A 276808-nucleotide genomic window follows, 5' to 3' on the forward strand; every position below is an offset into this window, starting at 1 on the left:
TTTGGTGTCAGTGTGGTTCCTGTGTCTGTGCTGAAATCCACCCCTGAAGCAGGCATCCAGCTGATTGTATTTGCATGAGAAAATGTGTTGAGTGTGTGACTTGGCCGGAGTGTGAGGCTGAGGGCTCAGAGACGCTGGCGGCGGCACATACGCGGTGCTGAAAGGTTGTAGTATCAAATTTATGACCGTGGATCTATTTTTGAAAACATCTGGGGAAGCTGTCCGCATGGTCCTGGCTGTGTGTGCGTGTGTTCATCAGTGTATGTGATCTATTCACATAATCTTACGTGTATAATCTTACGAGGACATTACTGAGATTTTAAGGTCAGGATACTTTACATCCATTTAAAAATCCATTTATTTGCAGGTAACCAACAGACTTTCTGATGCTCGGTAATAAGATTACACAGTTTAATACATTACATTTTGATGTAATGTGTAAAGAACATTTATCCATACAAAATAATAGAATAACTACAGGGTAGTTTTGTACAAAGTGCTACAGCCACAGCAACATTAGCTAAAAGTCACGACCTGCTAACAGTGCTACACAAGTGCTACTGAAAAATTTGTGACTTTACTTTCAGGAAAGCTGGCCTTTACTCGTCTTTTTTTTTTTTACCTTTGAAACCAGGTGAAGGAAGTCCCTGTGCTCGTATTTTAACTGGACGTTTATGGTGTAAAACTGGGCACCGCTGCAGTCTATAAGCAGGTCACGGCACACTGTGACGTATTATACTTTAAAAAGTCTGGACCTAAATATAGATGCAGTGTGTTAAAGTAGGTGTCGTTTTCAAGGACACGGAAGCTTCACAGCACAACTAAACACAAACAATCTCCAGAAACGCAGCTGATATATAAATTACACTTACTGCTACAGTACATTTTTTTCAATCAAGTAAAAAATGTGGCTAAATCAATTCATTTGCAGCCAAAACGAATCAGGCTGTGATTGAAACAGCTGTTTGCCTCCCACAGTCCAACAGGTTTTCCTCAAATTGAAACCAGATTTCTCATAAACCATGTGGTTTTCATTCAAAGGGGATTTTCCCAAAGTTGCCGTCGTCATGCTTAGAGAGGTTCATTATTAAACCTCTTTCTTCCACCGACCTGATGTTTCCACCCATAATCCGTATTTTTTGTGTTTGTTAATCAGACTAATATAAGTATTGATGTGCTTCTAATATGTTGATGCTGAAGTCGGTCAACTTATGATTTTTGAAAAGCAAAAATATAACGTGCTTTTCCTCTTCATTTCTATAAACTATATTTGCTTATCGCTCTCCTCTTCCCTCCATCTCTTTCATGTTTCTGATTGCTCCTTTCCCTCTGCTCTTCTTCCTCTCCTCCTCCAGCCTCACCCTCTCCTTCTCCATCATCCAGTCCCCTCCGAGGTAACTCAGTGCATCCTCAGGCTGCCCACGAAGCTGAGGTCTCGGGTCCAGGAGCGACTGGAAGAAGGAGCAGGCCAGCGGGGTAAAACACACAAACTGGGGTGCTGTGGGAGGGCGGTCTTTCTTTCCAAGTTCTGGTCCATTTAAATCAATGGCGTCATGTGTGCTCTCTGTCTGTGGCTCTGCCCACACGTCCAGTTCATCCTCAGGCCCTTCTGCTCTGTCAAACCACTCCCGATATTTCAGGTATGAGTGGCAGTCGCTGGCTGTTTCAGCCCAGGGATGACTGCCTGTGAGCATGGCATAGGTCAGGATCCCCAGCGCCCAGCTGTCTGTGCTGGGCTCCACAGACACCCAGACTCTTGTCTTCTTCTCCTTCTTCTTCTCTTCTTCCTCCCTAACACCATCATCCGTGCTTTTCCAGCTGTCCTCATTTCCGCGAGCAATCTCAGCCTCAGGGGTGCAGTAAGGGGAGCTGTACCAGACCTCCGGGACCTTGGTGCCCCTGGCCTTCACCTGGGTAGGGGCACATGATTTATCCAGACTTGTCAAATATTGCTAGGCTGCTCAGAAATGCTATCATTTGACAGTTGAATGAATAAAATCTTGATGCTGACCATGCCGAAATCTCCCAGTTTGACCCAGCGGCAGGCGGAGTCGCACAGGAAGACGTTCTCTGGTTTGAGGTCTCTGTGGACAAAGCCAAGGGAGTGCAGGTGGGACAATGCGCCGCAGAGCTGGGACACCACCCGCTGACAGGAGTCCTCCTCCATACCGACCTGGAGAGGAAGTGAGGGAGGGAGACAAAGTAGATTTGAAGGAGAGGGAATCTGAAGAGTGAATCTCTGACAACACATCACCACTTTTTCTTCATTAAAATAATTGACATTTCTCCAAACCTTGGAAAACCTGAACACAAAAATCATTAAACACACACAATGTGTTATACTGTCTCTAACACAATTGCTCTGCTGACATGATTTTATACCTCAGGCAGGATGACGTCGTAGAGGTCGCCGAAGAGGCTGGCTTGCTGAGCGAAGACGTAGTGCGAAGGTGTGGAGTAGGCGATTCCCAGAGCTCTGGTGAGGGACGGGTGGGTACAGAACGACAGAGAGAGGTTGTACTCCCTCAGGAAAGAGAAAAGAGAGGTGGACTCACGAGGGAAGAACTTCAGAGCCATCGGAGTACCTGGAGGACGCGAGGAAATGAAAGTGATGTTGGTCTTATTTTGACGTCCATAATGAACACATGTTGGTTTCCCCTCTCACCTCTCTTCCTGTGCACGGCCAGCATGACTTTTCCATATGAGCCTTCACCGAGGAGCTTCAGGACCCTGAAGTGCTCCGATGTGTCCATCGCTGTCAGAGACTGAGCCGTCAGATGGCACATCTCATCCAGGAGCTTTGTGGCAGCCTGGACACACAGACGGAACAAAAAGGTGATGTAAGTGCGTTGTGTAGTTTTAACACTGTCCCACTCTTCATAATCATATTGATTGAAGAAGTTTAAAAAGTTTAATAAAGTTCATTATCAAGAGTTTTGTCATTTGCAAAATACACAAATTTGATGTTTGCTTCAGAATGTGTTTGTAACATCAGGACGTTCACACAACAGGACACACAACAGGACCGTGGAGCATTTTAATGGAAGGCAGCTGTATGTATGTATGTATGTAACACAACTGCTGTGCTGATGACTGTTGTCATGGCGATGCTGGTAACACTGATCTATGGGTATAAACATGTCTGTTAATAGCCACATGAAATCCCCCCCCCCCCGCCACACACACAGACACACACACACACACTGATCTTTGTTTTGTCTGGAGGAACGCCGGTGTTTCCATCACAGCTGGCACTCTTGGGCCCAGGCTGGGATTTGGTGTCGCGATATGTCAGACACGGAGCAGCTCATTACAGCTCATTAGAGAACAACTCAGAGCCGTGAACGTGCCGGACACAGATACTCTGAATCCCCAGCGGGGTGTTCATTCACACCAACAGTCAAAAAGACGAGGCCAGATTTTGTGGTGGGATGTTCAGATTCTTCCAGCTAAAAATGTAAAATCTGTGAAATTCCTGTGGGAGGTTTATTTGATGATCGGAAAGACGGTTAACATTGAATCAACAAAGACTTCTAGAAGCATATGTAGCTGTGTTATGCCATATTTTCCCTCTACAGTATGTGTGAATATATTTTTAGGGTGGGTGGTCTCAGTGGAAACTGAACTCTGGCCCTCTCAGTGTTTGTGCTGTGCTCTAATTACTGAGCTATTCGGCTCTGTCTGAGACAAATGAAATTAGTGAAATCAGTTGCATTTGAATTATGTCCGTGTGTGGTTTGGCAGCTGAAACCAAATGTGTCTTCCATGCTCATTATTTGCATAATTTTATTAGATTTCTAATATTTCTGTTTTCATCCGTGTCTGTTTGTTTGTTGGTTTGTTTGTTTATTTGTTGGCAGGATTACACAAAAAGTGGGATGTTGCACGGGCCTGAAGAACGTTGTGAGATGGAGCATTTTTCGCCCTGGCAGAGCTTCTGCACTCTACTGTGTGCTGTTCCAGTTGGGAATAAAACAGTAGGAGTTATAAACATGCAGCTATTTTCATTTGATTTTTTAAATGTTTTATTTAGCTGATTTAAAGTTTTCCAATGGTGTGAATGAAACCGAGGAGCTGCACAGCGTGGAGGCGCAGGGGCTGAGGGGGTATTCAGTGAGCAGCATAGCTGACGCGCTCAGAGTTAGTTGGGTTTAAACGAGTGTGAGAGGAGGTGACACCGATCTCAGCCAGAAAAGAACAACTGCCACAGATCCTCTGTGGGGCGATGGGCTGACTGCCCCGGTTACATAAGACGGACACATGGTGTTGGACCTGGAGTGTGTGTGTCTGTGTGTGTGTGTGTGAAAGAGAGAAAGTGTGAGAGACAAATGTCCTGGTGATGTCCTCTACATGGAAATGGATCTTTGTGGACCACAAACATCAGTGTGATGAATGACAAGTTGTTCTGTCCGTCTGTCCGTGTGTGTGTGTGTGTGTGTTTACAGAAAAGCAGGGACACGCACACACTTCTGTCAGCACTGGCACACATTCAGAAAGCAACTCGACTTTTAAAGTGTCCACCTAAAATGGATGTAAGATGATATAAACACTTTTACAGTTGTGTGTAAACAGTGTATAATTAACACATTATTTTACATAATACACATATTAATCACTTTTTAAGCTTCACACAAACTTTTCTTTTTCCACACACTCCCCATGTATTTAAAAAAAATAATTTTGTAATCCATGTTCAACAGGCCATCTTTGCGAGGAAGAACGCGATGAAGTAGATTAATGATTAATAAATATTAATTTATTTACTAGTTTGCAGGTTCAAGATTTTGCAAGCTGTTCATAATTAAAGATGTAAAAATTACATTACGACCTGAAATTATGAGATTTTAAGGAAACATAAGCTCATAAGCTCAATGCAATTAAATAAGGTGAAAAATTCTTTATATTGTAGGAAAATGATAATTGTGCTTCTAAAATGGGTTTAAACTGCATCTGTGTCTGTTAATATACATACAGTTTTACTTATAATTGCTGTGTGCATTGTATCCACTCATGCAGTGATCAAATAACACTCATTCTGCATCTGACAAACTCTGATTTTAAAGGGTCAGTTCACCCAAAAAAAAAAAAAAAAAAAACATTTTCTTTTCTCACATGCCACTGGTTGTATCTCTCCATGCAGGTTGCATGGTTTTGGTTTGATTTTTATCCAGGTCACTTGCATGAGATCAGTGAGGAAAATATGTTTTTTCATAAATTGGGTGAACCGGCCCTTTAATCTATGAGCGTTTTCCTCATGTTAGTTTCAGAGCAGTGAGTGAATCCCAGTCCGAGCTCTGACTTACCGTCATTTTGCAGCTGCAGTTCAGTTCAGTGCTGTTGATCCTCAGTTAGAAACCTGTCCAACATAAAAGTAGGTCCTGCTCTGCGTTTAGCAGGTGCACCTGTTTGTAAATCCTCCACAGATTCTCATTTGCTGCACTGAGTGTTTTTTTTTCACCTGTTGTGCAGACGAATCTCAGTCTGCTGCGGTTGTGTTTGGCTGTAGATTGCTCTCAGTGGAGAAATTCTCCGAACTGTCCAAACAGCCCTTTGGAGGATTTCATGTCTGCTGCTGCTGCAACTTTTATCCCAGAGTGATCTGTCCTCACCTCCACTCCTCCCCCCGTCCTCCCTCTGCTGCTGCACAGTGGGGTGGATCCTGAGTCAGTGTCATGGCTCCTAATTTGGGTTTAATTACACTGAACAGCGGCCTGTGGCAGATATGAAGTGTACCACATGTAATCACAGCTTGGAAGTTCACGTGAATCTAAGGTTCACGAAGCAAGTGACATAAACATTCACTAAAGGATCTGCTCCACCGGAGAAATGAAAAAATTTAGGTCAAAAATCTGACGAGGAGACGGAAATGTTCCTAAAATGATCAAACTAACGTGAATTCCATATTTTCCACAGTGTGGACAGAAAAACGTGTTAACCACATTTTCTTTTGCCAGATTTCTGGAAATTTGTTTGAAATTTCGTCTAAATTTGGATGGAAACTTGGCTATTGATAGTCCCAGGTCGTGTACCGACATTAAAATTCCACAATATCCTGCCAAAGTTATGCAACACAATCTTGATAAGTAAGTGAATATTATACCAAAAACACAGATTTACTCACAAACTGAGGAGAGAAACAGAAAATCTCTGATCATGACTCATCTGCAGCACAATCAGCTGCTCCTCATGTTCCTCGTCCATCTTTGCTTTCACTTGCTTTCTGTTGCAGATATAAATCAAATCTTTCATCATTTGGTGAAAATCCGTACGACGATTAGTACTTATTCATTCTGATAATGAACTGTAGGATTATTCTTACATATCAATTATTGTCACTTTGCAGAGGAAAAGCGTATAAAACAATGTAATTTTACGTCATGTTTAGGTGTTGATCAACAAATTATCACCTGTCGCTCTCACACTTGCTGTCTCACTCCTTCTCTCACTTTATATCCAGTCAAAGGATTTTGCTCTAACACCCAGATCCCCCAGTGGGCAGCAGATTCCACTCTCAGCTGCTACCACTGACCACAGTCCACACATACAACTGCAGGATCGCTCAGACTGTCCCTGGAGGCCGGCGTTACAGGGAAAGTCTGTCTGTGTGTGAGATCATCTGCCTGTGGCCACATGTCAACACGCTGACATTATGCAAGTCGCTCTGTGTCGTGTGTTACCTCAGCTCTCACACACACACACACACACACACACACACGTGGTTCACAGCTGAACAGAGGCAGTGGTCTGTACACTCCCTCGTGTGTCGCTCTGTGTGGACGCTTTAAACCAGAGAGGAAACTAAGGTGTGTGAGTGCAGGAGGGTTAGTGACATTTAAATCAGCAGTCACATCTCTGTTTCAATGTAAAACTTTATTAATGACTTCAAACATGTAAAAAAAAAAAAAACATACAAAATGTATAAATAGTCCTGTAAAACTAATATTATTAAATATTACATAATACATAACAGAAAACACTGAGATGCCTGCATCCCACACTAAACACTCACATAGTATAAAAAGCTCATAAATAGCATTCTAAATAGGATAAAAAACTGTTCCACATCTTCTTGTAATTTAGCTCATGAGTAGATCCACCCTCAGGCACTGTGAATGTAAACAGTCTTAAAGGGAGTAAACAGGTGATCGCAAGCACAGTACCTCAGCTCAGTGCATTAATAAAAGGCTACATGTGAAATGTGGCGCACACGGGTTCTCACAAACATGCACTACACTTACATTCTGTTTTCCTGCTGAATACGTTAATATCACAAACCTACACAGAGCTGAAAACTTATGTAAACAGATTATCGAGAACTCAGCATCTGTTTCAGCTCTGCCACGTCACGTGACTCAGGAAATGAATCTGACTTTCTGAACGCTGAACCCGCCACATCCAACAACATCGCCACGAGTAAACAGGACTGAGAGTCTGCAGCCGCGTTAGCAACGAGCTAACTGCTAACATCGGCTGGCTGGCACGCTCACAATGACAACACTACTGTGCTGATGCAAAACGGCCATAATGGCCGCCATGTTCACCACCGCAGGTTAGCACGTTAGCGTGATGGCATTTTCTAAGCAGCAGAAAATACAGAGGCGACGCTGCTGGGAGTCTCATTAAGTTTGCAGGTATTCAGTCATAAACCTAAACTAACGGTGGCGCTGGAGGAAAAGTCAGGGCGCATGTGTGTACCAAATTTTGTGTGAATCCATCCACAACATATTTAAATATAACAGATGAGTGAAAACCTGTGTACCGTTAGCATTGCACTACAGGAAAAGGAAAAGCCGCCAGTGTGAGGTGTCACCATGCATCCTCTGAGCACAGAGTTTATATCTGTACACAAACTGGCAATCCTTCCAACAGTTGTTGAGATATTTCAGTCTGGATCAAAGTGGCGGACTGACAGACTGACTAGCATGGTGCTTGCTGAGTAAAAATCATATAAGTTAACAGTGGTTTTGTAGGAAGACATTAACAGTTGCTGCCCCGGTGAAATCAGCCTCTTAACGTCGAGGGCAGTGGGACAGTCTTTGGAGATGCCGTAAGACTCTTTTTGACCAGTTACAGAAAACTTTTAACCGTTCAGAGATCTCAACGGAGAACCGGAGCACGTCGAAGGCTGTGGAGACGACAGGAAGGGAGGGAGACGGAAACTGAGGAGGCTCCTCGCTCATCTGAAGACAGAGAGAGGAGCTTGTTTACTGGACAGAATTTGGGAAAACACTTAAATCATTGCAGCTATGACTTTGTGGTTAAATGGTTTTTAAAGTTTTGGAGTTTAAAGTTTTGTAATTTAATAGTATTCTGTAACTTTAATTGACACAGCTGAGAATGACTGCAAAATATATTTGTGACTACTCTCCATCAAATCACATCATTGCAGTAAATTTTTCCTCTGCTGTTTTATTTTATGCTCTTTTTAAATTTTTAAATGTAATGAGTGTTTTTCAAGTTTGGTCATTTTTGAACTTTAGGTTTCACTTTTCATTCATTCATACATTCTCAACTTTTCTTTATTTTCAAACTTTACACATTTTGTTTTCATGTTTTACAGATTTCTCTTTCTTTCTCTCATTATTCATTTTCTGTGTTGTGTTTTCCTTTATCAGCAGAGTGAAACACAAAATAATCTTCCTTTGAGTTTTACGATACCTATTTTCATTTTGAGTCTCAGTGGAATCATCCTCCCTGTAACCGCACACCAAACCACACGGGTCTGCTCACCTGCTGAAGAGTTGTGTTGATGAGGTTGGAGAGCTGCAGGAGGTGAGTGCTGGCGCCCCCAGCTGACTGGGAGGGCAAACTGAAGTTGTCTTTTGCTGTTACCAACCAGTCAACATGCAGCTTAAAGGACTGAGTGTACACAGAGAGCTGGGACAGGGACACATTAATCTGTGAGGGACATCAGACAGACAGGTGAGACACAGAGCATTTCAACAATATTCAAACTTAGAGGAACAGGTAAAAATCTGAAACAGATTCTTTGATTTAGAAACTTTACCTTCGGTGAATTGAAATGAGCAGCAGTGTGTTGCATGTGAGGAAGACCATGAAGTCTGTTTTCCAAAGCAGCGAAGTTTAGGAGTTCATCATCTGACTGTTGGAAACACAATCAGAAACAAATGTTCAAGATGCAGCTGCTACACAACTTTAGATCAACAAGAAGAAGAAGGTGAGAGGAAGCTTTCATTGTTTTTCATCTTTACTGATCAGTGTGTCTAAACCATGCGTGACTGTTCGGAAATAAAAACTAGGCCACGCAGTAAGATGAGCTTTTCTTTCTCGAGCTTGAGGAATAATAAAGAAAAAGATCATCACGTAATAAAATACAATATGATAATACTGTATGTGTAGATAGTAAAAACGTGTATAAACATCTTTATTTATTAAATTTGCTTTTAAATTAATCATATTAACTAAGTACAGTTAAGTATTGGTCTTAGTTTCCTTCTGATGAACTCATCCAGGCAGTGTGCGGGGGCAGTGCTCACCAGGTCATGGAGTTTTTTGGAGAGGTTCATCAGCTTATCCACCTGAGGGATCATGGCTCCGAACATGCCACAGAGGGGGGAACTGTGGGTGGGACGAGATGATGAATGGACAAACAGCTCAGCCAACAGCAGCAGGTGGAGAAGACAGGGGGCGGGGTCATGAATCACTGTAGAGACACAAAGGAAAAGAGACAAAAATTGACTTGTTGCTTTTGCCTTCAGTTTCTGCTCCTGCAGCGTTTTTTGTTTGTGGTCACATGAACCCGATGAACCTATTTCCTTCGCTCGCTTGTGTTTTGTCCTTGTACAGAACATTTAAGTTCGTGGTTGCAGTCGTTCTGAGGTCTTCGGCCTCGACAGTACTCCACCTGCCACACTGAAGCACCTTTGTTGAAGCAGAGTAGGAAATTCTGGCACAACTTCTCCTACGTTCAAGGGAAAAGTCTGAGGAGGTAAAAGCTCCAGCAACATGCTGAAGTTTAAAGTTTCCTCAGTTTTCCAGTTTTCCTCTCTGCCTCCAGTTCTTTCCCGTCCCTCAGCTTGCAGGAGCAGGTCCACATTATTTCAAAGAGAACGAAACAACTGACGAATATTCAGCTGCAGTTGCTCACAGTGTTTACAGCTGCACTCACAAACAGATACACACAACAGGTGGCTACTGGGCTGCATTTATTTCCTTCCCCCGCTCACTGACCCAGACCTGCTGTGTGTGAATCACTGAGAAAACCACAGCGCTGCATGGAAACACTTTATTTTCCAATCTGGGCCACATGATATGTCGCACAAGATTAATCCTGTGGCAGCTGCATCCAGCCTCAGCTTTACACCATCACTCACCACCAGCGAAGGAAGGACCCCGAAATTCACAACTTCAGCATCACTTTTACCTAATTCTGGTATCAGATAGCAGCTGCGTCCTGTGATCCAGACATGAATACTCACACAAAAAAAAAAAGCCCAACAGATTAAAGCAGCAGTTGAGATTTGAGATAACGGGTCCGTGGTGTGAGTTGCTGTTAGCATTTTTAGCAGCTGAGTGTGTGTGGGTGTTAGAGGAAGAGACAGACAGACAGATTTCTGCAAACTGATAACATGAATTTCAGAGAAACAAACACCAGGTTAATGAGTCAGTTCACATCCATGCCATATCACGTATGATCCTGACCTTCATTAATATATTTTGTAAGATTGTTTGGATTTAACTGACTCATGTTTACATTTCCCTTTGATTGTCTGCGACTTTAAATCGCTCAGAATCTCTTCCTGCACAGATCCAAGGCACAGGGACGAGTATAGTAATAGTAAGTGTCTTTTATACTGTAGTTTCGGATACTGGTCCTATACTTCCTGTTTTAACCACTGTAATAGTATAAGAGGTGCAGCTTGAATCATATTCTTTTAGCTGAGTCGTGTAGAGCATTCACATCTTGTTTTGAAGCATTATTTTGGTTTCAGTCAGAGAAGGAAATGAAATGCTCCTGCAGTACAGGCCCGAATGTGAGACAACATGGGAGTGTTTTTCACGGATGAATGAATGGACCTCCGTGTTCGAACACCTCCTCCTGTGTTTCATAAATCCACGGAGAGGAGAAGCATCAAGCCGTCACCTGTTTGCCTTTTTATCCGCCTCCCTTTTTAATCAACCTGAGAATGAATAACACCAGCAAATCCTCTGCAGTTTGTTTTGTCTCAGTCTCTTCTCAAGCACTTAATCAACAATGATCTCTGTTCAAGGAAATAACACAAGAATCAAGATTAGTTCACGTCTGTAAATCTATCCGCTGGTTTATGCAACTTCAAAAATCCCATTACCCAAGGCAACAAAGAAATGAACTGTCCGTTAGTGTTAGATCAGGGATAAGGAATGAGAGGTATGCTGTGGTTTTGTTTTTTGTTTTTTTCCCAGCCTGCTCTGGGCCTCCTTTGGAAAAGGAGAGCGGAGCTGGTGGAGCGGTCTGACTCAGATTAATCTCCCTGCGGTGACATCAGCGGGCAGACGCCTCGGGCTGCACTCTTCACAGCGAATTTTAAGCCATTTTAATGTTAAACACTACACATTCCATTCAGAAACACTGAACCAGTGGTTTGGTTTTTTCTAATCACAGTTTTGTTGTTTTCTCCTCCCTGTGCTTATGTTGGTTGTTTTGTTTTTTTATCATTTGTAAACGCTTTTTAATTTTCCGTGAAACGTGCTACAGAAATAAAGTTTCATGCAGGTTTGTTATTTTTATAAACATCTTTTAGAAAATATAATCACTGCGTTCCTGTGTGCTGAGGAATGTGGACACTGACGTAAAATGATTTAGTCAAACTTTGACCTTTCGTGTCTGTGACCTTTCAACAAACAAACGAGATGACGGCCACCTCTGATGTAACCGAGAAGCAACCTGTGATGGACGACAAGCTCATCCTGTGTGTGTCAGAGTTCCCAGGTCTGAAGAGTTTAAGACCATTGTATGGCAAATGTCAGCAGTCAGACTGTCCACTAGGTCTGAAAACAGGCCGGCCGTAAACAGAGGTGCTTTTGTCCCACTTTTTTTTTTTGATGAACAAAAGACAAATACATTGTGTTTCCTGTGATTCGCCGGCTGAGAGCTTTAACGCTGACTTCATGCGGCTCTGAAAGGTTAATGTGAGCGGTGACCTGTGAGGCCCGTCAGGTTTCCTTCCAAATTTAGCACACATTTTACTACTTTATCGAAAGATAGTTACAGTTTTTCTTTACTTGTTTACTCCCAGGTCAAGGTTGCATGACAGCTGCAGTCTATCCCAGCATTAACTGGACAGGAAAACAGGAAACACAGCTGCAAAATAATCTGTTTTTTTTTTTTTTAATTCAAAGTCATGTCATGATCTTAGTACAACACCTAGGATTTGGAACTGTCTTGATATTTGTCTGGAAAAAAAATCCTCTTGTGCAGAGAAAATGACATTAGTGTATGTTATACAGTAACGTCTCACTGTGAGTCACACGCTGACTTCCAGACAAAAACACAGACACAGTCTCATCAGGAAACATCTGAAGGTCTCACTTCGCCCATATTCTGATCATGTCTGCCTTCAAAACAGAGCAATGTTTAACCCTGACCCCTGACCTCTGACCCCTGACCTACACAGTCCCATTAGAGCCCAAAATGACCACAAACAGATCACAGCTCTCACGTTCACTTATGGCTTCTCTGCTCGACTAAATATCAGTTCTCTAAATATTCAGTTATCTGTCAGCTCAGGACACAAACAAGACCTCTGGAATAACTACTGGAAAATTACTGAACAAGACGTCAGCAAAAAGCCTCCGTCAGATTTTTAAAAACATCCTCCAGCTCTGTGTGCGTACAGTCATGTATTTGGCAGAGTAAACAGCTGTGACAGCATTACAGTGTTACAGCTCACAGCAAAACTGCTTAAGAAGCGGTAGTGAATGGGCCGTCTTTGATGTTCTTAGCAGGTCATTTCAGCAGCACACTCACTCACACACGCACACACACGCAGCGTCTCACACACTTCCACTGTTTCCGTTCCAGTTCGTGTCCTTTTTGTGCTGAGTCAGGTGCTGCACAGAAACACTGGAGTTTCCTGTGTTTGCTCTGAGACGCAGTGAACAGCTGGACGTTTATAACTTTAACTTCCAGTGAACTTCTGAAGCGCCCGGCACCAGCACCACCAGCTTCCTCCAAAACCAACAAACAGACCAAGAAAACACTACAGCGACTGTAAACACTTTGAGTTACTCCAGCTTAGAGTCACAGTATCGCCCAGTGGAAATGCAGCAGAGATCATGAAATGTCATGAAGTGAAACTCTTCTAATGCGATGAATGACTGGACAGATTTTTACAAGAACAACAGTGAATGAACTGGTGAAATGAACTGCAACCACTGGTTCCCTGGAAGGAGATCAACCTAAAAACAGGTTACAATGTTTTAGGAAATTATTAATAACATTAAATCTAAATCTTTAATAAGCAAAAACATTTCAATTTATCTGTAGTAGGAAGAAGGAAGTGGTCGTCTTTAACCACTAACCAGGCAGGTTGTTTTTGCATCTAGCCCATAATGTTTTACAAGACCTGGACACTAAACTCCTTGATGGAGCCATTTAAGGTTTAAGCTTCACCAACATTAAAACCTCCTGGATTAAAAATAAATGAACAACATGACAGTATGAGTAATGAGTGACCTTGTTTTCAGAGCCCAGGGCGGGTCGATCCCCAAAGTGCTGAGTCGGTTTATCGATACAGGCGTCAGCGGGATCAATGCCAGGACAGTCTCATGTTACATCACATCCTTTCACACACACAGTACTTTCCAGCTCTGCTGCTGTTGTGTACAAACTCACACAATGAACATTTGTTATTTACCACTGAAAACAGTAAGATATATACGTATATTCAGAGGTAGTCTATTTATCTCTTAAGGTGGTCGTCTGTGGAGAGAAAGATTTTCGATGCAGTACCACAGCTGGCCACTGGTGCTGAGTCATGCTGACTCACTCCCTCTCCTTTAATCAATCAGGGATCTTGTTTTGTGCAGTGAGTGTGCAAATTACATTACAGTAAGTGCCCCGGTGACATCACTGTCTGCCCACCTGACTCATGCGATTCACCTGTCTCACCTCTCTCTGGCAAACAAGCGCGCTCTTCCTGTTTCATGGCTCCAGCTTTTGTTACCAGTCACCAGGTTTTGCAAAACAGCTGCTGACTTAGCAACTAGTTGTGTTATGTAATGCCAACAAGTCAGACAACACAATTTTGACATCTTGACTTGTGGCAGTGGGTGAACTGATAACGGTCCCGGTGAGACACTCAGGGAGCCAGACCACACAGCATCAGGACCTCCCCTCAGTGGAAACCAGTCATTACATTATCAAATACACCTGTGATCTTCCTGCAGTGGAATGAAACAGGTCAACTGTTCATGTCATGTCATGTAGTGTGTCAGGGAGGACACACACACTCACGCGCTGCATCCAAAACCTGGGACGTCTCCACGAAAAAGAGTTTGACAGCTTCTATGTTCTTCCTCACACGCTGATTAACAAATTTCGCCACGGGGATTAATAAAGTATTTCTATCTATCTATCTATATTTTGCCTTAATCACCTCACGGCCGCTCAGATTTATCTTGTGACCCTTTGGAGGGACCCGACCCGTAAGCTGGGAACCCCGGGATTAAACTAACAAACTGTACAACAGTAAAGTTCAGCTCACATACTGATGCATCAGTATGAACAATGTAAGTTACTGCATTAGTCAAAAGAGCCAATTTACTACATGATGAGAACTTTTACTTTTAATACTAGAAATTAATGCAGCTGATAAAACTATTGTACTGTTACGCTGTCGTGTTGGTTCTTATTCTTAAAGTAAATGATCTGAGTTCTTCTTCCACCACTGGACTAGTTAAAACTACTCAGAGGCACCCTGAACACACACACACACGCACGCACACACAGACACACACACACACACAGTAACAACCAATCACAGCCTAATCTGACACCAAACAGCGTGTTGTTTGTGAAATTCAAATGGAGCCAAATTTTAACACTTTAAACCGCAGCTATCAGTGTTTCAGCCTCACTCACTCACTCACTCATTCACAAACTCTCTTTCAAACTCTCTCAGGCTGAAAGTAAAAGTAAAGACCACGTGTAGTAAACCCCCCGCACCCCCCCCCCCCCCCCCCCCCACACACACACACACAGTCACACAGAGTCACACTTCCACACACTCACATGAACGTCTTCCCTCTCTCAGAGTAAAAGGATCATGAACAAACTTACATTTCATCTTTCTGCTGCTGTAGTAAACAAACCGGCTGAGTCCAGTGTGTGAGTTCGTGTGTGTGTTTGTGTGGACAAAATGTAAAAGTTCCCTTTTATAGCCCAGAGTATGACACATCACCTGAGTCATCAGCCATCGACGCTGAACCCCCCCCCACCACCACCACCACCACCACCACCACCACACACACACACACACACACACACACACCCCTCCTCCCTGCCCCCCCTCTCTAAACCCCCTCCTCTGAAAATGTCTTTGTTTGTTGAGGTGAGTCTGAATGAAGTTTATCAGAAACATATTGATATAAAATAATCAGAAAATACCAAATTGAGCAACTGTAATATTCTGATTTCCTCTTCCTCCTCCTCCCCCTCCCTCCGCAGCCTTATGTCATCAGCTCATTTTCTGCTTCTGTTTAACCAAATCCAGTTTAGAAAGGGAAACTCCTTCTGACTCTTGTTCACACATAAAAATGCAGTTAGTAATAGAAAGTAAATAAAATAAAGTCACAAGAAGGAGAAAAGATGATTTAGTTTTGGGCACTGACAGTTCCTTACAGACTCTCTTCTTCTCTCTATAGATGATTTATCTCCACATTTGCACCGAAAGATAAGAAAAAAAAATGGTTGTAACTGGCAGGGAAAAAAAAAAGGTCAAGCGTGTAAATGAGGTGACGACACAGCTCAGTCCATTAAAAATAAATGAATGGAAGATGTTAAAGTAGAGTAAACAAAGACCCGTCACCCACACTAAGTACACTCTTGACCTCCAGCTGCTCCGTAAGTCTGTGGTGATGCTGGGCAGCTCCTGCTGTGGCTGCCTGCCAGGACATAAGTCAAAGAAACCAACTCAGATAACAGAAACTCAGGCTCAACAAAAAGGAAAGCTGGTGGTCATTCACTTCTTCACTTCTGCTTTTGACACCTTTAGTGTGTGTTTGCTCTTGTGGAATTTCTCGAGTGTGGAAGAACTGAACTTTTCTTAACAAAAAAAAAAATTCTACATTGTACAGCTTCCTGGCTGGGTGCTATCCTTTGCCAACAACAGAGACACAAAAATAGCACTGACCCATTAGATCATTATTCCCCGGAAACTGAGGTTAAGGTGAAGTACTGCAGACTTCAGATTTTACTTTTCAGAGGATGTTTGTGGGAGACATCACCAGCACCACGTCAGTTCACCTCAGTTAAAGTCATCTCTGTAGAGCGATGAGTTAAACTCTGCCTCAGTCACGTAGCTGCTTCAGTTTGATCATGGGTGTAGCCTGATGGAAAAGGTCATAATCAATATTTCTTTAACAGAAATGCATCAAATGACTATGAAAAACTGAAAGGTGCCAGTCACAGTGACGCAGCTGGAGAAGAGCTGGAGTTGGAGCTGGTAGAGACCAAAAGCAGAGCTAAAAGAGAGGGAATGTCGGATTTCACGGGATTTCTCAGTGCCCGTAAACAGGGCTCCAAATGAATAATATGAATAATTAAAAGGTGAAGAGTCAATGCTGCGTTCACAACTGCCCCCCCAACAAAAAAAAAATTGCTATTGCAGCTTTAAATGATTAAACTGGTTTTTGTGGTGCAGTGTTCCACTTTCAGATCTTCTGACGCTGACGTGATCAGTCTTTAATGTCTGAAGTCTTTCAGAAGTGGTTTTTATGATGAAATGTTTTTCCTTCAACGTTGTCCACGTCCATTTTTACCACAGTTTTTTGCATTCAGCATCGACATCTGCATCCAAATTGTATACACATTAAATGTGAGTTTAAAAAAAAAAGTGCTGAACATAAAAAAGAAAATGATCATACGGCAGCTTTAAACACGCGAAACTTACACGTCTTTTAGGTGCATGGCATTCGGGTGTGATGAGACATTTGTTTAAGTTTTTGTTTAACTGTTCTGCAGCTGCTGGAAATACAGTCTCAACTTCATTTACAGACAAATGCACCTGCAGCAGTCTCCCAGTAAATTGCTCCTGTAAAGCACACATGTAAAATCAATCATATCAAATCACAGTCATCTACAAACATGGCATACTGTATACTACAAGTTTGCTTTGCCAAACCCGCTGAGGGAGGAACATTATTCCTGTCTGGAAAATATTTCTCCTGGCAATGTTTTTTTTCCAAACTGGGAAGAGTGATATTTGTAAACTGCTCAGAAGTTGTAGGTCAAAATTCCTTCCAAACTTTAACCAAAGAAAATCAGCGAAACCAAATGTGATGTGATGTTAATACGTGTTTCCATCCACGACTGTGCTGTGATCATTGCTTTAGGAATTCAACCGTGTCAGATCAAGAGCAGATGATGGCTCGAGTCAGGTTCCATCAAACCATTTGCAGAAGAGGACGCAACAAGATGACGTAAATGGCCGCACCTATATAACTCAGCAGGTTGGGGTTCAGCGTCGTGCCCAAGGACACTTCGACCTGTGGACAGAAGGATCAGGGATCAGCCCACCGGACCTCCTGTGAGTGAATGACCTGGTCCACCTCCGGAGCCTCAGCACCCTAATGATATGGAAACGGGGGAAAACAGGTGGACACATCAGTTTTGACTTTTCAATAATTAACCGAGATCACAGTCGTTCCCTGACCTTATCCACTTTCACTTCCCAAAACAAATCCACAAAAATGTTGAAGAAAAGATGAAAACCCTGACCTCTGAAACCCTTTCACTGAGGTAACCTGGTTGCTTAAATGGAAAGTTTTGGTGACAGAGCAGAGTAAGAGAAAGTTCAACTTCTGTTCAGTGAATCACTACTTTCTCTGTTAATGTCATTAAGAATGAAAGACTCAGCCAAAAAAAAAAAAAAACACTGTGATGTGCAAGTAACTGGAGTAATTGTGTCAAAGCTGTGTCGTCAGAATGGGCTGAAAATGCATCTGACGTTTCAGCATTTCCAAGAATCTACGAGTTTCCTGCTTCTTATGAAATGTTTTTGATAGTTATATCTCCACCCACCACGAGAACTGAAGCCCCCTTTTTTTAATGTATATGTCACGGTCATCATCATAACTCATCACAGATGTGTTTAGCATAAAAAGCTGAGCTGCTGAGCTTATTGCAAGTGAAAATGATGCATAAGAAAAGAGGAAAACACGTCATAACGGTTGCAGGGATGGCTCGCTCGCCCTCCTTTTGTCATCAAAGATAATGCCATATGGGGTAATGGAGATAGTGTGTGTGTGTGTATTAGGGGGAGCTTTTGCTTTTCACAGTCAGGCCCACTTGTTTCATCATTTCCCCAACCGCCCACGTTCCGGATATCTCCTAAACCCACACACACACACACACACTCTCTCTCTGTGTGTGTGTGTGTCCTGACCTCTGTTTCATGGAGGAATGCGAGGAATGAAGCAGTGAATAGAAGAGTGGGAGAGGCAGCACAGCATGCAAATGACGGAGGTTTTTCCCTCTTTTTTTTTGGCCCAGTAAACATGCAGATCTGCTGAAAGATGTGGTCACATGTCAATATTTTATTTATTACGGGCAACAACAGAACATGCTCAAAACAAAAACAAAAAAAAAAAAACAACAACAAACCAAAACTAGACCAAGCAGTCCAAAAAACACATGACACACAGCAAGTAGAAAGTTGGAAAAGACCCATCTTTGCATTTTGCCAATGGATGTTTGGACACATGACTATTTTTAGGCATCAAAGGCGTAGCAGCCTGGTTCGTTTCTAACCCACAGACTAAACTTCCACCAATTTAACCCATCACATTAGGCAGGAATGCAGCGCGGCAGCCAGACAACAGCCAGATCTCCCTATAGACACTAACTGAGGCGTGACATCAAAGGCTGAAGTAACGGCGTGCTGTTTCCTGTGGACTTTCTCAGGGATGTGGGAGTTTGGCGTTCTGTCTGAGAGCCCGCCATGAGTCTGACATCATCAACAACCCGCTCTGTCTCAGGAGGTTTGCATCATCCCATATGGAGAATTATGTTATGCTGTTTTCACTTTTTCCAGCTAACGCAGAAGTATGTTGTTTTCACCCTAATGTCCGAGTCTCTTCATGGCTCAAAAATGTACTAACTAGGCTCATGTGTCATCACTTCTCTGAAGGAATTTTATGGACGCAAAAACTGAACAAAAAGTTGCTGATCCAGATGCTACGAGCAACACGTGGTGGGTGACGGTTGCTGGTCCAAAGCCCAAAACTTAAGACTCAGAGTAAAGAAGCTAGCGGGTTCCAAAAAAAGTTAAAGATGACCTGTTGCAGATTTAAAAATATGTTTTTGCATTATTGCAAGTTTGAGATGGAGAATTCATGTCTACATTTGCACAATTAATTAGGTTGTTGCACATCATGTAGGTCAGATTTAGTTTAAATGTGTTGATCCGGCAAACATCTCAGTGGTCCATCAAAACCTCTGCTGACTGGCTGACACCATTATTACAGGCGCTCAGAAGAATGTTCCATTAACCATCAGCACCGGTAAATTCCCCATCATGGTGCGTCACAGATCAAAGGACTAGCAGGTCTCAGCAGTTTTTTTTTAATTTCAGTGGAAATGAACGAGGCTGAAGTGACACTGTCATTTTGTGTGTCACACGGATGAATCTGACGCTGTGTGACCGGCTGAAACCTCGTACTGAAGCCAGGGGAACATGGAAGTGGTTGCAACGTTAACCTGAGCATCTCGTGTGTTTAAACTCGCACCTGCACCCAGAGTGTCCTGGTGATGCTCTGAAGACGATCTGTTGTTGTAAGGATTTAGCCCGTAGCTGTGAAGCCTCTGCACGCACGGCCCCTTTAACCTGCCGAGCTTCAAAACATCATCAATGAGCTGGAGAGGTGTTTTGGTATGAGCAGTTTCAGATCTGAACTTTTATTATGAATTCCAGGTTCCACATCATTTAGTTTTCAAAGGTGAGACATCTACAGTAGACTGACACGCACACACACACACACACACACACACACACACACACACACACACACACACACACACACACACACACACACACACACACACACACACAGTTTTAGATAAAAATAAGCATGACGTGGCTTCAAAGAATGACTGAAACAAGTAGGTTAATAACATGGAAATTTAAAGCTTGACAGATGTATGTGTATATCTGGACCACTGTAATGAAAACGTCCACCCGGGCCCTCAGGTCTGATTTGGCTGTGGCTGATTTTTGAAACCGCTCTGCAGGGCGATGCTGTTCTCATAGTCCGGAGCTTCAGGAGGTTTCGTTTTAGGCCGTGGAAACTTGTTGAGATAAAAAAATAAAAAGAAAGACACACACACACACAATAGAGTCAAGCACAGGAACTCACATACATCTACACAGAGACAGACACTGAGCCAAAATGACCTGTGACCTGTCCAATATGCTACTGGTCCTCAGCCAAACCAGCTCTGACCCACTGAGACACAGACTCTGAGGGTGTCCTGTGGTATCTGGCACCAAGATGATGTGTCTCTAATATATTTCAGACATTAACATGTTGTTATGAGATAATTTATGTGATTCACTCCATTACTGAGAGGTCATAGTGTAGCAAGAAAAGCTATAACATTAATAAACTAAAACTACTTCACACCCGTCAAACCTAATCCATCCCTCAGCTGTGTCCCCCTTTTCTGTCTTTTATGTTGGTGCTTACTGACGGGACGCCGCCAACCAATCAGAGCAGCCGTTCCCGGGAGATGCCAGAGTCTTAAATTACCAAGTGGAACAGCAAACAAATCTCGCAGATGTCTCTTGTTAGAACAAGTTCCAACATGTCTGAACATGAACACCACAGATGAGAATCTGTTAAATCGCCCTTTTCTTCCTGCTTCCTTTCACTTCATCTTCAGCGTCGCTCTGACTTCACACATGTAACTAACTGCTAACGCCGGTGAAAAAAAATAAAAGCACAGTTTAAGTATTTATAAAAATATTCCCATCAGGTGTGCGGATACCTGGAGTTGGTCGTAGTCAGAGGTGACTCTGTTGGGCCTCAGATCAGTGTAGGTGTGTTCCCCCTTCAGCTCAATCTTCTACAAACATTAAAGAAAATTACATTTTTATTCATTCAAAACTTACTGAGGTCACTAACATCACGTTTCATCACATTCACTAAGCTAAACACAGTTAAACCTATCTGGACATGTTAGGTTTATGATGTTAAATCTGATCAAAGGTATTTGTTGGTTAAAACTTCATGAACGTTGAGGAACAGATGCTAAAACCAACTCTAATCACATCATCTTTATAAGAAGCACCTCGGTCTGATCCTCCGTTATTAGGAAAACTGTTTAGTTTTGTTTAGTATTTACGTTTGCCTTTTAGCACACTGCACTCTTATACATCTATATTTCTGAAAATTAGTCAGACCAAGGTTATTCATTTTGTGAAATACAGCAGGGGGAGGGACTCGTCTTTGAAAGGGAAAACGATGAATATGGCATGTTTAAAGATTAGTCATCCCGACTTCCTGCTTCAGTCACACAGAGAAGATGAAGGTGTCACTAGACAGTGACGTGCTAAGGATGTGAAAGCTCCTTATCAGACATTATGTAGGAGCACCGACTGGGAGACTGTATTTCACACCGTCTCCTGCTTGTGTGTGTGATTCACTTTCTCTGTTTGAAATGAAAAAAAAAAAAAAAATTCCTCTTACCTTCAGCCTCCTGGAAAGACTTGGCAGGAGAAGCAAAACAAACACAGAGGGAAAATTATTTTAACCTTCTAGGAAGTACAGAGATGTATAAATAAACTACTGTATAAATAAACTGCTGCAGGACGTGGATTTTAAAGAACTGAAAGTGTCTAATAATTAATCGACAGTATCTTGATATAATATTGAGAAAATTCAAGCTTTCCAGGAATTCCAAAGACTTCAGGAATGAAAGAAGATGTGGAGGATGAGAGAATTATGTTAAACAAAAGAAAAACCCAACTGTATTTTTCACCTTTGATACTTGTACAAATCAGCAACAACAGTCAGGACGTAGAGGACTGACACCACTCCACATAAAATGTAGGGAATCAAAACCAAAGCCTCGCTGCCTCCTGAAAAACAGAATTAAAACATGTCAGAACAATGGACAGCAGGTTATCAGAAAAACCAGCAGAAATAACAGTGACAGTGACATTTCTTATTGTTTTTTTTCACCTTGTGATATCAGATAAAAGATATCTTCAATCTGTGATATGTTCTCCAAGATATTTTGCAATCAAGTACTTTTTTTTTTAAATGTCTTCACTTTCCCAAGACTTGCCTTGTTTGCATAAGTTGGCCATTTGCTTCATTCCCCAGAATTCCCTTGCTTACACTGTGACCAACGGGTGTGTCAGCTGTGTTTATTAAGTCTAAACCAGTATGGTGTGCTCTGGTCCTTCTGTGGCTTCAAGTAAAATCAGTCCCTTCTCTCTGAGTCTCTCTCTGTGTGGCTGGTGAACACTGGTGTAAAATAGCTTGTTTTTCTTCTGCTCTTCTTTGCTATTGTTGTGTTTTCCTGTGTTTTAGTAAATATATCCGTCTGTAGATGTCACCTGTTGCTGTGTGCATACACTGACCGCAGTAATAATGAAATGTGTTATATAAATAAAATGACCTTGACGTGTGTGCGACACTGACTGACTCCACACCCTTTAAATCTTTACTCCACCTCGCTTCAGTTTACTTCGTAGCTGTTTACATTTTGTTTTTCTCAGATTCCTACTGCCTCTGAATCACAAGTCAAAACCTGCAGCACGATTCCAAGACAGTACATGTGCAGAGCACCAGGAAAAGAGCACGAGCGTGACTGTGCCTCGCAGTGTTGGCTTTACCTTCGGAGGCGATGACCTCCAGAGCCACAGGTCTGGATCTCTGAGAGCCCCTCGTGGTCTGAGCTTCACACAGATACACCCCCTCGTCCTTCTGGTAGACCTGTCGGAGCAGCGTCTGTCCTTGTCCTATCTTCGTCAGCTGTGATGAGGAGAGGTCACGAATGTTTCGGTTAAACTTACAGTAAAAATGATCTTTGACTTTGGGTCAAACTTGGGTATGGCCAAGTTCCCGTGGTCGAAGTGAAGGAAACCCACATGGCACGGTCATGTTAAAGCAGGAATGAGGACTCCCCAAACACTGATTAACAGCCACAGACTAAAAATACACAAAGGTGAAATAAATTTTGTTCCCGAAAGATCATTCACGCATAAGAGGTGAGCACCTGAATAAATAAAAACCAAACAAAGTAAAACACAGTAGATTCTCTCTTACCTTCCCGTTGTCGTCTCTGTACCAGGTGTAGCGGCTCACAGGTGGGTTGGCATCACTGGAACATGTGAACATCACAGTGTGTCCCTCAGAGACAGGACCAGATGTGCTGAGTGTTGCCACAGTGAATCTCGGAGCATCTGTGGGAATAAAGCGTATTTAGAGTGTTTCACCGACGTGGTAAAGGTTGTAAAAGAGTGGAACAGAGCAAAAGAGTGTGTTTCCTCTTCTTCACACATTCACACACTGTGGGACACGTGCTTTACTTTGGTAAAAGATCTGAGGACGTCTTCCACCACGATCAATAAGCACAGCACCTCTGCCTGCAATACAAAGGCACCTTGTGTTGTGCTGGCAGCCATATGCCTCCGTTTATTTCCGTCAACACCAAGTTAAGACAAGTTGAGCTCTTCAAACACTGACCGGTTAAAGAAAAGCTTCCGTCTGTACGAAGGAATCCCCCTCAGGTCACGCTGAAACACGCCGACTCCTAAACTGTTATATTATGTCTAACACATTCATCAGCTTATGGGCAATACCTCAGTGTCAGGTCGTGCTTCATAATGAAGGAGGCAGGGAGGAAGAAGGGAGAGGAAGTGAGAGCGTGTCAGCGAGTTAATGAATGAACAAAAGGGTCAGTGATCGAACGGAGCAATCATTCAGTTTTTCAGCTGTTGGATAAGAGTGAAAATAACCAAACTCCATAGAAGTCTCTTGCTAAATGAGTAGAGAGTTTCAGAGTCACTCACACTTTTGGAAATGTGTTTTGAAAGTGACACCACCACCTCAATAAAGCTCTCACTGATGCGCTGCCATGCTAATGATTCTGTACAAATGTATTTGTGGAAATATCTACACGGCTCCTTTGGTCCAGAAAAGTACAGTAACTTCTCCACGAGCATCAAACGGATAACTGGACGTGAAATAACCCTCTGAAGTGATTTGTCATCAATGGAGAGAAAACTTTTCATCCTCCTTTACTTTTACTCTTGAGGACAAAAACTTTCCTTCAGAGGATTCATTTATCAAGGCTTTAACTTTCACAAGTGGATCATCCTGTACTTCAGTGGAGGTCACTGTGGCTCATTTTAATGCAGACAAACAGTTGAGTCTCTCACACAGGACGTTGAGTCTCTGAGCTGCTGCAGACGGTTCAGTGCTGCCCCCTTTTGACAGAGGGTAGGAGGCAGAGCAGCCGATGCTCTGGTTGTGATGGTCGGCTGAGGCGATGAAAGTCAGCGTGGACGTCATGATGTTCTGCCCATCTGCGTTCTGCTTTTACAAAAGAAAGAGGAAAACACAGAGAGTAATCAAACAGTGTGTTTCCTGTCTGAATGTTACAATCTGTTAAATTATACGGTCACAAAAACAATAACGACAACTTGAATCTATAAAAAAAAAAGATTAAAATTAGAAATAAATGAATTAGTGAAGAGAGCAGGACACACTGTGTGTACATCCAAAGCCTGATTTATATATATTTTACATGAATAAACGTAAACTTTATCTTGAGCAGCCTAAACGTACTTAGTGTGATGTCCTTCCAACACTGTAAATGAATGAATGAGTGAGTGACCCGTCACCTGCAGGATTTGCGTCTCCTCCTGCCTGGAGCTGTCCCGGGGGAGCCAGATGAGGGAGGGCGGCTGGATGGAGCAGGGCACCGGGACTGAACACTGCAGCTTCACCGGGGCTCCCTCTGAGATCTGACTCACAAAGGTCAGCTGGGGAGGAAACGGGTCTGTTGTGGACATCAAAGTACAAAGATACAGGTTTTTTTTACATATTCAGTTTTTAGACGAGAGACCCAGCAGACCTATCAGGACCTAAGAGTGAGGCCGTGAGAACATCAGCCGAACAAAGATGAGGAAGAACCACAAGCTGCCATGTTCAACCGCCTCTGATCACTTCATCCATTCATACCTGCTTGGGCGACTATGCTGACTCCTTTAAGGAAAGTGTATTTGAGGGGGTTCGAACAGTCCAGCCTGAAGAAGTACATGTTGCTTTGGTCCTTTGGGAAGCTGTAAAACACCGTGGTGCAGTTCTTCTTTGTTAAGTCTCCAACTATTGTCCCCTACAAGAGATTTGAAAGTTAAAAATTAAATTCTTGTGAACATCAGACATTTCCAGAGAAACTAAACATGTTTTATTTAAAAAAAAAAAAAAAAAAAAAAAAGGTACAGTACAGTACAGCACACAAATGGCTGCACACATCGGGAATGATGGTGATGGTGTGAGTACCACACACTCTGCTCATTTTCTAAAGGAACAGTTCAACATTTTGGGAATTAAATGATGCTCATGAGCTCTGTGTCACAAAAGACACAACTTACCTGTATGATGTTGCTGAAAGGATTGCGAGAACTTAAGACGATGGCACCAGTGACGCTCTCTTTCCGCCAAAGACCACTGTTGGAGCAGTTTAGGACGTTTGCCTCCTGATCGCCGGGCACCTCGAAGTGACATGGGACTGTGATACAGGAGTTACTGATGCTTACAATGCGCTGGGGCAGCATCACATCCCAGGATTTACAAAAGACACCTGGAGAGCCAAAATACAAGTCGTCAGATTTATCTAGAACAGAATATGTTTCTGTAATGGTTAATAGACCAGTACGTAGAAGCTCTTTAACCGAAATGATATTTTTAAGGCTAAAATATAATTATTATTTTTATCCATGAATTTTTAATTTACTGCTTTACTGAAAATATAGTAACAACAACTAAATATAATAAATAACAACAATAAATAACATTTTTACTTTTAAACAAATTTTTGAAAGATTTCTAAAATATTTGTTTTTTTATGACAGGTGGTCTAATAAATTTGTGAAGCACTGTAAATATGTAAAAGACTTTAATATGTAACAGAGAAAAACAAAAAGCCTTTACTTCCACCTCAAGAAATGAATCTGATGTAGAAAAACCAGGAACAACCAACCTTGCATCACAGCGATGAGCAAACCGACAACCGTAAGACCAACACCCATCTCAGCTGGATGAAATCACACATTTAAATCCCAGACGAACAATGAGGCATTTAAACGAAACAAAACAATAACAAAAAAGAGAGAAAACAAGAGAGGAAGACCAGGAAAAAAACAAAATTATATCATTTTCTTATACTGAAAAATAAATAAATATTCTGTTCTGACCCCACAAATCACAGTTCATTTACTCAGACAATGGTTCAAAGCAAGTCAAGGGACATTTTGTTAATGCTGTTTTCTAAAGCAACAATAAAACAAGAAAATAAACTCCTGTCAAACTGAGAAACAGCAACCAACTTCCCATGAGAAACATCATTTATGCTGTTTTCCAAACAACATCGTGACTTAATCAGCAAACACTAAAATTCAGTAGAGAGGAAACACTGACCTGAGGTAATCAAATAAATTGTATCTTTACCTGTAAAATAATTATGAGCAGCTCATCCTAAGAAGACTGTGAAAGAGGAATGAATACTTTAAAAAGGAAGTGTTGGCATGAGGAACTTTACCATTTGTGTAAAAGCAGTAAAAGTTGTGAAATTTGTGAAGGCAGTGTCTCTGACTGAAACTCACTCACGTCACAAAGATTAGGTTTAGTCAAACAGAGCGTGAATAGAAACATGAAGACGTCTTCAGAGTTTTTTATTGGTATTATTTCATTTTATTGGTACCTGATTCATGGGCTTTGCAGCTGTTGGACACGGTGTAATTTTGTGGCGCTAGAGAAAAACCATGAATATCTGTCCAAAACTGTCTGCCAATAAATCTGGAGGGTGAAGAGATATTTCACAGGATAGATTAAGAAACTGACCTCACGGTGGAGCTAGTAGTTAAAATCAGAATTTCGACAGACTGATGTCGTCATCGTCACGTCATCAGTGGAGGGAAGGAAAAAAAAAAACAGTGGACACCACTGGTGGTTTGATCCAGAAAGGAAGACCACAGTATTTTCCACTGAATATCTGAATCTTGAGATTTCGGCCTCAACCTCCGTGAACCGCAGCTGATTCAATTTATCAACTGAGCTGCAAGATTTATAGTGGGACAAATTTCTACTGAAGAAATCGTCTCTATTCACTACATGTTCTGATTATCTCTACAGAGACAGTTTCTGGAAAAAGATGTCACTACTCAACTTTTTAAATTCAAAATTTCTTTGCTGCATGTGAACACAAAAAACTAAATGAAATGCACCTTGATTGCTGTGGGGTGGACTAAATCACTTTGTGCCACTAGAGGGCAGCATAAGCAGACGTATCAGATGCAGATGCAGCACACAAGACACACATGCACACATTTGCGGTTTAAACAATGGTGTGACTGATTTACAGATTTTTAGGGGCTAACGAGCTTCATGATGCCAGAACATTTAGCCTCGTCACATCAGACCAATGAAATTACCGGTCACAGGTCACAGTGGACCAATTAAACTGTTCGAATGAAATCAAATGCACTGACCCTAAATTCTTCAGAAAGAGAGACTGAGACAGTGTGTGACGAAGTAATTCTCAGGCTTTTCAAGTCCGACACTGAAGAAGACGACTTCAGTGGCTTTAGTGCGCAGGAGTGCGAGGAAGATAGCGTCCGTTACTTTTCTTGTAGGCTACTGTATTTTTTATTTTTTTAACCAGCCGTGTTACTGCCATGTTACAGGCACTGTTAGGAAAAAAGCATTTATTTAATTAAAAGTTTAAAAAATCTTTCGTTGTACCATCTTTCTGTGTAAATATCTCATGTTACAACGTACACACCTGTGGCTTATAGACAAGTGTGGCCCATATATGTACTAATTTTTTTTTCTTTTTAAATTTAGTGGGTGCAGCTTATATTCAGGTGCGCTCAATAGTCCGGAAATTACGGTAAATACTTCTGAGAGCTGTCACTGACACAATAAACCCCAACTCTCACCATAACTCTTCTGTCGTGACCTTTTGCAACATGAGGTCATGAGGCCTGTTTCGCATGACCTAATCGGCCGAGGGGGCAGCGAGAGAAGGAACTGATTCCACATTCAAACATTTCTCAGAGGCAGAAGAAAGCAAAGAAGAAGAAACGAAGAAAACGAAGAGAGGGCGAAATTAAGAAAAAATCTGGTGTGAAGATACCATTTAAAAAGAAAAAGTTTTTACTTTTACCATTTCTTATTTATATATTTCTTATTACTGTTAAAGGACTGACGTGCATCAGCATCAGGAGCTCAGCCGCTGTTTTGTGATCTATTTCTTTTTTTTTTTTGCCCTTCTATTGCCAGAAGCCTGTCGTGTGACAAAAGTGACCACACTAACCACAAACAGCAGCAAAGAGTTTGATGTGTGGCAACACACAACAGGGCTGTAAATAAGCTCAAGTCATATTTACTTTCAAAATATGTGTGAATGTGGTGGAAATGAGTAAAACTCCAAAAAGGATGAGACTGTCTAACTCAAAGTCCACCACCGTGCACCATGATGCATCACTTGGACAAGTTTTCCATGTGGACTAACAAAGGTCATCCAGAGTTTTCTGCTGAAATAACACAAGGTCATTGGCCCTGTTTAGAGAAACCTGATTGGCTGTGGAGAACGAGGAGGAAAGTAATAAATTTAAACTCCAAAAAACACAAGTCGGTCATCCACTTTGTGTGTTTATGCATCTATTTGTGTGTGTGTGTGAGAGATGAGGATGGAGGGACAAAGTGAGTGTGACTGTGCGACAAAAAGAGGAAGACGAAGCGCCAGACACACATGACATAAAATGAGAGCTAGAAAGAGGAAGACTTTGTGTGTTCTAAGTAACACTGACACAGGAGAACACACACAGACACACACAGAGCTCATGAGGATGCATCTTCACTTCTGTCTCTGATCACAGAGACTGAAGCAGCTGACCTCAGTGCTGTGATATCAGTCGAACAACTACAGGTAAGAAATCAGGACATTTTCTCATTTTGATTTTCTTTTTTCACACAATCATGCATAAAAAAATTAACTGTGCAGGACAGTGTAGGAAAACAAATGAAATTTTCAGTGAAAGTTTTACAAATACTTTCAGGATCAAGATTTTGCAGCTTTGCAGATGCACATGTTCACTGATATTTCCTAATTTCATTGATAAAAATCCTTTGGGAAGCAGTATAATCATTTTTACACTTCTAATTTACAAAATATTCCTTATTGCAAATCATTGGTGTATAAAAACAGGTTAAATGTGGCACGGTTGAAGTTTTTCTTTGACATAAACTACAGAGCTGTGGTACAACAATTGCTAAAAGTGGGTCAGTCTACTGCATGTATGCCTTATGTTGGGTCAGTGTTGGGTACTGGCGCCTAACGTCTGCAGGCTAAGCTTGTTTGTTTGTCTGTGCAATCTAACAATTTGTCTGATCAGTTAAAAATGCACAATGTGAAAAACTAATTAATAAATTAGTTTTTAAAAATAACTGCCAGTTCACAGGGTTTTGCTAAAAAGGCCAACTTTAATAACTTCTTGTTTTCTTTATGAAAAAAAGATTATATCAGCTATTTGATAATTCAATGACAAAAATCATCCTTCATAATTTTACTTTTACACAGTTGTCTTCCTGGCTAACAGTGAGAGTTTGACTCCTTTTAAAAACTGTAATTTTAAGTTTTAAATGTATTTTTAGTTCCCACCACAGCGCAGTTACACGAGGGGTTTGACTGATGTACGTAACACAGCTGCTGGACTCAGAGCTGAAACTGCCTTTGTGGTGAATGAGCAGTGCTGGGCTCATGAATAGTTTTCTTCTGTGGTATTTATTTCCTCTCAACATGCCCTGTGCAGTGATGCTCACAGAGAGGTGAGAAGCAAGTGAGAAAAAAAAAAATCTGATTATCCATTTTTAAGTGATCGAAACTGTTTTCTCTCCAGTGTTTATGACATAAGAACAGGTGAAACAAAAAAAATTAAAAGTTCTGCCAGGATCATTTGTTGAAGTTATTTTTTTTTTCCCCACCAGTGGGAACAAAAATTGACAGGTGACCACAAGAGACTGAAGTGCATCACTAACCTGGTCTACACAGGACTAACAGCATTCATGTTTTCTTCCACGTATGGAGCATCAAAATTAAATTAAAACACATTTCTAACAAAGACATGGCGTGCCATTCAATGCTTGTCACTTGAACTTATGAACAGTCTCTCTCAGGAGACATTTGCATGCTCCACTGTACAGTTAACAAGCAAATCTCTCTTCACATTCAGCGTTTCTCACTAAAACACACTTTGAGCATTCTTGAAGTCTAACAAACATGCGCTTCCTTCCTTTTAGCTATATTTTGAAACCTGCCTTGTTTATTTTCATGTTTTCTTGCTGGCAGCCTTCTACTTCCCTGCATTTGCTTGTGCATTGCCGCCTAGGAACGGTGGTAGAAGTGGAAACCAAACCAAATGGGGACCCACTCACAAAAAGGTTGCTCCACAGCGCTGATAGTGGGCAAAAACTTCCATTGCTGCCTGAAACAAATCTCTGTAGACCCACAACATGCATTATGAGTTCTGACAAACCCTTTTTTAATAAGATTTTTAACTGTTGCCCGCAGATGTTCATGTCATGCTCTCAGTCTTTGTCAGTCACATGATCTCTTAAGTTTCATCTGAATATTGATGCCATCTCTGCCCTTAACAATACCACCTGCTGCAACACAGCACAGAAGGTTATTTTCTCCACTGAGGCTGAAGGAAGCTGTATAGTTGCTCTGTTGACTTATTCATTTCCCCTTTGAGGGCAGCAGCCTGTTATCTACAAACTGCAGAAACGTCAGACTCCTTGTTTGAAGGTGAACTGGATTTAGGACCACTGGTCAGGTTTGCAAAATGTCACCTCCTTATTCTTCTCTGCCTCCTCGACAAATTTTCAACATCTTTGGCCAAGAATTTGCTGTTGCAGTTAAGTTGTACATGAACATAATTTCTGGGAGGCAGGGCTGGTGTGAAGGGTCAAGACAAAATTATAAATTCAGAGCTTTATGAGAAGTGGAGCTCGAAGACGGCTGACACGGCAAACTAGACACTAAAACACTAGAAAGTCAGCTGTGGTTTGTCCAAAATTAGGAAAGTAAGCAAAGATGATACTTATAACGTGTTTTTATAAAAGGTATTCAGTCCACAATATGAGCAGAATCTGAACTCCGCGTTCAGTTGAGTTTCTCTTGTTCCAATACTGGAAGCAGTTTATAGGTCTGCACAGTTTCTTTCAGTCAGGTTGTCTAGTTTTGTCAGTTGGATCAAAGAGTCGTTAGTGTTTGTCATCCTAGTGAAAGAGTTTGTTCGGGTTTCTGTTCGGTTTTGTTTCTCTGAGTGCGCCCAATTACTTGTAATAATTTCAGAATGGTGTTTTTGACAAATCCTACCACACTAAAGAACTTGTTCGAAGACGGAGGAACGGGTGAGAAAATAAGCGACACAGCTACAGTTCACATTCATTCTCTTAACAGTGAAATATGCGCGCAGTTAATGAGCTTTTACCATGTCACAAAAGTAACTATCGCATTTAGCACTTAGCACATTAGCTAGCAAGCAGAGACGCGCGCGCCTAGTACACCGCGTTACGAAGCGACATAGGCTACCGCCTTTAGCTACATTAGCTTAGCAGAAAATGACTCACCATGACGGTCCAGTTACAGTAAACCCACATCAACAGGCTTCGAGTCGTCTCAATCTCTTCTGGTATCCTTTCCGGATACTTTTAAATGGTTGAAACTAACTTATGTGCAATAACCGGCAAGAGTTTCTCTTTTCTCACTGGTTAGCATCTTTTTCTCCCGCTGCTTCCGCAATTCCTACCTAAAAGAGGGCGGGACTTACTTCTTCCCTCCTATAGCATTTCATTACTGTGTGATCGGACCAGTAACAATTAGATTACACTTGACAGACAAATAAATCAACCAAAATACTTCGAATAACTAACGTTTTGTCAACAAGGAAGTAGAAAGAAATTGTGATTGAATATTAAAACAAAATAAGGAAACTAATGCTGACCAAAGATTAGTACTAACAGTCTCACCACAGGCTCTACTGAATGGCTGTTATGGAACTTAAGATCATGTCATATAAACTTATTCAGCAGATAAAGGATGCCCCATTGTCCCTGAATCACAGATGTTAAAAATGCCATTTATTACCTTTAAAGATAACTTTCATTGCTGAAGTTCATTTTTGCCCTTTGAAAAATATCTTGATCTCACTTCAAATGTCCCAAATATTTTATGTTATAATAATTAAAAAAAACAATAAAAGTGTAATGAAACTCTACGCTGCCTTAGTTAAACACTAAAAATCACAGATTAAAACACTGTCCATAAAACTACTTTCATCATAAACACAGATGTAACTGAGACTGATATTTCTATCTAACCCTAAGTGAGTAAAATTAAGACTTGTGATGTTGCGACACACACACACGATTGTGTGGAGGTTTGTCATTGATTAGATGTTGGCAAAAAAACATACAAAACGTTCCTCATTTGTCTCAGTTGCAACAGAAGTAACAGGAAACATTCTAATGTAGGAGAAGACAACAGTATGACCCACGTCTCTCTCTTATAAACCAACACATTCTCCGACACTGAAGCACAGTGACTCAACTGGGTACATCTGACTTGTCACCATCTCACACACACAGTTTATTCACAAACCTGAGTTGATTCAGTCTACCGGTCTATTTTCAGAGTATCATGTGCAGACTAAGGCTTGTGATCAGAAAATTTTACTCGTTTAAGAGACACTGTCCTTTTTTTTTAAAGCTTGCAGGTCTAATCTTGTTTTCCTTCATCATAAACGTTGGGCAGTGGAATGTTTTTAGCATGAAAGTAAAAGAGGAAGTTACCAAAACCCAAATTGCATTCATGAACTTGTACATCAGCTTCTAAAATAGATATGTTCTTTGGCTGAGCATGAACCTGCACTCAGTCTCATCACTGCTGTGCTGCACAATGAAAGAAAACAGGAAGGAAACACAGCAAACTTTCTTCCTAGTTACAACATATACTCTGTTAATATAGTGATCTGGATAATGGTCGACGAGAGTAAGACAGATTGGTTGATGACTGATGATTGACTTGTTATAGCCTTTAACTAATCTACTCTGCTCACCATATTGCCCTGTCAGCTCATTTCAGTTCTTGCTCGCTGTCTGTGAGAAACCGACGTTAATATGATGTTTCACTTTTTTTCGGTGCTGTCTCCAGCAACACCATGTCAGTCAATGCCTCTGAACCAGTCCACACCGTCAAGTCTTCGAAAGATGACCAGATGACTGCGGAAGACATCACGCATGTCGTCGTCGTCGTTCTTTACACACTCACTGTCGTGCTCGGCATCACAGGGAACTCCGTGGTGATCTGGGTGGCAGGATTCAAGCTCAAGGTGAGTACTTTTACTGTTGATAGTACATTTTCCTGAAACTTATGTATTTCTACTTAAATTACCTCTTCAGGTAATTCCCCTTCCCCTTCTTTTCACCCTCCTCAGCCAAAGGTCACTAATGTGTGGCTGGTGAATCTGGCGATAGCAGACCTGATCTTCTGCTTCACACGAGTCTTCTCTCTCATTAAGAAGCTCTTCTATGACCACTGGCCCTTTGGCATCTTCGTTTGCAAATTCAACGGCTTCTTCAAATATGCCAACATGTTCTGCTCCGTCTTTCTCCTGGCTGTGATCAGTGTGGACCGAGCACTCTGCGTCTGGCGGCCCGTCTTCACCAAACGACGGCGCACCCTATGTGCAGCCAGGGTGGTGGCTGTCTGCGTCTGGATAGCAGCCATCATCTTCAGCACTCCATACTTCGTCCACCGGCAAGTCTACCTGGCGAAGAACAACCTGAGTAAGTGCTCTGTGGATTCAAAGGAGGAAAAAGACAAGGACAGCAGCACCAAACTGGCTCTCTACATCATCCGCTTCATGTGTGGCTTCATGTTGCCTTTCATAGTCATCCTCATCTGTTACATCCTGGCCGGCATTGGCATCCGACGCACTCGTCTGACAGGGAAATCGCGCCCTCTGCGTATATTAGTGTCACTGGTCATTGCGTTCTTCCTGTGCTGGGCTCCGTACCACTGCCTCCTGCTGGTGAAGATGGTGGACAGTAAGAACAAGGTGGTGAAGATCTGGTCTCCTGTGGCTACAGGCATCGCCTACTTTAACAGCTGTGTGAACCCGCTGTTGTACTTCTGCATGGGGCTGGATGTCAGGGGGAGGCTCAGGCAGAGTCTGGCAGGGGTGTACCGGAGAGCTCTGGCAGACGATGTGGACGAACAGACGACTCAGTCCAACGACCGCTCCTTGGACGACAGTAGCGGGTCGAAACACACCACTGTTGTGGTGGCAGGGAGGAGTCGGTCATCAGTGGATTCAGCCAAAATCTGAGTCTCCCAGTGATCCCTAAACTTAAATGGGATGAGTGCTTCACATACTGAGGTCAGATTTTGCTGTTAAACATTTTTGAGTTGTGTTTTGATGCAATTAAAGCCACAGATGAAAAGTGGAACTGTGGTGAGTCTGGAGGGAGAGGAAGGAAGATGAAGGGAAGTGAGACTATTACATGGAAATACAAGAATAAGTTCAGTTGTGACAGATACAGCACTGAGGGTTAGATAAACTGAAACTTAACTTAACTTTGGGTGAATTGCATTTCAAACAATTAGTCACAGGGTTTTGATGAATGTTTTCGTGCTCTACCATTGAAAATACTCTGGAGGGTTTCATCAGCAGTGAGTGTGAGTGTAACCAGAGCAGAGAACTGGGCATGTGGACCATAAAATCAAGCCCAGAAGCTGATCAGCCAGCACAGTGCACATCAATTCTTAGCAACACAGCTGTACCTGCTCTACAGATTACTTACACATCGCTGACATACATGTCTGTATGATCAGACTGTTTATCTTGAACTCACTTTTCTTTAGGTTTTCTGCTCTGATGTGTTTTGTGGCAGTATTAACTTGTTGAATAGGATGGATATACGCCCACAGTGTTACACTGATTTAAAATTCACTGCAATGACGGATAATAAGCCTAGTTCAACTTTTCTGTGAATTTCTTTAACTTTGTAAATCGTGCTATAAGATGAAAGACAAACTGTAAAATGAACAGAAAAGCTTTTAAAGTTGTAGGAACTTGTAGTTGTGTTTTGGTTGTGTAATTGTTGAATAAAACTGTTTAGTTTTGTTTAGTATTTATGTTTTCCTTTTAGCACACTGCACTCTTATACATCTATATTTTTGAAAATTAGTCAGACCAAGGTTATTCATTTTGTGAAATACAGCAGGGGGAGGGACTCGTCTTTGAAAGGGAAAACGATGAATATGGCATGTTTAAAGATTAGTCATCCCGACTTCCTGCTTCAGTCACACAGAGAAGGTGTCACTAGACAGTGACGTGCTAAGGATGTGAAAGCTCTTTATCAGACATGTAGGAGCACCGAATGGGAGACTGTATTTCACACCGTCTCCTGCTTGTGTGTGTGATTCACTTTCTCTGTTTGAAATGAAAAAAAAAAAAAATTCCTCTTACCTTCAGCCTCCTGGAAAGACTTGGCAGGAGAAGCAAAACAAACAGAGGGAAAATTATTTAAACCTTCTAGGAAGTACAGAGATGTAGATAAACTGCTGCAGGACGTGGATTTTAAAGAACTGAAAGTGTCTAATAATTAATCGACAGTATCTTGATATAATATTGAGAAAATTCAAGCTTTCCAGGAATTCCAAAGACTTCAGGCATGAAAGGAGATGTGGAGGATGAGAGGGTCAAAAATGCAAAATTATGTTAAAACAAAAACCCAACTGTATTTTTCACCTTTGACACTTGTACAAATCAGCAACAACAGTCAGGACGTAGAGGACTGACACCACTCCACATGAAATGTAGGGAATCAAAACCAAAGCCTCGCTGCCTCCTGAAAAACAGAATTAAAACATGTCAGAACAATGGACAGCAGGTTATCAGGACTCAGTGACATAAAAAGAAAAATCAGCAGAAATAACTGAGTTATTTCTCGTTTTTTTTCCACCTTGTGATAACAGATAAAAGATATCTTTAATCTGTGATATGTTCTCCAAGTTATTTTGCAATCAAGTACTTTTTTTTAATGTCTTCACTTTCCCAAGACTTGCCTTGTTTGCATAAGTTGGCCATTTCCTTCATTCTCCAGAATTCAGAATTCCCTTGCTGTGACACAGTGAAATTTTGACCTCATGGTGGCGCTAGAGGAAAACCATGAATATCTGCCCAAAACTGTCTGCCAATAAATCTGGTGGGTGAAGAGATATTTCACAGGATAGATTAAGAAACTGACCTGCTGGTGGAGCTAGTAGTTAAAATCAGAATTTTGACAGACTGATGTCGTCATCATCACGTCATCAGTGGAGGGAAGGAAAAAAAAACAGTGGACACCACTGGTGGTTTGATCCAGAAAGGAAGACCACAGTATTTTCCACTGAATATCTGAATCTTGAGATTTCGGCCTCAACCTCCGTGAACCGCAGCTGATTCAATTTATCAACTGAGCTGCAAGATTTATAGTGGGACAAATTTCTACTGAAGAAATCGTCTCTATTCACTACATGTTCTGATTATCTCTACAGAGACAGTTTCTGGAAAAAGATGTCACTTTTTAAATTCAAAATGTCTTTGCTGCATGTGCACACAAAAAAACTACATGAAATGCACCTTGATTGCTGTGGGGTGGACTAAATACAGCTGAAGATGAGTGAAAACATTTAATCAGGCCGAATGTTCAAAATACTATGCAACAACTTCACTTTGTGCCACTAGAGGGCAGCATAAGCAGGCGTATCAGATGTAGATGCAGCACACAAGACACACACACACTTGCACACACCTGATTAACCCTTACATCTGAATTTAAATACTACTGAGAGCTGTCACTGACACAATGCGTTCTTTAGTCCCAAACACTAAACCTTAACCTCCACATAAACACCAACTCTCACCATAACTCTTCTGTCGTGAGGTCATATGGCCCGTTTCGCATGACCTAATTGGCCGAGGGGGCAGCGAGAGAAGGAACTGATTCCACATTCAAACATTTCCCAGAGGCAGAAGAAAGCAAAGAAGAAGAAATGAAGAAAACGAAGAGAAGCGAAATTAAGAAAAAAAAACAATATTCCGGTGTGAAGATACCATTTATAAAGAAAAAGTTTTTACTTTCACTATTTCTTATTTATTTATTTCTTATTACTATTAAAAGACTGACGTGCATCAGCATCAGGAGCTCAGCTGCTGTTTTGTGATCTATTTCTTTCTTTTTTTTTTGCCCTTCTATTGCCAGAAGCCTGTCGTGTGACAAAAGTGACCACACTAACCACAAACAGCAGAAAAAAAAGAGTTTGATGTGTGGCAACACACAACAGGGCTGCAAATAAGCTCAAGTCATATTTACTTTCAAAATATGTGTGTATGTGGTGGAAATCAGTCCACCACCGTGCACCATGATGCATCAAGGACAAGTTGGACAACGAAGGTCATCCAGAGTTTTCTGCTAAAACACAAGGTCATTGGCCCTGTTTAGAGTGTGTGTGTGTGTGTGAGAGAGATGAGGATGGAGGGACAAAGTGAGTGTGACTGTGCGACAAAAAGAGGAAGACGAAGTGCGACATACGACACAAAATGAGAGCTAGAAAGAGGAAGGCCATGTGTGTTCTGCTCTTAGCTATACAAATACACTGGCACAGGGGAATACACACACACACACATACACACACAGAGCTCATGAGGATGCATCGTCACTTCTGTCTCTGATCACAGAGACTGAAGCAGCTGACCTCAGTGCTGTGATATCAGACGAACAACTACAGGTAAGAAATCAGGACATTTTCTCATTTTGATTTTCTGATTTCACACAATCATGCATAAAAAAAGAAACTGTGAAGGACAGCGTAGGAAAACAAATGAAATTTTCACATGTTCACTGATATTTCCTAATTTCATTGATAAAAATCCTTTGGGAAGCAGTATAATCATTTTTTACACTTCTAATTTACAAAATACTCCTTATTGCAAATCATTGGTGTATAAAAACAGGTTAAATGTGGCACGGTTGAAGTTTTTCTTTGACATAAACTACAGAGCTGTGGTACAACACTTGCTAAAAGTGGGTCAGTCTACTGCATGTATGCCTTATGTTGGGTCAGTGTTGGGTACTGACACCTAACACGTCTGCAGGCTAAGCTTGTTTGTCTGTGCAATCTTGTCTGATCAGTTAAAAATGCACAATGTGAAAAACTAATTAATAAATTAGTTATTAAAAATAACTGCCAGTTCGCAGGGTTTTGCTAAAAAGGCCAACTTTAATAACTTCTTGTTTTCTTTATGAAAAAAAGATTATATCATATTTGATAATTCAATGACAAAAATCATCCTTCATAATTTTACTTTTACACAGTTGTCTTCCTGGCTAACAGTGAGAGTTTGACTCCTTTTAAAAACTGTAATTTTAAGTTTTAAATGTATTTTTAGTTCCCACCACAGCGCAGTTAAACGAGGGGTTTGACTAATGTACGTAACACAGCTGCTGGACTCAGAGCTGAAACTGCCTTTGTGGTGAATGAGCAGTGCTGGGCTCATGAATATTTTTCTTCTGTGGTATTTATTTCCTCTCAACATGCCCTGTGCAGTGATGCTTACAGAGAGGTGAGAGGCAAGTGAGAAAAAAAAATCTGATTATCCATTTTTAAGTGATCGAAACTGTTTTCTCTCCAGTGTTTATGACATAAGAACAGGTGAAACAAAAAAAATGAAAAGTTCTGCCAGGATCATTTGTTGAAGTTATTTTTTTTTCCCCACCAGTGGGAACAAAAATTGACAGGTGACCACAAGAGACTGAAGTGCATCACTAACCTGGTCTACACAGGACTAACAGCATTCAAGTTTTCTTCCAGGTATTGAGCATCAAAATTAAATTAAAACACATTTCTAGCCAATACAAAGACATGGCGTGACATTCAAAACTTCTCACTTCAACAGGCAGCAGAATGTGTGACCCTAGATTCTTTAGCCTTTCTCTAAATGATAACGATTAGATCTTGCAGAGCAGCATCATGGTTTCGTTTGATCTGCCCCCTGGAGTTGAGCACGCACAGTCATTTTCTGCAGTGGATTATTGTAAATGTCATCCCGGGTGCGTTCCCTCTCAGTTTCACCTCCAAATACGTGTTTTCCATAAAGACAAAATGAAATTATCATGAACTTATAAACAGTCTCTCTCAGGAGACATTTGCATGCTCCACTGTACAGTTAACAAGCAAATTTCTCTTCACATTCAGCGTTTCTCACTAAAACACACTTTGAGCAGTCTTGAAGTCTAACAAACATGCACCTCCTTCCTTTTAGCTATATTTTGAAACCTGCCTTATTTTTATGTTTTCTTGCTGGCATAACATGTTTTTATGAGAGCTATTCAGTCCAGAATATCAGCAGAATTTCAACTCAGAGTTCAGATCTGTTTCTCTTGTTCCAATACTTGAAGCAGTTTATAGGTCTGCACAGTTTCTTTCAGTCAGGTTGTCTAGTTTTGTCAGTTAGTGTTTGTCATCTTAATCAAAGAGTTTGTCCAGGTTTCTGTAAGAGTTTTTTTCTTCAGAGAACACCATATTACTTAATAATACATAATAATTTAACTTCAAAATGGGGTTTTGACAAATCCTACCACACCAGTGAACTTGTGCAAAGACGAAGGAACGGGTGAGATCCCTCTCTGATGAAGACACAAACACATCTCCCAGTGGCTTGCTATCTCTCTCGTCTGGAAGAAAATCCAGTTCCCAGAATCCAGAGAGTTTCCAGAGATATCGAAAAACCTAACCTGCAAAACAATATAAAACCCTTATTGTTTACAGTCATAATATTTGATCACTTATGGTCATATCTTAGATTAAATTTATATTCTTAGAAAGCACAGTAAATTCTATATTTATGACAAAGTTCTGTGATAGCAGCAGCTTCAACCCTCATTATTTTATGGAATGGTTTTAATCGATGTTAAATGAATTATGAGTTGTTTTTAGCTTTTAAACATGAAATTATGATTATTAGCTCTTCTGAGCCATCAACTATGGTTACAAATCTTAACCATGAACTTTAATATGTTTCTTCTTACATTACAAAACGAAATAAAACTCAATATGAAATCTCTTTTACACCTTAAAATCATGATTAGTCATAATTTTTAACCTTAGACATTTTAATCCTTCTCTTATACTCTTGCTAAACACTATTTTTAATTCAATCTATTTAAAAATACATAATTAACTATAAAAATAAGCGACACAGCTACAGTTCACATTCATTCTCTTCATATTAGCAGTGAAATGTGCGCGTAGTTAATGAGCTTTTACCATGTCACAAAAGTAACTATCGCATTTAGCATGTAGCACACTAGCTAGCAAGCAGACGCGCGCACCTAGTACACAGCGTTACTAAGCGACACAGGCTATACCGCATTAGCTACATTATCTTAGCTGAAAATGACTCACCATGACCGTCCAGTTACAGTAAACCCACACCAACAGGCTTCAAATCGTCTCAGTCTCTTCTGGTATCCTTTCCGAATACTTTTAAATGGTTGTAACTAACTTATGTGCAATAACCGGCAAAAATTTATTTCTCATTTCTCACTCGTTAGCATCTGTTTCTCCCGCTGCTTCGCTGCGCGTACTACCGCATTTCCTACCTAAGCGAGGGCGGGACTTACTTCTTCCCTCCTATTGCATTTCATTACTGTGTGATTGGACCAGTAACAATTAAGTTACATTTGACAGACACAAAAATCAACCAAATAACTTCAAATAACCAACGTTTTGTCAACAAGGAAGTAGAAAGAACTCAAATTATGATTGAATGTTAAAACAAAATAAAGAAACTAATGCCGACCAAAGATTAGTGCCGAAGAACTTCAGCAGATAAAGGTTGCCCAGCTGTCCCTGAATCATAGACGTAAAAATCGCCATTTATTGCCTTTAAAGATAACTTTCATTGCTGAAGTTCATTTTTGACCCTTGAAAAAAATCTTGATCTCACTTCAAATGTCCCAAATATTTTATAATATAATAATTTAAAAAAAAGAAACAATAAAACTTTAATGAAACTCTACACTGCATTAGTTAAATACTAAAAATCACAGATGAAAATATTGTCCATAAAGCTAAATTGTGTGGAGGTTTGTGATTGATTAGATGTTGGCCAAAAAACATACAAAACGTTCCTCATTTGTCTCAATTGCAACAGAAGTAACATGAAACATTACAATGTAGGAGAAGACGAAAGTATGACCCACGTCTCTCTCTTATAAACCAACACATTCTCCGACACTGAAGCACAGTGACTCAACTGGGTACATCTGACTTGTCACCATCTCACACACACAGTTTATTCACAAACCTGAGTTGATTCATACAGTCTACCTATTTTCAGAGTATCATGTGCAGACTAAGGCTTGTGATCAGAAAATTTTACTTGTTTAAGAGACACTGTCGTTTTTTTTTTTTTAAAGCTTGCAGGTCTAATCTTGTTTTCTTTCATCATAAATGTTGTGCAGTGGAATGTTTTTAGCATGAAAGTAAAAGAGGAAGTTACCAAAACCTAAATTGCATTCATGAACTTGTGCATCAGCTTCTGAAATAGATATGTTCTTTGGCTGAGCATGAACCTGCACTCAGTCTCATCACTGCTGTGCTGCAAAATAAAAGACAACAGGAAGGAAACACAGCAGACTTTCTTCCTACTTACTACATATACTCTTTTAATATAATGATCTGGATAATGGTCGACGAGAGAAAGACAGATTTTAACTAATCTACTCTGCTCACCATATTGTCAGTCAATGCCTCTGAGCCAGTCCACACCGTCAAGTCTTCGAAAGATGACCAGATGACTGCGGACGACATCATGCATAACGTCAACGTCGTTCTCTACACACTCATTGTCGTGCTCGGCATCACAGGGAACTCCGTGGTGGTCTGGGTGGCAGGATTCAAGCTCAAGGTGAATATGACATGTATCATTTGTTAAGCCTGGACCTAGACTGTATATAAGTAGATACACTTTATACACTCACAAGGGCCATTTCTCTGCATTGAGTACTTTTACTGTTGATACTTTAAATACATTTTCCTGAAACTTATGTACTTCTACTTAAATTACTTCTTCAGTGTCGGACTTTTACTTGTAAATGAGTATTTTTACAGTGTGGTTTTAGTACTTTAACTTCCTCCACCACAGGGAGGTCTGCATGATAATGCAATACATGATACAATGCAAACAGACTGAGGCTAAAGCTAACATGTCCCACACAAAATGCCATCGTCTTCACTGATTGATGATCCTTTTAGAGGATGGTGAAACATTCAAAACAAAGCATAGCATAGCATTCAAAACTTTTACTGATACCTGACACTTCTCTTATTTTCTTCTCCTTTCCTTCTTCTTTATTACCACTCTGTTTTCTCTTTTTCCCCTTCTTTTCACCCTCCTCAGCCGAAGGTCACAAATGTGTGGCTGGTGAATCTGGCGATAGCAGACCTGATCTTCTGCTTCACACGAGTCTTCTCTCTCATTAAGCTCTTCTATGACCACTGGCCCTTTGGCACCTTCATCTGCAAATTCAACGGCTTCTTCAAATATGCCAACATGTTCTGCTCCGTCTTTCTCCTGGCTGTGATCAGTGTGGACCGAGCACTCTGCGTCTGGCGGCCCGTCTTCACCAAACGACGGCGCACCCTATGTGCAGCCAGGGTGGTGGCTGTCTGCGTCTGGATAGCAGCCATCATCTTCAGCACTCCATACTTTGTCCACCGGCAAGTCTACCTGGAAAAGAACCTGAGTCAGTGCTCTGTGGATTCGACGGAGGCGACAGACACGGACAGCAGCACCAAACTGGCTCTCTACATCATCCGCTTCATGTGTGGCTTCATGTTGCCTTTCATAGTCATCCTCATCTGTTACATCCTGGCCGGCATTGGCATCCGACGCACTCGTCTGTCAGGGAAATCGCGCCCTCTGCGTATATTAGTGTCACTGGTCATTGCGTTCTTCCTGTGCTGGGCTCCGTACCACTGCCTCCTGCTGGTGAAGCTGGTGGACAGTAAGAACAAGGTGGTGAAGAGCTGGTCTACTGTGGCTATGGGCATCGCCTACTTTAATAGCTGTGTGAACCCGCTGTTGTACTTCTGCACGGGGCTGGATGTCAGGGGGAGGCTCAGGCAGAGTCTGGCAGGGGTGTACCGGCGAGCTCTGGCAGACGATGTGGACGAACAGACGACTCAGTCCAACGACCGCTCCTTGGACGACAGTAGCGGGTCGAAACACACCACTGTTGTGGTGGCAGGGAAGAGTCGGTCATCAGTGGATTCAGCCAATGTCTGAGTCTCCCAGTGATCCCTAAACTTAAAGAAACACACGGGTGCTTTTTCATGTTTTAAATAAATTTAATTCATACTGTATACATCATATTCATATTATAAAAGCTTTCATAGTACTAGAGCTGGCAGAGCGTGAATGTGCCATGGTTGATATAGTAGGTAGTAAAAGGTTCAGCATCTTTCCATCCTAACTGAAAGTGTTGCTTCCTTCTCAGTAAACAGTAAATTCTTGTAGATGCATTTAAAAATTGTATTTACAGTGACTTTTGGAAATGTTTACTCAGTGGGGTTTTGTTGAGCAGCAGAGTCCGTTTTGAAATTTCTAAATTAATATTGCATTTTCTTTGGACTTTCTTCTTTAGACATTTTTCTACTTTGGACTGCTGACCTTCCAGTGAACAGACTGAGTGCTTCACATACTGAGGTCAGATTTTGCTGTTAAACATTTTTGAGTTATGTTTTGATGCAATTAAAGCCACAGATGAAAAGTGGAACTGTGGTGAGTCTGGAGGGAGAGGAAGGAAGATGGAGGGAAGTGAGACTATTACTTGGAAATACAAAAATAAGTTCAGTTGTGACAGATACAGCACTGAGGGTTACACAAACTGAAACTTAACTGTGGGTGAATTGCATTTCAAATAATTAGTCACAGGGTTTCTATGAATGTTTTCATATTCTACCATCGGAAATACTCTGGAGGGTTTCATCAGCAGTGAGTGTGAGTGTAACCAGAGCAGAGAACTGGGCATGTGAACCATAAAATCAAGCCCAGAAGCTGATCAGCCAGCACAGTGCACATCAATCCTTAGCAACACAGCTGTACCTGCTCTACAGATTACTTACACATCGCTGACATACATGTCTGTATGATCAGACTGTTTATCTTGAACTCACTTTTCTTTAGGATTTCTGTTCTGATGTGTTTTGTGGCAGTATTAACTTGTTGAATAGGATGGATTTACGCCCACAGTGTTACACTGATTTAAAATTCACTGCAATGATGGATAATAAGCCTAGTTCAACTTTCTTTAACTTTGTAAATCGTGCTATAAGATGAAAGACAAACTGTAAAATGAACAGAAAAGCTTTTAAAGTTGTAGGAACTTGTAGTTGTGTTATGGTTGTGTAATTGTGCAAAGGTGCCAATACAAACACCAAAAGCTGCAACAAATTATAATAATAAAATCAGTGTTATCTGTTGTCGTGGCTCTGATGGTTCAAAACTAAAAAATAAAAGCAAAGCAGCGTTGTGTTAGCAAATTTAATCGCAGGTCAGCTTATGTTCAGAGGCCAGTGATCTTTCCGTGACCTTAACCAAGTGCTGTGCAAGTTTAAACTTAAACCATAAAAAGGTTTGATTACATTGCAGTCACCGCAGGTGACGAATGTCAGCCTTCAAAAAAATTTGTTTAGTTATCAGTGAAAAGACTGAAACCATCATATTTTCACAAACCTTTCCAAATTCACTTTCAAGCAATAAACACAAAGGATGCACAAGGGAAGCAGTGTATATTCACAGAGAACCAACCTTGCTACATAGCGCCAACCCAAACACAAGCACAGCGACTACACACAGAGAGACTATCTTCAGTAGTTTTATCAGTTTCCAGGGCGTCTCTTCATCGTCGATGATGGGGACCTCTCGACAGGTATCCCATGGCCTCCTAAAGAAAGATGTCAAAAATGTCAAAGTCTGAGGGAGGAAGGAAAGACGTAGCAGGGCTGCTTAGTAGTAGAATCTATAACAGATGCATCTTTTGATAAGTACAATCAGTTTTTAGTATTATTTTTATAGAACCGTATATGAAAGTTTAAAATGAATGAACGCCAGTATGAATTTAACAGTAAAAAAAAAAAAAAAAAAAAAAACTTCCAGGCACACTCGCTCAGCCATGAACAGGATGAAATTCTCAGGTGATTCTCTAAATTCTCCGTCTGAAGCCTCAACAACAGTCTCCTTTAAACAAATTAATTTGCTTCAAAAACAAAAACTAGATATTAAATAAATAAATAATAAAAAAAAATCAGTTCTGTCAGTGAAGAACATAACCAGCTTCTTCCACAGCAGTAGGTTTATTGCTTTACTAAACAATTACAGCCTGAATTTTTCATGTTCAGCTCTCATCAGTTTTAAAATTTTAAATATTGAATTTTCACTAAATTCATGAAAAGAACAGGTAACCATATTAATAGTACTTTGACTTAATTTGTAACTAAAAAATTGATGCATAATTCACCATTAAAAAAAGGATTAAATAATAGAAATATATACTGTTTTACAAGTTTTAAATAGAAAAAGTTTTTACTCACTTGGGCAAACTCCTGTCTTCATCCATGTTCATAACTTATGTGTCCACCTTACTTGGCCGCTCCTTTGTAGGTCACAATGTGCTGAACATCATGCGTTTCATCGCTTTCCAGATGCCATCAACATGACACTTTACACCTATTATTAAATGCCAACAGCCTAAAATGTGAAGGTGCTGCAGGTGTAAAAGCCAAACATGGTAATAGGAAATCAGACTCAATGAAGACCTGAGATCTTAACGAGAAAATTAAAACTCTTGGTGATATTTCAACGAAAAAAAAAAAACACAGATACATTTCTATTGCTTTCATGCAAAATAGAAATATTACAAGTTTATTAAAAGGCAGAAAACCATTTTTCAGACTTGTGACAAACAACTTCACATTATAAAACTGGTACAGTATGATGATAAGTCACTTTCATCAGTGATTAAAACTTCTCACTGTATCACTCAGAGCTATTTCTAATTTGAAAATGAGAGGCCACATGATTGTTAATGTTTTAATAACAACACTGCAGGAAATAAAAGTTCCATAAATTCAGAATTTGAGAGTATTTGTTGTTTGATTATGTTTTTTTCTTCATATTCAGTTAAATTTATGAAAGTTTTTTTCAGGCAACATTTTTGTTCTTTCCATGTCCTTTGTTGGCCTCCATGAAAAAGCTAGTGTGTCAGTTTTTATTCCCATAGACATATTCACCCTTAATGATTACTGTAAAAAATATAGAAGATTCAGAAATGAGGGATTTTACACGTTCATATTTCCCATGTAACAGCATCATCACAGCAACATCACATGTAATAAATTAACATGTACATTCAATGACTTGTGACTTGTAACTTTTGTTTCCATCATAAATCTGAATCTAAAAAGCTGTTTTATTACCAAGGTGGTTTCATGCAAATTACTAAACATTATTACTTACAAGGAAATACCACATTGTGGCTTGACACCTCTAAAGATTGCAGAAGATCTGGTTCCTTTGACAGACATGACACATGAAGGTGTGTACTCTGGCTGGACCTGTGCCTTCATGTATCTGGGCACTACCACCTCATGGACTGATGAGTTTTCACTTTGCTGAATGCCAGAAAAAGACAAATTTACTAATCAACTTTAAAGCTCATCAGACACTGAACAGAGACAGACTGATTTCTTTACCCATTTACACCATTTTTTTTCATCCATTATCAAGTCCAAACAGAAAATAAAACATTCTCTGTATCATTAACAAATGCTATTTACACACAGTTTTTAATATACTCATAAACACAAATCAGATGCAGATGAATTCACTGACATTAAGTCAGTGAATTCATTTATAGATCCAAACACACAGAAAATCCACAGACTACTTAATTTATTTACTGTAAGCAGAAGTTTTCTATGTCAGTCTACGATCTGACGAGTTTAGACGCTGAAACCAGGAATTTAGGGCAGAGCAGGACGATGATGATGAGCAGCTGGTGGCCTAAGCTCACGTGCATCTGTCTCCAGTTCCACAATCAACACAGACAGGAGCACAAAAGCAAAGAGAGGAGGGAGTGGTGACAGAAGTGACGGGCCTGGCAGTTACACAAATATTCCTCAGCACAATCATTAAAATTAAGTTTTAATGAGAGGGTGTCAAACCTGAGATGATCTGATGAAACTGATAGAAGCCTAAAACACGGATTCACTCCAAAAACACGTTTTACAACTTCGCAGCCTGCATCTCTAATAAAAGTAAATACATGAATTAGTGCACTTTCATGAAACCAATAACATGAGCATCAACTCATTGCATGATACAAACGAATTTCAACTCAGAGTTCAGTTCAGCTTCTCTCGGTTCTTATACCTGAAGCAGTTTATAGTTGTGCACGGTTTCTGTCAGTCAGGTTTCTTTGTCAGGTTTTGTCAGTTGCAGCCTTTAGGATCTGCACTGATGAACTTGTGCAAGGAAGGAGAAATCCCTCTCTGACGAAGAAGCAATCAGATTTCCCAGTGGCTCTCCATTTCCCTCGTTAGGGAGAAAATCCACTTTCCGGTTTCCAGAATCCAAGGACTTTCCAGTGATATCTAAAAACCTAACCTGCATAACAATATAAAACCCTTATTGTCATAAAATGTTATCACTTATGTTCACATCTTAGGTTAAATCTATATTCTTGGAAAACACAGCAAATACTATCCTGAATACAGCTACAGTTCACATTCATTCTCTTCATATTAGCAGTGAAATATGCGCCCAGTTAATGAGCTTTTACCGTGTCACAGCAGTAACTATGGCGTTTAGCATGTAGCACATTAGCTCGAAACCACACACACACCTAGTACGCTGCGTTACGAAGCGACACAGGCTACCGCCATTAGCTACATTATCTTAGCTGAAAATGACTCACCATGACGGTCCAGTTACAGTAAACCCACATCAACAGGCTTCGGGTAGTCTCAGACAGATTCTGGTATCCCTTCCGGACACTTTAAAATGTTTGAGGTTAACTTATGTGCAATAACCGACAAGAGTTTATTTCTCTTTTCTCACTCGTTAGCATCTGCTTCTCCCGCCGCTTCGGTGCGCGTACCACCGCAAAGCTACCTGACAGAGGGCGGGACTTACCTCCTCCGTCCTATAGCATCTCAGTACTCTGTGACCGGACCAGTAACAATGAAATAAACTTGACAGACACATAAATCAACCAAACAACTTCAAATAACCAAAGTTTTGTGAACCGGGAAGTGGCAAGAAAATAAAATGATTGAATATACAATATTTACAAGTACATTGTAAACAGTCTTATAATAAAGTTATAAAGTAAAGTAAAATAAAGTAAATTTTCCAAATATTTCCTGATCGTCAGATTTTTAAAAAAAAATCTACAGTTACCGTTGTACATTTCCTATTTCAAAGTGATTAGTATTATGTTGTTTGTGCAACATGTAGAATAAAAACAGTCAAGTTATCTAAAATATACTTATAAGATAATTTATTTTAAAAACTTGAACTGAAAAAACACGACATATAACAACAAAGCTAAACACCAAAAGTCAGCTCTCACTGTTTTATAAAAAAGTAAAATTACAAATCATAGAAACAAAATCTCTGGATAGTTATACCTTTTCCTCATTCATTCAAAAATAAATACAATATCTGCTAATGCTCTTTACAGTTTTCTTTTTCTTTTTAACACATTTCTGTGCCAATAAGGCAGCGAACACTTTATATATTTGGTTTTAAGCTTACATGTTTATCCAAGACATTTTACAACAACAGTGGAACTAGAGAAAACTATCTACTGATAATTAATTTTTTTTCTCATAAATACAAGCACCTGCCAACAAGTTCAGTGCACAACATATCCTGACTTTTTTTTAAACAATAAAAGAACTTCATCAATCTTCATTCATTCCTCTCCACATTAGACAGAATATTACATCTAGAAGCAGCAAACTCAGAATTTACCATGTAACACAACATAATACAACAGATCCTTCATAAATACCATTAACAGATACTGACACACACACACACACACAACATGGTTGACAGGTTGTGTTGTTCTTGCTCTGTCCCTTTCCCTTCCTTTAAAGCAGTTTGTAACAAACTGGTTCAATACAAGCTTTTATAAATAAATTGCACTTGAATAAATGTAAACTCGACATGAATAATGCACATAATGAAGACATTTTTGGTAAAATCTCACATACAGTGGAAAAGTGCTAAAAAGTTTTGGTTGTGCAGAGAAGCTGTGTTTACACCAGCGTTCCTCCATCATAGCCTCTGTTGTACAACCCTGGGGCGTACTCATCGTCACTGTCAGACCAGTCGTCCTGGGACATGGAGTCGGAGTCTGCACTGGAGACAGAATCGTCCTGAAAGGAGATTGAATTACTTAAATTAAAATTCAACTGAATTGAATCAGTACTCAGAAGAGCCACCACACCTGGAACATATCTGGCAGGTGACTAAACCACAGGAGTAGGAGTGTGTGCTTGGAACTAGGTCAGTAGAATGAGTTTCTTCTGGTTATAATAATTAAAGAAAAGTACATGCATGCCAATGTAATGTTCTTCTCTGTCATTAGCTCAGTACAAGCGTGAGTAATAAGAGTGAATTCCACTCATGTTGTCCCTACATTTAAATTGTTTCTAGGAGAACAGTGAATGCTGCTCTAGGTTACGTTGTCATCATGAATGTCAGCAACTCACACAACTCACACAGGTTCACTGCATTTAAGTATATTAAAATGTTTCGGTAAAAAAAACAGTAATAACTTGCGAAGAAGACAGGAGCAATTTAGAACGACTTTAGGTAGGTTAGACCTTATTCCATTGCACAATGTGCCTTCTTCAGAGCTTTGTAGAAGAACCTTTGTAGAAGAACCTGCCTTCTTTGCAAGAGCAGAGCTCCTTTGAAGTTTTTAGCTGCAAAGCTAAAAAAAGGGCTACAAAGAGAACTAAAAGTGCCGTCTGTAATTATTTATTACGGTGAACATCGTCAGTGTTTTATAAATTTATTTAGTTAAATCTCTACGAAGCTTACAGAAGTTTTCTTTTCAACAATATGAAGACAAAACCTCACTGAAAATTCTGTATTTTATAAGATTTAAGTTTAGATTTGTATTAATAGTAACAATAATAATAGTTGTAAATACCTTTTTGCCTTGCACATATAAGTCTTGCGTTTCAGGTTTTTGCTCCTTTGGCTCGGTGTCCAGAAAGGCTACATAATGGATCAGGGTGTAGATTCTGGATAAACACGAAACAAGAACAATCATTAAATAAAAAGCATTTGTTTGTGAAAGTCACAACACATGACAAAACACTGTGAAAAAACAAGGCATTTGAAGTAAGTGGTCACCTGTGGTACAGCATGGCTAAGAACTGGATCACGACCGACACTGCAAATCCCAGAATGAACATGAAGGAAATAGGATCGACTTCTATGTCTGTTCCGGTCTCTTTGAGGTCTAAGTCGACCTTTGGGATTTTGATGGTAAAGACGTTGTGGAAGATCTGGAGAGTGAATGTCGCCACCAGCCACATGGCATTCAAGATGAAGAAGGCGAAGTTGATCTGTGTGTTATGAGAAAGATATTCGATTAATTTAGGATTAACTGCACAGTAGTTTCCTTTTAGACATGCACCGCACCTCAGCTCCCAGCACCCACCTTGTTTCTCAGCCCCTGCAGATTACTGGCAATCTTTTTCTGTTTCTCTTTGTCATCGGGCAGAGGTTTCAGGTACCTCTCCTGAAGCTCGTTCCAGAACTCCTGCTCCCCCTGCAGAGAAACACAGAAACCCTTTCAATTAATTATTCACAACATTTGACTTAAAACTTACATAGAACTGGCAGGAAGCTAGTTCTGGGTATACTCCAAGTGAACCCACTCGGTTATTGAGACATGACGCACCTGGTCGAGTGAGTCCTCCTGCAGTCTCATGTCAGTGGACGACTCCTGTAGTTGTGTGACCCAGCCTGGGGAACAGAGTAAGATGGGATGGTTTTAGATAACATCCCATTTGCAAAGTGTGTTGGAAGGTTCTACAAAAAACATCTTGATAATTTTTGCCAAAGTGTCAGGACTTACATTGAGTAGGACAGTCGAAAACAGGTGGAACTTGCCTGAAAAATGAACAGAAAAATGATGAGTATCATCTCACACTTTGTATGACCGACGCATTGCATGTCAATCAGTGTTCCACCTCTGGAACTTACCTCTGCTCTACCTCTGGGATCTTTATGTCTTCTACAATTGTGTTTTGGGGCAGAGGTTCAGCCTGCTCAGGTTCTGGGATTATGCTCTCCTGGTTGACACTGAGCTGTCGCTCTTGAGACTTCCGGCTGGATTTTTTACAACATTTAACCCACGAGAGGAGCCGCTGGAAGGTGCTTTTGGCTGCAAGAGAAAAAAAATCAGCTTCAGTTTATTTAGCACAAACAATTGGTCTAATGTTGAAGTGTAAGTGGCCTGGCAATGACGTCTGCCACCTACCTTTCTGTGCTCTTGTTTGAGGGGTGGCTGCTGCAGGTGGGGCAGCCCCAGCAGCAGATTTCGTCTCCCTGGTGCCCCAGGACACGTTGTTCATGTTGACCATGGAGTAGATGGTGAGCAGAAGGTAGGCGCTGGGGATGCAGATGATGTAGAGAAAGCCATAGAACACTATAGAGAACTCCTGAGGATGCATTATGGCAGTGATGATGTAAATGATGGCCATCGCGATGACAAAAATGCTGCTGGGTGTCAGGATGGTTTTTTCCTTCACCATTGAACCTGGTGGAAGATAAACGGGTGAAGAGTTTTTAAGCAGCTCTACTAAAAAGATTTGACAAAGTCCAAATGAAGCAGCTACACATGTGACTGCATAAAGTTACACCTGTCTGAACATGACTTACCGATAATGGACATCGTCACCACCAGCATGAGGAATGCATAAATGAGACTCAAGATCGCTGCAACAGTGATCTGAGTGTCTGGCTTGAGCTTAAAGCAGAGACCCAGGTAGATGGCAGGAGGTATCACAGCTATGACCAGAGCAGCAGGGGCAGGGATGTTTGTAATAAAGGTCAAACTACCTGGAGGACACCAGAGGACACACACAGGGCTGAATTTTACATGTTGCTCTTCATTTGATATTCGCACAGAATAACTACGTGTTCAGTGGACATCAGCTGACCTCACGAATGAACAAAACGCACACAGATTATGTCCTCAAACACAAAAACAACTCTAACCTGCAACCAAAAGGCAGATGGTGGCAGGAGCCAGAATGGCTGAGATGATGGCAAAGAGCTGGTAGAACATGAAGGCTTTGGATATGGATGGGTTCCTCTTGGAAATAAGGTTGGTGGAGCCCAGCAGATCCACCACATTGGCCAGTGTGGACGGTCCCCATCGCCGGCGCTAAAAATGGCAGATAAACATTAGCATGACTGACGTCAGTTTTGGCTAAATGACAGCTTATACCCAGTGTCATCCACATTCGTAAATGTAGGTTAATATATCAATTTGTCAAATCTGTGAGGGTATTTTTATTAGTGAAGAGGGTCTGATCAGCTGCAGCTCTCACCTGGTTGTAGAGTTCTTTGAAGTCTTCAGGTGCGTTGGTGTAGGCATCGGATGCTGCGTTGTACTCCACTCTCCATCCCTGCTTCAGCAGCAGAGTGCAGAGCCAGCGGTCCTCGCCTGCAGAGAACGGAAGACGTATTTATGCGTGAGAACAGGAAGGACAACCTGACTGTGGAGGCTGTCACCAAGACTGAGTGAGACACAGGAAGTTCTTTAAAACATCTGTTACCTTGATCGTACTGGACGTAGTGGCTCGCCTCTGTGGACTTGGTGGAGTATCTCCTCATCACGTTGTCGTCCATCAGCGCCTCTGCTCTGAACAGACTGAAGCAGCCCGGGCTGCACAGCACACAGCCAATCACGTGCTCCGCTGTCTTCTGCAGCCAGTGACTGACAGCGTACTCAAACTTCTGGAACCACACTGCAGGACCTGCAGATAACATACAGAGGGTATTGTAAACCTCGACTCCACAGTTTCTTCTTTTTCTTTTTCTTCTGTCTTATATATAATGTGCCAACCTGATCCCGTGGGGTGAATCCTGCCACATGCTGCCCCAACACGTGGGTACATTTTCAGACGATCGATGAGCAGCATCACAGCTGCCGGCTGGAAGTCTGTGTCCCCATCTAAAGCCAGGAGGTAGGTGTTGTGCTTCTCTTTCTGCAGCAACAGAAAGAATTTGCTCTGTTTTACGTTTATGCTACGGAAGCACGCGTGTTAAAGATCATCAAAAAATGTTTCTCCCATCTCACCTGGACCTCTGCTTTCAGCTCTTTCTCTTCCTCTCCTTTCTGCCAACGTGTGTAATATTTGGTCATGAGTTTCCAGCCGAGAAGATAGTAAAGGTACATGACCTGGAAAATAAGAAATGACAATTAACAAAACAAATCTTTCTCACAATGCAACGGAGAAGCAAAAAAATGTTCCAGTGTGAAACATAATTCTAACTTCTGGGGTCTACAGTTTGTCAATTTCCTACCTGAGACCATCTCTTCTTGTGGCGGATGAGGTCTTTGTCCTTGAAGTGAACAATGATGTCGTTCCCGTGAGGCATGGTGATGACCAGGCGACCTCCGTACGGTGTCCTTATGACCTTCTGATCAGGAATCTGATGCTGCTTCCTGAAGAACTGATCGTTGATGCTCGTAAAGATGCTGATGACAGAGAATGAGAGAACAGTTTTATAGTAATTTGTATTTTTTCCTTAAAACCTGTTTCTCTGGTGGTTATGGCAAATATTACTGTCAGGAGAGACTGAGATTTTATGGTCACATCTGCAACAGCACTAAAATGCGCTGTAACCGTAGACCTCCTGTAAGCATGGTTCTTACCCGTAAACTTCCGTGATGATTTCCACGAGGTTCTTTGCGTATTCGTTGAGGTGACGCTCCTGACTCCCCTCAATGCTTTCGAATGCGTCGTCAAAGTAGATGTGGGCTTCAAAGGTGAAATCTTTGTACTTTGGCTCTTTCTTTGGTCTGTACCTGTCCAGCCTGCAGCGATCAGATAAAAAAAACAAACGGGAACTGTGAGGAACTGGTCTTGCGCTCAAATTAAGCAACACGTTTTTGACTCAGAGGAATTCATAGATCTTATATGTTACAGAATGTTCCTGCTTAACTCACCTGAATATCGAGATAATGATGTTCATCATCTCATCGTAGGTCTCGTGCCACATGGTCGCACACAGATACACCATCGCAGTTTCACTTTCCATAAACCTTCCCATGAAAAGATTTGCAGAGTTGAGAAACAGTTTCGTTTGGGGTTTGAGTTCAACACACACACACACACACACACACACACACACACACACACACACACACACACACACACACACACACACACACACTTACTTCTTCATCCTGTTTTTGGTCTGGATGTCGAAGCGGGTGTTGAGTAGGAGGGACTGCTCGATGAAGGCTCCTTCGTACAGCCTCCTGGCGAACAGGTCTTGGGTTCTCTGGATACGATACACACTGAGGTACCACAGATGGAGGGTGGCCAACACCAGCCCGAGCCACCAGGACACTGATGAACCTGAGGGAAGATGAACAAAAACATCAGATGAAAATTCCAACTTTGGAACCTTTATTTCTAACATGTGATGACATTTTTGAATTTACAGAAAGATGCAGCCCTAAATGACAAAATCTGTGGACTATAACAATAAAGTTTCCTCTTCAAAGCAGTGGCTCCGGCACACAACACAGCACTGTGGCTGACAGGTATGTCAGGACAGGGTGTGGTGCCCCTGAGGACTTCTGCATGTTGTCCTACATTCAAAGAAACTATATGTGTTGGTTTGATGACTCCACCTTAAAACACATAACCCTATGGTAACATGTTTTGAGTATGTGTTATGTACGTATGCATAATTAGTGCCAAATTACATTGTAACATATATCAGTTTATTACCTGTCAGTAAGCCAATGTCAGCCATCTTGGACATGTCCAGGAAGCACAGAGTGTGTGTAACATCCAGGACCAGGTGTGGGAACACACTGTCGTTCAGGCTTTGGTTTCTTCCATCCACAACCACAGTGCAGTAGCTTGTGAAGTTGATGCTTGTAGTCCCATTCAGACTTGTTCTGTAGTCCTGATAGTAAACAATGACAGGGATGACGAGCACGGCCATAACAGCCAGAGAGGCCAGGTACAAAGGCACGACGAAGCAGCGTCGCAGGGCGTGCATCTTGCAGGCTGCAACAGCGAACCAGTGGCAGAGTGCTGAGGAAACAAGCTGGACCCCGATGGTGATGGCTATGATCCTGGTCTCACGGCTTGGGATGGACGTCACGATGTTCCAGTCCATTTTGGTCAGAGGGACGTAGGCTCCGAGCACACAGGCGGTCACCGCGATCCTGAGCAGGCTGGAGAGGATGTGCAGGATGTTCTGGCACTTCCTCATGTCTTTACTCAGGTTCTTGAGAAAGACCGAGCTGCTGTTCTCGCTGATCAGCCTCAGGTATTTCTCCCACCAGTTGAAAGACACCAAGAAGGACCCACCAACAGCCAGACCCACCCAGATGGCCATCTTGATATCAGTAGGATCCTTCATGATGTATAAGACGAGGAACAGGACATAACCCAACAAAATGAGGATGAAGGCAGTGATGGATGGCAGCAGGAAGCGGTTCCTTTCCTTGGCAACGCACTGAGCGATCACCTGAAGGAGCGAAGAGAGGACGGCTACGCCGTTCAGTATTGTCACGTTGGTCACGATGTCCAAGTGAGGCATCGCCACGATGGTGAGAATCGCTGCACCCCCAGACACCAGAAACTCGAAGAACAGAACCTGAAGGAGAATCAATAGAAAAAGACGATGAAATTCAAAAACATGATGGAACTAAAAGGGCCACGATACCTGGATCTGTTTTAGGCATCGGCCAAAGATGAGACAAAGTTAAGAGACTCTTGTCTTACCAGGGCCGTAGTTGTTTTTGCTGGCAGCTTTGAAGTTTTGTAGCAGGCCTTCCAGATGCTTTTGAGAAATAAAAAAACAGTGGAGGCGATGAGCGAGCAGCCGACGCAAAGCAGAGCGACAGGTTTCTGCTCTGCTGGGATGGTTTTTGTGCCTTCATTTGAAAAGGTGATGAGGAGGAGGAAAGCAGTCTGGAACAGAGAAAAATTAATAAATTTATCTGTTGACTGAGCAATGATATCCCACATTTAAGGGTCATTATTACAGTTGTACTCATAACTATGGTTTTAATGTCATGGAAAAATGTACAAAAATAACAAACCTTGCTACATATAGCAAATCCAAACACAATCACAGCGACTACAAAGAGAGAAATGATCTTTAGTAGTTTGATCAGTTTCCAGGGAGTTTGTTCATCTTCAATGACGGGGACCTCTCGACAGGTATCCCACGGCCTCCTGCACAAAGACATCAAAAATAATTTAAATAAATATTCATTTATGAATTTATATAAATAATTTATTGAATGTTTATACACTGATGACCTAAACAATCTTTTCACATTTTCTGCCCAAACAAGTTCATAACTAACTTGGCTTATTTCATTACAGGAAAATATTAAACTACAAAGTTTTAAAACACAACTTAAATAAATTAAACAGCTTATTAACAATTCAGTATTTTCATACTAATTTAGTTCTGATTAAATAAGTAGCTTTCAGTCATGGCTGGATGTTAACTTCTGTAAAAGTACATATATATTCAAATGATATATTAATGTGTGGACTTACTTGGGGATGTCTGCATGTTCCATTGTGATGATAATGGCAAATGATTTCTCTCTCATTGAATGTCACTATATAAAGGTAAGCACCTGCATGACTCATCGTAACCATGCCCATCAGCAACACCCACAGTGCGCTGCTGCAGGTGTGCAATCAGCTCAGGTGAAGGGAAATCAGAGCACACAGGCTTTTTGGAATTCAACAAACAATAATTAATACAATATTAAAACATACTTCCTTATAGCTCCCATATATGGGCGTTAAGTTGTTTCTGCATTTGTATTCAATTGTGTTCACACGGGATGCAAACTGTGGGCTAGTGCTCGGGTTTGGTGAGGTGCAATATGAAAGAGCGAAGTACAGTTATGATTATACTGTTTCTGGGATTTCAACAGTTGTGGGGTTAAAGTTTGACCTGAGGGAGTTCAAAGTTCACAGAGTGCCCAAAATAAAATAGAAACAGGAAGTCAAGAGTTGGTCCAATTCTTCAGTCTAATCAAAGGTTGGATCAAGGTGTAACAGTGTCTGATAATATCAGACTCCACTTAGTGAAGCATAACTTCTTTGTGAGATTCATAAATAGAACTGAATCATCTGTGTGGAATGGGATGGTAGCTGCTATCGAAATCAAATCTGCAAATTGTTTAATGTTTCTGTTCGACGCTGACAGCACAAGCTCACGTACCAGTGGCTGAATGGTCATGATGCCAAGAGCTCAGTGGAAAGATGAGAAACCTGTGAAGCGTGACGCATCGCCCTTGATAGGTTCATGTGTTTTTCTTGAGAAAATGTTTTGAGCTGATTAGACAAGCTTACATGTTCCACGAGGATTATTTACAGATTTACAGCGTCACTTTCCTTTGGCTAGTTGCCTTTAGCCATAGCAGTCGGGGCAGTGGAGACCTAAAAGTTAGAGGAGCAGGCCTGTGACTAACAATGCTGAAAAGTAACAAGGTGCATTTAAGTAAGTTCTGTACTCGAACACAGTTTTTAGGTGCTTTACTTGACTTCTTCTCCTACTTTATACTTGTGGTCTGCTTCATTTCAGGGTGTTTATCTTATCATTATTATTATTGATTCTAGATACTCAACATTTTGCAGAGTCAAACTAAGTAAATCTTTAAATGTAGTACTTTGACTTGCACTGGAGCATCTTCACACTGTGGTATTTCCTTAGGATTACTTACGGAAAGGATCTGAGGACTTCTTCCACCACTGGTGACTGACATACTTTTAGACCAGCGGGATAAACCTGGCTGGGGAAAGTCAAAGAGCAGCAGTTCCTGTAAACCTCCACGTACCGTAAACAGAGTGTTCCTGTAAAAGAGAGTATCGCTCCCCGTGAAACTCCCCTGAACAAATGAATGACTTGGGAGCTGCTGATGTTCAGCTATGTTTTAGACATGAAGGATTTTTGAGAGAGAGACAACATGTTTAAAAAAAAAAGAATAAAAAAAAGATCTCTTTGAAGAAAACATTTTTAAATTCCTAAAGAAAATTCCAGTTTGATTTGATGCAAATAGAGTCATTTGCGAGTTAAGTATGAACACAAACTATGCTACGCACCCACATACTGAATGTACTCAAGGCCTAATTATCCCAGGAGTCTGCTGGATTCCAGAGGCACAGGTACTTAAAGCTATAATTAATACACACAGTTCGCCTGCAGCTGGTCTCTGTGTTATCTGAAAAATATCTTAAAGGGTTTTTTGGTTTGGGAAATAAATATGAAGAAATGTTATGACAATAACTTGCACTTCGCGGATGGAGATAAATTGGCATAGAACCTGCAGAAAACTAGAAAAATACAGTTTGTTTTCAAGATCTTAAAACATCTGTTGTATTTGACCTGCGCGGCAGCAGAGGACAGCGATCGGCACTCGACGTGTCTCACATGTGTCCGGCTGTGATGACAAGCAGGTGGGGACACGTACTTTCATTTTCTAAGATGAATGATGAGGAGAACACCCAAAACTACTTTATCCACATCACATCCACATGCAAATCACACGGCTGGGAAGACGTTTTCTGCAACAAATAGGAGTCAGGAGTTAGTAATCAAAGAGCTGAACTGCACGCTGGTGCAATGAAAGCTGGATAACTCATCTCCTTCCACCTTCAAACCCGTCAGTCACCCCTCATGTAGGTTTGTTTCTATGCAGAAATGTTTTTATACTAGAAATATTTGCAGTGTCTTTTTGATGCTCCATAAAACTGGACATATTGTGACTTTCATGTTTTTTATATCATATGTTTTCATGCAGTTAGGGTTAGTATTGCGTTTGCCTGTGAGTTTCAGATGGTTTCGGTTGAATACTTGTCAGCAGCACTCCACAGTTCTGGTTACAGCTGGCTCAGAGTTACCGGTAGAATAAATATTGGTGAACAGGTGAACATCTTAAGAATTTTACATAGTTGAGTTCCTTATTTAATTCTCACAACAAAGCCGGAGGCTGAAAACTAAAATGATAAACATCTGTGTTGGAAAGCTGGTGAGACCAAAGTCAGCTGATCCGCCTGATAAAGTTCAGGGACTTTTTGTAGATGAATAAAAGAAAGAAACTGGAGGAAACAGTTCATGGTTTTAGATCTGAAAAAAAAAAAGTAAACCCCAAATCATCTAAGGACGTCCAGGAAAGTGAGGACGTGTTTCCTCCGTGGTGAAAACCAACTTAACATCTGATAGAACCCACTCAGTAATATAGGAATATATAATAGTAGAATTCATTAAAATGTAAAGTGCTGGAAAAGACAGAATCAAAATAAAAGAACAAAACCTTCAAATCACAGACAATAAATAAAGAAAACAAGTCACAGCTGTTCTGCTGCAGCAGATGTTGGGATCACATGCAGTGCTCAAAGGCACAATGACAAAATGCTGTTACATGTTAATGCATCAACGTGCAGATACAAGGTTTTTTTTTTTTTATCTAAAAGTGTAAATTGCATGTGAGTGTGAAAACAATCAGTAAAATGTCCTGATTTCTTTCAGTCTCTAAAAATGTATTAAGCATAAATGTCTTGCTGCTGAACCACAGGTTATGTGTGTATGGACTGTTCTGCTGCCGTGCTGCAAAGCAACTAATTCATTTACTCAAGTACTGTTTAGTTTTGAGGTACTTTACTTGAGTATTTCAACTTCATGTGACTTTATACTTCACTTTTTTTTAAATAAAAGAAAAAGCTACTGCAGTGCAAAGGAAAATATTCTACTTTTCAACATTTATTTTTAAGCTTTAGTAACTAATTACTTTGCAGAGTCAGATTATTGATACAAAATATAACCAACAAATAAATTCTTATTTATTATTATAAGTAACATCAGGCAGTTTAAATAAGTGTCTCAGTGTGATGCACATCGACCTTTAAAAATACTGACTCTCAGTGAATTACTGTAAAAACAGAGCATCATGTTACACTGATGTCTCCGATGGTCTGACGCTTTCTTCAGTTGTATGGCTGTGTCTTCACTTTTATCTTATTATTTTATTATTTATTATGACATTATCATTTTACAGACAAGTCACAAAAAGTTAAATAATCACATAAACATTAGAATAAGACTGGAAAGCTTTGCATCACTTTTAAATTCTTAATTATTATTATATTTAATTCTGTTATATTAATCATCATTCAAATTTGCATACTGACTGTAAAAGGTAACTTCACTGAGGATGGTTAACTTCCTCTAAAATACAGAGTGCAGTCCTCTTGGCGGGTTTTACCAACGGTGAATGGTTCAAGGTAAAGACAAGGTAAATGCTACGGGAAACAACAAGACTTATGGGAAATGTGCTCTCACTTACAAAATATATAAATAAATAAACAAATACCAGCGCTATCAGCAGGAGGCCGAGCTGAAACACCTCGGGGGTTTTTCAGTTTACCATATTTCAAATTGCACTAGTACCACAGTGTCTGTCAGATTTATAATAGGATGTTTAACCACAGCTGGCTGTGGTCGCCGTAACTTACAGTTTAGAATAAATACGTAAATAAGTTTGAGGAAGAGTTGTAGAACAGAGTGAACAAAGGTTTTAACTTGGACCAACTTCCATTACAAAAAGAAACTTGCTGACTGTTTTCAGATTAAGGAAACAGAAGAAGGAGCTGATAAGATCGAACAACAACTGCAGAATGCGGGTGAAACACATAATCATGCCACTGTTGAGAGTCACTCCACCTGTGTTTTATGGCACTGAAGAGCAGTCACACATGAATGGATGGGATTCTAGAGAAGTGCAGGGCAGTAACCAGGGCGTTCTCATGATGACTTTAAGTTTTCAGTGAAAAACACCTATTCAGTAACTCACAGCTCTGCAGAAGCTCTTTATGCAATGGATGATTCAAGGTTAACTTGTAAGTTACACCCTGCTAATCCACCTTTTCAAAACCAGTGTGTCGCACCTGTCAGAAGAAATCGAGACCTCGGAATTACCTCATGTTCTAGGTGTGTTCGTTAACTGGTTATTCATTATGTTCAGCTACCATTTCTGAATTACTTTAAGCTCCAATATATGGATTTTTTTTGTCTAATCAAAAGGGAGCAGTTCACTTCTTTGTTTTTTCTTTTAAAATTAGCTGCTGTTATTCTAGGTATCCCCTCAGGTACATGCAGCCCTGGCTGGCTAATACTGATCTAAGGGCTCTGAAGATGATTATCTTATTACACAAATCAAAATACAGTTATCTAATTTGCCTTTATAACTTTTCTCGAATCTTTTTTTTTCTTTTGTAGCATTGGATCGTGGACGTCCTCAGGCCTCTACAGACCTCTCAGATTTCTGGATAGACACCAGGTGACAGACGGTCGCACAAATAAAGACATAAAAACCTGATTTGCTGCTAGAAAATAAGGATTAATGAGTCAAATGTGTTGCACATTTTTCACACTTTTGTTCAAACTTAGCTCATGCCCTGACTGCAGTAGAAGGCCGTAACTAGTGTGCAGTGGGGGCTTTAGAGTAGAAAGGAAAACCAGGGCATCAGGACTCAAATCGTCGGCACATGGGTGCGACGCTTGTCTACGTGACAAATCAGGAGAAGTATTTTCACGCTTTTGCACTTTGTGCAACGCATCAATCCCAAGCCCTTCACACAAACTGTCACGGCTCTTAAAAAATGCCAGACACCGCCTCTGCTTCTTCTTCCTTGTGGCGAGGTTTGTTAATAGGAGGTAAAATCGTGTTTGATTTTTAAATACAAAATATGCTGAAAAGTAATCGTCACTTTGAAGATTATGAACCTTTATTGGGAATGTTCATCACAGCTGTCAGTGGCTTCACCATATTTTATCATCCATCGGTCGGCGAAAAAAAAAAAAAACGATTGTGTGTGAATGTCAAAAGTTAAAACAAGTTTTCTTTTCACAAACGAGATTTGAAAGCAAACATTTGAGCGCATCTGTATAAGCCACAACATTTCCTTTTATTTTGAGGAATGTAAAAAATATAGACATTCAGTATCTTCAAACAAAACAGACATTAAACATGTTTAACTGAGCAGTGAGAACAGCTGAGCCAGACCACGGCTTTCTCTGCCGTTTCACCGGACCAGCTCTGAAATGTAGATTAAAGGACCAGTCACTGGTCAAATGACAGAACGTTTTGTGTTGAGTGGGCAGTTTATTTACTTTAAGCCACTTTTGGAGGGAAGTAACTGTCAGTTTAAGCTGCAGTCAAACTGCAGACGATCCATGTAGTGAAAGTGGCGAGTGAATTTTGGGACCGGTGGACAGAAAGCGTTCCTCCCCCGTCCCGATGGAGGCCCTCGGTGAACAACACAGCAGTCCTCAAAAACGATTCCATCAGTTTGTTTCTTTCCAGATCTCCGTCTCCACTGCTGATCAGTTTTCAAGACACTCTCTTTCTCTCAAAAAGAAATGGTGACACAAATCAGGGATGTGACCGTGAACTGCTAAAAACCACAAGACAACAAAAATCATCCGTCTGCCATCAACGGTTGGTGTTTGTCCCAAAATAGAGCACAATAAAAAACAAGAAAACACACCCCTGACAAAAATAATCCATTTGAACTCTACATAAAACCGCCTTTTTTTTTTAACCTTTTTGACCTTCTCCCTCTCTGTCTCTCTGTTCCCTCCCTTCCCTTCTCACTCTGTGCGGAGTTTCTGTTCTCGCTGCTGCGTCTCACTCGTACTCGGCGATCAGCACCATCATGCCAACTCCGAACAGCAGGGCCAGAATCTCCATCAGGGACTGGCCGAAACTGGAGCGGCCCACCAGCAGCTCTGGGAGCACGGTCACCGTGGCGATGTAAACAAACCCACCGGCTGTGAACGGCAGGATCCAGGCGGTCGCTGCGGCGCCCACGCCTTCAGCCAATAGGGAGCAAGCTGTGCCAGCCAGAGCTCCCAAGGCTGTAAGCAGCTGTAGACACATGGCCTGATGGGAAAGAAGGAGAGGGTTATGATGCCCACACATTCTCCATACTTTATTTTCCACCACACAGTTTTACAGTTTAATACAAATGTGAACAAAGTGCCTGAGCCAGTAAACCCGAGGAGCCACGCACCTTTTTTTTGGTGCAGCCAGACTGAACAAGGATGGCAAAGTCTCCGATCTCGTGGGGGACCTCGTGCAGCAGGATGGTGAGGGTGGTGACGGCGCCCACTGCTGGACCGACCAGGAACGAAGCGCCGATTGCCAGGCCGTCGGTAAAATTGTGTGTGAAGTCTGCTGCCAGGTTCAGGTAACCTGACACCTTGATGTCTGTATTAGTGGAGAGAACAGAGAATAAGTGGCTCTGAGACCTTAAAGAGTGTATAAACACACTGTTTTCGGCCAGATGTCTTCATCTGGGACATTTTTAAGTGGGTCACAGAGCGAGCTGACGGTGGAGAATTACCGCGGTAAAGGATCAGTCATTTCACAAAGATGACAAAGCATTCCACAATTCCAGGAGCACATACGACTGACTGAAGCGAAGCCAAACCAAGTTCCTGCCCCTGCAGGCAAACGAAGGACCTGATCCACAAGATGTTGACATTAAATAAATGATTGCCGGCGTCGTTATAACATGTTTACAGTTCCATGAAACGTGACTTGGGCTGGGCTCAAAATCACGGCCTCTGTTCCACACACAGTAAGCACATTTCATATTTTACCACTAAGCGTGCTGTAAATACAGATTCCTCACACTTTAGAATCACCGTCGTTATTTCACACCATTACTGACACATGTAGTTTCACATTTACACCTCTATCAAAGGCAAACCACTACACTGATTTTTTTTAAGTTGCATACATTCATTGGACACTACAGTTTTCATCCAACTGCAGACATTTTTTAAATGGCAATTTACAAATAAGGCTCAGGCAGAGAAATGAAATGGTAAAAAGAAAATATAGTGAAGTAGGTGGTGATTTCTGACACAGTTCAATGTGGCAGGTATCGATTTGCTCTATATTATATTTTAGTAGTAAACATCTTTCTATGAGGAGTCACCATGCTGCAGTTCAGTAAGTGACCAGCAGGGGGTAGAGTTACTCTACTCTGTTTCCAATCAGGGTTAAGTTGATAAAAATCAATGTATTGTTCACCTGTGTTCTTTTTCTCCTCTTTCTTAGGCACCTTCTCATCTTTGCTTCCTTTCTCCTCTTTCTTCTTCTTCTGCTGCTGCTGCTGCTTTTCATTTTCCTCCTCTCCATCGCTGTCCTTTTCCTTGGGAGCAGCTGACAATGTTACACAAAATAAAGTTCCGATTAGCACCAATAAATAAAGTGACAAATAAATAAAGTTTTGTTCATGTATTTATAAAATAAAGCATTTTCTGCAGATGAGTTTTAACTAACGTACCATGTGAGTGGCCGTGGGAATGTCCATGGCCGTGCCCCCCTTTCAGCAGACGCACAAATTTTTCTACAACCAGGAAGGCGATGATCCCACCGAGAACCCACAAACCCACTGACATCATGTGACCGTGGGCAGCTCCTGTGCAGGTAGAGGATAAGAAACACTGGTTGGAGCTGTGATACACGAGCAGTTTGACCCATGCACTGTTTACAGCATACAGCTTAAAGTCGTATGTCACCACAAAGAAGGAAATAAAAGGTATTTGAACTTCGAGGAGGATGTCGGTCCACAACCACATATAAACTCAGAGAAAAGGCTGTCACTGCGCACCGTGTGAGTGACCATGGTCATGTGACTCTTCACTTGCATGCGAGTGTCCATGATCTCCTTCTTCATGATGAGAGTGGGGCTCTGTGAGGAAAACAATGACAAGAGGAAACAGACATTAAATTCAGAAAGACAACATGAACATCCTGCTACCGTGTCTGTGTTTTACCATAACTGAATTCTTTGTTCTTTTTGTTATTACTTGTTTGTGAGAGTGTTGTCTCTCTTCATGTTGAGGAATCACTGAGCCATAAAGTCAAATCTGAGGTGTTTATATGTACAAAACTCACAGCCACTATTAAAATAAATAAATAAATAAAAATCCAGCCACAGAGAGTAAGACAGACCTACCCAGAGCGTGTGGTATGAGGTGGAGGAAGGCGTCCCCCAGCAGTCCACCTGAGGCAAAGCTGAGCAGCACTTTGAGCAGGTTCTGGTGCTGGTCACTGTTGGACTGGACTGGGATCAGAAACAGGATAAGGAAAGGAGCCGCACTGATCAGCAGGGTCGCTCCGACAGCCTGCAGGCAAGGATAGAGGGAAGTTTGCTTTTCATCAGTGTCCCACAGGAGAGAATACCATCAAACAGCAGTGTAAAAAGGAGGATAATCGATTTTAGGAGAAGCACAACTGAAAAAATGAGGCCAAAATGCTTCTGGCACAGACAGCGTGTCTGCATGTGGTCAAACAGAACATAGCAAACTAACATCTGGATACCGGTCACGGCTCCAGCTGTGTTTGTTCAGTGGCATTTGTTTGTTCAGGGTTTGTGACATGACATTCAAGTCCCTCAGAATAAAAAAAAAAAGTGTTCTGAGTTTTACAAGAACATGTGAAACTTTTGGTAAGTGAACAGAAAATTAAATTCAAAGCCTGCAACAAGTCACAGCTGCTGCAGGAGGATAAAACACTGCATCTCCTTTATGTGCCTCATGCAAATATTTTTTCAAACTGATAACCTATCACTCCCATTCCAACCCATGACCACACCTGCGTCCACAGCTCCACCATGTCCCTCTTTTCTCCGTCTGCCTCCCTCTTCACTCTCTCCCCTCCGTGCGAGTGCCCATGCCCACTCTCCTCCTTGTGCACTCGAACAACATCCTCATGATGAGCGTGGTCATGTCCGTGATCATGTCCGTGATCATGAGCGTGGGCGTGTCCGTGATCATGTGAATGTGCATGTCCGTGATCATGAGCGTGGGCGTGTCCGTGATCATGAGCGTGGGCGTGTCCGTGGTGCTCCTCTTCGGGCGTAGGCAGGTTGGCCTCGGCGCTCCACTTGCTCGCTCCATGGTACATCTTCACCTGAGGGCCGTGAGAGTGTCCGTGGTGGTCATCTTCTCCGTGGGAGTGGCCGTGGTGATGGTGACCATGGTGATGGTGTCCGTGGTGATGGTGGCCATGTCCGTGGTCGCCATGTGAGTGGCTGTGAGCGACGGTTGAATGGGAGGCTAATAGCAGTACTGCAGATATGGCCAGTGTCAGTGCCAGCAGACGTACACAGCCCATATTATCCCTTTAGACAGAGAGAAAAGTGAAGACAGAATAAATAAAAACTCACAGGCCGGGACATGATTAAACTCTGTGGCCCTGTTTACACCTATTGTGTAGTCACTACATGTGTATTATTATTCATGTTCTACCTATAGCTTCAAGTTTCCTGGTGGATTTTAAAAGCAACTATCATTTTGTCCCAAGCTAAACATTCTTTCCCCTCATACCCATATCTGCACAATCCTATCAACAGAAGAAGAATGCACCATCTATTTCATGGCACATGTTAACAACATGTTTTGAGTTATTCTTCATTTACAGGAGCTGCATATCAATCAGTGCAGCAGTGACATGATAACGGGCAGAAACAGGTTTAAAGTAAATAAAATATTTGGCAGGTTGAGGCCGAGGAGGCGGTTACTCCAAATGGTCAAAGAAGCTTTTCCATTCACACTCGCTGTGTAGTCACATCTGTTCCAGATTACAGCTCTGGTTTAAGTGACAGCAGTGCATCTTCAGGGAGAATGTGGTGTGCTACCTACTCTTCATCAGATCAGCCAGTTTGTATTATAATGCCAACACGGCAGGTATTCAGAATAGATCTGGGATGAGACTTGGCTGCAGTACTGACTCAGCGTGATGTTTCTCCAGTGAAACTGACCAACTCAGCAGCGCAGTTAGCATCTTGGTGCACTGTACTTAGGTTTTGCTAGGATAAGCATTTGGCCTGATTGAATACTGTTGTAATACTATGCGCAGTATCATAGACAATGAATACTGATGCTTGCTGATGTGTGCACACAGTATTAAGGTTATAACTGTAACGATCCTTGCCGGCTAACTTAACAATTAGCCCTATGACTTAGATTTAGCTTTGTCTTGTGATTGCATTGATTTGCTGGCGGCTTCACGCGTCGGGTGTGAATGTAAAAGCGCATAATCTCTCGTTTTTTTTGAAAAGTGTCAGCGCTAATCTCACAGTAAACAGTAAAAGCCGGTAACCAAACAGCGACCACCGATCACTGTTTCCACAGGTTGCGAAGGAAGCCTGCTAGCTGGCTAACCGTCTATGAACCAGCTAGCTAACATGTTGCTGCAGCAGGAGCAACATCACAAAGTGCGATATACAGTGAAAAGAAAACGATGGATTCTTACCGGTTTGAGTCAGATATCAGTACCTGTTGGGCCGCTGGATAACTCTCTGTCCTTCCAGCAAAGTGTTTGGTAAAGTACTAATATCTCTGTCTACGCTGATGCTTCTGGTAGCTGTGTATAAGACGTGGCATTTACTCAACTCAACTCATTGAAATCTCGCGGGAACGCGTTTCATTTCAAACCTGCCTCCTTCTGTGCTCCCTCGTCCTCTCTATTTGGACCAAAAAGAAAGCACGAGACTGTTACAACGCTATGTAAACATATTTTACTTACGTATTTTAAACCGTCTCCATTCATAAATGATGCAAAACTTGATTTGTGACGATGCAAAGGAGACGAGGATAATGAGCGCTCAAAAGATATATAAAGAAATATCGCGAGATGAATCTTGTGTTTTGAATGACCAGTTCAGTGGATCATGCGGGAGAACAGGATGCGGATGCTCAAACTTTTTATTATTAGATTATGGAATCCGCAGTTGGATTATAATGGAGTGAAAAGGGCGATATGAATAAGAGTTTGACTGCACCTTTAGTCTGCCATCATGTACTCCTTGGTGAAGAATGGTGCTTGGCAATGAACATTTTAGAGACTCTGTTATTTATACACACACACACACACACACACACACACACACACACACACACACACACACACACACATATATATATATATATATATATATATATATAGTACATTTATGTGACCTATCTAGTTTGTGATTTCCTGTAAACTGTGGTGAACACTGTCAGCTACAACCACCTGCTGCTGTGCGGGTAGTTCCAGGGTCTGAGGAGGTGCTATTTAAACATATTTCTGAGTGTCAGACCTTTTGAGTTTGGTCTCTCAGCTGCTTGGAGAATGTGAGACTGAGCTTTTGACTTGTAAATCATTCAAAGCTGAACACACACCTGAAGTTAAACTTTATTCTGGCTCCACTAAGACATGATGGAAATTGTATTTTTGCTGCTCCTCTTCTGTCACATCGCATCTTCAGGTAAGGTCCCATTTTATTTCAAGTTTTTGTTGTAACAGCTTGATTTGGCATATACTGTGGTTTAACATAACAGCTTTCTACCTTTCGGGGAAACTCTAGACTGGAGTTTATATTGAGTTATACACAGATTTCCACTATGATTTACTGTAAAACACTGATCAGAGTACAGCGCTCTCTACAACCGAAGGAGGAGGAAAATTCATGCCAGAACTTTTTTAACAGGCCCATTAACGATGGTAAGAATATGTTTGCTCTGACAGCGAGTGAGTCCGGTAAGAATGTGCAAATTGATCATTACCATGAAGTGTCATTCCCAGGTTAGGGTTATCCACAAAACTGATTTATCTCATCGTAACAAAATACAACACAGGCAGCTGCAAGCATATTTATTGTTATCTAGTGTTTAATTATTTAACTTCTTGGTGCACGATCAGCATCATATTTGATTTTTTTTTTCCCATTTTCAATTCTTTATTTCCTCATTCACATGGAGCGCATTACGTTGTTGCAGGAGGGTTTTATTTCTTGTAAACAGTGGTGAACAAGGTTTGGATGGAAATCAGTTATCGTTTGAAAAATCTGCATATTTTGTATTCAAACTGGAAACACACACTACATCTTTAACTCTCATGTGTCTCAGAATAATCTCAGACTGTTTCTGTCTGATTCGCGCTGTCCCCAGCCCTTCCCTCAGTGTCTCTCCTCCAGAAGACTCCCTCCTCTCCAGTCAGCTGCCACGCTACAGGTTTCTACCCTGACAGAGCCGTGATGTTCTGGAGAAAAGATGGAGAGGAGCTTCATGAGGACGTGGAGCACGGAGAGATCCTCCCCAGCCATAATGGAACCTTCCAGATGAGTGTTGACCTGAACATTTCATCAGTCACACCTAAAGACTGGGGGAGGTATGAATGTGTGTTTCAGCTCTCTGATACGAAGGAGAACATCACCATCAAACTGGACAAAGCAGTGATCAAGAGCAACTGGAATAAAGCTGGAATCAGACATGACAGAGGTCTGATACACACATTTAGCTGCTGCTGCACATTTTAAGACCACTTGTCTTTTTAATGGCTTTAACATGAACATTAACATGAACTCTAACTCTGTCCACCTTCTGATGTGTGATACTTTCACTGCTGATCTGCCACAAGAGTTTGTGATTTCCTGTAAAGTGTGGTGAACACTGTCGGCCTGTGGAACGTAACCCTGATGCCTTGATAGTTAGCGTTCTCTGGTCTGTCTGTGCTTTGGGTAATATGTAGGCCACAGTTTCAACACGGCGGTGCAGTGTGGAGCACTGCTGCCTCAGAGCATGAAGGTTTGAACCTGCCGACCTGTGTGGTTTGCATGTTCTAAATGTGCCTGCACGGGTTTCCTCCACGTACTCCAGCTTCCTCCCACAGTCCACACACTTTCCAGTTAATTGGCGTCTATAAGTTGGCCATAGGTGTTGACGTGAGTGGTTGTTTGTCTCTGTAGGTCAGGGCTGTGATGGACTGACATCGATATTTATTGAAATTACAGCATAATGTAGCAGAATTAGAAATATTTCATAGAAAACATTTCATTACCATAGTGTATCACCCAGCTTATTTACACAACATAAATGAGTAAGGTGGGCATTGTGATGGAGACAGTGCCCAAAGATATTCATTGGGTTTGCTCCTGATTTTTATTTATGCATTTTTAAAAAATGTATTTATTGTGTTCTTTTTTTTTTTGTTCTTGTTTTGTTTTTCAAAAAATTGGGACAAAAAACCCAACTGATGATTAAGCTCCTTTGAGACATGCACCTTCTTCCACATGCCATGGCCATTTAACATGTTGGTCTCATGTCTGAACAGGTGCATGAATCAGACTTCACAACATTTCTGTAACAAAAAGAACAGATTCAGAAAAAAGCCTTTAAGGTCAGACAGAGAACGATGTGAACCCAGAGTGTAAATGTTCTATTGTTTCAGCTCCAGATCCTCCTTACTACACTAGTCCCTTCAAAGATGTTGGAGCACTGATCATGCTGGTAATCTGCATCCTTGCAATCTTCATCTGCAAGCAAGATAATGGTGAGCAAACAGTGTTTCTACTCATATTAATACGAGTTTTTCTCCACTCTTTGAATACAAGGCTGCATTTCTGCCTGGTAATAAAAACCGTACACTGGAATTTCAACGTAATATCAGCTGACTGCTGTGATATCCAGGGAGGACATTTTTAGTTCTACAACATTGTTGTACAACATGTTCATTCATTGACATGACAGAATATTTTTTATAGTCTAAATCATGATACTCTATCATGGATATTTCAGGACTCCGCTGACAATAGTCTCAGTTCTTGCACTATACTATAAAAGCAAACGTCTTGGATAATTAGAAAAATAACGAGGTCAGTTATTCCCTTTAATAGTTTCTACCTTTGTCTTGACAGACGATGAGTGAACTTTAGAAGCAGATGCTGAACTTCACTTTACTGAAGAGCCTCAACAGACGATGATAAGAAGAGTACTGACGCTTCGAAGATGCTTGTGCTTATTTTCATGCAGCATATGCCCATTCAAATGGCTCACAGCTCACTATCGGATGATGGCTGTGAAATCTGGTTCACACATCAGAATTAATGAAAATAAATGATTGAGGCATTTGTTCACAGCCATTGTTTTACCATATGTACTGTACAGTCAGAACACCAAGAAAAGTGGAAATAGTCTTGTCCTACACTGAATGTGTGTTTTTATCACGTGTTTGTTTGTTGTGTAAATTATGAGGACTTCACAGTGTAAATTAAAAAGAGGTGTACTTCCGTAACTTTCCACTAGAGGACAGCAACACAGTGTCAGAACATTTTCTAATCGTCAGGTGTTTCATTTTTTCGTTGGCACCATGAGCAGTTTTGTAATGGAAACTTTAAACGACCAAAATATAGGAAATAACACAAACAGACAAACTGAACACGGAGCAAATGTTTTATAAGTGGAACATATGATGTTGATCTTGATGCCAGGCCATGGCTTATGGACTCAGTGCTGTTCCAGTAGTTGACTGTCAGTTATTGCAGGCAACATACATGTCCTCAGATTTCATTTACGTGGTAACTAGATTGTAATTATAGAGGAAGAGAGCCACAAACTTTCTGAACTGCTGATTAAATCTAACTGAATGAGTGGGAGCCATTTTCTCACACATGTCGCGAGGAGGTGTTTAAAAGAGGAGCCGAGCTTCATCCTGGCTGCATCACTCTCTGCTGGAGAAATGCTGCGATGAACATCAGGGCCCAGCACGTGATGAGGACAGGACCAGAGACGTCACCAAACGGGACACTCCTGTCCGTGACTATCACTGACAAGAGAAGTGATTATGTGCCATCTTCAGTGTTTGATCTTCATACTCAACATTCTTGAGTCTGTTGTGAATATGAACTGAAAATGGGCTTATAAAGAGAATATTAAAACATAATCACTGTCAGGCAAACTACTGCTGCTGTGCTGCAGACATTATTTCCTTTTGTAAAGTACTGTGTATTCACTGATTTTGATAAATCTGGAATCTCATCATGTCCAACCTCTCAGATTCTCTCAGTGTCTTGGACTTTAGCAACAGACAAGTAGAGGCAAAAAGCTTCAGTGGACTCAGACGGGAACAGAAAACAGAGGCTCAAAATAAACACTTTACACAGACAGATGGATCAAGACCCTGCTGGAAACACTGGAGCTTGTTAAAATGGAAGGTAATTGACCTGCTAACCTGCAGGGCGTTGCTCACAGGTGAACACACCTTCCGTGCTCACAGACACAACCAGGAAACATATCTAATTAATAGAACAAAAATGTAAACCAGCATCTTCAGTTCTTCTCCGTCTGTATAAACAAGATGAAGGTGCTAATGATACTGTTCCTCACCTGCCATGTTGTATCTGCAGGTAAGATCCACATATGTATTTACATGTATATTTGTATCTTAATTTGTTTTATTGGCAAAACCACAATTTGAAAAAATATTTTGAATGCAGTTGTTTATTTTTTAGAACACTTGTTAATGCTGCTGATGTTTCTGTTTCCTATGTTTTCTTTTCTGTTGTCATTATTAATCAGTATTGTTCATGTTTGGCATACTCGTATTCATTTTTACTAATTAACAGTCTGACAGCACAGTCAATGTTACCTTTTATAAACTAACAATATACTACTCATTACCGGAGGTGCAGATTTATATTAATCAGATTCACAACAACAGGACTATGATATATATTTTTGTTTTTAGCATAAATTCTTTTTCATGTTCAGGGAAGTGACAACTAGTCGAACAATAAAATGCTGTTAAAAATTAAATAAAACAAACAAACAAATCTAAATGATCCTGTTTGTCCTACAGCCAAACACTCCACAAACTTTTACCTCATGATATCTTCTGGAGATCCAAGCCTCCCTGATTATGTGGGCGTGGCAGACTTTGATGAAGTTAGGATGATGTACTACAACAGCAACGTGAAAATACTGGAACCCAGACACGACTGGGTGAGAAAATTAATTCAGGATGATCCACAGCACTGGGAAAGGATTGCTGTGGACGGCATACATTACGAGCAGCTCTTCAGAGTTGAAACAGACAGTTTCAAGCAGCACTCAAACCAAACTGGAGGTACATTCCAGACAAAATGTTTTTCTTGCATGTTGTTTTTTTGTTTTGTTTTTTTGTTCGTGCAAACAACAATCATATCATTAGTTCAAAGGAAACACACACAGAATGACAAGACATGGGAAAACACTCTTTACTCTGGAGTTCAAACATTATTTTCTAATTCTAGTGCTGATAAACAGCTTAAACTTGTTGTGTTTCATTTTAGCAGTTTGTTACCAAGTGAACCCAGATGAGTCAGTATTACTGCCGTATTTCATTTTTATGTAACTGCCAGATTTGCAGACATTCTGCCAAAAATTTGCTGAAAGTTCTTTTCACTGTGTTTGTGTCATAGTGTTGGTGCCAGAAGTAAAGATGTATATGCTGAATGTCCCTCTGGTTTAATGCAGTCTCTGTCTCTGTCTCTGTCTCTCTGTCTCTCTCTCAGGTGTTCACATTATCCAGCAGATTCTGGGCTGTGAATGGGATGATGAGACTGAAAAGGTTGTTGGTTATAAACAATATGGTTATAACGGAGAAGACTTCCTGACATTTGACCTGGAGACAGCGACATGGATCGCTGCAAATCCACAGGCTGAAATCACCAAACGGGAGTGGGATGGAAATACAGCTGGCAACGAGTTTTGGAAGAGCTTCCTCGTCGACATTTGTCCTGTGTGGCTGAAGAAGTATTTGGTCTATGCGGAGGCTGCTCTGGGGAGAACAGGTAGTCATGTGACCTGATGCCACAAATGTTTCTCCTGTTTTTAATAAACAGCAACGCTACAATACACATGACCAAGTTTGCACCTCTCATTTCTCCTCAGCTTTTACTCTCACTGACTTTATTTTTCTCATAAAGTTTTTTTTTGTGTGAAATTATTCATATTTGTGTGCTACTAACCCCTCCAACCCAAATATGATGACAGTGTTTTGTTTTGTTTAACTATCCAGAGCGTCCCTCAGTGTCTCTCCTCCAGAAGACTCCCTCCTCTCCACTCAGCTGCCACGCTACAGGTTTCTACCCTGACAGAGCTGAGATGTTGTGGAGGAAAGATGGAGAGGAGCTTCATGAGGACGTGGAGCACGGAGAGATCCTCCCCAACCATGATGGAACCTTCCAGATGAGTGTTGACCTGAACATTTCATCTGTCACACCTGAAGACTGGGGGAGGTATGAATGTGTGTTTCATCTCTCTGGTGTGAAGGAGGACATCATCACCAAACTGGACAAAGCAGTGATCAGGACCAACTGGGGTAAAACTGGCATTAGAAATGATGGAGGTGAGACACAGTTTTACCTTTTCAGTGCTGAGTGATTTGTCTGTTCGGTTTTCTCTCTGTTTAATTTTGTCATCTTTTCTAAACTCGTGAATTTTCACTGTTGATAATGATTTTAAGACTAAGATTGGTATGAAACTGAAGTGTCTTCCTTTACTGGGATCACTGGTCAGATCCCTGACAGTGTTATAAGAAGAATGTTTTTATTTCTAATTTTATTAATATACAGTAAAGTCACAGAGAGTTTAAACTCATCTTAAAGGGGCTTTGCATCGAGTTATTATTGCACTTTTATAATGTTGGCTGATTTGTGAGAGAAGCTGTGGCCATGATATCTTGACTTTTGGTCCCATGAAGTGCCTGAAACACTGGATCCTACATTTCCCAGAATGCAACAGAGTAATGTCTTTCATTAGAACATCCCTGGCCCATAAATGTGTACAGTTAATAAGCAGATAAATGTATTGTGTCTGTCTGTGCTAACCTGCTTCATCTGCACATTTTGTGATGGTGATTTGTTTGTGTGTGTGTGTTTGTCGCTGAACAGAGGAGCCCTGTTGCATGACTGTCCCCATCATTGTTTCAGTGACTCTTCTTGTTGTCATCCTCATCATCTCTGCTGTTGGATTTGCTGTTTACAAAAAGAAAAAAGGTGAGAGACTCAAAGGAGCCAAACAAATGTACGATCTAAATGAACGGTTGAGAAAACATTTCTATAAAATAAAGGAGGAGATTCCTCATTGGTTTTAATGAGGATGAGATTCAGAATGAAAAACAAGACAAAATCTGTCCTGACATCTGAGATTATTTATCTTTTTCTTTCAGCCGAGCGCGCTTCATCTCGTAAGTAAAACCTGTTTTAATTCTGCCGTCTCTGACCTGAAATGTACTTTATTGTTGATTATAAAGGATTTTAACAATATTATAGGTGTAGGTGTTTTTTTAGCTCAGAACACAATGAGTGGACTAACAATGTGTTTCTGACTTGCACAGCTCCGGTCCACAACTCTGAACTCGCTGAGAGACTGAATCCAGAAACCTGATCGACAAACACGTGATCCTCCACACAGTGAAAAATTCACTCCTCTAGTTCAACAGACTTTGAACTGAGATTATTCAGCCATTCACTGTAATATGTTTGTGTTACATTACAGCTGTGAACAAAATCCCTGATTGAAAGCTGGTTTCCTACAACCAGCCATGGCAGCTTTACATGGAGATAAACGAGGCTATGAAGAGAAAGAATGAGCTGAACCAGGCACATTTATTCTGTTTTTATCTGATAATTCTTTCCACCTCTTTTCAGTTGATGTGTCTCTTGGCAAAAATCACAAAAATATACGTTATCCGACTTACCTGCACTTACATGTCATTTTATGAGAAAGTCAGATGTCTTTTGTCTGTTTTGTCCAAAGTTGTTGGAACATTTTTCAAGCTTTTGTAATATAAATAATTAGAATAAGTACAGAAGCTGCACCAAGACATTTCCTCTGAGTCGAGTGTCAGATTCATGCAGTTTCATTGTGATTGTACTGTTACTGTGTTTTTCAATAAACTCTGTGATATTAATGATGTCTGGTCATTTTTGTATGACTTTCATTACAGTAATGTTATTAGATGAGTGTTCACCTGGACCTTTCATCAGTCACACCTGAGGACTGAGGGAGGTTCGACCCAGATTCTGGTTTTGGTCTGTTTGTCTGTCTGTTAGTGAGCAGGACATATGTCAGGTACGGTCCTGGTTGAGTTCTGACAGACAGGTTGAAGTGCTGTGAAAGCAGTAGCTGTAGTGGTTTAAAAAGACAGTCAGAGAAAACATGAATAAGAAAACTCAAACTGACCAAGATGGATTCAGTGGGATTTTGAGATGATAAGAACAACAAGCAACCTCAGTGATAAAAAGTAGAAAACCTAAAGAAAACAGCATAAAAGGTCACTTCCAAATCTAAAATATTCAATGATCAAAGTTACTCACTACTGTTAATGGCTGAAAAAAAAATCTCTTTGGTGACAAAACATAGATGAGATTCCTCAGCATCAAAAGATCTTCAAGTTTAAGAGGAAGTCAGATGACAATAACCGGCCGCACTTTAAAATCTTTCAATAGTTTTCATTTTGAATCTAATGTATGAGGAAGAGAGTTGATTAAAAATAGAAGCAGGTTCAGGTAAAACAGGTTAGAGAGACTGAAACTGAGCCAAAAGGAAGATAAGCATCGTATTTTCATGTGGGGTTAAAAAAAAAAATCCATGAAATACGTCAACATGACAAAAACAATGTGCTGTAGAGTGTGTATGTTTAATGGTTTGCTCACGGAGTCAGATTTTCTGTTACATGACACTGTGTGTGGTTCATACCTTAAAGCTTCTCATGAATTATGTCCCATGACTTGTTTTACCAAAGAAAAGAACATGGATTCAATAATTCATCACAAGAGCTGGTTTTTATCACTGTGAGTAAAAATAAAATGATACGACACACAAAGACAGACAACCACACACGCACACACTCACGCAATGTAGAGCAGCCAACTAACCTAATGTGCGTGTTTTTTGGGATTGTGGGAGGAAGCTGGAGAACCCAGAGAGAACCCACATGGCACAGGGAGAACATGCAAACTCAACTTAGAAGAGCCCAGACCGGGGTTCGAACCTGGAACCCTCTTGCTGTGAGGTGTCAGAGCCACCCAAAATGTAAAATCAGTAAAATAAAATAATCATGAACATGTCGAACAAACATTTTATGTAATTTATACACTGACAATTTAAGAGTGTTATAATTAAAATTTGCTGGGAGTCTGGGAGCTAACTCTGCTCAGAGTCAATGCTGATACTCATCCTCTCATCCAGCTCCTCTGTGAGAATACTGAATGCTCGAGTAACGTTCATATTACTGCAACAATCACCACAGAGTCAAACTTGGATTTGACTTGGAACTTGGATTTTTATTATAAAACATAAACATAAACACACAAAAAAACAATACATTTGGTTTTGACATTCATTTATAATTATTAATACACAGTAAATACACAGCCATAAGTTGGCTGAGCATTCCCATGGAAGCACAGAATCCATGTTCCTGTCATTAGGCCCTGCATTGGGTTTCACTCTGTAGTATCACAAATGTACTTTACGTGAGATAACGTGACTTTAAGCAGATTTTAAATCCTACTCAAATCCTAAATCCTAATCAAAGCAAAGAACATGGTTTCACTAATTCATCACAAGAAGAGATTATGAGTTTGGGTGCCTCTGTACCTTTAAGGTTTCTGAGGCTGACACACATCAAAGTGTTTCCAGCTTGGATGTTATTAAGAAAAAGCAGATAAAAGAAACAGTGGAAGTTAAGATAAGACCTGGAAGATAAAGGAAAACTGTCAGACAGAAGTGTTTTCCATCCCATATGAGGAAACTCTCTGAGTGTGTCTGACAATCAGGTTTCTGGATTCAGTTTTGTAGACAGCTCAGTGTCGTTGTCAGAAGCTGTGAGATCAGAAACACACTGTTGATTCACTCATGCTACAGTGAACTTTGAGAAACAGTTCATGCAGGAAACATCATTTTACTTACAAGGTGGAGGGCGTGTGGCTGAAACAAAAAAAAAAGACAAATCATTGTGAATATGATCCTCTCTTCTACACATCTGAACTAAAAAATAAATCCATTCTATCATTCAGTTTTGTGATCTGCATAAATGCATCAACTCAGAGATGAAAATCAAAGAAGTGAAAAAGTTTTCTCTCTCACCTTTCTTCTTTTTGTGAGCCATGAATCCAATGACAGTGATGAAGATGAAGATGAAAACAACCACTGGAACAATGATGAGGACGGTCCTGTCAGTCGGCTTCTCTGTTGAACAATAAAACAAAACCAAAAAACTAAGAGTGATACAGATAAAGGAGGGAGGACTGGAGGACAAAAGCTAAAATACTCAACAAAGCACAGACATGCAGTCACATTCAGCAACCACTGATCTCACTCTTACCTCCATCATTTCTAATGCCAGTTTTACCCCAGTTGGTCCTGATCTCTGCTTTGTCCAGTTTGGTGACGATGTCCTCCTTCACACCAGAGAGATGAAACACACATTCATACCTCCCCCAGTCTTCAGGTGTGACTGATGAAATGTTCAGGTCAACACTCATCTGGAAGGTTCCATCATGGTTGGGGAGGATCTCTCCGTGCTCCACGTCCTCATGAAGCTCCTCTCCATCTTTCCTCCAGAACATCTCGGCTCTGTCAGGGTAGAAACCTGTAGCGTGGCAGCTGAGTGGAGAGGAGGGAGTCTTCTGGAGGAGAGACACTGAGGGACGCTCTGGACAAAGACAGGAGGTGGGACAGAGACGATGGAGGCAGAGGGAGCAACAGAGGGTGAAGTGGGTAGAGAAAGAGAAAGAAGCAGTTAGAGACACTCTGTATGTTTGCTGAAGAAAATCACAGTTTCATGCCCAGTACGTCTCTGAGCTGGTTTATATCAGCTGCTGTGGCTGAGTAAAAGTCTGCAGTCATGCTGTCAGCTCACAGAATTAATCACAAATTCAAATTCATCACATAATCACACAGCATCAACATTCAGTCCAACATCTTTCTCCTCTAACAATGAAAATGTGAAACTGACTTAACTCACACTAACTGTCCACTGACTATCAGCAGCTGACTGACAGTTATGTCAGAGGACCCAAACATGTCAGTCTCTGCTGATTGGTTCTGGCTAAATCAAATCTCATTGCCTCAGAAAACCAAGAAGAAGGTAACATCAGACTGAGTGGAGCGATGATACAGTGGTAATTCAGTCTGAGCAGGTTATATGATTATTATTGTGTTCATCAAACTACATCAGGTCATGTGATTCTACCTGTTTTCAGCAGAAAGATCTTCCCATAGTCCACATAGTCCATCAGCAACTCAGGAAAAACCTGAGTTAATAAGGACTCAGTGTATGTTATTCTGCTTTTGTCAGCATCCCATCTCAGTTTGAATAAGGCAGCCTCTGGTTTCAGAGCGATCCATGTTTTTGTCTTCAAGTCGAATGATATGAAGTCTTCTCCATCATAACCAAACTGCATAAAACCAATAACCTCTCCAGTTGTTTCATCCCATTCAAAGCCAGTTATCTTCTGTAAAATGTGGACACCTGAGGCAGAGACAGAGAGAGAGAGACAGAGACTGAATTTAACAAGGATGTACAGATAATTTCTCTAACATCTTGGTGCCCAACACCACAGCACACCTTCAGGGGTCTAATAGAGTCCATGTCAAAGGGGGACCAACACAACATTAGGCAGGTGGTCACAATTGTATGTCTGATCAGTGTATAAAAACAATGATCAACATAACTAATAAAGTTAAAAAATAAAGTTAACATACAACTGCTTAAAAAAACTGTTTATACAACAGTTATCTAGCTAGTTCCACATCCTCTTCTTCCTTTTACTTTATTTCATCAGTTTCATTATTTCATTCAGTTTAGAGCCTCCATATTGTAGAGGGTCATTTAATAACTGCAGAACAGTTTACCTCCACTCTGACGGAAGAGGTGCTTCAAACCACGAATCCTGTCTTTGAAGAAAGAAGGCACATCCTCAAAACACTCTCTTCTGTAAATCTCCAGGTGCTCAGGATTCTTTTCTAAAAAAAGTTTCACCCACTCCTGTTTCGGTTCTACTCTCTGTGTGTTGGTGTCACAATAAGCCACCAGAATGTCATCAACCTGTAACGCACCCACAAACTCAGGGAAGTTTGGGAGTCCAGAAGACGCAGTGAGGAAATACTTCACTGAGTGTTTGACTGTGGGACAGACAAGGTTTACAGAATAAATATACGCACATCATCATAACACTCAGAATAAATATGTAAATATATATGTATTCAGTAGGATTCAGTTAAAATTTATTATGTCATCAGTAAAAGTGAAAGTAAATAAGGAGTGAGGCAGGAGCAAAATGCAGAGCCGAGTAGAAAGTGAAGTAAAGAGTGAAATCAATATTTAAAATGTGATCCTACCTGATGATGAACCGTGACAGAAAAGGAGAAACAAAAATAATTTCTTCATTTTTTTTTGATGAGGACGAACCGGTAATAGACCAAGCTGATTCACATACTTTGTCCGTCCGATGTTGTTTCCTAATGGACAGAAAAACTTGGGTTTTCGTTTGAGATTAACTGCGACTCACCTGAGAAACAGACGAGGAAAAGGCGGAGGCAGCGACATAAAGCTGCAGTCAAGACGTGCAGCTGTTATCTGAACAAACTATTCAGCCCATACCAGCTAGGATGGCAAACATTTCCTCCAACACGGAAAAAAGTCCCACAGCTCACTCAATGTTGGAATGGAATTTAAAAAAATCCTGGATCCGCCTCTTTAACCTGATCCACGCCCAAATTCATTGGGTTTTTCCCTGACTCAAACCAAACGCCTCCACTAAGTTTGCTCAACAGCTTTCAGTGATCAGTCAGATATTCATTCTGTCAGTGTTTCACATCTTCACTTGTTACTTAAACAATCCTCACATCCCACTTACTAAAACTTTGAGTCGCTTCATACTTAAATCAGGAATTAAATCAGCCATGTTCCTAATGTAAGTTTATAATATAAACTGAATGTATTCAGTCTATAAGTCTCCATCAACCACGCAGCGTTTATTCTGTTAACTGATTAAATCTTAATCGCACCAAGTTCAACTAACAACATCAAATTAAAGCAATGAAACCAACCAAGTTTTTCAGTGTGTGGAGAGAAGCTGCAGCACCTGGTTCCACAAACAGCAGAGGAGACTGGGATGAAGTGGGACGGAAATCAGGCTTTGTGCTGTGAACACTTGAAATCATCCATTCATCTTCTATACCGCTTCATGAGTCAGGGTCGCGGGGAGCTGGAGCCTATCCCAGCTGACTATGGGTGAGAGGCGGGGTACACCCTGGACTGGTCGCCAGTCAATCGCAGGGCTGACACACAAAGACAGACAACCACTCACGCACACACTCACACCTAGGGGCAATGTAGAGCAGCCAATTAACCTAATGTGCATGTTTTTTGTGATTGTGGGAGGAAGCTGGAGAACCTGGAGAACCTCAGTTTAAATCAGCGTTACTTAATTTATGCTGAGAGAGAAATTTCATTGACTAATTAGAAAAACACCCACATATACATTCAGCCTTCCCATGCAGGCCTAATCATTATTCATTCATTTTACAGGGACAGGGACCTCTAGTGGCCATGTGAGTTATGACACTTGTCTGTCAGGAGAAAAGCGTGATATTATAAATCATGTAGCCTGATATTATATAACTGCAAAGCAAATGATTTAGACATGGGAGACTTGCATCCAGCTTCCAACAGTCAGTGGTGTTTCCTTCCAGCCATGACCATGACCATGACCAAGCTGGGCCTCTAACACACTCTGTTGACTTACCTGTATTCACAACAACATGAAACATAACAGACAGTATTATTCAGAAACAGTAACAAATAAGCAGAAAACTATTTCTGTTTTGTTCAAGTTTTATTCATCCACAGACAGAAAGACGACTTAAACCTCAGTTAAAAAACAAACAAACCATCAGGTCAAAACAAAGAACAAAAACCCTAAAACTCTCTGAAACAAAGTGCATCAGTATTAATGTACATCAACAGGTAACAGCACAGGTATTTCATATTCATGGTTAAATAGTACACTAAAGATGTGTTCCCTTCATTTACCGAATATCTTCACAGAATAATGGAGATGCAGAAATCACTGTGATCAGTCAGAAGCTGCATCTTGGTCTGATGAAGGTGAAGAGTCTGAAGCTGCAGAAACAAAAGTGAAATTATTTCATTTTAAATATAGAGGCATCATATGAGAGACAGGGCTGGACATGAATGACTGAGTGTTAATGTGCAGACACACATTTTATTTTTCACAGGGGAAAACTTACTGTTTGTAGGTCTGAACCCTGAAATAAAGATGAGAGATCATTGTGTTAAATGTTCAAAAATCAATAAATGAAAATAAAAATCTGAATTTATGAAAGGACACAAAGAAAACACTTTTCCATGTTTTGAAGAAATCCTCCATGAATTGAACAGATTTCTTTACAAATACAGCACATCTGTGATCCTTTGGCAGTAAAGTTACTGAACATCATCCAGCTCACACTTTCTGATCAAAACCTTTCAACCTTTCAGAATAATTCTGTTTTTATGTTTTATCCTTGAGTTGATTCTACATCTTAAATCCAACAGTGGAGGAAAAATGGCTTCATGTCGAGTGAAAACATCTTTGTCTCTCACCATTTTTGTTCTTTCTCCAGATGAAGAGTCCAGAGATGCAGATTGCCAGGATCAGCAGTACAACAACAACAACTCCAATGACAGAACCAGCAGGAGACTCTGATGGAGGAACTGGAACCAAAACAGAACATTCACACTTTGTCTCCACCATTGGATGAATATTTTTATTACACTCTAGACATTATGAATGACTTTGATGAGAGCATTACATAAAAACTGATAGAAACATGATGGACAAATATTGGACAATAAGTTATTAATCAAGACATGCTGTTAGCCCAAAGGATCAAAATTTAAAGATAATACCCGACTCTTACCCCAGTTGGTCCTGATCACTGCTTTGTCCAGTTTGGTGACGATGTCCTCCTTCACACCAGAGAGATGAAACACACATTCATACCTCCCCCAGTCTTCAGGTGTGACTGATAAAATGTTCAGGTCAACACTCATCTGGAAGGTTCCATCATGGTTGGGGAGGATCTCTCCGTGCTCCACGTCCTCATGAAGCTCCTCTCCATCTTTCCTCCAGAACATCACGGCTCTGTCAGGGTAGAAACCTGTAGCGTGGCAGCTGAGTGGAGAGGAGGGAGTCTTCTGGAGGAGAGACACTGAGGGAAGGTCTGGACAAAGACAGGAGGTGGGACAGAGAGGGACACAGACAATGGTAGAGGGAGTGAGAGAGAGTGAAGGGGGTGGAAGAAGATGAGAGAGCAAACAGGAAAGGAAAGAAGGGAAAAGAAAGATGAAGAAATTCAACAGTGAGAAAAATAGGAACCATTCGTATAATCTTATGTTCATCAAACTAAATCAGGTCATGTGATTCTACCTGTTTTCAGCAGAGAGCTCTTCCCATAGTCCACATAGGTCTTCAGCCACTCAGGGAGAATCTGAATGAAGAAGTTCTCATTGCGCTTTATTCTCCCTTTGTCAGCATCCCATCTCAGTTTGGTGAGGACAGCCTGTGGTTTCGGAGCGATCCATGTCCCTGTCTTCAGGTCCAATGATATGAAGTCTTCTCCATCATAACCAAACTGATTAAAACCAATAACTTCTCCAGTCTTTTCATCCCATTCACAGCCACTTAGCCTCTGGAGAATGTGGACATCTAAGATAGAGACAGAGACAGACAACAGACACTAGAATGAATGATGTACAGATGATTTCTCCACTGGAAAGATGATCTGAAAAACACTGTTCACTGTGTGATGCACAGTTTTAGACTATTCTCAGAGTTCTGTGGTGAGATCATGATCAAAGAGCAGATCATCTGAGCAGTTTTTCTGTATGTGACTGATGAAACCATGTTTCTATCTCACAGTCTAAAAGCAAAAGGTAAAATCTACTCAAATGTGTTTGTAAATTTCTGAATCACTGGTGAAACTGGCTTTTGTAATAACTCACAAGGATCACTGCAAACCTTTGACCCCAGACGGTCCAATCATGAAGACTGGAGGTTCTCACTGTCAGAAACAGGCTTATTGTAAACTGGGCTTAGTGGGGTATGTCAGAGACATTCAGAACAGAGACTAGCTGTGAGCTTCACTGCATCTTTCTGCCCCTCTCCCCATTTTCTGTTGCCTCTTACCTGATGTTAATAAAGGTATAAATATATAATTTTAAAAAAGCCACACCACTAAAACCAATAGTTATCCACAATCATAGTTACTGTATCAATTAACTTCTACTGGATTACAAACTGGTCAAAGTGGGAAGTTGCAGAACTCCAGGGACCCTGAAGGCTCGAGTCTGTTTCATGTAGTTTGTACTAATTTGACTGAAACTGTGAAACAGTTTGGTGATATGAACCACTAAGGTACAAAACCATATGATAAAGAAGAAGAAGATCACGTTAATTTTATTTCATTTTTCTTATTTTCTCTTTACGACTTTACAGCAGAGCAGCAGGAAAAATCCCATATCACATACTGTACCTCCACTTTGGTTGAAGCGCTGCTTAAAACTATAAATATTGGCTTTCAAGAAGTTAGGCTCTGCCTCTAAACACTCTCCATTGTACCACTCCCGGTGCTGAGGGTTTTTTTCGAAATAATCTTTCATCCACTCCTGTTTTGGTTCCACTCTCTGTGTGTTGGTGTCGCAGTAACCGACCAGAATGTCATCGACCAGTGCAGCGCCGAAAACCTCAGGGAAGTTTGGGAGTCCGGAAGACGCAGTGACGAAAAACTTCAGGGAGTGTTTGACTGTGGGACAGACAAGGTTTCAGAATAAATATATCATCATAACACTCACCATAAATATATATGTATTCAGTAGGATTCAGTAACGTTTTGCCTCATTAAGTTGAAGCAAAAGTGAAAGTTAAATTCCGCAGGAGCAAAATGCAGAGCCGAGTAGAAAGCGAAGTAAAGAGTGAACTAAAAATTTAAAATCTGATCCTACCTGATGATGAACCGTGATAGAAAAGGAGAAACAAAAATAACTTAATCATCTTGACCAAGTTACTTTTGTTGTTCGGGTAACGCACCGAGCTTATTGAGCCGCTTTGGACGAACGAACAGATGTCATACGTACAGCGACGTCACTACGTCAAGTCCACGAGCGGATCAAATGCCCAGTGAGATGAGACTGAGTGATAAGACTCACAGCGGATATAAAAAGTCTACACACCCCTGTTAAAATGGCAGGTTTTTGTGATATAAAAAAATGAGACCAAGATAAATAATTTCAAAACCTTTTCCACCTTTCATGTGACCTATGACCTGTACAACTCAATCGAAAAACAAACTGAAATCTTGTTCTGGTGGGGGAGTAAAAAAATAAATAAATAAAAATAAAAAAATAAATAAATAATGTGGCTGCATAAGTGTGCACACCCTTTTATAACTGGGGATGTGCCTGTATTCAGAATTAACCAATCATATTCAAACTCATGTTAAATAGGAATCAGTACACACCTGCTATCATTTAAAGTGCCACTGATTAACCCCAAATAAAGTTCAGCTGTTCATGTAGGCTTTTCCTGACATTTTCTTAGTGGCATCTTACTTTTCACCCTTTAAATAGGCAAACTGACTGATTACGAGTTTGAAGACACCTGTGATGCTAATTACAGGACACACCTTGGTTTAACACGTCCCTGTGGTCAAATTATTTTCTAGGGGTACAATCATTTCTGTCCAGGTGAGTTTTGTTAGTTTGCTTTTTTAAATGATTTTGTTGAAGAAGAAAAAAGACAAACTTTTGAAAATTGGAGACTTTATTAAACACTGAAACATTATTACAAAAAAAAAAAAAAAAGACAGAGCAATACCTTTGATATTAGATATTCCTCTAGAAGACCAGTGCTCCATTTAAATAATTAGATCTGCCGCTCTGCTCTGCAGTGGGCATCAGGCTGTGCTGTGACACATCTAGTGCTTCATTCCTTAAAGCTTCTCATGATTTATGTCCCATGACTTGTTTTACCAAAGAAAAGAACATGGATCCAATAATTCATCACAAGAGGTGATTTTTATCACTGTGAGTAAAAATAAAATGGTACATGGACTGTGATACACTTCTACAGTACGTCTCTATTCACATTAACCACTCAGAGAGGTTTACACTACATGACACATTCAAAACTTAGCAACAACATGTTTTTGCATCAATGTAAAATGATAGGTAAAATAAAATAATCAAGTAAAACAAATTTGATATATTTACAATCTGAAATTATTAGAGAATTATAATTAACATTTACATCATATCTATCTATATGAAGCAAGTTTCTTTTTTAATTTCACTTCTCTTCATATGAAGGAACTTAATTTTTTTTAGGGGTTTTTTTTGTTTTCTTTTTTTTTGCCACAAAACACAAATAACACACATGAAAGCATTGACTTGTTCTGTCCCACAGCAGTGAACCGACTGACTGTGTTTGTCGATCAGGCTTCAGGATTCAGTTTCTCAGAGAGCTCAGAGACGTCGTCAGGAGCTGTAAGATCAGAAACACACTGTGTGAAACTGTGTAAAGTCCACTCATCCAGCACTGAACTTTAATAAACACTAAATACAGGAAACTGGCTTCAAAAATCCTTTGCAGCCATTTTTGCATTTAGAACTGAAACTGTGTGTTAGATCAGAATAAAATGAGTTGTACTTACGAGATGGAGGGCACTGGGCTGAAATCAAAGGGAAGACAAGTCATTTCAGTTACAGCTGTAAAACTCAACTCAAAGACTAAAATGAAAGTACTGAAGAGTCAATTAAACAGATAATCTTTCCATTTTTCTCTCTCACCTTCCTTCTTTTTGTAAATCATGAACCCAGTGACACAGATGAGGATGAAAACAACAACAACCACTGCAGCAGTGACGGTTGGGATCATGTTACTGGGCTTCACTGGTGAACAAATGAAATAAAGAAATTAAGACCAGTACAGATGAAGCAGGTTAGAACAGAACATCTGAGAATCTGTTCATTCTATTTGTCTGTCATGTCTTTCTTAAAGGCATGAAAATGTATTAAAGTCCTTATGTGTTTGACACTGTGGCAAACAGCAGTGCATATTAATAAATAAAAAAAATAAATACTTTAGAAATGTACACACACCTTTCTACAACTTAAAGAAAATCAAAAAGGATCTGCTGCTGATCTTGTGATCTGACCAGTGATCCTGAGAACAGGAACGTGCACTGGTTTAAGTAAATTATTCAGCTGGTTTATTATGATGAGTTTGGTTGAAGATGAGTTTCCTGCTGAACTGGAGGACAAAAGCTAAAATACTCAACAAAGCACAGACATGCAGTCACATTCAGCAACCACTGATCTCACTCTTACCCCAGTTGGTCCTGATCACTGCTTTCTCCAGTTTGGTGACGATGTCCTCCTTCACACCAGAGAGATGAAACACACATTCATACCTCCCCCAGTCTTCAGGTGTGACTGATGAAATGTTCAGGTCAACACTCATCTGGAAGGTTCCATCATGGTTGGGGAGGATCTCTCCGTGCTCCACGTCCTCATGAAGCTCCTCTCCATCTTTCCTCCAGAACATCACGGCTCTGTCAGGGTAGAAACCTGTAGCGTGGCAGCTGAGTGGAGAGGAGGGAGTCTTCTGGAGGAGAGACACTGAGGGAAGCTCTGGACAAAGACAGGAGGTGGGACAGAGAGGGACACAGACAATGGTAGAGGGAGTGAGAGAGAGTGAAGGGGGTGGAGGAAGATGAGAGAGCAAACAGCAAAGGGAAGAAGGGAAAAGAAAGATGAAGAAATTCAACAGGGAGACATCAAGATAAACAGAGGAAAGGGGGGTGAGAGCTATTTGCATAATCTTCTGTTCATCAGACTACATCAGGTCATGTGATTCTACCTGTTTTCAGCAGAGAGCTCTTCCCATAGTCCACATAGCTCTTCAACCACTCAGGACAAATGTGAATGAAGAAGTTCTCGTTGCGTTTTATTTTTGCTTTGTCAGCATCCCATCTCAGTTTGGTGAGGACAGCCTGTGGTTTCGGAGCGATCCATGTCCGTGTCTTCAGGTCCAATGATATGAAGTCTTCTCCATTGTAGCCAAACTGCAAAAAGCCCATAACTTCTCCAGTTTTGTCGTCCCATTCACAGCCACTTAGCCTCTGGATAATGTGGACATCTGAGACTGACAGAGACAGAGACTAGAATGAATGATGTACAGATGATTTCTCCACTGGAAAGATGTTCTGAAAAACACTGTTCCCTGTGTGATGCACAGTTTTAAACTATTCTCAGAGTTCTGTGGTGAAATCATGATCAAAGAGCAGATCATCTGAGCAGTTTTTCTGTATGTGACTGATGAAACCATGTTTCTATCTCACAGTCTAAAAGTAAAAGGTAAAATCTACTCAAATGTGTTTATAAATTTCTGAATCACTGTTCAAACTGGCTTTTGTAATAACTCCCAAGGGTCACTGCAAACCTTTGACCCCAGATGGTCCAATCATGAAGACTGGAGTCTCTCACTGTCAGAAACAGGCTTATTGTAAACTGGGCTTAGTGGAATATGTTAGTCAGAGACATTCACATGGTAATGATGAGCTTAACCTGAACCTAACTCCAGTTTCCTCTGCCTACTCCCACTCTGATGTTTACCGATTATAATCTTTACAACTTTACAGCAGAGCAGCAGGAAAAGGTGAAAAATCCCATATCACATACTGTACCTCCAGTTTGGTTGAAGCGCTGCTTAAAACTATAAATATTGGCTTTTAATAGGTTTGGTTGATTCTCAAAACACTCTCCATTGTAGACCTCCAGGTGCTGAGGGTCCTTCCCTAAATAATTTCTCATCCACTCCTGTTTTGGTTCTACTCTCTGTGTGTTGGTGTCGCAGTAACCCGCCTCAATGTCATCGACCAGTGCAGCACCGACAAACTCAGGGAAGTTTGGGAGTCCAGAAGATGCAGTGAAGAAGAACTTCAGGGAGTGTTTGACTGTGGGACAGACAAGGTTTACAAAATAAATATACGCACATCATCATAACACTCAGCATAAATATGTAAATATAAATGTATTCAGTTAAAACGTTTTGTATCATCAAGATGAAGCAAAAGTGAAAGTAAACGACACGAGCAAAATGCAGAGCCGCGTACAAAGTGAAGAGTGAAATAAAGATTTAAAATGTGATCCTACCTGGTGATGAAACGTGACAGGAAAGGAAAAACAAAAATAACTTTTTCATCTTGTTTTGATGAAGAAGTTATTTTTGTTGTTCCTTAAGGTTCCGCACTGTTCCAGCCGCTTTGTTTTCCGCTCAGCACCGTCAGGACGAGCGGACAAGCGTCATACGTACAGCGACGTCACCACGTCAGCAACGTGAATAAATATTCAGCAACGTGAATATTTTAATATATAAAATGTTCAATGATCTCACATTAAAAAAAAAACACATTTATCTCCGATGATGATTCCAATGCATCTGACCACAGTCATTTATAGAAACACAGAGAGATAATGATCAGCTTTAGGAAGAAACAGCTATGAGCTAATCCTGAGCACAAAAAACGGTTGTTGCACACTGTAAACTATTGTTGGAAAAAAATCATGTGCTTTAACACAAGAGCCCAACAAGAATCTATGTGATTGTGTGTACAATGCAAAATAGTTATTACTGGCTTTGAAGTTTTTAAAAGGCTCGTATAACAGAGCTGCTGGTTTTTCTGTTTCCACTTCCAGTGGATTAAAAAAATGAAATAAAACGAACAAAGATGAAAATATCAGACAGGATTTTGGGGGATTTTTTTAAATAAAACATCAGCACAAAAAGAAAAAACAATACATTTGATTTTGACATTCATTTATAATTATCAATACACAGTAAAATGTGCCATAAGTTGGCTGAGCATTCCCATGGAAGCACAGAATCCATGTTACTGTCAGTGATGTTTCCTGTCATTAGGCCCTGCATTGGGTTTCACTCTGTAGTATCACAAATGTTCTTTACCATCTGACAGACGATGCTGATGAAAAGAAGTAAACACAACCCCTGCAGCAAACAGACCTGACAGCCTTCCTTCAAATCTTACTGCACTGTAACTATTTAAAAAAACTGTGTTTTTTAAAAAATTAAAAAAAAAATAAATAGAATAAAACATGTAACAGCCATTGTGGCATGAGCAAACCTTTGGGAACCCTTATGAAGCCTAGTGATGGTTCATTCAGGAAGACTGTCTCCCTGCTCATGTCTTCTACGTCACAAGCACAGTTTCCTAATTCTAAGCTCCACCAGCTCATTCTCATCTTCATCCAACCACAAGCTGACACGCTCACCTTTAGCCAATCACTCGTAATTTGTCGGACTAGGGGTGGGCGATATGGCAAAAATATCATATCACGATTTTTTAATTTAGAACCAAAACTATTCTCTATGTAAAAACTTAGCCCTAAAGACAAAAAAAAAAACTATTATGGCCAAAGAATCTTCCTCAACAGATTTCAATTAACCGTTTGTGCAATGTTGCAAACATGTGCCAAGTACCATGGACATTTGGAAAGAATGTAAACATACTTAAGACTCTCAGTCTGCTCTCAAAAAAAAAAATTATATTTAAAACAATACAAAAACAAAGAACTCTGATAAAGTGCACTCTTCAATTCACTTGGTATCAAAGGCTTGTGTCTTATAGTTGGTTGTTTCTGTGGCTGATGTGTGGTTGGCCTTGCTGCTTGGCTCTCAGCATTGTTTCAGATGCTGCCTCTTCAGGTGGTTAAAGAGGTTTGCTGTGTTGCCATCTCGAAGCTCGAACCTTCTCTGTGCAAACTTTGCAAATGACAGTTGTTTGTGCTTTGTCGTTTGGAGAAAACCCAAACCAGTTCCATACGACTGAAGTGGGAGTTCTTTTTGGGGACCAACTCCAAGCTTTCACTTTCGCTGTCGGCCATGGCTACCCGCAACACCTTGACTAAAACAGCGAGGCTCGTAAAAAAAAAAATCAACACTGCTCATGCTTCGCCATGATTGGTTGGGCATGTTCACGTGAAGCGGGCTGTTAGTTGCCCAAGGATAAAAAAAAACATCTCATGCGTCTGTGCGCAAGCATAGAGCTGCGATTAATAGAATGTGGTCCTATAGACGACAATACGATCTCTCTCCTCTGGCAGATCGTCAACACTTTCTAATCCTTCACGATCTAATATTGTCATATCGCACACCCCTATGTCAAAGTGTTCTCTCTCTCTCTGCTTTCATTCAGCACTGTGACGATTTGCAACCCTGCCTCGCTCTTTCACCAGCTCAGTTGTAGATGGGCGGCCATCTCCAATCAAACACTTCAATCTGGAGGTTCCTTCTAAGAACACGCCACAACCATGAGCTCCAGTCCTCATCATCACCATCAATGTCTAGACTCCAAAGTCAGAAGCATCTAATCCATAGAATCCCTTCCTATGTAGATCTGCTACCTGAGCACCAAAGTCTGTTCTACCTGTTCACAATAAAGTTTCTCCAGCTTTCTCATTTTCTTTCATTCTTGTTGTAAGTCTCTCCTGATTGAGCTACTTTTAAAAGACTCAGAACTTTCTGAACAGTTAATTGAGTTGTAAGGACCTGTAAGGCAGGTCAGGAATGTCATTAGGAACAGTCAGCTGAGGACATTTCCAGAGACTGTTTGAGTCTCGTGGTAACTCTCAACAACCATGGGCTCCTCTAAGCAGCTGACTGAGGATCTGAAAATGAAGCTAACTGATTCCTACAAAAGAGAGAAGGTTATAAAAACACATCAAGTGTTTCCAGCTTGGATGTTATTAAGAAAAAGCAGTTAAAACGAATAGTGGAAGTTAAGATAAGACCTGGAAGATAAAGGAAAACTGTCAGACAGAAGTGTTTTCCATCCCATATGAGGAAACTCTCTGAGTGTGTCTGACAATCAGGTTTCTGGATTCAGTTCTGTAGACAGCTCAGTGTCGTTGTCAGAAGCTGTGAGATCAGAAACACACTGTTGATTCACTCATGCTACAGTGAACTTTGAGAAACAGAAAAATCATCTGCACAATGATTTGAAATCCTTTTAAATTTACAGGATAAAGTGTTTGTCATCTCATCTTAAATAGAATAAATGTACATTTTACTTACGAGATGGAGGGAGTTTGGCTGAAATCAAAAGAAAAGACAAGTCATTTCACTCACAGCTGTAAATGACAGAATATCCCCAGTGAATATGATCCTCTCTTCTACACATCTGAACTAAAAAATAAATCCATTCTATCATTCAGTTTTGTGATCTGCATAAATGCATCAACTCAGAGATGAAAATCAAAGAAGTGAAAAACTTTTCTCTCTCACCTTTCTTCTTTTTGTGAGCCATGAATCCAATGACAGTGATGAGGATGAAGATGAAGGTGAAAACAACCACTGGAACAATGATGAGGACGGTCCTGTCAGTCGGCTTCGCTGTTGAACAAAAAACAAAACCAAAAACTAAGAGTGATACAGATAAAGGAGGGAGGACTGGAGGACAAAAGCTAAAACACTCAACAAAGCACAGACATGCAGTCACATTCAGCAACCACTGATCTCACTCTGACCTCCATCATTTCTAATGCCAGTTTTACCCCAGTTGGTCCTGATCACTGCTTTGTCCAGTTTGATGACGATGTCCTCCTTCACACCAGAGAGATGAAACACACATTCATACCTCCCCCAGTCTTCAGGTGTGACTGATGAAATGTTCAGGTCAACACTCATCTGGAAGGTTCCATCATGGTTGGGGAGGATCTCTCCGTGCTCCACGTCCTCATGAAGCTCCTCTCCATCTTTCCTCCAGAACATCACGGCTCTGTCAGGGTAGAAACCTGTAGCATGGCAGCTGAGTGGAGAGGAGGGAGTCTTCTGGAGGAGAGACACTGAGGGACGCTCTGGACAAAGACAGGAGGTGGGACAGAGAGGGACACAGACAAATAGTAGAGGAGAGAAAGAAGCAGTTAGAGACACAATCTATATACTTGCTGAAAAAAATCCCAGTTTCATGCACAGTAAGTCTCTGTGCTGGTTCATATCAGCAGCTGTGGTAGAAAATTGTGGCTGATCAACCTTAAAGGAAGCTCAAGTAACAAGGGAGGGTGTGGAAATATAACAAGAGTAAGAGTCTGCAGCCATGACGACAGATTATTATATTATTTCAGGTGATGTGATTCTACCTGTTTTCAGCAGAAAGCTCTTCCCACGGTTCTTCAGCCACTCAGGACAAATCTGACTTAATAAGTTCTCATTGCGTTTTATTCTCCCTTTGTCAGCATCCCAACTCAGTTTGGTGAGGACAGCCTGTGGTTTCGGAGCGATCCATGTCTGTGTCTGCAGGTCCAATGCTATGAAGTCTTCTCCATCATAACCTTACTGATTAAAACCAATGACCTCTCCACTCTTTTCGTCCCATTCACAGCCATTCATTCTCTGTAAAATATGGACACCTGAGACAGAGAAAGAGACAGACACTAGAATTAACAATGAAGTAAAAATGATTTCTCCACTGGAAAGATCATCTTGAAAACACAGTTCATTGCATGATGCACAATTTTAGACTATTCTCACAGTTGTGGTGAGATCATGATTAAAGAGCAGAACTGAGTAGCCTTTTCTTTCTATCAATGAAATGTATGTATCGTCAAATTTATTTGTATTTGGTGAAATTATTTTTCTTCTTTTTTTAGTTTTAACTATCAGACATTTATTTATTTAGCTGTCTCACTTTTTGCCCCCCATGTTTGCCCCCCATGTAGAGAGTGATTTACCTCAGGATGCAGAACAGTTTAGCAGTAAAAAGTAAAATATAACATATCACACACTGTACCTTCACTCTGATTGAAGAGCTGCTTCAAACTACGACATGTGGTTGTAAGGAGGTTCGGCAGACCCACAAAACACTCTGCTTTGTACCACTGCAGGTAATGAGGTTGCTTGTTTATATAATCTTTCACCCAGTCCTGTTTTAGTTCTATAGTCTGTGTGATGGAGTCGCAGTAAGCCGCAAGCATGTCATCAACCAGTACAGATCCAACAACCTCAGGGGTGTTTGGGTGTCCACACCATATGGTGTAGATAAACTTCAGTGAGTGTCTGACTGTGGGACAGACAAGGTTTTCAGAATAAATATACGCACATCATCATAACACTCACCATAAATATGTAAATATGTATTCAGTTACAACTTTTTTTTCTCACCAAACTGAAGCAAAAGTGAAAGTAAATTCCGCAGGAGAAAAATGCAGAGCCGAGTGGAAAGTGAAGAGTTAAATAAATGTGATCCTACCTGATGATGAACCGTGACAGAAAAGGAAAAAAAATAATAACTTCTTCATCTTGTTTTGATGAAGATGAAACGGTAAAGGACCGAGCTGATTCAGGTGCTTTGTTTTCCGCTCAACATACTGTATATCCCACTGCGCAAACACACAACGGCGGCGTCTTTGCACGTCCAATTTTGCTCCCCTGAAGGTGCAGACTGTGACGCCACACGACGTCTTTTTTCCGACGTCTACCGAACGACTGGTATAACGTCCACAGGACCTCTGAATAAGGGCCAATTCATGTTGTTTTGATGAAGAAGTTATTTTTGTTGTTCCTTAAGGTTCCGCACTGTTCCAGCCGCTTTGTTTTCCGCTCAGCACCGTCAGGACGAGCGGACAAGCGTCATACGTACAGCGACGTCACCACGTCAGCAACGTGAATAAACATGTTTCACTATGTTTATTGTTTATTATTTAATATATAAAATGTTCAATGATCTCACATTAAAAAAAACACATTAATCTCCGATGATGATTCCAATGCATCTGACCACAGTCATTTATAGAAACACAGAGAGATAATGATCAGCTTTAGGAAGAAACAGCTATGAGCTAATCCTGAGCACAAAAAACGGTTGTTGCACACTGTAAACTATTGTTGGAAAAAAATCATGTGCTTTAACATAAGAGCCCAACAAGAATCTATGTGATTGTGGGTACAATGCAAAATATTTATTACTGGCTTTGAAGTTTTTAAAAGGCTCGTATAACAGAGCTGCTGGTTTTTCTGTTTCCACTTCCAGTGGATTTAAAAAAAAATGAAATAAAACGAACAAAGATGAAAATATCAGACAGGATTTGGGGGATTTTAAAAAAAAAAAAAAAGCATCAGCACAAAAAGAAAAAAAAAATACATTTGATTTTGACATTCATTTATAATTATCAATACACAGTAAAATGTGCCATAAGTTGGCTGAGCATTCCCATGGAAGCACAGAATCCATGTTATTGTCAGTGAGGTTTCCTGTCACTTCTACGTCACAAGCACAGTTTCCTGCTAATTCTAAGCTCCACTAGCTCCACATGACGATTTGCAACCCTGCCTCGCTCTTTCACCAGCTCAGTTGTAGATGGGCAGCCATCTCCAATCAAACCCTTCAATCTGGAGGTTCCTTCTAAGAACACGCCACAACCATGAACTCCAGTCCTCATCATCACCATCAAGGTCTAGGCCTCAGGGGGAGTTTCCTTCACGTCAGAAGCATCTAATCCATAGAATCCCTTCCTATGTGGATCTACTTCCTGAGCACCAAAGTCTGTTCTACCTGTTCACAATAAAGTTCCTTCAACTTTCTAATTTTCTGTTGTTCTTCTTGTAAGTTTCTCCTGATTGAACTACTTCTAAAAGACTTCTTGAACTTGTTCATTTTTAATTGACTTGTAATGACCTGTAAAGCAGGTCAAGAATTGCCTGAAGGAACTGTCACCTCATGACATTTCCATAGACTCTTTCAGTCTTGTGGTAACTCTCAACAACCATGGGCTCCTCTAAGCAGCTGACTGAGGATCTGAAAATGAAGCTAGGAACAGTGGAAGTTAAGATAAGACCTGGCAGATAAAGGAAAACTGTCAGACAGAAGTGTTTTCCATCCCATATGAGGAAACTCTCTGAGTGTGTCTGACAATCAGGTTTCTGGATTCAGTTGTGTAGACAGCTCAGTGTCGTTGTCAGAAGCTGTGAGATCAGAAACACACTGTTGATTCACTCATGCTACAGTGAACTTTGAGAAACAGAAAAATCATCTGCACAATGATTTGAAATCCTTTTAAATTTACAGGATAAAGTGTTTGTCATCTCATCTTAAACAGAATAAATGTACATTTTACTTACGAGGTGGACGGCGTGTGGCTGAAATCAAAAGAAAAGACAAATCATTTCACTCACAGCTGTAAATGACAGAATATCCCCAGTGAATATGATCCTCTCTTCTACACATCTGAACTAAAAAATAAATCCATTCTATCATTCAGTTTTGTGATCTGCATAAATGCATCAACTCAGAGATGAAAATCAAAGAAGTGAAAAAGTTTTCTTTCTCACCTTTCTTCTTTTTGTGAGCCATGAATCCAATGACAGCGATGAAGATGAGGATGAAGATGAAAACAACGAGTGGAACAATGATGAGGACGGTCCTGTCAGTCGGCTTCTCTGTTGAACAATAAACAAAAACTAAGACTCATACAGATAAAGCAGGTTAGAACAGAAGAACAGTTTAATCGACCATAAATGTAGGCTTCTTACTGTGAACCAAGACTGAAGAGTTAATACAGTTATTATCTTTAAAGTATATTTGTGTGCAGAAATATATTAAAGCCCTAATGTGTTGGATTGGAAAAAAAAGAAAGAAAGAAAGAAAAAGAAAATGGAAGTTAAAAACTTAAAGTTAAAGAAATAAAACAAGCAAAACTCATATATTTATAAATGATCAAAGATAAGGTTCAGCTTAGTTCAGTAGTAGAAACAACAGAATAAAATCAGGTCCTGTAGGTTTGTTCTGTGTTAGTCTGAGTGAAGTGAAGAGTGGACAGGAAGCACAAAACTGTTATTTGTGTGGTGAAAACAATACACTTTGCAAAATTACTAAAAACAAAAAAGACCAATTGATAACCTTGTTGGGCTCATATGATCTGATCACCATTGCCCAGGTGTGGATTCTTTGAATCTTCAATTGAATTATTTAATTGATTTGTTTTTATGATTTTTGTTAAAAACGAATTTCCAGTTAAACAAGAGAACCAAAGCTAACATTGTTAACGAATCACAGACATTCAGTCACATTCAGCAACCACTGATCTCACTCTGACCTCCATTGGTCCTGATCTCTGCTTTGTCCAGTTTGGTGACGATGTCCTCCTTCACACCAGAGAGATGTAACACACATTCATACCTCCCCCAGTCTTCAGGTGTGACTGATGAAATGTTCAGGTCAACACTCATCTGGAAGGTTCCATCATGGTTGGGGAGGATCTCTCCGTGCTCCACGTCCTCATCAAGCTCCTCTCCATCTTTCCTCCAGAACATCTCGGCTCTGTCAGGGTAGAAACCTGTAGCGTGGCAGCTGAGTAGAGAGGAGGGAGTCTTCTGGAGGAGAGACACTGAGGGACGCTCTGGACAAAGACAGGAGGTGGGACAGAGAGGGACACAGACAGTGGTAGAGGGAGTGAGAGAGAGTGAACAGGGTGGAGGAAGACGAAAAAGCAAACAGGAAAGGAAAGAAGAGAAAAGAAAGATGAAGAAAATCAACAGGGAGACATCAAGATAAACAGAGAAAAAGGGAGAAAAATTAGAGCTATTTGTATAATCTTGTGTTCGTGTTTTGATGAACACAAGATTATACAAATAGCTCTAATTTTTCTCCCTTTTTCATCATGTGATTCTACCTGTTTTCAGCAGAGAGCTCTTTCCATAGTCCACTAAGTTCTTCAGCCACTCAGGAAAAACCTGAGTTAACAAGTTCTCAATGTGTTTTATTCTCCCTTTGTCAGCATCCCATCTGAGTTTGACGGAGACAGCCTGTGATTTTGGGGTGATCCATGTTTTTGTCTTCAGGTCTAAAGCCATGAAGTCTTCTCCATCATAACCAAACTGCAAAAAACCAATAACCTCTCCAGTCGTTTCATCCCATTCACAGCCACTTATCTCCAGGAAAATGTGGACATCTGAGACAGACAGAAACAGAGACAGACAACAGAGACTGAAATTAACAAGATCAAAGCCGTTTCTATCATAAATGCAGACATTTCACACAGCTTGTGAAATGGGGTACAGGAAATCTATTTAAACACTGTTTGGCTTTATTTAAATTTAATCACTTCATTTTTTAGTTTAAGATCATTTATTTATTTTCTTGTATTAGTTTTAGGCCTCTAAAGGGACATTTATTAACTGAGGATGCAGAACAGTATAGCATTAAAGAAAAAAATAGAAACATCAAACAGAACACTACAACATATCACACACTGTACCTCCGGTTTGATTGAAGCGCTGTTTCAAACCACGAATCCTGGCCTTTAAAAGATTAGGCTGATTCTGAAAACACGCTGCTCTGTACCACTGCAGCTGCTCAGGGTTCTTTTCTAAGTAAGTTTTCACCCACTCCTGTTTTAGTTCAAATCTCTGTGTGTCGGTGTCGCAGTAACCGACCACAATGTCATCGACCAGTGCAGCACCGACAACCTCAGGGAAGTTTGGGAGTCCAGAAGACGCAGTAAAGAAAAACTTCAGAGAGTGTTTGACTGTGGGACAGACAAGGTTTACAGAATAAATATACGCACCCATCATCATAACACTCAGCATAAATATGTAAATATATACGTATTCAGTAGGATTCAGTTCAAACTTTGTCTCATCAAACTGAAGAAAAGTGAAAGTAAATTCATATGAGGCAGGAGCAAAATGCAGAGCCGAGTAGAAAGTGTTAAATAAATATTTAAAATCTGATCCTACCTGATGATGAACCGTGACAGAAAAGGAGAAACAAAAATAACTTCATCTTGTTTTGATGATGAAGAACCGGTAAAGGACCGAGCTGATTCAGATTCTTTGACTTCCGCTCTGCACCGTTAGATCAGCGATGTCACTACATCAAATTCGCGAGGGGATGAAATGCCCAATGAGATGAGACTGATAAGACTCGTGTTTCCATGGAGATGAATTTAAATTCCTGACTCTGTCACTCATTTTAAAGTGTGTTTCTGAATGGGTCACGTCAGCTGTAAACACGGTATTATCACCATCCTTCATCCGCGCAGAGAAAAACTTGGATTTTCCTGAACGAAACCTGGAAACCAGACGAGAACAGGCGGCGGGTGGGACCAGGAAATAGCTGAAGTTAAAGACGGGATGTTGTTGTTAGAGCAATTTGTTCAGTGTGTAGTCAGTCTTCGACAACTGAGAGGCACTAAAAATAAAACATCCTGCGTCCTCCTCTTTAACCGGATCCCTCCACCAAGTTTGGTGCAAATCGGTTCAGTACTTTTCGCGTAAAACTGCAGACAAAGAAACACTCCTACTGTTCCCACTTTTGCCAAACACTGACGTCCTACCTTTCTCCATGTTTTTGTAGACATTGAAGGCTGAAACATGTCTCTCTGAGCTGCATGGAAGAGAAATCCAGTGCTGTGGTGGAAGAAATGTTCAGATTGGTTATTTAAGTAAAAGCAAAAACACCACGATGCAAATGTACTGATTTAAAAATTTAATTAAAAGTCCTGAATTCAAAGTTTTAGTAAAGTAAGTTCAGAAGTATTGGCAACAAAATTTACTGATCTATCCTGCATCCATTGTGCAGAATGGACCCTGTCAGTGTGAGACCATTATATTATTTGATCATTAGTAGTGGGTTTGTTTTACAGTGACCCCTAATGACAAAGAACATGCAAGAAAGCATAAGCATTTAGGGAAACATGCTCCAAATCCAGAAATGCAGCAAATACCAAAACACCTACAAACAGAGGGAACACACACAACATGAACTGCTGCACCAGAACTGCTCCATGACACTCGGGAGAGTGGTGGGCTGGATCTGTGTCGTGTTGCCTTTCACCTGTTCTGTTTATTTTCCCTGTTGGTCTCTCTCTCTCTCTCTCTCTCTCTCTCTCTCTCTCTCTCTCTCTCTCTCTCTCTCCCTTTCTCTCTCTCTTCATCAAAAGTTTACATTTCAGAGAAAACAGCAGCTCAACAGCGCCACCTCTGGACAGATTATGTATCTTTCTCTGAGCTGAACTCACCTGAGGATGACATCATCTGACTTCCCTTTGGTCTTCAAGGTGTCAAACTGTCATTGTGATCTGTGATTCCGGTCTGTTTACTGGTAAATGAGAGTTAAGATCCATTGTCATCACAAAGCTGAAAGGCTCAACAGTCTGTGATCGATAATTATAGATAACTATGATCTCCCAAAACATGAGGAGACAAACAACAGTTCAGAAGCATTTCATGATTTCAGAGCAACTAATTTTGTAAAAGTCATTCAATTTTTTAAAAAGAAACTACAGTTAAAGACAAAAACATAAGTGAAATGTATTTGTATAAAATGTTGTGGAAAACATCACAGTGAATTTCATACACACAAAATGATCTATACACTCAAATCATAGAATGTATGGTGCATTTATTGTGTGGAAGTGATGTTTATAAAATGTGCATAAAAAGAAATGTTTGCATCCACACACCTCAGATCAAGATCAATACATACATATATATATACATGTGGTGACTTGTGTCACCAACAAAATAAATAAAACACAGAGATTACTCACAAAAACATATTTGAACTTAAACATCTCAAATTTTGTAAAGAGAAAACCTCGTTCATTTACTGTAATGACTGTATTGATTCTTGTCAGTTATAATGTGACACAATAGCTTAAGATGTCGATTAAGAAACAGCTTCGTATTTAATTAGAGGTATCAAAGGTTTCACATCACAGCATTTATTATTGTGTCCCACATGAGACGAATCCCTTTTTGCAGGATGGTGTGTTTGCTTCACGTCAGGTTTCAGGATTCAGTTTCTCAGAGAGAGAATCAGCAGAGATGTCGTCAGGAGCTGGAAGGTCAGAAACACACTGTTAGTACACTGGTCCTGCACCACCACTGTCTTTTATGTAGAGACAGGTCTCTGTCCCATTCAGGGATACTGGTCATATTGGTGACATTAACTTCTCTGAACAGTTGTGAGATGTCAGCAGTAAGAACAAAGGGTGATTTGTTATATTTATCATTGTGTCTGGCTCGTCTGCAGAGTATAAGAACACTGCTGGTGATGCCTTGAGGATAAAATTAATGTTTGTTTGTTTTTTTTTTATACATCTGGTTTTGTTTACTCTGTTTTCCAGTAACAGACAGATGAACATATCAGATAAAGTAGAAAATAAGTTCTACTCACGACATGGAGGGCATTTGGCTGAAAGAGAAAGTAAAGACAAATATTCAATATCAATATCATTTGTTATCATTTTGCAAGTGAATCTGATCCTGTCTCAATAGATCAATAAATTAATCAATCAACTAATCAGTCAGTGCCTTTTAGCCCTTTCTCATGACTGTGGTTCTGATTTGACTTGCTTCAGACTGTGGTGCAGAAGGAACTGAGTCTAAAACCAAAGCATCTGAAAACTGAAAAAAAAATCTCACTTTGCTTCTTTTTGTAAACTGTGACTCCAAAAGCAAAGACGACGACAGCGAGCACAACCACTGCAGCAGTGACGAGCGAGGTCATGTCAGTCGGTCGCTCTGCAGAACAACAAACAAAATCACAACCTGCACTGATGAAGCAAGTTAGAACAGAAGTACGTCCCACCGTCTGTTCCTGCAGGTCACTGAGACTGATGTCTTACCTTCGTTGGTCCTGATCGCTGCTTCGTCCAGCTTGGTGACGATTATGTCCTCAGCACCAGAGAGATGAAACACACATTCATACCTCCCCCAGTCTTCAGGTGTGACTGATGAAATGTTCAGGTCAACACTCATCTGGAAGGTTCCATCATGGTTGGGGAGGATCTCTCCGTGCTCCACGTCCTCATGAAGCTCCTCTCCATCTTTCCTCCAGAGCAACACGGCTCTGTCAGGGTAGAAACCTGTAGCGTGGCAGCTGAGTGGAGAGGAGGGAGTCTTCTGGAGGAGAGACACTGAGGGACGCTCTGGACAAAGAGAGTCAAACAGTCCGGGGGTCGTTTTATATTACAGCTGACATGATGCAACATTTCAAAAGGTTTACCTTTGCACCACCAAAGGATGCCAAATTGTAAGTTGGATAAGAAGAAATGCATAGAGGATGCATATAAACATTTTTGGGATAAGTAGAATCAGGTCAGGTGACTCTACCTGTTCTCTGCAAAGAGCTCTTCCCAGTTTTCAAATACTTCTTGAGCTTCTCGGGGCAAAGAGACAGGACAAAGTTTTTCCAGAACTCGTTTCTAGATTTATCTCCGTCCCACTTGTGTTTGGTGAAGACAGCCTGTGGCTTTGGAGCGATCCACGTCAGAGTTTTCAGGTCCATCGAAATGAAATCCTCTCCGTTAAAACCATACTGTTGATAACCACTAACCTCTCCAGTCTCATCATCCCATTCACAACCTGCCATCTCCTGAACAACATGGACTCCTGAGAGAGAGAGAGAGAGAGAGAGAGAGAGAGAGAGAGAGATCCCAGCACAGTTAGGAAACAATAAGGAGATATAGCAGCATCCAGCAGTCTGTCTCAGTGGTGTGTCTGACTGTGTGTTTCCATCAGCCTGTATATCTCTGTCTATCCATAGAGCAGCTTGAACTGACTGTAAATCAAACATTTTAGCAGGGTCGTACCTCCGGTTTGGTTGAAGCGCTGTTTGAAAGTGTTGGTTTCAGCTTTAAACATTTGCTGGTAATTGGCACAGTTCTGCCTCGTCTTTTCCCAGTGATGTGACTCAGCACCGATTATGGTTTTCATCCAGTCCTGTTTGGGTTCTGTTCTCTTGATGTTGCTGTCGTAGTAAGCAATCTCAGCTTCATTAACCGTCGCGACGGCCACAAACTCGGGAAAGCCTGAGACTCCAGATGATGCTGTGAGGTAAAACTTCAGGGAGTGTTTCACTGTGAGACAAATAAAAGCCTGGATTTAACTTCCCTCAGCACAACAGGTTTTTTTTTTTTATGTCATTATGAGCCAATATAACACTTTATAGCCTTATTACCATCATAAGCATCACTCGCTTGGACCAGTGAGTGACTCAGCAGGCATAGGAACTGAATGGAAACATACTTACCCACACATATTCAGCTATCCTGGTTAGGACATTGCATTGACTTCCATTCAATAACCTAACCTAAACTGAAGGACCAGTCAGAATGTCCTCACCTTCCCTAAATGTCCTCACTCTGTAGGGTCTGTGACTCAGACCAGTACACGCACACACAAAATCCACAGAAGAGCTGTGACAATTTGTCCGTGATGCTTGGAACAACGTTGAAAAACGGAAACATGAAGCATCCTTACTAAAACTTGCACAGTACTACACAGTGTTGTGTATATATGTACCTGTAGATGGACAGATCTTACCTGGAGATGCAACACGAGTGAAAAGGAGCAACAAAAAGATCTTCATCTTGTTTAGAGACAGAGGTAGCGCTGAAGAAGGAGAGTGTCAGGTCTTTAATGGCTTCCTGGTTTAATGAACTGACACCGAATAAACTGCTTGTCGTCCTCTGAGTCTCTCTGTCAGCGTTCCAAGTTAAGTTAATACCTTTACGTATATTTTTTCCCTCTAACTCATTCTGTAAATAAGCCTGTTTTCTACAGAGGCACCAAACACTGTGTGGTTACCTGGCAGGTGAAACACTGCCCATCCTGCACCGTGGGCTCCACCTCCTGGAACATGCTGGAACGAAGCCCAGGCTTGTCAACCAATCACTGCATTTCATTTGCCATTGTGCCATTTATATGCTGCTGCTACTGTCCTTCAGGACAAGTCCACTTTGACCCAATATAACTTGTAAAAATACTGTCTTTCTTTATTTGGACAGGCAGTTCAAAGTCCTGTTGTTCATACTGTTTTTACTCTGAGCCATCAACATTGTCACATTCCTTTGTAGCTTGCTTCTGTTTCCTTCTAACCTGTGAAACATGTTTTCACTTTTATTTTGTTCCTGCTCCTACAACGAATAACTCGACTACCAAACTTCAACAGGCTCTGTGCTGCTTTGAGGCAGAAGTTGCATCAGGAGAAAAAAACATCGCACAGAAATGAGTGATCTTACAACTTAGACTGATTTTATTTTACAATCAATGAATCAAAAATATCAGATTATCGAACACATACAATCTTACACGCTGAATGTTGAGATTCCAGCAAAACCATTCAAACCCTTTAAAAGAAATATACAAACAGATGACACAATAAGTTGTGGCAGTCTGGAGATATTCCAAATTCCTTTTTATCTGACAAAATTAGAGACCTGTTCAAAAACTTTACAGCAAAAAGTAAACACTGGGTCAACCAGAAAGAGAAAACTAAGCAAAAAGGGAAAAAAAGAATAAATAAAAAAAAATAAATAAAAATTTACTCACTTCTCAAGATAAAATCAAAATAATACACAACAAAAGAATTTCACTCCAAACCGCCCTTACGGCTAGTGATGTTACGTCTGACACCGAAGCCCCGAGGCCTGTATCGAGTAAAGGGGGCGTGTTCAAATGAAGCCTGTGCCGAAGCCTGTGTCAGTTGTCAGAATATCACATGACCACCGGCAAACGAGGCCCCGTTTCTTTGCAATCACGTGACTGCCTCGCTTTGTGATTCGACCGATTCGAATTTCAGAAAAAGGCTCGCGAAACACAGAGAGTGTTTTGTGTGACTGGGTTAAAAATGGAGCCACCAAAAAAGCGGAAGACATCAGCAATGTGGGATCATTTAGACATGATATCTCCCAATAAGGTAAAGTATAATGTAATCACATGGAGGATGGATAGAATTATATAATATATAATATAAAAATATGTGTGTATGTATATATCCATAAATATATATCCATAAATATACATATACATATAATTGTAAATATACAATTAGTATACATATTAATTAAAGAGAGCACAGATTTATGTAGACCACAATCAGGATAGATTTATTTCATTTATCTACACCCCGGGAATTCTGACAACCCTTAGAACACATACATTATCACAGTCGAATTGCTTTACATCAAATGACCAGCAGATGTCAGTGCTCCCAAATGAGGTGTTAAATGGGGCTTCGTTTGATCAGCCTTTAGGCGAAGCAATTGCACTGAATGATTCGATACGTTCACGGGGCTTCGTCGCAACATCACTACTTACGGCAATGTCCCCAAAGAGGGAGCTACAATCTGGAGTTGTGTCCTCTAGCTCTACTTCTCTTCTCCATAGGCCCCGGCCACCGCAGCCTCCTCACTTTCATACTGGTGGACTGCTCCTTCTCACGAAATCAAAATCAATTATCTCTTCCAGCACACTTACAATAACAACAGTATCAAATAACATCTTATCAAATAGAAATTCACATAAACTTACTTTAAAAACACATATTTCTTTTTAAAAAGAGATACTTATACTGGTCATTTCACCACAAAAGCCAAAAACACCCCTCCCACTCTACTACACTTGGTTTCTTCCCCTGTGAACCCCCCTATTTAACCAAATGGACTGCTCCTGTCCAGGTTTGGCTGTTCCTGGAACCGGAACAAAGGAAACAGGTGAACACAATTTAAATTTGATAAATCACATACACAGTCACAATATGTCTTCACCCGCCACCCACCCCTGTCCGTCCGTCCGTCCGTCCGTCCGTCCGTCCGTCCAAAGCTATTTCCTGGTTTCATGAGCTGCGTGTTTGGCTGAATCTACATGCCCGGACTTCCCTGCTTCTCACTAGTGATGTTGCGACGAAGCCCCGTGAACGTATCGAATCATTCAGTGCAATTGCTTCGCCTAAAGGCTGATCAAACGAAGCCCCATTTAACACCTCATTTGGGAGCACTGACATCTGCTGGTCATTTGATGTAAAGCAATTCGACTGTGATAATGTATGTGTTCTAAGGGTTGTCAGAATTCCCGGGGTGTAGATAAATGAAATAAATCTATCCTGATTGTGGTCTACATAAATCTGTGCTCTCTTTAATTAATATGTATACTAATTGTATATTTACAATTATATGTATATGTATATTTATGGATATATATTTATGGATATATACATACACACATATTTTTATATTATATATTATATAATTCTATCCATCCTCCATGTGATTACATTATACTTTACCTTATTGGGAGATATCATGTCTAAATGATCCCACATTGCTGATGTCTTCCGCTTTTTTGGTGGCTCCATTTTTAACCCAGTCACACAAAACACTCTCTGTGTTTCGCGAGCCTTTTTCTGAAATTCGAATCGGTCGAATCACAAAGCGAGGCAGTCACGTGAGTGCAAAGAAACGGGGCCTCGTTTGCCGGTGGTCATGTGATATTCTGACAACTGACACAGGCTTCGGCACAGGCTTCATTTGAACACGCCCCCTTTACTCGATACAGGCCTCGGGGCTTCGGTGTCAGACGTAACATCACTACTTCTCACATCCAGGTTTACAGGGAATCATGACCGCGTACCATGTAAGTGAAAGTCCGGGAGTAACATGATAACACGATACAGAAGGCTGCGACCCGCCGAACCCACCTACTGTTTGTTGTGAGGTGACAATGCTATATGGCGTATAGTATATGCTATTACAGACTATACCATACAGTATTATTATTTTGTGCATACAGTTCAGATAATATTATTACGAATAATAGGATATTTTCCCGCTGATGACAGTGAAACCGCTGAAGCTTTTTGCCTCTACATGTCTGTGGCTAAAGTCCAAAACACACCAGGTCATGTTACACAGAGAATCTCACACACTGGGCCGGATGTAATTCCTCCCCTGAAGATCTTATAATACTACTGCTAATAATAATTATTATTATTATTATTATTGTTACAATGAACTTCAAAACAATTCAAAATCAGTGAATACAGAGTGATTACTTTTTAATACTCACTTTATAATCCTGTTGAATTGAATTGAAGATGAAGATCCACATATGGAGGAACAGTGTTGCTTCCATCCCTCACAAGGCACAGTGGTGTAACATTTTATACACACGTATCATGATTCTACACATTTTGTGGATCCAGATGGTTGTTAATACTGTGTCCTGAGTTGCTGCAGGAGTTACAGGTGCAGAGGTCATTGCTGTGAGTCCTGTTTTTTCTTGTAGATTCAGACAATGTTTGTATATCAGAGAGAGAGAGAGAGTGGAAAAAACAAAAACACAGAAGCCGTAGAGTGACTGTTCACACTGTGGTTGTAATTTATTTAACAACTTTATTCATGGGGATGCTGCATTTGAACCATTTTATTATGTTTGTTGTAAGGATATTGTTTTGAGACGGTGCAGTTTGTTTCAAAGGAAGGTCCAAAGAAAATAATGCTGGATGGTCCTTTAACAGACATGAAACAGGAGACGTTAGAGTCAGTGTGGGATGGAAACTTCACCAGACTTAGCTCAGAAAATTCTTCACAGCAGTGTGCCTGTAAAACAAAGAAATACCATGAACCATTTTATTTTTGATTTGTGTGAGTTTATTGATGTGGTAGTTCAGGTTTCACAAGTCGTGAACAGACTGAACATGTTGGATTTATTATTCTGCAAAACCCATTACAGGCTGATTTTTATCCATCTGCTGCGACGATCTTCACTTCAGGATTTAATGTTGATTTGGTTTGTGTTTGGCAGCTCATGTAAACCACTCAGAAACTTAAAGTAAGTCAGGAATTGAAATTCAACTCCCTGGAAACAAGAATTACGAGTCTCAGATCGTCGCACATTTCATCCCATCAATCACATCACATGTTAAGGGCGTAAAGTTCTCTGTACGTGTGTCACGTGATAAACAGCAGGTTACCTACGCCTCCCTCCACCAGGAAACAACGTTGGACGGACAAAGCATCCGAATCAGCTCGGTCCTTTATCGGTTTGTCTTCATCAAAACAAGATGAAGAAGTTATTGTTGTTTCTCCTTTTCTGTCACGGTTCATCATCAGGTAGGATCACATTTTAAATATTGATTTAACTCTTCGCTTTCTACTCTGCTCTGCATTTTGCTCCTGCGGAATTTACTTTCACTTTTACTTCAACTTGAGACAAAAAGTTTTAACTGAATCCTACTGCATACATATATATTTACATATTTATGGTGAGTGTTATGATGATGTGCGTATATTTATTCTGTAAACCTTGTCTGTCCCACAGTCAAACACTCCCTGAAGTATTTCGTCACTGCATCTTCTGGACTCCCAAACTTCCCTGAGGTTGCAGGTGTTGCACTGGTCGATGACACGCTTGTCGGTTACTGCGACACCAACACACAGAGAGCAGAACCAAAACAGGAGTGGATGAAATTTTATTTTGAAAAGAATCCTCAGCATCTGGAGTGGTACAATGGAGAGTGTTTCCAGGGAAACCCTAACTTCTTCAAAGCCAGTATTTATAGTTTTAAGCAGCGCTTCAACCAAACTGGAGGTACAGTATGTGATATGGGATTTTTCACCTTTTCCTGCTGCTGTAAAGTTGTAAAGATTATAATCAGTAAACATCAGAGTGGGAGTAGGCAGAGGAAACTGGTTAGTTAGGTTCAGGTTAAGCTCTGACTAACATATCCCACTAAGCCCAGTTTACAATAAGCCTGTTTCTGACAGTGAGAGACTCCTCCAGTCTTCATGATTGGACCGTCTGGGGTCAAAGGTTTGCAGTGACCCTTGTGAGTTATTACAAAAGCCAGTTTGACCAGTGATTCAGAAATTTACAAACACATTTGAGTAGATTCTACCTTTTACTTTTATACTGTGAGATAGAAACATGGTTTCATCAGTCACACACAGAAAAACTGCGCAGATGATCTGCTCTTTGATCATGATCTCACCACAGAACTCTGAGAATAGCTTAAAACTGTGCATCACACAGTGAACAGTGTTTTTCATCTGTACATCATTCATTCTAGCGTCTGTTGTCTGTCTCTGTCTCTATCTTAGATGTCCACATTCTCCAGAGGCTAAGTGGCTGTGAATGGGATGAAAAGACTGGAGACGTTATTGGTTTTAATCAGTATGGTTATGATGGAGAAGACTTCATATCATTGGACCTGAAGACAGGGACATGGATCGCTCCAAAACCACAGGCTGTCCTCACCAAACTGAGTTGGGATGCTGACAAAGGGAGAATAAAACGCAATGAGAACTTCTTCTTTCAGATTTGTCCTGAGTGGCTGAAGACCTATGTGAACTATGGGAAGAGCTCTCTGCTGAAAACAGGTAGAATCACATGACCTGATGTAGTTTGATGAACATAAGATTATACGAATGGTTCCTATTTTTCTCCCTGTTGAATTTCTTCATCTTTCCTTTCCTGTTTGCTCTCTCATCTTCTTCCACCCCCTTCACTCTCTCTCACTCCATCTACCATTGTCTGTATCCCTCTCTGTCCCACCCCCTGTCTTTGTCCAGAGCGTCCCTCAGTGTCTCTCCTCCAGAAGACTCCCTCCTCTCCACTCAGCTGCCACGCTACAGGTTTCTACCCTGACAGAGCCGAGATGCTCTGGAGGAAAGATGGAGAGGAGCTTCATGAGGACGTGGAGCACGGAGAGATCCTCCCCAACCATGATGGAACCTTCCAGATGAGTGTTGACCTGAACATTTCATCAGTCACACCTGAAGACTGGGGGAGGTATGAATGTGTGTTTCATCTCTCTGGTGTGAAGGAGGACATCTACACCAAACTGGACAAAGCAGTGATCAGGACCAATGAAGGTAAGAGTGAGATATTATCTTTAAATCATAATTCTTAACACTGGGCTAACAGGATGTCTCTGGTTTATAACTTAGGTCTTATTTTCATATTTGTGTTCATCATTTCTATCAGTTTTGTTGATATCGTTCTCCTCAAAGTCATTTATTCTAACTAAAGTGGATTAAACATGTTCATCTTCATCCAAGTGTGAATGTTCTGTTTGGTTCCAGTTCCTCCATCAGAGTCTCCTCCTGGTTCTGTCATTGGAGTTGTTGTTGTTGTTGTACTACTGATCCTGGCAATCTGCATCTCTGGACTCTTCATCTGGAGAAAGAACAAAAATGGTGAGAGACAAAGATGTTTTCACTCGACATGAAGTCATTTTTACTCCGCTGTTGGATTTAAGATGCAGAATCAACTCAAGGATAAAACATAAAAACAGATTTATTGTGAAAGGATAAAAGTTTTTGATCAGAAAGTGTGAGCTGGCTGATGTTCAGTAACTTTACTGCCAAAGGATCACAGATGTGCTGCATTTGTAAAGAAATCTGTTCAATTCATGGAGGATTTCTTCAAAACATGGAAAAGTGTTTTCTTTGTGTCCTTTCATAAATTCAGATTTTTATTTTCATTTATTGATTTTTGAACATTTAACACTGTGATCTCTCATCTTTATTTCAGGGTTCAGACCTACAAACAGTAAGTTTTCCCCTGTGAAAAATATAATATGTCTGCACATTAACACACAGTTATTCATGTCCAGCCCTGTCTCTCATATGATGCCTCTTTATTTAAAATGAAATGATTTTACTTTTGTTTCTGCAGCTTCAGACTCTTCACCTTCATCGCTCCAAGATGCAGCTTCTGACTGATCACAGTGATTTCTGCATCATGTCCATTATTCTGTGAAGATATTCGGTAAATGAAAGGAACATATTTATAGTATACTGGTCTTTGTCAAACCACTAAGATTTAAATTAAAAAAATACTTTGTATGATAAGTAATTATGTATATGTAATTAATTCACAGAATGTAAATATGTTTAATAATAAATTACACCTTTCAGATGTCACAGGTAACCATGAATATTAAATCCCTGTTGATATACTTCAATACTGTTTCACTTTGTTCCACACACACAACACTTTTCAATTTCAAATGTGCAGTTAAATTAGTATGAATGTGAACCAATAAAGAAAAAAACTGTTTTTCTTAAATAACTAATCTGAACATTTCTTCCACCACAGAACTGGATTAAATTTAGGGAGAGATCATGATCACGGTTAGAAGAAAACAAGTGTCATAACTCACATGACCACTAGAGGTCCCTGTCAGGTGAACGTTGGTCTTTTCAGGGATTTGAACAAAAAAACGATACTGTCGTTTTTCTAATGAAGACAGTCTCACTAATTCATTCATGCATCATCTAATAACATCCTTTTTGGTGGTTAGTCATAACAATCTATCACACTTTATGACTCGGGTCTTTATGTTAAAGGATCATTTGTAAAATGAATGACTCATGATGAGGCCTGCATGTGAAAGCTGAATGTATATGTGGGTGTTAATGATTAGTGGTAAATTTCTTTCTCAGCGTAAATGAAGTAACGCTGATTTCAGGTGTTCACAGGCAGTGGTGGAGGAAGTACTTAAGCTTAGTACTTAAGTAAAAGTACAAATATCCCGCAAAAAATATACTCAAGTGAAAGTGGAAGTACTGCATCAAGAATCTTACTTAAGTAAAAGTACTAAGTACTTACTTTTAAATTTACTTTAAAGTATTTTTTAAAGTAAAAGTACTCATGCAATGGGTTGTCTCAGTGCCGGGGACATTTTGTATTCTTTTTTTAAAATTACTTTATTGATCCCTCCTGGGGAAATTATTCTCTGAATTTTACCCACACCAAGTGAACGAAACACACACACACACAAGCATTATGCACATGAGCAACATGCACTAGAGACGCTGGGGCAGGGGGCTGCCTAGTGAGGCGCCCGGGGAGCTGGGGAGAATCGGTGCCTTGCTCAGGGGCACCACAGCCATGGTCGCAGAGGCAGGGGAGGCGCGTCTCCTTCACCACCACCGTATCCGTTTTTTTGCGCTTGGTCGAGGGATCGACCCTCGGATCTCAAGCCGGTCCAAAGTCCAAAGCCGCACTCTTAACGTACTGCGCCCGCAAATTTTGATAAAGAATGTAGATAAACTGATTTATGCCTCTGCCTATGTCACCTGCTAAATACGACCAACGATGGCGGTCTGATTCTGAGCTGGAGGGCTCAGGCTCACGCTCAGCCGACGTTGGCTCTGGGTTCTGTCGATGTCACGTGACGTTTCTTCTCGCCGGAATCAGGCCAGCCCACCAGCTCGTGCTCCTACCAAATGCGCGCTCTGCCATCATTGGAGGTAATAGAGCCACGTGATAGGCTGGCAATGGCAAACAACGCCTCAACGCAGTTTTTTTTTCATGCAAGATTTTGAGGAAATTATGTTCATAACATGTAACGAGTAACGGCATAAATTGTAGAAATGTAGTGGAGTAGAAAGTACAGATAATTGCTGCGAAATGTAATGGAGTAAAATACAAAGTATGCATTATTATTTTTACTTAAGTAAAGTACAAATACGTAAAAAAAATACTTAAGTACAGTAACGAAGTACAAATACTTTGTTACATTCCACCACTGTTCACAGGTCGGTCATGCACAAAGCCTGATTTCTGTCCCACTTCATCCCAGTCTCCTCTGATGTTTGTGGAACCAGGTGCTGCAGCTTCTCTCCACACACTGAAAAACTACTGTTTGGTCTCATTGCTTTAATTTGATGTTGTTAGTTGAACTTGGTGCGATTAAGATTTAATCAGTTAACAGAATAAATGCTGTGTGGTTGATGGAGACTGATATCATGGACTGAATACATTCAGTTTATATTATAAACTCTATCACAGACAGTTCTCATAAAGTGCGTAGTTACTATAGTTCCAGTCTACATTAGGAACATGGAGGATTTAATTCCTTAAGTATGAAGCGACTCAAAGTTTTGGTAAGTGGGATGTGAGGATTGTTAAAGAAACAAGTGAAGATGTGAAACACTGACAGTCTGAATATCTGACTGATCACTGAAAGCTGCTGAGCAAACTTAGTGGAGGCGTTTGGTTTGAGTCAGGGAAGTTCCCAATGAATTTGGGCGTGGATCGATTTAAAGAGACGGATCCAGGAATTTTTTCAATTCCTTTCCACAACACTAAGTGAGGTGCAGGATTCTTTTCCGCCAACTGCACGTCTTGACTTCAGCTTTATGTCGCTGTCTCCGCCTTTTCCTCGTCTGCTTCTCAGGTGAGTCGCAGTTCAGTTCCAACGAAAACACAAAAAAAGTTTTTCTGTCCATTAGGAAACAACATCGGACGGACAAAGCATCTGAATCAGCTCGGTCCTTTACCGGTTCAACTTCATGAAAACAAGATGAAGATGTTATTGTTGTTTCTCCTTTTCTTTCACGGTTCTTCATCAGGTAGGATCACATTTTAAATATTTATTTAACTCTACTTCACTTTCTACTCGGCTCTGCATTTTGGTCCTCCGGAATTTACTTAAGCTTGATGAGACGATAAGTTGTAACTGAATCCTACTGAACACATTTATATTTACATATTTATGCTGAGTGTTATGATGATGTGCGTATATTTATTCTGTAAACCTTGTCTGTCCCACAGTCAAACACTCACTGAAGTTTTTCTTCACTGGGTCTTCTGGACTCCCAAACTTCCCTGAGTTTGTCGGTGCTTTACTGGTTGATGACACTCTGGTCGGTTACTGCGACACAAAGAGAAAGATTTTAGAAGCAAAACAGGAGTGGATGAAACTTTTTTCAGAAAAGAATCCTGAGCACCTGGAGATTTACCGACTACAGTGTTTTGAGAATCAACCTAAGTTCTTCAAAGTCAGAATCAGTGATTTGAAGCAGCTCTTCAGTCAGAGTGGAGGTACAGTGTGTGATATATTTTACTTTTTACTGCTAAACTGTTCTGCATCCTGAGTTATTAAATGACCCTCTACAATATGGAGGATCAAAACTAACACATGAAAATAAATAGATGATTTTGATTAATATAGAATTTAATTGAAATATTACCAAATAAAGAAATGTGAAAATGTATTTATCTCTATATTTTCCAGTCTTATTTCCATATTAACTCATGTGTGTCTTTCTTCTTTCTTTATGATGATCAGTGAGGCTTTCATGCACCAATGTTATGGTCACTTTTTGTTCTCATTGGCTGATCAGTGTCACAGTGTATTAGTGAAGCCTGTTAGTGTATCACTTACTCTTCCCTTACTACCATCATTTTGCTCCATAGCAGCTGGTTACACTGATCAATAATAACAGCTGACTACAAACAGAAGTGGTTGAAGGCTCCATGTACAAATTCTAATGAATCTGAGATGGTTCATCTTGTACTGGATAATGTGTCCTGTGTTCTTCTGGGTGCTTTTCCATGTTCCACTGTCACATTTACATCACTGAAATGTCTTTATACTCAGTGGTACATTGAACCTTATGGGATGAGGCTTCACTCATTTTCTTTTACACATTTTAAAGATGAAATAAAGTAAAAGGAAGAAGAGGAGGTGGAACCAGTTCAGTAGATAACTGTTGTATGAATTGTTGTTTAAAGCAGCAGTATGTTAACTTTACTTTTTATGTTGATAATTGTTTTTATACACTGATCAGACATAACATTATGACCACCTGCCTAATGTTGTGTTGGTCCCCCTTTGGCATGGACTCTACTAGACCCCTGAAGGTGTGCTGTGGTATCTGGCCACAAGATGTTAGAGAAATTATCTGTACATCATTGTTAATTGTTGTTAATCTCTGTTGTCTGTCTCTGTCTCAGGTGTCCACATTTTACAGGAGATATTTGGCTGTGAATGGGATGAAACAACTGGAGAGGTTACTGGTTTTATGCAGTTTGGATATGATGGAGAAGACTTCATATCATTCGACTTGAAGACAAAAACATGGATCGCTCTGAAACCAGAGGCTGCCTTAGCCAAACTGAGATGGGATACTAACAAAGCTGAAATAGAAGATATTGAGAGGTTCCTCACTCAGATTTTTCCTGAGTGGCTGAAGGCCTTCCTGGACTATGGGAAGAACTTTCTGCTGAAAACAGGTAGAATCACATGACCTGATGTAGTTTGATAAACACAATAATATTCATATAACCTGCTCAGACTGAATTACCACTGTATCATCGCTCCACTCAGTCTGATGTTACCTTCTTCTTGGCCGTTTTCTGAGGCAGTGAGATTTGATTTATCCAGAACCAATCAGCAGAGACTGACATGTTTGGGTCCTCTGACATAACTGTCAGTCAGCTGCTGATAGTCAGTGGACAGTTAGTGTGAGTTAAGGACAGGACAAAGATGTTGGACTGAGTGTTGACTCTGTGTTCGACGGCTTTGCCATGAACCATAAAATCAGGTGGATCCTTCTCCTCTGACTGTAGTGAGTTTCTTTAGTGGTGATGTCGTTCACTTCTCTGATTATATACAGATGATGTGGTGGTTGTGTAACAGTCATGTTTAATATCTCATGAGACGAATCTATGTGTCTGTACATGTAGTGTATTTATCTAACAGAAAAGTTGGTTCCATGTTGTGAACCTAACTTGTCTGCTGAGTCTTGATCTCACTGAAACATTTAAACATACAGAATATACACAGACCATATTATTAGTAGCATTATTAGCTGTACTAGCAGCTTGGCTCCAGTGAAATGTCTCCACAACAATCATAGTTTTCCATGAAGTTTTCTACAGAGATTGGAGACATGGATTCTACTGACTTTGATGATCCTCTGACTTTTCCTCCAGGTTCACCAGCAAGTCAAATTCACTGATTCACTCAAACATCTCTTTAATGGATTGGCTTCAGATTTTATCAGACATTCATGGTTTGCAGACGATGTATTCTAATGATTTTGGTGATCACCATCAGCAGGTTGATGTTTTTGACCAGTAATTGGATGGATTGTCATGAACTTTGGTGAAAAAATTCATGGTCCCCACAGAATGAATTGTAAAACTTTTATCTCCTGACTTTTCATCCAGTGTCATCTTCAGGTCAAATTTTCTTTTTATCCAAAACTTTGGTTTATGACCAAATACCTGAAAAAAAGAAAAGAACATTCTCACTGGCTTCATCTGTTCATTGTGTTTAAAGTTAATCAACTAATAGAAATAATTCTAATAGAAATAATTCTGTCATCATGGTTGTAGACTCTTACTCTTGTTATATTTCCACACCCTCCCTTGTTACTTGAGCTTCCTTTAAGGTTGATCAGCCACAATTTTCTTCCACAGCTGCTGATATGAACCAGCACAGAGACTTACTGTGCATGAAACTGGGATTTTCTTCAGCAAACATATAGAGTGTGTCTCTAACTGCTTCTTTCTCTTTCTCCACCCACTTCACCCTCTGTTGCTCCCTCTGCCTCCATCATCTCTGTCCCACCTCCTGTCTTTGTCTAGAGCTTCCCTCAGTGTCTCTCCTCCAGAAGACTCCCTCCTCTCCACTCAGCTGCCACGCTACAGGTTTCTACCCTGACAGAGCCGAGGTGTTCTGGAGGAAAGATGGAGAGGAGCTTCATGAGGACGTGGAGCACGGAGAGATCCTCCCCAACCATGATGGAACCTTCCAGATGAGTGTTGACCTGAACATTTCATCAGTCACACCTGAAGACTGGGGGAGGTATGAATGTGTGTTTCATCTCTCTGGTGTGAAGGAGGACATCGTCACCAAACTGGACAAAGCAGTGATCAGGACCAATGGAGGTCAGAGTGAGATCAGTGGTTGCTGAATGTGACTGCATGTCTGTGCTTTGTTGAGTATTTTAGCTTTTGTCCTCCAGTCCTCCCTCCTTTATCTGTATCACTCTTAGTCTTTGGTTTTTGGTTTTTGTTCAACAGAGAAGCCGACTGACAGGACCGTCCTCATCATTGTTCCAGTGGTTATTTTCATCTTCATCCTCATCTTCATCACTGTCATTGGATTCATGGCTCACAAAAAGAAGAAAGGTGAGAGAGAAAAGTTTTTCACTTCTTTGATTTTCATCTCTGAGTTGATGCATTTATGCAGATCACAAAACTGAATGATAGAATGGATTTATTTTTTAGTTCAGATGTGTAGAAGAGAGGATCATATTCACTGGGGATATTCTGTCATTTACAGCTGTGAGTGAAATGACTTGTCTTTTCTTTTGATTTCAGCCAAACTCCCTCCATTTCGTAAGTAAAATGTACATTTATTCAAATCATTGTGCAGATGATTTTCCTGTTTCTCAAAGTTCACTGTAGCATGAGTGAATCAACAGTGTGTTTCTGATCTCACAGCTTCTGACAACGACACTGAGCTGTCTACAGAACTGAATCCAGAAACCTGATTGTCAGACACACTCAGAGAGTTTCCTCATATGGGATGGAAAACACTTCTGTCTGACAGTTTTCCTTTATCTCCCAGGTCTTATCTTAACTTCCACTGTTCCTTTTAACTGCTTTTTCTTAATAACATCCAAGCTGGAAACACTTTGATGTGTTTTTATAACCTTCTCTCTTTTGTAGGAACCAGTTAGCTTCATTTTCAGATCCTCAGTCAGCTGCTTAGAGGAGCCCATGGTTGTTGAGAGTTACCACAAGACTGAAAGAGTCTATGGAAATGTCATGAGGTGACAGTTCCTACAGGCAATTCTTGACCTGCTATACAGGTCATTACAAGTCAATTAAAAATGAACGAGTTCAAGAAGTCTTTTAAAAGTAGTACAATCAGGAGAGACTTACAAGAAGAACAACAGAAAATTAGAAAGTTGAAGGAACTTTATTGTGAACAGGTAGAACAGACTTTGGTGCTCAGGAAGCAGATCCACATAGGAAGGGATTCTCTGGATTAGATGCTTCTGACTTTGGAGCCTAGACCTTGATGGTGATTATGAGGACTGGAGCTCATGGTTGTGGCGTCTTCTTAGAAGGAGCCTTCAGATTGAAGGGTTTGATTGGAGATGGTTGCCCATCTACAACTGAGCTGGTGAAAGAGCGAGGGAGGGTTGCAAATCGTCACAGTGCTGAATGAAAGCAGAGAGAGGGAACACTTTAAAAGTCTGACAACTTACGAGGGATTGGCTAAAGGAGAGCGTGTCAACTTGTGGTTGGATTAAGACAAGAATGAGCTGGTGGAGCTTAGAATTAGGAAACTGTGCTTGTGACGTAGAAGACATGAGCAGGGAGACAGTCTTCCTGAATGAACCATCACTAGGCTTCATAAGGGTTCCCAAAGGTTTGCTCATGCCACAATTAATGTGACAGTGAAACCATGTTCTTTTCTTTGATTAGACAGGTCAAGCGTCATAATTCATGAAGGGTTTATTATACCAGAGGGATTGTAAACTAGTGGCTACTGGTAAGACTAGTGGATCCACATAAACAGAGCAGGTGGTTGGATTACCTGACTGAGCAGACCATGACATTCACATGATGCTGCCTATCAAACCTGATCTAGATATCAGGCTGAGACAAGCTGCCAAGTATCTGTTCTCCTCTTGGGTGAGAGTAGGATTTAAAATCTGCTTAAAGTCACGTTATCTCCACCCAACTTATGGCACATTTTACTGTGTATTGATAATTATAGATGAATGTCAAAATCAAATGTATTGTTTTTTCTTTTTGTGCTGTTTTATAATAAAATCCTAATTTTCATGAGTTTGACTCTTTTTGTGAGTCCATGTGTTCATCTGTGCTGATTGTTGCAGTAATATGAACGTTACTCGAGCATTCAGTATTCTCACAGAGGAGTTGGATGAGAGGATGAATATCAGCATTGACTCTGAGCAGAGCTAGCTCCCAGACAGGTTTAGCTTAGCTTAGCTTAGCATTAACACTGGAATTGGAGAGGAAACAGAAAACCAGTAGCTCCATGATAGGAGCCTTCTAACGACTTCAAAGCCAGCTGACGTGGAAATAAAGACAGAAAATGAATCAGTTTTACTTAAAGAGGAACTTCACATGATTTTGTGCACAGTAAACATAATCACAGAAGTTATTTTATTCATATGTTATTAAATTTTTTCCAACAAAACTCTGCTGGAAAACTGCTTTCTCTGCTTTTCCTGCTGAAAATGTCTTTACGCAGATCTTTTCTCTTAAAGCTGAAAGGCCAGTGGATGAATTCTCACTGAATTCTGTGGCTCCTCCTCAACTCTGAAGAAATAGCCTGTGATTCCTGATGTGATGTCATTTGTTGCAAAAGTCATGAAGATGTTTTTCTTTACTTTCTTAAGCTTTTCTTTGGCTGCTTGTTCCACACAGGTTCCCAACAACCTGCAACTGCACAGCACGTGAAAGGTTGCACATGGCTTCTCAGTACTTAAACACTGGGTCTTCTGAGTAGCTGAGAGAGAGCGTGTGTGTGTGTATGTCTGTCTTTGTTTGTGTGAGCCTCGGTGTGTATTTGTCTGTATGTGGGTCAAATTGACCCGAACATTTTCTGAGGGACATAAATGTGTGGGGGTATTGTAGCATGTGCAATGTCTAATCTTTTTTCTTTTACAAATTCTTCACTGAAAATAAGCTAAGGCCATGGAGTTTCAGGTCAACAGCTTTTTTTTCTTGTGTCACTTTTCTTTTAGTAATTATCTAAACTGAAAAAACACCACCTCAGGGTTAAGCTCTGAACACGCCTCATATTCCACAAAGCAAAGGAAATATCTTTGGACTGAAGTAAAAGTTCACATTGCTATGATCAGTCCCTTGGTGACTGTGCTGAATTCTTGTTGTACTGTTTTGAAACTTTGCTGAACTCCCTTTGGCCTGTTCTGGACTTTGGTTGGACTGTGTTTGTGGACTCTTGTTTTGGTTTCTTTGGTTTTGTGCAGCATTTCCTGCTTTATTTTGAAGTCCGGCCCTTGTGTGTCTATTCCCATTCTACTTTCTGTGTGTCTTTTTCCTGCTGTCTCAGTTTGAACCAGTTGTCCTACCTGAGCTGATACCTGTGGTCCTTCAGTGTATGTTCCTTTGTCCTGTGCTTGCTCCACGTTTATTATTGTTGTTGCTGTTTTCTTGACATTGTGAGTTAGACCGGCGCTCTACTCAGTGCCATTCAGTTATCGTAGACTGAGAACAGACGGAGCAGATTGTTCTGACAACTTCCCGTCTTTAACTTCAGCTTTTTCCTGTTCCCAACCGCCGCCTGTTCTCGTCTGGTTTCCAGGTTTCGTTCATCTCGAAGGAAAACCCACGTTTTTCTCTGCACTAAGATGGAGGGTGGTGATGATGCTGCGTTCACAGCTGATGTGACCCATTCAGAAACACACTTTGAAATGAGTGACAGTCAGGAATTTGGATTAATGTCCATGGAAACATATGAGTCTTATAAGTCTGTGAATTTCACTGTGAGTTTCATCCCCTCGCGGACGTATGACACGTTAGAACCAGCCCGTTAGAACCCGTTAAAACCAGCGGACGCGTGCGACACGTGTCCGCTGGTTTTAATGATGCAAACACTGGAACCTCCCTCCGCGAGGAAACATCTGAATCAGCTCGGTCCTTTACCGGTTCGTCTTCATGAAAACAAGATGAAGATGTTATTGTTGTTTCTCCTTTTCTGTCACGGTTCATCATCAGGTAGGATCACATTTTAAATATTTAGTTCACTCTTCACTTTATACTCGGCTCTGCATTTTGCTCCTGCGGAATTTACTTCACCTTGATACAGTAAGTTGTAACTGAATCCTACTGAATACATAGGCTATATATTTACATATTGATGCTGAGTGTTATGATGATGTGCGTGTATTTATTCTGAAACCTTGTCTGTCCCACAGTCAAACACTCACTGAAGTTTTTCTGCACTGCGTCTTCTGGACTCCCAAACTTCCCTGAGGTTTTATGTGCTGCACTGGTTGATGACATTCTTGCTTTTTATTGCGAAACTAACAGAAAGATTTTAGAACCAAAACTGGACTGGATGAAAAATTATTTTGAAGACAATCCTCAGCACCTGCAGTGGTACAGAACAGCGTGTTTTGAGAATCAGCCCAACCTCTTAAAAGCCAGGATTCGTGATTTGAAGCAGCTCTTCAATCAGAGTGGAGGTACAGTGTGTGATATGTTATATTTTTACTCTATGTCTATATTTTCCAGTTTTCCATATTAACTCAGTTGTGTCTTTCTTCTTTCTCTGTTTCCATCACAAACAGCAGACATGTTTTATCAACAGAGTAAATTTTCATGACACAACATCAAACCAGTCAAATCTAAATCTTTACAATTAATTAGAAAATGAGTTTTCACTCATTTTACTGGTCAAACTTCTGAGACAGTGGGTGTGAATATCAGGGGACAGTCAGGTGTTTCCCATCATGGTTTCATCAGTGATAGAAAGAAAAAGCTGCTCAGATGATCAGCTCTTTAATCATGATCTCACCACAAAACTGCATCACACAATGAACAATGTTTTCAAAGTCATGTTTCCACTGGAGAAATCATCTGTATGTTATCGTTAATTTCAGTCTCGGTTATCTGTCTCTGTCTCTCTCAGGTGTCCACATTTTTCAGGAGATAAGTGGATGTGAATGGGACAAAGAGACTGGAGGGCCTGTCAGTTTTTTGCTCTTTGGATATAATGGGGAAGACTTCGTATCATTCGACCTGAAGACAAAGACATGGATCGCTCTGAAACCTGAGGCTGTCAACGCCACACTGATATGGAATCATGACAAAGGGAGAATAAAACACATTGAGAACTTCTTAACACAGATTTTTCCTGAGTGGCTGAAGAACTTTGTGAACTATGGGAAGATCTTTCTGCTGAAAACAGGTAGAATCACATGACCTGATGTATTTTGATGAACACAATAATATTCATATAACCTGCTCAGACTGAATTACCACTGTATCATCGCTCCACTCAGTCTGATGTTAGCTTCTTCTTCTTTTCTGAGGCAGTGAGATTTGATTTATCCAGAACCAATCAGCAGAGACTGACATGTTTGGGTCCTCTGACATAACTGTCAGTCAGCTGCTGATAGTCAGTGGACAGTTAGTGTGAGTTAAGTCAGTTTCACATTTTCATTGTTAGAGGAGGAAGATGTTGGACTGAATGTTGATGCTGTGTTCTGCAGTTTCACTTCTTGTGATGAATTCTGTGAGCTGTCCTCACGGCTGTAGACTCTTACGCTTGTTATATTTCTACACCCTCCCTTGTTACTTGAGCTTCCTTTAAGGTTGATCAGCCACAATTTTCTTCCACAGCTGCTGATATGAACCAGCACAGAGACTTACTGTGCATGAAACTGTTTTTCTTCAGCAAACATACAGAGTGTGTCTCTAACTGCTTCTCTCTCTCTCCTTTACCATTTATTGTCTGTGTCCCTCTCTGTCCCACCTCCTGTCTTTGTCCAGACCTTCCCACAGTGTCTCTCCTCCAGAAGACTCCCTCCTCTCCACTCAGCTGCCACGCTACAGGTTTCTACCCTGACAGAGCCGAGATGTTCTGGAGGAAAGATGGAGAGGAGCTTCATGAGGACGTGGAGCACGGAGAGATCCTCCCCAACCATGATGGAACCTTCCAGATGAGTGTTGACCTGAACATTTCATCAGTCACACCTGAAGACTGGGGGAGGTATGATTGTGTGTTTCATCTCTCTGGTGTGAAGGAGGACATCGTCACCAAACTGGACAAAGCAGTGATCAGGACCAACTGGGGTAAGAGTGAGATCAGTGGTTGCTGAATGTGACTGCATGTCTGTGCTTTGTTGAGTATTTTAGCTTTTGTCCTCCAGTCCTCCCTCCTTTATCTGTATCACTCTTAGTCTTTGGTTTTTGTTCAACAGAGAAGCCGACTGACAGGACCGTCCTCATCATTGTTCCAGTGGTTGTTTTCATCTTCATCTTCATCTTCATCACTGTCATTGGATTCATGGTTCACAAAAAGAAGAAAGGTGAGAGAGAAAACTTTTTCACTTCTTTGATTTTCATCTCTGAGTTGATGCATTTATGCACATCACAAAACTGAATGATAGAATGGATTTATTTTTTAGTTCAGATGTGTAGAAGAGAGGATCATATTCACTGGGGATATTCTGTCATTTACAGCTGTGAGTGAAATATTTGTCTTTTCTTTTGATTTCAGCCAAACTCCCTCCATCTCGTAAGTAAAATGTACATTTATTCTGTTTAAGATGAGATGACAAACACATTATTCTGTAAATTTAAAAGGATTTCAAATCATTGTGCAGATGATTTTCCTGTTTCTCAAAGTTCACTGTAGCATGAGTGAATCAACAGTGTGTTTCTGATCTCACAGCTTCTGACAACGACACTGAGCTGTCTACAGAACTGAATCCAGAAACCTGATTGTCAGACACACTCAGAGAGTTTCCTCATATGGGATGGAAAACACTTCTGTCTGACAGTTTTCCTTTATCTTCCAGGTCTTATCTTAACTTCCACTGTTCCTTTTAACTGCTTTTTCTTAATCACATCCAAGCTGGAAACACTTTGATGTGTTTTTATAACCTTCTCTCTGTTGTAGGAATCAGTTAGCTTCATTTTCAGATCCTCAGTCAGCTGCTAAGAGGAGCCCATGGTTGTTGAGAGTCACCACAAGACTGAAAGAGTCTGTGGAAATGTCATGAGGTGACAGTTCCTTCAGGCAATTCTTGGCCTGCTTTACAGGTCATTACAAGTCAATTAAAAATTAACAAGTTCAAGAAGTCTTTTAAAAGCAGTTCAATCAGAAGAGACTTACAAGAACAACAAAAGAACACTTTAAAAGTGTTAAGAGTGATTGGCTAAAGGTGAGTGTGTCAACTTGTGGTTGGATGAAGACAAGAATGAGCTGGTGGAGCTTAGAATTAGCAGGAAACTGTGCTTGTGATGTAGAAGCCATGAGCAGGGAGACAGTCTTCCTGAATGAACCATCACTAGGCTTCATAAGGGTTCCCAAAGGTTTGCTCATGCCACAATTAATGTGACAGTGAAACATATTCTTTTCTTTGATTAGACAGGTCAAGTGTCATAATTCATGAAGGGTTTATTATACCAGAGGGATTGTAAACTAGTGGCTACTGGTAAGACTAGTGGATCCACATAAACAGAACAGGTGGTTGGATTACCTGACTGAGCAGACCATGACATTCACATGATGCTGCCTATCAAACCTGATCTAGATATCAGGCTGAGACAAGCTGCCAAGTATCTGTTCTCCTCTTGGGTGAGAGTAGGATTTAAAATCTGCTTAAAGTCACATTATCTCAGGGTTAGAGACTGGTGTCGTCTGTCAGATGGTAAAGTACATTTGTGATACTACAGAGTGAAACCCAATGCAGGGCCTAATGACAGGAAACATCACTGACAGTAACATGGATTCTGGGCTTCCATGGGAATGCTCAGCCAACTTATGGCACATTTTACTGTGTATTGATAATTATAAATTATTGTTTTCAAATCAAATGTATTGTTTTTTCTTTTTGTGCTAATGTTTTACAATAAAATCCCAGTTTTCATGAGTTTGACTCTTTTTGAGTCCACGTGTTCATCTGTGGTGATTGTTGCAGTAACATGAACGTTACTGTAGCATTCAGTATTCTCACAGAGGAGCTGGATGAGAGGATGAATATCAGCATCGACTCTGAACAGCGTTAGCTCCAAGACAGGTTTAGCTTAGCATCAACACTGGAAGTAGAGAGGAAACAGCAAACCAGTAGCTCTGTGATAGGAGCCTTCTAACAATTTCAAAGCCAGCTGACGTGGAAATAAAGACAGAGAAACTCCGTATTATTTTTAGTACAGCACACTTACCTAATCACAGAAGTTATTTGATTCTTATGTTAGCCTATTACAGATTTTCCAACTAAACACTGCTGGAAAACTGCTTTCTGTGTCTTTACACAGATGTTTCCTCTTAAAGCTGAAAGGTCAGTGAAACTGAATTCTTTGGCTCCTCCTCAACTCTGAAGCAATAGTCTGTGATTTCCAGTAATTTTCTTAAGCAAGCATATAAAGTGTCTGTAAGTACTTCTTTCTCTTTTTCTCTGCTGTTCATTGTCTGTGCTCCTCTCTGTCCCACCTCCTGTCTTTGTCCAGAGCTTCCCTCAGTGTCTCTCCTCCAGAAGACTCCTCTCCACTCAGCTGCTACGGTACAGGTTTCTACCCTGACAGAGCCGAGATGTTCTGGAGGAAAGATGGAGAGGAGGACAGCACTGTTGGAAGCTGGAGGCAAACTGCAGTCTCCCATGTCCAAATCATTTGCTTTGTAGTGCGATAATATCAGGCTACATGATTTATAATATCACGGTCTTCTCCTGACTGAAGTGTCATAACTCACATGGCCACTACCCACACCAAGTAAACGAACGCTGGAACAGGGGGCTGCCAAGTAAGGCACCCGGGGAGCTGGGGTGGATCGGTGCCTTGCTCAGGGCATCACAGCCATGGTCGCAGAGGCAGGGGGTTTCTTTCACCACCACCCATATGTGTTGTGCTTGGATAAGGAATCGAACCGGCGACCCTCCGATCTCCGGGCAGTCTAAAGTAGCACACTTAACGGGGGCGGCCGTGCGCAGCACTGGGGAGGACATTGTGGGTCATAGCAGGACATTTTTCGCCTAGGTATTGGTGTCCGCTGAGTGCCATTCTTGTCTGTACAGGCTGAATAGTTTGTTCTGAAAACAACTGTCCGTCTTTCCTTCACATTTTTGTCTCTGTGTCCGCTTTTTTCTCATCTGTTTTTCACCTCGAGCATAAATCCCAGTTGTTCTGTCCTTTAGGAAAAAGCAATGGACGGACAAAGCATCTGAATCAGCTCGGTCCTTTACCGGTTCGTCTTCATCAAAACAAGATGAAGAAGTTATTGTTGTTTCTCCTTTTCTGTCACGGTTCATCATCAGGTAGGATCACATTTTAAATATTGATTTAACTCTTCGCTTTCTACTCTGCATTTTTCTCCTGTGGAATTTACTTTCAGTTTGATGAGACAAAAAGTTGTAACTGAATCCTGCTGAATACATATATATTTACATATTTATGTTGCGTGTTAAGATGATGTGCGTATATTTATTCTGAAACCTTGTCTGTCCCACAGTCAAACACTCACTGAAGTATTTATTCACTGCGTCTTCTGGACTCCCAAACTTCCCTGAGGTTGTATGTGCTGCACTGATTGATGACACTGTTGCTTGTTACTGTGACACCAATAGAAAAATTTTAGAACCAAAACAGGAGTGGGTAAAAAACTACTTTGAAAAGAATCCTCATCGCCTGGAGATTTACAGAGCAGACTGTTTTGTGAAACTGCCTTCTCTCTTCAAAACCAGGATCGGTGATTTGAAGCAGCTCTTCAATCAGAGTGGAGGTACAATGTGTGATGTGTTATATTTTACTTTTTACTGCTAAACTGTTCTGCATCCTGAGTTATTAAATGACCCTCTATAATATTAAGGCCTAAAATTGACACAAGAAAATAGATAAAGTAACTAAAATATCACATACAAAAAATAAATAATTGTTAAAAAAATGTATTTCTATATTTTTTATTCCCATGTTTATTTATTTCCATATGACTATCTCAAGAAATTAAACAAATACATTATCTTGATTCATTAAAGAAACTAATGTTACCAAATAGAAATAAATAATTGTGATTTTTTTTTTTTTAATGTTTATTTATTCACATCCTTATTTATTTCTATAGTTTCTTACTCATGTGTGTCTTTCTTCTTTCTTTATGATGATCAGTGAGGCTTTCATGCACCAATGTTATGGTCACTTTTTGTTCTCATTGGCTGATCAGTGTCACAGTGTATTAGTGAAGCCTGTTAGTGTATCACTTACTCTTCCCTTACTACCATCATTTTGCTCCATAGCAGCTGGTTACACTGATCAATAATAACAGCTGACTACAAACAGAAGTGGTTGAAGGCTCCATGTACAAATTCTAATGAATCTCAGATGGTTCATCTTGTACTGGATAATGTGTCCTGTGTTCTCTTAGATTAACTCTACTAGACCCCTGAAGGTGTGCTGTTAGAAGGAATTATCTGTACATCCTTGTTAATTTCAGTCTCTGTTGTCTGTCTCTGTCTCTGTCTCAGGTGTCCACATTTTACAGGAGTTAAGTGGCTGTGAATGGGATGAAACCAATGGAGAGGTTATTGATGTTAGGCAGTTTGGTTACAGTGGAGAAGACTTCATATCATTCGACTTGAAGACAAAAACATGGATCGCTCTGAAACCAGAGGCTGTCTCCATCAAACTGAGATGGGATGCTGACACAGCTGAAATAGAAGATACTGAGAGGTTCCTCACTCAGTTTTGTCCTGACTGGCTGAAGAACTTTGTGGACTATGGGAAGAACTTTCTGCTGAAAACAGGTAGAATCACATGACCTGATGTAGTTTGATGAACACAATAATATTCATATAACCTGCTCAGACTGAATTACCACTGTATCATCGCTCCACTCAGTCTGATGTTACCTTCTTCTTGGTTTTCTGAGGCAGTGAGATTTGATTTATCCAGAACCAATCAGCAGAGACTGACATGTTTGGGTCCTCTGACATAACTGTCAGTCAGCTGCTGATAGTCAGTGGACAGTTAGTGTGAGTTAAGTCAGTTTCACATTTTCATTGTTAGAAGAGAAAGATGTTGGACTGAATGTTGACTCTGTGTTCGACGGATTTGCCATGAACCATAAAAACAGCTGGATCCTTCTCCTCTGACTGTAGTGAGTTTCTTTAGTGGTGATGTCGTTCACTTCTCTGATTATATACAGATGATGTGGTGGTGTAACAGTCATGTTTAATATCTCATGAGATGAATGTGTCTGTACATGTAGTGTATTTCTCTAACAGAAAAGTTGGTTCCATGTTGTGAACCTAACTTTTCTGCTGAGTCTTGATCTCACTGAAACATTTAAACATACAGAATATACACAGACCATATTATTAGTAGCATTATTAGCTGTATTAGCAGCTTGGCTCCAGTGAAATGTCTCAACAACAATCATGTAGTTTTCTATGAAGTTTCCTACTGTGATGATCCTCTGACTTTTCCTCCAGGTTCACCAGCAGGTCAAATTCACTGATTCACTGAAACATCTCTTTAATGAATTGGCTTCAGATTTTATCAGACATTCATGGTTTGCAGACGATGTATTCTAATGATTTTGGTGATCTCCTTTCTTTTATCACCATCAGCAGGTTGATGTTTTTCAACAGTAATTGGATGGATTGTCATGAAATTTGGTGTAAACATTCATGGTCCCCAGAGAATGAATTGTAAAACTTTTATCTCCTGACTTTTCATCCAGTGTCATTTTCAGGTCAAATTTTCTTTTTATCCAAAACTTTGATTTATGACCAAATACCTGAAAAAAGAAATGAACATTCTCACTGGCTTCATCTGTTCATTATGTTTTCTTGTGATTAATTCTATGAACTGTCATCACGGCTGCAGACTCTTACTCTTGTTATATTTCCACACCCTCCCTTGTTACTTGAGCTTCCTTTAAGGTTGATCAGCCACAATTTTCTTCTGAACCAGCACAGAGACTTACTGTGCATGAAACTGGGATTTTCTTCAGCAAGCATACAGTGTGTCTCTAATTGCTTATTTCTCTCTGTAACCACTTCACCCTTTGTTTCTCCCTCTGCCTCCATCGTCTCTGTCCCACTTCCTGTGTTTGTCCAGACCTTCCCTCAGTGTCTCTCCTCCAGAAGACTCCCTCCTCTCCACTCAGCTGCCACGCTACAGGTTTCTTCCCTGACAGAGCCGAGGTGTTCTGGAGGAAAGATGGAGAGGAGCTTCATGAGGACGTGGAGCACGGAGAGATCCTCCCCAACCATGATGGAACCTTCCAGATGAGTGTTGACCTGAACATTTCATCAGTCACACCTGAAGACTGGGGGAGGTATGAATGTGTGTTTCATCTCTCTGGTGTGAAGGAGGACATCGTCACCAAACTGGACAAAGCAGTGATCAGGACCAATGGAGGTCAGAGTGAGATCAGTGGTTGCTGAATGTGACTGCATGTCTGTGCTTTGTTGAGTATTTTAGCTTTTGTCCTCCAGTCCTCCCTCCTTTATCTGTATCACTCTTAGTCTTTGGTTTTTGTGTTCAACAGAGAAGCCGACTGACATGACTGTCCTCATCATTGTTCCAGTGGTTGTTTTCATCTTCATCCTCATCACTGTCATTGGATTCATGGTTCACAAAAAGAAGAAAGGTGAGAGAGAAAACTTTTTCACTTCTTTGATTTTCATCTCTGAGTTGATGCATTTATGCAGATCACAAAACTGAATGATAGAATGGATTTATTTTTTAGTTCAGATGTGTAGAAGAGAGGATCATATTCACTGGGGATATTCTGTCATTTACAGCTGTGAGTGAAATGATTTGTCTTTTCTTTTGATTTCAGCCACACGCCGTCCACCTCGTAAGTAAAATGTACATTTATTATTATTTATTATTATTTAAGATGAGATGACAAACACTTTATCCTGTAAATTTAAAAGGATTTCAAATCATTGTGCAGATGATTTTTCTGTTTCTCAAAGTTCACTGTAGCATGAGTGAATCAACAGTGTGTTTCTGATCTCACAGCTTCTGACAACGACACTGAGCTGTCTACAAAACTGAATCCAGAAACCTGATTGTCAGACACACTCAGAGAGTTTCCTCATATGGGATGGAAAACACTTCTGTCTGACAGTTTTCCTTTATCTTCCAGGTCTTATCTTAACTTCCACTCTTCCTTTTAACTGCTTTTCTTAATAACATCCAAGCTGGAAACACTTTGTGTTTTTATAACCTTCTCTCTGTTGTAGGATTTAGCTTTATTTTCAGATCCTCAGTCAGCTGCTTAGAGGAGCCCATGGTTGTTGAGTCACGCAATTTACTGCGTCAGCCTCAGAAACTTTAAAGGTACAGAGGCACCCAAACTTATACACCTGCTGCAGTCAACAAAATATTTAATTTACTCAGGGTTGCCCAGGCCTTGTTTTTTTTAATTTTATTTTAGCATTCATTTTTCATTCATTCAATAATGTTGTTGTTTCTAAGCATATTTTTGATCATTGTTGAAAAATGTTTTGCAACAGCCTCGTGAATGAAGGTTTCTGTGAAGATGTACACACTGAATACAGAGCTCATCATCTCTTCTTGTGATGAATTAGTGAAACCATGTTCTTTGCTTTGATTAGACAGGTCAAGTGTCATAATTCATGAAGGGTTTATTATACCAGAGGGATTGTAAACTAGTGGCTACTGGTAAGACTAGTGGATCCACATAAACAGAACAGGTGGTTGGATTACCTGACTGAGCAGACCATGACATTCACATGATGCTGCCTATCAAACCTGATCTAGATATCAGGCTGAGACAAGCTGCCAAGTATCTGTTCTCCTCTTGGGTGAGAGTAGGATTTAAAATCTGCTTAAAGTCACGTTATCTCAGGGTTAGAGACTGGTGTCGTCTGTCAGATGGTAAAGTACATTTGTGATACTACAGAGTGAAACCCATTGCAGGGCCTAATGACAGGAAACATCACTGACAGGAACATGGATTCTGTGCTCACACAACTTACAGGTTGACAGGTTTAGGTTAGCTGAGCATGAACAAGCCTTCTAACAACTTCAAAGCCAGCTGATGTGGAAATAAAGACAGAGGAACTACATATTATTTTTAGCACAGCACTCTTACTTAATCACAGAGGTTATTTTTTTATTCTTACATCATTACAGATTTTCCAGCCACACACTGCTTTCTCTCCTTTTTCTTCTGAAAATGTCTTTACACAGATGTTTCCTCTTAGAGCTGAAAGGTCAGTGAAGCTGAATTCTGTGGTTCCTCCTCAACTCTGAAGAAATAGCCTGTGATTCCGGATGCGATGCCATGTGTTTTCAAAGTCATGAAGATTTTTTTTTTTTTTTTTTCATAATTTTCTCAAGCTTTTCTTTAGCTGCTGTGTGTTCAGCTCTGATTTACCATATTAATGGATACAAGTCTGTTACAATCAGAATACTCAATGATTCCTTGGTTACAGGAGACATTGAGAGAGTCTGACATGAAAAAAGATATTTAAGATAATATATTATTACAGATAATGATAAAGAACGATGAAGACATAAAAATCATTCCATCAGTGTTCTGTGTCAGCTCCTATATTTGCGGTCTCACAGCTGATGTGTGAAATTCCTTGTATTAAATGTCGCATTGTGTTTTGGACTTTAGCAGGCAGACAATTGAAGGCAGGAAGAGATGCAGCAACAACAGGCGACAAACTTTTACATGAAACGCACAGAACCTTTCAACAGTGTTCCAGTTCCATGGTTCATACATGTTGGTTCACACAGCTGACAACAACAAACAATGATATGTTGAATTCTTATTAGTAAGAGTAAAGTTCCTGTTTACCAATAAGGCTTTGAACACGCCTCATATTCCACAGAACAGGAAACATCATTGGACTGAAGTAAAAGTTCACACGGCCATGATCAGTCTCTTGAAGACTGTTTTGAATTCTTTGGTCTGTTCTGGATTTTTGTTGGATTCTGTTTATGGACTTTTGTTTTGGATTCTATGCTTTTGTTCAGCATTTCCTGTTTTATTTTGAAGTGTTGTATTCCTCGTGTATATGTTCCCATTCTATTTCTTGTCTTTGTCTTTTTCCAGCTTTTGTTGATGGCCTTCCTCGCCCTAATGTGTATCACCTGTTGCCAGTGTACTGTGTGTAAGTCTCCTTGTTCTGCTGGGTCTTTGTCAGTTTGCCTGTTGTTCCTGAGTTTGCTCCTGTAGTCTTGTCTCAGTTTGAACCTTTTGTCCTATCTGAGTTCGTCCCTGTGGTCCTGAACAGGGACAGAAATGTACACAACAGTTTTCAGTTTCTAATGTGCAGTTAAATTAGTATGAATGTGAACCAATAAAGAGAAACCTGACTTTTTCTTAAATAACTAACCTGAACATTTCTTCCACCACAGAACTGGATTAAATTTAGGGAGAGATCATGATCATGGCTGGAAGAAAACACGTGTCATAACACACATGGCCACTAGAGGTCCCTGTCAGGTGAATGTTGGTATTTTCAGGGATTTGAACAAATAAACGATACTGTTGTTTTTCTAATGAGGACAGTCTCATTAATTCATTCATGAATCATCTAACAACATCCTGTTTGCTGGTTACTTTATAACAATCCATGACATTTTATGAGCCGGAGCTTTAGGATAAAGGATTATTTGTAAAATGAATGAATCATGTTGAGGCCTGCATGTGAAAGCTGAATGTATATGTGGGTGTTTTTCTAATTAGCCAATGAATTTTTTAACTCAGCGTAAATGAAGTAACGCTGATTTCAGGTGTTCACAGGTCGGTCATGCACAAAGCCTGATTTCCGTCCCACTTCATCCCAGTCTCCTCTGATGTTTGTGGAACCAGGTGCTGCAGCTTCTCTCCACACACTGAAAAACTACAGTTTGGTTTCATTGCTTTAATTTGATGTTGTTAGTTGAACTTGGGGCGATTAAGATTTAATCAGTTAACAGACAGTCTGAATATCTGACAGATCAGATCACTGAAAGATGTTGAGCAAACGTAGTGGAGGGATTTGGCATGGGTCAGGGAAAACCCCAATGAATTTGGCCCGGACCCTTTTAAAGAGGCGGATCCAGTTAAAGAGACGGACAGTTTGTTCTAAAAACAATTGTCCATCTTTCCTTCAGATTTTTGTCTCTGTCTCCACCTATTCCCGTCTGTTTTTCATCTCGCGCAAAAATCCCAGTTCTGTCCTATTAGGAAAAGGCATCGGACGGACAAAGCATCTGAATCAGCTCGATCCTTTACCGGTTCAACTTCATGAAAACAAGATGAAGTTATTTTTGTTTCTCCTTTTCTGTCACGGTTCATCATCAGGTAGGATCACATTTTAAATATTTATTTCACTCTTTACTTTCTACTCGGCTCTGCATTTTGCTCCTGCGGAATTTCACTTTCGCTTCACCTTGATGAGACAAAAAGTTGTAACTGAATCCTACTGAATACATATATATTTACATATTTATGCTGAGTGTTATGATGATGTGCATATATTTATTCTGTAAACCTTGTCTGTCCCACAGTGAAACACTCACTGAAGATTTTCCTCACTGCGTCTTCTGGACTCCCAAACTTCCCTGAGGTTGTTGGTGCCTTACTGATCGATGACACTCTGGTCGGTTACTGCGACACCAGCAGAAAGATCTTAGAACCAAAACAGGAGTGGGTGAAACTTTTTTTAGAAAAGAATCCTGAGCACCGGGAGAATTACAGAGCAGAGTGTTTTGAGAATGCGCCTTCTGACTTAAGAGACATGGTTCGTGGTTTGAAGCAGCTCTTCAATCAGACTGGAGGTACAGTGTGTGATATATTTTATGTTATATTTTTAGTTATTAAATTACCCTCTAAAATATGTTGGATCAAAACTAACACAAGAAAATAAATTAAGAAATGATATTGATTTTTTTTTTAAGTAACTAAAATTTCAACAAATATCTTCCATATTAGCTCATGTGTGTCTTTCTTCTTTCTTTATGATGATCAGTGAGGCTTTCATGCACCAATGTTATGGTCACTTTTTGTTCTCATTGGCTGATCAGTGTCACAGTGTATTAGTGAAGCCTGTTAGTGTATCACTTACTCTTCCCTTACTACCATCATTTTGCTCCATAGCAGCTGGTTACACTGATCAATAATAACAGCTGACTACAAACAGAAGTGGTTGAAGGCTCCATGTACAAATTCTAATGAATCTCAGATGGTTCATCTTGTACTGGATAATGTGTCCTGTGTTCTTCTGGGTGCTTTTCCATGTTCCACTGTCACATTTACATCACTGAAATGTCTTTATACTCAGTGGTACATTGAACCTTATGGGATTAGGCTTCAGTCATTTTCTTTTGCACATTTTAAAGATGAAATAAAGTAAAAGGAAGAAGAAGAGGTGGAACCAGTTCAGTAGATAACTCTTGTATCAACTGCTGTTTGATGCAGTTGTATGTTAACTTTACTTTTTATGTTGATAATTGTTTTTATACACTGATCAGACATTATGACCACCTGCCTAATATTGTGTTGGTCCCCCTTTGGCATGGACTCTACTAGACCCCTGAAGGTGTGCTGTGGTATCTGGCAACAAGATGTTAGAGAAATTATCTGTACATCCTTGTTAAGTTCAGTCTCTGTCTCTGTCTCTGCCTCAGGTGTCCACATTTTACAGATAATAACTGGCTGTGAAAGGGATGAAACGACTGGAGAGGATATGGGTTTTATGCAGTTTGGTTATGATGGAGAAGACTTCATGACATTTGACTTGAAGACAAAAACATGGATCGCTCTGAAACCAGAGGCTGCCTTAGCCAAACTGAGCTGGGATGCTGACAAAGACAGAATTAACAACAACAAGAACTCATTAACTCACATTTGTCCTGAGATGCTAAAGACGTTTGCAGACTATGGGAGGAGCTTTCTGTTGAAAACAGGTAAAATCACATGACCTGATGTAGTTTGATGAACACAATAATATTCATATAACCTGCTCAGACTGAATTACCATTGCATCATCACTGAGTTAAGTCAGTTTCACATTTTCATTGTTAGAGGAGAAAGACGTTGGACTGAATGTTGACTCTGTGTTCAGCAGTTTCACTTCTTGTGATTAATTCTGTGAACTGTCATCACGGCTGCAGACTCTTACTCTTGTTATATTTCCACACCCTCCCTTGTTACTTGAGCTTCCTTTAAGGTTGATCAGCCACAATTTTCTTCCACAACTGCTGATATGAACCAGCACAGAGACTTACTGTGCATGAAACTGGGATTTTCTTCAGCAAACATATAGAGTGTGTCTCTAACTGCTTCTTTCTCTTTCTCCACTCACTTCATCCTCTGTTTCTCCCTCTGCCTCCATCGTCTCTGTCCCACCTCCTGTCTTTGTCCAGACCTTCCCTCAGTGTCTCTCCTCCAGAAGACTCCCTCCTCTCCACTCAGCTGCCACGCTACAGGTTTCTTTCCTGACAGAGCCGAGATGTTCTGGAGGAAAGATGGAGAGGAGCTTCATGAGGACGTGGAGCACGGAGAGATCCTCCCCAACCATGATGGAACCTTCCAGATGAGTGTTGACCTGAACATTTCATCAGTCACACCTGAAGACTGGGGGAGGTATGAATGTGTGTTTCATCTCTCTGGTGTGAAGGAGGACATCGTCACCAAACTGGACAAAGCAGTGATCAGGACCAATGGAGGTCAGAGTGAGATCAGTGGTTGCTGAATGTGACTGCATGTCTGTGCTTTGTTGAGTATTTTAGCTTTTGTCCTCCAGTCCTCCCTCCTTTATCTGTATCACTCTTAGTCTTTGGTTTTTGTGTTCAACAGAGAAGCCGACTGACATGACCGTCCTCATCATTGTTCCACTGGTTGTTTTCATCTTCATCTTCATCACTGTCATTGGATTCATGGTTCACAAAAAGAAGAAAGGTGAGAGAGAAAACCTTTTCACTTCTTTGATTTTCATCTCTGAGTTGATGCATTTATGCAGATCACAAAACTGAATGATAGAATGGATTTATGTTTTAGTTCAGATGTGTAGAAGAGAGGATCATATTCACTGGGGATATTCTGTCATTTACAGCTGTGAGTGAAATGATTTGTCTTTTCTTTTGATTTCAGCCAAACTCCCTCCATCTCGTAAGTAAAATGTACATTTATTCTGTTTAAGATGAGATGACAAACACTTTATCCTGTAAATTTAAAAGGATTTCAAATCATTGTGCAGATGATTTTCCTGTTTCTCAAAGTTCACTGTAGCATGAGTGAATCAACAGTGTGTTTCTGATCTCACAGCTTCTGACAACGACACTGAGCTGTCTACAAAACTGAATCCAGAAACCTGATTGTCAGACACACTCAGAGAGTTTCCTCATATGGGATGGAAAACACTTCTGTCTGACAGTTTTCTTTTATCTTTCAGGTCTTATCTTAACTTCCACCGTTCCTTTTAACTGCTTTTTCCTAATAATACTCAAGCTGGAAATACCTTTATGTGTTTTTATAACCTTCTCTCTTTTGTAGGAATCATTTAGCTTCATTTTCAGACTCCCAAACTTATACACCAGCTACAGTCAACAAAATATATAAATTGCTCAGGCCTTCCCTAGGCCTTATTTTTTTATATATTTTTTATTGTATCATTAATTTTACATCCATTCAATAATATGCTATTGTTTCTAAGCATATTAAATGTTTTTGATCATTGTTGAAAAATGTTTTGGAACAGCCTCGTGAATTAAGGTTTCTGTGAAGATGTACACACTGAATACAGAGCTCATCATCTCTTCTTGTGATGAATTAGTGAAACCATGTTCTTTTCTTTGATTAGACAGGTCAAGTGTCATAATTCATGAAGGGTTTATTATACCAGAGGGATTGTAAACTAGTGGCTACTGGTAAGACTAGTGGATCCACATAAACAGAACAGGTGGTTGGATTACCTGACTGAGCAGACCATGACATTCACATGATGCTGCCTATCAAACCTGATCTAGATATCAGGCTGAGACAAGCTGCCAAGTATCTGTTCTCCTCTTGGGTGAGAGTAGGATTTAAAATCTGCTTAAAGTCACGTTATCTCAGGGTTAGAGACTGGTGTCGTCTGTCAGATGGTAAAGTACATTTGTGATACTACAGAGTGAAACCCAATGCAGGGCCTAATGACAGGAAACATCACTGACAGGAACATGGAGTCCATGGGAGTGCTCAGCCAACTTATGGCACATTTTACTGTGTATTGATAATTATAAATGAATGTCAAAATCAAATGTACTGGTTTTTTCTTTTTGTGCTGATGTTTTACAATAAAATCCCACATTTTCATGAGTTTGACTCTTTTTGTGAGTCCACGTGTTCATCTGTTCATACTCGAGCATTCAGTATTCTCACAGAAGAGCTGGATGAGAGGATGAATATCAGCATCAACTCTGAGCGGAGTTAGCTCCAAGACAGGTTTAGCTTAGCTTAGCATCAACACTGGAGGTGCAGAGGAAGCAGCAGCCCAGTATCTCTGTGATAGGAGCCTTCTAACAACTTCAAAGCCAGCTGACGTGGAAATAAAGACAGAGAAACTCCATATTATTTTTAGTACTGAGGTAAAAGTTCCCATTGCTTTGATCAGGCCCTTGGTGACTGTTTTGAATTCTTGTCAGACTGTTTAGAGACTTTGTTGAACTCCTTTTAGTCTGTTCTAGAGTTTTGGAGGACTCTGTTTGTGGATTCCTGTTTTGGTTTTGTTGGTTTTGTGCAGCATTTCCTGTTCTAACTAATCTAATGTGTTCAAACTCTAGGTTTCGTCATCTCGAAGGAAAATCCAAGTTTTTCTCTGCACTAAGATGGAGGATGGTGATGATACTGTATTTACAGCTGATGTGACCCATTCAGAAACACACTTTAAAATGAATGACAGAGTCAGGAATTTAAATTAATCTCCATGGAAACACAGGAGTCTTATGAGTGCCACCTCATTGGGCATTTCATCCCTTCGCGGACGTGACGATGAAGACGTCGCTGAACGTGTGAGACGCGGTTCTACACTGGAACCTCCCACCGCGAGGAAACGACATCGGACGGTCAAAGCATCTGAATCAGCTCGGTCCTTTACCAGTTCCTCTTCATCAAAACAAGATGAAGAAGTTATTTTTGTTTCTGCTTTTCTGTCACGGTTCATCATCAGGTAGGATCACATTTTAAATATTTATTTCACTCTTCACTTTCTACCCGGCTCTGCATTTTGCATTTTGCTCCTGCTTCACCTTGATCCAATAAGTTGTAACTGAATCCTACTGAATACATATATATTTACATATTGATGCTGAGTGTTATGATGATGTGCGTATATTTATTCTGTAAACCTTGTCTGTCCCACAGTCAAACACTCTCTGAAGTTTTTCTTCACTGCATCTTCTGGACTCCCAAACTTCCCTGAGGTTGCGGGTGCGTTACTGATCGATGACACTCTGGCGGGTTACTGCGACACCAACACACAGACAGTGGAACCGAAACAGGAGTGGGTGAAAAGTTTCTTGGAGAAGAATCCTCAGCACCTGGAGATTTACAGAGCAGAGTGTTTTGTGAATCTTCCTTCTTTCTTAAAAGCCAAGATCGGTGATTTGAAGCAGCTCTTCAATCAGAGTGGAGGTACAGTGTGTGATATATTTTATTTTTTTAATGCTAAACTGTTCTGCATCCTGAGTTATTAAATTACCCTTTTACAATGTGGAAGATCAAAACTAACACAAGAAAATACATAAATCAATGACCTAGAATATTAAAATCTTACTGGATAATGTGTCCTGTGTTCTTCTGGGTGCTTTTCCATGTTCCACTGTCACATTTACATCACTGACATGTCTTTATACTCAGTGGTACATTGAACCTTATGGGATCAGACTTCACTCATTTTTCTTTTACACATTTTAGAGATGAAATAAAGTAAAAGGAAGAAGAGAAGGTGGAACCAGCTGGATATCTAACTGTTGTATAAAGCAGCTGTATGTTAACTTTACCTGTTGTGTTGATCAGTTTATATAATTGTCAGCTGTTGTGTGTCTCAGTAATGTAAAGCTGTGTGAAATGTCTGTGTTGATGGTAGAAGCTGCTTTGATTTTGTGAGGTTGTCGTTGCATGGACACATTCAAGTTGTTTCTTGTTTTGCTGCAGTATCCAGCTCCAGCAGATTCACAGGTCAAAGTTCAGCTTGTTTCAGCTTTGGAGGGTGTGAGGGAGGATGTGATTGTTCAGCCAACAAAAACACTGCTGCACTGTGTTTGGGAACAGAGACGCTAACATTCAATCTTGTTTCATTATCATTTTTAGTACAATATCAGCCTAACAGGCTGCAAACTTTAGCACCAGTCTCTTACTGTTGTTTATAGGTTGGGGCTCTGATCAATATTTCTTTATTTTCTACAACAGAAATGTGACATCATCTTTTTGTCAGGACAATTTCACTGAACAGAAGATGTGTCCTCACCTTCATTACTATTTTAAACAGGAATTAACAGAGACACTCACATTCTGTCAGATCAGATCCTGATTGTATAAAATGTCATCAAATCACTGATAATTCTTGTCTCTGTCTCTGTCTCTGTCTCAGGTGTCCACATTTTACAGATGATGAGTGGCTGTGAATGGGACAAAGCGGCCAGAGAGGTTATTGGTTTCAATCAGTTTGGTTACAATGGAGAAGATTTCATAAAGTTCAACCTGAACACACAGACGTGGATCGCTCTGGAACCACAGGCTGTCAACGCCAAACCGATATGGGATGCTGACGAAACCAACACAAAAACCACTGAGCAGTTACTCACTCATGTTTTCCCTGAGTGGCTGAAGACCTTTGTGGACTATGGGAAGAGCTCTCTGCTGAAAACAGGTAGAATCACATGACCTGATGTAGTTTGATGAACACAATAATATTCATATAACCTGCTCAGACTGAATTACCATTGCATCATCTCTGAGTTAAGTCAGTTTCAGCTTTTCATTGTTAGAGGAGAAAGATGTTGGACTGAATGTTGTTGCTGTGTTCAGCAGTTTCACTTCCTGTGATTAATTCTGTGAGCTGTCATCACGGCTGCAGACTCTTACTCTATATTTCCACACCCTCCCTTGTTACTTGAGCTTCCTTTAAGCTTGATCAGCCACAATTTTCTTCCACAGCTGCTGATATGAACCAGCACAGAGACTTACTGTGCATGGAACTGTGATTTTCTTCAGCAAACATATAGAGTGTGTCTCTAACTGCTTCTTTCTCTTTCTCCACTCACTTCACCCTCTGTTGCTCCCTCTGCCTCCATCATCTCTGTCCCACCTCCTGTCTTTGTCCAGAGCGTCCCTCAGTGTCTCTCCTCCAGAAGACTCCCTCCTCTCCACTCAGCTGCCACGCTACAGGTTTCTACCCTGACAGAGCCGAGGTGTTCTGGAGGAAAGATGGAGAGGAGCTTCATGAGGACGTGGAGCACGGAGAGATCCTCCCCAACCATGATGGAACCTTCCAGATGAGTGTTGACCTGAACATTTCATCAGTCACACCTGAAGACTGGAGGAGGTATGAATGTGTGTTTCATCTCTCTGGTGTGAAGGAGGACATCGTCACCAAACTGGACAAAGCAGTGATCAGGACCAATGGAGGTCAGAGTGAGATCAGTGGTTGCTGAATGTGACTGCATGTCTGTGCTTTGTTGAGTATTTCAGCTTTTGTCCTCCAGTCCTCCCTCCTTTATCTGTATCACTCTTAGTTTTTGGTTTTATTTTTTGTTCAACAGAGAAGCCGACTGACAGGACCGTCCTCATCATTGTTCCACTGGTTGTTTTCATCTTCATCCTCATCTTCATCACTGTCATTGGATTCATGGTTCACAAAAAGAAGAAAGGTGAGAGAGAAAACTTTTTCACTTCTTTGATTTTCATCTCTGAGTTGATGCATTTATGCAGATCACAAAACTGAATGATAGAATGGATTTATGTTTTAGTTCAGATGTGTAGAAGAGAGGATCATATTCACTGGGGATATTCTGTCATTTACAGCTGTGAGTGAAATGACTTGTCTTTTCTTTTGGTTTCAGCCAAACTCCCTCCATCTCGTAAGTAAAATGTACATTTATTCTATTTAAGATGAGATGACAAACACTTTATCCTGTAAATTTAAAAGGATTTCAAATCATTGTGCAGATGATTTTTCTGTTTCTCAAAGTTCACTGTAGCATGAGTGAATCGACAGTGTGTTTCTGATCTCACAGCTTCTGACAACGACACTGAGCTGTCTACAGAACTGAATCCAGAAACCTGATTGTCAGACACACTCAGAGAGTTTCCTCATATGGGATGGAAAACACTTCTGTCTGACAGTTTTCCTTTATCTTCCAGGTCTTATCTTAACTTCCACTGTTCGTTTTAACTGCTTTTTCTTAATAACATCCAAGCTGGAAACACTTTGATGTGTTTTTATAACCTTCTCTCTGTTGTAGGAATCAGTTAGCTTCATTTTCAGATCCTCAGTCAGCTGCTTAGAGGAGCCCATGGTTGTTGAGAGTTACCACAAGGTTCAAAGAGTCTCTGGAAATGTCCTCCGCTGACTGTTCCTAATGACATTCCTGATCTGCCTTACAGGTCCTTACAACTCAATTAACCGTTTAGGAAGTTCTCAGTCTTTTAAAGGTAGTTCAATCAGGAGAGACTTACAACAAGAATGAAAGAAAATGAGAAATTTGAAGGAACTTTAATGTGAACAGGTAGAACAGACAGACTTTGGTGCTTAAACCCCAACAGGAAGTAGATCCCCATCGAAGCGATTCTATGGATTAGATGCTTCCAGCGTGAAGGAAACTCCCCCTGGAGCCCTGGCCCTGGTGCTGATGATGAGGGACTGGAGCTCATGGTTGTGGCGTCTTCTTTTTTGTCCTCCTTTTCCTGATGCTGCTGTGGTACAAATGTTCAAGTTCAAGTCAGTTTAACAATGAATTACACTTGTCAGATGTCACTGGTAGACATTTAACCAAGAATATTAAATATCTGTGCTGTAACCTGTTGATGTACTGTAACACTGGGGCACTTTGTTTCAGAGAGTTTTAGGATTTTTGTTCTTTGTTTTGACCTGATTGTTTTTTTTTTTTTCTTTCAGTCCATGGATGAATAAAATTCAAACAAAATGGAAATAGTTATCTGCTTATTTGTTACTCTTTCGGAATAATACTGTCTGTTACTATCTATTATTCTTCATCTTTATCTCAAGTCAACAGTGTGTTAGGCTACAGGCTACAGGGACGGCTTTTTCAGTTCCCAGCGGAGAAATCAGCTTGGATCAGGGAAAGCTCAGCTCATGGCACACAGAACCACATCTTTTCAGTGTGACATCTTTTGTTGGCTTTTGTTTCTGTTCCTGTTTTAGAGGAAGTGAGTCACTGAAACTTCTGACCAAACCCAAACACATCATGTGTTTTAAAAAAGATAAGAATTTTTTGCTAGTGATTCATAGAACATGGGGATTTTTTTACTCCTACATCTCAGATGTGTGGAAAAAAAAGGGGGTTCAAGTTTTTGATGCTGCCCAGTTTGTTCAGATATCAGGAATATTTACCTACCGTTGGTGACTGGAGTTTGAGGATTTCATTTATGCCATCTAGTGGTGGGTTCTGGTATTTCATGCATCCTCAGCAAGGTGTAAAGCAGAGAAGAGCATTTGTGGTAATCTTAGTTTGCAGAGCTTTGAGAGGCATTGTTAGTCATTTTAATGTTAATTATCATTGTCTTCATATATTTGATTAATCATTGTTGGTAATTTGTACATATTTGTTGATATTGTGTTTCCGTGTGGCTGCACATCATTGAGTTAAACTGGGATTGTATGCCCACTGCCAGTGTACTAGACACATTGCATTTGCCCTTGTTTCTTTTTGCAGTTTATTACAATTTATATTATATTTAGTTTATACAGGTGTGAAGATGAACACATATGACACAATTTTTTTCAAAAATGTTCGATTGTGAACTCGAGTACACTTATTCTTGTGGTTCACAGTGTGTCTTTACTTGTGTAACCACTAGAGAGCAACATAACCCTTAAATCTGTGGTCTGTGCGAGAGGTCGCTGCAGAAAAACTAAAGAGAATTTTCACCTCTCCAGGGTTTCTTTACTCTAATTCCTACTAAATAAAGATGAGTCTTTCAGCCCATTTTCCTGCAGAACAGACTAACAGGTCAAAGTTAAAGTAAACTGTTGCATTAAAGTTGCTGTTGTAGTTTTATTTTTTTTAATCTTCACCAATTTGTATTTTAAGGCAGTTGTTTCATCTATAAAAAGAATCTCAGTCACCCAGAATCACGTTTCACAATTGATGTTAAATAGTGATGTGAAATCATTGATGACACTGAATGTACAAATGAAAAAGAGCATGAAGTAAATCTGAATGCTGAATGCATATCACCACAGATTTTAAAATTGTTTCATATGAAATGGGAAACTGCCTCAACCAGAAACCTACTTTACAGGAGCAGCAGAGCTGTCAAGACAAAAACTTATCATATTATCACCAAAGCTTAGAAAACTGTGACCCACAAAATTACATTTAAAAATGTGATAAATGTAAATTCTTAATAATGTCATAAAAGTGATTCAGCCTTTTTTTTATAAGCCATTTCTTTCAAGACTTCAGAAAAATAAGAATTTCTTATTAAACTCAATTCTTTTTTTTCGTGGAGAAGCTGCATCTATTTAGAAAAGTGACAGAGATTCCCGGCATCTGGAGTCGGCTGCTCTCTGGAGCTTCTGTTCCTGATGCGACTGCTCAAGGAACTTTATTCAAGTACAAGAAAAGTTGGGAACTCATGCTGGATATGCACTGGTGCAGAACTGGAAAAGTACTGCACTGCAGCTGATTGTTCCAGTTAATCTTCCACCCATAATGGTTTGTGTTTCTGTTTGAAGGATAAACTGAAAACAGAAACACATGAGGCCTCTTTATCTGTAGAAAACGTGTGAACATTGTCACTTTTAAAGCTGATTTCTTTATCTTGGCTTGAAAAGACTGTTTTCCACACAGTGTTGGTATGAATGTCTGCAGCATGTGACTGTTCATTCGGATTTTCTGAGCAAAACACTGAACTTGTTGCTTCACGTATAGTGGCTCTAAAGTAAAGTGCAGCCCGAACACCAGAAACCAAGATATGTTTTGTTTTCTAAGAAATTCTTTACACTTTGAGAAACGTGTTCCCAGGAAAGACAGATGTCAGACGTGCTCCCAGACAGACAGACAGAAATTTGAATCAATCAATATCCTTGTCATTGAGTAAAGTCTACTTCAAGTTCACACGTTCTCTGGGGCGTCTGCAGCCGGCTGCTCATTTTGTCCAGGGGAACTTCGCTGACCCCTGAGCCACTGCCAGGGATTGTCCTGATGCAAATCAGGAGGGGGAACCAATTCATCGTCGCACAATTCGATTAGACATCTGCATATTGAGCATCTGCAGCCCAAGAAAATCTGCCAATACCTACCCTCCCTCCCCCTGCTGCCCCAACATTCTCTGGCCCCCCATGGGGGTAGCGCCCCACGACCCCAGGGGCAGCCTCTGTCCCTGCTCCCCACCCACCTCTCCCTGTCTCCCCCACTTGTCCCCTCCTGACCCTGTCAGGCCCCAGCTACAATACCTGACCCCGCCCCAGAGACGAGACGATTGGAGTTCAAGGTAAATGTCCCTTTCTCTGCGTCCGTCTGCAGGCTGCCCTGCCTGGCCCCTGTCCGGCCCTTGTCCGATAATCACATGCACCGCTCTTTTTTTTTATACTTTCTCACACACACACAGACACACACATTTTTTTAGATGACTTTGCCTTGAAAATGAAGGTTTTCCTTTCTCTGAAGCTTTTCCATTCAAATCAATTCTGACCACTGGCTCTTATTCAGACGTCTCTGCCACTCAGACGATTTCCCTCCTTTTTTTTATCGCTCTTATTGATTCATCAGGCTCTCTTTCAGCGGTGGGAAGAGAGAGTGAGCATGTCAAGAAGTTTAAAGCAACATGCACTGAGCCTTACCACACACCATGCAAAGCTGAGATGTGGTGCCAGCGCCATAAAATGTATTAAACCTTCACTGCTTATACAGCTCAAGCTTGTTTTTTGATAATACAGCTGGTTTCTAAGTGTGAAATTAACCATTCAAGAAAACATCTGTCATGGAAGTAAAATATTTATAAATATTTAGTTCTCCTAGTGTTTGTCTAAAAGAGCATTTGAAGACACAGGGATACATATTTTAAATATGTTTTAATCTGCTTTTTCTATTATTTTAACCCCTAAAAATCTTCTAAATGGCCAGAGCCAACAAAAAAAATCCATTGGTCAGTGTCTCAGAATGATGCGACACTGCATGTCAGTGTCTGATCCACATTTAATGGTTAAATAATAGTTAATTCTATTGAAAGGAAAATGCAGAAGAATCAACACAGAAAAATTATTAGTATTTGTGTTTCACAAATACTAACAAATGATGATGCTGTGAGACACGCCACAGAAACAAACATGGTGTTTTCTACTCAGTCTGAACAGCAAACAGCTGCTGTCACTGCTGATCTGGACCTGAGACACAGGACTGAAGCTCAGTGTGTGCAGCCAACATATGCATTCGAATACTTAAGGTGGAAACTGACAATGTGACATGAGAGTCAATAAATCTTATGTAATCTACTCAAGACAATCAAGGTTTTGCAGGTGTATCGTGAATCTCCCGGCAACCACAGCTGCGTCTGTTGGTTTCAGAGGGAACTTGGCTGAATATAACAACCAGGCTCAACTGAGACAGCTCATCACACAGTATACACACACACACACACACCTGTCTGTTGTGGCTGTGTTGGAATTGTGGATTGTCTTTCTGGACTGTCTGGATCTTGTGACTTCTTTTGAACTTGGACTCGTTTGAATCAGCTCTTGGTGTTTCGAGTGTTGTGTTCTTTTTCCTTTGTGGATTGTCTTAATGGATCTGAGGGCTCTTGTTTTGGTTTCATGAGTATCTTCTGTATTTCCTCGTTTTGTTTGAAATCTGGTTTATTATGTATCGGTTCCTGTTTGTTCAGTAATTTATGTTCTTTTGCTGCCAGTCTAACAGTTTCCTACTATTTCAAAGTCTTTGGGATTTCACACATCCAGAGATCGTGTCTGTATTCAACACACAGATGTTTAACTATCCTCTCTGTGTCTGTGTCTTTGGGTTTGACAGCAAACAAATGAAAACTCATTTGCTTCACTCTAGGTCTTTTTGTGTTAAGGTGAGGTTAAGGTAACCGACTCTTCTTCTTCTGTGTTTCCCAGAATGCCTTTGGACAGCCCTCAGAGGACAGGCATGGATGTCTGTGTGTGTGTCTGTGTGTGTGTGTGTTTAAGTGTTTTCTTCATTGCACGTGTGTCAGTATGTGTGCGACTGATCACTTTGAACCTTGTCTCTCTGATTCTTGGCAGGAAGTGAGTGTCAGCAGCTCTTGGTCATAAAACTGCTTTTGGTCACTCTCCCAGAGTGCACTGGGAGGGGAGAGGACAGAGAATCTCTGTGTCATCTCACCATGGCACGGGATGTGAGGAGATCGCCGGGAATGTCAATAATCGCTCGAACCGAGGACGAGCTGCCGCCTGCTCTGCTGCAACAGAACAACCTGAATATCAGTTCAGGAGAAATGAAAAATACCAGTCACAGCTTTTTGTTTTCAAAATAAAATAATGCCACCGTTTATCGCTAACATAGTCCAAAATGGTTTTAATTTAAATTTTAAAGTACAAAAATTAAAAATGGTCATGACAGATTTTTACAGTGAAAACATACCATACACCACAGCTTTAGATTTATCATTAAGTGTTGAATTTCATTTGTTTATAGCACCACTGCACCACAGACGGATGAACAATGAGCTATGCACATACTTATAGAATTGCGGTCGCATGCTGGTAACTTCTGTTCTTCTTTGTCTTGTTCCTGACACTAAACACTACACGATACAAGCAGCTCGAGCTGACCAGTCACGGTTCTTGTCGTCCACCTGTGGTATCTCCGTAGCCACTGTGTCCCTAAACGCTGCTACATTTCTGAGGAGGTGAGCGTCAGCTTGAATTTGACTTTCAAAACCAAAAGCACGTATTTTGAATTCACTCAATTTTTATTTTCCCATGTCAGTTTCATGTTCAGGAAATGGCAACAGTCCTTTTCCTGAGAAAAAAGGCTTCATAAAGCAACTGACCTGCAGAGATGCAACCTTTCACATGCAGTTTGAAGAAAACAGTGATCATGTTTTGTTTTGTTTTGTTTTGTTTTGTTTACACAAAAAATCCAGAACTTACAACCAGTTTATCAATGAATTGCCATTGTCATCTGATATGTGGTCTTTTTGTAGTCCTACATCAATATTATTAATATAATCGTATCAGAGAAATCTGTAAAGCATTAAAGTGAATTATGAAAAGATGCAATGGGCCTGATGTGGACAGGATGACAGACGCTCACTTTAGTGAATGTACTCAAAACATTTTTTGAGACTGACAAGATTTAAAAGTAAACTCACTATCAGAATTAAGTCTTCACTGGCAAAGGCATAAGACAGCATTTTATTGATTTACAAGGAGAAAAGAGGTTTTCTTTAACACTTGATCCATCTTAAAAATTGATTGAGTTGTCAAAATCGCTGTCTGTTCATTTTATCTGCTGTGGAACTTGGGGCTCAGCGTTCTCCCATTGGGGTATATTTGTAGCTACAACACAATGTTCAAAAGCCTTTGTCCCTCATCCTATTGCTGTGATCTGCGTCTCAGGGCTTGTGGACAAAAGGTGTCAAACGGAGCGTTGGACTTGGCCTGCCATGTCCTCCCGAGGCTTCTCCTAATCCTATTACTGTGGCCTGTGGAGGAGTATGGATCCTGCACTCCCTTCATCCCAGCAACTATTAAAGTCTATGGGGGCCCTGTGTGTTTACTCTGTGTATGTGTGCATGTCTGTGTGTGTGTTCTTGTGTGTGTAATTGCATTGTAAGCGACTTCTTATCCACGTTGTCATAATGTGTTATCCAGTGATGCGGCTCAGGGTTTGCCGTCTTTCTCGGTTTGCTACGGGGCAGGTGGACATTTCAATCTCACTCTTCACTGCCGCCACAGTTCAGCACAACATCGGCCACTTGGTTCATCTGTAGTGAAGCTTCACCGCAGATCTTTGCAGTTGGAGAACATTTGACAGTTTAATGGGCGGATAAAAGGTTTTTATGTGCAGATGGAATGTCTCCGGACAGAAAAATAGGTCTGATATCTTCAAACAAATGTAAAAAACTCACTTTTTTACTTTGTGTGTTTTGTTTTTTAAAGACTTTTGACAACGCTGCTGCTATCTGAGAAGTTTAGGCCAACTTAAATTTGATCATAGCTTAGTGTATTGCATTGTTTCATATCGTAAAAGGCCTATTTTCAAACTCTGTCGTCACCACATCTGTGTGAAAACTGGTTTTGCAGAAGAGTAAAATTTTCTCTCAGGTCTTATATGTTATAGAGGTGAATGGTAAGCCAAACTGTTAATTTAAATGTAAGGCTGGTTCTCATCCATGCATTCTTTGTTATTTCAAAAATTACTTTAGTAGATTAAATAAATTTTGTGAATCTTTACACCTCAGCCCCTTGTTACAGATTCTCTATCAAGAAAAATAATCAGCTCTGTCAATAGAGACAAACTGATGTTGTGGGGAAAAGTCAGCTGTGACTCAGTGTTTGTGAGATGAGGAATGAACTGAAAGTCAGAGACAGCGAAACTAAAACCTGTGTAGTCAGTCTGTGATTAAAACAAGATCTAATAAGCAAACATACTGAGGCAGAAGTTGCAAGAATGGACTATACTGTCAAAAACTGTCCTTAAAAGTCTGCAGCTCTGAACTGAGTCTATGATTTCTATATAAATCGTACACATACTCAACAAGGATTCATTCTCTCCTCATATTTAGCTCCATAGAACAAACTCCAAAGAAATATGATATTTTACAGTGAGTTACAGTTGTTTAATCAGTAGCAGGTCACTGGAAACAAGCACCTTTAGTGATGCCGATCAACTTTAATCAGTATTTCAAACTACTTCAGGATAAATCAGTGGGTAACGCAAGGTTCAAAGCCACAGCGAGAAAACATCAGATGGGACAAGATCCATACTATAGAAGTTCTGTAATAAAGATATAAGGTGCAAGAACATTTGGAGAGATGTTTTTTTTACATGCTGAGTGAAAAACTGATTCACTTCCCTCCTTCAGTCTGTCTCATTGTCTATCAGCAGTTTTGAGCTGAAAACGACCGGAATGAAATGTTGTCGAATGGCCTTTTGTTTTCTCTGGGTATCACTTATCTGGCTAAAGTGCAGGCCACGGCCACACAGACAGACGCACACGCAGCCGTCCACGTCCCCTCAATGGTCGCATTTGCGTGTACATTGACCAGAGTCAATTGCCTGTCAAATGCTATGCGCGATTAGACACCAGTAGGTATAAGGCCTAATGCAGGGGAGCCTCCCAAAGCCTGGACATTGTGGGGGCCCCACTCTGTGAACCCCGTGGTCCTTCTCACTCCCCTTCACCCTCTACAATCCCCCCTCCCCTCCCTTTTTCATCTCACCGCCCCAGTTCAATGTTAACGTCCAGTGGTGTCCACTCTGCGGACGTCTCCCTCCCGAGCGAAAAACCCAGAGAAGAAAGGACGAAAAAGAAAAAGAAAACCAAACCTTCCCTCCTTCTTTTCTCACCCTGGCCTCCTCTTGTGTGCTGTCCAGCTGGCTGTGACCCTTGACCCCCTGACCCTCACTCCTGACCCTTGGACCCGTTCCCACGCCACGCCTTTTTGTGTCCACCTCGCCATGGCAACACCTTGGTCACTGCTGCTGCCACGGTAACAGATGGACAGGGGCCTGGAAATAACTTCATTCAGCCCCGCCCGGAGGGTTGAGCACCATGGACAATCTGCCCGAACCAACCCCCCCCCCCCCCCCCACCCACCCATCTCACACACATACACATACTTGGACATACACACACAGTGCCCCGAACACAACTCTGACACCTCCTGTGCCACATTCTAACACCCCAATCCTCTTGGATCCATTCCCTCAGCAGGGGCCTCTGGATATCAGGGCCTGATAGAGTCATTAACACAGAAATCCCAGATTCACCCTGGCATGTACACAGGACATACATGGGAGTAAGAATAAGTTGCTGTTGTTGGCAGAGAAAAGCACAAAGAAGACACCTTAAAGTCACCCACATATCCCATTTCACACTGCTGGTATTTATGGTTCTGGGTGTAGGAGCGCTAACTTCATCACTGTGCTGTAATTATCTCTCTTCTTCTTTTATTAGCCCTATTGTTTTCTCACATCCTCCGATGAGAAAAGGGGCTGGGGGGAGAGTTGTAAAGACACAGAGCCGAGCAGCAGGGGATCTGTTTGCTAACTCGGAGACAAATGACGAACTGAATAGCATCGCTGAGGAGCTCAATAAGGTGCAGCAGGAAAATGAACTGCAACAGTTTTGGTGCTAATCAGTAACTAACCTCTAAACAAGGTTGTGTGTGTTTTGTCCCCTTCTTTGGGGAACACCTCTCGGACAGAGACAGTGAATAGATTAAAGAGGAACAGTGTAATTACTCGTGCTGAATAGGGTCGGCACGGTGCAGAGGAAGAGAGGGTTTACTCTGTCGAAACACACTTGTCTTTGTATAGAGAGCTCTGATCCTCTGGGTCTCATCTTGCACTCCCTGAAGAGAGCAAACAAACAAGTAAACAAACAAAATGGCCGCCACTGACACCGAGCTCTTCTATCTGATAATAATCAGGTCTTAGGTAATTCTGAAAAAAAAAATCCATTCATGAAAAAACACTTCACCTTCTTGGGGTAATATTTAGGTTTCGTGTACATTTTTATTTGAAATGCCTCAGAGGAGTGTGTTTGTGTTCTTTAGTTAGACCAACTGGGATGACTGGGGAGCAGGTGGGGGGGACACAACAGGCAACCGCCAAAAGACTGACCATTGAGGCAAAATCACACAAGCGAAGCCGCTTATTCAATTTTTGGGATTTCGAATCCCCCTTCCATCCCTGCATGCATCTGCATCCCACTATCTTTCTCTCTAGTTTCACTCACCCTCTCACCCCTCCCTCCCATCCTCTGTCCAACACCCCCTCATCCTACCCTGTCCCCCCCTTTTTCTATCCCCCCCTCCACTCTGCCTCTCGCCCAGTTCATTGTACCAAAGGAGATTTTCTCCATTGAGGCCCAGTCTCTTAGGTAACCCCAGCGCTGCATGAAATGAGGAGAGGGAGCGAGCGAGAGACAGGGAGTGAGAGAAAGAGAGAGAGAGAGAGAGAGAGAGAGAGAGGGCGGGGAAATTGAGAGAGAGAGAGAGGGCGAAGGAAATGTAAAGGCGGAGGGAGGGCCGGACAGAAAGGGTTGAAGAAGGAGAGGGAGAAGGACGCAGGATCAGAGGAGGCAGAGGCGGAGAGAGTGAAAGATGGAGAAGTAGGACAAGTGCGGTCAGACGTCGACAGCGATGCAGCTAAAACTCGACCCAGAACTGAGGGAGGAAGAATGAGAGGCGAGGATGTCTATCGCACATGTAAGGATGAATCCTCTGAGGCTGAGAGGGACTTTATCACATGCTTTTTTTCACTAATTCTTGATCCAGATTTTAGGCCCCACAGGGTCCAAATACTGGGAACCACTGCGCTTTTGTCTTCTTCTCTTTTTCTTGTTTTCTGGCTTTAAGCTGATATTAACTGATGTAAATTTAGGTATTACACCCTTTTTTAAAACTTTCCAACAGGACAAGTCTTTGAAATGGGGTCCATTAGTGTGTGTGGCAGCAGGACCTAAAGAGAGGTGTAAACCAGATGAGTTTGGGCCTTCAGGGATCAGAGATCCGGTTTGGAGTTTTCATCAGGAATATGCAGCATACCATTTATGTTTGAAATAGATAATAGAATCTTTTTTTAATACTAATATGTATCAGAGCGAGTAAACTTTATTGCAAAGTTTTATCTATTACTCAAAAAAAGTTTCACCCACATTATGTCTTTATGAAGATGTCTGAAAGTATTTACTTTCATGTTCACAAGAGAAAAGAAGAAGAAGAAGAAAATCAAATGTTTTCCAATTTACTGACTATTTGGACACAAGCACATACTTTTATTTCAGCATTCAGAAAACATTTAAAGGGAACATTTAAAGGCTTCTTTCTATTCACTTTTTTGAACTATGTGGTGGATTTTCTGGCTCTGTGATTTAACTGTAAACTTTGTTCTGAACAGAGACTTTAACTGTAAGGAAAGGACTCTCTGAAATGCTGCCATCCTTTGTGGCCATGCTGCTCTGCACCTCAATGGTGGGCACACAGCACATGGGGTTCCCATGAATAGACCAGGCCTCACCAAAGACCACATCATTTGGATACAGACGGGCTCCCACAGAAAGAGAAAACGCCTCACGGAGCGAATCAGATAAAGAGAAAATGTTGCGTACGGCAAATCAGATTAAGGCGAGTCAGAGCTTTACTTATTCATTTTCAGGTTTCCTTCCCCCCTCCGTCCTCCTGCCTCCAGCTCAGTTAAATTTACTACCGCTGTTGCTCATGAGTCTGATAATAATGCGCTCTACTGCTGCGCTGAGTTATCATCTCAGGCTTTTGTCTTCTTTGATCCGTGTGACCGTTGGGGGACCCACTTCTTCTTTTGTAGGGGGTCACATCGCTGGCTTCTTTTGGACTGGCCTGCCCCCGGGTGGTGACCCCTTCGTTCATCATGGTGTCACCCACACAGAGGACAAGCATGAGTTAGAGCTTTCTCTTGCTCTCTTTCACTTCTCCTCTCTCTTTCTCTTTGCCTTCCCGCTCATTGCTCTGTTCTGACCATCCTTTCCTTCCTGTCCATCTTTCCACGCTAACATGAGGCAAGCTGGGCATCAAGTGGAGAAAATTATTTTTGTATGGAAACTCATCATTCACTCTCTGATCTGATTTTTGTGAGTTGGCGCTGAATTTACTTCAGGCCTCCAGACAGCAAACCATGGCATCCAGCTGATAAAGTGTGTGAACATACCCATGACCAAGAGAAGGATGGAGGTCCGGAGCTGATTGTCCAAACGCAATTCTTGCGTCTGCCTTTGTGAAACCAGGAGTTGTGGATGGACATCACGCCCCTGACCTCTGAAAATCAGCGAGGGATAGACCACCATGGATGGGATAAACCTCTGAGGCTTTGTGGGTGGATGAGCAAGAAACACTGAAAGACAAACAGAGAGGGAGATATTGAATAGGTTAGAGTGTGTGTTTATGTAAATGTAAGCCCTGTAAGAACCTCTCTTGACATTTTTGGAGGTCAGCTCAACTTTTTTTCCAAACAAGAGCAGAGCAGTTTCCAGTGGTGCCGATAAGAGATTTCTGTTCAAAGCTAACAGAACAACCTCATGTAAAAAGAAAAAAAAGAAAGAAAAGTAATTTTGTCTCTTTACAGGCCAGTCATGGTTTACAAGACAGGCTGGTGAATAATTAATATCATCATTGGTTTTTAAAAGTAATGGCACCAAACATAGTCAGCAGGTGGACAGCATCCAAATGGGAAGTGAGGAGGAAGTCAATTAATTTAGTTGGCAATTCACACAACACAAATTAGTCTATGTCAGAACACAACACACTGATTTCATGGCAAATCGAACATTTTCCAAAAAGCAAAAGCTGTTGCAAACCTGATCTGAACACTGGTGTGAAAACGTGAGTTTCAACATGTTTTAACAGACTGACAGTTGAAACTGACGCAGTGCATCCATCCATGTTAACTTTCAGAACGAGAGAGGAACTAATAATCCAAATGACAATGCCACTTCTTTACTTTTTTTTTTTTTAATACTTTTTTGTAAAGTTTATCTGCTCAGGTGCAAAGCCTCATGCTCGTACAGGCCTGATTCTGCAGATCAGGAGTGTCCCATTTTGGAAAGGGGGTTAGAGTCTGTCTGTGGAGCAGAAAGGGCTGAATAGCTCTCACCATGTTAAGTACAGTTGAATGTGTCCGGTTCGCACTTCAGCGCCGGTGTCTAGAGAGGGTCTTGCTAAATTTGCACTGGAAGGGGTGAGAGTGACAGAAAAGAAGAATGAATGAGGGGAGGGAGGTGTGTGTGTGCATGTGAGTGTGTATGTGTGTGTGTGTCCACCCTCTCCGTGTTTGCCCCTGTGAATTTGCCTCTGTGTGTTTTCCTGTGTTTGACAAAGTTCAGGGGGCCAGACTTGGAGAAAGAAAAGGGAAAATGAGAGAAGGTGATGGATTTGAATGCAGCGGAGAGAGAGGGAGAAAGACGGTGAGCAGGATGAAAAAAAGAAGGCAAAGATCTGACACAGGGAGAGGACGGAGAGGTGGCGTAAATTGGTGAGATTTATAGATTGAAGCTGCAGGAAGCGACAACTAAGTCTGGGAAATATGTACAGAGAAAGAGAAAGAGTGAGGGAGAGAGAGAGCGGGAGAGAGAGGGTGGGAGGGAGATCAAGAGCGAGGCTGCATTAATATGCTAATGGCCTGAGTGAATGCACAACAGGCCCACTGACCAGGCTAATCACTGGTGGACACACACTGAGGCTAATCCCTCACGCAGCACTCACACACACATGCAGCAACACATGCACAAGCAGTGCAGGTTGCAATATTTGGACAGTGGCATATTTTGTGCTGATTTGTCTCTGTATTTCAGCACATTGAATTTGAAATGAATCGCTGAGTACGAGCTTAAAGTGCTTACTCTCAGGTTTAATATTAGTATGTTTATATCCACAAGGATGACAAGAATAATGATCCCAAACACGCCAAGCAAATTAAAAAAATTGGTGGCGAATGGTAGAATGTTCTTGGCTGCCTTAGTCAGTCAAGGAACTACAGAGCATGTGTTTCACCTTGATCTGGTTTTCACCAGAAGACCAGATCCGGGAAAAAAAACACCAAAACCAGGCAGAAAGTGGAGGTGACTGTAGTATTGCCAGGGAAGCTGCAAAGTGTCTGCTGATGTCTGGGTGCTGGAAACTTCAGACAGAACCTGACTGCAAAGGATTAGCTGCATATTAAATATGATGACTTTGTTTAAGTGCCTGTTACATTTTCAGGGGAAAGGGAATAATGGGGCAAACGATTCAGAAATATGTAGTTAAATATGGATGCAAAATTTCTCACTTTAAATCCAGTGTACAGGAACACACTGAAACACGAGAGGTATAAGACAAAAAAAAATATTCTGAACCACTGAATTCATGCTAGTGCAGTTACTTTTATGTGTCTCTTACATTTACCATGTAATGTAATGTGTGTAATCACTGATATTGTTATTATATTGCAGGTAACATTTTTGCAGAACAATGCAAAACAATAAAAACAAACAGAACGGGTGCTGGTGTTCTGCTGTGCTTCTTCCTCTGGAACTATTGGTGCATCTGAACTGTAAAAAGTTATAAAGCTGAAATATCTGAACCCTGCAGGTCCTTTATTGAAATGGTGAAGATAATGCAGACTGATGTTCACCATTTACTGAAAAGTTCTTAGGAATAAAACACATGATGAACCAGAACGGCACTCAGCCAAGCACATACCACCACCAAGGCCAAACAATCCAACAGGTCTGTCTGACTCTTATAATAGAAAAATAAAAGGAAGGGGAGGTAATCTGATAACATACATGATTTATTTGCCATGAAAAATAGTAAGTACTGTGTGTGAGCTCTGCTTGTGATCCATCCCTCCACCAAGTTTGGTGCAAATCAGGGCAGGACTTTTTGATAATCCCGCTGAATACAAGAAAAATGTCTACAAATGCTTAATTTGGAAAGTAGTTGGCAGTACATAAAGTTATATATCTTCAATAAAAAAGAATAAAAAAAATATAAGAATTAGAAAAATTAGGGTCCATACATTTTGTGTAATGCCATCTTAGCCCCCTTGAGGGTGATAAAGCATCAAAAACAATCTGCTGCAAACTCCCAGCATTCAGCCTCAGTAGGTGGAAGGAACACCCTGCCAAATCATTAATAATGGAACAAGGCAGGTGTATAAACTGCGAACACTGAAACAGATTTTGATTCCTCATCGTAACTGTCTACAGAGAGGCAGCACCGACATTCACTGACAAAAGGAAATGGGGAACACCGTCACTGTATACTCAACAATAGTTGTTTCCTAATGCCCAAGTCATCAATAAACAATTAATAATAAAAAAAAAAATCATTAAGCCTCCTGCGTCTGCTCTTTAAAAACACTTAATGAGAATTTTTTAATTAATTCCAGACAGGTTTAAGAGGTTTAATATATCGACTGGTGATGCAAAACAGACTTGATAATATTCTTATGTTTTTTTATCATTATTATAATCCTCATTAGTCATGCAACAAATTATATAATACCTACACACCCTCTGTATAAACCTTCATCAGCTGATAAAGGAACCAACAAAACCACAATTCACATAAAGAATTTGCCCTTTGCAAGCCCAGTGCAAAAATTTGTCTCCTACCATTGCAGTTACAAAGGCTCCATTACCGTGTATCTTCCAGACATCGGTCTGCGCGTCTGCTGTTCCTACAATCTCTTAAAAATATCCGAATAACTGATTCGAAAATAAAAGAAAGCCATCGTATCTACGGGACTGTAACGCTGGTTTGTTTTCCAGCGCAGCAGGTCCACCAGAGTCCCCGTGTCCGCCAATAACCTTTCCAGCAACTGACACACTGAGCTGAACTTGTCTTGACCCCTTGACCTCTTGCACTGGATGTGTCTTCCTCAGTGACATGTGAGGCGCAACATGACCACACAACCCGTCTCCTACCTTCAGGAACCTGGCTGCGGTGTTTCGCACCGACTCGGAGCCCATGTTTAACTGTAAGAGAGCACTAAGCCAAATCCTCCACCATCATCATGTTTTCATCCTTGCAGGGGGAGGGAGGGTTGACTACGAGGCAAAGTGGGGGGAGAGACAGACACATACACGGGGCCTAGTCGCCACATCTTTTCATGCGAAGAAGCTGCGCCGCTAAACCGTCAGTAATCCGTATTTATTTGCACTAAATATATATATATACAACATTTAGCTAGTTTATGGCTGAGGGATTGAGATTGTAGTGGATCGAACTGTATTAAACTGCTTTGTGTTTGGTTCTCTTGCTCTCCTCCGATGCATTCGGGCTAACTAGCTTGCTAGCTAGGTTAGGTGGTTAAACGTAGCTGTAGCGTTTAGCTTGTTTCGCCAGCTTACACCAGACGTCGCTTAATTTCCACTAAACAAAACGTTTGATGCTCGTTTGCTTTAAACGCGCGGAGATGCGTGATAATAATTTGATTTATATTCAAGCAGGGTCGTTAAAACTAGCCACTTAGCTTCACGGCTGGCACAGACGTTTTGAATGTTAGCTAGTAGCTAACGCTAGCTTCCAAAAACGGTGGTTTGTTGCCATCTGTCTGGGCTCCATCTATACACTGGATTGACATATTCTTTTACTGCGTTTAACCAAATTAACGGAGCCAGTGTGTGCTATCAGTGTACTGTTTCTCGTTTATAAAATAACACTGTGTCTTAGCGCCGTGCTGCATCAGAGCAGGGCAGTCCTGGCATCAGCTGAGCAGCTGGCTGTTTTGCAAAGTCCTACTGTAACGTTACCTTAAATGCCAAAGAATGCAAAAATAACACCGACATTTCTGTTGACATTGACACACTACTCATAGCATTGTTGTAGACTGAGTTATGTTCGTTTTGTTTTCCGCTGTTTTGACTGAATTGCCATTGTCTGTGCCACACCATTATCTCATACAGAGCTATATCTTGTGTTGGAATTTCAGACCCGTTTTTGGTTTCCCAAAACGGCTCCGGCCCGGGCCTCAGTCCGCGGTCTAGAGTTTGATAGTGGGCTGTTTGAGACGGAAGCACGTCGGTGTGTAGCTGCCAGCCAGCCCCTGTGCCCTAACCACCATCATGGGAGACAGCAGAGGTGAGGAAATAACTGTACTGATTTTATTTATAAGCAGTTCAGCAACCTGAATGTATAGTAAGTGCACCTGGAAATTATTGTCGGATACTAACCACAACTTTATAAACTGTTCTTACACATTTGTTAATGAGGGTTGTTGTACAATCAGGCCTCTGAAAGATATGGAATACAGAAACACATATCTGTAGCATGCACTGTAATTAATTTAGATGTAACACCACAAAAAAATCTCAGACTCTTTGAAGTTTCAAAACTCATGCAAAGCTGAGCAGTGCATCCATTCTAAATTTTATTCAAAACACAGTGTTATCTGAATTTTATTGTCTGTTACTGTGATTGTCTTTCTGCTTGTTACCAAAATCTTGTGCTCTGAGGAAAGTATAGAGTTCACAATTGGGCCCAGTGTTTAACAGTAACATGAGAGCATTGTATCAGTGTTGCACCACTTTGCTTTGAACCTGTAGTTCTACACCAGGAAATTAAATGGCAAACCATGCCAGTGTTGGTGTCATGCTCAACTTGTTTACCTACACAGGACTTTCCACTTTTTCACTATGCACCTTGAAGTCAGTATTCCTTACAAGGGCTTATACACAGTGCTCTGTCAGATATTGATTGAAAAATACCTTAAAGAATAGGAGACAATAATGATTTTTTAATAAGTAAGCAAAAGCATGATACCTTGCATTTGTTGAGTTGATAAGTATTCACTTGATAGTGCCACCAGAGGCCACAGTAGATGATTTGTGTGTCTGATTTCTTTCCAGTGGGTTTGAGGCAAGAAAAATGGATTAGATCAGATGACAACCAAGCACTCAGCCTTAAGCAGTGAAAATGCAGCACACAGCTGGCTGCAGAGGAAAGCATCAACTAAATACAAACCACAACATAAACAAAAATCTATTATAATCTAGTCTATTATTTCATCATGTTTCAATAAACCTGACCCAACAAGGGCCATTGATTCCTCCAGATTCTGATCATAAATTAAAAATAATTTCTTCATTTTGGTTGTGCAGCAGTCAGACAGAGTAAATGCACATCTCAGGTAAAGCTCATCGCAGGTGCTGTGTGAAAACTGATAATACATCCTGAGAAATGTAGGGAATAACTATCAAATGCCAAATGTTGCTCTGAGGTGTAGCTGCAGTTGCAGCTTTGTATTTTTAACATTATGCAATGAAGATATTTAACCAATGTGTTTAGCAAATGATCGGCATTCACCTCATTAGAGGTTACAATCAAGACAGCACTACAGTTGAGTCAGTAATTGCTACCATGCTATTTGTTGTTGTTTTCATCTAAAATGCATTGAACTGTTAATAAGCTTAGGCTTTTTTTTCATGAATGATTATTAGCTGTTTGTATATTGTCTGTTCTGCTTTCTCTTATCAGATTCTCGCAGCCCGGACAGTTCGTCTGTGTCCTCCCCTCCATCAGGCCAACGCTCGCCCCCTCTGGTCCCCTCAGCCGCAGCTTCCATGACCTCCCTTCCTCCCATCACCACCACCGGGGTCAACAGCCCCATCAGTAGCATCGGCTCCCCCTTTTCTGTCATCAGCTCCTCCCTGGGCTCGCCCTGCCTCCCCGGAACACCATCGGTGGGCTACGGCCCCATTAGCAGCCCGCAGGTAAGGGGGGACACTTACAAGAGGCAAATGTTTCAAAAATTCCTTGCAAGATACCTGGCTATAATCACATATTACTGTTGGATTTTTGACAGGTTCTAAGACCCCCTTGATCACTGCTTACCCCAACAGGACTGACAGTTAATTCCTACCACAAAACAGTGATATCAAATGAGTCATATTTCTTATGCTTAAGGTTGCATCATGATTAAATAAGAATGACTGTATTTAATTCAGTATGTTTGTCCTTAACCACACAGTTGTTGATAGAATATTGGTCGTTCTGTGTCTTTCCTTTCATGGGGTCATGACTTTTGTTCTGAAGGCTGTATGTTCTCTGTTTTTACCAGTTTGTCAGAGAGAGATATAAAAGGCGAGGCAGGGCTTAGAGAGACGGAGGAACAGGACATTCAGTAAAAACAAGGGGTACACACTTCTCTCACTGCAGTCTAATGTTTATTGTGCTGTCATGGTGATGGTGTTAACAAGGTACTATGTCACATTTTTATGAAGGTAGAAGGAGAATCATGAAGTGCGTCCTAAAAATCCTCCGTGTTGTCGTCTTGTTGACCTTTGTTTCTGTCGTCCTTTCAGATCAACTCAACAGTGTCCATGTCAGGGCTCCATGCTGTGAGCAGCTCCGACGATGTGAAACCTCCACTGGGCTTGAAGCAGCTCTCGTCCCACAGCCCAGGCCCGATGCTTTCCCAGAAACGCCTTTGTTCCATCTGTGGAGACAGATCCTCTGGTGACTATATGCCTTAATTACAACTCCTGTTTTCTGTGCCTTGTCTTTGACTTACAGCTATAAAATACAGACACTTAAAAAGTTGGTCCGAAGCCCTGAGATCCTTTAAATTTCAGCTTTGATTGAATTTGTCCTTCCTCTTGTCTGACTTATTTGGCTCTTTTCGCCCACCTTCCCGCACTTTACAGGTAAGCACTACGGTGTCTACAGCTGTGAGGGCTGCAAAGGTTTCTTCAAGCGGACAGTGCGCAAAGACCTGACCTACACCTGTCGGGACAACAAAGACTGTATGGTGGATAAGAGACAGAGGAACCGCTGCCAGTACTGCCGCTACCAGAAGTGCCTGGCTATGGGCATGAAGAGAGAAGGTGAGCAAGCAGGGAACTTCAGAACACCTTGTGTACCTCTTGTTCTCAACCCCTTTTGCATGATTAGTGGTCTAAACATTGCTACTCTTGTTATTTGGCACCAGAAATACCAGTTGGTTGAACTACTTATTAATATAAACGTACAAGGCCAGTTAACGGGTGCATCTAAGGTTTTATGCAGCCGCTTGCCTGTAGCCTGTGCTAATGCCTGGATGCTGTAAAACCAGCTGGGTGGAGAGTGGGACAGATGGCTTCTCGTAAAGCCAGCATGATTTGGCAGTATTTTGATTGAGATCATGAAAATAAGGTTGTCTGAAGTCTGTGTCAGACTAAACTCTTATTTTTAGACAGCGACTGTATATTAGACTAACTGAGTTGTCCAAATGTAAATTTCTATTTAATCAACAGGGAGATTGGTTGTTAGGGACATCCCGACTTTTCACACACACAGTTTGAGGTGTAAATGCACAAAGTGGTGGATCGATTCTCTTTGTCTGTTTTTGTAGTTGGAAGAATTGGAATGTAGTTGGAATTGCTTGAGTTAAACACCAGAGTATTTCGTAGTATATCATTGTTATGTTAGTAACAGTGAAAGTACTAATGAACCGATTGATTGCACTTATGAAATCAATAAAATGTTCCATACATTAAAAATGAGCTGATCTGCGTGCGGCGTCGTACAAGTGTCCTAACACTGAAAATGACATTAGATCCATTTAAAGCCTGTTAGTCTGAGGCTATCTGCTGCTAAGGCTCTTAAGAGTTGAGCAGTGTAGCTACAAGCTAACTGTGCGGTGCTTTCTCATATTAGATTATTAGATTAGGAATGAATTCCCCAGCATGGTGTGATGCTACATTTACTGTGGTCTGATCATAATTGTTTCTGTTTGATAGGATTCTGAGATGTGTGGTCACTGTTGTCAGGAGCATTATGTTAACACAGATTAAAGGAACTTTTTACGCAGCTGCTTTTCGTTGCAGGCCCCTTTTGTGTTATCTGCAAAGCCTCAACCTGTAAATCCGGGAGCCAACTTTTTAACTTCACCTGTAACCTTAAACGAGATCTTTTCATCTCATTTAATGTTACTTTCGAGAAGTTAAGCTTCAGTAATATTTGCACACTGGTGTATAGGAAGAACGAGTGCAGGGTGGTAGAGGGGGATATGGGGGTGGGTAAGCCTTGTAAACACTAACCCCCTTTCCCCCTCTCTTCCTTTTTGTTTCCTCTCGTTCTCTCTCTCCCCCCCTCCCTCCTTCTGTAGTGGCCAAGATGAACGACAGATGTAAGGAGAAGAGGGAGGGAGGGGTGTATGTCTGTGCCTGTATGAGTGAGCAAGAAGCAGACAGATATTACACTGCATATCAGTTAGAAGGAGCTAGTTTAAAATGTTTTCCATCGTTTCTTGCCAGTGTTCAGAGGTCGACCAGTGCCAGCCTTGAATCATTTCCCCATGTTTGTTTTTTTTTAACCTTTATATATCCAGGGAAAGTTTGGCTGAGCATGCACACTCTCTTTAATCATCATCCTATTTTACTTTAAAGTTACTTATTGTTTATTCTCACCTGGTTAATGCCCAGTAAGATCACAGTTACTACAGACAGCCTCAGAGGAGTTCTGCTTCTGTTGAAGTGCATTCATTTCCATGTCTACTCATACTTCGATGCTTATAGTGGAGGAAAGATTTTCCCACGGGGACTTTTCAAGCTTTCATGGCTTTCAATGTGGCAATCCCACTTTTCAAAACTTCTAGCCACTGTCGAGCCTTTTTCTTTTCTGTGTCAAATACAGGAGCAGTGTAGATTTTTAATTGTGATTTCAAGAGGATTAAAAGGAATACAGTATATTGGTTTCTCCTTGACAGAGGCTTCAACAACTGCCATTGGAATCATAAACTAAGTAATGACATGAAGTACAGTTGGACAGTGATATTTTCTGTTGTATGGCACAGCTGTCAGCTTGGATGTTTGGTGAGCAGTGTAGTGCCCCCCACCCCCTCCACCTTTGGGGCAAAGGAGCAAATCATCATGATCCTGAACATACATCCAAAGCAACCAAGTTGATAGAACTTAACAGTGGGTTGTTCTTTACTGACCAAGCAAGTCACATGACCTCAGTCTGCATCTGCTGCTGATGCCTGTGGGTGGTAGACTTTTGACAGTGAAGGCTGTCAGACTGTAAAGGTTTTCCAAAGAAAAAATTAGAAATGTGACCTGAGTAACCTGATCTCACAAACTTCCTGTGAAAGAGAAGCTCAGTTTCCTTTGGGTGAGGGATTAAGAGAAACCTTGTTACTGCAGGTATCTGTAAAAAACTTGACTTCATGACAATGACTGATCAAATCTGGACAAAGCACCTACTTACAGAAAACCAGTCAGATTTCATTGTCATTCCAGTCACAATTAGTTATAATAATAATAATAATAATAATAATGGTGCTGTCCATTTGTGCCTTGGTAGTGGGCCTGAAAGAAGTATGAAAGACAGTGTGAGAGATCTATCTTGAATTGTGCATCTGTCTCTTTCAGTGCTTTCACGCTGTTTTGCTCATTTTTTCACATTAATTTGCTCTTACTCTTTTATCTTTCCCCATATTTCCCTCTTTTGTTTGTATAAACCTCCCACGACACCAATCTTTTACCCTCATTTCTCTTCTTCATTGTTCACACATTTTCTCCAATTCGACTTATCTCACTTGCTCCATTCTGCTGTCTGTTGGCATGTGCTTCGTACTCATCCTTCTTCCACCACCTTTCACTCATACACTCGTGTCTTACGTTCTTTGCCATTGCCTTCCTTCCCAAACCCTTTGCTTCCTATCCTTGCCCATTCCTTTTCCTGCTTCTCAATTATTTCATATTGACATTTTTTAAACCAATCTTCCCATCCACATTTCTCCTGTCTACTCTTCCTACACCTCCTCCCTTTCTCTTCTTTCTCGTCCTTTTATTGTTTTCTTGTGTGTTCCTCTCTGCCCAATCTCCCATCCTGCAGCTGTCCAAGAGGAACGGCAGAGGAACAAGGACCGAGAGGGCGAGGTGGAGTCGACAAGTGCAGTGAACGAGGAGATGCCTGTAGAGAAGATTTTGGAAGCAGAGATGGCTGTAGAGCAGAAGACAGAGCTTCATGCAGATGGAAGTTCAGGTGGCAGCTCTGTGAGTAGTCTGGACGATGCAAACTGTCTTGCATTGACGTGCTTTGTTTAAGATTTGAAAATATTTTCAAATGAAGTTTGACATGCAAATACTGAACATGTGAGATGATTGCCTGTTGGGATGAACAGCAGGGTTCTTCTTTGTCAAGTTCTTTGATGAAATAATTACGAATTACCCTCTAAATCTGCTTTATTCAGCCCAACGATCCTGTCACCAACATCTGTCAGGCAGCAGACAAGCAGCTCTTCACCCTGGTGGAGTGGGCCAAGAGGATCCCTCACTTCTCCGAGCTGCCCCTGGACGACCAGGTCATCCTGCTACGTGCCGGTAAGCAGTCAGTCAGACTCCAGAAGGTTTCATGAGTAGTGATTCATGAGTGCTGATAGGTTGTTACCTCTTCCTCAGCCGTAGCCCCTAGACTAGAAATGTTGACACGCCTTCTCTTCGACAGGCTGGAATGAACTCCTGATTGCATCGTTCTCCCATCGTTCCATCTCAGTGAAGGACGGGATTTTACTGGCCACTGGCCTGCACGTCCACAGGAACAGTGCTCACAGTGCAGGTGTTGGAGCCATCTTTGACAGGTAATACACAGATGCACATATGCACAGTGTAACTCTGACAGTTTTATTACACTAGTGATTTCCCCAGCATTCAGGAGTTTGGGTGGATGACCCAGTTGGACAGGACATGCCACCATAAAAATGTTCTGCGCACTGCAGAGTTTCAGCAGTTTGTAAAAGTGCTTTTTTCCAGAGGCATTTCTACTCCTCTTTGAAATCCTAACTGCGTAGGATCCTCACCTAGAATAGATCCGCTTCTGCACACTGTTAGGACCACCTACTCTTAGCCTAAAATAGACCGACCCCGAAAGGCCAGGTAGAATCCACATCCCCCTCTTTAAATCACCTGGTAATCCCACATCAGTGCTGAAATCTGAAGATGAATAAAGAAAGAACATGCTCCGTTATTTTTCCACATGAATTTCTTTTTCTCTGTGGTTTCACACTTACTGTTTTTATAAGCTAAACACACGTCTTACTCAGGTTTAGTCGGATTAGTGAGTAGTGTAAGAACTTTAGGGTATTGTGTCATTGGTTGGCTGCAGCTGCTGTGTTCTGCGTTGGCTGTGATTGGCTGAGAGACTTTGCTGCTTTAGTAGTGCCTGTAGGGTGACAGCGCATGCCGGGGAGGCTGGTGACTAATGCTTACCCATAGACATGCATGCGCCCACGCGCGCGTACACACTCAGTGGCATAGCGCCTATTGCCGCATTTGATAATATGATCATGGCTGGCTAACGTACAATACTAACTTGTGAATATATGATAGGAATACCCCTTCAAATTACTTTAAAATATGTTGGTTTAATAATTAACATCCCATTATTGTACAGGACACTGCAGAGGCCATGAGTATGTATTTTGATGATATGTTTTCCTGATCCTGAAATAGGTAATCCATGATCACATGAAAACAAAACAAACATAATTACAGCCATGGCCTCTGCAGCCTTCTGCATTATCGCATCAACCATCTTTTCTTTTTTGTTTTTTTTTGTTACATGTTTTTACAATATTTTTGTAATTGTTGGGAGTTGTTTCAAAATGTTTTTAATTAAGATGTGGCATTTAATGTCATAATAAGTGCTGGTTCCTGTCATGATGGGATGTTATAGCATCAGCAGGTTTTAATGCACGTTCATTGATTTTAATGTTGTTCATTACATCATTCACCTGCTTTAATGAAAAAAAAAGTCCAAATTGTGACTTTTGTGTAAAACTCCAATTACATCACAACGTGTCAATTCACTGTTAATTACACAGTAATTACATTGTTATTAAATGCAGTCAGGTTTAAAGCAAGCTAACTGGGCTCATGGCAGATCGCTCAAAGATTTTCCTCTGATACCTGTTTTTTCTCATAGCACTGCTTCTAGCAGCAGGCTTCTGTTTCAGCTTGGCATCAGAATCCGTTTGAAGCTTCAGAATCATATTTTATCAAGGAGGATGGAAATAATAAAATATTCAAATATCATATTGGAGTTGAATTAGACTTCTTACAGGGGGGCCTGAAGTGCAAAACAGAGAAGACTTTAACAAAACAACTGAACGAAGCAGAAAACAAGAACTACACAACAGAAAAAAACACTATTTCACAACACAAAGTGACAAATAAAAACAAAGAAGTCTGAATATTTACAGAAACCCAGCGTTTGGCATGGTACCTCCTGTTTTTGTCATTCTAAGCAGATCCATCAGGGATGTTTGTGTGACAGTGTAACAGGTGCACACGGAAAAAGTCAAACACACTTTGCCTTTTTGTCTACACACTGCTTGACGAGAATGACAAAGACAGCGGGCACCTTTCATTTCCGTTTTGTTGTGTTTTCTGAAATGTTTTCTGTTTTGTTGATTTTAGAATTGTTGTGTTTTGTTAATTTGTTTTCCTAAATGTTGTTTTTGCACTTTGTGCCCCTATTTTTCACACAGTGGCCACAAACTTACTCAAGTTACTTCTCATGATGTAGTGACGTTTAGCTGTGAACGCCTATTAAAAGTTTAGGGTCAGTAGTTTTTCACCTGTTAGTTTCATGTGTACTAATGGTTTCTGCTGTTATGCATTTGGCTCATAAGATTTATCATAACCTCCTTTCTGCTTATTTTAATACAGTGGTGCCTTATGTAAGAGTACAGTTGAAGATGTCCTAAAACAGATCAAATGTTTATCAGAGGTCCACATTCAGCAGTGTCAGTGTTTGGGGCAGATATAGTGAAGTTTGAGGGCAGACATGAAAAATGTGAACCATGCATACTGTTTTAAAACAGTTTAAAATACATCAGAAATTAATTTGTTACACCGCAGATTTTCACCATATGAAATTATTTGTAAGCTCTTATCTCTCTGGGCTCAGAAAACAAACAGAATACTGTAATAATAATGTAACTGTGTAATGACATTGTAATAACACATTGTGATTGAATACGCAGGGCGCACAATGCCGAGGTTGGGGCCATATTTGACAGGTAATTACGCCACTACACAAACACTTTTCTTAAACCCCTCCTCTTGAGTCAGCACTGAACACAGAGCCAAAGCTAAAGGGTTGATGCTCTGAGGCATTTCCGCAGCTTTGCCGGTTTTCACTTGGAGATATTATTCCGAACATGCGCTGAGAATTGTTTGAGCAGGTCGCCCAGCGAACTGTAGGGCTGTGGGTTAGATTTTGAATTTGAGTTCAGCACCATATTTTTGTTCCTGACTTTGACTGCGAGAAGCCTCGTCCAGTCGCCTGCAGAAAACTTTTGCCCGTTAGCGATGCCTCTTCTTATCAAACCAAGTGCTTGTTGAGCCTTGCCAGACCATAATGAGCAAATCAAAATGTGTGGGCTGGCTTTGTGACGCCTATCTAGCTTTCTCCGGGCATTAATGATGGGATGTGGTTGTATGACAAAATACTACTCCACCTTACGTGTCACAGTGAGGTAGTCTTTAGAGGATGTAGTTTACTGTTGAGCCTTTTGGAGGTGTTGTTGGCCCTCTTCAGTCTAAGAAGGCTGAAGACGGGCTGCTTTCCACCACTTTCTGAATAAAACATTCCTCCATTGCGCTGGGTGTGTGTCACAACTTCATTAGGCAATCCACTGTATCGTGGGCCTGGGCAGTGTGTGTTAAAATCAGTCCGTGTCATTAAAAGCAGATGTCCATTTCTGATGTTGGATCACGGAGTAGGAAATGAACTGTCTCTAACGGCCATCCTTTCCTCCCCTCCCTCTCTGAACATATTCCAGGAGAGCAGAAGTATTTGTAAAAGTGTTTAGGATGCACTTATGGCCCACGCTGGCAATCTTTATATTTTTTTATTTATTGCACTCACACATCTAATGAAGCATGATTACCTCTTTGATTAAAAATGTGTTGATCTGTTGGTAAGTTGGTAAAATATGTCTTTGGTATTTATCCTGTTTTTTTCCAGCGTAAGTTTTTGTTTGTACTGGTTGCATGCTCTGTTCTTCACTAACAGGACACCTGTCTTTGTTCCTAAGGTAAAGATTTGTGAAGTATTTTTAAGAATCCATGTAATTGAACGTCCACATATTTGCCAGCACAGTTAATTATAAATACAACAAGAACAAGCAGCTACTGAATTATTAAGCAGGAAAACTAAAACCAAGAATCGGCCACAGCACACAGAACAGCTGGCCAGTCTCAACCAGTGTTTGTTTTTTGGGGTTGATTGTGCTGCTGAATCAGCGGTTCAGCCATGCCCCGAGTGGTTTGGACATGAAGACATTACTTTGACAGTAACAGTAAATAACAATGTGATTATGGAGTCGGGTCCCTCCCTGTTGTTCTTACTCTTTTCTTCCCACCCGTTTCTATCTTCTTGTTTTTATCACTTTCCTCCTCTCTTTTTTTTTCTCTCCCCTCTATTCTGGTGTTGTCCTCCTCACTCCTATGTGGATTTCCCCCTGCTTCTCTCCTGGCTTCTCCTCTCCGCTCCGCAGGGTTTTGACAGAGCTTGTAAGCAAGATGAGAGACATGCAAATGGACAAAACAGAGCTGGGCTGCCTTCGAGCCATCATCCTCTTCAACCCAGGTAAAGAAGACAGGTTGAATGTTAAAAATCATGAAAGGAAAATATCTTTGGGGACACCAAACTAAAGTGGACAAGTTACAGTTAAAATTTAAGGAAGTTTAAAATGGGGAAACATGTAAAACTAATTTGATTTTCATATTGAGATAATGTAAATCTTCTGTCATTCATGTTCATGTTTTCACACGAAGATGCCAAGGGTTTGTCCAACCCCAGTGAGGTGGAGCTCCTGAGGGAGAGGGTGTATGCATCTCTGGAGGCGTACTGCAAACAGAAATACCCTGATCAGCAGGGCAGGTAGGCTATAACACACACACACACAGACCGACACTCTGACAAGTAAGAGATGAGGCTGTAGCAGCTGTAACACACAGCACAGAGCAGCTGGTTGGAAGATTGATATAATGCAGTGGTTTCTGTCAGGATCATTGCAAAGAAACAGACACTTGGAAGGTCTGTTCAGGCCCAAATCTCCCTTTACAAACTTTTGCTTAATGGTTGTACTTTGATGTGCTGATGATGTGCTTTCTTAACTAAAGCTGGCAGAAGAAACAACACTTTACCTCATCCTTCCCTCCTTTGTCCAGGTTTGCTAAGCTCCTCCTCCGGCTCCCAGCACTGCGCTCCATTGGTCTAAAGTGCCTGGAGCACCTGTTCTTCTTTAAACTGATTGGTGATACGCCCATTGACACCTTCCTGATGGAGATGCTCGAGGCGCCTCACCAGCTCACCTAGAGGAGCCAGGTTCGGTCCTGTCAGGATCTGATGCACACCAGGATTACCGACACGTCACCCCGTGTTGGGTCGTTGGCTCTTCTCTTTGGGCCTCACTTAACTGCAGCACCTGCTGGTTTAAATGTACCAGTTCTGACACTTGTATACACACACACACAGACACACACACACACATGTATTCCCTGTCACCGGCTAATTATCTTCACACATGCAGGTCTTTACTTGCATGCATTAATTGACATACAACATTAGCTAATACACAGATAATATGGCTCTGAATGAACAGTATGCTAAAACACAAGCATACTCAAGAACACACACACACACACACACACACACATACACACACGTTTTTACCATCTCTTCCCATACTCAGTTTTCCACCGTTGGGGCTATGATTCGAGGAATATATGCCCTTTTTGTCACACATATACAGTAAATGTCTTAATTTAATAAGTTAGCCTTCGATTTTCACATCTTCATCTCACAGTGGGTTTTTGCTTCTGCGTAACTGGTACACTTCCCCTGTTTTTACCTGGGTTACTTAGTTACACTGCTAGCTGCACCTCTGTATGTTATATCCATCACTAGACGGTTAGTTATTCATGTATGGTTTTAGCTTAAAATCAGGTGCATAGCATTTCAATCAACTGTCCACCATCAAACAAATTCACTTCTTATTGGTCAGGAGGTGTCCAGTAATGGACAGACAGGGACACCCTCCCAGTGAGTTCACCCGATCTCATAAACATTTAAGTATTTTATGCTTTTTCTGAATATTCATGCTGAAACTTGTTTGTTTCTATTTTGAAGTACTGTACTCATGAAATGAGAGCTTTTTCCAAGGCATTGAAATCCAGGAAAAGGGGGCTGGGAGCACTTTGTTGAGCAGACAAACTTAGCTTCTCCCACCCTGATGCGCACAGCGGGCTTTGTAAGAAAAGAAGAATGACTTGAATTTTTTTTTTTTTTTTTTTTTTTTTTTTAGTTTTGATTTTATCCTTTTCTCTACTTTGGCAGTTGGTTGGTATTTTAAACGGCTTGAGGCTCACAGGAAGTACAGCTTCATGCAAAACAAAAGAGTATTTGTTTCTCTTTTATCTCCTGTTCCCCCTAATCCTCCCTTTGCTGGTGGTCATTTATGCACTTTTGTGACTTGTAACTGTGTAAATGTTCCTGTTTCCTAGAAATGACCATCTTTCCTCAGATACCTAAGACGACCTTGAAGGTACTACGTGTAGGGTTTTCTAATTATTGCAGCACTCTGAAATCAGATGTGATGATTTGTTATAGAAGTTCCCAAATAATTAGCCACTGCCTGTACAAAAGAACCAGGTTATGATAATTAACAGTTATGTTAGTCTGTCCTAATGCCCAGTGAAAGTCTATTGCTCCTGATAGATGGCTCCGTATTCCAAAAGAAAAAAAACTTCTTTGGCCATGAAAGAGAAAAAAGATTTTCTCTGCTCTCTGAACAGTTTTGCCTACGAGTGGCCAGCCTTTATCTAAGTTGTGTGGCCTATCGAGTGAATAAATAAGCCTGGCATTTGACCCGTCTACCCAGCAGCTATTGAAGTGTCCTTGTGCAGCAGTTTGAGAGTCACTGCTTTGCATTAAAGATGCCACACTTCTCTCCGTCTGCTCTGTAAAATTAGCTGTGAAATAATCAGAGCAGCAGAGATGGGAAGTGTAAAGAGCAGTGGAAATTATCTGACTGTGGCAATAATGCAGCATTTCATTTCACCTGGCAGTCGATCAGTATCTAATCTGGCTCATGAACCGATCACTGACTGAGGATCGATGTTTGAATTACAAAGGACCTTTTGTATGTCGTGTAACTGTAATGCAATAATGAAATTAATTAGTGCTATATAATGAAAATCCTACACCTACTACCTGCAGCTTTGGAAACTTTATTCAGTGTGTATTGGCTCAATGCTTGCGACCTTTGTACAGTAGATGTAAATAATGAAAAGAAAAAAAAAAAACAACCACACAGGAGTCAGGCAGAAACAAAGGCCTGTTCACACTCGTGAAGGTGAAACATGTGGCTCCAGCAAACAAATTTAAAAGCTCTATTTTCTGCTGTTGAATCCACCTCCCGTGTGATGACATCTCCATGAAATTGTTATGAGCCCAGGGCCAAACCACACCTCACTGCTGCTTTTGCACCGACTTCTGCCAATGTTTCCTGTTGCTCTTGGCAACTGATTGGCTGGATTTCATTGACAACGGCACTTGACATTTACTGTGATTGAAATTTGTGGGCAACTGAATCTGAGCATTGCAGTGAGAGGTCAAATGCAGCTACCACATGATCAGGAGATATAAAGCAGACTATGAATTAAACTGTCTACACGTGCTCGAAGGCGAGCAGTACTGGGGTACACGTAAAGATTTATAACCATTTTTGTTAGTAAAGTATTTAAAAGAGTGTTGACGTTCTGAGGTATATTTAGCCTTCTTATTAGTCACCGCATTTAATAGAAATTAGAAACATGCATTTTGCAGTATCATTCTACAGGGAAGAGGTACAGCTCTCCTCTACCAGGTGCTAAATAACTAATACGGTCTTTTTGTTGATGACTTGCACATTTACATCAATGCAAACACAGTATGCAAGTACACAGACAAATCAGACAGCCATTGTCCACTCTTCGAACAGGTCTGCGTATGATGTAGATTTCCCTCTTAGATTTTTCTTTTCTCTTTGTTATTTTATGACCCCTAACCTTACTGCAGACTCCAGCTTTGGAAAATGAACACCAGCTAAGTGCTTGTACATTTTGGCTGTGGCTGATAAGTCTTTGTGCCCTACCAGACACAGCCAGAGCCTTTTTGTATTTTATAGAGCAGTAAGGCTGGTGGAAGCAGTGAAAGTAGCTGTTGAATTTTGGGCTCCACCAGCTGCTTTGGTCAGAATGAGCAATGAGCTTCCGGCCCTGCAGATAGTCCAAATAGTTCTTCTCAGAGAGGATCCTCGGCCTCCCCCCGTGTGATGTGGACACGGGGGCGGGCAGTTAGAAAACCTGTAAGACAGGTGGTTTTGTATAACATGTCAATAAGTTGGTCTAACCTTAGAGTTTGGTGTTGTTTCAGTTCTTCTCCATCCATGCAAACGTACAGCCAGCTCAACAAAGTAGTCTCCTCATGTCCATTCATTTCCTACATGCAGAGAGAAGTCAGCCCCTCGTGCTTCGCTGCCGCCTCATTTTGGTGTTTGGTGGCAAAGAAAAGCAAGGTGGTGGCAAGCTAACACTTTAGGTGACAAGCGCCGACACCTGCCAGCCTCCTTGTGCTGTATATGCTGCGATATGGAACTAATGCTAGCGCTCTGAGCTTTGAGACTTCAGTGGAAAAGCGGAAAAGGTTTTGTGGCCGCCGGGCTTTGAGCTCAGCTGGCCAGAGACAGTTTGGGTTATCGGACTGAAGTTTGTGAGTGCAACCCAAAATGAGCCTTTCCCCCCCGTCTCTCAGAGAGTAGGCTGACGTTAGGTAAATACTCTCGTGTTTTGTTAGGGTGACATCTCAGCAACTTTCTCTGCAGGATTTTGTTTTTGGAGCTTCCTCTGTTGAATGTTTAAGCCTGCTGCTACTCCATCACGTTAATCGCTGGGGATGGGAATGATTACGCAACCAGTCAAGTGCTGGGGGATCCGCTAGTTGACATTAAATTAAAATACTGGTCTTATACCCAGCTGACTGAGCAAGTGCCATCTTTGCTGATAATTCATTCAATCAAGTCAAAATATGCAACTTGTATATTCACATTGTGAAAACATGGTTAAACAGTTGTCATGCAATATGTGCATTGTGTCTCTGGCATTTGTAAATTCAGCTTAGTCTGTTACATAGGTTTATATAAATTGGCAGTGAAAGTATTTTAGATTTCTCATCCCTCCATATAACAGTAATGTATTTAAGTTTTGCTACGCCATTTCTATATTTCTTTATATTTTTGCTATGAGCTTAGGTCATTTAAAGACTGATAAACAGATACAGTAAAAAAGAAAAAAAGAAACTATACAGTCGTTGCAGGTTCTCTATGCTAAGCCACTTTAAGCTTTGCTAACCAGGCAGGCTGTTGTAGTAAGAGCTGGTGTTTGGGTGTTTCGGTTTTCTTTGCATTTGTTGTAGGGCATGTGTGGCCACGTGTGTATGCTTTAATGCACATGTGTATGGAATCTGTCTGCAGCTACACCTTTCGACTGGCAGAGACTGTAGCTTTGGCTGGGATGTGCAGAGCGCTGTTAAATTAATGAAAGGATGCACAGAGGAAAAGGGGCCAGGCTGGAGAGGAGATGAACCGGCCTGTCGACCTGATGCTTTACGAACACAACCCAGCCTCCTCCTTTGCCCATTTTCCCGCTACTTTGCTTTAAACTTAACGAATGCTTATTATTCACTCACCCACATGGGCTGAAAGTTACTGGCTTTGCATTGGAATGGACTTGTAGAATAAAACTATGATTCTCGGACTGTTTGACAAGGATGTGAAGCTTTTAGTGGAGTAAACGTTGGGGAGCTGTAAGGAAGGGATTCAGTGCCGTGTGTCCCTCTTTGCTTACTTTACTTGACGGCAGAGCAGCGACGGTCTGCGGTCTCCGCGGGAGACCGCCGGATCACACCGCACCGCCCACAAACGTTTGTCGTTGCAACCGTGTGCACTCGAGGCAGACGCATGCTGTGACCTTTTGACTGTGTAGCAGTATTGTTGTCGCCATCTTTGTTACATTTTGAAATGACTCGCTTTTTGAAAAATAAAGACGTGGATTAAATACGCTTTTTTTGAAATGGATCGCAGGCTGTGACTGAAGAGTTGATCACCGCGTATAGATTAGAAATCAGGGCGGCACTTTTGCCTATTGACACAGGCCCCTAGGAGCCAAGGCCCCCAGGAGCCGAGGCCCATCCCGTTATGGTCGATGAGGCGCAGTGTGTGCTGTGCAGCCTTGAAACCACCACTCTCACTGGTTTGTTTATCACTGCCAAGCTGTTTGCGGATGTGGCCGTTTTAAAATGCAGCGCCGCTCAGTCCCCACTGCTTGTTTGTCATGTATGTTGTGATTATTGTGCAGTGCACTAAGCAGTGTGCACTAACCTTGGCCTGTGTAGTGCATACTAAAGAGGGGCCCTAACAGGAATGGAATGACAGCTCGTGTGGAGAGGGGAGGACTGGTCCCAGGAGTGAGAAGCAGACCAGTGTGTGGTCCCCTCTGGGTGCTCAAGCTGTGCATTGGTGCTTTTTATAGGGTCCCCCAGCCTGAAAATGTCTGCTTTTGGTTTCCAAGACACAGGGAAATGCATATACGAGTGAAATGCAAATGAGGAATGATTTGACAGGGCTAGCGTAGACTGGCCCTGGACCTGCTCTTCTTCGGTTGGAGTTGATTAGGTGTTTCTGCATCCGGGTCGGCAGCAATATGGCGTGTGTTTACTGCGTTAGAGTCGTATGTGGCTTTAGCTGGATTCTACCAGCAGTAAAGACAAAACCCTCAGTCTGTTTCAGATCACGAGGGAGAAAATGTGGAGGCAGCACCTCTGAGCAGGATCTGGTTACACTGAATGAAGTTGATGGGAGGGATCAGCTGAATATGATTGCCCTCCTTAAGGCGGAGGTGGTTGTTGGTATTTTAAGGTTGGAGGAATCGTGAAGGGTAGGTCAGAGAGAGAAGGAGGGAAGAAAAGAAGGGCAGGGACTTAACGAACTCGGATCAGGTGTTCATTTGTCGATTGAGAAGTAAAACAGAAAAAAACAAATTTCCAGTAGATCTAGAATCTTCCTTAATTGTTTACTCTTCACTTTTAAAATTCACACACTGTTTCTTTGTCTCGTTTCCCGTCTCCCTCTTCTCCAACTACGCTATTCATTTTTTGTTTATTACAAAGTATTAAACAAATACAAGAACTGTAAAATCAGAATGGAATCTGTCACTCTTATTTTTAATTTTTCTCTTTCTCTCGTGTCTGTTCTTCGTCCTGTTTGTATCCTACTCCATCGTACATGTGGAGCTGATTGACTATTGTGTGCTTTGGGGATTGAAAGAGGAAAAAAAATATGAATAATTTTTTCAGTCATTAATTCTGAATCTTGTTTCTGTTTGTTGTATCATGTCTGAGTAAAGGTTTTAATACTGTATGTTTAGTGTTTTTCATTTATTATCTTAAAAACTCACATTTGAACGTCTACAAAAAATTGTTATGAAGTTGTTACAAATAATTTCAATTATTTTAGGATATAAATGAAAATGATGTTTAATTACAGTAGTTACACACTTTAAACACACTGCAGGTTGGAAATTACCGGAGTGTACTCATTTCCTTTTAGCGCCACATAAAAACGCCCACCCTCTGTCCATGAAATGGAATGTCCCAACTCAGCTCCCACTGTGTCCTGGAGAGACGATGGTACGCTCCTCAGTCCAGCAGGACCCCAGGGCCCCGGGTGACCGCTGGCACTGCACTCCCGCCTCTCAACCTCTAGAGGGAGCACTGGCCTCTTGTCCTCATCCAGCTTTGTACAGTCATGGGTCTGCTGATGCTCCACCCACCCCCTCCTTCTCCCTCGATTCGCCCTGTGTTGCTCTGCTGCCTGCTTTTCGCACCTTGGCCAATAAGGAAGCAGCTGAACTGGGATCACAGCATTTTATAGGTAAAATTCACCCTGCACCAGTGGCTCTGTTCCCCCTGCCACATATTTAAATGCTGAGAAAGATAAAAATATGGATATAAACCTGTATCTGTGTGCGCTTGTGGTCAGGGACTGCTCTCTCTCTCTCTCTCTCTCTCTCTCTCTCTCTCTCTCTCTCTCTCTCTAGCTCATCCCACCTCCATCGGCCTGTCTCCTCCCTTGACCATGACAGTCTGTCCAGAACGTGATCCAGAGTAACTCTTCTTCCTCCTGACTTACAGAGGCTAAAGCGCTTGCAGGCCTGAAATGATCCACCAAAAAAAAAAAAAAACTGTCAGGCCAGGTTTTGCGTTTTCCTCTAGCCTAGAAATTTTAAAGGATTCAGCAGCTGTGTATAGGATTAGGCAGGTCTCATGTGTTTTTATATTGACAGTAATGATAAATGCACACCCCTGGGGTCTGAGTGTTTCTGATTCTACAGTAGCATTTATTAAGCTATGGTTATAAAACTGATTGTCAGCCTGTTTTCATTAAGCTCATATTCAGATTCACTGGTGGATATTTCTGCACACATTCACATCTCAGCATTTCTTCCTGGTTTTCCTAGACCAAGATTTGGTACAAACTATGACAGAGATTCATGTAGACATAGCATTAGTTGCAGTATTATTATGGTTGATGTGGTTAGCCTCGTTAAATATCCCCCTGAGTGGCCTCTTTTTTTTTTTTGATCTGGCCAACTCTGTGGTAAATACTCTGACTGGAATAAGTAGACTAAGACAAATGAGATGGAGACTAAGCATCACTTTCCATGTTGCAGATGTCTGAGCCAAGTGTGCCACAGCTGGAAGCTGCTCCTGTAGAACCAGCAGCTGCCAGCAGAGGGAGCAGGCACAATGAGTTCTCTGTTAAGGGGCTGTGAAGCACATTACGAGCCTCTGACTTCTCAGGCTGAAGTGGTGGACAGTAAGTTGGCTGATTTGAATCGGGAGAATAGCTGCCAACTTGATGATTTATTATGTTTAAGTAGGATGAATGCAGAAAGTGTTGGATTTCATAATAAGACAACAGATGTTACTTTGAACTACATTCTGTCTGTCTTCTTAACCTTTCTCAGTCTTCCTCATCTTACCAGTTTGCCGTCCTCACTCCTTTTTCCACCTTCCTTTTCCTCCCTCACTTCTCATCACAGGCTTGTCTCACTTTCTTGTGCTTTAACTGTCTTCTAGCTCTCCTTCTGACTCCCTTCATCCTGTCTGTCAACCATTCGATTGCTGTCTCAGTGTGTCTCCTTCCCTCCTCTCTCCTCAGTCTCCTTCTGGCTCTAATCCTCCGTCTCCCCTCCCTCTCTCCCTCACCCCCGATTTCTTACCCCTTTCCCTCCCGTCCAGCGTGCAAGGGTGAGCACTGCAGAAAGACATCTTTATACCAGGGGTCAAATTCCTCTTAATTTCTGCCTCACAAATGTCAATTTTCACCAGGTGAATGTTGCTCTGCACTGAATAAACGAGCCGTGTTTGAAGTCACTTGCCAGCAGCGATTTGGTGGATCCTGTGTGGTAGAAATACCCCACACATCGCGGTCACACACACACACACACACACACACACACACACACACACACACACACACACACTCATCTGAGGAAGACAGAGCTTTATTGAGCTTGTTCACTCTCTAGACAGGGCGAGATGTCAGGTGTGTTTGCAGCTCACTGTTGTTTTTCTGTTCTCTCAGGTAAACCTACACAGTAAAATACATTCTAATCCCTTTCTGAACTTCTTTAAACTGTTTAAAACTTGTTGAAAACATTTTTCTTATATATTACATAGCAGATCTTTTGTGCTTTGTGTATTTGGACAATTTAAGTTAAGAAAAAAAAAATCTTTAGCTGCCTTAAGTGTATTGCGATAAATTAAAGACATTTCCATGTTTACTTGCATTCCAGATCAAAGGACCGTGTCTGCAGAGTGACAGTAAATGGTGAAAACAGCTGTTAGTGTGGAATTTTAGCCAAGTTCTTGTCAGCTTTATGTACAGTCGCATCTTTTTTTATGGCATAAAAGCAGCAAACCGCCTGCTTCATTTTACAGTTTGTCGCCTCTGTAAGGTTCAGACTGTTGGGATGGGAAAAAACTTCAGAACGGCAAGTGACAACATTTAGCAAAGCCAAATTACTGGTCAGCCACTGTCCCCGTGTTCTTTCAGCTGTAATGATATGCTGGGTTTTGAGTATATACAGACCAAATCTGAGCCAGGGTACACTTAGATGACTGAGAGCGCCTCCTGAGCTGAGCTAAATCTGGGTGAAACTGAGAATGGGTCCTACATAAAGTATGTAATTCTGCATCTCAGGGCGGTTGGTCTTGCTTTCTAATCAAGGGAACAGGGCAGATAAAAATATGTCTGACTGAGACATTTGCTGAAAGAAGAGTTTAAGGTTAAAGAAAGATATCATCACTGGGAACATAATCAAGAACGTGTTCCAGAACTTAATACGAAACGTGAAAACACCTCAACTTTACTTGCACTTTGTGATGAATTCTGCCTTTTGGATTAACTGTAAAATCACGAGCCCAGTTCAAATGTGATGCCAAACAAGAGCCTGTTGTAAAAAGATTAGAAAAGTCCAATTCTAATTGTACAACACTGTATAAACTACACATCAAATTATTCAAATTTAATGAAGACCAAGGCAATGGGCCATCAAGTATTTAATTCAATATTAACATGGTTTGTACACGAGCGGTTTATATAGAAGGGATGTAATGTTTTGACTGGAGAAACTGCAAAGTGCCACCTCTGAATTTCACTGTCATGGCAGGAGACACCGGCCGGTGTGTGGGAGGATTAACGAGCTGCTGTCCGTGTGCCAGGACTGAACGTGAGAGGGACAAAATGTGTCAGCAGGGGGAAGCTGGTGGACGGGGAGGAAGAGGCGAGCGAAGATAGGAGGACAGAAAAAGGAAGAGGGAGGGTAGTGTTTTCATTCTGAAGCATCACAGTTATTTATCCCGCTGCCTTGGCATGCGCTTGTTTTGTTCGTACAGTAATGGCCCGGATGGGACCACACTGTGGGCTGAGATGAAAAGCTCTTTGATGGCTCTTCAGAGGACAGACACACTGGAATGAGCTCATGGACATAACACTGATTGTTTTTATTGCTGGTTTTCCCTGACCTCATTAACCGGCTCAGATTCTCTGAGCTTCCATGTTCAGCTTCATGTTTTTGGAAATCAGCCATTTGTTTTTCTGTTTTTTGATCTTTTGTGTCTTCGTCCTTGGGACAGCCAGATCTCACCGCCACGCCGAGTCCTGGTTCTGTTCATCTTTCTCCTCACTCCTTCCACTTTCATGTCTTCCATGTGCAACACCTGTTCATCTCCTCTGCACCTCACAGACCTGTTGGTCACTGAGCAGCTGCACAGGAGCAGTTGGGTGTTAAGGGCCTTGCTGAGGAGCGTCTCGGTGGTGGTGGTAATGGCCAGTGCTGATCTTGCACTTTCTCCCCCCAGATTTTTCCTGCCCCTGCAAGTCCAGGGACTAAACTGGCAGTTTCCCAATCTTCAGGCCCACATCTATAATCTTTAGGCTGCTGTGTCTTAAATTAAAGTAACTGAAGATTTCAGAGGATCTGCCTGGGTAAAGGTGTCACTTTGATAACTCAGCTCACTTAACTTGCGTCTTGTTCCATCTCTTCTGCTCCATCTTGTCCTTCATTCACTGAGCTCTCTTCCCTCTTCCCGTCTTCATCTGTTCAGTCACATCTTTCTCACATCCCAGGTTTCTCTCTGCTCCACTACTGTACCCGGAGAGAGGGCCCTGGTCTCTGCAGCTTCCTGTCTCACAAAAGACCCCTCTGTTTCCCCCCTCTGGGTTTCCTCCGCTGCCACCCCACCCCCTTCCTCAACACCCCTGTGGTACATTCCCTCCCTCTCCCCTGGTGCATTCCTCATTGACCTCGGCCGGCTGAGGAGTCCCTCTGTCAGTGGGCTCTGTGAGAGTGGAACTGAGCCGTCACTGGTCTGTGGAAGCAGTTTTTAGGTTTTCTGTTCAGGACATGTCGGTGTAGAGACGATGCCTTTAAATATAAGCTGAGTTAACTTTACGGCCATTACAACACAGGTTGTTAGGAACTTTCTCAGAGAGCTCATAGTGTAACAGGACAAACTTCTTCTTCTGGGGGCTGTCAGTCAAATTGATCAGTTTCCAGATTAAAACAGCTCGTAGCACTTTTCCTTCTTTGTGTTGCTGTTATATCACTGATTCATCACAATCGACAGACGAATGCGGGACTGAGACCGCAGGTCATCGTAGCCTGGAAAAGAGCAGTTCAGCAGCTGGTGTGAAAATAGGCTCAGAGCTCCTTTTTCTTTGTGATGATCAGCTGGGCCAGGTACAGCAAGGTGTCACTCCAATGGGAAGATGACCCACCTGACCTTCGCCTCGACCTCACAGAGTCCATCTGGCTAGTCTGGGTTACAGCTGGGCTTTGTTGCCCTCTGTCCCCTCGCCGTTCAGCCAGGTGAATACTTTTAATGCTTCACATACTTGTTGCTTCTCCTCTTTCATCCCTCACAATGAAGAAAACCCACAGCACAGGCCTGTTTTTCATTCAGAATCATCTCTTTCTAGAAATGCTCCCCTGTCCTGGTGGAGTCGATGACCAGCTCTTTCTTAACCCAAACAAAAACCATAGTTTTTGTTTTTTTTTCCACAGAGAACAGCAGCTTGTACTGGGGGAGGTGTTAAACCTCACCAAGCTGTTTCCACAAACTTCCTCCTGATTCATCTGAGCTATTGTTTCTTCATGATTTTGAAACATTAACATTGGGTGTGGACTGGGGCATTATAGGAAGGCTCAGGAAGCACAGTGCACCTCTGCCTCATTTCATTTTCTCTCTCTGTTTGACTGACTCTGTCCACAGTGTCTCCTTCCCTTCAGCCTGATGCAGCCTGATGCACGCTTTATTACTAGAACATGGAAACTGACCCAGGCTGGCGAGGATTTCCTGTTCAATAAAGCTAGGTTTTTGGGGTTTTTTGTCAGCCATCAGTTTATATGTCTTTAAGCCTTTCATAGAAGAGTCAGCTGATGCTGGTGATGTTTCAGTCTGACCACAGAGTCCCCCTCTGAGGTGTTATCTCAGTTGTCCTAACATGTATAATCACATTATCTCAAACTTTTTGATTGATGAAAGGAAACGAAAAAGACAGAAGTTCAGTTTTTTTTCAGTTAGATTCTGTTTCGCTGTGTAGTTTTTTTTAATGGGACCGTCTGTGTGTTATTTAAACTGCTGTAACCTTTGCACGGTCATTCTAAGGGACATCCAGCTCCAAACTTGACTGTACTTCACTGTGTTAGGGTCAGAGTTAGCACTGACAGCTGTTGAGGTGACTTCATTTGTGGAAAAACCTGCAGCTCTGAAGACACAAATATGCTGTTGTGTCAAAGTCGCCAGTGTCCCACCCTGTGTTTTAGTCAGTAGGTCAGTTACGGGTGCATGTATCCATCTTTCCATCCATCCATGCATCCACCTTTTCCCTCTCCACCATTTTTTTTTCTGGAATCTCCATGTGTAAATACCTTTTGATCCCTCCTCCCTGCCTCTTGCTCTCTCCTTCTCTTTCTCCCTCCCCTTACCTCCTTTATCAATGGCCCTCATTCATTCCCTCTCACCCTCTGCATGCCTATGTGCCCCCCACCACCAGCTCTCTGCCCACCCATCCTCCTCCTCCTCTCCCCTCACTCTCTATTCATTCCTGTGATTTTTTTTTTTTTTTTTTGGCCTGTACCTTTCCACAGCCCTCACGTCCCCTCCCAGGCAGCAGTTTCCTCAAACCTTCATGCGAGTCCTATCTCTGTCCTCCATCTTTGACTGTGTTTCATTTTGGGGATTTTGGTATTTAGATGCAGATCTAGATGTGGTTATTTCAGGCTTAAGCAATATTCACCAGCATTTATGAGAGAAAAAAAAAAGAATTACCTGTCGGCACACTTCTTACAGTTCCAGGTATTTCAGTGTTGTGTAGATATGAATCTTTTCTGTTACTGCCTCTGTGCAGCACAATAAGGTTTTTAGTGTGGTGAATTTATGTTTTTGAAAAATGAATATACTGTAAATGGAATCTGCTCCTAAATGATTTGCTTTGCGGCTCAGTGTAGCCCGTTTTCCTCTTTCTGGTTCATGCTACATCACCAGTCCTCGTAATTGCCTTTTATTATAGTTGCCATTATGTACCATCTGGGCAAATTAGCTTCTAACAGTGAGTAATTGTGCTAAATTGAGCAAATCTTGGAGCTCACCTATTGCTATATTTAACATCAGAAGATAAGGAAGCTGCCCTGAGTCCAAAAAAGGAATTGCTAAGCGTTGAAAGCCAGTAATGAAACACGTGAACACCAGAGAAATGCTGAGAGTGAGAGAGGAGGGAACACACACGCTGCATTTTTTTTTTACGTAGTTTGGTTTATCAAATATCAAAAGGCTACTATACTTTGGCAAAATATACTGTGTGCTCATATCCAAACTCTGTGTCTCTCTTGCACACACACACATGCTGTTATACATCAGTTGGCACGCAAGCTTCAGAGCTTGTGAACACTCACCCCACACAGAAAAACACACCCACTTCTGTGTACCCTCGCTGTACCTCCCCACCTCCCCCCCTTCGTCACCCCTTGTCCTCCCTCCTCCTCCTCCTCCTCCTCCTCCCCTGCCTATTTCGAGGTATGTGGTTAGCTGGGTGTGTTTGGTGGCCAGATTGAAAATCACTGACCCGTTCTCTGACTAAATTCCTTTTTCACCTGGCTTTGCACACCTCCAGCAGCTTCACCAGCCCCAGCAGAGTGTGTATTCATCAGCCATGGATACACACACACTCTTTGACCCCACCGTTAGTGCTGAGATTATCAGTCCACTCCCTTTCTCCGTTTCCTCCCAGGCGAGCCCCTGCTCTGATCTATTTCGGAGTGTTGTGGCTAGCAGGGTGTGTGTGCATTTGCAGCCCTGCCCAGTAAAATACAGACTTTTCAAGGAAGTCAGCAATATAATATGGCTGCTTTATTGTAATTACAAGGTTCTTCTTTTGGAAACAGCGCACAGAGAGAGCTGCCCACAGTCACTTGCTGTATCCGTCCCCGGGAGCTAATGCCATCTCTTGCGATCCGTCTGTGAATCCCCTTGTCTTGGACTCCCTTGCTTGTATTGACCCAGATGTTTCCACAGCTGACCACTCTATCAGCTGGATACTAGTCACCCTTTGACATAACAGCCAGTTTAGATTCCAGTGCCGTCTGACTGGACGCAGTGTCAGAAATCAGTTTGGTGGGTGGCCATGTCTGACGGAGCCTCGCCACAGGGAAGCCTTGTGGTCTCTGGGTTCTTCTAACCCTTAAATTACTGCCTAGCAAATTATAAGGTTTTATTAATTCAAATATGGTCAACATTGAAATTTAATTGTGTAACTGGGCGGCTCACACCAACCTGTTACACAGATTTTCTTCTGGACTAGACAAGTGGAAGCACCTGCCCTTTGGTGTCGCATTATTTTACCCCGGCACAACATTCTTAGCGCCTCACCTCTCGGTGAAGTGGTCACTGGGATGTGCTGTAAAGTCTGTTTGAGGAGGATGAAGTCATTGCTGCTGGTGGGGGAATACGTGCAATTCCTCGTCTTCGGAATCTGTGGTACCTTTATAATGTGGATGCTCAGCAGATTGTGTGGATTATGCAGTTGCTAAGGGAGGGCTGTTTCATGCTGCGTTTGGTTTAGGGTGTGGGCATTCAGGATGGAACACATTAAAACTACACTAGACAAGATTTTAAATGCTGTGACAGCAGGATAATAATGAGATGTCATAGAGTCACCATATTAAACCAGACAGTATAATATGGTAACTCTATGGACGTGTACATTTTTGATAACAGGAAATGACAAATCAGGAGTTTGCTTGTGAATGAACTTAACAGTTGTATTTTGTGGCTATTTGCACATCGTAAAGTTGTCTGACACACATGTAATGTTCTATAATTACTTTTATTTTACTTTGCAAGTAGAAATTAACAACCACGCAGGATCTACAGCAACAACCTCTTGCTCGCAAGCAGATAATAAGACCAGGCAGCGTGTGACGCCACCCAGGTGATACTCGAACGCACAACTCTGTGGTTTGATAATTTGTGTTTGAAATGTCCAGCAGACACTTGTTCTCCCTCCACAGCTTCAGGTTTTGTCTGCACTGGTACTTTGCCCAAAACTAAACCTGCAAAAACAAATTTCTTCTATTTGAAAGTCAAATGTCTCTTCTGTCCCCTCACGTCTGTTTTTGTTGTTGTTGTTTTGTTTGTTTTTTGTTTTTTGCATCTCCTGAGTGATCCTGAGCTGAAAACTAATATACAGTACCTGCTGTTAAAAAGATTTAAATTAAACAGGTGTACATTACTACTTTTTAAATTAAAAATGAATTTACCATAGACATAATCACTGAAAAACTGAACGTGAGTGACGTCTGATAGAGGTGATAAAAGTCTGTCATCAGTCCAGTTAACCACAGTCAATAGAAAACAGAAGCCGTGACTTTCCTGTAAGACCAGCACTGTCTGTCATGTCCATCATCACGAAACCGTGGACACAACAGAAGTGGTGACTACAGTCCCTGAATGTGAGTCTAAGTGAATAGAAATCGTACCCACACAGACATGAAAAGTCTCGCACAAACACATACCACAGATGTCTCTTGGGGTGTCTCTTTTTACAGCCTGTGGCATCTACTTTCAGAGCACATGGAGGCTAGAACCCAACAGCCTGTCCTCAAAAACACTCGATCCACTGTGTCCAGGAAGCCAGAGATGAAAACCCAGAGCTGCCACACTGAGGGAGCGTTTCCTGGACTTTCTGATTTAGTACGTAAAACAAACCCTTCCAGTGAAAATACCAGATCTGTGAAGCGACAGTGTGTACAAATGGAGAAAAATAACTCCCAACCAGGCATTCAGATACATGACCAGTTCTAGGTTTATATTGTTTATACTCAGTTTTATTGTATTACGTGCACCAATATACATCTGCTCCCTGATCTTTTCAGCCGTCCTGCTGTTCTGTTGACCTCCTCCATCTTCCTTTAGGTTTCCTTTTTTTTTTTAAACTCCAACAAAGAGATCTTTAATGTTTTTTTTTCCTTCATCATCCAAGAACATGAAATTCTATATTTTCCTTTTGGCTTTCATTTAATAACATATAGCTATAAAAACTGCCCCAGCCCCTTTTTCCTTATGATTCCTGATGGGTAATTGCTGGAGTCTTGCTGTAGCTTAGTACATGGTTTCACAGAATGATCACACACCAGCCGCTCCTTCTCATTCTGTATACATCAAAGCTCAGCCCTGTAGTTTCTTATGAGAGAGCAGAACAATTTTCTTGTTCTGGCAGCCTCGTATGCAAACTCACAGACAGTACATTACAGCCAAGTAGAACCTATAACATGGCCGTCGTACTTTAAGCGTGTCCCTTTCCTCTTTGTCTGGAATTTACCATCCAGTAGACGTATATTCTGGGGAAAGTGATGCTGGCGTCAGGCATGTTTAAATCAGCCCACGGATCCAGAAAAATAACATAATGGGTCTAAAGAAAAGTCGGCAAAAACCTGGGAGGTGTCCACGCTGAGACCTGTTCAACTAATGTAAAAGATCTGTGGGTGAGATGTTTAGGCTGATGTCCTTAAATTTGGCCATTTTTACATCAAATAATTACAAATATTTAATGTGTCTGTCTGAATTTCCTTTAAGATGATGATTGAATTCAGCAAAAACATGATTTAACGTTTGAATACAGGCCTGAAGCTTTTCAGTCGTACAGATTAAACCTATTAATGAACACACTCATCAACTTCAACAGTGTATTTACAGCGACACAACTCTTTAGTTTTGTAAAGTTGCACCATGTTTATGTTAATCTGCTGTCGAACTCTGCTTCTTATCTGCACCGTAGGTGAGATCCTGCTCTGACTGTGGGTCTGACTTGCAGTGTCTTCAGAGTAAGTCACACAAATACATTATTACATTGACAGTGAGGATGCATTTGAAAGAAATGCTTGAGTTTTAAAGCCTCAGTTAACATTCACAAAAATCACCTCCAGCTTTTAAAATTTTAGTTTTAATATTATAATTAATGAGTAATCTAAACTCATAGATCACTTTGAGTCTGTTCTACATACTTTTGCCATTTTAAGATGAATATATATGCAAAAGAAAATTGCAGCACTGAAATGTTGAGACATGTCTGTGAGTTTGTTGCTTTCACCGTAGAACCCCATAAATAATCAGCTGTCTGTGATCTGTCTGCTGTCAGAGTCTCTTGGTTTTTACTTAATTTAACATAAAGGAAAGCTGTAAAGTTTTACTCTCTTTCGCCTTTACAGTTTTTCTGTTGCTGCTAAGCCTTTAGAGAGAATGATAGTAAGGCGAGTTATCATGGAAATACCACAGAATGCAAACACATGCCCCTCGTTTCCCCCCAGAGAATCAGACAGAAATGCAGGGGGATAAATAAAAGGTAGTGAGAAGGAGTTAGCGGTATAGAGCATCAGGGGGTGATTATGGCTAATTACTGCTTTCTGGATGTGAAGTCTGCATTCAAAGAAAGTGACTAACCATGGGCTGTGTGAGTGCACAGACATTTACAAGACAGACGGCTGGGCACAGGGGCTATGTTTTGAAATATACATAGAAGATGCTGTTAAGTGTTTATGACAGGTAGGGATATGAAAGCGACTTTGAAATGATGAAAGGAATGTCTCTCTGAGATCACGGCTAAAGCTGGTTCAGCATTTATGTCTCTAACACCATTCATATACAATGAGTGGCTTGAAATTTTTGATTTATTTGTCAAAAAAATATGCTGGACACTATGTATGGGTCCGATATATTTACAGATATTAAATGGGTTTTAAATATATTATAACTTCTGGCAACCTCACTCAGACTAGATGTTCTTTCACTTGTTCCTAAAAATGCTGTTAAACATCAGAAAATGTTGAACAGAGAACAGAAAACCAACATCAGTCCACCCACATGTAATGTCCTGTCAGATAAAACATTTTATTTCCAGATTTCAAACTTTCAGAGAAAGAGGGAGACTGATGGTTGACTGATGGAGGTTCACTTGGCAGGCACAAGCTCATTACACACCGCACTGTGACTGACAAATCATTTTACTCCTCTCTCTCTCTCTCTCTCTCTCTCTCTCTCTCTCTCTCTCCATCTCTCCATCTCTCCATGCGCACCTGAGCTGATGCTGCAAAACAAGGCCACGTGGGATTGACCAATCAGAACCGGAGGAGAGCTCCGAGGCTTGCATGAAAGGGGCGTGGCGAGTAGCGCGGACAGAAGCCCGATTGGCTGACCGCACGGTCACTCTCTCCTGCTACACAGCTAGGCGCGCGCTCTGTTGTCTAACTTAACATTTACCTGAACGGTTCTTCGTCGTTTATAAATCCACACAAATACAATTATACAAACACACAACAGCAGGGAGTAGAAGGGGTGAAGAGAAATACTCCGCCGGCTCCTCGCGCTGGATTGTTAGGATTGTTTTCACTGAGCTACACTGAACCACAGTCTCGCAGTGGAACAGAAAGACGTCTCGCGAGTGAGCGGAGATATTTCTGTAGGCCTGTCATTAAAAACGGCTCGCGCTCTCAGACGCTCCTCCGTACAGCGTCGATCTGCGCGCGCCCAGGACGCAATTACGCACGCCCTCTCTCTCTCTCTCTCTCCACACACATACACACACACACGCTCTCACTGTTCGTGGGAGAAAGTAAAGAAGGGGAGAGGGAAAGAGAGCGAAGGGAGAGAGAGCGTGATTCCAGGTCTCTCTCTGCTGCTCTCTCCACTTTGGGTACTCGTACCCAGTCTGACTCAATGGGGCTCTAGCACTAAGGGGTTAAACGTTAAAATAAAAGATATTTATTCACCCCAAAACCCTTTTAGTGTTTAGGCTGTGTGCATTAACATAGACCGACATAGGTAACTCATTGGGGAAAGAGGTAGCGACGTCTCCAGAGGCGTGCCTTTTTGTCCTTTGCCTCGCAGAAGGTTCAGTCGGGTCCCTCTCGTCGGCTGGCTTTCTGTGAGAGGATAACTTCCACCATATCCTACATTTACAGCTCAACCAGGCCGACAAACTTCTGCAGCACTATGGATATTGGAGATTGTCCCTACCGGAAGAAACGGAGACCGTGGCGCATGGACTTCTCATCCTTCGCCTTGGTAACCGTGGCGCTCGCTGTTTGCCAAACGACCGTGGTTCGGGCAGGTAAGACGGCTTCTCTTATTAATAGCTGTGATAATTGTTGTGTGTTTTTTATTCAGTCACATTACGAACACGTTCTGTCTCCAAAGTCTTCTTTCGTTGCTCTCTACTTGGATTAATCCCGTGCGTACTAAATGCACAGTTCATCCCATCTGACACTTGCGCCCCTGACATTCTTCTTTAGATTCTCCAGATATGTTCATGGTGTTTGAGGCGTCGGTACCTGCATATTAAGAAATTTACCTTTGCACTTGACGTCGAATTCCTGAAAGCGTCACTTCCTTGGGCGACTTGTGTTTTTAATTTTGATAGAAGTCATTTGGGAAATATAAAAAAGTGATGCAGAGCAGAGCTGGGTGAATGGAAATAAACGTCCATCCCCAGAAAACAAACGAGGAAAATAATGGCACCAGTGCTGTTTTTGTTTGTTATTTGTGACCAGTGAGGAAGTTGCTTTTCTTATTGAGAAGCTGAAACCTTATCAGCCTTGATATAGCCTGTGTCATGGATAATGGATGTTACACACGGGTCCCTATCAATCAGTGATCACAGAGGCGAAACGTTGCGAAAGCCCTTTGTTCGCTTTTTCGCTGAAAAACTTAAAAACTCGTTAATACGTTTCCAATAAAAGTTTCCGTCGCTTCTTTGGACGTGATTTCCTCCGCCGTCTCCCTCTCCCGTCCTGCATGCAGCTCGCTGACAGGTGTCATTTCTCCAAATGTTGAGGTTAGCCGCACAGCTCAGATATTTCAGACATGCAGATCATTTCTCAGTCATTTTTCAACAGTTTTCCTCATGTTGCCTTTCACAGTCTATCCTCCATTAAACTTTATGTCATCATTAAGAATTCCGCTCAGTTTTGACAGGATGGTGCTCATTTTACGCAGGTCTGCGCTGCCCCATCCAGAGGGGGGCATGGGGTAAGATGGTGCAAAGAGCTGCTCCAGTCGCTTGTGTGGAGAGTATGAATTATGAAATTTGCACAATTGTTGTTATTTTTTTCTGTATTGCACCTGAATGTTGACCAGTGAGTAAAGTGGGCTGTGGATAAAGGGACTGTGTGAGGCTGACTGGGTGTTTACCAGTTCAGCCTGTGCACCAGTCCATCCGTCACTGCCTCAGGTTGTCCAGGGAGGAGGGAGGGGTTTCTGCATATGTGGTAGAATGTGACAATAAGCCTATGGAACTATGTTTGTATTAGTTTTAATAGTGAAAATAAAGATGAGCACATCCATACTGAGCGCAGTGGTTAGTGCGTCAGGGTTTAGAAGATTTTGGACATTTTTCCCAGTCAGGACATTTTCACATTGAAGATTTACGTTCATGTAAAGTATTTCTATCACGTCCTCTCCCCTCACTCTCCACTGTTACATAGTAGATGGCCTCTAAAGTATGATCTGTATGTGCTGCAGTTGCCCGACGCACCGCTAGTTGTCTTTAGTTATTTTTGACACAGAGAGTCCATTGATCCACCTGAGTCCAGATCAGCTCGGATCTCACTGAAGACTTCTGATGCGGAGTGGCAGGCGACACGCCGCGGAAAGAAATAAAAAACTAAAGATTATTTAGCAGTGCAGCAACACGACTAGTTTGTTATGTTTGAATATGATATATTTTAAGGTTTGAGTTAAACTTCTAAAATATGAATTTGTGATTTTCAGCAGATCTGAAGCTGGCTGGGAGTTCACTATGATCTTTTGGTCGTCACCCCCATGTAGTTATTTAAACAGCAGGTTTGGTTTCCACCAACTGTTGGAGAAATAAATTTGCTGTAGAAGTTTCTGTGGACAGATGCATCAATGGCTCCTTATTCTTCGTTTGGATAGCTCGCGGGGACAGTTGCGGCAGCTTAAGGACCAAGGGGGCTTTTGTATAATAAACTGCCCCCCTCCAGTGTATTCTTTGGCCCCGTTTCCAATTTCAGATTGCGAGAGGCGATTGCACCTTCCCGTCTTCTCCCGTGTGTATTTTGGAGGCGGAAGCCTGAGACATTTTTGCTTTTTATGAATAGGTTATTATACGGCGGAGCGCCTCGGTCGCAGGGATTTGGGAGTGAAAGCGTTTAGTGTGTCCGTGTCTATGTGAGCTTTGTACAGTTCTGTTTGTGTATATGCGTCTGTACGCTATGGATGTTTTTTCCCAGCTCAGGGTGTGGAAATGTATACCACATCTATGTGAATGTGCCTCTGTGCGCAGCACCTCGAGCAGGCTGTTCTCATCTTAAAGGATGCTTATAGAGGTGCTGTGCGCGCGGAGGTGTTTTTAATCACCTGACCCTCTTATCATGTCAGAATGGCGCAAATAATACACTCCATTTACCTGAAAGCGCGTGCCCCGTGTTCGTGTGCACGTAGCGTTCCTGTGCGCGCACAGTGAATCGTGCGCATTCTCGGCCAGACGCGCTGGAACCGCGGCCTGCGCGGAGCGTCTGTACGCGCGTTCCAGGGCGCGCGGTGTGGTGCAGCAGCAGCAGATGTTAGTGCAAATTATAACAGCGCCCCACCCAGGCAGTGAAAGACCGATTTAGAGAAGAAAGTGGTCAGAATCTTTCATGTTTATTCTCTCTTCCCTGGGAGAATGGAGACTAGAAAAAAAAGGAGGAGGGATGGATGAGGCACAGCCATCGCGCAGAGAGCAGCGGGCCTAGAAAGGCATGAAAGACGAGTTTTGTTCAAAGGAGGAGAAAATCAGAGGGCAATATTTTCTTGACATGGATGTTCCCCAAACTCATTTCAAAGCAGAGCGCTCCTCAAAGGGCAGTCTGTCTCAGTTTGGCTAAACATAACATAACATAACCCTGCTCTCTCTCTCTCTCTCTCTCTCTCTCTCTCTCTCTCTCTCTCTCTCTCTCTCTCTCTCTCTCTCTCTCTGCTGGTGAATAGAGCTACTATATGTGGTGGCAGAGCAGGGTTTTGACAGCTCATTCCTGTGACTGTATGGAGGTGTGTGGTATTCCAGGCTTCTGCTGGTCACATGCTTGGCAGCTTTAACCTTGTCCCCTTGATTTTTCCTCTGCCTTGTCATCATTTTCCCATGGGCCCCGGTGGCTCTGGTGATCCACATCCATCCGCGTCCGCTAAGATGAGGAGTTATGAGCATTCACCAGCAGGATTTTACTTTTCAGCCATGCAGTCCATAATTTGGTGGGTAGGAATGAGCAGTTGACTTTTTTTTCTCCATTCTGCTCGAATTCCTTTGCAAAATTAGATTTAGTTCCTGCAGAAAGACCTCGTTTAGCATCAAACTGACACATGCAGCTGCATCAGATGCTTTCAGCTTGTAATGAGACTTTTTTTCCCCCTCAGCTGAGTCTCCCAGGCAGACCTTAGCCTCTCATTCTGCATTCAAATTCCACCTCCTTCGCCAGGATTAACAAACCTCAGCCAAAGCTCAGCCCTAAACTTAACTTTGTGTAATGTAAAATTGCTACTTTGGTGAAATTAAACCTGGGAGAACAGGCTGCATGGGAGGCTTAGCCCAATGCTAAAACCATTAAACCCATTTCTCAAAGTTTTTTATTCCTAATGCCTGTCAGCATCTCATTAATGTTCACCAGTTTACAGACTATTAACAGTGAGAACCTGAATATGTAAACGCTGGCACAGCTAACACTGTGGCAGCTTTAGGCTCAGTTCACCAATGATTTTGACACAGATTAGTCCAACTGAATGCTCTCAGTCTCTCAACGGCCTCAACCACAGACACAGGACCTCGTCATTTGCAGGGACAGATAAGAACCAGAGAGCAGCTGTAAGAAAAAAAAAATCAGAGCTGAGAAACACTTACAGTAAACACTTCTGAGGCCTCGGTTCTAAACCATGACATCCCCTCAGACTGTGAACTTGTAAAAGCCTTTGTCAGGCAAAACCACTTTAGCGCTGCAGACTTAAGGGAACGCCGTGAGTGGAAGATAGTCCTTTCTTTCTTTCTTGGTTTCGTAGGTGATGATTTTGTGGTTTGTGTGTGCGGATGGTTAGGCGTAGATCCTCAGAGACATTCTGTTTTAGCAGAAGATACATGGATGGCAGGAGAGTGTGCCAGCTTTATAATGACAGACTGTCTGTGAAGGATGCTATTCCTAGTCACTGTTATTTTGCCGCTTCTAGGAAGTCAGTGTAGGAGGGTGTGGAGACCAGCTGTGTGCCTTTACATGTAATGTTAATGTACAGCTCTTTTCCAGGCATCAGTACAGTCTATCCATTTGAAAATAGTTTCGAATGTTGGTCTAAGCTAATTGTGTGCTTCAACTGGGACAAGTGGAAAGAGTTGCTCTTTGGTCTGCTGTATATTAGACGACAGAGCAGGGTTTAAAATATAACTTATTTCGCATTACCTGAAATAGTCTGATTCAGTAATCCCCAAATTTAATGATAATAATATAATTAGCATACAACAGTAGGAAATAAAGGAAAATGCATTTGCGAACAAATGCTCATGAAGAGGAAACAACCAAATCATTTTATCTGGTAATAAAAGTAATGCAAACCTATATGCACTTGAAATATTCAGAGGTGTCTGAAATGATTGAGTCCCGAGGAAGCGACGCCCCTGAGGCAGTGTGTTAGTAAGACTCAGACACAGCACATCACAGCCTGCGCTCTTTACCCACCATCTCCTCACACATGTTTTTGCAGGTAAATTACAGCTGTGAAGTTCCCCAGAATGTAGGGTGGATTTCTGATGTGGGGATTTCCACAGTGAAAAGGTGTCTCTATAAAAGGTGATGATAATTATTATGTAATCCTGCCCCACTGCTGTTACTCTTCCCTTTATTATAAGTCTGACTTGTCACCTTCTTGGCTAGACTGATGCAAATGTAGGTATTCAGATGCCACTGGTCACTGTTACAGATATTTAATTTAATATAAATATATATTATTGTAAAAATGGTCCAGTTTAGAAACTATGGAAAACTTTAAACCAGTTTTATTGTCAGCGGTGAATTCTTCATATTGTTGAACCACAGTAAATGACAGTAACTCTTGTTTTTCCTGTGAAATCATTTAACAGGAGCTGTTTCCTTAAAGTAATGTATGGATACTTTGTTTTTGGACTGTAAGGTTTTGTTAACAACGTGCAGTCAGAGCTGAACTGTGAAGTCTCATCATTCAGCACAGAAACATCAGTGAGTTTAAGACGGGGTTATAATTTGTGCTCTTGCCCACTGTATGTCCCATGTGATGGCACGTTACAGGGAGCCACAGACTGTCTCCTGGTCCCTGTGGTGTCAGGATCCACCCTCAGATCCAAACTAAGACTGTGGCCTCCAGCCCTGAAACCACAGAAAAACTTCACAGTGATACACGTTGGCAGCATCAGTGCAGCACACACAGACTGGCACAGACCACAGCATGGTACACAGGGGGCCGTGGAGGACTCGGGCACACGTTGGCAGCAACTGCTCAATACAAGGGAATGGTACTGAAAAACCACATAAGGCTGCGATACAGTAAATGTTGGCACTGATCTGCAATGACAAAAAAAATCTAATTTCAATAAATTCAAATCAAATGAACCTGCCAACATTTCTAAATCTATATATATAAAATCTATATATATATATATATCTACATCTATGTTGTATAAATATTGTAAATTCTGCTAACCCCCTTTTTACAGCATGGCTGCTCATAATGGATTTTCTGTCTGTGTACACAAGGCATTATAAATAAATCGTAAGTACAGAGTTGAAAATTATAACCTGCAGTCAGAACTGTGCTCATGCTCGTCGCCGTCGTGGTCAGCTGGGTGGACTGGGACACAGCTGGTGATTGAGGAACAACTGGAGTTTAGTTTATGGTTTTCGATTTTGAAATTAGTTTTATATTTGACTTTTTGTGATTTATGATGCTTTTTGGAAAGAGACTGAGGCGCAGAACTGGTGTACGCATGAATTTGTGTGTATGTGCAAGTGTGTGCGTTGATTGTGGTCAATATTGCACGTCCCTCTTGCTCTTTGTGTCAAACAACGTGGTCGTTGTGTAAAGGTGAGAGGTGAGGGGTCAACGTGTCAGCTGGAGTGTGTGTCTGGTATTTGACACAGCTGTACCAGAGGAGGAAAGGGCACACACACACACACACACACACACACACACACACACACACACGCGTGCAGAGACAGAATTTTTTACACAGAGCATCTAAGACAGAAAGTTCAGGAGAGGAAATAAAGGTTTTCCTCTGAAGTGAGCTGAGAATCACACAGTTGCCACCTCACAAGTCTGCAGTGATAGTCTGCCCCGGGGCCCAGATGGTTGAGTGTGTGTGTCTGTGTGTGTGTGTGTGTGTGTGTGTGTGTGTGTGTGTGTGTGTGTATGCCATACTCAGGTTTCAACATAGAAACATTTAATACGTAAACACAACCCTTATGATTGCCTTTTTATTTAATCATTTTTTAACTTACACCTGAGCCCTACCTCTTACCCAGTGCATGATGGGAAAGGCTTCAGCCCAAAGAATGAGTAGGTATGGGTGGATGGAATATATCTATAAGACTAATACATACATTAATTGAATGCTACCCTTTATAGGAGTTGTTTATTCCTGTTTAGAGCTGCAGCCACTGGTTAATGAAATCATTAGTTGATCAAAGGAAAATTTATTTTGGGATTCGATGAATCGTTTCCTTCGAACAAAAGATAAATCACTTTGGTCTGTGGGAAGTTCCAATGTTTATTTTTTAATCAGTTGATAGACTGAATGATTGAGCGAGAAAATAATCGAGAAATGAAGCGATAGTGAAATTGATGGTTAATTGCAGACCTGTTCCCATTATTAAAAATAATTTGACACATGTTTCATGTGTCGTGTTTATTCAGGCTTTAATCCGTGTGTGCAGCTGCTGTCTCTGTTCTGTTAGTCAACTTGTTCTCCCTGTTAGCCGACAGAATGCAGCCTCAGCCTAATGGTTACTCGTTCAGTAAGCATTAGCATTGAGTGTGTGTCTGTTTGCACAGTGTGTGTACATGTAAACACCTGTGTGTGTGTGTGTAACATCATGTGGCTCCAGCCCTTCCACAGACTTTGACTGTACTCTATCAACACTTGTCACCAAGTTAATGAAATCTGTTTTAGCTCCATCTAGTGGCGGCTGAGTGGAACTAAAATAATCCAAACACTCTTGGAACATGGTGCATTTGTAGCAGCACAGCTCATTTTACAGAGTGGCTGCTAACCTGAGAGTCGCATGTGTTTTCTATCAGGTTGTAATAAGCTGGTGGTCTGTGTGTTTGGTCAGTTGTGATTCTGTGGAGCTGAGTGGGTCAGAGCGTAACAGTGACGGGGTTGTTTCAGTCCTGGGGCACCTGTTGGGAGTAAATGCATCCACACCACAGTACAGCGCTCCGTTATACATCACGTAGCATACCATTATTTGTGTGGTTGTAACCCCAGTTTTTAGTGGTTATATGTGTTTCATTGATTGATGTTAAACGGTTGGTTTATGCTGTTAAAATAAAAATCTAAGGAGGGGGTTCAGAAAGGAAAGACCAGGAGAATAAGATTCTTTCCCATTGCAATTATCGATCAATTTAAGATACAATTAAGTGTAATCATCATCATAAGGGAGACGAGTTTTAGTCTTTATGTTTCTGAGTCACATCCACTGAGGAAAACTGTCGTTTTCTCTGGACTTTAGCTCCCGCAGCTGTCAGGAGGTATAACTGTATGGGCTACTGTAGTCTTTACCCACAGCACCGGTTGTAACTCCCCTCACGTGCCCAGGAGCCCTGTTTCCTGTCTTAATGACAGCAGTGTAATTGGGCGGCGTTTACATCAAAAGGCTGCAGCCATCTGTGAGCGCTTATGGTAAGAAAGACCGATGGAGCTCGAAGAGGAGGAAGAAAGAAAGTAAAGAAAGAGAGTTTGTGCCCCACGGCAGTCTGTTTTCCTACCTTGTCTAGTTTCATATTTGCCACTCCTCGTCTCGCGAGGTGTATCGGCGCATGTTTCCCTGCCTGGGCTGTGTGAGTGTGTACCTCTGTGGCCCTGTGTGTTATTTTTGTGGGTGTGTTTTTGTCGTGACTGTGGTCCTGCAGGCAGGAAGGGCCCTGGCTGCAGATGTGAGCTGGTCAGGCAGCAGAGAACAGAGCGGCACATTGTACTGGGCGTACTGGGGGAGCTCGGGCTGCAATCTGATCCAGTATCCTGCCATCACAGAACCACGCTGTCTACTGTCACTGCCTGACCCCCCAAAACACACACACACACACACACTCCACCTTTGCCTGAACCATTCTCTCCCACCTTCTGCCTCTCAGCACCCTCCCTCCTTTCCTCCCTCTCCCTCTTTCTCTTTCTCATTCCCAACATTCCTGTGCTGATCTACAAAAGTCTTGAAAAGTATGGAGCAGAGAATTCAGAGCCTGTCAGTCCTGACCCGGACAGGACAGAGAAGACATCTAAAATAGAGTGTTCATGGCTCTCTTCTCATCCTGTCCTCCATATCCATCTCTGTTTTGACCTGTTTCACTTTTCTGTTTTCACTAACTAAACTCCCTTCTGCTCATTTCCTCCTTCAAGCAGTTGTTTTTTAGGGAAGTTTGTGTTTTGGATGGTTAATGAAGCATCACAATAGCACTCAGTCTAACTCTCACTAACCCTCCTCCTTGCACCCTTTTCTTTCTCCGGTCTTTATTCACTCCATCTCTCCCTTCTCTTCCTCTTTCTCTTTCTGGTGTAGAGTGACGTTAATGGACTGTCTAGACACCCAGAGGCAATATTAACACACCATTTGCTCTGCCTGAATAAATATTACCATCTGTGGGCCTGTTTGACTAACTGGTGATTCTGAGACACTGGGTGTCACCTAAACACAAGCGCCACTGATGGGATCAGTGTGATTTTAGGACAAACACAAGGAAACTTCACATCACACCAATATAAAAAAATCACGAGTGGCTGATTATCATGTTAACATGGCTTTACAATGCAGTGTTCCACTGTTTTGTCAAATTCATAGTACAGTGATACAAGCCATTTTATGTTTTTGTTCTAAAGTGAGTCTGTGACTGTGGATCTGTTTGTGTGATAAGTGGCAGCAGGTTGTAGCAGCTGTGCACCTGATGCATTGCTGACATGCTGACACCCTCAGTGGCTTTGTGTAATGGGATCCCTCGTATGATAATCCAGTTAGTGCCGTGCTGTCACATGCTGAGGTGGGCGTGTTTACATCATTTCGTCATACATGCGATGCTTTTTGAAAACGCCTGGAAGATGATTAATGTGGCTGTTAAATGAGACATGAAAACAAACGTGTAACCTCATAGACTGCATCAAAGGAGGCTTTGATCTTTCCATCGGTTTGTAGTTTTTACCCGAGCAATGCATCACTGCCACCATAAGTTTATTGTGAGAAGTGCCACAGCAGGGCTGACTGTAAGTGAATTTAACTGGCTGTTAACAGCAAAGTTAGCTCTCTGGTGCACCTCGATCACAGGAAAGCAAGCCGAGTCTGAGGGAGGATAACTGAGCTAACTGAACACAGGGTGCTACTGAAAACTTCAAGATGTCCTAACTGTCTAAGGTAGACTTTGTAAGAATTGGGTTTTTATTAGCATCTCACTAGAGACACACTGACCTTTGACCTTTGTCACAGATTATGTTCCTATAGGAATCAGGCACCTCATTCCCCAACCACTGCCTGAACCAAAAATCTGTTCTGTAACAAGCCAGTACAGGTCAGCTCATGTGAGTAATTTTTTGAGAACGTGTTCTGGGGTAGAATAAGTGCTGACACAAATATCAAACCAACTGTATGTTTAAAATGATCTGTTCATTCAAGATGTTTGTTTCCAAAACAGTAAGATTTTAGAGGACAATGGGCAAACATTGAGCAACGAGCATCGGGTAGCACATCTGTTTTTTTCCAAACCAGATGGCTCTGACTTAGATTCTCCTTCTCCCTCTGCCTCGGTGATGCTGCTACTCCTCATTTAGTTTAGTTGCTCATTTAGGGAAATTAATTATAACTTGAGAAACCTGTTCACTTTTATCCACATGGTTTTACAGCACAATATTTATTGTAGCATTGGAGGTCATGAAGGGAATCAGACCCTGAGAGCGTTTCCTTCCACACTCAAACACACAGACTGACACAGTGCCCTTGAGCAATGTGAGAAAGCCAACAAGGTAAACCACAGCGCAGACCGAGGGTGGAGAAACAGGCTGGTTGACCTCAGAGTGTGAAACTGGAGTCGGGATGTGAGACTGGTGCTACAGTGTCTGTTTCTGTGTGTGTGCATTTGTGTATTTTTGTTTATGTGATCTCAGGCTGTGTACTGTATATCTGCAGCGTGTGTGTGTGCGTGCGTGCGTGTGTGTGTGTGTATGTGTGTGTATGTACATTCCTGCAGTTTTATGTTTGTGCCACGTTAAACTGTGAAATGATTGCGTGACCTTAAACATTCATTTGACTCAGCACTATCGCCTCAACAGCCACTTGTTTCAGTGGCTTGATCAGTGTGAGCAGAATAGACGGCCCTGTCTCCGCTCTGATTTAAACTGAGCTTTACTGTACCTGCCCTGCTGTGTGCCCTTCATGTATGCAGCTTGGACTGTTGCCCGTTTGCTCTGGCACAGAGCTTCCTTTCTTAAATTATACCTAAATGTACAGTGGTGGCCATTGTGAACATCATCCACACCTGCACAGAACATTTAAGAATAGTTTAAAGATTATTATTTTTATTTTTTTTTTAATCTTCTGGGCAAAGTTTGGTCACTGCAGCTGTACAGAATGGCTGCAGGCAAAGATAAAACTGTCCTCTATTTTCAGTTTGAGCCACATTAGAGAATTGATCTGTTCTTAATCAGCTTTATGTTCATGCAGAAATACTCTGATCTCATCTGTTTGACTCATAAAGTTCAGCTGCAGCAGGAATTTGTTTCCTCCCAAAAGAGGAATCAGAAGCTGTATGTAACATGTCTACACACAGAGATAAAAACTCAGAATTCCAGTGAGTTGTGGTTAAAAATGTGCTCTACGCTCTGTCCCTCAGACCCCGTGGATGTGTTGCGGGCCCTGCAGGTTCCCTCTCTCCCCGAGGGCGTGAAGAAAGTCCCCGGCTTCTGCACATCCCGTCGCTCCGGCAGCCCCGATCATGCTTACCGCATCACCAAGAAGGCCCAGATTTCTGCCCCCACCAAGCAGCTCTTCTCAGGTAGGAAACAAACTTGAAGAAATTAACATTCCTGTGGAGTACGTTAACTTACCCCCAGGGGCTCATATTTAATATTTAAGATAAATTCCAGAGTTTAGAAAACTATAATTATCATTACAAGTTGCTATTTGTGTTTGGATGTATTTTAAACTGAGCTCTCTGGAGTTCGGTGAGGCTGTTATGCCCTGTGCTAGATTGCGCATGGAAATAAAGTATAATTATGTGTTGCGCTGCAGGAGCTGAGTTAAACTGTGTGGGAGAGCCATAACAGAGTAACTGTAGGATACTGGCTGACACCCTGGAGTGAGGAGAGAAAAGAGAAAGTAGCACTTATGTGGTTGTGAAGAAATCCTCAAAAGTCAAAGCTGATTTTCGACTCATTTTCTGAGGTTTAGACGTCCTTCTCCAGCTGTGCCCACCTGTTATTACGTGTCCTCGTCATCTATGCCAGCTTCATATGGGACAGTTAATCCTGACACATCTCTCACTATTTCTTTTGTCTTCTCTTTCTTCACTTTCACCTCCATGTCCTTCCTCCCTTCTTTCCACTGATAAATAAATGCTCTGAATCAAGGTTCAGGTCAGTCTACACGGTAGTGTTTGTTTACAGTACATACTAATTTAATCCTTGTAATTTTGTTTGGCTCCTTCCTGCATGACTGCCTCCTTCTCCTCATAGAAAACACCCACAAACCAGCCCCTTGTTTATGATCTAATCCTTTCCTTCTTTCATTGTCTCTCTCCTCCCATCCCTCCCTTCCCTCCCTTCCCTCATCCACAGGTCGTTTCCCAGAGAACTTCTCCATCATGGCTCTGGTTAAAGCCCAGTCTGGTCTCCAGGCCTTCCTCCTCTCCATCTACAGTGAGCAGGGCATCCAGCAGCTGGGCATTGAACTGGGTCGCTCGCCTGTTCTCCTGTACGAGGACCAGAACGGCAAGCCAGCCCCTGAAGACTACCCACTGTTTAGAGGCGTCAACCTGGCTGATGGCAAGTCAGTAACCAGCAACAACCAGTTTGTGACTGGTTGAGATGACACGGTCGTGTGGTTGGGAGTGGTTGGGAGTGGTGTGTGTACGAGTGTTGTTTGTGATTTGGGGGTTGGAGATGCCTTTTTTGACCCGTAGTCACACATTTATTCGCCTTCGGTTCCTCCTTCTTGTCTCTAGGTGGCATCGCATCGCTTTCTCCGTTTCCAAGAAGAACGTGACACTGCTGCTGGACTGCAAAAAGAAGATGACCCGCGCCCTGCCCCGCGGCAACAACGCTGAAGTTGACACCAATGGCATCACGGTGTTCGGAGCCCGTCTGCTCGATGAGGAGGTTTTCCAGGTGAGGACTCACCTGGTTCTAGGTTTTGACTCGGACAAGTGAACAGATGACGCAGCTGTGCAGGCTTTTGTTCATCTGTTTTTCCTCCACAGGGAGACATCCAGCAACTGCTGATCGCCTCCAACCCCCAGGCTGCCTATGACTTCTGTGAACACTACAGCCCAGACTGTGACTCCCCTCTGCCCAAGACCCAGGCTCAGGACCCCAACACATACGTGAGTAACACCACCACAACACGAGTTCACGCACAGACGTATGAAAACAACATTTTCTCCTCCACACGTGAAACTTTTATCAAACAATGAAACCCCTTAGTGAACAATTATCAACCTACTGCAGGCTACAGTATCATCTTAAAGAGGTTAGCGTGGTCTCAATACACAGCCACACATAAATCCCACAGCACCTATAAGAGCACCATGCTAACACAATTCATTCATAAGATTTTAGGCTCATCCAGAGCTGATAAAGCAGGCCCAAACAGAATCTTCCCAACTGAACAATACTCTTTAACTGTAGCTCTTGTATTGCGAGCAGTCACTGTGGCCCAGTGGTTAGCACTGGAAGGTCCTTTAAATTCCTTCTTGATGAAGAGAAGTCATCTGACAGTGTCATCAAAGTGCTGCTCTTCCTCTCTGTCTTCCTCACGCATCCCCGTCATCAGCAACAGTTTGTATCCATCCACTTTCCTCCTCACCTCCTCAGTCTGTGTGTCCTTTTCATATCATACCCTCCCATAACTACACCTCTACAAATGGCCACGTTTCCGTCATTTCATACGCCTCGCCGTGGAGAAACAAAAGCTTGAATTGTTACGGCAGTGGATTAGTTGTCACTTGTTTCTGCACCACTGCAGTGGAACACAGAAAGGTAGGGGAAAGAGGATGATACAAGCCAGCGCCCGCGTCTTCCCCAGTTTTTCCCATGGACTGAGGAAAGTACATTAAACACGCAAATGAAGTTAAATTCTGATTGGTTTTCTGGTTAAATTGAGAAATATAAGGATTTGGCATGAAGATGGCTTAAGGTGGAGCCTCTTTGCTTACTGAGACTGGTTGTGTACATTACATGTAACATAAGCTTTGCAAGCTCTCCCTCGTTCTTTTTCTCTCAAAACGATGCTGATATTTGGAAGCTAAAGTAGCAAGTGATTTTCATCCGCATTCATCCATCCAAAGTACATGATCTCTGTTTGACGTGTGCATGCCGGATCTGAGGTCCATATAAATTGTCAGAAACTCGACAGAGCTCCGACACTTTGCGTCCCAAACCTTGTCATGTTGATGCTGTTGAGATGACTGCTTTCTGAATGAATATAAATCACTGTGGTTTTATTCATCATCTTTAACCTTTGCTTTATTTTTTTATTTCTTTGCTGTTTTCTCATTCGTCAGGGTCGTCTGTGTACGGACATTTTAAACATCAGCACAGACTCCTTCTGATGAATGGGAAAAACCAAAGCTTTGCATTTTATCATTTTCTCCTTTGCTGTCTCTCCCTCTGGCTGCTTCCCCCCACATTCACCTCTTCTCACCTCTGTAACCCCTCTTCACCTCCACTCTCCCCCTCCTCTTGAATTCCTCACCTTCCATCCATCTTGCCTCTTGTATCTTCCCCCTGCCAAACCATCTCTCTCTCCATCCTTCCCATCTTTCAATTCTTCCATCCCTCCACCTCTCTCAGTACTTTGATGAGGAGCAGGATGACCATGAATACCCCTATTATTACGAGGAAACAACAGGCGTTCCCTCCTCCTCTGCGTCCCCCTCTCCCCAACCTGGGGCCCCCAGTCTACAGGTAAAGAGGGAGCAAGAGAGAGGGAAAACACATGCTGGGTTTGTGGAAGGGAAGGAGAATGAGAGAGAGAGGTATTAAAGCAATAACAGAGAAATAATAATTCATATCGTAGACTTAGCTTGCTAAATATTTGAGTCTCAGCTAAATTTACATGAAATGTGTCCTGAAATGTTTGTGTGAAAATCTGCATTTTCAGCATTCCACATGCCTCTCTCATCCCTCATCGCTCCACACCTCCCATGTTTTCTTTAATCACCATCTAATCACCATCACCATCTCCGTCACACAGGATTACCTTTGCTCCTTGTGATTTTTTTTTTTGTCCTCATGTCATTTACATGTTGTCATATATGTATGTGTGTTCAAATGTGGCCAAGTGGGGGCACTAGGGTGGTATAGGTGCAGCTGTGTTGTTATACACACATGCACACTTTTATCATGTTCTTAGTAGTACTTAGTATTTAGTTCTCCACTTTTTACTCCTATTACATACATCTCATCCTGTTCCACCACAAACCAAAACGTTGAGATGAGATGAGAAGTTGAAGAGGGCAAGTTCAGGTTTAGAAAGGGTTCTCACAAAACCTTTTAAGCTCATAATTAATTGTGAAAGGAATAAGATGAAAGATGTATCACAAACAAGAAGACAAACCGAGCAGATACGTGTTATCATAGAAAACAAACAGGATCGTGCAGAGCAGCCTTCTCTTTATGTCATCTTGGTCAAGTAGTGTCTGTAGATAATTTCTGTTTTCATTTGCATTGTGTGGAAGGTAGGTGGGGGTTGTCACACTGTGGGTGTGAAGAAGATAATCACAGAAAAGCTAAATTATTTGACGTTCATATGCTTTCCTGTGATTGTTTGAATTTCCTGCGACTCGTTGGTTGCTTGTGACAATCCCCACCCACTCAGCTTCACAAAAACACTTCAGACAGATTTGCAGTTCTATTTGACCAATGTGTGTGTCTGTATTGTCCTGTTACCTGCATGATTTCTTAACGGTCTTAGAGGATGTCGCCGCATGCACCTACTGTACTTTTGCATCATCGGTTTCCAAACCAACTTTCCAGTCAACATGGGAATATCAGTGCACATGTTTTTGTGTTGGTAAATACATTCATGGTTGTATATCTGACTTTTATACGGCATACATGACATAAATGTATGCCACAGTCTGTCTCCTTTAAGTCTGTTTCTGTTCTGTATTGCATATTTGAAGAGCTTATATCCACAGTGATGGCCTGTGTTTCCTTCATACTATATTATTTGGGTGAAACTTTTGTCAGTATGTTTTCAGTGTAAGTTTGCATGCATTTTCACTGTAGCAGCATGAGTAGTAATAATTAATGTACAGTAGTTTTCATTTTGTGGTTTTGTGTGACTAACATGCAGATCTGACATACATCCTCCGTCTTTTGCACGGCTTAACAGCAGCAACCCTCCATGTCCTGCAGCTGGACTGCTCAGTGCATTATAAACATGGTGTGTGTGTGTGTGTGTGTCTGTACGTTTGTGTGTGTGTGTGTGTGTCTGTACGTTTGTGTGTGTGTGTGAGTTCAGCACCAGCTTTACCTGACCAGTCACACCCTCAGTGCCTCTGCCAAACCACAGGCTCCGGTTCTCATTAGCACAAAGATGCTGCTTTGTCATTTAATATTGGGAATGGCATTACTGGAGAGATCAGCGAAAAACCTCTTGTAATTGTTCTACATGGATTCGATTTAGAATTTTTCTGAATAACAGAACTTTTTTCAGTTGTATTTTTGTTTACCATTTTAAAACTTGTATTCATCCTCTGCTGTATCCAGTAATGCCTGTACAGTCTCAGTAAATCATCCAAGCCTTAGCCATCTTTATGTCATTGTTTCTCAAAACATCCACTCTTGTCTTTCTCTCTCCTTCTGTCCATCCCTTGTTTGTGCTTTTCATCCCCCTCCCAACCCCTCCATGTATCTTTGTTGTCCTCCACTCTTCATCCCTGTCTTTGTCAATATGCACTTTTACATACTAAACAACATCTCAACAAAACAATAATCACGGATATTAGAAGAAGGCACTAAATGGAAAAGCAGCCCCTACTAAAACCACCCCTGTCAAGGCCAAACCCACTCCAGCTAAGCCAGCCAAGGCTGGACCGTACAAACTTGTAGTCAAGCCACCCATGCCCACCAAGGCTCCCAAGTCCTCCACAGCCAAGCCGTCCAAAGCAAAGCCCACTGCAGTGGAGCTCCTGTTGTCTAAGATCAAACCAACAGCAGCAGCTAAATCTAAGCCCACAGCTGCCCCAGCTAAGAGCGGCAATGGAAAACCAGCTGCTAAGAAAAAAGCAAATGGAGCAGCTAAAGACAGTGGCAATGGGAAAGCAGCTATAGCCAAAACTAATGGCAATGGCAAAGCTGCAGCTGAAGCTAAGCCTACAGCTCAGGCCAAGGTGAACGGAAATGGCAATGGCAAGGCTGTAACTGAGAAGAAAGTCAATGGAAATGGAAAATCCTCAGCAGAAAAGAAAGCCAATGGAAATGGAAAAGCCGCTGTTGTGTCTAAGGCTAATGGAAATGGTAACGGCAAAGCTACAGCAGAGAAGAAAGCCAATGCAAATGGCAAAACTACCATTGAAGTTAAAGAGGTTAAAGCCAAAGTTAATGGCAAAGCTGAGAATAAAGTCAACGGTGAGGCTAAGGCTAATGGCAACGGCAAAGTTATTACTGTGGTAGAAAAGAAAGCTGTTACTAATGGTGCTGCAAATCAGGCAAAAATTGAAACCACTACAAAAACAAAGACTGAGAAAGTTGTTAAAGTAGAAAAGACTGTGGTCAGTGCAGCTAAATCAGCTGCCAAAGTAGAAGCAACCAAGGCTCCTAAACCCACAAAAGCATCAAAACCTGAACCCACGAAAACGGCGAAGGCTGCAGCCACCAAAGCAGCAAAAACTCAAGTGAAGGCAGAGGTCAAAGAGGTCACCAAAGTTAAAACTGTGGTCACCAAAGTCCCTCTGGTCAAATCAACAACGAGCAAAGTTGAGAAGAGTGTGGTCGAAAAGGTTTCCATGCCGAGGAAAGTTGCTCCAACACCTGGCCCTGTCCGGCCCACTCCACCCAGACCCACGAAATCCAAGGCTGTGGTGGACATTAATGTCAAATCCCAGCACAAACCCTTCCCACCGTTTGGCAAGGCCGTGCTGAGTGGAACTGCAGTCCCTGCGAAGAAAGTTACCAACGGTTATCAACAGGTACAACAGGAGGGCTCATGTTTGGGTCAGAATGTCCAGCGTCGTATGTCCCATCTGTCCCATCTGGTTGCCAGCTCTTTCCACCATCCAGGGTCTGCAACAAAATTTCTGTGAAGCGTAATGTTTGCGTCTCCTTTATGAATAGTTTGACCTTTCAACAGGTGGCTGGCAGTGCAACTTTTGATGCAAATCCTTAATGGTGGACAATCTGGTCCTCAGAATGGAAGCTGGTTCATACCAAGCTGGACGCCTTCTCCTCTGTTTATATATCATATGATCTTCATGATCAGCCCAACTGCTCCATATGATATGATACAGCACATTGAAGCATGGCTAATTGTACAGCTTCATTGTTCTTTACTTCACTTCATACTCTTACCTTCAAGCTGCTGAAACGGGATCTCAGAACCTGAATACACTCCATCGCTCCGTCTCTCTCTTTCCGGGGAAACCAGTCAAATGAATGAGCATGGATTGCTATGGCACAGAAACTAAACCTGAGAAAACACAAATACTGTCACACTCTACACACATGCAGCACAACAAAACTCCCCTGTCACTCTGTCATTCTCTCTCTTTGTTTTTTTTTTTTTGAAGTACCTGTGTTTTCTCTCTGACACCTGTCTCCCTGTCTCTGGTCATATATTTTTTTTTTTTTTCAAACATGAATAAATCAGCCTCACAGAAACCAAAAAATAAGCTTTAAGTGAGCTTTCATTAGAGGTTCACTTTCATTCATTGTGCAGTCTCCTATGAAGCTGCCATGCTTCAAGATAGAGAGACATTGTGAGGTTCATGGTCATTCGTGGGTTCTGGAAAATTCATAACACGTGTTGACTGTTATATTGAATTAACAGAGTTATGTTCTGTGAGGCTGTTAATTTGGGTTGTTTCTCAGTTTTCTGGTCTTGGGTGAAACTAGACATCCCAAAGCATCAGGTCATGATGTTTTCATCTTCAGGGATGGATAGAGGCTCTGTGTCCTTCCTCCACTAAGAGCAGACTTCACCCTTTCATGAATCTTGGCTTTGTGAACTTTAAAAAGCAAAAATGGTTCAAAAATACGATGAAAAGAAATCTCAGCAACGTAGTCTCAGTGGCTCCCTAAATCTTGCACATGGCAAAATTTATAGTCACTGACATTCTGAAACTACCTGAAATTTCTTTTCTAAAATGGATCTTTGCAACTTTAAAAATGTGAGTTGCCAGTAAACATTGCTTTGCCTTTGGCAACCGCAGTTTTATGATGTGTTCCATTTTCTTCTTTTAACTCATCAGTACCTACAAGCAGACTTTGAACTAACCACGCTCTTCCAATCAAATCTGCTTACTTCCTCCCTGCTCCCCATTTCCTGTCAACTTGACCAATCAGGATGTAGACACTGAATATGCCGAAGCTGGCCACACTGCTACAGAGACTGATTATTACTATGAGGAGACCGTCCCGCTGCCAGAGGGTGAGGTGACTGGACATGAAGAGGTCCCTGTGCAGGTAAAAAGAAAATGACACACTGATCAGTGACACAGATGAAGGACATGAAATAATCAGAAAAGACCAACAGAATAAATCAACCTCATGTAAAATAAATCCCAAATCTCTAGATAGATTTGCTCAATTTGCCCAGTAAAGTATAAAAACTCAAAAGTTAGCGATTAGCATACAGTGACAAAAACAAGAATGAATCATCACGTGAATACAAGAGACGTCCATCACCTGAGGGACAAGACGGTGTGATACCTATGTGGTGGTGAGCCCAGTTCCTGTAGTTTAACCCAGTAGCCATAGCTCTGTGTCTGTCTTTACACTTTTCTAACCACACGTCACTGTTCTGTTGGCTCTGACGCCACGTGACAGCACATTGAGAAGAGAATGCACCACATTCATCTGCTCAGACCATCAAACATTTTTATGTGGCTCCTCTTTTCCCTAACAACAAGATTCCAGCTTTGTTCTCATCGCAAGATTCATGGTTGATCAGTTCATCTTGTCATAAGAACAAAAATCTTGTGAAAAAGGGATCCACATAGGAATGTTTGATTTTCAGTTTTAACCACAGCAACAAAGGGAGATGAATATAATGCATTCTCGTTAGAGAGAAAAATCTAACTGAACCAGAGAATTCAGTAGTTGCTGCTGATTTTACAGCCCTGCACTGTCAGAAAGTGACAATGAGTTTCTCACAGTTCTGATTTCTTCTCACAGTTCACTTATTTTGGCAATAATCCATATTGTCATCACTACCATTTTATCTGAAGTAGCTGACTTTGATGACTTTGTTTTGATTCTAAGAATATTTTTGCTGCTGTTTTGGAAAGAAAATTGTCAGTCAGTCTATATGGTATTTATCAGGAACATATATTCTCATTATATGTTGTGATAGTCTTTCACATGTATTCATTTTTCAATAATTGCTTTTTCATGTGAGATAACCGTACAGCGTAATTCCACCGGATTCATTTTTTTTATGTTTTACCATGGTAAGTAAAATAGACTATAACATAGTTTTTGCTTTGCGTAGTGTAGCACATAGCAGCAGCTTGTTTTCACAAAGTGTTTCAAATCAGTTCTGTGTGTTTAAACATTATAAACAAACTTTTATAATGTCTGAAATTAGCCCTACGTTTAGGAGAAATCGTCTGGTCACAGGTCATCACACACACAAGCTGATGATGTGCTTTGATGGAAACACAAACTATTTTAAGTTCAACAACAGACGATTAACAGGAGATTTAAGGTTGCAGGACAGACCTGCTAGTCCACAGTTCATCTGAGAAAATCAGACTGAAGTTACAGCATGAAGGACTGATAGAGTCCCCACAGTCTGTCGGATGTCTTTTTGTTTTCTGTCCCTATGTCACTGTTTATTTGCTAAAGGTAAGACTCACTTCTTTCTATATATGCCCCTCTCTTCCACTCCCCCTGTTGTTTCCTTCTCTATTTCTCTTTCCTTTGCTAACATTTTCCCATCATACATACCTCTCCCTTCTCCTTTCACTGTTCATTCTTTTTCCTCTTGGATCTTTTTTTTTTTTTTTTGCCTTTGCTCAATTCATCCTCTCGTGCCCCTCCATCTATCCCATTGCGGCTTTGATAAACCCAACCCAGCCCCAGGTGGAGTCAACGTTGGTGGGAGAGGAGGTAGATGCCACCAAGGCAGGCGGTGAGGGCGAGGAGGTCTTCACTGAGGAGTATGTGACTGGGGACGTGGGCCTTAAGGAATACGACTATTCCTACAGGGACTACAGTGAGCCATTACTGGAGACTGGAGAGGTCGAAGCCAACATGGGCCCCGCCCTGTCCGCTGTGACAGACGAGGGAGGCGTAAGTCGTTTTGCTTCAGAGGCAAAAAACAAGCAAACAAACTCGATTTCAACCAAATCTGAATCCTAGTGTTTGTCAGACTGTACTCAGTCTTGTTTGAGCTTGCTGCCTTTAAAAGCCCATTACAGACAGATCTATCATGTATTTGTGCATGTTTTTTGTTTTAGTACTCTGAGACCTATGTTAACCTTCTGACCAGCTACAGCTCTGACCATAGTTACCTCTTCAGACTTAACCTGAAAGTTGAACCTTCTGTCTACCCTTGTATTGGTGGTTAACAACTGTTTTAGTTTCCTACCTAAAGTGTAATGTAAGTAAATTCAAAATGGCCACCACACAAATCTATTCATAAATTCAGTTTCATATCAGGCAAGCTCAATCAATCACAGAGGAACCTGTATTTGAATGCCTTTCAAATACTTTAAGGCCCGAGGCTTAGTCCCTACATCATGGTTGAAATGGGTTTTATTCTGTACTGTGTATAGTGAGCAGCACAGGACCCCAGGAAGAATAGCTGTTACCATGGTACAAGCTATTTGGGATCCTAGTAAACTCAAACAGTAACTTGAACTTTACATACACTGCATAAAGAGGCATTTCAAAGAGCAGCGAGGGACTGACTGCCGCATCTTTGGTACTGAATGCCATTTATCTGAGTGTATAGCTTCATGTAGAGCTGCTAAGCCCAGAACGTCCTCCGTATCTATACAAACAATTCTGCGAGTGACGGACCAACAGTTTGGAGAACCAAGCAAAACCTTTATCACAAGCAAGACAGGTTTTTATTTTATCATTCTGTGTATTCTGTGACCACTGAGACAAAAGGAAGACTTTTGTCTCAGCATTGTCTTTCATATGCATTCTGTGAGTGTGTTTTTTTCGTTTTTGTTTTCAATGGGTGTGTTTAAGTACGTCTGTACTGACTGCGCTGTGTTGTTGGCTACATGTGTGTTTTCCTCAGGCCGCCGTCAGAGGCCAGAAAGGAGAGAAAGGAGAACCTGCTGTCTTGGAGCCTGTGAGTTTCTTTTCTTTAAGCAGCTTTACCTGAGCAGGTGTATGTGACTGAAAGAAAATGCTGCCCCCACTCACTTTTCCCAGAAGTTACAACTGAAGAACCTGAGCATCTTTTCTTCTTGACGAGCCGAGATGCTGAGCGTGTTTCCATTTTTCATTTCAAATGATTTTTTTCTTCAGTGCATTCAGTTATTTTTATTTTTAACTTCCTTTTAATTTTTGCAGGGTATGCTGATTGAAGGACCTCCAGGACCTGAGGGACCTGCTGTGAGTAAATGATGGTTATTCCTTTGTTTTCTGTCCTAAAGAAATTTTACTGACTTACCTTTAAATATGAGAAACACTGTCCTTTCTCTTCCAGGTCAGTAACCTCGTTCTGCTGACATTACATTAACATTAATCTTGGAATGTGATATTTAAGATATTGATATGCAACGCCACAATCAAACTACACCTGACACTGATGTAAAAAAAAATAACCAGTTTATTGAGTGAATAATCAGAATTCATGAACACTCTTCCACCACCTGTTTCAGGGTCCTACCGGCCCCCCCGGCTCTTCTGGACCTCCTGGCTCTGTTGGTGACCCCGGCGAGAGAGTGAGTGTTTCACTTTATCTGAATGTTGATTTGTAGAGAAATTAGAGCTGAATCTGAGCACTAACAGTTTTGAGTCATTATTGGTCATTGCACATGTGCTTTGAAAAAAAAAAAAGCACCTTTCATATCCACTCTTTCCTTGAACCTACAAGCTCACCGCTCCCTCTCTCCATCCTTAAGGGCACTCCTGGTAAACCTGGCCTGCCTGGAGCCGATGGCGTCCCTGGACCCCCGGGAACCTCAGTCATGCTGCCGGTGAGTCGCCCTTCACATGTGATCTGTTATTATAGAAGCTGTTACGTTCGAACGGCCATAACTGATGTCAGCTCCAACATTATGTGTATCCACTACAGTGGTTTGATGCTGGCTTTTATTAAACAGTGGAAACTGGCCAACAGTCCATTAACCCTCCACCATGTTTTGATTTGTTTGTTGATGTGTTTTTGTTTGTAATTTTCCATTAGTGTTTTTTGTTGCTATTTTCAGTTTATCCTTATTCGTTTTTTTCTTTTTGCAGTTCCGTTTCGGTATGAGTGGAGGAGATAAGGGTCCTGTTGTTTCTGCGCAGGAAGCCCAGGCAGCGGCCATCTTGTCTCAGGCCAGGGTCAGTCATCACTTTTACTTAACATGTCCACTGTGCAGACAGTTTACCTTCAGACTCTGGCACTGATTCTCTGTGTCTGTTAAAGAACTTTGTGTGTATAGATGTAATAACGTCAAGATCAATAATGATCTTGGTTAATGAGTACAAAATAAATTCTCACCCAGGCAGATTAATAATGAGTGTGAAAGGAGATTTTCCTTTTCCTCCTACATCACGAGCAGCAATGTGCCTCCATGATCACTGATTATAAGCTCATGTTTTTTTTAGATGGCTCTGAAAGGACCTCCTGGACCGATGGGATTCACTGGACGCCCTGGACCCCTGGTACGTCATTTGGACCCTTACCTGTACATATAAAGCGTTTGTTGTTGTTATTGCCAACTGTCACTGTTTCTGTTAAGTCTCGCAAATGCAAAACAGCTTTCATGTTTCTTCCTCATCATTAAGGGGTGAAAGGTTAGATAGTTTTGGTTCTGATGGTGATGACTACTGCTGTCGGTTTCAGGGAAGTCCTGGAAGTCCTGGTCTGAAGGGAGAGGGTGGAGACCCTGGTCCTCAGGTAAAGACACTTACTGCGCCCAGCCTGAACTCTCAACAAAATCAAATCATTTGAATAATATTTATGTCAAATCATGTAATTAACCCTCCCTTTTACTTTACAATGCATGTTATTATTGAACTTGTAATATACTCAGGTTAGATCTATGGTATGACAGGCATTTATCACAGACATATAAATCATTTCTCAGGGCCCCAGGGGACCACAGGGTTTGATGGGACCTCCGGGCAAAGCAGGAAGAAGAGTGAGTATAAAAACCCGTCGGCCTATCTTGTAATTTCTTTCTTTATTTAGCTGAGTGCTTGTTTAACCCAAAGATTAAAGTTTTAAGGAATTAATTGTTGCTTCTCAAAGAGGCTCAGGCACTGCTACTGGTTAAATTAACTCTATAATCCTGTCAAAAACAAAAACATGGGTGATATTTTTCCTCCGGTTGCCTCGTAACAGGGCCGTGCTGGAGCTGATGGTGCCAGGGGAATGCCAGGAGAGTCCGGACCTAAGGTAAACTCTCTCAGGTGTCAATCCATAATGGACATCGTCAACATGATGAATCTACAAGTCAAAAGTTCACACTCAGTACTAAGGCATCAACTTCACATGTGACACATCTCTACCTTCTACAGTGCAGTTATAATACCTCACATGTCTGTGTGTCTCTCTCAGGGTGACCGTGGTTTTGATGGTCTTCCTGGTTTGCCTGGTGACAAAGGACACAGGGTGAGTCAACAGCAGGACATTCACAGTGCAAAGGGACAGCGTGACAGTTCAGAACAAGTCAACAAACCTTTGTTCTTGTTCTTGAATGTGAATCTGTTTGTGAGCAGAGCTGAAGAATTTTCTGATCCCTCACTCCTCCACTTTCTCATCTCCTCAGGGTGACACAGGACCAATGGGACCCCCAGGATCTCAGGGAGAGGACGGAGAGCGGGTACGAAGCCACGAGAAAATAATCTGAGACACGATTCAAAGCATCTGTCGTTTTGTGTCATAGCCCTCAGTCAGCTGCATCTTTCCTTCCCTCCTTGATTGTGTTGTTTCTGTGTGTTTCCAGGGAGACGACGGAGACGTTGGACCCAGGGGTCTCCCAGGTGAACCAGTGAGTGTTTCCATGGCAACCCAGCTGATTTTAAATTTCTCCTTATTGTCTAGTTGTATGCCACTAATGCTCCCCATGAGTTCTGTTATAAAGTAACAATAAATACATATACATATACAGATATACAGATATACAGATATACAGACAGATAGACAGATAGATAGATAGATAGATAGATAGATAGATAGATAGATAGATAGATAGATAGATAGATAGATAGATAGATAGATAGATAGATGGATAGTTTTTTTTTTAAGGCAAGGACTGTATAAGACTTCTAAAGGCATCAACTTATATTGTTTGTGGGCACATGCTCAGGGCAAAGAAGCCAAAGCATGCCATCTTTTGATATCCACCCACAAGCCATCAACATGAGGACGGAACCAAAAACCATCTGAAAAACATTTGTCTGGTTAGAAGGATCTTATAGAACATTTAGTCATATTTTAAAAATAATGAGTCCTGCTGTCAAAGAGCATAACTTCCATAGCATCATTTAAAAAAAAGTCTGTATGGTTTTTTTACAAATACTTGTGTTTGTTTGTTTGTTAGTTTGATGATGCTTTAGCTAATGTGCCCTTCCGTGTGTGTGTCTCTCTAGGGACCTCGTGGTTTGCTTGGACCCAAAGGTCCTCCTGGAATCCCTGGACCTCCTGTGAGTAGAAACAGTTTCACGCTACATCGTGCTGCTGTTATTTTGACAGCACTGTTTTATCCCTCTATGACCACAGAACACCCACAGCACCTCCTGAGACACCACCCTCTGACCTGATACAAAGACGGGGATAACCAGTAATCTAAAAATGAACGTGTTACGTTCCCGCAGTCACCTCAAAACAATACCAAGACACCCAGTATCACCCAGGATTAAGGCAGCCAAGTCCACAGGATCCATCTGACACTCATACATTATATTTATATATACTGGTGTTGTTTGGTTAAAGAAGTTTAAAAAACATGCTCCACAGATTTCCACAGAAGTTTTTTTCACAAACTTCATAAACAGACATGTATTTGTAAATTCGGTGGAGATCCCCTCTAAGCAGCTGAGTTTAAGTGATGCTGATTTTCCACAAATCTAAAGACATTATTAGTCAGATATTAGTGTTTGCAGCTGTGTGAAGTGTTTCTGATTCTGTTTCTGATTTTTCTCTCTGTTCATCTCCTCTTCCTCTCAGGGTGTACGAGGAAATGACGGGCCCCATGGTCCCAAAGGAAACTTGGTCAGTGTCACTTTAAGTTGTCATGTTATTGAATAATGTTGTACTTTTGCATCAGAAGATAATTAGCGGTGCTTCTCCTGCTGTTTCCTTTGCATTTGTCATCACTTTATCTTCCTCTGTTTCTGTCTCTCAGGGTCCCCAAGGAGAGCCAGGACCTCCAGGTCAGCAGGGAACCCCAGGAACTCAGGTGAGACAGAGGACAGTAGTGTGATAAAGAGCAAAGGCATGTATACACATGCACACAACAACAAAAGGAAACAGTGACACTGAGCATGCATATGTCTCATGTGTTTGTTGTTTTATTGATTGATTTATTTATTTTTGCAGGGAATGCCAGGACCTCAGGGACCCATCGGACCCCCAGGAGAGAAAGTAAGAATACAATACAATAGAATAACCAGTATGAACTTATTGATTTCCCCGGTTTCACCTCTTTCACTCATGATGTAGAGATGTAAAAGAGAAAAAAATCAGCCAGACTGTAAAAATAAGATTTTTATGATTTTTATTTACATACCTAACTTGCTGCTGCTCTGTGATCACTCTTTATTGGTGTCTGTCTCTCTTACACTTACAGATATGTTTCATTGCTTTCTTGTCCAGAGTTACAGGAGATTGATGCCACTCTTATGTCTGACTGTTAAATATGAATGAAAAACTGGAAACAGCTAGCCTGGCCCTGTCCAAAGGTTTTTAAAAAATGTACTTACTAGCACCTGTCTCACTAATGAACCCACAGTCCCCCTGTGATAATGGCAGCTGAAGTAACACTGAGATTCTGCCTCCTCCTCCTTCTCATAACGGAAAAGAAGGCGGCGGCAATTTCAACTCTCTAAAAACATTTTTGGTTCATGTTAATCTTTTTCTGGTGGTTTATGGAAGTTACCAAACAGGTTTTGGTTCAATAGCACCACCCTGTGGACTGGAGTGGAGCCTACAGAGAAGTGCATCTGTTTAACAGACCAATACTGAATAAAGACTCTGTCCAGTTATGTTACATTTGAAATGTACTGTTTATGGAGCCTTATATCCACTGATTTATTTCACTCATGATCATCTTGTGTTCTCCTCCATCAGGGTCCCACAGGAAAACCAGGTCTGCCAGGAATGCCTGGCGCTGACGGCCCTCCTGTACGTTTCTCTCCTCCTTTTCTTTAATTTTTTAAATATCATGACATTGCAATGGAACTAAGCTGAATCCACCGACACCAGATTTCCTTCCTGAGGCTTGAGCTTTCTGTCTTCTCTTCTCAGGGTCACCCAGGAAAGGAGGGGCCTACTGGCACCAAAGGAAACCAGGTGGGTGCCATTCATAACCCCTTCACACCACGTTCTTTCCATCCAACATGTATGTGTATTTGAAGGTATTTATTGTGTTGTCAACTCGTCCTTCTTTCTTTGACCTCCTCCAGGGTCCCAGCGGTCCCCAGGGAGCTATTGGCTATCCTGGCCCTCGAGGCATCAAGGTCAGTTCATTTTTGTCAGGTAGCTCTTAGAAATCAGCAAACAGTTTTTTTTATTGTGTCTAATTGTTCAAGTCTTTTTGCACAATTTCAGTCACTTTTTTTGTGTTGCATGTGCAAACAAACTGAACCAACACAAGACTTAGATATTCCTGAGCACATCATCGTTCTGATTATTTAACGCTCTGATTGCAGGGAGGTCAAGGGATCCGTGGTCTGAAGGGCCACAAAGGAGAGAAGGTAAGTGATTCATTACAAAAGAATATCACAAAATTCACTCACTCAAAAATACCGTCTCTTAAATGGCAATTACTCTGGTAAACTACAGCTATATATAGTTTTTTGTTGATGCACAAAAGCATAATACTAAATTTTTTTAAAAAAAGGACATGTGCAGGTCCTGTCTGAAGGTGTTTTGTCCTAAAATCTAAAACAAGGCTCTGATATATTGTTTTGCTGCATGTGTAAATATATATATTTATGTTTGTTTGTGTTTTTAGGGAGAAGATGGTTTCCCTGGAATTAAAGGAGATTTTGGTTCAAAGGGAGAGAAGGTAAGATGGACTGATGGTAGACTGAAGGATGAATGGATGAAGGCCGGGACTGATTGACTAACTTGTTCATTGTCATGTTACATCTTTTCTGTGTTTTCTGAGTTACTACTCTTTTACACATTGTGTTGGTTTATTCTGATGGTTTTGCTTTGTCACCTGTTAACAGGGTGAACTTGGAGTACCAGGACCCAGAGGAGAAGATGGTCCAGAGGGGCCAAAGGGTCGCGTCGGACCCCCCGGTGAGATCGGACCACTTGGACTAGTTGGAGAGAAGGTATGACTCGTTCACTGAGGACAAGATTACATGACTGGCTATTAGTAACATGAGTTGAGTTACTGATGTTGTTTGGAGCATCATTTTCTGCTTTGTTTATTTTTTTGTAAAATTCTACTGAAACTGCAAATGAGGAAATTTCCCAGAAACTTACCAAGATATTTCCCATTTTCTTAAAATAATAGGAAGGCCCTGTTTTTTATCACACATTAGGCGAGAACATGTCATTGTGCTGCCCTCTTGTGGTTGTTTGTGCTCTTGAGTGAAACGGTTGTGACATTGATTCATGGAATGATTATACTACATGTAGAATTGAGTGAATCATGGCCTTTCACTGCCTTATACTATACATCTGAGTTTCTGAGGTATATAATACAATTTGTTGTGGACAGGTCAGTAATCCTTAAACACAATTACAGCTGTTGTGACCAATTGAAGTTAATGATTTATAATGTTATTGTGGGATTCCAGGGTAAACTTGGCGTACCTGGACTTCCTGGATATCCTGGAAGACAAGGACCCAAGGTAAGGGAAATGCCCGCACAGCATCTGTCATCCACCGTGACTCATTTATTCATCCAAGGTAACACATTAGTGGTCAGCAGGCCTCTGTGTGGTGATAAACAGTTCTGATGTTGAGATGCTGATTTGCTTTTTAGGGATCTCTTGGATTCCCAGGATTCCCTGGCTCCAACGGCGAGAAGGGAACAAGGGTAAGTCGATGGTTCTGTGGAAGAGTTTGCTTCAGACTATTCAGACAATCTAACCTGGTGGATTGAGTCTGTAATTGTTTTGTTTTTTTTGTTTTTTTTTTAGGGTCTCACTGGCAAACCAGGGCCAAGAGGACAAAGAGGACCAACGGTACCTTTTCACATCCACTGATTCATTCATCCATTTATTCATTCATTCATTTATTCATTCGGTTGAACACAGACAAAACTTTTACTTTCAGTTTGCTCTTGGTATCAAAGAATAACTTAACATCAGGCTGATTGAAATTCAAACCTGTTTCACTTTGTCACATGTGTAAACACACACAACAGTAATGTCACAGGGTCCTGAAGCACACGTCAGGAGCAGTGTGGTCACAGATGACACCACATCTGTGTTGTTTCTGACTGATGAAGGCTTTTCATTGAATACATTCACTGTGTGTGACCATCAGGGGCCCAGAGGGCAGAGAGGACCGAGGGGCGCAACCGGGAAACCAGGAGCAAAGGTTTGTCCACACACTGAATTTATCCACATCATATTGTTCACATCATAATCATAATCGTTACATACTGTACTTAAACTGAAGGAACCCAAACTTGGAAAGTTTTATTTGTAAATGTAATAACAGGTTGTCACATTGAAATTTCAGGGAAAATTGGACTTTTTAAAAAATCCATTTATACATTTTTTGTTTTAGACCTTTGCCTCAAAATAACCTGGCACAGAACTGAAGTGAAGCCTCTGTAATTTAGTTTGTGATGGAATTTTTATTTACTGTCATTTTTTTCATTGTTTCCTGTTAGGGAACTTCAGGAAGCGATGGCCCCCCTGGTCCTCCTGGAGAGAGGGTAAGCACTTAACTTTCATTACACGACAGTGACGTGTCCTGCTGGTTTGTGTTTGGTCAGAGTTTACATTCAAATCAGTGCCTCATATTATAAGATTCAGGTAACATACGGAATGCTTCTGTTTGATTATATGTTCTTATTATATCATATGTTGTTGTCTCTCCAGGGACTGCCCGGGCCTCAGGGAGCCAACGGTTTCCCCGGACCAAAGGGACCCCCTGTAAGAAATGTTTTCATACCAGTTTCTTGTAGACTGATATATTATATATGTTCAAGGTGGTTTCACTTGACTGCTCATTAGATAATAGCAGCACATTATTCCAGTGTGGGTTTGCTATTCCCTCTTGCTCATAAGAAAACCCTCTACTAAGGTGGAGATTTAATTCATGTTTGATATTTAGTTGATGCTTCCTTACAGGGACCACCAGGAAAGGATGGGCTGCCTGGACACCCTGGGCAGAGAGGAGAAGTTGTAAGTTTGATTTTATTTTATTTTTTTTACTCTTCTTAAAGGTTGTTCAGTGCTGATGTGCACTGGACTGTTTGAATCTATATTTCTACATTGTTCCTTCAGTATTTCGTAGATTATCTGTTAACTGAGTTTATGTCCTCCAGGGTTTCCAAGGTAAAATGGGTCCACCTGGGCCCCCTGGAGTTGTTGGACCTCAGGTGAGTGTTTTCATCATGGAGCATCATTTTTGTAATGACTGATACAATATATCACATAGGTTTTTATGAAAATACAACTTTTCCATCCTCACAGGGTCCATCAGGAGAGACTGGCCCAATGGGCGAGCGCGGCCACCCCGGACCCCCAGGTCCACCCGGAGAGCAGGGACTTCCTGGTCCCTCAGGGAAAGAGGGCACCAAGGGAGACCCTGGACCCCCAGGAGGCCCCGGTAAAGATGGCCCCCCAGGACTGAGAGGTTTCCCTGGAGAGAGAGGACTGCCTGGAACCCCTGTGAGTATGATGAAGAGAAATACTGAATAGATATATTTAAGCTTAATAGCTATAAATTGAGCTTTGGATAAAAGTGTGTAGCTGACATGACGTGAAAAATGACTGATTAACCCCTTTTTGTCTTTTCTTCCAGGGAGGTGGAGGACTGAAGGGAAGTGAAGGACCTGCCGGACCTCCTGGACCTGCTGTAAGTTTCAAACCATATGAAAAGTTCACTTTCATAACACCTTAACTCCAAATAATGGAGAAAAAAAAACACTAGTATCTTGCTAACCCAATCAGTGATACTGTACCTTTCTAGGGGTCTCCTGGTGAGAGGGGACCAGCTGGTACTGCTGGACCTGTTGGACCTCCTGGCAGACCAGGACCACAGGGGCCTCCTGGACCCGCTGGAGAGAAGGGAGTTCCTGTAAGTATTCTGGAAAAAACATTATTGATCCATTCAAAGAAAGTATATCAGCTACTGAATCTCCTCTTTGTTCCTGTTCTCCTGTTAAGGGTGAGAAAGGCCCTATTGGCCCGGCAGGTCGTGATGGAGTGCAGGGTCCCGTGGGTCTGCCTGGCCCTGCCGGACCGCCTGGAGTACCCGGAGAGGACGGAGACAAGGCCAGTAACTCTAAGCAACAGTCTTCACACCAGCACCTCCTTTTAAAAACCACCTTAGTTGCCTTATCAGTCATGTGTCGTAAAGTCCAGTGTGGCTCAGTCCTCACTCAGGTCAGCACAGTCTCAGACTGGTTTTTGCTGTAACGTGATGTTTTCTTGTTGTTTCAGGGTGAGGTTGGAGAGCCTGGTCAGAAAGGCGCCAAGGGGGCGAAAGGAGAGCATGTGAGTGACAGTGACTAGCATTAAGGCCGAAGATTTATTTGTCACAATTTAAATTGTCTAATGATGCTGGTTCTCGTACTGTTGCTGTTTTGTTAATTTGCTCACTGTCTTTTTTTGATTGGTAGGGTCCTCCTGGTCCACCTGGGCCGATGGGTCCCGTCGGTCAGCCCGGTCCTGCTGTAAGTTCAAACTTTAACTCGAGGAAACAGCCGGACAGTTCACAGTGCCAGTTGTTTGTACTTGTTCCTGGTTGTATGGACTTGCAATTTGATGCATTTGGTGCTAGTTGAGTTAAACCCAAAACTTCTTGTGTGGCAGGGAATTTTCCCAGTCATGAGTAGTTAAAGACAATGTTTTCAGCTGACTCATTATTATCTCTAATTCTTAATTTCTGTTAATCTTCCTCTGTGGTGCAGGGTGCTGATGGAGAGCTCGGACCGAGGGGCCAGCAGGGGCCTTTTGGGGCTAAAGGTGATGAAGGAACCAGAGGGTTCCCAGGAGCCCCGGGACCCATCGGACTGCAGGTAAAAACCCCAATCATCCATAATACTCATTTACTTTATTAGATCTTTATTTTAGACTTACATGAAGTCTTCTTCTAAACTAGAACTTTGAGTATCTTTCACTCTTGTCCTGCAGGGATTGCCAGGACCATCAGGTGAGAAGGGAGAGACGGGAGACGTTGGACCTATGGTGAGTTTCAGGAACACGTGATTAGCATAACTCCTGGTTCAGTTACTTCTTTTATCACAACAAATTCCTACGTGATGATAAAAGCACAACCCTCTTTCTGTTTCCAGGGTCCTCCGGGCCCCCCAGGACCCCGCGGCCCTGCTGGACCCAACGGTGCTGATGTGAGTGTTTACAGATTTCATTGATAAAATTTCACCATTGGAACACTGAATGTCAATGGTAACATGTTAAATGAGACTAAAAGAGAAGTTTTATGTGGTTTTCAGGGTCCTCAAGGTCCTCCAGGTGGTTTGGGTAATCCTGGACCTATCGGAGAGAAGGTGCAGAACTAAAGAAATTTTTTTTCTAACATTATAGTGATATTTCTGTATGAGCCCTGTTCCCTGATCACTAATAGAAATGCTGTTTGCTCCACAGGGAGAGCCTGGTGAGGCTGGACCACCTGGAATTGTAGGAGAGCCCGGAAAGAAGGTGAGTGTCTGAACCGAACAGCTTGTGGGCTGAGGCCGTCTCCCCTGTGCCTTCACTTCAGCAGTGACCATGAGTTATCAAAGAGTTCTGTGCTTCTGCCACCAGGGTCCTCGTGGAGAGCGTGGAGAGAAGGGCGAGGCCGGACAGCCTGGAACTGCTGGACCTGCTGGAGGACGAGGACGACCTGGAGACGACGGACCCAAAGGAAACCCTGTATGACACCCACAACGAAACACGCACAAACAAACACACATATAATCACAGTGGCACACGGATCAGTGACTTCAGACTCCGCTGACTTATGAACCAGTCAATTTCTCTCTAAAATCTTCTTTTTCTTTTTCTCTAACTTCAGGGTCCTGTTGGTTTCCCTGGTGATCCTGGTCCCCCTGGTGAGGTTGGACCCAGAGTGAGTATCTTTTTTTTTTTGTTTAAGCATCATGTCAATAATATGTTCTGTTGGATTTTGAGTATTTCACACCATGTTGCCTGTGGCTGCAGGGCTGCCAGTAGCTCAGTTCAGCTTGTTTTTAATGTCTTGAGATTTTTACTGAACAAGAAGAAGAAAAATCACTAACCCTGATCTGCTTTACTTCAGGGTCAAGATGGCGCCAAGGGAGAGAGAGGAGAAGACGGTGAAGCAGGAGAATCTGTGAGTCACTAGATGCAGCAAAGCTGAAACTTGAATGAAGGATCATAAAATGTCTCAGTCGATTCAATCTTCCCTCTCTGCCTCCTGTTACAGGGCTCACCTGGACCTCCTGGTGAGAACGGACCACCCGGCCCCCCAGGAAAGAGGGTAAGGTCGCATTCCTCATTTGGTGCCACCTCCGTATGAACAGCACAGTTGCTGTACTGATCTTTCTTGCCATAGATATGAATAAATGATGGAATCTGAAATTACAGAGTAAAACTTACTATATTTGTTTTATTTTCCAGGGTCCTGCTGGAACAAGAGGACCAGAGGGACGTCAGGGAGAGAAGGGAACCAAGGTGAGTCTAGAGCTTCTCCGTTTTTCAACTCCCTTTGGTTCTATGTAGATCATTTAAAGTCTAAACTCATGGGAAACAGTATAGAAAAGGATTGAAGATGCCAAGGTCCCCGCTGATGATCATTAATTATCCCTGGATAAATCATTTAGGAATCATTTATCAAAACATTTTAATCATGTTTAATCTTATCGTCATCGTTTACAGGGAGACCCAGGTGCTGTTGGCCCTCCAGGAAAAACTGGCCCCGTCGGCCCTCAGGGCCCACCAGGAAAACCAGGAACAGAAGGCCTCAGAGGACTCCCAGGATCAGTGGTCAGCAAAACTTTTGAATTATTTTTGTGTTTGTTAATGGAGCAACTAGACAATATGATATTTAACTTGTTAACATTTGTTCTGTGGTGCGTTGGATGGCCACCTGCTAAATGTGTCTGTGTTTCAGGGTGAGCAAGGATCTCCTGGACCTGCTGGACAGAAAGGACCACCTGGACCCCTCGTAAGATCACAATACCTTTTATTTTCCTGCATTTGTTAAAGTAAAGCTGTAAAGTTAGTTTTGCTCCATCTCTTCTTTCTCCTCTTCTCCTCCTGCAGGGACCTCCTGGTTTGCCTGGTCTGCGTGGAGACCCCGGTGCCAAGGGAGAGAAGGGACACCCAGGTCTTATCGGTCTCATTGGACCCCCAGGAGAGCAGGGAGAGAAGGGAGACCGAGGTCTGCCTGGGCCTCAGGGATCCACCGGACCCAAAGGAGAGCCTGTGAGTCTGACTTCTGTCACTTGTTAAAGACACAATCATTTTGACTCATGAGGTTATGTTCTCATGCTGTGTCTCATGTGTTTTATAGGGAATGTCTGGAGGCACTGGACCCCTTGGCCCTGCTGGTCCTCCTGGTTTGCCTGTGAGTAAAGTTAACTTCTTTATCCTTTCAACTTTCTTCTTCCCCTTGGCTCTGTTCCCACACTGTTTTCTGGTTTCACAGTAAATAGTGCCAGTGGTTAAAAGTTGAGGGATGGTCACCATCATAAAACTAAAGCCTCGTATCTTTTTCAGGGTCCTCAAGGTATCAAAGGAGCTAAGGGTGCTTCTGTGAGTATACTTTAAAAGTCTGTACCACAATATGAGTGAAATTGTCCACAAAAAATACATTGAATTTGATTTAATGCTGCAATGTGTCTCAAATCTTTCCTGTCCCTGCTGAGTTTAGGGAGGAGCTGGTCCAAAGGGAGAAAAAGGTGTACAAGGACCTCCTGGACCTCCTGTAAGTACCTCACCTTTCTGCAGGAAAAGTAGGATCCATCATTTGAATTCTTCTGACCTCACCGATCATCAGCATTTAACTGATTACAATGGAAACTTGCTTCCCAGGGCCCACCAGGTGAGGTCATTCAGCCCTTACCCATCCAGAGGAGTCCCAAGTCCAAGCGCTCCATCGACGCCAGCCAGCTGCTCCCCGAGTCCGACCCCGACATGCCTGCGTCTGACGCCACTGGCGCTGAGTTCCTGATGGGCAGCGAAGGCATGGAGGAGATCTTCGGCTCTCTCAACTCACTTCGACAGGAGATCGAGACCATGCGTTTCCCTCTGGGCACCCAGGACAGTCCTGCCCGGACCTGCCAGGACCTGCACCTCAGCCAGCCAGACCTCAAAGACGGTAAGAGACTTGACCCTGGCCACTTTTGTCATTTCAACATTTCAACATTACCTAAAGAACTGAAAAAATAAAATCAAATAAAAAAACACTTACTAAGATATTTTTTACACCTTGCTTCGCGCCTCTGTCACCCTCTGCAGGAGAATACTGGATCGACCCCAACCAGGGCTGTTCCAGAGACTCCTTTAAGGTCTTCTGTAATTTCACTAACGGAGCAGAGACGTGCCTGTATCCCAGCAAGAGCGTCAGCCCGGTCAGTCCACCGAATCAGCATATATAAAACCCCTGAGAGCAATTTAAGAAATCCGTTAAACTAAACATTTTAGGGACTGGAATGATCCATTTGGGTGTAAATAAATAATACGTACTGTGGACGTTTTTGGTGGCAGGTGAAGATGAGTTCCTGGGACAAAGAGACTCCAGGATCCTGGTACAGTCAGTTCGCCACTGGTAGTAAGGTTAGTAATCTTGGCTGAGAGACTGTGGCTGTTTTTAGCTGAGTATATATTTGCATGTTTTGTTCTCACCTTGTGTTTTCTCTTTCCTCCCCTTTTTACCATTCTGTACTCCCTCCTCTTCCTCTTCCTCTTCCTCCCAGTTCTCCTACGTGGACTCTAACGGTGAGCCCGTGGGCGTGGTCCAGCTGGGCTTCCTGCGTCTCCTGAGCGTCCAGGCCCACCAGAACTTCACCTACCACTGCCACCGCTCAGTGGCCTGGGCCGACCAAAGTGCCAGGAACAGCTACGACAGGGCGCTGCACCTCCAGGGCGCCAACGAGGAGGAGCTGAGCTACGAGACCAACCCGTACATCAAAGCCTTGGTGGATGGCTGCTCTGTGAGTTCACACACACACACACTGATTCTGCCCTGGTCAAAGCAGGTTACTGAGTCTCATTCTGCTCACAGCCAACGACAAACAGTCACAATCATGCCACGTGTGAATATCTTGATTCTGATTTTTGACACGCGTCTTTGTCTCCGTGTCTCTCTCTGCAGTATCGTAAGGGCTTTGACAGGACAGTCCTGGAGATCAACACACCACAGGTGGAGCATCTCCCTCTGCTGGATATCAAGGTGTCAGACTTTGGGGAGAGCAACCAGCAGTTTGGCTTTGAAGTGGGACCTGTCTGTTTCCAAGGCTAAAAACACACACAGACACACAGCATGCACAGAACAACACATGCAAATGCTCACGCACACACACGTGCACTTAGAGACACACTTATATATGATAAACATACATGCCCAGTAATTTGTAAATTAACTTGTAAATGATACGAAACACACTCACACAAACCCACAGACATACACACTCTTACACACACACACACAGATGCTGTTGTGAGACAAACGCGCACTCACCCTCGAGTACGTGCCTGAGGAAAACAACATCCTCCCAACAATTAATGGACGTAAAAAAAAAAAAAAAAAAGTAAAGAGGAGAGAAGTTAAAAAAAAAAACTCGCGCAGAGGAGACCATCGTTCCGGCGCACATCCGCGAGAAAGGAAGACAAAACCAGGAGAGCGTTCTTCGGAATAAAAAGTGTTTTCTTTACCAGGGGCCGGCCTGAGAGGGAGAGCAAGCCGGCCACTTCAGGCCTGAAGCCCGTCCCCCCGTCTCCGATCCCCCTCTCACTCCTCTCTCCTCCCCGCTGTCTCTCTTTTTTTTTCCACTCATCTCACCTGCTCTACCTCCCCCCTCCTCTTCCCCAAAAAAAAGGGTCACGCTCAAACATCATTTTGATTTCTTTGATCCCACTTTCATACTGTGAGCAGCTTGTTTGACAGTTAGCCTTTGATGACAAGAAGCCCCCACGAGCTCTGCATCTGTGATGTTTTGAACAGTTAAACTGTGTCTGGGTTCACGTCTTTGGCGTTTTTTGGGGCGTTTTATTCCTCCAGTCATTCAGATAAAAAGTTGCTGAGAATTGAAAGTTGTTGAATCAGCTTTTCATCTGTTTTTCACTTGTCAAACCAAAGCAGAAGACACCAAACTGACGGCCCGCGGTCGCAGATATTCTCCTGTGGCTGACATAAACATCTGTGCCACATCTGTAAGGGCAAACTTCCCCGGTCGTCCTGTTCTGTAGTGACCTGTCAAACCATGTTGCTCACATTGAAAATGTCGATAAACTCTCAGCTCCTGTCGTATCACATGAAACCAAACCAAAGAATTAAAGCCACCAGTTTCCACGCAGAATAAAAAGAGGGAACTGACTAAATGATACCAGCAGATGATTATGATGGTTATGCAGTGAAGTTAATGGATTCTTTTTTTAACTGGACCGTCTGTCCTCATCCCTGAGAGCAGCAAAATTCTCTTTGTCCATTTGTTAACATTGGACAAAGCCTGCTGCAGTGAGGCAGTGAAGCTGTGTCGGTGCCTGAATCAGTGAATTTAAAAGCCATTGTTTTTTGATAACTGTGCTAAACTTGATGCTTTTGTACTTGCATGTTGATGGTGCCTTTTTTTAAAGGGCTGATTCTTCCTCTTTAAATCGTGAGTCAAACTACCGGGGGTCACTACCACAGTCCAGTATTTCCCGAGTCACTTTCTGGGTACTTTGATTATTGTTTTCCATCCAGGAGACATTTTCTGACAGAACATCATCAGGGTTTAAACGTGTAAATCAGATTAAAAGTTCCCTCCTTCTCTTTTATTTTCTTGCAGCAGTGAATAAAACGCATGCTTTACTGAAAGAAACTGTGTGGCAAGGTGCTAATTATACCAAAGCATAAAGGTTTTAGTCTTCAGTCGTCCACTTTCTTTAGTCTCTTTTACGATTTCATGAAGCTTTTTACTGGGGAAAATGTGCATTACATTCCATTTGTACAGAAATAGTGATATTCTATTGTATTTATTTAAAACAAACAGGGTGCTTTGACATTTAAAAAAAAAGAAGAACCACCAAATATTCCAGTCAAATGTGGTATATTTCATTTGTATTTATTTCCTGTAGCTGACACTTGAAGCGAGTGTCTCACATGTTAAACTCACTGCCAGCCTGAGTCATGGTGCTTCTGTTCACGCCCTGTCCAAACGCCTTTTGTGCAACCAAAGAATCTGTGGCCATATTTTATTGTAATATCCCTTTTTAGTGTTTTCATCGACTGTACTGTGCTGTTAAATTTTGCTTCCACTGTAATGATTAAATGGTGACTCTCCAGTTCTGTCACATGTTCCGTGTCGTTGCTGCTGTTTGACTTGGTGTATGTCGGCTTCAGGCTCTGGTTCTTGCTTCGTTTAAGCTTTGAAATTTAAACCGTTTACGCAGTCAGCTAAAAATTCTGCCACACAATCTTCTGATCTTGTAAATTTCTGTGTGAGACCACAGCGTGAAGGGGAAAGGTTGTGAGAGGGAGGAGACAACTGTCAGAGCCACCGAGGGATTCAGAGTGATTAATAAGATTTTTGTTTGTAAGTATTATAAAGTGGCGACTGGGTGATATCATACTGGGGGTTTGGATTCATTTTTGTTTTGTTTTAAAGTTTCTTTTGTTGTTTTTTGTTAATATAGCAGGGAAACGGGGCGGGATGGCCAAAGCCTTAACAAAAAAAGAAAAAAAAAAATCTGTCCTCGAGATTCTCCAGAGAGAATGACCTCAACTTTTGTTTGTTTTTACTGTGCTGAAGACAAACATTTCAACTTAAAAATATGGTGCTGAAAAGAGAAAAAAGTATTATTTTAAAATGTGTGTAAGTAAAATTTTTTAAAATTCCTGTTTCTGTAATATATAATCTTTTTAAAAAGAGCTGCTTGCCTCTTGTTTTTCTTCCAAACCTCTCATCAGTAGTTCTCTTTACTGCAAACGGCCACAAGACGGCGCTGTTTCTCACTGAGGGAGAAAAAGGTGTAGCTTATTTTTATGCGTCTGCTTTTGTGTTTCACCTCAGCAGAAAACAGACAACACCGCATCTTTTTATGAGTATTTTATATTCTTTCATGTCTGTATCCGTTTTTCTAGGTAATTAATTAATGTTAATGTAAAACACATGGTTCCCTTTGTGACTCCAAGCTTGAAAGTCGACCAGCTGTGTTTTAATATAGTTGTGAGCAGATGTTATTTTTGACACCTTCAGCTAAACTTTTTTTTGGGGGGGGTTAGGTGTAGAGGCTTTCTCTTTATTATCTTGTGGTTTGGTTGTGACGTGTGTTTCTACTGTCTCCACAAGTTTCCAAATACAGGTGGGATCAGTGGCTCAGTGAGTTAAGTGATGCCTAAAGAGAAAGAGGTCAGTGGTTCAAAGCCTGATCAGTCCTTTAACTTTCAGCAGTTTTATGAGGTAACTTCCAGGTGAACACTACAAAGATCCTCAGAGAACAAAGAACATGAGAAGAGGTTCTGGTGGTGAAGTGGCACAGTTGCAAACATAAACCTCTAAAAACTGTCTACAGATCTGGAGCAGCTGGTTCAATTCCCCCTTCCAGACCAAGTTAGAGAATCAAAGACAAAATCATCTCTTTATAAAAGTGTAAGAGAATAAATTAAGATATTTAAATTTTAAGCTTTATAGATTCAAATTAAAACCACACCATCACAAACAGAAGTAATTTATTGGCACAAATAGTTTCTTTACACTGTACAGTACATGTTCACATCCAGATTTATAAAACACAAACAGTGATTAAAGAGCCACTAAAACAAGGACCCCTTTAACAATTAAATTAACTATGAAGGGACTCGCCTCCCATTGGTCTTCATCAGTGTGACAGGCACTTGTTTTAGCCGATGAAAAGTCCACCTGACCACAGGAAAAAGAGACTCATGGTGAGTTTTACCACACGATTTACATATTTGTTAATAAAGATTTAGCTGAGGGACACGTGTCAGTGTGTTTTTACAGAAAACATCTAAGAACTGAGTCGCACTGTACCTGTCACCTCGATGCTGGCTCCCGTGATGTATCGAGAATCATCCGAGGCTAGAAAGGCACAGACATCGGCGACCTCTGGACGAGCAGGAGGACAAAGAGAAGGACAAGTCAATTCTGTGATAAAGTGATGGAAACCGTTCACGTCAGACAAGCGTACAGACCAGGTACGATCCATATCCCCTCTCCTTATTACACCGTAAAGAGCACAGTAGGAAAATATTTTAAGTGGTTTAGCTGCAGTAGATGCAACGAGAAAGTCTGAGGTTTTAGATTCTAGATTTGTTGTAAGAGTAGAACAGTGGACATGTAATGTCCATTATAAATATCTGTGAGACAGATCAGTCATGCTAAACGTGTCTCAGCTGACCTGCAGGTTCGCCCATCCTTCCCATAGGCACCAAGGCTTTCATCTGAAAAACATAAAACATGACGTGAGATGTTTAACCAGGCTGTCACTGCAGTTTCACTGAAAACGAAGATACGAGGGAGAAAGAGGCAGTTTGACAGTTCAACCAAATCAAACTGTGAGTTATTCAGTGGTCAGAATACAGCAGTTCACACCTGATATATGAAGTGTGGGTGTGTGCGGTACCTTGGTAATAACTTTCTCTGGTACTTTATCCGTCATCGGAGTCGATATGAATCCTGGCAGGACGCAGTTACACCGAATCCCAAACCTGTGGACAGGGGACAGGAGACAGAGGACAGGAGGAGGGAGTTGTTCTTTGTTTTTTTCTTTCTACGTCAGCTCAGTGTGTCTCCATGTGTTGTTAGTTTAGCAGACTTTATCAGACTTTGTTCACCTGCTGAGCTCTTTGGCAGCAGTTCTGGTTAAACCCTCCACTCCAGCTTTTGAGGCGGCATAATTCGCCTGCCCCATGTTTCCCACCTACAGACACAGACACGAGCATGCAGTGCATTAGGTTCTGTATCACTGTACACGCGCTTTTCACGTTAGCAGCCTGAGTTCAGATGCTTTCACAGATCATTTCCTTTACCGGGTCCTGAAATCTGTGGCAAACTTTAACCTTTAACAGTTCAGAACAATGCAACCTTCACACTTACTGTTTGGATTTCTGCACAAAACCTTAGAAGTTTCAGCTTAATATCGAGAACGTGGAAAAAAATGTTGACGTGCCTGCCAGGTCTGCTTGTATCTCACCTTTCCCACGATGCTGCCCACAGTAATGATGGATCCTTTGGGTGCTCCACAGGCCACCAGAGCCTGAGCGACAGCCTGTGTGACCAAGAACGAGCCCTGGAAGCGACATGGGAGGAGAGATTTCACCCTGACATAAGGTATAAGGAAAATTTCATCTCTAAGCTGCTGTGACTTTTAGTTTGTAAAAGATTTAAAGTCTGGATTCTGCTGCAGTTTGATTTGTCGTGATTAGAAATCAGCAGCTCACAGAAAAGATAAAAGAGGATTTAAAAAACAAGCTGATACTATACTATAACATATTTAAAACGTTTCCCTATATTCTCTGACTTCTTCAGAATTAACCAGACACTTTTCAGAATCCGAGAGGAGACAGAGATTCCAGGAAGGTTTTGTCCAAATCTGCGCCTGTTCTCGTCCTCCAGTCGTGGAGCGACGGGGGATTCAGAGCAGGCGTCACAGGTGCGTACCTTCAGGTTGACCTGGATGACTCTGTCAAACTGTTCCTCCGTCATGCTGAGCAGGAAGTCGTCCTGGGTGATGCCTGCTGCGTTCACACACACCGAGGGAGGCTGGAAGTAATGAGTCTGCAGAGCGAGAGGAGGACACGGACTGTTACCAGGAGAGAAAGGAAAGAAGAAGGAAAAACGAAAATGTGAAACAGTCCCTGCAGATTACGACTTTAATGGAAACGGTGTAAAACACACACACACACACACCTGTATACTTGTGACCAGCCTCGTTATGCTTTCTTTTGACGAGACATCCACTGCCGCCACCATGTGACCCTGTCCCCTGAGGTCACTCTGCAGGCTCCTCAGTGTCTCGTTGGCTGACTCCTCACTGATGTCAGCGACCACCACGGAGGCGCCCTCAGAGGCCAAACGCTGGCACACGGCCCGTCCAATCCCACTGCCTCCCCCTGGGTAAGAAGAGGAGAGGTCAGTGACTATGTGTCCCTGGAGTCCCCACCACTAGGACAGGGGACTAACCTGGACAACAGATATTTTCATTTCACTGATCGTCCCCCATCAGCCCTGAGGTTCAGGCCTCCATGTGGACCCAGCAGCAGCTCTTTGCACTAAACCTGATGTGCACCCAGACACATCTGTTTCATATCCACTGCGAACTGAACTGCACACAGAACTCAAGAGAGTAGATTATCAGCTTCTACAAATGATAAATGACGGTCAATTATTATTTATATCACAGCTGAAATGATCGATGATAACAATTAATCTGAGATTGTTCTGATCGTTTTCTCATCAGCTGAACATTCACCAGTTGCTGCTTCTATAAAAGCAAAGATCCACAGCTTTTCTCTGATTGATACGATCGTAAATATCTTTGGGTTTTAGACAAGACGTTGGAAGATTTGACATTTTTTTCCCAATATTTTCAGCCATTTTAGAGATAAAACGACGAATCCAGGCAATAACAGGCAGATTAATCGATAATAAAAAATAAATATGAAGTTGCAGCTCTGATTATTGTCCAAATTATTTAATTGAATCAGCCTCGATTCATGTCGTAAGCTTCTACTTTGTTTGACTGTAAGGATCAGGACCAAAGCTTTGACTTGATAGAACCAAACCCAGAAGCTGACGAACTACAGCGTTTTTCATACAAACTTTACCAAACTTCAGCCAGAGTTCAAATTTATTTTACACATCAGCTGTGTTTGACTTGTTGGTTTAAACTGACAGAAACTGAGGCCGAAAGCGCGACGTAAAAACATCCGTTTGAAAGGAAACCGCAGCCCGGCGGTTTCCTTTACTCGTCTAAACACACTGAATGATGCGTATTTAAAATTTACCAGTGACCAGAGTCAACCTTGAGACGAGTCTCGTCGTAGCCGCCGCCATGTTTGTTTTCTAATGTTTTGTTGTAGTTCTCGGTTTGTCCACTGGACGGCGCAAAATCACCGTGGACTCTGAGTGTTGTTTGGCTTTACAGCTCTGTTTAGGTGAAGGAAACGCGGCATCGTTAAAGTTGTAAATATAAAGCCGGTATCTTTAAATTCTGCGTTTGACCGGTGACAAGTTTGCCCCACTTTGTTGCCTCCGGTGTTAACACTATACGTTATATTTTGCGATTGTGATGAAGTGTTTTGAACGGCTCCTCAAACCACAGCGTCACAGCCAACCTCCCTGCATCTTTAAACCCACCCACCCGTGTGTGTGTGTGTGTGTGTGTTGATTGTATAAATATGCCTTTATTTTTTCACTCCACATAAAAATAAATTATTAAAAATACAAAAAACAACTATTTACAATTGAACTTTTAACAATATTAAACTTTTAGCTTTTTTCTTTTAAAAAAATTAAAGTGAAACAACAGGTTGTTTGTGGAGCTGGCTATATTTGAAATTCTTTTTGTGCAGACTCTAGACTCTGCCTTTCTAACTGAAATGATTCCAGATTTTGCTTCTTTTCCTGGTGTCACTCATTTTCTTAACTATACCTTGCTAAGACATCGATGTTGTTTTTTCTTGTAGCCCCTGGATCTCTATCTCTCTGCCCCTCCTGCTCTCCCTCCACCTCTCACTGCTGCTGCAAGTGTAACTCTGTATGTAGCCACCTAGCCCTGCCGATGCTTTAACAGAGAGGTAATTGCCAGTTCCTGTCTACAAAGCTGTGACTCAGGTAACCACGCCCTAATTTATGTAAGAATTTTAAACCTAAATAACACTAAAACAGTTGTGGGACAAAAAAAGGTCATATTTTTGTAAGACATCAGAATGTCAAAAAACGTCAAAAGTTTTTGGCCTAAGTTGAAGCCTTATTATACTATGACATTTTTATGACATTTTGAGGTAAAAAATTTTTTTTGATTTTGTTGTCCGATTTTGACGCCTTACTATACTAAGACGTTTTTTAATGACATTTTGAGGTCAAAATTTTTTTTGACTTTTTTTTTCCGATTTTGACGCCTTACTATACTATGACGTTTTTTATGACATTTTGAGTTCAAAAAAAAAATTGACTTTTTTTGTCCGATTTTGACTCCTTACTATACTATGACGTTTTTTATGACATTTTGAGGTCAAAAAAATTTTTGACTTTTTTGTCCGATTTTGACGCCTTACTATACTATGACGTTTTTTATGACTTTTGGAGGTCAAAAAAATTTTTGACTTTTTTTGTCCGATTTTGACGCCTTACTATACTATGACGTTTTTTATGACTTTTGGAGGTCAAAAAATTTTTTGACTTTTTTTGTCCGATTTTGACGCCTTACTATACTATGACGTTTTTTATGACTTTTGGAGGTCAAAAAATTTTTTGACTTTTTTTGTCCAAAAAAAACGCCTTACGATACTATGACGTTTTTTATGACTTTTGGAGGTCGAAAAAATTTTTGACTTTTTTTGTCCGAAAAAAACGCCTTACTATACTATGACGTTTTTTATGACTTTTGGAGGTCAAAAAAATTTTGACTTTTTTTGTCCGAAAAAAACGCCTTACTATACTATGACGTTTTTTATGACTTTTGGACGTCAAAAAAATTTTTGACTTTTTTTGTCCGAAAAAAACGCCTTACTATACTATGACGTTTTTTATGACTTTTGGAGGTCAAAAAAATTTTTTTGACTTTTTTTGTCCGAAAAAAAACGCCTTACTATACTATGACGTTTTTTATGACTTTTGGAGGTCCAAAAATTTTTTGACTTTTTTTGTCCGAAAAAAACGCCTTACTATACTATGACGTTTTTTATGACTTTTGGAGGTCAAAAAAAATTTTGACTTTTTTTGTCCGATTTTGACGCCTTACTATACTATGACGTTTTTTATGACTTTTGGAGGTCAAAAAAAATTTTGACTTTTTTTGTCCGAAAAAAACGCCTTACTATACTATGACGTTTTTTATGACTTTTGGAGGTCAAAAAAAATTTTGACTTTTTTTGTCCGAAAAAAACGCCTTACTATACTATGACGTTTTTTTATGACTTTTGGAGATCAAAATATTTTTTGAATTTTTTTGTCCGATTTTGACGCCTTACTATACTATGACGTTTTTTATGACTTTTGGAGGTCAAAAATTTTTTTGACTTTTTTTGTCCGATTTTGACGCCTTACTATACTATGACGTTTTTTATGACTTTTGGAGGTCAAAAAAATTTTTGACTTTTTTTGTCCGATTTTGACGCCTTACTATACTATGACGTTTTTTATGACTTTTGGAGGTCGAAAAAATTTTTGACTTTTTTTGTCGGAAAAAAACGCCTTACTATACTATGACGTTTTTTATGACTTTTGGAGGTCGAAAAAATTTTTGACTTTTTTTGTCCGAAAAAAACGCCTTACTATATGACGTTTTTTATGACTTTTGGAGGTCAAAAAAATTTTTTGACTTTTTTTGTCCGAAAAAAACGCCTTACTATACTATGACGTTTTTTATGACTTTTGGAGGTCGAAAAAATTTTTGACTTTTTTTGTCCGAAAAAAACGCCTTACTATACTATGACGTTTTTTATGACTTTTGGAGGTCAAAAAATTTTTGACTTTTGTTGTCCGAAAAAAACGCCTTACTATACTATGACGTTTTTTATGACTTTTGGAGGTCAAAAAAATTTTTGACTTTTTTTGTCCGAAAAAAACGCCTTACTATACTATGACGTTTTTTATGACTTTTGGAGGTCAAAAAAAATTTTGACTTTTTTTGTCCGATTTTGACGCCTTACTATACTATGACGTTTTTTATGACTTTTGGAGGTCGAAAAAATTTTTGACTTTTTTTGTCCGAAAAAAAGGCCTTACTATACTATGACGTTTTTTATGACTTTTGGAGGTCGAAAAAATTTTTGACTTTTTTTGTCCGAAAAAAAGGCCTTACTATACTATGACGTTTTTTAAGACTTTTGGAGGTCGAAAAAATTTTTGACTTTTTTTGTCCGAAAAAAACACCTTACTATACTATGACGTTTTTTATCACTTTTGTAGGTCAAAAAAAATTTTTACTTTTTTTGTCCGAAAAAAACGCCTTACTATACTATGACGTTTTTTATGACTTTTGGAGGTCAAAAAAATTTTTGACTTTTTTTGTCCGATTTTGACGCCTTACTATACTATGACGTTTTTTATGACTTTTGGAGGTCAAAAAAATTTTTGACTTTTTTTTTCCGATTTTGACGCCTTACTATACTATGACGTTTTTTATGACTTTTGGAGGTCAAAAAAATTTTTGACTTTTTTTTCCGATTTTGACGCCTTACTATACTATGACGTTTTTTATGACTTTTTGAGGTCAAAAAAAATTTTGACTTTTTTTGTCCGATTTTGACGCCTTACTATACTATGACGTTTTTTATGACTTTTGGAGGTCAAAAAAAATTTTGACTTTTTTTGTCCGATTTTGACGCCTTACTATACTATGACGTTTTTTATGACTTTTGGAGGTCGAAAAAATTTTTGACTTTTTTTGTCCGAAAAAAAGGCCTTACTATACTATGACGTTTTTTATGACTTTTGGAGGTCGAAAAAATTTTTGACTTTTTTTGTCCGAAAAAAAGGCCTTACTATACTATGACGTTTTTTAAGACTTTTGGAGGTCGAAAAAATTTTTGACTTTTTTTGTCCGAAAAAAACACCTTACTATACTATGACGTTTTTTATCACTTTTGTAGGTCAAAAAAAATTTTTACTTTTTTTGTCCGAAAAAAACGCCTTACTATACTATGACGTTTTTTATGACTTTTGGAGGTCAAAAAAATTTTTGACTTTTTTTGTCCGATTTTGACGCCTTACTATACTATGACGTTTTTTATGACTTTTGGAGGTCAAAAAAATTTTTGACTTTTTTTTTCCGATTTTGACGCCTTACTATACTATGACGTTTTTTATGACTTTTGGAGGTCAAAAAAATTTTTGACTTTTTTTTCCGATTTTGACGCCTTACTATACTATGACGTTTTTTATGACTTTTTGAGGTCAAAAAAAATTTTGACTTTTTTTGTCCGATTTTGACGCCTTACTATACTATGACGTTTTTTATGACTTTTGGAGGTCAAAAATTTTTTTGACTTTTTTTGTCCGATTTTGACACCTTACTATACTATGACGTTTTTTATGACTTTTGGAGGTCAAAAAAATTTTTGACTTTTTTTGTCCGATTTTGACGCCTTACTATACTATGACGTTTTTTATGACTTTTGGAGGTCAAAAAATTTTCTGACTTTTTTTGTCTGAAAAAAACGCCTTACTATACTATGACGTTTTTTATGACTTTTGGAGGTCAAAAAAAATTTTGACTTTTTTTGTCCGATTTTGACGCCTTACTATACTATGACGTTTTTTATGACTTTTGGAGGTCAAAAAAATTTTTGACTTTTTTTGTCCGAAAAAAACGCCTTACTATACTATGACGTTTTTTATGACTTTTGGAGGTCAAAAAATTTTTTTTGACTTTTTTTGTCCGAAAAAAACGCCTTACTATACTATGACGTTTTTTATGACTTTTGGAGGTCAAAAAATTTTTTGACTTTTTTTGTCCGAAAAAAACGCCTTACTATACTATGACGTTTTTTATGACTTTTGGAGGTCAAAAATTTTTTTGACTTTTTTTGTCCGAAAAAAACGCCTTACTATACTATGACGTTTTTTATGACTTTTGGAGGTCAAAAAAATTTTTGACTTTTTTTGTCCGAAAAAAACGCCTTACTATACTATGACGTTTTTTATGACTTTTGGAGGTCAAAAATTTTTTTGACTTTTTTTGTCCGAAAAAAACGCCTTACTATACTATGACGTTTTTTATGACTTTTGGAGGTCAAAAAAATTTTTGACTTTTTTTGTCCGATTTTGACGCCTTACTATACTATGACGTTTTTTATGACTTTTGGAGGTCAAAAAAAATTTTGACTTTTTTTGTCCGAAAAAAACGCCTTACTATACTATGACGTTTTTTATGACTTTTAGAGGTCAAAAAAATTGTTGACTTTTTTTGTCCGAAAAAAACGCCTTACTATACTATGACGTTTTTTATGACTTTTGGAGGTCAAAAAATTTTTTGACTTTTTTTGTCCGATTTTGACGCCTTACTATACTATGACGTTTTTTTATGACTTTTGGAGGTCAAAAAATTTTTTGACTTTTTTTGTCCGAAAAAAACGCCTTACTATACTATGACGTTTTTTATGACTTTTGGAGGTCAAAAAAATTTTTGACTTTTTTTGTCCGATTTTGACGCCTTACTATACTATGACGTTTTTTATGACTTTTGGAGGTCAAAAAAATTTTTGACTTTTTTTGTCCAAAAAAAACGCCTTACTATACTATGACGTTTTTTATGACTTTTGGAGGTCAAAAAATTTTTTGAATTTTTTTGTCCGAAAAAAACACCTTACTATACTATGACGTTTTTTATGACTTTTGGAGGTCAAAAAAAATTTGGACTTTTTTTGTCCGAAAAAAACGCCTTACTATACTATGACGTTTTTTATGACTTTTAGAGGTCAAAAAAATTTTTGACTTTTTTTGTCCGAAAAAAACGCCATACTATACTATGACGTTTTTTATGACTTTTGGAGGTCAAAAAAATTTTTGACTTTTTTTGTCCGAAAAAAACGCCTTACTATACTATGACGTTTTTTATGACTTTTGGAGGTCAAAAAAATTTTTGACTTTTTTTGTCCGAAAAAAACGCCTTACTATACTATGACGTTTTTTATGACTTTTGGAGGTCAAAAAATTTTTTGAATTTTTTTGTCCGAAAAAGACGCCTTACTATACTATGACGTTTTTTATGACTTTTGGAGGTCAAAAATTTTTTTGACTTTTTTTGGCCGAAAAAAACGCCTTACTATACTATGACGTTTTTTATGACTTTTGGAGGTCAAAAAAAATTTTGACTTTTTTTGTCCGATTTTGACGCCTTACTATACTATGACGTTTTTTATGACTTTTGGAGGTCAAAAATTTTTTTGACTTTTTTTGTCCGAAAAAAACGCCTTACTATACTATGACGTTTTTTATGACTTTTGGAGGTCAAAAAAATTTTTGACTTTTTTTGTCCGAAAAAAACGCCTTACTATACTATGACGTTTTTTATGACTTTTGGAGGTCAAAAATTTTTTTGACTTTTTTTGTCCGAAAAAAACGCCTTACTATACTATGACGTTTTTTATGACTTTTGGAGGTCAAAAAATTTTTTGACTTTTTTTGTCCGATTTTGACGCCTTACTATACTATGACGTTTTTTTATGACTTTTGGAGGTCAAAAAATTTTTTGACTTTTTTTGTCCGAAAAAAACGCCTTACTATACTATGACGTTTTTTATGACTTTTGGAGGTCAAAAAAATTTTTGACTTTTTTTGTCCGATTTTGACGCCTTACTATACTATGACGTTTTTTATGACTTTTGGAGGTCAAAAAAATTTTTGACTTTTTTTGTCCGAAAAAAACGCCTTACTATACTATGACGTTTTTTATGACTTTTGGAGGTCAAAAATTTTTTTGACTTTTTTTGTCCGAAAAAAACGCCTTACTATACTATGACGTTTTTTATGACTTTTGGAGGTCAAAAAATTTTTTGACTTTTTTTGTCCGAAAAAAACGCCTTACTATACTATGACGTTTTTTATGACTTTTGGAGGTCAAAAATTTTTTTGACTTTTTTTGTCCGAAAAAAACGCCTTACTATACTATGACGTTTTTTATGACTTTTGGAGGTCAAAAAAATTTTTGACTTTTTTTGTCCGAAAAAAACGCCTTACTATACTATGACGTTTTTTATGACTTTTGGAGGTCAAAAATTTTTTTGACTTTTTTTGTCCGAAAAAAACGCCTTACTATACTATGACGTTTTTTATGACTTTTGGAGGTCAAAAAAATTTTTGACTTTTTTTGTCCGATTTTGACGCCTTACTATACTATGACGTTTTTTATGACTTTTGGAGGTCAAAAAAAATTTTGACTTTTTTTGTCCGAAAAAAACGCCTTACTATACTATGACGTTTTTTATGACTTTTGGAGGTCAAAAAATTTTTTGACTTTTTTTGTCCGAAAAAAACGCCTTACTATACTATGACGTTTTTTATGACTTTTGGAGGTCAAAAAAAATTTTGACTTTTTTTGTCCGATTTTGACGCCTTACTATACTATGACGTTTTTTATGACTTTTGGAGGTCAAAAAAATTTTTGACTTTTTTTGTCCGAAAAAAACGCCTTACTATACTATGACGTTTTTTATGACTTTTGGAGGTCAAAAAATTTTTTGACTTTTTTTGTCCGAAAAAAACACCTTACTATACTATGACGTTTTTTATGACTTTTGGAGGTCAAAAAAAATTTGGACTTTTTTTGTCCGAAAAAAACACCTTACTATACTATGACGTTTTTTATGACTTTTAGAGGTCAAAAAAATTTTTGACTTTTTTTGTCCGAAAAAAACGCCATACTATACTATGACGTTTTTTATGACTTTTGGAGGTCAAAAAAATTTTTGACTTTTTTTGTCCGAAAAAAACGCCTTACTATACTATGACGTTTTTTATGACTTTTGGAGGTCAAAAAAATTTTTGACTTTTTTTGTCCGAAAAAAACGCCTTACTATACTATGACGTTTTTTATGACTTTTGGAGGTCAAAAAATTTTTTGAATTTTTTTGTCCGAAAAAGACGCCTTACTATACTATGACGTTTTTTATGACTTTTGGAGGTCAAAAAAAATTTTGACTTTTTTTGTCCGATTTTGACGCCTTACTATACTATGACGTTTTTTATGACTTTTGGAGGTCAAAAATTTTTTTGACTTTTTTTGTCCGAAAAAAACGCCTTACTATACTATGACGTTTTTTATGACTTTTGGAGGTCAAAAAATTTTTTGACTTTTTTTGTCCGAAAAAAACGCCTTACTATACTATGACGTTTTTTATGACTTTTGGAGGTCAAAAATTTTTTTGACTTTTTTTGTCCGAAAAAAACGCCTTACTATACTATGACGTTTTTTATGACTTTTGGAGGTCAAAAAAATTTTTGACTTTTTTTGTCCGAAAAAAACGCCTTACTATACCATGACGTTTTTTATGACTTTTGGAGGTCAAAAATTTTTTTTACTTTTTTTGTCCGAAAAAAACGCCTTACTATACTATGACGTTTTTTATGACTTTTGGAGGTCAAAAAAATTTTTGACTTTTTTTGTCCGATTTTGACGCCTTACTATACTATGACGTTTTTTATGACTTTTGGAGGTCAAAAAAAATTTTGACTTTTTTTGTCCGAAAAAAATGCCTTACTATACTATGACGTTTTTTATGACTTTTGGAGGTCAAAAAATTTTTTGACTTTTTTTGTCCGAAAAAAACGCCTTACTATACTATGACGTTTTTTATGACTTTTGGAGGTCAAAAAAAATTTTGACTTTTTTTGTCCGATTTTGACGCCTTACTATACTATGACGTTTTTTATGACTTTTGGAGGTCAAAAAAATTTTTGACTTTTTTTGTCCGAAAAAAACGCCTTACTATACTATGACGTTTTTTATGACTTTTGGAGGTCAAAAAATTTTTTGACTTTTTTTGTCCGAAAAAAACGCCTTACTATACTATGACGTTTTTTATGACTTTTGGAGGTCAAAAAAAATTTTGACTTTTTTTGTCCGAAAAAAAACGCCTTACTATACTATGACGTTTTTTATGACTTTTAGAGGTCAAAAAAATTTTTGACTTTTTTTGTCCGAAAAAAACGCCATACTATACTATGACGTTTTTTATGACTTTTGGAGGTCAAAAAAATTTTTGACTTTCTTTGTCCGAAAAAAACGCCTTACTATACTATGACGTTTTTTATGACTTTTGGAGGTCAAAAAAATTTTTGACTTTTTTTGTCCGAAAAAAACGCCTTACTATACTATGACGTTTTTTATGACTTTTGGAGGTCAAAAAATTTTTTGAATTTTTTTGTCCGAAAAAGACGCCTTACTATACTATGACGTTTTTTATGACTTTTGGAGGTCAAAATTTTTTTTGCCTTTTTTTGGCCGAAAAAAACGCCTTACTATACTATGACGTTTTTTATGACTTTTGGAGGTCAAAAAAAATTTTGACTTTTTTTGTCCGATTTTGACGCCTTACTATACTATGACGTTTTTTATGACTTTTGGAGGTCAAAAATTTTTTTGACTTTTTTTGTCCGAAAAAAACGCCTTACTATACTATGACGTTTTTTATGACTTTTGGAGGTCAAAAAAATTTTTGACTTTTTTTGTCCGAAAAAAAACGCCTTACTATACTATGACGTTTTTTATGACTTTTGGAGGTCAAAAATTTTTTTGACTTTTTTTGTCCGAAAAAAACGCCTTACTATACTATGACGTTTTTTATGACTTTTGGAGGTCAAAAAAATTTTTGACTTTTTTTGTCCGAAAAAAACGCCTTACTATCCCATGACGTTTTTTATGACTTTTGGAGGTCAAAAATTTTTTTTACTTTTTTTGTCCGAAAAAAACGCCTTACTATACTATGACGTTTTTTATGACTTTTGGAGGTCAAAAAAATTTTTGACTTTTTTTGTCCGATTTTGACGCCTTACTATACTATGACGTTTTTTATGACTTTTGGAGGTCAAAAAAAATTTTGACTTTTTTTGTCCGAAAAAAATGCCTTACTATACTATGACGTTTTTTATGACTTTTGGAGGTCAAAAAATTTTTTGACTTTTTTTGTCCGAAAAAAACGCCTTACTATACTATGACGTTTTTTATGACTTTTGGAGGTCAAAAAAATTTTTGACTTTTTTTGTCCGATTTTGACGCCTTACTATACTATGACGTTTTTTATGACTTTTGGAGGTCAAAAAAATTTTTGACTTTTTTTTTCCGATTTTGACGCCTTACTATACTATGACGTTTTTTATGACTTTTGGAGGTCAAAAAAATGTTTGACTTTTTTTTCCGATTTTGACGCCTTACTATACTATGACGTTTTTTATGACTTTTTGAGGTCAAAAAAAATTTTGACTTTTTTTGTCCGATTTTGACGCCTTACTATACTATGACGTTTTTTATGACTTTTGGAGGTCAAAAATTTTTTTGACTTTTTTTGTCCGATTTTGACGCCTTACTATACTATGACGTTTTTTATGACTTTTGGAGGTCAAAAAATTTTCTGACTTTTTTTGTCTGAAAAAAACGCCTTACTATACTATGACGTTTTTTATGACTTTTGGAGGTCAAAAAAATTTTTGACTTTTTTTGTCCGAAAAAAACGCCTTACTATACTATGACGTTTTTTATGACTTTTGGAGGTCAAAAATTTTTTGACTTTTTTTGTCCGAAAAAAACGCCTTACTATACTATGACGTTTTTTATGACTTTTGGAGGTCAAAAAAAATTTTGACTTTTTTTGTCCGAAAAAAACGCCTTACTATACTATGACGTTTTTTATGACTTTTGGAGGTCAAAAAAATTTTTGACTTTTTTTGTCCGATTTTGACGCCTTACTATACTATGACGTTTTTTATGACTTTTGGAGGTCAAAAATTTTTTTGACTTTTTTTGTCCGAAAAAAACGCCTTACTATACTATGACGTTTTTTATGACTTTTGGAGGTCAAAAAAATTTTTGACTTTTTTTGTCCGAAAAAAACGCCTTACTATACTATGACGTTTTTTATGACTTTTGGAGGTCAAAAATTTTTTGACTTTTTTTGTCCGAAAAAAACGCCTTACTATACTATGACGTTTTTTATGACTTTTGGAGGTCAAAAAAAATTTTGACTTTTTTTGTCCGAAAAAAACGCCTTACTATACTATGACGTTTTTTATGACTTTTGGAGGTCAAAAAAATTTTTGACTTTTTTTGTCCGAAAAAAACGCCTTACTATACTATGATGTTTTTTATGACTTTTGGAGGTCAAAAAATTTTTTGACTTTTTTTGTCCGATTTTGACGCCTTACTATACTATGACGTTTTTTATGACTTTAGGAGGTCAAAAAATTTTTTGACTTTTTTTGTCCGATTTTGAAGCCTTACTATACTATGACGTTTTTTATGACTTTTGGAGGTCAAAAAAATTTTTGACTTTTTTTGTCCGATTTTGACGCCTTACTATACTATGACGTTTTTTATGACTTTTGGAGGTCAAAAAAATTTTTGACTTTTTTTTTCCGATTTTGACGCCTTACTATACTATGACGTTTTTTATGACTTTTGGAGGTCAAAAAAATGTTTGACTTTTTTTTCCGATTTTGACGCCTTACTATACTATGACGTTTTTTATGACTTTTTGAGGTCAAAAAAAATTTTGACTTTTTTTGTCCGATTTTGACGCCTTACTATACTATGACGTTTTTTATGACTTTTGGAGGTCAAAAATTTTTTTGACTTTTTTTGTCCGATTTTGACGCCTTACTATACTATGACGTTTTTTATGACTTTTGGAGGTCAAAAAAAATTTTGACTTTTTTTGTCCGATTTTGACGCCTTACTATACTATGACGTTTTTTATGACTTTTGGAGGTCGAAAAAATTTTTGACTTTTTTTGTCCGAAAAAAAGGCCTTACTATACTATGACGTTTTTTATGACTTTTGGAGGTCGAAAAAATTTTTGACTTTTTTTGTCCGAAAAAAACGCCTTACTATACTATGACGTTTTTTAAGACTTTTGGAGGTCGAAAAAATTTTTGACTTTTTTTGTCCGAAAAAAACGCCTTACTATACTATGACGTTTTTTATCACTTTTGGAGGTCAAAAAAAATTTTGACTTTTTTTGTCCGAAAAAAAACGCCTTACTATACTATGACGTTTTTTATGACTTTTGGAGGTCAAAAAAATTTTTGACTTTTTTTGTCCGATTTTGACGCCTTACTATACTATGACGTTTTTTATGACTTTTGGAGGTCAAAAAAATTTTTGACTTTTTTTTTCCGATTTTGACGCCTTACTATACTATGACGTTTTTTATGACTTTTGGAGGTCAAAAAAATGTTTGACTTTTTTTTCCGATTTTGACGCCTTACTATACTATGACGTTTTTTATGACTTTTTGAGGTCAAAAAAAATTTTGACTTTTTTTGTCCGATTTTGACGCCTTACTATACTATGACGTTTTTTATGACTTTTGGAGGTCAAAAATTTTTTTGACTTTTTTTGTCCGATTTTGACGCCTTACTATACTATGACGTTTTTTATGACTTTTGGAGGTCAAAAAATTTTCTGACTTTTTTTGTCTGAAAAAAACGCCTTACTATACTATGACGTTTTTTATGACTTTTGGAGGTCAAAAAAAATTTTGACTTTTTTTGTCCGATTTTGACGCCTTACTATACTATGACGTTTTTTATGACTTTTGGAGGTCAAAAAATTTTTTGACTTTTTTTGTCCGAAAAAAAACGCCTTACTATACTATGACGTTTTTTATGACTTTTGGAGGTCAAAAAAATTTTTGACTTTTTTTGTCCGAAAAAAACGCCTTACTATACTATGACGTTTTTTATGACTTTTGGACGTCAAAAAAATTTTTGACTTTTTTTGTCCGAAAAAAACGCCTTACTATACTATGACGTTTTTTATGACTTTTGGAGGTCAAAAATTTTTTGACTTTTTTTGTCCGAAAAAAACGCCTTACTATACTATGACGTTTTTTATGACTTTTGGAGGTCAAAAAAAATTTTGACTTTTTTTGTCCGAAAAAAACGCCTTACTATACTATGACGTTTTTTATGACTTTTGGAGGTCAAAAAAATTTTTGACTTTTTTTGTCCGAAAAAAACGCCTTACTATACTATGATGTTTTTTATGACTTTTTGAGGTCAAAAAATTTTTTGACTTTTTTTGTCCGATTTTGACGCCTTACTATACTATGACGTTTTTTATGACTTTTGGAGGTCAAAAATTTTTTTGACTTTTTTTGTCCGAAAAAAACGCCTTACTATACTATGACGTTTTTTATGACTTTTGGAGGTCAAAAAAATTTTTGACTTTTTTTGTCCGAAAAAAACGCCTTACTATACTATGACGTTTTTTATGACTTTTGGAGGTCAAAAATTTTTTGACTTTTTTTGTCCGAAAAAAACGCCTTACTATACTATGACGTTTTTTATGACTTTTGGAGGTCAAAAAAAATTTTGACTTTTTTTGTCCGAAAAAAACGCCTTACTATACTATGACGTTTTTTATGACTTTTGGAGGTCAAAAAAATTTTTGACTTTTTTTGTCCGAAAAAAACGCCTTACTATACTATGATGTTTTTTATGACTTTTGGAGGTCAAAAAATTTTTTGACTTTTTTTGTCCGATTTTGACGCCTTACTATACTATGACGTTTTTTATGACTTTAGGAGGTCAAAAAATTTTTTGACTTTTTTTGTCCGATTTTGAAGCCTTACTATACTATGACGTTTTTTATGACTTTTGGAGGTCAAAAAAATTTTTGACTTTTTTTGTCCGATTTTGACGCCTTACTATACTATGACGTTTTTTATGACTTTTGGAGGTCAAAAAAATTTTTGACTTTTTTTTTCCGATTTTGACGCCTTACTATACTATGACGTTTTTTATTACTTTTGGAGGTCAAAAAAATTTTGACTTTTTTTTCCGATTTTGACGCCTTACTATACTATGACGTTTTTTATGACTTTTTGAGGTCAAAAAAAATTTTGACTTTTTTTGTCCGATTTTGACGCCTTACTATACTATGACGTTTTTTATGACTTTTGGAGGTCAAAAATTTTTTTGACTTTTTTTGTCCGATTTTGACGCCTTACTATACTATGACGTTTTTTATGACTTTTGGAGGTCAAAAAATTTTCTGACTTTTTTTGTCTGAAAAAAACGCCTTACTATACTATGACGTTTTTTATGACTTTTGGAGGTCAAAAAAAATTTTGACTTTTTTTGTCCGATTTTGACGCCTTACTATACTATGACGTTTTTTATGACTTTTGGAGGTCAAAAAATTTTTTGACTTTTTTTGTCCGAAAAAAACGCCTTACTATACTATGACGTTTTTTATGACTTTTGGAGGTCAAAAAAATTTTTGACTTTTTTTGTCCGAAAAAAACGCCTTACTATACTATGACGTTTTTTATGACTTTTGGAGGTCAAAAAAATTTTTGACTTTTTTTGTCCGATTTTGACGCCTTACTATACTATGACGTTTTTTATGACTTTTGGACGTCAAAAAAATTTTTGACTTTTTTTGTCCGAAAAAAACGCCTTACTATACTATGACGTTTTTTATGACTTTTGGAGGTCAAAAATTTTTTGACTTTTTTTGTCCGAAAAAAAACGCCTTACTATACTATGACGTTTTTTATGACTTTTGGAGGTCAAAAAAAATTTTGACTTTTTTTGTCCGAAAAAAACGCCTTACTATACTATGACGTTTTTTATGACTTTTGGAGGTCAAAAAAATTTTTGACTTTTTTTGTCCGAAAAAAACGCCTTACTATACTATGATGTTTTTTATGACTTTTTGAGGTCAAAAAATTTTTTGACTTTTTTTGTCCGATTTTGACGCCTTACTATACTATGACGTTTTTTATGACTTTTGGAGGTCAAAAATTTTTTTGACTTTTTTTGTCCGATTTTGACGCCTTACTATACTATGACGTTTTTTATGACTTTTGGAGGTCAAAAAAATTTTTGACTTTTTTTGTCCGAAAAAAACGCCTTACTATACTATGACGTTTTTTATGACTTTTGGAGGTCAAAAATTTTTTGACTTTTTTTGTCCGAAAAAAACGCCTTACTATACTATGACGTTTTTTATGACTTTTGGAGGTCAAAAAAAATTTTGACTTTTTTTGTCCAAAAAAAACGCCTTACTATACTATGACGTTTTTTATGACTTTTGGAGGTCAAAAAAATTTTTGACTTTTTTTGTCCGAAAAAAACGCCTTACTATACTATGACGTTTTTTATGACTTTTGGAGGTCAAAAAAATTTTGACTTTTTTTGTCCGAAAAAAACGCCTTACTATACTATGACGTTTTTTATGACTTTTGGAGGTCAAAAAAATTTTTGACTTTTTTTGTCCGAAAAAAACGCCTTACTATACTATGACGTTTTTTATGACTTTTGGAGGTCAAAAAATTTTTTGACTTTTTTTGTCCGAAAAAAACGCCTTTCTATACTATGACGTTTTTTATGACTTTTGGACGTCAAAAAATTTTTTGACTTTTTTTGTCCGATTTTGACGCCTTACTATACTATGACGTTTTTTATGACTTTTGGAGGTCAAAAAATTTTTTGACTTCTTTTGTCCGATTTTGAAGCCTTACTATACTATGACGTTTTTTATGACTTTTGGAGGTCAAAAAAATTTTTGACTTTTTTTGTCCGAAAAAAACACCTTACTATACTATGACGTTTTTTATGACTTTTAGAGGTCAAAAAAATTTTTAACTCTTTTTGTCCGAAAAAAACGCCTTACTATACTATGACGTTTTTTATGACTTTTGGAGGTCAAAAATTTTTTGACTTTTTTTGTCCGAAAAAAACGCCTTACTATACTATGACGTTTTTTATGACTTTTGGAGGTCAAAAAAAATTTTGACTTTTTTTGTCCGAAAAAAACGCCTTACTATACTATGACGTTTTTTATGACTTTTGGAGGTCAAAAAAATTTTTGACTTTTTTTGTCCGAAAAAAACGCCTTACTATACTATGATGTTTTTTATGACTTTTGGAGGTCAAAAAATTTTTTGACTTTTTTTGTCCGATTTTGACGCCTTACTATACTATGACGTTTTTTATGACTTTTGGAGGTCAAAAAATTTTTTGACTTTTTTTGTCCGATTTTGAAGCCTTACTATACTATGACGTTTTTTATGACTTTTGGAGGTCAAAAATTTTTTTGACTTTTTTTGTCCGAAAAAAACGCCTTACTATACTATGACGTTTTTTATGACTTTTGGAGGTCAAAAAAATTTTTGACTTTTTTTGTCCGAAAAAAACGCCTTACTATACTATGACGTTTTTTATGACTTTTGGAGGTCAAAAATTTTTTGACTTTTTTTGTCCGAAAAAAACGCCTTACTATACTATGACGTTTTTAATGACTTTTGGAGGTCAAAAAAAATTTTGACTTTTTTTGTCCGAAAAAAACGCCTTACTATACTATGACGTTTTTTATGACTTTTGGAGGTCAAAAAAATTTTTGACTTTTTTTGTCCGAAAAAAACGCCTTACTATACTATGATGTTTTTTATGACTTTTGGAGGTCAAAAAATTTTTTGACTTTTTTTGTCCGATTTTGACGCCTTACTATACTATGACGTTTTTTATGACTTTAGGAGGTCAAAAAATTTTTTGACTTTTTTTGTCCGATTTTGAAGCCTTACTATACTATGACGTTTTTTATGACTTTTGGAGGTCAAAAAAATTTTTGACTTTTTTTGTCCGAAAAAAACGCCTTACTATACTATGATGTTTTTTATGACTTTTGGAGGTCAAAAAATTTTTTGACTTTTTTTGTCCGATTTTGACGCCTTACTATACTATGACGTTTTTTATGACTTTAGGAGGTCAAAAAATTTTTTGACTTTTTTTGTCCGATTTTGAAGCCTTACTATACTATGACGTTTTTTATGACTTTTGGAGGTCAAAAAAATTTTTGACTTTTTTTGTCCGAAAAAAACGCCTTACTATACTATGACGTTTTTTATGACTTTTGGAGGTCAAAAAATTTTTTGACTTTTTTTGTCCGAAAAAAACGCCTTACTATACTATGACGTTTTTTATGACTTTTGGAGGTCGAAAAAATTTTTGACTTTTTTTGTCCGAAAAAAACGCCTTACTATACTATGACGTTTTTTATGACTTTTGGAGGTCGAAAAAATTTTTGACTTTTTTTGTCCGAAAAAAACGCCTTACTATACTATGACGTTTTTTATGACTTTTGGAGGTCGAAAAAATTTTTGACTTTTTTTGTCCGAAAAAAACGCCTTACTATACTATGACGTTTTTTATGACTTTTGGAGGTCAAAAAATTTTTTGACTTTTTTTGTCCGATTTTGACGCCTTACTATACTATGACGTTTTTTTATGACTTTTGGAGGTCAAAAAAATTTTTGACTTTTTTTTTCCGATTTTGACGCCTTACTATACTATGACGTTTTTTATGACTTTTGGAGGTCAAAAAAATTTTTGATTTTTTGTCCGATTTTGACGCCTTACTATACTATGACGTTTTTTATGACTTTTGGAGGTCAAAAAATTTTTTGACTTTTTTTGTCCGATTTTGACGCCTTACTATACTATGACGTTTTTTATGACTTTTGGAGGTCAAAAAAATTTTTGACTTTTTTTGTCCGAAAAAAACACCTTACTATACTATGACGTTTTTTATGACTTTTAGAGGTCAAAAAAATTTTTAACTCTTTTTGTCCGAAAAAAACGCCTTACTATACTATGACGTTTTTTATGACTTTTGGAGGTCAAAAATTTTTTGACTTTTTTTGTCCGAAAAAAACGCCTTACTATACTATGACGTTTTTTATGACTTTTGGAGGTCAAAAAAAATTTTGACTTTTTTTGTCCGAAAAAAACGCCTTACTATACTATGACGTTTTTTATGACTTTTGGAGGTCAGAAAAATTTTTGACTTTTTTTGTCCGAAAAAAACGCCTTACTATACTATGATGTTTTTTATGACTTTTGGAGGTCAAAAAATGTTTTGACTTTTTTTGTCCGATTTTGACGCCTTACTATACTATGACGTTTTTTATGACTTTTGGAGGTCAAAAAATTTTTTGACTTTTTTTGTCCGATTTTGAAGCCTTACTATACTATGACGTTTTTTATGACTTTTGGAGGTCAAAAAATTTTTTGACTTTTTTTGTCCGATTTTGACGCCTTACTATACTATGACGTTTTTTATGACTTTTGGAGGTCAAAAAATTTTTTGACTTTTTTTGTCCGATTTTGAAGCCTTACTATACTATGACGTTTTTTATGACTTTTGGAGGTCAAAAATTTTTTTGACTTTTTTTGTCCGAAAAAAACGCCTTACTATACTATGACGTTTTTTATGACTTTTGGAGGTCAAAAAAATTTTTGACTTTTTTTGTCCGAAAAAAACGCCTTACTATACTATGACGTTTTTTATGACTTTTGGAGGTCAAAAATTTTTTGACTTTTTTTGTCCGAAAAAAACGCCTTACTATACTATGACGTTTTTAATGACTTTTGGAGGTCAAAAAAAATTTTGACTTTTTTTGTCCGAAAAAAACGCCTTACTATACTATGACGTTTTTTATGACTTTTGGAGGTCAAAAAAATTTTTGACTTTTTTTGTCCGAAAAAAACGCCTTACTATACTATGATGTTTTTTATGACTTTTGGAGGTCAAAAAATTTTTTGACTTTTTTTGTCCGATTTTGACGCCTTACTATACTATGACGTTTTTTATGACTTTAGGAGGTCAAAAAATTTTTTGACTTTTTTTGTCCGATTTTGAAGCCTTACTATACTATGACGTTTTTTATGACTTTTGGAGGTCAAAAAAATTTTTGACTTTTTTTGTCCGAAAAAAACGCCTTACTATACTATGATGTTTTTTATGACTTTTGGAGGTCAAAAAATTTTTTGACTTTTTTTGTCCGATTTTGACGCCTTACTATACTATGACGTTTTTTATGACTTTAGGAGGTCAAAAAATTTTTTGACTTTTTTTGTCCGATTTTGAAGCCTTACTATACTATGACGTTTTTTATGACTTTTGGAGGTCAAAAAAATTTTTGACTTTTTTTGTCCGAAAAAAACGCCTTACTATACTATGACGTTTTTTATGACTTTTGGAGGTCAAAAAATTTTTTGACTTTTTTTGTCCGATTTTGAAGCCTTACTATACTATGACGTTTTTTATGACTTTTGGAGGTCGAAAAAATTTTTGACTTTTTTTGTCCGAAAAAAACGCCTTACTATACTATGACGTTTTTTATGACTTTTGGAGGTCGAAAAAATTTTTGACTTTTTTTGTCCGAAAAAAACGCCTTACTATACTATGACGTTTTTTATGACTTTTGGAGGTCGAAAAAATTTTTGACTTTTTTTGTCCGAAAAAAACGCCTTACTATACTATGACGTTTTTTATGACTTTTGGAGGTCAAAAAATTTTTTGACTTTTTTTGTCCGATTTTGACGCCTTACTATACTATGACGTTTTTTTATGACTTTTGGAGGTCAAAAAAATTTTTGACTTTTTTTTTCCGATTTTGACGCCTTACTATACTATGACGTTTTTTATGACTTTTGGAGGTCAAAAAAATTTTTGATTTTTTGTCCGATTTTGACGCCTTACTATACTATGACGTTTTTTATGACTTTTGGAGGTCAAAAAATTTTTTGACTTTTTTTGTCCGATTTTGACGCCTTACTATACTATGACGTTTTTTATGACTTTTAGAGGTCAAAAAAATTTTTGACTTTTTTTGTCCGAAAAAAACGCCTTACTATACTATGACGTTTTTTATGACTTTTGGAGGTCAAAAAAATTTTGACTTTTTTTGTCCGAAAAAAACGCCTTACTATACTATGACGTTTTTTATGACTTTTGGAGGTCAAAAAAATTTTTGACTTTTTTTGTCCGAAAAAAACGCCTTACTATACTATGACGTTTTTTATGACTTTTGGACGTCAAAAAATTTTTTGACTTTTTTTGTCCGATTTTGACGCCTTACTATACTATGACGTTTTTTATGACTTTTGGAGGTCAAAAAATTTTTTGACTTCTTTTGTCCGATTTTGAAGCCTTACTATACTATGACGTTTTTTATGACTTTTGGAGGTCAAAAAAATTTTTGACTTTTTTTGTCCGAAAAAAACACCTTACTATACTATGACGTTTTTTATGACTTTTAGAGGTCAAAAAAATTTTTAACTCTTTTTGTCCGAAAAAAACGCCTTACTATACTATGACGTTTTTTATGACTTTTGGACGTCAAAAAAATTTTTGACTTTTTTTGTCCGAAAAAAAATGCCTTACTATACTATGACGTTTTTTATGACTTTTGGAGGTCAAAAAAATTTTAGACTTTTTTTGTCCGATTTTGACGCCTTACTATACTATGACTTTTTTATGACTTTTGGAGGTCAAAAAAAATTTTGACTTTTTTTGTCCGATTTTGACGCCTTACTATACTATGACGTTTTTTATGACTTTTAGAGGTCAAAAAATTTTTTGACTTTTTTTGTCCGAAAAAAACGCCTTACTATACTATGACGTTTTTTATGACTTTTGGAGGTCAAAAAAAATTTTGACTTTTTTTGTCCGATTTTGACGCCTTACTATACTATGACGTTTTTTATGACTTTTGGAGGTCAAAAAAATTTTTGACTTTTTTTGTCCGAAAAAAATACCTTACTATACTATGACGTTTTTTATGACTTTTAGAGGTCAAAAAAATTTTTAACTCTTTTTGTCCGAAAAAAACGCCTTACTATACTATGACGTTTTTTATGACTTTTGGACGTCAAAAAAATTTTTGACTTTTTTTGTCCGAAAAAAAATGCCTTACTATACTATGACGTTTTTTATGACTTTTGGAGGTCAAAAAAATTTTAGACTTTTTTTGTCCGATTTTGACGCCTTACTATACTATGACTTTTTTATGACTTTTGGAGGTCAAAAAAAATTTTGACTTTTTTTGTCCGATTTTGACGCCTTACTATACTATGACGTTTTTTATGACTTTTAGAGGTCAAAAAAATTTTTGACTTTTTTTGTCCGAAAAAAACGCCTTACTATACTATGACGTTTTTTATGACTTTTGGAGGTCAAAAAATTTTTTGACTTTTTTTGTCCGAAAAAAACGCCTTACTATACTATGACGTTTTTTATGACTTTTGGAGGTCAAAAAAAATTTTGACTTTTTTTGTCCGATTTTGACGCCTTACTATACTATGACGTTTTTATGACTTTTGGAGGTCAAAAAATTTTTTGACTTTTTTTTTCCGATTTTGACGCCTTACTATACTATGACGTTTTTTATGACTTTTGGAGGTCGAAAAAATTTTTGACTTTTTTTGTCCGAAAAAAACGCCTTACTATACTATGACGTTTTTTATGACTTTTGGAGGTCAAAAAATTTTTTGACTTTTTTTGTCCGATTTTGACGCCTTACTATACTATGACGTTTTTTATGACTTTTGGAGGTCAAAAAAATTTTTGACTTTTTTTTTCCGATTTTGACGCCTTACTATACTATGACGTTTTTTATGACTTTTGGAGGTCAAAAAATTTTTTGACTTTTTTTGTCCGATTTTGACGCCTTACTATACTATGACGTTTTTTATGACTTTTGGAGGTCAAAAAAATTTTTGACTTTTTTTTCCCGATTTTGACGCCTTACTATACTATGACGTTTTTTATGACTTTTAGAGGTCAAAAAAATTTTTGACTTTTTTTGTCCGAAAAAAACACCTTACTATACTATGACGTTTTTTATGACTTTTAGAGGTCAAAAAAATTTTTAACTTTTTTTGTCCGAAAAAAACGCCTTACTATACTATGACGTTTTTTATGACTTTTGGACGTCAAAAAAATTTTTGACTTTTTTTGTCCGAAAAAAAACGCCTTACTATACTATGACGTTTTTTATGACTTTTGGAGGTCAAAAATTTTTTTGACTTTTTTTGTCCGAAAAAAACGCCTTACTATACTATGACGTTTTTTATGACTTTTGGAGGTCAAAAAAATTTTTGACTTTTTTTGTCCGAAAAAAACGCCTTACTATACTATGACGTTTTTTATGACTTTTGGAGGTCAAAAATTTTTTGACTTTTTTTGTCCGATTTTGACGCCTTACTATACTATGACGTTTTTTATGACTTTTTGAGGTAAAAAAAAATTGTGACTTTTTTTGTCCGAAAAAAACGCCTTACTATACTATGACGTTTTTTATGACTTTTGGAGGTCAAAAATTTTTTTGACTTTTTTTGGCCGAAAAAAACGCCTTACTATACTATGACGTTTTTTATGACTTTTGGAGGTCAAAAAAATTTTTGACTTTTTTTGTCCGATTTTGACGCCTTACTATACTATGACGTTTTTTATGACTTTTGGAGGTCAAAAAATTTTTTGACTTTTTTTGTCCGAAAAAAACGCCTTACTATACTATGACGTTTTTTATGACTTTTGGAGGTCAAAAAATTTTTTGACTTTTTTTGTCCGAAAAAAACGCCTTACTATACTATGACGTTTTTTATGACTTTTGGAGGTCAAAAAATTTTTTGACTTTTTTTGTCCGAAAAAAACGCCTTACTATACTATGACGTTTTTTATGACTTTTGGAGGTCAAAAAAATTTTTGACTTTTTTTGTCCGATTTTGAAGCCTTACTATACTATGACGTTTTTTATGACTTTTGGAGGTCAAAAAAATTTTTGACTTTTTTTGTCCGATTTTGAAGCCTTACTATACTATGACGTTTTTTATGACTTTTGGAGGTCAAAAAATTTTTTGACTTTTTTTGTCCAATTTTGACGCCTTACTATACTATGACGTTTTTTATGACTTTTGGAGGTCAAAAAAAATTTTGACTTTTTTTGTCCGAAAAAAACGCCTTACTATACTATGACGTTTTTTATGACTTTTGGAGGTCAAAAAAAATTTTGACTTTTTTTGTCCGAAAAAAACGCCTTATTATACTATGACGTTTTTTATGACTTTTGGAGGTCAAAAAAATGTTTGACTTTTTTTTTCAGATTTTGACGCCTTACTATACTATGACGTTTTTTATGACTTTTGGAGGTCAAAAAATTTTTTGACTTTTTTTGTCCGATTTTGACGCCTTACTATACTATGACGTTTTTTATGACTTTTTGAGGTCAAAAAAAATTTTGACTTTTTTTGGCCGAAAAAAACGCCTTACTATACTATGACGTTTTTTATGACTTTTGGAGGTCAAAAAAAATTTTGACTTTTTTTTTCAGATTTTGACGCCTTACTATACTATGACGTTTTTTATGACTTTTGGAGGTCAAAAAAATTTTTGACTTTTTTTGTCCGATTTTGACGCCTTACTATACTATGACGTTTTTTATGACTTTTAGAGGTCAAAAAAAAGTTTTGACTTTTTTTGTCCGAAAAAAACGCCTTACTATACTATGACGTTTTTTATGACTTTTAGAGGTCAAAAAATTTTTTGACTTTTTTTGTCCGATTTTGACGCCTTACTATACTATGACGTTTTTTATGACTTTTGGAGGTCAAAAAATTTTTTTACTTCTTTTGTCCGAAATAAACGCCTTACTATACTATGACGTTTTTTATGACTTTTGGAGGTCAAAAAAATTTTTGACTTTTTTTGTCCGATTTTGACGCCTTACTATACTATGACGTTTTTTATGACTTTTGGAGGTCAAAAATTTTTTTGACTTTTTTTGTCCGAAAAAAACGCCTTACTATACTATGACGTTTTTTATGACTTTTGGAGGTCAAAAAAAATTTTGACTTTTTTTGTCCGATTTTGACGCCTTACTATACTATGACTTTTTTTATGACTTTTGGAGGTCAAAAAATTTTTTGACTTTTTTTGTCCGATTTTGACGCCTTACTATACTATGACGTTTTTTATGACTTTTGGAGGTCAAAAAATTTTTTGACTTTTTTTGTCCGATTTTGACGCCTTACTATACTATGACATTTTTTATGACTTTTGGAGGTCAAAAAAAATTTTGACTTTTTTTGTCCGATTTTGACGCCTTACCATACTATGACGTTTTTTATGACTTTTGGAGGTCAAAAAAATTTTTGACTTTTTTTGTCCGAAAAAAACGCCTTACTATACTATGACGTTTTTTATGACTTTTGGAGGTCAAAAAAATTTTTGACTTTTTTTGTCCGAAAAAAACGCCTTACTATACTATGACGTTTTTTATGACTTTTGGAGGTCAAAAAAATTTTGGACTTTTTTTGTCCGAAAAAAACGCCTTACTATACTATGACGTTTTTTATGACATTTTGAAGTCAAAAAAAAATTTGACTTTTTTTGTCCGATTTTGACGCCTTACTATACTATGACGTTTTTTATGACTTTTGGAGGTCAAAAAAAATTTTGACTTTTTTTTTGCCCGATTTTGACGCCTTACTATACTATGACGTTTTTTTATGACATTTTGAGGTCAAAAAATTTTTTTGACTTTTTTTGGCCGATTTTGACGCCTTACTTTACTATGACGTTTTTTATGACATTTTGAGGCCATTCTAAAAAAATGACTTTTTTTGCCCATTTTGACACCTCACTATACTATGACCATTTTTATGACATTTTGAGGCTAAAAAATTTTTTGACATTTTTTGGCCCACTTTGACGCCTTACTATACTTTGACTATGACTTTTTTCAGTACTTATGTAGTATTTTTTACGATTTTTATTTCTTTGTTCCTACCTTCACTCTCCTGACCCCAGGAAACGCTGTCTTATTTTCCCTGCACTGCAGTTGTATATCCAGTAAAATGACAATAAAGACTTATTTGAATTGATTTGAAAGCGCTGACCGGAAGTACCTCTATGTAATGTATCTACCTTAACACTAATGTTGTAGCTGCTTTTTGTGGTAAAACACACCGCTACTCGCTCACAACAGGGACCTTCAGCGCTTTTCTGTGACCCGCAGAGATATTTACTCACTTCTAAATTTTAGTTGTGTCCGCGGATTTTCTCCGCAAAGTGGAAGTGCGGACTCATTATAATGCCGTAAATCCACGTGCACTGGACTTTGCCTAAACAGACAGAGAACAGTATAGTAATGGTCAGGTTGAACAACATCATCAGAGATGAATCATTTCTAATGTTCAAGGACAGCGATTTTATTCACGTACAGCTGTTAACAGGATGGCGTAGTAGCGCACCACCAGAGCGCAGTGTTATCAGTTCAAGTGTAGTCAGACACAATAACACAATAGCTCAACCGGTAAACACTATCGAAATAAAATATCAACTACACCGTCCCTATGTCATTATGTGAATCGCACATACTTGGACTGAAATTAGCATATTAGCTTGAAGCAGCTAAATAAAGCATTCACCCAACATGCCATCATTCGTGAGTCACAACAAATATCCTTTCGTTGTTTGTTTACAGCACCCTAGACGCTGAAGATAAAGAAAAACTGTTCGTGATGTTAGATCATTTCATTCTGCGTTTGATCGCTGATAAGTTAGCCCCAATTTGTTGCCTCCGGTGTTATCGCTACAGTCACAAAGCGTCACCTCACGTATGTTAAGGTTATATTTTGAAAGCCCTGACCGGAAGTAGCTCTATGCAATGTGGCTACCTTGACACTAATGCTGTAGCTGCTTGTGGTAAAACACACCGCTACTCGTACACAACAAACCTACAGCGCTTTTCTGTGTCCCGCAGAGATCTTTACTCACTTCTAACTAGAAGTACGGACTCTTATAATGCCGCAAATTCACGCGTACTTGACTTTGCCTGAACAGAGAACAGTTTAGTAAGGGTCGGGCTGAACAACAACATCAGAGATGAATCATTTCTGATGTTCAAGGACAGCGATTCTATTCACTTACAGCTGTAAACAGGAGGGTGTAGTACCGCACTTTGACCACAAGAGTGCAGTGTTATCAGTTCAAGTGTAAAGTCAGACACAATAACACAATAGCTCATCCGGTAAACACTATCAAAATAAAATATCAACGACACACACCCTCGTGAATCGCACATACTGGTTTTGGACTGAAATTCGCAAATTAGCTTGAAACAGCTAAATAAATCATTTACCCAACACGCCATTGTTCGTGAGTCACAGCAAAAATTCCTTTGTTGTTTGTTTACAGCGCCTTACACGCTGAAGATAAAGAAAAAATGTTCGTGATGTTAGTTTTGAAAACACGATCGCTTTGTTTTAATGCCTACACTGCAGGGGTCAACTTAATGTTTCGACTTAACTCTATTGTCTCTTTGCCAAGTTCTGATCCTTTTCCTTAGTAATGTCTCACTGTGCTTCATCTGATTTTCACGCTGTTGCTTTGCTAGAGGATTTTATGGAGAGTGATACAAGAACAAGTTTAACTTCAAACTGAAAAATGCGAAAATCCTGTGGCAAACGTCTGATCAAGCCTCATCAGTCGCTTTCCCAAAACCAGTTAAGTTCTGAGGCAGAACATCTGTAGACAGGGACTACAGATGAAAATTAGCTGGTAGCTAACTCTGGCATGGCTGAGAGCCATGCACTGTCCCTGTTAAATAAACAAATAAATTTTAAACAATTAAAGGGAAAATTTGTCATGTTTGCTTGTTTTTTGGTTTTTTTGTTTTGGGGTTTTTTTCACATCACATAATTTTACATTTGCTACTAATGCATCAGCACTTTAAGTATTTAAGGCAAAAAAAAAAGTCCAGTGTCAGCTTTTACATGGATGTTATTATCATCATTTTTAACTCAATTCAGCTTTTTTACTGCCAGTTATATATTTTTAAAATGGTGATTTATATTTCCAAAAATAAAGAAAAGAAAATAAAGGAAAAAAAAGGAGAAAAAAAGATCCCTGTCAGGAGAATAATAAAGTGTTTCAGTAAATTTTCAGCAGATGTCAGCATTCTCATCTCAATTTGTGTAAAAACATCTGTTCCTACATTTGTTTGAGCTCAGCAGAACTTAACTTTACATAACCTGTAAATAAAATGTCTCCACAGTCAGTGAAAAGATGAACATGTCTCAGTTTATTTATGTACAGATGTTCAGTTGAAATGGAGTCAAGTACAGAGGCATTTAGATTTCTGACAAACTTCAGAAAAGTAAGACTGACAACTGGAGTATTTTGTCTCGGAGCAGTAACCTAAAGAAACATCTTGACTAAGTTACTGAGGGAAAAACAAAAACATGCTCAAAGATCGAGACTGTAAAATATGTACACCTCTACAATCCTGACAGTTACTCTGTGCATATTTCAGACTTCGACTTCAAATCTTTCAATCACTTTCAGAATTATGAAAAATCTCCAAATTCCTCCTAAATAAATAATCAATTTAAACATTCAACGCTCCAATCTCAAGCCACAGACAATTTTAAAAGAAAAGAAAACTGATAAACACTTTACCTAAATCACAAATTGTTTAGTAGTACCACCAAAACAAACAGTGCATCGTTATTACTCACAACATTAAACCATCTTTACTGGATCCCAGAGCTCAAAGACCACACTTTGATGTTTCCACCAGCCACAATACTTTTCTGAAAAAGGAGAAGAAGAGAAAGTCTCACCATCCACAACCTGAAGCTGCTGGCATGAATTTCCCAGCCTGGCATTACTAATGTTTTTAATTCATATAATAAACACAAATAAGTAAACTTACTCTTAAACGAAAATCAGGTCGTCACAGAAAATAAGACGTTCAGCTGCCGTAGATCGCAAAGGCCAAATTGTTTTAAAGACAAAGCCGTTTTATTATTGTGATACCGTGGTGTTAGGAAGTGATGGCCCATGGGAAATCAAGCCTAAATGCTTCACCTACTTCAATAAAATATATCAAATGTAAAAACCAGTAAAAGACTTTTTCTTGCAACTTGAAATACTGAAGTCCAACAGACCTGAACACCAAAAGAAATCAGAAGAACCAAGATGTTACGTGGGCACAGGTGAGCGGACAAGACACGTCCTCACAATTTATTAGCAGATTGGTTACAAGAAGAAAAAAAAGCAACACATTTACAGAGAGATTGAAATGAAAAGGGATGAAAAAAAGACAGCCAACAGAAATATTTACGTATAAACTGATGTGTAGCTATGTCACATTTCTGTACAGTGGCCAACCCTTTCAAACACGTACATGAGTACAAGGATGCAGTGAAGTAGTATATAAGTATGCAGATGTTTGTCAGCTCCTCTGTATTGCATGCATTCTGTATTCTACTGAACCAAGGTGCTTCTGCGTGCAGACCGGTTTTCAACGCCTGCGTCAAAACTATGAGGGACTTCACAAAAGGCTGCACTTGTGGTGCTGGATCACACACTCACGCACGTGCATGCAAACACATACGTGACACATTCATACAGAGACACAAACACACAAACACACACGTTTCCCCTCTATGTCACTCAAAAAAAAAAAAAAAAAACCTAAACAAAACAACTCCGCCCACACCAGTACATCTTTCCCAGAATGAGGGAATAAATTAGCTCCATAAAATGCTTCTTTATAAAAGAAAAATAGATATTTATATAACTGTACACCTTATCTATACAGCGTAAAGACAGGGAGCACGGTAAGAAGGGAAATTATCTCCAGAAATAAGACAGATTCTGGCTCTAGCACCCTTATCCCTCCATCACATGCGTTGCTCTTCTCCTCTATCTGCAGGGGATGGAGCATCCATTGCTCTGCCCAACGAGGCCAGTTCTCCAGAAAACGGCCGGACGTTACAATGAGTCTCCTACGATCCATCCATTCATCCACCCTCCAGTTTTCTGTGTCCAGGACTGGATGAATGAGCTGAGCGCAGGGAGAGCTCCATCTCTCGCTTTCTTAGTTTGACACTTGATGAGCCCGAGCAGTTCGGCTTGGTGCTGGTCTCGTCTGCTTCGCCCTGCAGCTCCACCGTCAGTAGCTCTACTACAGTTCAGTCCGCTCAGTGAGAGGCGAAACACCCAGGGTCCTTCACATGACCCTGCCACACGGAAACCCGCTGCTTCTCAGCCAGAGTCTGAGTCGCTTGTATCTGAGGATGAGGAGGAAGAGGATGATGAAGAGGAGTCCGAGGAGGAGCTGCTGGCGCTGAGACGGGATGGCTGGGTGTGGGTCTCGGCTGCAGGTTTCTCCGCTGGAGAAAAGAAAAACACGGAGTCAGGATCTGCTTTGATTTACGTAGAATAATCCACTACAACAGAAAAACGCATTTGTAAAACTGTTGAAAATATTTTTTTCAGAGAAAGAAACTTGACAGGATCTTCACTCTTCATCTTATTCTGAACATCTGGACACTTGATTAGTATTAATACCCCAGGCTTTTCACCCATACCACAGTACTCTTTGAGACGCTGGGTGGAGGCCTTACGTTTGGTCTTGACAGGCTTCTTTCCGGAGTTGAGCTGGCCACTGACGTCCATCAGCCTTCTCTCCAGCTCCATTTGTTTCTCCAGAGCGAGCTCCTCCCGGGATTTGCCAGCACTGTTCTTTTTACTTGCTACATGCAAACAGAGCAGTAATGAATTAGTACAGAATTATTAAAAGAATCTGTATTTGATTCCTTTGCATTTTTCAAACCAAACATTGGGAAAGAACAGACACAAGCAACAGCACAAACACGTGACAACACAAACATGATGACAGTAATAACTTGGTGATCTTGAACCCTCCTCTACTAACCGTACGGCTTTCGAGGTTTCTTCCTCAGACACGTCATGACGTATCTCTCCAGCTCGCGCAGTGTCGACGGCTTCAGTGTCTCAAAGTCTATCTCAATTTCCTCGGGGTTGGTGTCTCGGAGCGAGGGCTCGCGGGACTGGATGATGTAAACAACGCGGCCCAGCTTCTCGCCGGGCAGCTTGTTGATGTCCAGGCTGAGCTGACGCTTCTCATCATACGACATGGGTGCCGTCTCCTCCTCTTCATCGGAGTCGAAATGGCTCACGATGGGATCGTGGACCGGCGGAGGCATGTTAAACGTCATGCCGCCCTTTTTCGCCCTAACGGAAGACGCAGGGACAGACAGTTAAAAGATGACTGAGGAACGGTATATTCTAACTCACAGTGATGAGGCAAAGCATAAGAGCATGGTCATTAGAAATAATGAGCAAACTGATATCACTTTATATAACTCGCACCATGTTTTAAAACTTATTTTTAACTGCAATAATTATTTCTACAGAATTCTTTCAACGTGTTGTAATCTGTCTGACTTTGTGCCAGACTGAGGCACTTTAAGGACAACTTGCAATATTTCTGGGGCAGCAAATACAGCATCCACCACGTGCTTCCAGCTCCAACACTGTCCAACAGGTGTCAGCACTCACTTGCTCTTGTTGTTTTTCTTGCTCGGAGCCTTCTTAATGGGTATTACAGGGCAGCCCACTGCTCGGTTGCTCTTCGGTTTTGGAGTCTTGGTGATTTTGGGGGTCTTGGCTGGCTTAATAGGTGGAATCTCTTCCTCTATCTTACGATGCTTATCTTTTTCTACCTTTTTCTTCTTTTTCTTGTCTTTCTTCTCTTTCTTTTTCTTGGGTTTGACAATGGGGCCTTGGGAAAGTGCAGTGAGCTGCTCGTGAACAGCTTTCAGCTGAAGGGAGACAGACAGATGTGTCAGAGGAAAAAAACTTGTATATGAATACTTTTATGAATTTCTGGTATCCTGCTCTGTGTGTGTGTGTGTGTGTGTGTGTGTGTGTGTGTGTGTGTGTGTGTGTTTATATAAAATGAAGCACAAACCTGCTCCTGCAGCTCTGCCAGCCGGTTTGCTCTCTCCTCCTCGGAGTCAGAGCTGGGGCTGCTCTCGCTCTCCTCGCTTTCACTGCTGAGCTCACTCTCAGATGAGGATGAAGAGGAGGAGGAGGAAGATGAGGAGCTAGGTGGCGCTGGAGGCTCATCTGGCATCTTAGCAAAGCAGAACTCGAAGACGTCCTAAAATATTGAAAACAGTGTGTGAGTGAACCAGTTCAGAAACAAAAACACTGATGATTTGAGGCTGAGGCTCAGACTGAGGGAACGAGAAGAAACCAGCAGGAAAACTTAAAATCATTATTAATGAAACAGGTTCTCTACCTGGAGTTTTCTGGCCATAGCCACCACATCATGATCAGGGGGGTTGTACTTGTAGCAGTTGGAGAACATCAGTCTAACATCAGCAGAGAATTGCTGGGCATCACGATACTCTCTGCCGTCCATCTTCAGCTAAATACCAGAGAAGAAGAGAATTTAGCCAAGTACTGTATTTCTGCCCTACTAACTGGTGTAACCAGGTTTCTTAGAGTACCTTCCTACAGTAGAAAGGCTACATAGGATGTACACAGTAAAGTACCTTGATGGTGCTGAGGTCCATGGGCTGCTTGATGATATCGTGGTAATCATGAAGACCGAGTGACGTGGCATCAACAGGCTTATAAAACGGCCAGGCGTAGGCTGCGTGCTTTTTCGACAGGAGCTCCTTCAGGACACCATTGCAGTAGCGCAGCTGGGGGCTCAGTTTGCTGCGGCGCACTGGTGGCGGCAGTATGGAATCCGGTAAATCCTTCTTGGGAGGTTTGATGGGCCGTCCACTCACTCCTCTCCTGCTCGCAGCTGCTGCTTTGGTACTCATCATCACTGCCCCTCGGCCCATGCCCACGCCCATGCCCATCCCCATCCCCAGTCCCATCCCCATGCCCATCCCCATCCCCTGGCTGAGGCTGAGGCCTTGGTTCATCCCCAGGCCGGAGCTGTGGTCCACCCCAAGAGAAGTCAGGGTAAGCGGCGAGTTGTGTCCACTGCCCAGCCCCAGGCTGATGCCGCTGACACCCATGGTGCTCATGATGGGCATGGCTACAGTGGTTGGGGTGGTTGTGTCTGCTTTCCTCTTCACACCTTTTTTCTGCAATTGAAGAGGAGGAGGAGGAGGAGGAGGAGGAGAGGGTAGATCACAGAAGGGTGTTTAGTCCGTGGTCTTCATGGATTTTGCTGTCATGTCAGATTTTGTCAACACAAATGCAAAAATGTAAAGTTATCCATTACCTTAGCAGTGGGCTGTGTGGGAAGCAGACCTGTAATGGTAGGGATGCTCTGTTCATTTGTAAGCACAGGGGGCAAGCTCTTGCTCACAAGTGTCTGTGGAGGGGTAGAGAGGATGGAGTCAGGTGTTTCTGGGGTGGGAGGTGAGTAGGCTGACTGGGAGACAGCTGGGACCTGATGAGCGGTTGTCACTCCTCCAGACACTGGGAGAAAGGAGGATGAAGATCGGAGGAGGAGGAGGAGAGGAGGGGGGCAGATTGAGAAAAAAATAAATATTCAGTAACTGATTTGTGCTCATACATGTGTGTTCAATTCAATCAATCAAAGGTTGCATGCACTGTGCATATGATGACTGCAGGCAGAGCCTAACGTGTGTTGCTTTATCAGCCTGCTCACAGCCAGCGTTCACCTGTATTACCTCGGCCTTTTCTGCCCGGTTTGCCTGGTTTAATCCGCGGAGGGGGAGGAGGCAGCTCTAACTCCTCCTGAGGCATCTGAGCCACTTTCTGCAGGAATGCCTTCTCCAGAGACTGGGCCATCAATACAATGTCATCTGTGGGCTGTAGAGCAGGAGATTTGGACAAATGTATTACAGCAGCAAAAAAAAGTTTTAAGCAGGAAAGGTCAACAAAACACTTTTATACAAAAACACAGTAAAGAAAATTGCGGGTTTTCATATTTTGAATGATGGCTTCACTCAAATTCTGCATCTGAAACTCGTGTTAAAGGCAAAGCATCTGTCCTTAGCTGAGACATTTTCATGCAAGGATGTCTCAGGCTGTCACTCACACACATAAACACTTGCTCTTACCTTGTTATAAATGTAGCAATTGGTAAACATGGTGTTGAAGTCTTGCATGCACTCACTGGCACTGCGATAGTAGTTATTTTCTAATCTCTTCTTGATAGTGCCCATGTCCATGGGATTTTTGATGATCTTATGATAGTCCTGGAGGAAGACAGAGACATTTGCAAGTCAAGAAACAAGAGCTGCTACATCCCAAAATTACTTTTTGACCAACTAATAAAAAAAATAATAAGACATAAGATGAACAGACCAAATATATTTAAAACCTGTGTAATAAGCTTGTGACCGGTGGGACTGGTGTTTATTTTTCAACAACAGACTCTCCTTAGTTTACTGCGATAAATTTAATAGTAATGAGATGGACAATATGCAAATAGATTAAAGCTATAAACAGTCTAGACAATATCCCTTAAATGAGAAGGTGACATTGGATGGGAGCAAGAGGTTTTCAGAGGATGTTTTTAGCCGCTCCAGTAAAAGCTTAGGGGCATTTCATTTTATGGAAAGGGGCGAGGTTATTTCTAGAAAAACGGGTGCTTCTTCGTCTAGACAGAAGGTGGAAAATGTCCAATTTCTTAACATTCACACTCACAGGAAGGTTGAGTTTGACAGCGTCCACGGGTTCATGGAAGGGCCAGGCAAAGTGGTGCCTCCACAAAGACTTGAGCAGGACTTTCTGTAGGAACTGAAGTTGGTTGGTCATCTTTCCCAGTCGGGTGGGGTCTTTCACCGGGGGTTGTGGGGGTCCCAAAGGGGTCATCTGACTGACAGGGGGCAACCCGGGACTCTCAAAACCCTCATAGAGCAATGAGGGTTTTCGGATGCGTTTTCCAGCTGTGCCAGAACCCTGGTCCATCGGTGTGACTCCCATCATGCCAACCTCAAGCCCGACATGAGAACTGTAGGGAGCACAGTTGAAAAACCAGTGAGCTCTTTAGCTAAATTTTTAGAGTGATTCTAAGACCTAAATGTAGAATATAGAGAGACGTACTTCTCCAGTGCTACTCGCTCAAAAAAGATTTCATAAAATTTATGACATGACAGCCATCCTAACTATGGAGCGAGGTACACTGACTGCATTCACAGCAACCAAAATAGAGCTTAGAGATGGACAGGATGTCCATCCATAAGTACACCATACCAAGAACTTGGTCATATAAACCTAAAAGCATGACAATAGTCTTTATGACTGTCATTGCTTTTTTTCAACTTCTGCTAATGTGCAGTAAAACCTGATGTGACCAAGCAAATGACTTATTTTTTAAGAGGGTATTAGTTTCTCCTGTCTTTGGAAAAACACCTGAACCTACAATCCAGATGTGTCATCCTATATGATAGTACTCCCTTGTTGACATACACCGCGTGTTATCCTATCAAACACAAATAATCCTGCTTACCCTACTGCACACTTACAAGGCTCCAGTATAGTGTAAATCCCCTTCACAAGGCATGCATAACTCAGTCACACGTTCTACACATTACTCAGAAAGCATACATCAGCCTGACTTTGACTGCCCAGCACTCCCAGTCTGGGGAGAACAGGCATACTACCACTTCCTGCTCTCCAAGTCTATCTCACCAATTACACAGACAGAAACTCCACCCTGTGGAAAAAAAACTCCTCTCCCAAAGGATTGTGGGTGGAGTTTTCAGCTGCCATGTTATAGTAATGACTAGACTACTCTGGAGTTTTCCAACAGAAATATCAATAACATGCCCAAAAATATACAATTAAGACTAAAACTTGTTTTCCATCAGCCACTCTGCCATGATAATGGTCCCTGTATCTTTAACATCCCTATTGTGTTGTCCACAGTCACTTGTAGAGTTAGAATTTAGTTTCCACAGGGCTGGCAAGCTAGGCTGCTATGCTGAAGAAGCCACGGGCTGCTGTTGGCCTTTAGCAAAAGTCATCACTGCTCTACAACCTGGAATGTGGCTACACTAGCTTTAATCAGCAGAGGAAGTTACAGTTGTTTGCAATACACCGCTCAAACTTTGTTGACCTGAGCTGACAGTATTGCTCTGTTGGTGATGTCCACAAAACCAAACAATACTCTCACCTCCCCCCAACACAAGAGCTGCATTCAGCCAAGTCTGACTGTTACAAGCCACCAAGTCAAGAAAGTAAAAACGCAGTGACACAAACATTGGTGTCATACTCACTGTGACTTGCTAGTATGTTGTAGAAAGCTAATATTTCTAAACTACATGAGCTTCAGTTTATACATCAGCTGCTGCTTCTGATCAGCTACTTGTCAGCAGTGGCATGTAATTCTGTGTACTACATATATATTTCTGAAATGGCACGTGCATTTCAAGGACAGTGAATGTAGTCAGCAACAGCACAAACTCACCATGTCTCTGCTGGCCTACTGACACCTTAACTTCTCCAAACAGACTTGTGCCAAGGGCAAAGAGGGGCATATGGGGTCATCCACTGGTCCTTTCCCACCAAAACACAAAGCTACTTAACCACTGCTGCCTTTTTGTTTGTACTGTCCAGTGCTGCATATCCATTGTTAGTTTATACATATAACATTGTAAATAAGTTTGTCTGTATAAAGATTCCCTCTTAAGTGACCTTGAAGCAACCAATGCAAAGTATTAGTGTTGCTGTGAACTATCCCAACATAATTTATACTACCTGTACCCCATCCTACTTGTACATGCTGCATATGATACCCATGAGTATTTAAACAGTGATAAGAACACTGTCACTGCAGTAGAAACAGTAGAAAATAGTGTGTAGGATGCAGACAAGGCTATAAGCAATGACTGCAATACAGTTCATTTGTACTGTCTGAGGTAAAGCAAGTTATTTTCAAAGATACAACTTCTGGAAACACATTTGACAGTTAGTGTACTTTATTATTAAAAAAGGAAGTATCATGTACATAACATTAACACCACTAAACAAAAACATTTTTATGTTTAGCTGTAAATTATATAAAATAAATAAACAAATTAGAGTAAAATAAGGAATTGGTGCTGAAGGAAAAAAAACAAACGTAAATAAACTGATACTAAAGTACAGGGGAATTACGTTGTGATATAAATTAAGAAAACCATAAATAAAACGACCTTTCCCACAATGAAAGTGGTCGCCCAAGCTTGGGTTGAGTGACACTGAGCGCTGTAACCAGGCAACCGACTGAAACAGCCAGCACACGCTGACAACCCAACCTCAAACAAGAGTCATTAACATTTTCACACTGGCCGTTCTGGTCACTGAGATAGGCTTGAACTTATTTTAGTCAGAAACAATAGATAAACAATACACTATGGGAGCAAATGGCAACGTTAGCTGCGCTAGCCTTTGCGCTACACTGTATTGCCGTTTACCGGTAAACACATCAACCCCTGATCGCCACATGGCTACAATAACAAACCGGCGAAACAAGCAGAAGAAGAAGAAACACCGGCGCGGAGTTCCTCTGCCTGTTTAACGCTACAACCTTTTAACGCTAATCAAGCTCATCTCACGCACAACTATGTCAACATAACGCTACTAAAGATTTGTTTAAAACCAGAGTGTCAGGCAACTACCATCATATAACATATGAACGCCGAATTCGAGCCGCTGTTACACACAGGACGGCTTGGGTCTGTGAAGCTAATGCTAGCAACGCTAGCGCCAACTGCCAGGCAGCAGGAGAGAGCGGCCAACGGCAGAGGCGCTGCGAAGATGGCGGCGGCATAGTGCGATCAACAGTCGCAGCTTGTAACAAGCCCCAAAACACGCTTTAAATCCTCAAAATGAATTTTGACTCTAATCCATTTAACGACGAGACAAACTTCTTACTGTAGCATATTCAGTGTCCGTTTCGTTTCCACTCGTAATACAGCAAAGACAGGCTGCCAGCAACGATAATACGGGAAAAAAAAACCGTGAGATTTTTTTTAAAATATTCCCTCTGATGGAAAGCTGAGAGTCAATTTTACCAGTAGATACCTGTCAAGGGGCGGATTAACAGCCATATCCATCAGGATGGATCCGGATTGTGTTTTAAGATAGACTCAAACCAGGATCCGTCTCTGTTCGTCAGTTTTCTCCGCTCCCCGCCACAGCGAACTCCTTCGAATTTACTTCGTTGAAATGGCGACGATGCGACTACACCCGCTCTCTTATAGACCTACCGTCCGCCTTATTGGATAGACAGCGCCAGAATGTCCACGCCCTCTGAGGTCCAATTGGATGTTTACGACATCCGTCAAACTCACCACACCCCTAGAAGCTTGAGCTTCACTTACAGCTTTTCGGGCCAACCTATTCGCAAGTTTCAACTGTCCGTCAAGGAAACTGCACAATACTATTGGCTCAGTCTATTCAGTATTACAGAAACGTTGCCCGTAACTGGCTCCTCGTGTGATCCCGCACAAAATGGAAGGGCACTGAAGCCACCCTCCTCCTTCTCATATTACATTACGTCAACGTGCGCAAAGCGACGACAGTAATTGGTCGATACGGTTGCAACGCGGGCTTCCAGGATAAATATCGAGAAGCCTATTGGTTCTTCAACCGGGTCACGCGTACCCCTCAAGGGCCAAGAACCTCTCCCCACAAGCTCTCTGCTTACCAGAATATCCGCATTTCTGTCTTTGAGAAGAAGCGCACAGCCGCCATCTTTAAGTATAGTAAAACCGAGTATTCCAATCGAAATATTTACAATAAGTCATGCAAACCATTAATAAAACATACAAATTTTACTTACAAAACACGACTGAAATAGCCAGCCTCGTCTGCTGCTGAAAAGGGCAACAACTTGAGAACTCACCACAGTGAAACAAGGCCTCCATTGCTTACAAACCTAAGTAGTACAAGGACAAAGCTTAAAATTTTAACCCTGTATAACGACGAGGCTGTGGTCTACATATACTTAAACCAACAATAAAAAGGCCACACCTAAAAGGATCATAAGAACCAACCATCCACTGAATGACACAGCAGTTTTCCTCACTCACCTCAAAACACAGCTAATCAAATTTAGGGTAGTTTTTGTCCAACCAACTGAACAAATCACAATAATTTAAGGTAAAGGAAATCACATAGGCAATTAATCTTTCATGTGGGTGAAAAAACAAATACCACCCCTGACCTCTGAGGCATTACAAAAATTTGTTACCAAAACCAACGCTATTTTAAAAATTACAGTTACCAAATTAATGAACCTTTACAATAACTTATCTGTAAACCCGACTGAAACTCTCATCAACTGAACAACCTCACAAAATGGTTACCTAACCACATGCGCCCATCCCCCACACCAAGGTTACAAATCCCCTACAATGTCACTCAAATTCAAATAAACGATGAAAGTAATACTTTGTTCTTACAACATTAAATTATGTAAGTTTTTACAACTTAACGCTGTACAACCACAAAATAGACAACGATTCAAAAAGTTAAATTATCCAAAATAATAATAAATAAATATTTTCAAAGTATGACATGAAAAACCTTGAATTTAAAATCAACACAGTTGTCGAATGGTAAATCCCAAAATAAACCGAAACCGTTCTTGAAATAATCTTCTTGTCTTCCACCTCGGTACTCTTTAACCAACACATTTCCCTCCAACATGTCCGCCTTCTTCCCCCATTCCCTGCGCCGGGTGGGGGAGGGGAGTCATGTGATGAAATATGCCCGAGCACTGTTCATCAAAACTGAACACGTGGCACTGCGCAAAAAAAACTGCAATAAAACACATCCACAACGCGTCCTTTTTCATAAAACCTTCCCTCGGCAGCCACCCTCCATGATCTGTACCGACTTTCAGGCTCAGATCAGGGGATAAAGTTAGAAAACTACACGAACAAAGAGCATACTATCCACTGTATTTGGGTCCCTCCCATTGGTCAGGTTTGACCACGTGACGAAGGCGAGTTCAGTATTATTGATTGTGCCATTTCCCAGACTTCCTCTCTTATAATAGAAATCCTGTTATAATCGAAATAGTCCTTCACGGTTCATGTTTCTCAGTTTCTCTCAAAAGTGTAACTAATATCTGTTTTCTCCAGATGACGGTTGCTGTCGACCTCCGCGTCTGTACCGCAACACGAGCTGTGCGCATGCGTCCCTGCCGTAAAGACCCATTCCCTTGCATTTACACTGAAAATGCGAGAGGCTGGTCTAAGAGTAGTTCAATTGTGCGTTTTTTTCCCCCATCTGATAAATGCGGAAATCCAGCATTTCCCTGGACAGGGGGTGGGATTCAGCCGCACACCAAATGACGAGTATTGATTTCCAGGTTAAATTAAGAAGAATAAATTATAAAAACACAGGGTTCAGGTTTTGTGCTTCATGGTTTGGAATGAAAGAGCTCCCCAGAACAGAATAATCTGAGTCATTTGTTCAGACCCTTGAATTATCTATCAATCTATATTTCTCACTTGTTACAATACAATAACTTGCCTTGCTCAAGCACATACTCTTGGAGAGTTGTTTATAATTGAGACTGATCTCAGCAAAAGAAAACTCAAACTTTATTAACACAAAGGGCGTTGACAATAGTCAAAAATAATGTGATGTGTTTACAGGCGATGATGAAAATCACAGCATACATCAGTCTTTTGAATGTGCTGAAAAACAAAGTCATGTTTTTATGACCCCACATCATGATTTCTGCAGTTCTTTATACTCTTAGTCAAGGAGCTGTAACTCATCTGCAGATGGTTCAAAATGCTGCAGCCTCTATTCTTATTAAGACAAGAATTAAAGTCAAATATAAGATCTTATTTATTACCAGTCAGACTCTACATGGTGAAGCACCTGAGTACATCTCTGAACTGTTGTGCCCTTATGGAAACCCACTGTCTCTACTATCTCCAATCAGTGCCTTTTGGATGTTCCCAGGGCCTGACTTAAAATAAAGGGAAACTGTGCATTTAGTTTAGTTTTGTCTTTTTGTTTTAATGTCATTTTCTTTGGGTGGATGTGTGCATTTATCATGATTGTTTGATGCTTTACTGTTTCAGACCAGCGCTGTATAAATACATCAAACATTTCAGTACACTGTTTGAGTAACTTCTGTCATCGCTCTTCTCATTATTGCTGATCATAATAAAAATCAATAAAAGGCTGAACAGGAATCGTCTTTGTTCCTGACAAGGGATGAAAACCTTTGGCATGGAAACCAAATGTAGGGTTAACCCAAACATTGCTGATCATTCACTGACCTGTACCAAGATAAAAAGCACTCATTGTTGTGTTATGTTGCCACAGTGTTGTGGGGAACCAGGCTCAAACCTGAACATCCAGGAACAGCCATGTAGGCTGGGGAAGTGGAAGGAGGGAGGGGTTGGTGGATTACGTCAGAATCAGCCTCCTCTGACTCATCAGCAGTGCTCTCTTTCTCTTTCTCTCTCTCTCTCTCTCCCACAGACACACACACACACGCATGCACTCACACACAAGTCACACACACTCCCCCTCTGCCTCCCTCTCTCTGTTTTTTTCAGCGCTTGGCTGCATTGGCTCGTCACATGATGCCAGTCAGCCCAGAAATGGTTGTCAAGGAAGCTCTGTCCCTCACAACGCCTCGGTCCTGAGTCATAGTTGCCAGAGTTTTCCAGATCTACAGTAACCTGGTTTGGTATTGACAGTCAAAGTCCAGGATCATGGATTGTTGTTTTTCTTTTTTCTTTTCCTTTTTTTTTTTTTTTTGCTGTTTGCATAAGCCCGATGTCATAAATAGACAGTAGCATAATAAATCTGTTCTGAGTATTACGTATTCTGTGTGGTTGTCATGTTTGTATAACTCTGCATATCTAGGACTCTGCCTCAGTTTATTCACTCTTCTTCACTATGGCTGGCAAATCTTCCTTAGCAACAACAGTCCCTTTGACAACTGATGCACAATGCGGTTTCCAGACACAGAAGAACACTGTGCCTGTAAGGTTCCTGTTCAGTAGTGCTGTTGTGTTGTCATCTCTTGAACATTGTATTCTATCTGAAAAGTGCTGTATGTATTTTTGTGACTCCTATCCACTGAGCATTTCAGCAGCAGGAGTGCATTTGTAGTAGAAATGGCCTTGATTGGCACCAGACAAGTAGCATGAATTACTGGGACTTGTAGCATTTCAAAATATCACTGTACAACAGTCACATTACTTGATACCATGGCAAACCATAACTGTGCAAACGAAATAAAGACAGCAGGACTCCTCATTCATACTGGTGTTTGTGTTTTAGGAATATGTTTGGCAGTAAATTGATTGCTTCCTTTCACAAAGTGGGCATTGTTGTGTGCTGTGTTTACATTTCCAGTGCCCACTTCCTGTGTTGTGCTATAAATCAGGGATGGACAGTTATGTCCCACAGAGAGCCAGAAATCTACAGGTTTACAACCAAAGAACACAGAAGGTTTAGTAAAAGTTTTCTTTTGTAAGACTCATAACATGGTTTGATAAGATGATTGTATACAACACTTATTTATGTTACTACAAGAAATTGTGTATCTTACTGGAAAAGGCAGTTTTCAGTTTTATGCATCATCCTTTTTACTGCTTATTTACCTGACGCTTTTCTTCATGAAACACGGAGCTAAAGAGCACAGGTCAAATTGGTAAACCAAAGCTCATAGTCACACACAGTTCCGAGAAGGTGAGTATCCAAATCAGGGACAACAACAACGGCTTAGTCATGCAAAATGAGTTGTAAATGTGTGAACCTGAGTAGGAACCCTTCATTATACTCTCAAAAAAGGGAGCAGGGAGGTGAATGATTTCCATCAGAATGGAGACAGACTTTCTCCGGCGGTAGAGAGAGAGAGAGAGAGAGAGAGAGAGAGAGAATGTCTAAAATAAAAGTGTCACCAATGCTGTCACCAGTGTTTTATGTATCTACAGTGTGTTTTTCAAAATATTTCTTATTCTCCTGCAACTGCAGATAGCAACTGTGCACCTCACAAACCAGCTACTGAGCTGGAAATGCTGAATGCTGGTACAGATACAAACAACAAAGATGATCAGTGACGTGAAATAAGATTAACTTTAACTTCCTAATCCTATATGAGTCATCTCTTTGGTAGCACATGTCTCTGCACCTTTTTTAGCTTTGTTTGAAGGGTGTTACTTTACTGTTTGCATCTCGTGTTTATTTCTCAAGGTCAAAATAGAAAGAATAAAAAGAAAAGGACAGTGACGTGTGTGTGTGTGTGTGTGTGTGTGTGTGTGTACTCAACAGCCGGACTGCCGGGCTCAGGTGTGAAAGTCTGGCTTTGCCATCCCATGGGGCCTTCTAACCCTGAATGTTTATCTCTCCCACAGAACAATGTGCAAAACAGTTAATTCAGGAGTCTGTACAAAGCTGAGACTTGTACAAAACTCTACATGAAAACTTCCCTGAGACAACATGATTTGGTGCTATATGAATAAAACTGAGTTGAGTTGACTGGATTTTCTAAAGTATGAGTAAAAACAGAGAAGAAATCGAACCCTTTTTCAAATTGTTTTTAACCAATTATTCATTTTCACTTCAGTCCATTCAACCCAAAGTTTCGCATGTTTTGCACCGACTTCTTTAATCATGTGGTACAAGTATATATAAACGTAATAAATCACTACTAAGTAATACATTTTAGATTCAGGATAATCTTAAGGCGATGTTTTACTGTAATCCGTGTAATGTTTTTTGTTTGTTTGTTTTTTAAAGGATGAATGTCTTATAAATATGAGCCACATGCACCTACCATGCTGTCATAGCTGCTGACTGGACTGGGATTTAGCAGACAGTGTCAAATACTGCTTCCCAGAAAAAAAGATTATCTGGAATTAAGATTGCTTTTAATGAAGGATGATCTGGTGTTTGGGGATTTGTACTAATTTGTTACAGTATGAGGACAGAACTCAGATAGTATTGATTACGTGTTACATTGAACTGACCATCTAACGTGGTCCTTTAAGTGTATGAAGAAAAAACACAAGTCTCATTTTCAGCAGAAGCTGTGAGAGATCTAAAATTCAGCTTGTTACCAGACCTCAACTACAGGATTAATACACCATCTATGGACCACTCCAGCTCACTACCGTTCAGGTTATTGAAATATATTGTGTTATGTCGCCACCTGGTGGCCCCGAGGTTAAACTTGATCACAGCACCTTGATGTTTCACAGAACAAACCTTTATGTAATTTCAGGCTGGGTAGGATGTAAATCGAAAACGGAAGGCTGATGTTCCCCAGACCCACTGAGATTACTGAGATCGTGTCATTTCGCTTTGTTCCAACAGTCTAACAGCTGTTCCTCTAACTAAAAAGGCTTGTTGACCAGCTTGTTGTCCCTGCCCTTTGACCCCTTTGCTAAAAAGTACACATCCAGGCCTCGTGGGAATCTATAAAGAAACCAGCACCTTATTACAATATACAACAAAAATACAGAGGTATGATGTTAATTAATCAGTTTTTTTTTCCACAAACACTTTTAATTGCAAACATTTGTAAACACGTATATTACCAGTTCTCATGGCTGGAAACTGAAGGAAAGCGAACATGCTATCCTGACCTGTTGTAGTGGTGTATTGCTCATGGGTCATGTTACTTTTCTGTTTTATGGATGATGTGGTCCAAAAAGTTCAGTAAGCTGTCCTTTACTTACCAGATGGAGGTTTCCTGTGGAGCCTGCACACACCACTATGTACTTCACCGCTACCCTACTGCTAAAGAACAGACATTACACACATACATTCAATGTGTACATACACACAAACATGTACAGAATGTAAAGTGAACTGAAATTACGTTAAAAGTCTGTAAAAAAAAAAAAAAAAAAAAAAAAGAAGCGATATAACTGCATGCCAGAGATTTCACTTTGTGTATATACACCAATCAGACAAATTATGACCAACTGCCTAATAGTGTTGGTCCCCTTTTGCTGCCAAAACAGCCCTGAACTGTCAAGGCATGGACTCCACAAGACCCCTGAAGGTGAGCTGTGGTATCTGGCACTAAGATCCTAAGCAAATCCTATAAGTCCTGTAAGTTGTGAGGTGGGGCCTCCAAGGATCGGACTTGTTTGTCCAGCACATCCCACAGATGCTTGATTGGATTGAGATCTGGGGAACTTGGAGGCCAAGTCAACACCTCAAACTCACTGTTGTGTTCCTCAAACCTGAACCATTTTTGCTTTGTGGCACAGCGCATTATCCTGCTGAAAGAGGCCACAGCCATCAGGGAATACTGTTTCCATGAAAGGGTGTACATGGTCTGCAACAATGCTTAGGTAGGTGGTACATGTCAAAGTAACATCCATATGGATGGCAGGACCCAAGGTTTTCCCAGGAGAACATTACCCAAAGCATCACAGTGCCATATTTATTGACATATTTTAGATCTCTGACTAATTATTTGATGAAAATTGCCTTTGCAAAAATGGGTTTGTGATCACATATCAGTCAGGACTACATGTTTGAAGGGAGTGAGTTTCACAGCATTCAGTGTATTTTATTCATTTCTTATTTTATTCCACTTGGGGGCACTCGAGATCTATCATTTAAATCTTTTGCCAAGACTCAGGGCTGCCATCTCACAGCTGCTGGTTCACCAGACTGAGGAGTTATGGGAAATCACATGGTCAAAATGCCTGAAATAAACGCTTGAGGTGCCATTGCTCTTCCTAGTGCTTCATCACAACTCTGTTGTAGGTAAATGATGTCACCCTGCACAACCTACCACCATAATACTTGAAACACCAGACATAATCTGGCTGACCTGGTGTAACCTTAACCTCTGAATCATAAATTGTCTGTTCATTAGTCAGCGCAGATTTGTGGTGGTGAGAGAAACTGTCCTGTAACTGAAATTTAACTGATTCCTTCAAACAGCCAGTTTTTTGTCCCTGTTGAAGAGTTTACAGACAAGATAACAAAGTCCCTGTGTTTCAAACCTTCATTTAAAATATACAGATTTTATTCAACATGTGCAGCAACTCATCCAATCAAAAGTAAATCACAATACACCAACACGTTTTGTCAGTTAGTTATCTTTTAGTGGGTTTTGTAATGCATTTATGTGGCCCTGTGGGTGTCACACATCTCATCTTACATGACTGCGGCTTCCTGTTGATCTGCACACATCACAAGAGTTCCTAAAACACAAAACCTATGCTGTTCACAGAACTGAAAATGATGCTGCATAACAAAATGGCTGATGACCACATCTCAAACCTCTGAGGTTTGCGTGTTCTTTCTTCTGCAGTACTGTTTTGTAGCTCTCACTAGATGTCAGTCAAGAGCAATGGTTCTCTCCCTTGCTGGGATTTTTGAGAATCCCCGGACTTTTACCAGTACGCCAGGCTGACGGTTTACAGGAAATCACATGGCTGTTGGTAAAAGCACCAAATGCAACCATTGTGGGGTGCTGTTACACTGCTACCCCAGGCATCAAACCAGCGCTCTATGACTTTTGTTCATAAACCAGTACCTCTGATCACATGATGTGTGTTTGATTGGATGTTGTTTCATTGTCATTGGCCTGGGAAACCACACATTAACCGCTTGATGCCTCTTTTACTGTATTTAATGTTGTAATTGTCGTACTCCCCAGGGGAAGTTAGGGGATTCACAAAATAACAGTGGGGGTTTACCTGGCTATAAAATGCAAATGCTCTCCTCAGCTCAGTAAAAAATGACTGCACAGTGGAAATGCATGGTTACTACTGCCTAAAGAAAAACGATATGTCAAAAAACAGAATCAT

At 40.5% G+C, this 276808-nt stretch overlaps 19 protein-coding genes across 50 annotated transcripts; 7 read left to right on the forward strand and 12 right to left on the reverse strand.

The window, feature by feature from the left end:
* Positions 1-340: 340 nt before the first annotated feature.
* Positions 341-6537, reverse strand: si:ch211-171h4.3 (serine/threonine-protein kinase SBK2). Its single transcript, XM_041053503.1, has 7 exons — positions 6408-6537; positions 6122-6220; positions 5304-5640; positions 2666-2810; positions 2383-2585; positions 2012-2173; positions 341-1910 (listed from the first exon to the last, which is right to left on the reverse strand). Exons 3-7 carry the CDS (start codon positions 5307-5309, stop codon positions 1275-1277), a joined length of 1152 nt encoding a protein of 383 aa, XP_040909437.1. The 5' UTR covers positions 5310-5640; positions 6122-6220; positions 6408-6537; the 3' UTR covers positions 341-1274.
* A 453-nt stretch (positions 6538-6990) lies between these two features.
* Positions 6991-15333, reverse strand: il11b (interleukin 11b). Its single transcript, XM_041053538.1, has 5 exons — positions 15281-15333; positions 9498-9664; positions 9008-9103; positions 8731-8898; positions 6991-8180 (listed from the first exon to the last, which is right to left on the reverse strand). Exons 1-5 carry the CDS (start codon positions 15285-15287, stop codon positions 8010-8012), a joined length of 609 nt encoding a protein of 202 aa, XP_040909472.1. The 5' UTR covers positions 15288-15333; the 3' UTR covers positions 6991-8009.
* A 3403-nt stretch (positions 15334-18736) lies between these two features.
* On the reverse strand, positions 18737-26957 carry si:ch211-171h4.5 (myelin-associated glycoprotein). Of its 2 annotated transcripts, none has more exons than XM_041053500.1 (12): positions 26902-26957; positions 26435-26488; positions 25827-26035; positions 25414-25567; positions 25074-25231; positions 24609-24762; positions 23494-23630; positions 23061-23199; positions 22199-22298; positions 21907-21916; positions 21206-21283; positions 18737-20506 (listed from the first exon to the last, which is right to left on the reverse strand). In XM_041053500.1, the coding sequence occupies exons 2-12, from the start codon at positions 26481-26483 to the stop codon at positions 20405-20407; spliced, it is 1290 nt and encodes a 429-aa protein (XP_040909434.1). In that variant the 5' UTR covers positions 26484-26488; positions 26902-26957; the 3' UTR covers positions 18737-20404. The 2 variants fall into 2 exon arrangements, with proteins under 2 accessions (XP_040909434.1, XP_040909433.1); XM_041053499.1 differs by having other exon boundaries at positions 21907-21925.
* A 2311-nt stretch (positions 26958-29268) lies between these two features.
* Positions 29269-35645, forward strand: LOC121191991 (C3a anaphylatoxin chemotactic receptor-like). The gene is made up of 3 exons (XM_041053521.1): positions 29269-29383; positions 33671-33848; positions 33954-35645. The coding sequence occupies exons 2-3, from the start codon at positions 33678-33680 to the stop codon at positions 34845-34847; spliced, it is 1065 nt and encodes a 354-aa protein (XP_040909455.1). The 5' UTR covers positions 29269-29383; positions 33671-33677; the 3' UTR covers positions 34848-35645.
* A 2522-nt stretch (positions 35646-38167) lies between these two features.
* Positions 38168-46468, forward strand: LOC121191997 (C3a anaphylatoxin chemotactic receptor-like). Of its 2 annotated transcripts, XM_041053527.1 has the most exons (4): positions 38168-38293; positions 39285-39376; positions 42313-42476; positions 42969-46468. In XM_041053527.1, exons 3-4 carry the CDS (start codon positions 42363-42365, stop codon positions 43854-43856), a joined length of 1002 nt encoding a protein of 333 aa, XP_040909461.1. In that variant the 5' UTR covers positions 38168-38293; positions 39285-39376; positions 42313-42362; the 3' UTR covers positions 43857-46468. The 2 variants fall into 2 exon arrangements, with proteins under 2 accessions (XP_040909461.1, XP_040909462.1); XM_041053528.1 differs by lacking the exon at positions 39285-39376 and having other exon boundaries at positions 38187-38293.
* A 2646-nt stretch (positions 46469-49114) lies between these two features.
* On the reverse strand, positions 49115-57471 carry LOC121191959 (chitin synthase chs-1-like). The gene is made up of 22 exons (XM_041053453.1): positions 57431-57471; positions 56962-57097; positions 56642-56830; positions 55634-56513; positions 55072-55255; positions 54841-54936; positions 54547-54708; positions 54195-54369; positions 53968-54069; positions 53734-53875; positions 53444-53644; positions 53216-53331; positions 52881-53049; positions 52542-52721; positions 52141-52419; positions 51864-52044; positions 51736-51770; positions 51559-51623; positions 51316-51426; positions 51006-51220; positions 50800-50893; positions 49115-50017 (listed from the first exon to the last, which is right to left on the reverse strand). Exons 1-22 carry the CDS (start codon positions 57451-57453, stop codon positions 49898-49900), a joined length of 3855 nt encoding a protein of 1284 aa, XP_040909387.1. The 5' UTR covers positions 57454-57471; the 3' UTR covers positions 49115-49897.
* A 5178-nt stretch (positions 57472-62649) lies between these two features.
* Positions 62650-68351, reverse strand: slc39a7 (solute carrier family 39 member 7). Of its 2 annotated transcripts, XM_041053486.1 has the most exons (9): positions 68218-68351; positions 66762-67084; positions 66556-66701; positions 65918-66086; positions 65570-65650; positions 65243-65377; positions 64987-65118; positions 63959-64155; positions 62650-63828 (listed from the first exon to the last, which is right to left on the reverse strand). In XM_041053486.1, exons 2-9 carry the CDS (start codon positions 67075-67077, stop codon positions 63574-63576), a joined length of 1431 nt encoding a protein of 476 aa, XP_040909420.1. In that variant the 5' UTR covers positions 67078-67084; positions 68218-68351; the 3' UTR covers positions 62650-63573. The 2 variants fall into 2 exon arrangements, with proteins under 2 accessions (XP_040909420.1, XP_040909419.1); XM_041053485.1 differs by having other exon boundaries at positions 66556-67084.
* Positions 68352-69032: 681 nt separating this feature from the next.
* Positions 69033-76677, forward strand: LOC121191994 (major histocompatibility complex class I-related gene protein-like). Its single transcript, XM_041053524.1, has 7 exons — positions 69033-69214; positions 73582-73848; positions 74276-74529; positions 74757-75111; positions 75656-75760; positions 75934-75951; positions 76102-76677. The coding sequence occupies exons 1-7, from the start codon at positions 69163-69165 to the stop codon at positions 76149-76151; spliced, it is 1101 nt and encodes a 366-aa protein (XP_040909458.1). The 5' UTR covers positions 69033-69162; the 3' UTR covers positions 76152-76677.
* A 1619-nt stretch (positions 76678-78296) lies between these two features.
* LOC121191983 (major histocompatibility complex class I-related gene protein-like) lies at positions 78297-95349 on the reverse strand. 3 transcript variants are annotated; one of them, XM_041053506.1, is made up of 7 exons: positions 95103-95349; positions 80628-80897; positions 79966-80244; positions 79096-79425; positions 78858-78959; positions 78681-78698; positions 78297-78593 (listed from the first exon to the last, which is right to left on the reverse strand). In XM_041053506.1, the coding sequence occupies exons 1-7, from the start codon at positions 95149-95151 to the stop codon at positions 78544-78546; spliced, it is 1098 nt and encodes a 365-aa protein (XP_040909440.1). In that variant the 5' UTR covers positions 95152-95349; the 3' UTR covers positions 78297-78543. The 3 variants fall into 3 exon arrangements, with proteins under 3 accessions (XP_040909440.1, XP_040909441.1, XP_040909439.1); XM_041053507.1 differs by lacking the exon at positions 95103-95349 and adding an exon at positions 81114-81452 and having other exon boundaries at positions 79123-79425; XM_041053505.1 differs by lacking the exon at positions 95103-95349 and adding an exon at positions 81114-81452.
* LOC121191984 (major histocompatibility complex class I-related gene protein-like) lies at positions 82589-85937 on the reverse strand. Of its 5 annotated transcripts, none has more exons than XM_041053511.1 (7): positions 85783-85937; positions 85314-85583; positions 84209-84493; positions 83700-84002; positions 83383-83481; positions 83028-83045; positions 82589-82899 (listed from the first exon to the last, which is right to left on the reverse strand). In XM_041053511.1, the coding sequence occupies exons 1-7, from the start codon at positions 85829-85831 to the stop codon at positions 82853-82855; spliced, it is 1071 nt and encodes a 356-aa protein (XP_040909445.1). In that variant the 5' UTR covers positions 85832-85937; the 3' UTR covers positions 82589-82852. The 5 variants fall into 5 exon arrangements, with proteins under 5 accessions (XP_040909445.1, XP_040909446.1, XP_040909443.1 ...); XM_041053512.1 differs by having other exon boundaries at positions 82590-82899; positions 84209-84487; XM_041053509.1 differs by having other exon boundaries at positions 82590-82899; positions 83383-83498; positions 83705-84002.
* On the reverse strand, positions 87094-90148 carry LOC121191987 (major histocompatibility complex class I-related gene protein-like). 2 transcript variants are annotated; one of them, XM_041053515.1, is made up of 7 exons: positions 89992-90148; positions 89523-89792; positions 88697-88975; positions 88165-88467; positions 87625-87726; positions 87489-87506; positions 87094-87319 (listed from the first exon to the last, which is right to left on the reverse strand). In XM_041053515.1, the coding sequence occupies exons 1-7, from the start codon at positions 90038-90040 to the stop codon at positions 87270-87272; spliced, it is 1071 nt and encodes a 356-aa protein (XP_040909449.1). In that variant the 5' UTR covers positions 90041-90148; the 3' UTR covers positions 87094-87269. The 2 variants fall into 2 exon arrangements, with proteins under 2 accessions (XP_040909449.1, XP_040909448.1); XM_041053514.1 differs by having other exon boundaries at positions 88697-88981; positions 89992-90147.
* A 609-nt stretch (positions 95350-95958) lies between the features above and the next one.
* On the reverse strand, positions 95959-100180 carry LOC121191988 (major histocompatibility complex class I-related gene protein-like). Of its 2 annotated transcripts, XM_041053516.1 has the most exons (7): positions 99587-100180; positions 99106-99375; positions 98521-98799; positions 97945-98247; positions 97181-97288; positions 96971-96988; positions 95959-96814 (listed from the first exon to the last, which is right to left on the reverse strand). In XM_041053516.1, the coding sequence occupies exons 1-7, from the start codon at positions 99630-99632 to the stop codon at positions 96765-96767; spliced, it is 1074 nt and encodes a 357-aa protein (XP_040909450.1). In that variant the 5' UTR covers positions 99633-100180; the 3' UTR covers positions 95959-96764. The 2 variants fall into 2 exon arrangements, with proteins under 2 accessions (XP_040909450.1, XP_040909452.1); XM_041053518.1 differs by lacking the exons at positions 95959-96814; positions 96971-96988; positions 97181-97288 and adding an exon at positions 97295-97851 and having other exon boundaries at positions 97899-98247.
* Positions 100181-101232: 1052 nt separating this feature from the next.
* Positions 101233-104419, reverse strand: LOC121191989 (major histocompatibility complex class I-related gene protein-like). Its single transcript, XM_041053519.1, has 7 exons — positions 104180-104419; positions 103447-103713; positions 102968-103246; positions 102481-102783; positions 102278-102376; positions 102030-102047; positions 101233-101690 (listed from the first exon to the last, which is right to left on the reverse strand). The coding sequence occupies exons 1-7, from the start codon at positions 104223-104225 to the stop codon at positions 101635-101637; spliced, it is 1068 nt and encodes a 355-aa protein (XP_040909453.1). The 5' UTR covers positions 104226-104419; the 3' UTR covers positions 101233-101634.
* A 4167-nt stretch (positions 104420-108586) lies between these two features.
* Positions 108587-142224, forward strand: LOC121191985 (major histocompatibility complex class I-related gene protein-like). Of its 2 annotated transcripts, XR_005895163.1 has the most exons (8): positions 108587-108747; positions 108956-109225; positions 109735-110013; positions 110206-110508; positions 110719-110832; positions 111170-111187; positions 111314-111432; positions 142111-142224. XR_005895163.1 is itself a non-coding variant. In XM_041053513.1 (7 exons), exons 1-7 carry the CDS (start codon positions 108699-108701, stop codon positions 111358-111360), a joined length of 1080 nt encoding a protein of 359 aa, XP_040909447.1. In that variant the 5' UTR covers positions 108587-108698; the 3' UTR covers positions 111361-111681. The 2 variants fall into 2 exon arrangements, 1 of the variants encoding a protein (XP_040909447.1); XM_041053513.1 differs by lacking the exon at positions 142111-142224 and having other exon boundaries at positions 111314-111681.
* On the forward strand, positions 113195-166856 carry LOC121191960. 13 transcript variants are annotated; one of them, XR_005895160.1, is made up of 21 exons: positions 113198-113250; positions 113878-113997; positions 114200-114469; positions 115385-115663; positions 117023-117331; positions 123373-123480; positions 123672-123689; positions 126310-126429; positions 126624-126893; positions 127633-127911; positions 129230-129532; positions 129663-129764; positions 136239-136256; positions 138175-138294; positions 138489-138758; positions 139717-139995; positions 140451-140753; positions 140888-140995; positions 141188-141205; positions 141362-141512; positions 141597-142077. XR_005895160.1 is itself a non-coding variant. In XM_041053463.1 (20 exons), exons 1-20 carry the CDS (start codon positions 113235-113237, stop codon positions 141409-141411), a joined length of 3354 nt encoding a protein of 1117 aa, XP_040909397.1. In that variant the 5' UTR covers positions 113195-113234; the 3' UTR covers positions 141412-142079. The 13 variants fall into 13 exon arrangements, 12 of the variants coding, with proteins under 12 accessions (XP_040909397.1, XP_040909399.1, XP_040909393.1 ...); XM_041053463.1 differs by lacking the exon at positions 117023-117331 and adding an exon at positions 122942-123244 and having other exon boundaries at positions 113195-113250; positions 141362-142079; XM_041053465.1 differs by lacking the exons at positions 140888-140995; positions 141188-141205; positions 141362-141512; positions 141597-142077 and adding exons at positions 142512-142517; positions 165554-165574; positions 166844-166856 and having other exon boundaries at positions 113197-113250; positions 140451-140768.
* Positions 156933-175486, forward strand: rxrba (retinoid x receptor, beta a). 4 transcript variants are annotated; one of them, XM_041053487.1, is made up of 13 exons: positions 156933-157015; positions 157970-158118; positions 159514-159749; positions 160341-160494; positions 160683-160862; positions 162125-162145; positions 163855-164015; positions 164213-164342; positions 164467-164599; positions 167006-167041; positions 168524-168615; positions 168804-168909; positions 169200-175486. In XM_041053487.1, exons 2-13 carry the CDS (start codon positions 158103-158105, stop codon positions 169345-169347), a joined length of 1413 nt encoding a protein of 470 aa, XP_040909421.1. In that variant the 5' UTR covers positions 156933-157015; positions 157970-158102; the 3' UTR covers positions 169348-175486. The 4 variants fall into 4 exon arrangements, with proteins under 4 accessions (XP_040909421.1, XP_040909423.1, XP_040909422.1 ...); XM_041053489.1 differs by lacking the exons at positions 156933-157015; positions 167006-167041 and adding an exon at positions 157092-157173; XM_041053488.1 differs by lacking the exons at positions 156933-157015; positions 162125-162145 and adding an exon at positions 157092-157173.
* A 12425-nt stretch (positions 175487-187911) lies between these two features.
* Positions 187912-225159, forward strand: col11a2 (collagen, type XI, alpha 2). Of its 5 annotated transcripts, XM_041053451.1 has the most exons (66): positions 187912-188296; positions 199288-199449; positions 200231-200441; positions 200617-200779; positions 200872-200994; positions 202463-202576; positions 204625-205806; positions 207179-207298; positions 208913-209128; positions 210090-210143; positions 210368-210409; positions 210679-210741; positions 210922-210996; positions 211259-211345; positions 211613-211669; positions 211851-211904; positions 212095-212148; positions 212352-212405; positions 212568-212621; positions 212779-212832; positions 212956-213000; positions 213602-213655; positions 214179-214223; positions 214357-214410; positions 214551-214595; positions 215301-215354; positions 215478-215522; positions 215636-215689; positions 215882-215926; positions 216187-216240; positions 216407-216514; positions 216986-217039; positions 217174-217227; positions 217331-217375; positions 217680-217733; positions 218032-218076; positions 218243-218296; positions 218495-218548; positions 218692-218745; positions 218840-219037; positions 219171-219224; positions 219339-219446; positions 219536-219643; positions 219812-219865; positions 219991-220044; positions 220282-220389; positions 220505-220558; positions 220666-220719; positions 220825-220878; positions 220976-221029; positions 221135-221242; positions 221385-221438; positions 221628-221681; positions 221775-221828; positions 221969-222022; positions 222227-222334; positions 222462-222515; positions 222614-222775; positions 222864-222917; positions 223070-223105; positions 223224-223277; positions 223385-223670; positions 223811-223923; positions 224060-224128; positions 224269-224505; positions 224667-225159. In XM_041053451.1, exons 1-66 carry the CDS (start codon positions 188179-188181, stop codon positions 224811-224813), a joined length of 6618 nt encoding a protein of 2205 aa, XP_040909385.1. In that variant the 5' UTR covers positions 187912-188178; the 3' UTR covers positions 224814-225159. The 5 variants fall into 5 exon arrangements, with proteins under 5 accessions (XP_040909385.1, XP_040909380.1, XP_040909382.1 ...); XM_041053446.1 differs by lacking the exon at positions 202463-202576; XM_041053448.1 differs by lacking the exons at positions 202463-202576; positions 207179-207298.
* A 3048-nt stretch (positions 225160-228207) lies between these two features.
* Positions 228208-231631, reverse strand: hsd17b8 (hydroxysteroid (17-beta) dehydrogenase 8). The gene is made up of 9 exons (XM_041053534.1): positions 231522-231631; positions 230425-230627; positions 230176-230292; positions 229709-229804; positions 229350-229435; positions 229139-229223; positions 228914-228956; positions 228547-228621; positions 228208-228414 (listed from the first exon to the last, which is right to left on the reverse strand). The coding sequence occupies exons 1-9, from the start codon at positions 231568-231570 to the stop codon at positions 228395-228397; spliced, it is 774 nt and encodes a 257-aa protein (XP_040909468.1). The 5' UTR covers positions 231571-231631; the 3' UTR covers positions 228208-228394.
* A 27605-nt stretch (positions 231632-259236) lies between these two features.
* Positions 259237-270196, reverse strand: brd2a (bromodomain containing 2a). The gene is made up of 12 exons (XM_041053469.1): positions 268071-270196; positions 264708-265014; positions 264119-264256; positions 263726-263867; positions 263311-263510; positions 262622-263170; positions 262366-262494; positions 262033-262224; positions 261621-261883; positions 260974-261293; positions 260663-260791; positions 259237-260428 (listed from the first exon to the last, which is right to left on the reverse strand). Exons 1-12 carry the CDS (start codon positions 268100-268102, stop codon positions 260301-260303), a joined length of 2529 nt encoding a protein of 842 aa, XP_040909403.1. The 5' UTR covers positions 268103-270196; the 3' UTR covers positions 259237-260300.
* Positions 270197-276808: the final 6612 nt, after the last annotated feature.

Source organism: Toxotes jaculatrix, chromosome 13 (assembly GCF_017976425.1).
Source record: "Toxotes jaculatrix isolate fToxJac2 chromosome 13, fToxJac2.pri, whole genome shotgun sequence".
NCBI classification, from domain to species: domain Eukaryota; kingdom Metazoa; phylum Chordata; class Actinopteri; family Toxotidae; genus Toxotes; species Toxotes jaculatrix.

Coding starts and splice junctions, on each gene's coding strand:
- brd2a (XM_041053469.1), bottom strand. CDS start 268,102: ATGGATATGGCTGTTAATCCGCCCCTTGACAG. Junction 261,884..262,032: donor TGGCAGAGCTGCAGGAGCAG/GTTTGTGCTTCA, acceptor GTCTCCCTTCAG/CTGAAAGCTGTTCACGAGCA. Junction 260,429..260,662: donor GAAGCCTGTCAAGACCAAAC/GTAAGGCCTCCA, acceptor TCTTTTCTCCAG/CGGAGAAACCTGCAGCCGAG.
- il11b (XM_041053538.1), bottom strand. Junction 9,104..9,497: donor CCAAAAAACTCCATGACCTG/GTGAGCACTGCC, acceptor TGTTTCCAACAG/TCAGATGATGAACTCCTAAA. Junction 8,899..9,007: donor CTCATTTCAATTCACCGAAG/GTAAAGTTTCTA, acceptor TGTCCCTCACAG/ATTAATGTGTCCCTGTCCCA.
- si:ch211-171h4.3 (XM_041053503.1), bottom strand. Junction 2,586..2,665: donor GGCCGTGCACAGGAAGAGAG/GTGAGAGGGGAA, acceptor CGCGTCCTCCAG/GTACTCCGATGGCTCTGAAG. Junction 1,911..2,011: donor AACTGGGAGATTTCGGCATG/GTCAGCATCAAG, acceptor GCCCCTACCCAG/GTGAAGGCCAGGGGCACCAA.
- LOC121191960 (XM_041053457.1), top strand. Junction 126,894..134,773: donor GCTCTTCAATCAGAGTGGAG/GTACAATGTGTG, acceptor TCTCTGCCTCAG/GTGTCCACATTTTACAGATA. Junction 138,295..138,488: donor CTGTCACGGTTCATCATCAG/GTAGGATCACAT, acceptor TCTGTCCCACAG/TCAAACACTCTCTGAAGTTT.
- LOC121191989 (XM_041053519.1), bottom strand. CDS start 104,225: ATGAAGATCTTTTTGTTGCTCCTTTTCACTCGTGTTGCATCTCCAG. Junction 103,247..103,446: donor GCGCTTCAACCAAACCGGAG/GTACGACCCTGC, acceptor TCTCTCTCTCAG/GAGTCCATGTTGTTCAGGAG. Junction 102,377..102,480: donor AGCGATCAGGACCAACGAAG/GTAAGACATCAG, acceptor GTTGTTCTGCAG/AGCGACCGACTGACATGACC.
- LOC121191997 (XM_041053527.1), top strand. CDS start 42,363: ATGACTGCGGACGACATCATGCATAACGTCAACGTCGTTCTCTACACA. Junction 42,477..42,968: donor TGGCAGGATTCAAGCTCAAG/GTGAATATGACA, acceptor CACCCTCCTCAG/CCGAAGGTCACAAATGTGTG.
- col11a2 (XM_041053451.1), top strand. CDS start 188,179: ATGGATATTGGAGATTGTCCCTACCGGAAGAAACGGAGACCGTGGCGC. Junction 220,045..220,281: donor TCGGTCAGCCCGGTCCTGCT/GTAAGTTCAAAC, acceptor TCTGTGGTGCAG/GGTGCTGATGGAGAGCTCGG. Junction 220,720..220,824: donor CTGGACCCAACGGTGCTGAT/GTGAGTGTTTAC, acceptor TGTGGTTTTCAG/GGTCCTCAAGGTCCTCCAGG.
- LOC121191984 (XM_041053509.1), bottom strand. CDS start 85,831: ATGATTAAGTTATTTTTGTTTCTCCTTTTCTATCACGGTTCATCATCA. Junction 84,494..85,313: donor GCGCTTCAACCAAAGTGGAG/GTACAGTATGTG, acceptor TCTCTGTCTCTA/TCTTAGATGTCCACATTCTC. Junction 83,499..83,704: donor AAAGCAGTGATCAGGACCAA/CTGGGGTAAGAG, acceptor TTCTGTTTTGGT/TCCAGTTCCTCCATCAGAGT.
- slc39a7 (XM_041053485.1), bottom strand. CDS start 67,077: ATGGGCTGTGTACGTCTGCTGGCACTGACACTGGCCATATCTGCAGTA. Junction 65,119..65,242: donor TTCCCACGGCCACTCACATG/GTACGTTAGTTA, acceptor TAACATTGTCAG/CTGCTCCCAAGGAAAAGGAC. Junction 63,829..63,958: donor CTGGCTGCACCAAAAAAAAG/GTGCGTGGCTCC, acceptor CTTTCCCATCAG/GCCATGTGTCTACAGCTGCT.
- rxrba (XM_041053487.1), top strand. Junction 159,750..160,340: donor GCCCCATTAGCAGCCCGCAG/GTAAGGGGGGAC, acceptor TCGTCCTTTCAG/ATCAACTCAACAGTGTCCAT. Junction 168,910..169,199: donor TACCCTGATCAGCAGGGCAG/GTAGGCTATAAC, acceptor TCCTTTGTCCAG/GTTTGCTAAGCTCCTCCTCC.
- LOC121191959 (XM_041053453.1), bottom strand. CDS start 57,453: ATGGAACATGCAGACATCCCCAA. Junction 51,427..51,558: donor AGGAGGACTCACTCGACCAG/GTGCGTCATGTC, acceptor GTTTCTCTGCAG/GGGGAGCAGGAGTTCTGGAA. Junction 50,018..50,799: donor TATATGTGCAAGGCAAAAAG/GTATTTACAACT, acceptor ATCTCCTTTCAG/GACGATTCTGTCTCCAGTGC.
- hsd17b8 (XM_041053534.1), bottom strand. CDS start 231,570: ATGGCGGCGGCTACGACGAGACTCGTCTCAAGGTTGACTCTGGTCACT. Junction 230,628..231,521: donor AAGGTTGACTCTGGTCACTG/GTAAATTTTAAA, acceptor CTTCTTACCCAG/GGGGAGGCAGTGGGATTGGA. Junction 229,224..229,349: donor GCTGCCAAAGAGCTCAGCAG/GTGAACAAAGTC, acceptor CCCTGTCCACAG/GTTTGGGATTCGGTGTAACT.
- LOC121191988 (XM_041053516.1), bottom strand. CDS start 99,632: ATGAAGTTATTTTTGTTTCTCCTTTTCTGTCACGGTTCATCATCAG. Junction 99,376..99,586: donor CTGTCACGGTTCATCATCAG/GTAGGATCAGAT, acceptor TCTGTCCCACAG/TCAAACACTCTCTGAAGTTT. Junction 97,289..97,944: donor AGAGATCAGGACCAATGGAG/GTCAGAGTGAGA, acceptor ATTGTTCAACAG/AGAAGCCGACTGACAGGACC.
- si:ch211-171h4.5 (XM_041053499.1), bottom strand. CDS start 26,483: ATGGGTGTTGGTCTTACGGTTGTCGGTTTGCTCATCGCTGTGATGCAA. Junction 22,299..23,060: donor GGAGGTCATCGCCTCCGAAG/GTAAAGCCAACA, acceptor TCTGTTTTTCAG/GAGGCAGCGAGGCTTTGGTT. Junction 20,507..21,205: donor CTGACTACGACCAACTCCAG/GTATCCGCACAC, acceptor TATCTCAACAAG/TTTCCACGGCCTAAAACGAA.
- LOC121191985 (XM_041053513.1), top strand. CDS start 108,699: ATGAAGAAGTTATTGTTGTTTCTCCTTTTCTGTCACGGTTCATCATCA. Junction 108,748..108,955: donor CTGTCACGGTTCATCATCAG/GTAGGATCACAT, acceptor TCTGTCCCACAG/TCAAACACTCCCTGAAGTAT. Junction 110,014..110,205: donor GAGCTCTCTGCTGAAAACAG/GTAGAATCACAT, acceptor GTCTTTGTCCAG/AGCGTCCCTCAGTGTCTCTC.
- LOC121191987 (XM_041053514.1), bottom strand. CDS start 90,040: ATGAAAAAGTTATTTTTGTTTTTCCTTTCCTGTCACGTTTCATCACCA. Junction 88,982..89,522: donor GCGCTTCAACCAAACTGGAG/GTACAGTATGTG, acceptor TGTCTCTGTCAG/TCTCAGATGTCCACATTATC. Junction 87,727..88,164: donor AGTGATCAGGACCAACTGGG/GTAAGAGTGAGA, acceptor TTTGTTCACCAG/TGAAGCCCAGTAACATGATC.
- LOC121191994 (XM_041053524.1), top strand. CDS start 69,163: ATGATGGAAATTGTATTTTTGCTGCTCCTCTTCTGTCACATCGCATCT. Junction 73,849..74,275: donor GCACTCAAACCAAACTGGAG/GTACATTCCAGA, acceptor TCTCTCTCTCAG/GTGTTCACATTATCCAGCAG. Junction 74,530..74,756: donor TGAAGAAGTATTTGGTCTAT/GCGGAGGCTGCT, acceptor ATATGATGACAG/TGTTTTGTTTTGTTTAACTA.
- LOC121191983 (XM_041053506.1), bottom strand. CDS start 95,151: ATGAAGAAGTTATTATTTTTTTTCCTTTTCTGTCACGGTTCATCATCA. Junction 80,245..80,627: donor CCTCTTCCGTCAGAGTGGAG/GTAAACTGTTCT, acceptor TCTCTGCCTCAG/GTGTCCACATTTTACAGAAG. Junction 78,960..79,095: donor TGGCATTAGAAATGATGGAG/GTAAGAGTGAGA, acceptor ATTGTTCAACAG/AGAAGCCGACTGACAGGACC.
- LOC121191991 (XM_041053521.1), top strand. CDS start 33,678: ATGTCAGTCAATGCCTCTGAACCAGTCCACACCGTCAAGTCTTCGAAA. Junction 33,849..33,953: donor TGGCAGGATTCAAGCTCAAG/GTGAGTACTTTT, acceptor CACCCTCCTCAG/CCAAAGGTCACTAATGTGTG.